Raw genomic sequence first — 215,618 nt, 5'->3', positions numbered from 1 at the left:
CAAATGCTTTCTTGCCCAGAGTTGGATAAGAGGATTGATGCCACTTATATCATGGGCTAGCCTATCATAAGGCTATAGCCATGATGCTATAATGCATAGTTTAGCACAAATACTGAAAACAGGGGGAAACAGCTAGCCCGGCTCTGTCAGAAGGTAAGAAAATTCCCTTACAAGCACCTCCAAAGTTTACAAATGAAATTTTTTTTTTCGCTCTGCTATTTACTAGGCTACCTTTTATAGCTAGCTATGTTAGGCTACTGTTAGGTTGCCACCTGGCCAATAATCTAGCACACCCCTTAAAACCACAATTTGTCATTTTTATATTTTAGTTTTTGTATGGAGTAAACAAAATACTATAAAATGTGTTAATTCGTGAGCTTTAGACACACTGAGATAGTCAGTCACTTTAGTGTCTATGCTAAAATAAGCTTACTGTAAGCTAATCGTCTTACTCTAGGCGACAATGCAAATTAGCATTTCCCAAAAATGTCGAATATTCGGTTAAAATCAGATCATTTGGGCGAAATAAGATTTGAAATAAAGCAGCCAATAAGCCAGTTTTAACTTGTTACTGTAGAATACAACAGCGGTAGATTTATAGTAGGTTAATTAGAGGTTTGGCAGTCTACCATAACCCATCACATACAGCAGGGAGAGTTGGAGGCCACCAGAGTTTTATGTATTTAAACCACATCATCGCTTGTCTGTTATGGAGTGGCTACGATGGACTGGGGTCACCCCACAGCATTCCTGATACACATCCTGACAGTTTATAACCCTGCACATCTGCCAGCCACACACACACACACACCTCTTCCTCTCTCATCTGTCTGCTTTTCTTTTTCCACGGGAGAACATCCACCCCACCAGGCAGTTCACAACTCTTTGTGAAACATGGCCCAGTTCGGCCAAAAAACTGCAGCCCACGTCAGCAGACGGACCAACCCGAGAGGAAAATCTAGTCTTTGCCATAATTCCGAGTAAGATTATTTTTTACCAATCATGCCTCAAATTTTACCACATCATTTCCTCTTCTTTCACTCCCTTTGGGTCATGTCAGTAGAGTTATCTTACAAAGCAATTACATGACCAGTGTTGTACGTACCATGTAATAATATCCTTTGTAGGCTAGTTCTTATACAGAAGAAAAACATGACTTCTGCTGTGGGTATTTATAGAGCAACCAGATACCAGCGTGCTGTCCTGAGAGAAGGACTCATAAACAAGGGCAGAGTCATAAAATACTGTCGGAAAAAGAAAAAGAATACAAAATCATACTGTTGTTTTTTTTTAAGTTGCGGTGACTAGGTTAGGAACTGTGTCTGGTTTGGTATTTCACCCTCTTGCCCAACGTGGACAGACATGAGGTAGATGCTCTCACCACAGCACTCACTGGCATCTTTTAGAAAACAGCTATAAAACGTTATATAATATCCCCAACACAGATGCTGACATTTCTCACCACCACCATCAACCCCCCCTGAAAAAAAAAAAATTAAATCCTGTTCTCTGCCATACCGCTGGTGCATGTGCGTCTGTAAGAGTTTCCTTAATTCAGCAAGGGTGGCTTTTTAGTAAGGGAAAAAATGTGACGGTTTCTGTTTCGCCGAGCTCTCCCAGTAAAGCGTTCACAACTGAAAGCAATCATCAGCCCTAAACACATCAAGCTGGGGAGACTCATAAGATTTTGAAGGCTTATATAACCGACTTTAAGGGCTTTGACTTCTGGGTACATTTTCATTCACCATTGTGCGATAATGCCTGCTTATTTTTCAGTCCGTGCTTCACCTCATTTATATAAGAGAGTGGAGGAAAACTATTTATCTTTTCATTTGCAGAGGCAACACAATAGAAGCAATCTGGCATTTACTCAGCGTGTAGATAAGTAATTGAAATCTGGATAACGGTAGTTGTTATATTGTTGCACTCACTTATATAAGGTTACGAGGTGGGGACTCTAAAGCAAACGCCTGTTTTCTTTTCTAATCTTGCTTCTGTTCACTTCCTGGTTCCTCAGGTTCCCTCTAACCTTGACCCAGCCACAGAGGCAGCTCTCCTCGATCCGAAAAAAAAAGGAAAACACGCAGGCTTTGTGATTTACTGTGACCTTTCACCTCAGAGTCAGGTCCTACCTATGATTCAGCTGGGGCTCTTGTCTTGCCTAGGTTCATCGTCCGTAGTGAAGGATAACATTCGGGAAGCTGTGACCCCCCCGATGAAGTCACTGCTGAGGTCAGCCCGGAGGTCTTGTGTCCACTTGACCGTAAAATCTATCAGGAATTATCATCTGAGGTCCAGTCTGCTCACACTGCTGAATGTAATAGTCAGCTTACGGTGAGCTCACCTGCAGGGAATCATAAGGACACACGTATGAACATCGGCTCCTGGTTATTCTTACGATAAGATCAGATCAACTTTAAAGTAAAAGAAGAAAGTGAACGTACAGACGAACGGCAGAGAAGTGGATTACACAACATGTTTGAGAAATTCCTGTGGGTGTTTTGAAACGTTTAGTTTTTTTTTCCACTATGAAAGCTCATCTCACCATTGGAATCCATTTTAACAGAATTAATTCAAGCTGCTGTTTTCCGTCTGGGAGAAAAATATTTAACTGCTACCTTTCAAGCCTACAGGGGGTGAGCGTTTGATACTCAAAAGGCAGATTTTAGGTTAAGCATTCACAGCCTTACTGTATTTTTACTCTCTAAAACCGTATATATATATATATATATCTTTGATTAAAGACTGTCTGACTTCATAGTGCCCCCCAAACCCACACCCTTGTGTATACTGTAGTATTCTCGCCATTCATATTTAAAATATATATAAAAAAACAAACACCAGAACCAGAACTTAACATAATGTACATTTTTCAATGTGTCTTTCCCACCTTTCAGGGAGCCATTGTTTTAAGTAATTGCCCGCCAAGTCTGAAAATCAACTTTTAGAAGTATAGATCATCTTATCTTATCACATTTTGTCATCGAAATATTTTGGCAGAGTTGTTATTGTGTGGCGATACAGTTACGTGCATTGACTATTTTGTCTCAAAAGTGGTGTGTTTTTTGTCAAGCTTCGTGTTTTTTTCACAAGCTATGTGCACAGAAAATCTAATCAATGAGACAAATAATAAGCAATTACAGTCTGGATGGGGTGAAACAATCAAGTATATTTTGTACTTGCATAAAAATAAAGATAAAGACAATTTTATGAAGTGCAGGCTACATGTACTGGAACTCTTGATAAGCGAGATGTGTGTGACCCCTTGTAGTCTTCAACTTAAAAACTACAGTGATTCTTGGTTCAGCAGCTGGCTCCCATTGCTCCTTGGGGGGTTTGAGTGCTCTTCAACACTACAGTCTCTGAATGTGACACACCACAACCCCATACGTCAACACATCACAGATGGACAGAAAGTTGTCCTGGGAGAGGGATCCTAATCTATGGCATGCACTCATCGCACTGCATTTTCCACAGAAGTCTTCAAACAGGGGAGCGGATTGCTAATGAATGAGCTAATGTAAACTAAACTGCACATTCTGGCAGAGATAGGCTCTCCCTCGGGGCCCTCTGCATCTCTTTCTCTCTTGCTCCCCTTTCCTTTGCTTTCATCCGCCCATCTTTTGTTGCCTCCACTTCTTGCTCTTCCCTTTGTTCCAGTCTTCTCCTCTTCCGCTGTCTTATCATTACTTCCTAAACCTCCCAATTTACTTCCTTTTCTTACCCACCCAGGGTCTGGGTCTGGACCCCCCCCCCCCTTAGAGCTTAGAGAAGCGGAGACTCGCCAGCTCCATGTGAGCCTGTGGAATTTCCTCTATAGATTGCCCGGCAGGTCACACTCTCCTGAAGCATCCCACAGACACGTGTGCTTCTGTTTACATCTCACAAAGATCAGGGAAGAGATAGAGGCTCAGACACGTGTAAAGACAGAAAACGGTTTGAGGGGAGAAGGGCGAGCCAGTTAGACAGTGAATGAAGACAGAAAGCCCTGAGCTACAGTATGCCATGCAGGCCACGTGACTCACCTTTATTGGGACTGCTTGACCTCCACGCACATGCTGCACCCGCAGATCCCTGCATACACACAAACAAACACTGGGCCAAGATACACAAACAAAATAATGCTGAAGCTGGAAAGCTATAAACACAAGTATTCATTCCCTAAAGCAAACAAATAGAAGAAGAAAAAAACATGTAAACATGCCAAGCTTGGGAAATAATTAAGCAGCATTTCCTCTCTTTCAAATGTGGAAAATAGTTTTTTGAACTGCACTTGCTGAACAGCTGTCGCCTCAAAAAAAAATAACTAAATCCACATTCGGTGGACAGTTAAACAGCCATTTCTTGCTTGTGCTTAAAATGTTTCTGCTCTGGCACTGCAGATCCTTTCTGCTCTCATTTTTTATCACATTAGCAGCACTAAGTCTACCCTGTCGTTCAAGTGGGGAGAGGGACCATCATTTTCCATTTTTGGAAGGTAACGTGTCTGCTGGTGGTTGAGAGACAACAGAAGGGTCAACCCCAAGAATCTCTTTTTCTTCAGAGGAGGATGCCTCATAATCAGGGTCCTCTTCAACATTATCCTCAGTCTCGGACACATTCTCCTCTATGTCACTTTCAGTGTCAAAGAACTGTGACAAAACTTCACTAACAGAAAACCTTTTCTTGCAGGCCATTTTCAAATGAGAGTTAGTGTACAGAGAGAGCACACCGAGCACCAAGAGAAATGGTTTAGAAGGCCGCGGTGCCTGCGTGTGAGCTTTTAGATGTTTGCCTACCCTGTGTATCATGTGATGCAAACCATCCCTGCGAGAACCATATTTTCCCTCCCTCAGAGTGCGGGAACAACATTTTCCCTCTCTCAGAGTGCGGGAACAATATTTTCCCTCTCTCAGAGTGCGGGAACAATATTTTCCCTCCCTCACAGAGGATGGGTGCGTGGGGGTGTGTGTGTGGGGTGGGGGGAGGGGAATTGAAGATTGTGAAATTGCAACAACCTGCATGTGAAAGTGACCTCAAAACAATCTCAGCAAATTTGTGTAAAATGTTCATATTTTCTATGTTTTATACAGCTAAAACAGCCTGGGGTCAAATTGACCCCAAGGAACACCGATGCGTACAAAATGCATACAGGACATTGAAAATATATCATCATGTTAATTTTATGTTTACCCCGTTGTCCCCAGTCATTCAATATGAAGCAAAAAAAATGATGTCAAGCACTTTTTTAGAGATGTTAAACATTGAATGGGGTCAAATTGACCCCAAGGATAACAGGAGGGTTAACATGCCACAGAGCAGCAGCAGCAGCGCAGATCCAAACTGACATCTGGAACCTAAGCAAACAGTCGCATGGCGAACATCATGTACACAAATTCCCTGCAACGTAAAAATACAAAATCTGTGTAAAGCCCACAAACAGACGTAGACAAGGACATTCAGCGCGTTGACAGATTTTCACTTCGTCTCCTGGTAAAACTCGAATCAATTTATCTCCGCTGAGCCCTCCAATCTGTTTATTTGCTCTCCAGCAAGGACACGACAGCCCAAGTTATTTGGAGAATAAACACTCACTGATGATGCTCTGTCAGTGTGGTTCATTTCAATTTAAACTGATGAGCTGGGATGAAAAAAAAAATAAATAAATAAAAGGTGACAGTGTTGGCTCTCTTTTTTTCTCCATCAAATCGTTAGCTATCAGAGTTCCTACTGTGAGACAAATGAGACAAACTGAAATATTCCAAGCTCATCACTGCTAAAAGACAAAAATTATATCTTTCATACACGGGGGAACCAAAATTAACTCTGCGGGGTGAAGAATGTCGGCAAAGACAGTGTTGATCCTCTCACCATGGTGAGATTCACAGCGATGCGCCTCCCTTAGACACATTAAATAAACACAGTTATTAGCTGACATTCCACTTTAAGAAAGAAGGGGTGACCCGGGTCAGATCAGTATTTGGGCATCGCTGCCATTCCACAAGTACTCCCTCCTGAGTCAGTGTCAGTCTAAAGTGTCTGCAGGCTGTATGTGTCCAACTGTGCATGCCAGGCGTAACTGTGTGTACGTGTGCACACATGTGAACTCTGTGTGTGTGTGTGTGTGTGTGTCTTAGAAAATATGCTGCTTGAATTCAACACACTCTGAAAATAAACCCAAGGGTCAACAAACAAGACGGAGAGAGGGAGTACATCCATGTGTCGCTGTGTGTTGGGAGAGGAGGGGGGTTGTGGGGGTAAAAAAAAGAAAGTTCTTTCCCCTCTGTTTTCCTGTCTGCAGCGGGAACAGAACTCTCTGACTTCTCAGTGAACTATCCACTGCGTATCACGAGGAGGACACAACACGCACCCATGGGTTTGGTGTGGTTTGGAGGAGTTTGGGGCCCCCGGGATGGAAGCTGGTCCTCGGTTGGGGGCGGGGGAGTCGCCCTTCGGAGTCAAGGAACTGGAGATCGCTCAAGACAAGCTCGTTAAATTCAACACCAAGCAATAGAGAGTGTATGTGGAGGAATGAGCAGAATCTAAAAGCAAACAGGCATTCTGCAAGAATGTGTAAACGTCTGTTACTTGAAGTCATCAATCATATTAAATACAAAAAAATAAGCTTGTCAGTGCAATGAATCACTGCAACAGCTACTGTGACAGTTTTAATCTTCCAGAAGAGAATAACAAGAATGGGCTCAGGGACTGTACGTGGCTCGTTCGTTGAGCTAAAAACTCATGTCAGCATGCTAGCATGCTGATGTTTTTAGATGCAATGTTGACCATGTTTACCTTCTATGTTTAGCATAGTTTTAGCATCTAGTTAGGATTCAACACAAAGTACACTACTGAGGCTGATGGGAATGTCATCAGTTTTGGAGGTGTTTTGACATAAACCAAAGTATTGGACAGACTTAAATTTTGACCTGAGGATGGCTTCAGAGGAGAGGTCTGAGGCTAACCCAAAGTTAGGACACATTAGTACAAGAACCTGGCTTTTTTGGAACAAATTTGATGCCAAACCAGACAGCTAGATTATTAAATATTTCACTGAAATCAAAAAATCTGCTGGTGGCACTAGATAAAATGTCAGAGGATGTTATTGGGATTCATCAGCTGGTGCCTCAGAGTATCTGTAGCAAATTCCGTGGAAATCCATCCAATATTTGTCAAGATATTTCAGTCTTTGACCAAAAAGGCAGACAGATCAACATTAGTATCTCAGGAGCTGCAGATGCAGCCTGGTCATGGCTTGCTTACATGCTGCCATCTAGTGTTAGTTTAAAAGCGCAACACAATAGTAAAATGCCTCTATCTCCTTTAATGGCTAGACAATGAATTGGATATTAATATGAAAATAATAATTGTCATTTAAAGGGGAACTCTGCCAATTTTACAAATACAGGTCACTTTATCAGTCACATGGTTTATCACACCCTGGGCTTGGAAACTACAAGTTTGGGGGTATAACCAGTTAGGAAGGATCTAGCGAAATATGCTACTGTTTGCATTACGGGATATGTAGGATTCAGTTCTTTTGGAGCTTGCTGCTTGATACATACTAACAACTAAAAGTCAGGATATCACAGCCTCTGCCACCTCTGGAAAATCTCCCAACTTTATTGAAGAACGCTATGATGAGCAATAATCCATGGTTTAAAGGTGCAGTAGGTAAGACTTATAAAACTAGCTTTCTGTCATATTTGCTGAAACTGACCCTATGTTCCAGTAGAACTACATGAAGCATGTCATTTAAAAAAAATCTGGCTCCTCCGACACCAACTACAGCCTGTAGTGCGATTTGCAAAAATCCACTGTTCCCTGTTAAGATGCACCAATCAGGGCAAAAGGGGAGGGGCGGGGGGGTCTAATCACTGCTCATGCACACGCATTCATTCTCCCTTGTGGGGGGAGGGGCTTAGAAGAACTTTTTGAGCTTTAGCGGAAAGGGGGGAGGGACTGAGAAGTTGTCAATGTTCAAATTCTTTGGCTAAGTCCTGAATCTTCACAATCCTACCTACAGCACATTTAAAGGTCCCATGGCATGAACATTTCACTTTATGAGGTTTTTTAACATTAATATAAGTTCCCCCAGCCTGCCTATGGTCCCCCAGTGGCTATTAGGCAGTATTAGGGGACCACTAAGGTCTATATAAAAGCATTCAAAGAGCACCTTTAACACTAAACAGGTATGGCTGGGAGAAACCCCCAAAAAAAAACAAAACAATTTTCAAAGAGAATCTTTAATGATAAAAAAGCACGAGTAGTGTTAGAAACATTAATTCACAAGTCAGCATAGACAATGTGTTTTGTTCTTTCTTTGTTTCAAAAAAACAAGCTAATGGGATGTAAGTTTGTTTTTGGTATGAAATTCAAACGTGAATGTTTGTGCACAACCTGCTGGGATGGATTTTGTATGATTGGCAGCTCAGCAGTGTTTTTGTTGTGTCGTGATCTTAAGGCCACTGGGAGGAATTACGAGGTCAGAGCAGACGTTTAGACTACACACGCACATTCGAACACACGCACAACAATTCCAATCAAATGTCTTTTAAGGACACGTAGTCACGGAAGGGGAAGCTACTTCACAAAACAACACACAACACACAGTACATCAATTGAAGTAATTCTCATTATTTTACATTTCGTTTCATTGCAGCATTTTCCTGGATCTATTGCCTTTAAATTATGTTTTTACTGATACAAATGACTCAAGCGAAGCATCCCTTTTAAACAACAAATTTCACCAGGATCAGTCAAGAATTTCAGATTTAGTTTGACTACAATATTTCTTTTCTCTAAAGTAAAATGTCTTGATTTGAACTTTAAACCAGCTGTTAGGTAGTGCTGTATTTGGTAAAAAAAAAGACAAAATATCCTACAACTTATGTGTACCACTGAAGTGAAACTGAAATTGGACTAAGTAACTCAAAAAAAGCAACCCATGATTCTTTGATAATTTAGTTACTTATGAAAGAATATTACTACCTGACTTACAGCAGCTGAGCGAGCATGCTCAGCACTGTAGGACATGCTGAAAAGGTCTGATACTAATGTCAGGAAGCAAGCTACTAGAAATCCAAAATGTGGCAGCTTGCACGTTTAAGAGAATTGGGAACTGGATTCACAGGCATTCATTAAGCCTTGTGATCAAAGAGTTCTTCCAGTTGAGACCAAGATTAAAAAGAGACATGCAAGTTTGTTCCGATCCCACGCTGCACAGCCGACTCCTTGTCTCCCTACAGTGCGGTCTCTTTGGACTCTGGCACGACTGGTTTAAAGGTCAAGATCTCTGTGAAGGTGTGACCTATAGACAGAAGCAAAGAACATATCATTAAAACATAACATCTCATATCAGGGCGGCACAGTGGCTCAGTGGTTAGCACTGCTGCCTCGCAACTGCAGATCCTCAGGCTGGGCGGACTTTGATCCCTTTCTGTGTGGAGTTTGCATGTTCTCCCCGTGTTTGCGTGGGTTTCCTCCCACCATAAAGACATGCATTCTAGGTAACTAGGACTACAGTTGAAAATTAGCCAAATGACTAACACTGGCGCATTTACTGAAATGTTGATTAAAGGTCCAATGGCATGAAAATTTCACTTTATGAGGTTTTTTAACATAATATGCGTTCCCCCAGCCTGCCTATGGTCCCCCAGTGGCTAGAAATGGTGATAGGTGTAAACCGAGCCCTGGGTATCCTGCTCTGCCTTTGAGAAAATGAAAGCTCAGATGGGCCGATCTGGAATCTTGCTCCTTATGAGGTCATAAGGAGCAAGGTTACCTCCCCTTTCTCTGCTTCGCCCGCCCAGATAATTTGGCCCACCCATGAGAGAGAGAGACATCACGGCTTTCAAACGAGCAAAGTGGCAGTTGGTCAGGGCCACACCCCCACCCTCCACCTTGAATTTCATGAAAGAGACTTCAGATAGAGTATTTGGGGACCACTGAGGTCTATATAAAAGAGCACCATGTCATGGGACATTTAATGTGCATTGTCCTTATAAATAAATCTTCAATCTGAATATCTTTTCCACTTCACCCTCCATCAGTCTAACAGCTCCTCCTTACGTTTCCACTGATCCAGGGTCTGGTCTGTGTTGTCTAGCGAGTGGTCGTATGGCTGTGCTTCCGTCTCCTCCTCTGGCTCTCTGAACTCAGTGAAGTAAGGCAGCATGAGAGCATCTGCAGCGGTTACTCTGCTCTCTGGATCCAGCAATAGCATGCGCTCCAGCACAGACACGGCTGAGAACAAAAATGGAAATAGTAAGTCATATCACAGCTTGACTGTCAGACTGAAATTGGATCAAATTAAAAAGGTAAAAATCCTACCTTGTGGATTAGTTGTGGAAAACACCTTTTGAAGGTCTTTCTTTTCCACTTTTGGAAGGCTTTTAATGTAGCCTTTGGCCTAAGAGAAGAAATGAATGCATTTGATGCAGCACAAACCCACTGATTTGGCTCAATTGTGTTTCCAATTCCTAAAATTTGGAGGATTTGGGTGCACGATTGGGTGCTACAACAAAATCAGGCAGTGTATCTTTAAGTTCCTGTATGTGCTGCATGTTGCGGACTCACATCCTCAGATTGTAGTTTTGATACAAATTCCTGAGTTGGGGTTCCTGTGAGCTTCATGATCTCAGTCAGCTGATCGAGGTCTGAGGAACAGGGGTCAAGGGTCAAATGTGATCAGTCAGGATAATTCTTTCAAATAATTTAAGAGGTCAAATTGTGAATTTTTACATTGATTCGGCAAAACAAATAGTCCTCAATGTAACTCGTCACAGCGGAAAAGGTTCAGCAAGGTAAAAGGATACGGTCTCTGCCTTTAAAAAGAGGTTTTCCTTGCAGCATCTCTGCCATGATGCAGCCCACAGACCAAATGTCCACTGAGAAAGAAACAGAAAGCAGCACATTTCAGACTTTCTGTTAGCATCCTGAGGATTTTGCAAACATTGTGGGCCAGCGATCAGCAGCAAAAGATGCACGCATTCCCTAACAAAGCACCTGCAATATAAGGTAAAGTGTTAAGAGATCACCACCTAGTGGGAAATATGTATTATTACAATCTGGTTTAAACGAACAAAATGTTTTTTAACACCACAAACCTACCAATTTGACACAAAAAAATGTAGTAGGAGTATTTTTACAATGAAGTTTTAGCTGTTTTCTAGACTCACTATTCATAATCATCAGTGTTGGGAAGGTTACTTTGGAAATGTAAAGGTTACTGATTACAAGTTACCCAATACAAAATGTAATAGTGGTGTAACTATTTCAATGACTTTATCAAAGTAATGTAACTTATTACATGCCATTACTTTTATAAATGTCTAATAAAAGTTTTCAAATGTTAAACATTTTCAAATGTTCAAGGGTTAGAACACTGAAACCTTTCCTGCAACGTTCTAAAACAATTTTGTCTCGTCTGGAATCTTTGGTCAGAACTGGGCTTTATAGAAAATAATTAGATGTAACCCCCAATGTAATCATGAATATTTTCATACATAACTGTAATTTAATTACGCATTTTTCCCCCAGTAACTGTAACTGATTATAGTTTTTTAGTTTAGTATAGTACCTTACCTGACTACCTACCTACCTTACATGTAACTATTTACTCCCCAACACTACAAGAGGAATAAATATGCCTCGACTGACTGTAGCTTCAACAGACCAGAATGCACTGCAACCACAAGACATGTTCGAGAAAAAGAAAGCGACAAGCCTCTGCCTGTTCACTGCAGGTTGTAAAGGTCATTCTGGGAAATGCAGTAAATCACGAGCTGGAGCAGAAGCCCTGAGCACTGACAAGACTATGCTGCATCGTAACATAACGTGAGGATTCGGTGCTAACGGGGGAGCACTGAACAGGACACGTTGGTGAAAGTGTGTGTGTTTTTTTTTTTTCTTTAATTAGCTCTTCATTACCCGTCTGAGTGTAGTGCATCCAGCTCAGGATCACCTCTGGGGCTCTGTACCAGCGAGTCACCACATACCCCGTCATCTCGCTGTCTGCCTGCCGCGCCAAACCAAAGTCCAGGATCTGACAGAACACGACATGAAACACAGTCCAGTTAGACACAGCAGCATTTAAATTTTGACTCATAATGAGGTTACAGGTCTGGCAACAAGATGTTAGGGACTCGTTTCAAAAAACGTAGAATTGGCCAAGACATTGTTCATTATCTATAGTATTCCTCTCTTCCTTAGGTGAGATTCCTTCTATAAGCCCCTAGGGGTTTTCTTATCCCTCCTGTTGTCCTCTGGTCAAATTTGACCCATTTTCAAAAAGTTTCTATTTCAGAAATTTTGGGTTTCTTTCAACCAAATTGTCCAAAAATATGACATGGATGGCTCCATACAACGCTCTTCACAGGTAAAATAAATGATCAGTTCACTACTTTCAGTAATTGTGGGTTTTATTCAATTTTAAAGCATTTGAAAATAAATTCATAAAAGAATGTTGAAAAAGGTGACAAAAATGTCAGAAAAAACTTCAAAAACGTGGGAAAAAAAACGGGAAAAGTGACAAAAACATCAGGAAAAGAGACCAAAACGTTGAAAATAAGTTTGAATTTTTCATTTTGACCCAGAAAAACAAAAGGTTGCATGGGTCGACGGGATCACACCTGCACAATCTTTATTTTTTATTAGTTCATTTTCCTGTGTTACTGTTGTCTTGATTTTATTGTGCAAAATAAACAAATTCACACAATTCTGGGCAATGCACTGATTTTACAGATTGCCCCTTTTCAGAGGTGGAAGAAGTATCCAGATCCTTTACTGCACCTAAGTAAAAGTACTAATACCACACTGTAAAACTACTCTGTTAAGCATTGGAAATTTTACTTAAGTAAAAGTCTGCAAGAATGAACAGGGAAATGTACTTAAAGTATTAAAAGTAAAAGTACTCCATGCAGAAAATTCTTTTTTTAGAAAGTGGAAACAATTAAAAAAAGTTCTGTCAATCAACTAAGTGTTTAATCGGCTAATCATTTCAGCTGGAATTGTAGGCCTGTATATTGTTGGGTAGTTTGATTTATAATAAAACATCTTATTTAATAAACTACATGTGTTTTGTGTGCAAAACTCATAACTTATAAAGTCACTAGTAACAAAAGCTGTAACAGATAAAAGCACAATATTTCTCTCTCTGAAATATAGTGGAGTAGAAGTAGAAGGTGGCTGTAAATGTACTTAGTTACATTACACAGCTGTCCCTTTTAAACTTGAACTCCATAAACAGAAACATCATAAAATGAAGACGCGCGATGGTTTTGTGTAGGTAAAGTGTACCTTGAGCTCACAGTCTTGGTTGATGGCGAGATTTCCTGGTTTGAGATCCTAAAAAAAATGAGAAGCAAGAGGAAACTCAAAGCCAGTCATAATAGTGTAATAAAATGGGGGAGGGTATACGTTTGTGCAGGAAACGCCAACTCCTTTTAAAACTAGATATAACAATGTGTGAACACAATCTTTATCTCACACATACTGTATGGTGGAAATATTACCGTGTATATATATATATATATATATATATATATATATATATATATATATATATAAATAAAAGACAACTTACCCTGTGGATGATACCAGCAGAATGAATATACTGCAATAAAAGAATATAACAGGGATTTAATCAACAAAACAAATAAACTAGGCATGGGTCGGTCACCGGTTTCAAGGTATAGTGCGGTTTCCAAAAGTCACAGTTTCTAAACCACTAAACTTTTCCGTCATACCGTTCCTGCGGTACGAGCTGAGTCATCAAGGACAGAAAGTGCAGTTTAGAAATCTGTCTCCCTGCCAGTGTGTTTAAAATAAAATACATTGTGTCCAATGGACATTTCAAAATAATACATTTTAAAGCTATAATAGCAATGCCGCAATACCGTGAAACCGTGATCTTTTTGCTAAAATAAACTCAAAAGTAGTAAAGAGATAAATTGTCCACAATGTACTATCAAAGTAGAGCTCTCCACCTTAAGCCCTTTGAGCATCTGATAAACCAAATACTGAATTTTCTCCTCTGACAGCCTCTGCATCTTCATCAGCTTCCCCAGATCTGTCCCCATGAACGGCATCACCAGATAACTTGAAGAAGAAGGGAAACATTATGAGTGGGATACTTCCCAAACAGGATGCCACTTTGAAATAATTTGGCCAAAAGCTTACAAGTCATGGAATCTGTCCAGAGAGAGGTCAGCAGTAAACACATCGTATAGGCCAATCACCTGCACCAGACAGAAATATACAATAAGTTACACTTTTGGTTCATTTTTTTTTTAAACAAAGAAGTGCTGCCTGTTCTAATTCCACTGGTGTAAAAAGAAATAGTCCTGCAGCCCTGAGGGCTACTACGGATAATGCTGACGCTCACATTTTCATGTTTCATGTGTTTGAGAAGCCTCAGCTCCCTGTAGGCCCGCTTGGCGAAGAGCTCCGACTGGAAAGGTCTGTACAGCTTCTTGATTGCCACTTTGGTTCCTGTTCTGGAGTCCACTGCTGAGCTGAGGGTGAGAGATGAAATATGTCATATATATATCCACCGAATGTTAGCTGGTGTGAAACATGAACAATATGGGGAAATCATGAACCAATCTAGGAACTTTCACTGTGATCAGGGGAAAGAAAATGACATCTCTCCCATCCTCTGATCTGAGTGGATGAAGATCTGTCTTTCTCTTATCTCACAGGCATGCACGCATGCACGCACACACACACACACACACACACACACACTGCGTTTCACTATCTTTGTGGGGACCCGTCATTGACATAATGCATTGCCAGGCCCCTTACCCTAACCTTAACCATCACAACTAAATGCCTAACCTTAACCCTTCCCTCACCATAACCTAATTCTAACCCTAATCATAAAACCAAGTCTTAACCCTCAAACAGCCCTTTAAAGTTGTGGGGTCCAGCATTTTGGACCCACAAAGCTGTCCGGACCCCACAAGAATACTGTATTCCCTGTCTTTGGACCCCACGAATAAAGTTAAACGAGAACACACACACACACACACACACACACACACACACACACACACACACACACACACACACACACACACACAGAGGCCCCTGCCTATCCATTTCCCTCAGTTATATAGCTGTAGCAGGAGGCTCCATCTCCAGCTTGAATCCGACCCCAATTTCTCAGAGTTGATCATGTGTTATTAAGCTACATTGATTCGGCTGTAGGGCAGGGTGGTATCCGCCCACAGACACCGTTAATCATTGATAACAAAGGGGCCGTATCACGCTGCGAGACGCACAGAAGTAGCCTAGCCTATATGGCGCTTGAGAAGCTGCTTTTTTTAATTTGTTGTAAGCCGTATCAGTAAACTTGGCTGAGCGCACCGAGGCTGTTTCACCCGGAATTAACCAGCCTGCGCTTTTCATAATTCAATAACCCCTGGGGGGTTGCTAAAGACGACACGGTAGCTGTGGTCACAGCGAAGGTATCGGTGCAAGTGTCTCCATCATATCAGGAAGTGAAGCAGCATGTGTTCAGCGGAGCGCAGGCACTTTTTTTCTTCTTTTGTTTGACTGTGGCACAGTGCGGCTGCTGCCCTGTATGGCACCATCTGTTCCGTCGCTTTCTTTGTTACCGTGCTCCCCACACACATACGCACACACACGCACACACACCCGCCGTACGATCAGAGTTATATAGCGTCCCCAAGTTTCGCAGAATTGACTTACCACACCGTCCCGTACGCCCCGGTCCCCACCTGCTTCAGCTCCCGGTACCGCTCCGGTACTTCCCATGAGGTTTTGTTGACTTCCTGGCGGTAATAGCCGGGCCTGACTCGCTTAGACATCCTATTCTATTAAAAAAAAATAAAAAATAAAACTAGTCAAGGGGAGGTCCTTCTTTGGTTGTTTTGTCTCATCCGTCTCTACACACCCATTGTCCCAGATCCTACCTAAGCACTATATCTAGCCTCGATCATTGCGCAGCCTCTGCGTGTCAGGCGCACCCTGAGGTCACCCAAAGCCACTCCCGAGTCCTGAGAGGAGCCTACAATTAAAGGTGAAAAGGAGAATGGAATGCGAGTAATACGAGACTGGGCTAACAACATTGCTTTGAAATGCGTTGTGCGCACAATTAGGACAAGTTGTCAATATGCGCTGTCCTTTAAATGGCAACCCTGTGTTCCTCAGGGTTTGGAGCATGAGTAGTGTTAAGGGAATGTTTGAGACGTGCCGGGACGTGAACATTGTACCGACGCCCTGGGTTGTAGACACACAACTACTGGGTTACAGAAATACTAGACGTACGTTTCACGTACGCGTCCAGGACAACAGAACAAGGAAGCAGTGGTGTTATAACCAGTCAGGTTGTGTCAGCTCGGTCTTTATGAGATTTACACAATCAGTTTAAAGATCAGTCTATTATCGGAGTAGAAGAGTAATCTAATGGCAACAATTAAACATGTTATGCAAAGAGAAATGTGGAGGTGAGTTCAGTTCATGACATGAAAAGGCAGCTTTGGTAGGTAGATAGTTATCTGGCACAAAATAAAGAGGAAACATTGTGTATTGACTGCTCAGTTTATTAGGCTATAGCTGAGGAACATATCAACAATGTGTTTCATATTTAGTGAGAGGAAAATAAAACTCAAACAAATGTCATGGTCCATATTTGTCACTTTGTGTGTGTGTGTGAAAGTTTAACGGCCTAATTTTGACAACAAATCTGAATGTATCTGCCAAACCGACAGCTTGATTCTGGTTAAAAAAAATATATCCATGAATGGTGGTGAATGTTTTTTTTTTTTGCATGATGGCATCACATTTGTGGCACAATCTACAATAAACTTCCCTTTTGAAGTTTGCATAGTCACAACCTGACTAAAATAGTTAACAAAACACGCAGTTCCCATTTTTCATTTGCTCAACTCTGGATCAACTGTCGTTTCACTCTGACGCTCGCTAAACATGTTAGGTAACAAAAGGGGTAAGTTATGTTTGTGGCTCTGAGCCTATGAAGTGATGCTATGACAGAGAGAAAAGGCAAGGTTTCCGGTTATAGGAGAATATATTGTGCGTGTTTATGTACTGCGGCTTATTGGATCAAGTGCAAACACACTCTCTCACTCACTCTCACACTCTCACACTCTCACACTTTGGTATATGTGTGACACCTTACAGTTTGTCGGAGTCAGACAGGTCACTGTAGGACTTATTGTCTGAGTCGTCATTAATAGCTAGCCAAACACCAGGCAGGCAGTGAATGAGCTGAGGACCATCTTTGTAAAGTCATTTGGATGTATTTTGTTACTTTTGTTATGTGCCAGTTTTTTTTTTTTTTTTTTATATCTTTCATTCAACGGCCTCCACAAGAATTCCCCCTTAAAAATATCTATCAAATGCCTCATATTAAGTCACTTCTGATGTTAAAGCACACTGTAACATAACGATTTAAGCAGAAATGTCAAACAATGGGAGATAGTAATCACTTCAAAGCCACTCCCTGGCACATTTCAGATACGGTAAAAAGATTTTCACCTGACATAACATCCTATTTGTATCTGGATGCATTGGTACCACTAAACTCAACTCGCTCCCTGTCTGCCTTGTTATCAGCTAGGTAGCCGATGGGGTGTCGTGCCTCATGCTAACTTCCCTGACGCTGCCCGCCAAAGTAACAGAGAGTTGGTACAGTGAGGGGGGAGAGACCTAGAAGGTGCACAGATATGAACTAAAAGACCAATCAACTCTCTTATCATTTTAGGCAGGAAAGCGAACAATCAAGGAAGTTATTATGAAGATCATGTGACACAGATTTCATGGGCCCAAGCTGGGGGCTTGCTGTCGTAGGGAACAGGACTCCTGGCTGTGGATGCAGACTCTCGCAGTTGCTCCTCCCCTTCATCCCTCACGCCCCGTTCGGTGGCCGGGCCCCCGCCCACCCATGCAGGAAGCTCCAGACCTGGCTGCGAAGAGAAGGGCTTCTCCAGAACCTTGAGGACTCGCTGGACCTGCAGCACAGAGGGGAAATGAGAGCTGGTAAACAAAGTGAAAGCGGAAAAACTGAAGCGGAAGAGAGCAAAAGGGAAGTGTAATTTAGGTGCATTCTAATCTTTGTATCACTACTTTGAAATGACATTACACGTCATTTAGCTGACGCTTTTATCCAAAGCGACGTACAATTGCTATACATGTCAAATGCCGCATGCCTCTGGAGCAACTATGGGTTAAGTGTCTTGCTCAGGGACACATTGGGAATTGAACCCAGATCTCCCACACCAAAGGCTTGTGTCATATCCACTGCGCCATCACCACCCAGTTGTGTTTTGTAACGTTTTGATTATATTTCCAACCTGGGTGCACAACTAAAACACAGCTGGGGTAAACATTCGGGCGTACGAAAGTGTTGAGTCCTGACCTCAGAGAAGTCTCCATTCTCAGCGGCCTCAATTGCATTCTGGGCGATGTAGTTCCTGAGCACCACACGAGGGTTGGCGCTGTCCATCACCGTCACCCTCTCCTCCTGCGCGGCCCGCGCGTCGCTCTGGCCTTCCATCTCCCGAGCCAGACGCTTCCTGCTCGCAGTGGTAACACAAAAGGCTCAGTCGGAGAGCAGAGCAATGTCAGACTCAACACCCCCCCCCCCCGTTTCCTCTTCTTTCTCTCCGTCCGACCCCTTCATCAGTCACACTTCCACCCATCACCATCCACCCACAAATCTCTTATCCGGTCCATGCAGTTCCTCCACCCTCTAGGCTTGTTTCACATGCCAGCTGTTTTTCTTTCCCATCATTTCCTTAACATATATCTATCTATCTATCTATCTATCTATCTATCTATCTATCTATCTATCTATCTATCTATCTGCCCATTATTCCCCCCCCACCTCCCCTCCACACCTAAGTCTCACCTATAGCGTGTGATCCAGTGGCTCCACTCCTCCGCCTGTTGGGTTTTCAGCTCTTCCTGGCTGGTCTCCATCAGGTCTTTCAGTTTGCTGAGTCTCTCCAACTGCCTTGCAATTGTCGTCCGGTCAGAGATCATCTGGAACAGCGCTGGGTTACTCTGAGCCATAGAGAGCAGCATCGCCAGCTCACTGTCAACAGCAGACAGAAAACACACAGTCATCATCTTTTTTTTGGCATGTTGGATAAAGCAAACCAGTGCTGCCAGTGCAGGCAATCCAGCTTTTAACTGTTGTTATGTACGCTATGGGGAATCTGAGGTAACAAGATGAACTAAACAAAAACCTGACTAGTAGGTTCTGTTCCACTGGCTTCAATTTGACTTGCACAAAACAAAGATGAAGTTGTGTTACTCTCATTTCTCTAATCTGATGTTTACATCACACAATGTTCCCTCTATGGCTTCCAAAAAAAGACCAGACATAATTAGCATCCTTCCACATGGTATTGTTGTACACAACAACAGTATTCTCTCTGGCACTTTTGCGGTTGCAAAACCATGACCGTAGTAGTTTCTTTGATATTACAAATTGACTGTCGCAGATACAAGATGGCATAAGCCTTCGACCTTTGGGGCAGTAAGTTACAGGTAGTTACTTCCAGAAAGTAAAACAGCTCTGGTAGGGTTTAGGACCAGTAGCATTTAAGACCTTTAACGTACAATATGAAATTTTCAGCCTCTAGGGATGTCTCACAAACAAAACGATAACAAAAGACGAAGCAATGCTGTCATAGCAGTCACTTTCTCCCACTTACTGCGAGCCAAATTATTCGCAAAGTTCTCCTACTCTTCAAAACAAACCGACCCAGTGATTTATACTGGTCAAAACATTGAATAAAGCAGTTTCACAGTAGAGCGTTTCTCCGACGCCGTTTGGCACGTCCGGTGACTAAAATCCTTAATCCGGTCACAGAATATAGTTCAAAAATTTAAAAAAAAAAAGTGTATCGAAAAAAGTGTATAGTAAAAATGTGGCTTAAAACTGAAGAAAAAATAAAAAAGTAAATTTATGACAGCTTCGGGCAGACATCCACAACGCTTGACGCACGCGGGATGGGGATATGACGCCATTGACAGGCGATGGCAAACAAAATGACACGGACCCTGTCCTCGATCCAAATTACAGATTTTTTTCTGGGTTTGAACTCGGTTGGAAACATTTGGTATAATGTAAGAACACAACTCAACAAAATATGTAACATGGGTCTTGTCGTTTTTACATTTTAAGTTAAATATTATATCTTTAAAGCTGCACCTATTCATATTATTTATGATGCCAAACACAGCTAAAAGGAAAGTGCATATTAGACCAGGATCACAACTCCAAATGAATGCTTATGTTGCTCCGTGTCAGCTGAATATAATACAATATAATAATTTATATTATATTATTAAGGAAATTGTTTGTTAACACTTTCTCCATAATAACTTTAAACTGTGATATGTCAGTTTTGGCAATGTTGCGTTTACATTTTCCGCTGCACTGAACTAACCAAAAAAAAAATCAAGACTCTATATAACCCTCAAACTGATGCACTGTGGTACATCGATTTTCACATGCACATGTACACAAGACCAATAATGTAAATCCCCACTAGTGGCACCAGGAGGCTGCAATGTGCATCACACCAAACAAGTTTGGGACAGTTGGAACATTTAACTAGTCATTTTGCTTTTCTTATAATTTTACATGAAAGAGGCAAAAAAAAAAAAAAAAAAAAAAAATCCCAATATAGTCCTAAGCGTGGTGCTAAAAGACAGGCCATGAGCGCATAACATGTTCTGGGGAGCGTGAGTGTGCTCAGTTATATAATGGCAATCTTACTTCTTTTCTCCATCAAGGTCCAGGCTGTCACCAAAAATATTCTGATTCATCTAGTGGCAACCATGAATATCCACAGCAAAATAGGATTTAGGTTTCTGCTGCATCAACCATTTTGTTCCCAAACACTCAAAAAAAACCATTTTTCATTTACATTTCCTTTCTGTGATGGTATGAAATAGACTAAACACAACGGGTTTGTAAAATATGCAGCATGCATGGCTAGCTCACCGTGGATCCATAGTGGGTTTGTTGGCAGCCTTGAGCTCCTCTGAGGAGGCACACTGCTCCAGCAGCAGGTCTGTGGCTTTCTTGACAAGCTCGTCTTCTTCCTCACTTTGTCCCTCAGTGGGACAGGAAATCTGACTCAAGCTACGGAAGGTGTTGGTGAAGTCAGCACCTGCAGCAGGGGAACAGAAAAGGTTAGCAGCACCGTGGCTGGTATTTACTGTGTTTGTGTGCGTGTAAAAATGTGGTCAAGGTAGGTGCACTGTGTGTCTGTGTGAGTGTGTCAAAATGTGGTCCTGACACCAAGTGTGGCAGGAACTACCACAGAGGTTTTGAGCTATATATATATATATATATATATATATATATATATATATATATATATCCTGCTCCCCCACCTGTGTTGTGCATGGTCTGCAGCAGCTCAGTGATCAGGATCTCGTCCTCGGGCTCGTCCTTCTTCAATAGGCCCAGCTTCTTCCTCATGTTCTCCAGGTAGAAGCCGTTGTACAGGTCCAGGTACTCGTCCATGACGGCCTCAGCCCGGTCGGGGGGCAGCTCTGGAGCGAGAGCCTCCGCCAGCTTCACCAGGTTCCACCTGCAGATAGCTGGCTGGGCCTGGTAGGAGTACCGGCCGGAGTTGTCGGAGGCATTGCAAATGAAATCTGGATCAAACCTGAGAGGGATGAGGTAAACTGTTTTTCTATAATCTGATGAGTGATGGAGACTTCAAACCAACAACAACATGTATTATGATTACTGTTTCACTATTATTGCAACAGACTCCTGGATGATGATGATGCTGCTGCAATGATGCTGATGATTTAAAAAAACAAAAAACAAAAAACACACTGAAATCCCAATTACTCATTTCATGTTGCATTTTATGAACTTGAAAAAAATGAAACAGTTAAACAGATCAACAGTGAAATCCCTTAGAACTGTGAAATTCCTCATAATACTTTTGCCGTTTTTTTTTTTTCTAATTCAGAGCACAAGATAAAATAAGAGTTTAGCTGCAAAACTTCATGTGCAAAATAATCTTTTTTCTCAAGTACTCTGTTTTTTGTGATCGTTAGGAGCCAAAATCGTAATCGCGATTAACATTTCGATTGATTGCACAGCCCTATGCTGCAGCAAAAGAAGAAGGCTCTTTTGACTCAACTATTAAAATAACCATGAACCATACAGGACCAACAGAATGACTGTAGGATCAATCAGACCGACTGGCCAAAAATACTCAAATGCAAATGTCTGACCTGTCCATGAAGCCGTATGGACCATAGTCCAGCGTGAGTCCCAGGATGCTCATGTTGTCTGTGTTCAGGACTCCGTGGCAGAAACCTACACACTGCCATAGAGCCACGAGTCGAGCCGTGCGGCGCATCACCTACAAACAGGGAGAAGACAGTGATCTAACATTCCAAAAAAATAGCTGCAATTTCTTACCAATTAGATGAGGAAAATGTCAAAAGTATCTATCCAGAGTTTAATGCCTAATCTCACATTGAGCATGTCACAGTGACTCAGCACATGTCCCTGAACTCTCCACAGCAGCTTAACGGGATAAGAGGATCCAAATGTTCTTGGCTCCAAACTGCAAGGTCAGGTCTTGAATTGGCTACTTACTTTGAGTAAACCTTGGAAAACATATTAGCCCTATATTCACTACAAAAGTGCAATTTCCCTGGCTCAAATATGTATAGTATAAATTTGCATGGGAGAGAGTGTGCCCTGACCTCTTTGAAGAAAGCCACGTTCCTCTCCACCCTATCTGGGTGATTCTGCTGGATCTCAGGGTAAAACATCTCAATGACATAATCCAGCATCTGACCTCGGATCTCATCACGTCCGTAGCTGGGCCCCTGGCGGCCCGTGTGCTCGTCGGCGCGCTTGAAGATCTCAAAGGATCCAAACCTGCTCAGAGAGCGCAGAACTAAGACAAACAGCTCTTGCGTTTGCGTCTCGAGAAGCTCAGACATCCGCCATAGATGAATGGGGGGGGTGGGGGAACAATGTGTGCACTGACTCGCCTGAGGAAGGTGGGAGCAATTCGGACGACCACAGAGCACCTCTCATGGCGAGGGTTCCCGCTGTAGTACACATCTCGTACTACCTTGCTGTCTGAGGTCACCACGGAGCCCGCTCTGGTGGTGGGAACACCCAGGAAGAACATCACCTCGCTGCACAGGAACTCTCTTATACTGGAGCGCAGGACCTTACGCCCATCAGCTGTTCTATGGAGGACAGACTAGATAGAGCGTCACAAAGAAAAGGTACATTTTTCTGATTATCCAGATAGTTATGCCAGACAACCCACATCTAAAATGTGTAAAAATTGTAACAGGCCCTCTACTCATCGGACACTCTTCAACCACATCTGCTCTTTTAAATGATCTGTATAACTTACAAAGCAAGGGTCATTTCCCATTGGTTCACATTAGGGCTGGGCGATAGGGAAAAAGATCAGATCAGATCAGATATCACGATATTCTTGACCAAATACCTCGATATCGATATTCTAGGGTTGACAATTGGTGCTTTAACCAATTATCTTCACACTTAGATTTTAGATAAATAATCATCAGTAATGTGGACATAATGTCTAAGTGAGGAAAATAAAATAATAGAACTGCTATCAGTCTGGTAAGTTCAGAAAAGTACATCACTTTACTGTAATGCAGCCTTTAAAACCAGAAAAAGACAACACTTATGTCATATCACGATATCCAAAATCTAAGACGATATCTAGTCTCATATCACGATATATTGCCCAGCCCTAGCTAACATCTCTGTTTTGTTTTTTTCATATAAAGAGTTTAGGCAAAATAATATTGCTAGCACACAAACTGACTCAAAAAACAACAACAACCCCCGGTACCTGGAAAAAGGAGTCAATCCAGCTCCTTTCACCTGAATCTCCCACCGGCCGCTCGGGTTTTCCCGCAGCAGTTCGGGATCTTGGCCCGGTGGCACCTTCACCTCCCCCAAGTAGCAGGCTGCCCCGTCGCCCAGCTGCCCGGCGAACTGGCCGAACTGGTGGCCGCAGTAGCAGTGTGCTGCGGGCTCGGATCCGGGCATGACTTTGGATCCGCTAAGATACTCTGGCCCGAGCGGATCGTTCATGACCTCCTCTCCGCTGAGCCCCAGCAGCGCCAGGGCTTCGTGGGACACAGCCACGAACCGAGGCTTGGTCAGCGGCTGCGGCTTCACCAGAGAGAAACACGCTCCTTTCACCTGACGCTGCCCCGGCTCCTCGGACGAGTCCAGGGGAAGTTTCTTGAGGGCGACGTTGTCGAAGTCGAGCCGCTCCAGCGGGGAACGACTCCCCGCCAGACCCATGTCAGCCATCCCGAGCGTACCGAGGAGTCTGAATGCGGACACACCGGGGATAAAGACGCGTGACTGTCCCAGCCGAGGTGCTAAATAAGCCATCCAAACAAGGCCATCTGCCTGTTCACACTAGCGCAGTTACAACGTAGTCACTAGTCATGCTTTCATAATCCTGCAAACTACAGCGGATGTTTGCGAGACAGACTGTGTTACATCATTAATTGTCCGGAAAACACGCAGTAAAGTAGGAACAATTTCGGCCGAAACTAAAATCAACGTCAAAAGTAATTTAACAAGGTTGAGATAATAACGTTATCGTCATTATTTGAATCCAAAATATACAGCTAGTATACGTATACTATTTTAATAAAACAAAATGGCTGGAGTCTGGTCCATAGGAAACTGTGTTGCATTAAAACTCTTAGCAGCTAATGTAATGCAACAGGTTTTGAGCAAAAAGAAGCAACATTTTTGAGGCAAATAGTTTACATTTACTTAAAATCTTTTAATAATTCGTTACAGAAGTAGAGATTTTAGGTTTAGTTTGTTAAGAATGACAATACCACACACGGGTATGGGGAAACAAATCTTACAGCAAATACAGGCATTCATAGTTTTCACTTGGCAATTCTTAAACATACAATGGGAGATCAAACCTCTGGAAATTATGCTGGATGGGGACAGACACACAACGTTTAAGTTTGACTGTATTCTACTGCTGAGGGACTGAGAGGCATGACTGCATCTGTTCCCAATATCCTTGTCTCTTACCGAAGCAAGAAAACTGATGACTGTGTGGATGACTTGCAAGTGGTTTAATTATGTTTTTAAATAACAAGTCCCATATTAGTTCATTGGACCATTTCGAAAATTAAAGACAGCAAATTAACTCCTTTCATATCTCTTATTAATGCATCTGTTATCTAATAATTCCAGTACTGCACACACAAATAAAAAAACAACAACAAAAAATTAAGATTGTAAATACCTGGAATTCAATGTTGGTTTGAATGGCCTTGCAACCATGTAAATACTTTGTTGGGGCTGTTGGATGTATTGTGACAGTTCCCTCATAACAAAGCTCCAGGGATGTCATCTTGCCTTTTTTTTATTTTTACATGTGCAATAAGATGTTCTGTACGATGGATACATGTCAGTAGTGGTAACATAGCCTCAGCAGAGGATCCAATCGGAGGGTCAAAGGCAGCAGTGATAGCAGTGTAAGGCTTTACCTCCCAACTCGGACCAATCTAAACTGTCGTGTTTCCTTCATAGTAGTCAAAACAAGTCCGTAACAGATTTCCATTGATGGGAATTTCACTGAGAAATCATTACAGTCAAGTTCAATAACAAATTTGAGAGAAACAAAACAGTTTTTTTTTCCATCTAAATTGCATTTTACAATCAGACTGGCAAGTAATAATGCATATATCATAAAAAGTACCAACAGCTGGCGCGCTGAATGACAATGTCTCTGTGCGGAGGTTTTTAAGAGATGTCTCTCTGTACAAGATGCATATTTTTGTGTTAAGTATGAATCCTTACTCACAGATGGAGCAAGTTAAAGCCAATATGTGAGGGTGCCTCATATTGGAGGTATAATCAAAGATAAATGCATTGCTCATCCTGAGGCACATTTAATCCCCGTCCTGATGCATGACTGACCATAAAATGAAGTGAAGGGTGAAGGAGCCATATCAACTGAAGCCAAGACAACACAAACTATACGGCCTATTTTTAGGGCAACACTATTTTATAAAACAGGCCTATCATATAATTATAGAAAGAGCGATTATTAGAAAATTGCATGGTTGTAGTATACGTAAGATGCATATAACACATTTTTGCCATTCCATTCAGTTCACCATTAGCCCTTACTACTGCAATATGAGGCACTTGTCTGTTGATGTGGGCAGGGCCGTACACATGGGAAATAATTGTCTTTGTGAGTTTTCAAGAATGTGCATTTCAAATAGAAGATCAAGAATTAGGAAAATGGTGGTCAGCCTTCCAATTCAGACATTTTTGACATTTACCTCACACCATGAAGATCACTCCATGCACCAAGATTATTCCTAGATTATATTTATGATTTAGGAGTATTGATAGTATACTCATATTTCCCTTACATAGGCTGCATGTACAGTACAAGACTCTTATAAAGTGCTGGACTTTAAATGGGCCGATTACCTAAAATGCTGGCTGGCACCAAAAAAAGAGAGCAAGGAATAAGGTGACGGCATTAGAAAAGTGTTCCTCTCGGAGAATGTCTCAGTCATATCAGGGCACGTGACTGGAGAGGATTCCAATGATAACATGTCAAATAAAAAACGTGTCATTTAAAGCAATAGTGGGGGTAAATTGATTCAAAAGGAATTATTGGCATTTGTTAACCTTACAAAATACATAATTTGCACAAAATATAAAAGAAAACAAAGAGTACCGTCAAGGTTTCTTTGGCAGTACGGCCCTGCTGCGTCTACAGGGACATCAATACGAGGTGGGAGGCTCTCAACCCCCTGAGGTCCTTGTTAGTTCATAGTGTGGGCTGGTGAAACCTTTTCTCCAGCGTCACTCCCTGTTTTTAAGGCCACTGGTGAAAAATGCATTGTTTTAAATCAATCAAAGGTCGTGTCCCTGTTGGCTTAGAGCAGGGGGGGGCCGCAGAGTCTCCAGTAAAGATTGGACTGCAGGTAAAGATAGCACGGTTCTACCTAAACTCCCTCCAGCACGGTAGCAGGCGTATCCCAGCATTCCCATCACAACACCCTTTAGGACCGTGCGCAACACCCAGCCAAAACGTGAGGGAGGCGCAACACTGAGGAAGAGACAGACAGACAGACAGACAGACAGACACTATTGAGCAGCTGTGGAATTGTCAAGCCACAGTTACAGTATGTTTCTGGTCAGTGTAATGCTACCAGTTTAATTTTCTAAGCACAATTAGACATTTGGAAAAACAGAAAAATGGGTTCAAATATCCAATTTTTCCCACCTTGACAAATAATAAAAAAAATGTAATCTTTAACCAGTTTTTCCAATTTTCAGTTTTTTATTCAGAGGATCAAAAAATTGAGAAAATTATAAAATTGCATCTGAGCTCCAATTATTCAATATTGCAATGATATTCTCTTCCTCTACTTTGCGTATGCATATGGTCCAAAAAAAAAAGCTGATAGACTTTGGGGTCAGAGGTGCTTGCAACTGATGGCTTCGAGTGGTGGGGGCGGGGCGTAGCTAGGCGGAACGAGGGAGAGAATACTAAGAATACTATTGTAGTATTGAATAATTGGAGCCCAGACACAATTTTCTAAATTTCTGATCCTCTGAAGAAAAACAGAAAATTGGAAAAACAGTTTCAAGATCCAATTTTTTAATTTGACAAGGCGAAAACATTTTTTTAAATTCTATTACTATCTGTAATGTAACAAACTTACCTCATGATTTCATTTATGTTGAGCTGCTTCTCCCAGTTCCTTTCTATGCCAGGGACGTGACCCATCCCTACAACTCCCACTACCACAGCAGGCACTTCTATATATTTATATTTTTTTTAAAAAGAAGAAAAAAAAAGAAGAATAAAACATTTTCTGTTGCATCAACAATCAACACTTATTATATTTATATCACTATGTAAGAAACCACAGGTTTTTCCTCTTGACTGAAAAAGTATTCATCCAAAACACTAGGGATAGATTTCAGTATAAATGACAGACATGTCATGAATGTCTGCATTCTTCCCTTCTTGACAATGTATAAATCATCCAGACCAAATGCGCTGCTGAACATGGACAATATCATTCACGGAGCATGAACTCCAGTGGTCTCACCATGGATGCAAAATTTGCTTTTAAGCTCAGTAAAACAGTGAAAAAGATCTCTTTCTGTGAAATATAGTTAAAAATGTCACCCTTTTTTTTTTTTTTACTTTACACAATAGGACTCAGCATTTCCATCAACAGTCTCTGTTGCACTGAAACCACATTGTCATTATTGGTCGGTTAATTACGCAACAATTAAGTTAAAAATGTCACCCTTTTTAAACACAATATGACTTAGCATTTCCATCAACAGTCTCTGTAGCATTCAAACCACATTGTCATTACTGGTCAGTTAATTACGCAACAATTTTGTAACCAATTTAAAAAAATTCTAAAAAGTACAATTCTAACAATTGTTATGTTTAATTCTAATGAGCAATGTTTATGTAAAACAACTAAATGAATTGACAAAGCAGAATTTTATATTTATACTTATAAAGAACATAGAATACCATGTACTAAAATGGTAGGTCTTCTGGAAGACTTGGAGTTAAGCTTTTCTTTGAGAAAAGAACAAAGAACGGCACAGAAATCATTCTTAAAAAAGGAAGATGTGTTCGGAGTTTTGCCGACCGGATACGGCAAAAGTTTAATCTGTCAACTAGCTTCTCTTCCTTCTTCGTTGCTCTGCCTGGTTGTAGCACCATCCTATTGCGTGCAGAGGGAATTTGAAAGACAACGGTTTATCCCGCCCCTCCGACTGAGCCCTGTCAATGGTGAGTTCCCAGACCCCACATCTTGATGAGCTACAAATCTACAACTAAGAACGATGGGATCGCTAGCTTATTAAACAGTGTAATACGCACTCTGGGCATTATGGGGGGCTTCCACACAGCGTGTAGCCTGGCGGAGCGTGTGCGTGAGGTAGATGTCTCTTTCGGCCACGATGGTCTGGTGAAGAGCAGGAAACTCGCCGATCATCTCTGACATGGTTTGCTCCAGCAGGTCCTTCTGTTTGCACTTCTCTACGTCCTCTTTACTAAAAACATGACACACACAGTCCAACACAGTCACTGGTGGTAACATAGGAAGGGGAAGACATTTTTGGTTTGCTGTTCACACAGTATTTTGGTGATGACAGTATAAAGTAAAGAATGAGCAACAAAGTAAACATTGGTTGGGCTGTATACAGTATGCATGATTTTTTTCGCCCCCCAAATCCCTTTATGCAGAAAGACAATCGGCAGTTAAAAAGAATTGGCAGAGTCGCATGTACTCTGTAAAATGTGTGTGGGTGGGCGCACGTTCCCTAGTTCTACATAGAACACACAGATAAACAGCAAGCCATGATGCTCACACATATAATTAGGAGGCATTTTCTACCAGGCAAAAAATGCTCATAGCAAAATATCTGATACTGGTAACTAAATTCCCCCAAATTTCACAATTGTTCAATATCTAGCATTTACATTTTAACTTCATAATCGTGTGGATCACCTCGGGACATATAAACATAGTACAGTACAGTTCTGTTCTTTCTTAAACAGCAGTGTCTGATAATAGATACTGAGAAAGACTGTGTGGTATGACAAAAAGGGACGAAGGTGAGCTTATACCTGATTGGGTCTGACAGAAAGCAGAGACCCCACGCCAGACGGGCCTTCTGCCACAGACTGAGAGCTGCAATGGCCCTCTTGAACGTCACGGGGATCGGCCTGTCCCCAAGGTGAAATTTACAGAACGGCACTCGGCCAGCCTGTGTGAAAAAAATTAAAGCATCAAATGAACACAAAAAACTGAAACCTACCGGGTTTTTTTTATTCTATTATACACACGTGCATTTAAATATATTGTGTATGTTTCACCTCTTTGAAGGCCTCCCTAAACTCTCCTCCAGGAGCCATGCCCAGTTGCTCCGTGATGTGAGCTGAAACTTTGAGCAGGAGAATCTGCATGAGGCCAGACATCAGCCCATTCTGACAAACACAGGGGACAAAAATAAGCTTTTACACAAACCCAGATATGCCTTCGGTGGTCTTCACATGTAAGTGCGTGTGTTTACTAATACACTGACAGTAGTAGTACACATTCTTAAGCAGTGTTGGGAAAGTTCACTTTCTACATGAAATAGTTCAAAGTTCAGTTCACAAATTTTAAAATGAACTAGTTCAGTTCATAGTTCATACTTAAAAATGTTGAACTAAGTTCACAGTCCCAAAAATTAACTAGTTCATCGTTCTTTTTTCCATATGTTGCTTCAGTTATTGAACTGCATATACATTGGTGCGTTTCAGGTTTGCTGTGGATGTGACTGAAGTGCGGATTTTTCGTCCAAAATATGAACGAGTTCATGAACTATCGTTCAATGAACGCGTTCAGGCACAACACTTTTCTTAAGTTTTATGCACTTACATAAACCAAGAAGACAAAAAAAGTCCCTTCAGTTTCTTCCCATTATAGGATAACAATGGGTTCAAATTCCAAAACATCATTACTGCCTTATTCAGAGCATATAGTCCTTTCTCCATTTTATCTGCCCTTGCTGTTTTTCACACTACTGCCACGGTTCATTCTGAAAGCCTGACCTGTTTGATGGCCTGCTGAACCTTATCCAGGTTGATGTCTTTGGCTTCCCTCAGCAGTGTACTCTCGTCCATCTTCAGCATAGACACCCTGTACTGGCACAGCTCCACTACCACCACATCTGGCTGCACAGCGCGGATCGTCTGTGTGAGGCAGAGAAAGAGCAGTGGGTATGGTTTGATAACCGACAGACAGAATAAGAGAGCATAACAGGGTAAGAAAGAGACAAATAGCAAAGGGAGGGAGGAAGTAAAAACAAACAAAAAAATCAATATGAAAAAAGAAGAAGACATTATGCTTAGCAAAAGAGGAATGCCAAACTAATTACAGTATATATAGCCAACTAATCTTCAAGGTGCTACTCCACATTCACAGAGTTACTCCATTATTTTACTGACAATTCACAGCATATCACATTTTAAAAGAGTGTAAAGCGGCATAGCGCACTGTGCAAATCTTGTCGTTAATTCTCATTGGCTCACCGTGGCCACATCCTTTTTGCTGCTGTCACTGAAGTGGGCAGTGCCAACCAGGTATAGGATGCTGCCGTCAGGGGCAGTAAGAGTGCTCACTGTCTCTGGGAGCTCAGGAGACGCCTGCCGGCGCTGGGATCTTAACTGCCACAGCAATTCCATTGCTTCACCATCCGCTACACAGGAACAACAGAGACGGATATTAAAAAAGGGACAGAATATTACAAGAGGATACTAGTACTATAGTGTTTTGAGGATTTCTCGAGTATAAATAAAAGGTTGAATGAATGAACGAATGTCCTACTATAACTACTATGATATATAAAGAAAAGGATACATTTTCATTTTCCAGCAATTTTGGATAGTTTTATACTTTTTCTTTAAAGCATTAGCTATAATTAGAGCAATTTCCATCCCAGTCCTTTTAACACAAGCAGCATCTCTGCTAATGATGGAAGGGAGTTAAGTTACAGCTATTTAGGAAACTATAGTATAGTATACAATAGCTTTTTATATACAGTCTGTAGATATGGAAAAAAAAGCACAAAAAAAAAGTCTAGTAGACTATTAGTCAAGACAGTATCAAAACCATTAGGACATGTATGTGTTTCTGGAAAAACTGCATTTTGAAAGTATGGCGTGTTATTTTATGTGAAGATAATCTACCATTGCTTCAGTAAAAAGAAAAAAAAAGGTAGCAAGTCTCTTCTTGTACACAGATAGTATAGCATTTGTTTCATTATTGTTTCATGCGCATTTACTATTTAAAGTAGAAATGACAGTGAACGGTCAGGTTGATAAGCTATCTAGTCTCAGACTAATTTGTTTTAAAATATTTCATCTAATATATGACATTTTGAATAACATAGACATGATATGGCAAACAGTCACTTAAAATTAAAAATGTATAACACCATCTTTCTGATAAAGTACAGCATACACTGTACACTTAAAAAAAACAAAATACTTACAGAGCCCTGGAGGTAGACAAGGCAGTTCCTCTTCGGAAGGGTCCTCTGATGGGCCGACTGACTCATCCTGTCAGACATCAAAACAGCAAACAATATCTTAGGGCATGTTTACATTAGGGCAAGTTGAAGAGATTATTTCTGTCCAGTCTAGCCAGTTTGAGAAAGACGGCTGATTGCACATAATTAGGTAACTGCTCAGGGCAAGTTAAAATTGCAATGGTTGAAAAACTATAACATATGTGACTACATCATACTAAAACAGCTGTCCAGTGTGTCCTCTCTTACCCCAGTTTGAGCAGGACATCTGGCAAAACATCAGTAAAAAAACATCTCCATATCTCTCTCTCCCACAAAAACAAAAGGATTTTAAGTATTACAAACCTCTAAATTGTTGTCTTGATCCATGTTTGAAGCACTGAACGCTGCGTGTGACAGAGAGCAGGAAGACATGCGTTACCGCTGAGCAGTGAGACGTTCACGGACTCACAGCTAGCTGGGCTACAGCAAGTTACATCCTACTGACTGCTGACGTTGCTTTACGGTGAAACGCAGCGATAAATAGTAACGCTGTAACGTTAACGTCAACGTCAAAGAGAAAAGTGGTGACTGTCACTGATTTATTTGTTAATCAAAGAGTTAACGTTTTCTCCGACGAAGCCATAATTGCGACTAAAGGTTAATGTTAGTAACACGAGAGGTCTGCACAGCTGAAGAAGCAGTGACTTGCCGGGGGGGCAGGTTTACTAATAGCTAACGTTACTTCCAGGTCTTTACTGAGGACTCATCGGTTTGGCTAGCTACCCGGATGGTGCTAATCAGGCTAATGTAACGTTAGGCTAGCAAGTCCGGGTACGATTTTCGTCAAATCCTACACGTTGAAACAGAACAGTTTCACAACAAATGCTGCCATTACCAAGCACAAGACATTTGGTCATATACGCGATAGTTGTTTAAAAAGAAATATCAACAACTTACTGAGCAAGTCAGTCCGTAGCTACGTCAGTGTGCTCCTCGCCAGTACAGCAGTAACAGTGCTCGGCTGAATCTGACAGCCGTAGTGCATTCTGGTACATGTAGTCATTGATTGTTGGGACGCGCACATTTTATTTAAAATTTTTATAGTGAAATCTTTTTTAAATACTTTCCATTATAACATTTGACACAGTACAATCAAAGTCTGGAGTCTTTTCTCTACGTTTTCCACCAGCATTTAGACTGTCACAGATTTACCTTCTCAAATGTCTCAATGTTAAAGTCAGTAAGCTGTGCTGTTCCAACATATAACATGCTCTCACACGCACACACTCGTACTACAAGTCTTAAAGTGCGTTTGGATGCATTTAGTGTGCTTGAGAAGTTTAACAAGGGGATTCTGAGCCAACCTGTGTCATGAAAATGGATCATTTGTTATTTCCACCAAACGATATAACTGGATGCTGAAGTGGGGGAAATTGCTGTCTCTTATCACAAGTATGCTTATTGAATTCCGCAGAAAAAAAAACATGAGTGTAGTATGCAAACTGTAGGTCTACCTAATATTGTAGGAAAGCCCCTGCCAACAGCACTAATGTAGATGTCATTTTGTTGTGTAAATCAGTGAAGGTAGTTCCTTTATTAAAGTTCCTGTATCGTCATGTAGGCTATATGCAGTAGGGCTGCACGATTATGGCCAAAATGATAATCACGATTATTTTGATCAATATTGAGATCACGATTACCACGATTATTCACTGATTTTAGGGACAAAATATTTTTATTGCACTTTCACATTTAAATAAATTCACTTCCATGGTGTGCTACATTCCTGCTAATGTACAAATCTTTGCATCAAAATAAGTACTGTTATAAATAAGTACTATTTGGATACTCGCTCGTTGAGTAGGTGTTATATATATAGTAGTAGGTGTTATAATATATCTATGAATAACAGAATCCTTCAAAATAATACCGTTATTTCTAAATGCAAAGATGCGTGTTGCAGCGCATTGTTTCCATTTCAGCTCAGTGTGAGTATTTACTGTAATTTACACTGACACACTGCAGCATGCCGACCATCCCAGCAAAGAACGGAGAAATGTCTGTCGAGTTATAGCCGAGCAGTCTGATGTGTGTAGAGGTCTGTGTTGTTATTCTATAGCAGTCTGGTGTCGTTTACAGGCGATTTAACAGTGATCGGCCATGTGTAATGCCACTGCTGGCGGGGCACTGGCTGGCTGAGTCCTTCCAGAGTCAAGCTGTTAGTTTAGGAAGCACTTGATTTGATATGCAGCGGAATCTTTTAATGAGCAGAGCATGCATTTAAAAAGTCAATATTGATCAGCGGTCGATTCATTTCATTTAAGCCAAAATCGTGATCGCGATTAATGTTCGTTTAATTGTGCAGCCCTAGGCCTATGCAGCTGCAAGAAATGCGTATGGAGAGGTCGTGGTAGGCACCCATCCCCTTGTCCACTCACTCGTTCCCTGTGAAAAGTGCTCACATGCCTCAAATGCTTGGTTTCTATTGCAAATGACTAAGACCTACTATTCTAACTAACTATTAAATCCTTCAAAGCAGATGTTGGCACAATGTGAGACAGGGCAGAACTACTGAAAGAAATGTAGATTGTGTCGGCGACAGCAGATGGCAATCAAAAGCTTAGTCATCACGTAATAAACCTTCTAGGGAGTAAGGATTTAACATCTACTCATCACTTCATTCACTTCACATCACAGCACTCCCACAAGAAGCCAGCAGAACACAAAAGTCACATACTTTACCAGTGAGACCAGCTCCATTCATCACATTAGAGCTGCTTTTATAGTCTTCAAGAAGAAAACACCCACATCACTGCATTTCTATCACAGATATATAGACATATCTGACAGTTTCTTTGAGCAATATTGTAGTTGCATGTCACCTCCCAACACCACCCTTTCATTGTAGCCTTTTCCGTCCCTTTATATAATACGCCAATTTACCTTTTAAATAATGACGTGCAAATATAGTGGAGTCAAGATCTGATACACGTTCCTAATCAACGGTGAAATGGCAATGATAAAACCATGAAACGTGTGTCATATTTTAAACACCCCACAAACACTGAGTCATATACAGTGTCTATACATGTATAGTGTTCTGTGAAATATGATGCTGTAAGCGCATACATTATTGCCACAATTATATTGTGATCTTTTGCATATTAATTGTGTAGATCTCAACTGTATTGCATGAGCTACCTTTCTACTTGGCTATTGGGATAAAGGGACTAAGCGTTATCATACGTGTTTAAAATACATTTTGCTTGAAGCTATAATGCAGTCTTCTTTGCAGATATGCATCTCTAAGGTGTGGCTCATTTTTATTTATTTTTTTTTTTGGAAAGCTCACTGATCTTTCATTGCCGCTCTATCTTTTCTTTTCGAGCCTTCTTCATATAGCTGTATGACCCTGCACTGTAGCACCCTGTTGAATTAAATCACTGCTGGTTTCATTGGAGGGTGTTGAGCTGTACACAGTCATCCTGAGACATGAATGTGACATCATTTCCGACAGCAATACTCTTGTCAACATTATCAAATACACAAACGTTGGTCTTATCCTTAATTTTCCCATCTAAAAGTTGAGTCATTTAGCTTTTTACGACTACTAGAGTTCCATGTCATGTCCTCACTGTCCAATCCACCCATCACAGAAGTGTGTGTGAGTTCATTTAAAGAGCAGAGGTGGCTGTTGATAGAAGGTGATCGACATGGTGGTCATGTGAGTGTAGTGTCAGGGAGAGGAATCTCTGTCGGCGTCCCTCTTCTTCTCTTCCTTTAACATTCCCCAGCAGCGATGAGCTCCCCGGGTCTCTCTGCCAGTCTGTCCCTGCGGTGTTCTTCATCCTCTTCTTCCTCAAAGAGAGTGTGATGTATACTCAGCAGCTGGTGTGTAGGGGCTCTGGTCAGGGGTGGTGGCGGACACTCAGGGTTTTCCGTCTGGGTGGGAGGCTCCCTTGGAGAAGGAGGAGGAGGAGGCGAGGACTTGGGACTGAGTGCGTCCTCACTGGAGGGAGGGTTCGGGCTCACACCATTTACGTAAGTAGTGGTGGGCAGGGTCACCGTAGAAAAGGCAGTGTTGGTGGATTGTGGCGAGCAAATCTTAGTTTCTGAAGAGACAAGAACAAAATACCAGACAGGGTAGAGCGAGAGAGGAGAAAGTCAAAGTCTCAAATGGAAATGTCAGAGTATGAAAACAATCCCATCTTCTATACTTTTTCAAAGGTCAGCACTTTTTGGCCTGATTGGCCATCATGTCATGGGAAGGTAGCATTGGCAATATTCATGCAGATGTGGTTGCAGGCATATGCAAGGTGCATCTAGATGAGATGGTGAAATCGATCCCTGAACCAGAACGAGCAAGAGTCTGAACGAAATATCAGGCTTACCTGTAATGGCACCAGACACATGAACGATAGTGTGTGTGCCTTCGAGGTACACTGTATCCATGTTGTGCTTTGAGGGAAGAGGCTCTGCGGTTGTGGCCTCCACCTTGGGCTTACGAATGGTCAGCATGTATGGGTGGACGTCCAGAGAGAAGTTGCGAGTGTGCTTTTTCTCCATCCCACTCAAATCTACGATTGAAAATCAAAAGTCTGACTTAAAAGAAGGAGGAACATAACGTAAAAAAAGCAGTACATCCAAGTTAGTATGTTTAAGCAAATGCCTGCTGGAAACCATGCTGTGACTGTGAACCAAAATGGTAAAGTGATGGGCTGTAAAACCAAAAACAATTAACTGAAAGATGCAAAAAAGACAATACTATATCAATTAGTTATCAGCCAATGCTGCTGATGGCTATCTGTGGGTTTGTCTCTACGAGCAATCCCTTTCACATACTGTAACACATTTTCACGTCATTTGATCAATTGTTAATATAGTAGTATTAATTAGCACAGCTTTAAAGGGGCTGTACTTGATATTCAAAATAAAAAGCGTCCTGGGATTGCCTCCACACAGCTCTCAAAGACCAATCCCCAACTTGTCAAATACAGACGCCTCTGACACCGACACACAAGGCGCTCACATGCACTAACATGCACGCGTGGCCGGACCGGCTATCAAAACAAAGAACAGAGAAACTCTGATTAACACACACACACACACACACACACACACACACACACACACACACACACACACACACACACACACACACACACACACACACACACACACACACACACACACACACACACACACACACACACACAGAGGGAGTGTGACTTCATTCTCTGCTCAGGACGCCATTACTCCACTATGTCTTTACATAGCAAATAGTTGTTTACTGCTATATTAATGTGCTGAATATCGAGTGCAGCTCCTTTAAATGAAAATGTTCACATAATGTTCATAGTACTGCATACTTTTAATTGCAGGATATTGTGTGCTCTTTGTATCCAGAAGTGGTGCGGTGAAGCTGTCTGCCAGTGCCTTTCGTCTGACTGGTTTGGGTTTTTCAGTCTTGGCATTGTTTTCCATCCGTGTCTGGGTAAGAGGTTCCTTTACAAAGGACAGAAAACACAAAAACAGGTCATTATATCACAGCTTAAACTTCAGCTGAGGACCACTTCCCGAGCCCTTATTGAGAGCTGATAATGCTCAGAGTTGGAAACACTTTGAACAGACACACAGCCAGTCCATGTTTATTTGAACTGCTGTTCTCCAGTGAACAACTTATTGCAGTAAGTATTATTCTGTTTCTAGAGGACAGCTGTCATTGATGCTGAATGAATGTTGATGAATTACAAATGGAGCCATGGTAATAGTTCCCAGGCAGCTGACTTACCTTAAACGGCTGAGGAAGAGGATTTGAGCTTGGGATCCATTTCATCTTCTTGCGGGGCCGTTTGATGACCAGCGGCTCCCCAGCCATCTCTCCCACGCCAAGATCAGAGGGGTCCATGTGGGCATCAATTGTTTGTATCCCAGAGTCCCTCACAGTGGGTGTAGCATCATGATTGGACTGTGCAAGCGCAGCCAGCAGCTGCCTGACTACATTGTCATACATGAGGTCACTCTCATTGGTGATGAAGTCCAGCCGGTTGAGCGACTTGATGTGGTCCCTGTTCTCGTTGCAGAACATGGCCAGGATGTTGATGTCGCAGAACTGAGACTTCTGCCAGCGTCGCCGCGTTTTAATGCCAACTTTGTGTAGTTTGTCAAATACAAAGTTGGACTTGCGCACCACAAACAAGTGCAACAAATTAATCAGGATGATGAGGTTCATGGTGCAGAGCAGAGCGATATCTACTGCTGCCATGATGCGCTGCAGCTGCACAGCAGGCAGCTTACAGTTGACCCTGAGCTTCAGCTCTTGATAGCTGCTAGTGTCTGGTGGCTCACCCAGCGCACAGGTGAACTCATTCTGCCTCTGGCGGGCATAGTAGGCGCTCAGGTAGGAAATGGGGATGGAACTGAGGCAGACAATAGCCAGGTGGCGTCCCAGGTAAAGCTTAGCCAGAAAGTTACTTTGGCCTCGTCTCTCCAAATATTTCTCAAACAGGTTCTGCTCGGGGCTTTTCTCCTTCTCCGCGTTCTCTATGATCTCCCTCCTCTCTCGCTCAGTTATGCCAGGTCCTTTGGACTGGATCTGCTTCTCGATCTTTGGGGCTCTGCCCTCAGCGGCTCGATGATAGCAGTTGTCAATCTCTTGAAGCAGGAAATTGAGCTCTGAAGTGAGCCGTGTAGAGGCAAGGAACTCCCAGCCCAAAGCAGGAATGTACATGATTCCAGCGAAGGCCAGCAGGGCATAGGGCAGGAACTTGTGTTCAAATAGTGAAGGCCAAAGGTGAGACTCCAGACCAGGCGCAGCGTCCCGCAGCTCTGTCCAGCAGTAGCCTCTTGCATACAGTGCCTGATCTCTGGTGAAGTTGTGTGGTGTGTAACAGTATATGGACTCCTCTGAGGAAAGTACAGATAGAAAGAATCAGCCCAAATGTGACGTCAACAAGTTGGATGATTATATCTCATAATATAAATTAAGTATATTAGCAGACAGAAGAATGCTACAGTGCTACATTCAGGGTCTTATTTTGTTATAGCTGTTTGGAGTTCCACTCATCACTCCAAACAGCTAAAACATTTTGCTCTTGAATTGTATTGGCAAGATGTGGCAATGTGAAAACGAGCAAACACCCCTTTAAAAAGAAAAGAAGGTAAACATACCTGAAATATCTGCATGTGCACACAACTACAGTGGGTATCAGATGGTTCATACATTATCTAGCTCTGCGTATAGTGCCGTCAGATGTTTAAAATAATTATTCTTTAATTCTCAATTCATTCTTCTATATGCTGTAACATGGTGGTTTGGTATTCCCTCTTAGTTGTAAATGCAAATTCAATGACACGTTCACATTTTTCTAGGGAATATATTGCATGCAATCTGCTTCATTTGTATAAGCGCTGTATCTTAAAGAATCTTTTAAGAATCATTCATCGGTTCATCCCGCAGTGCCTCTGATAACACTCACACTGCTTTTTGAAATGATGATCTGCCTCTATCATATCAGCGCAGATAGAGAAAGTGAGAGCGCTCCTTCCTGTCAAAGTTGTTCACTATCAGTTCTATCTGGTTCAGGGCTGCAGCAAGTCTGCTTTTAATCTTTTGAACTAAGTGCAGTGACATCTTATATCACACATGGTTTTAATAAACTTTATCATGTGTATTAAAAGTCATTTTCAAAAGTCAGCATATATTATGTTACGTTTCTGGTAATAGGGAATATATAGGATATGTGCAATGACATTACTTTGTTTCAGTCGCAGAGGGCAGGATGCTGAGTCATCCAAAAAAGGATTTGGCAAAGCCCTGAATATCACTGTAAACCTCCAGTGAGGGAATACTGAAGTACTTGTCTGAACACCCACATCTTTCTGCTGCTAAAGTTAAACGCTCAGTCCCAGATGGTTTATGCTGCTATGCAGAGAGCCTGACTCAGCAGTGGACTAACATCTCTCCCGTCACACCCAGTCTTCTAACCTCCCTCCTCCCCCTCCTATCTCCAGTCACTATCTAGCTTTTCTAGCCCTTTCCAGCCCTTTCCAGCCCTTTCTCTGTCTGCTCCTTTCGATGCGTTTGTCAATGCTCCTTTTCCTTCCTTGCCTAATCTCCTACTTACATCTCTTCTTTTAACTGTCTGTCACAAAAGACACAAAAACACAGCATGGCTATGTTAAACTTTACTGGGGCAACGGCTGCTGTTGTAACTTAGACCCCCCTCCCTTTGGCAGTTTTCTATAGTGATTAACGCCCTCTTGTGGCAGAACTGTTACCTGCAAAGTTCCTTGTGAAGACTAGGGTGACCAGCAGGATGGGGATGATGACCGTCCCTATGGTGACAACACGATCAAAGGGCAGCTCCAGTTTGAGCTGCACCATGAGGCCAGCCAGTAACCCGCCCCTCTCATCCTGAGAGGAGCCGGGCAGGATCAGCTCCTTCAGCTTCTCGCCGGCGAGTAAAGCCGTAGCCATGTCTAGGTTTTGATCGAGGATGTTCTGCATCCGGAACACAAAGGGGACACACTACCACCTCCCTCTGGACTGGAGGGGAGGCCAGACACTCCCTGCTGAAGTTAAAAACTCCTCAACACTGTGTGATACACACACATACACTCGCACACAGGCACACACACACATAAAGCAATGTGTGGCCAAGTTCAGCCCCTGTCACCATACGTGGGGAGGCAGCGGGTCATACTGTGGTAGTCTGTGTTCTTCGGAACTTTGGGTTTTCTACAGTTTCCCACAGCTCTTCTCTTTTAGAAGAACAGGCATAACGTTCAGAAGCACACTTCTCGCTCGGCCTCTTGGGTGTGCATCCTTATGTTTTGCTCCATTTTCTACAGTGCCTGGCCTCAGTCCACACTCAGTCTGTGTGGCAGGTTGAGGAATGAGCTGAGTTTAGGAGGCGTCCTTGCGATCCCCAGGAAGAGTGATTGCTGGCTGAAGACTTGTTACGTGAGCTTCGGTAAGGAGAAGCTCTGACCAATCCTGTCCTGAAAGAAAAGACAACCAGTTAGGGTGGTACACTATTTGCATTTAAAAAACAAAAACAACCAGTGAGGTTGCCATTTCTATGTACAACAGATAATTAGTCTTTGAAAGGAGCCGTATAGTGTACATTTGCATTGTCTCACACCTTCTTCAGGAAAGCTCTCTGTTCCAATCCATTGTCCTCTATAGTGCAGTCAAGTGGCTGAGGACGACTAATCCTCACTCCGTGAACAGTGGAGTGTGGGAATGTGGTCACATCTGAGGGGGTATTTTCCTTTGATCAAGCAAAGGACACTCAAAGGCAAATGTATTCTCTGGGGGGTATGCTAACCGGAAATTGATAAAAAATGTATTTGAGTAAATTGACAAAAAAAAAAATTTGAACACTGACTCTGCTTTTTCCACAATTTGTCCACTGACCCTCTCTGTACTCCTGGTGGTCATTATCGCCATGGAACAGTGTGTTCCCACTGGAATGTCAGGTGAACCCACACACGTGTCAGGGGGATGTGAGTGTGTGTGTGTGTGTGTGTGTGTGTGTGTGTGTGTGTGTGCGCATGTGTGAGTGTGTATGCATGCATGCATGCATGAGCATGCATTATGCTTTGCAGTATTTGTGCAGGGTGGAATCTGCTCCTGCCGCATGCTCACTTCACTTGAAGGTTACGTGATTGTCCTCGGTGAGGAGTGTGAATACATCGACCCTTCCCATCAACAATCCTTAACCTCTCGCTCTCCTTCCCCTTTTACTTTCTCTCGTCATTACTGTAGTCCTTCTGCCCTTCCTCTTACTTTCTTCTCATTATGCAAAAACACAGCTCATCTATGAAATCCTTAAAAGCCAAGCCCTCTAAATCCAGGGACCGAAAGTGTATTTAATATCTCGGAGAGTGGAACCTTGAGATGCGGTTTCATTAGTACAGGGGACACTAAGTGTGCTCTCACCCGCATGGTGAGCGAGATCATAAGGAGAGGATTTCTGTAAAATAAGAATGATTAAAAGCTGCATGTGTTAAAGGACCAGTGTGTAGGATTTTGTTGGAACTAGCGGTGAGGTTGCAGATTGTAACCAACTAAATAGCCTTTCCCTCAGCCCTCCATTTTCAAGCGTGTAGTAAAACCTACGGTGGCTTTCAGGTTACATAAAAACACAAAAAGCCCTCTCTAGAGCCGGTGTTTGGTTTGTCCGTTCTGGGCTATTGTATATTGGCAAACATGGTGGGCTCCATGGAAGAATTGATGAAGGGCTCATTCTGAGCTAATGAAAACACAATGATTCTTAATTTCAGGTGATTATACACTAATGAAAACATAATTATGGAGATTTTATTCAATTTTTACCAATAGATCCCCCTAAATCCTAAACACTGATCATTTAATGCTGACATCATGCAGTGATTGGAGTTATACCTGAGAGAAAGAGAACAAGATGTCCCTTATGGGAAACCAGAACATACAGTACTGATTTGGCACTGCTCTGTCTACATACTGCCTGGTAACAATGAAGATAACTTTATCCACATCTTCAAACTGCCCTAAAGGAAGAGAGGAAATACACTTTGCATAATTTAAAGTTGCAGCATCCCATCTTAAGTGCTTGGTTAGAGGCTGCACTGATGTCTGTAAGCCATTGGAACTGCAGTCCAACAGATAAGGCCCTTCAGCTGGGCGATGCTACCAGTGTTTAGAGAGACAATAGGCCCTTTTTACAGCAGTCCTCCTGACCAAATGGTCCCAGATTATGTTCCCATTCAACTTAATGAATTCCAGTGAGCTAGCATGCTAGCTCATACCACGGCTCTGGCCCACCTGAATGGAACTGGGCTATAATTAATGTTATTAATCACGCCTGTGTTTGCCCTGCAATGACATGTCGAAATGGCTTCTGTAAAAACGGCCTATCCCACATTCTTTGGCTACAGCATCCTGCTCCCCATTCATGCATTATGAATGAGATGATGGCTGAAGAGGGAAGAACTTTCAGTGCGCACGGATCTGAAACTTAATCTCAGGCAGCCAGTAAACAAATCTGACCAGATAACTATGGCAGACCAATGATACATTTTTTAGAAAGGTACAACTTTATACTAATTGTGAAACAGAAAAAAAACACACCATAAAGTAGCCTATCCTCGCTGTTTTCTCACTTTTGACTCATCAGTAAGTCCCTATTGGAACACTGCAGGAACATTTCACCAGAGGACCATCATGTCCTACTTAGCTCGTGTTGAGCTAGGAGTCTGTGAGTCCAGCACGCTGGGAGAATCACAACCAGGAGGACCGCACTTCCACCAGGCATTGCATTGCATTGGAGTGGATTGCAGCTGCCTGCAGACGACGAGCCGTTTCAGCACCGGAGCGGCGGATAGCTCCCGAATAGCCAGGGACGAGCTGCTAAACATCAAGGGATAGAGTGTGTGTGTGTGCGCTGCTCTGTGTCTGTGTGTGTTGAGTTGTGCATGAGAGAAGAGGAGATCCTACTGCCGGAGTCTCCTAGAGATGCTCAATGCCTGCATCACCTGCCCACACTGGAAAGACTAGCACCAGAAAAGCAACACTCACTCTGTCTCTAACAAACGAGCCATGTGCATGCATTTGGGGAAATGATAATAATAACAATCCACTCACCATGTCTTGCTGCATCTTCCAGCACGGTAAGAGTTAATCTGCAGTGCGGGCGAGCAGTTATACATGTATCCGGTTTGTTCCGCCTTTTCCCCCCTAGCTCCCCTCCCTCCGACCCGCTCCTCTCTCCCTTCCCTGCCCCGCCTCTTCCTCAGGAACAAGGCGTGAGATAACACATTAAGATTCGCTAGTTCATCGCATCACCAGAAACGCGATCGAGATTCACGTTCACAAGGACAGGTGGTGTGCGTGAGCGGAGATGATGAAAGACACATTTAATTACGCTGCAGAAATCGATATATCCCACACATTCTGTAATCATTTTCCTATATGACCATTAGTGTTACAGTGATATAATTGGATATTAACATTACTATAATCTTTGGATATTAAAATCACTTTTGAGAGTAGGCTACTATAAGGAATTCGATTTGGCTATATAGTGTTGTTGAATAACTACAAACGGGCTACCACTATACAAATCCGCTGGTTATTCACTCTACAACCTAACTAGGCACCGGCCCTCTTATTAATAGGTGTATCCAGGCTGACCATCATCTATGAGTGTGGGACTGGCAAAGACACTTGCAAACCAGGAATGGTTAAGATTTGCGTCATTCAAAGTCACTGAGTGTGACGAGTTAGTAGAGAGCAGAGTAAAGCCTTCCATGTTGGAGCCATCATTTAATCGCATGGGCTACTTGTATTTTAAGATATGCCCATGTGAAGATTGTTACAAGATAGTTTCTGGAAAGATTTTTCAGGGAAGCGCAATAAATGAATGGCTTTATATAGCCTATTGTAACACTCTATTTATAGTGCTCTTGCCGAGTGACACAGATTTCCTTTTTTAATTTAACAGTACATCACTGCAGAGCAGGGGCAGTTGTAGCCTGCAGCAGTTCGCTCCTCCAGCAGTCTCGTGCTCTCTGTTGGGATCCTTGTGGCAACAAGGCGATGTGAGCGCGCGATGCTGGCGCGCTCTCGATGTTCTTCAGCCGGACCGAGCCACAAGTCAGTTTTTCCTTAAGCCGGTTTCCGCCGGTTTGAGAAGCCGCCCCTCACTATGTCTGCTTCCAAATATAGTCTCTCTCTCTCTCTCTCTCTCTCTCTCTCTCTCTCTCTCTATATATATATATATATATATATATATATATATATATATATATATATATATATATATATATATATATATCATCATCGTTGCAGAGATCTTGAGGATGTTCATTTCGAAGAAGGAAAAAAACAGTCCTTTCATTATAGTGTATTGTGTTTAGAAATACAGCCAGTGTCCTCTTTATTATAGGTACAACTGTACAATCAATTACAATTCAATACAACAAACAGCCCTGCTATAAATTTATAAATTGTAGCTTTATGAAGTTTACAATGTTCAGTTTTTGTGCATGGTCAGGTTTATTGAGGTCACAGTTCTTTTCTACTTTTTTAGGTAAATGTGGATGCAAATATACAGTAAATCAACTACACATCACAGTCTGACATTTTAAAAAATAGGATAATAACCTAACAATATTTCTTGGAAAGTTATTTTGTTGGGTTTCAGTTAATTGCCATTTAGACTATAAATATGCAGCTTGATCAACTGAGCAACATTAAACAACCATAAAACATTATACACTTGCAGTTGATGACAAAGATTTTATTTTCCTGAATAAAGTAGAATTTCAGTTAAAATTTACATGGGTTAATCTGCAATATCAAGGTGGATCAACTGTCTTGTAATACACTGTTGCAACCAATACCACACCACTGTACACAATAAGACACAAAGAGGCCAACTACTGAACAAAATATAACTTTCAGTCAAGAGAGTGCTAAGAGTCAGTCATCACTATTTGGAAAAAAAAATCTGCAGAGAATAAAGTCTGCCATTGATTCATTTAACATGTTATATTCGTTGATTTGTATGCATACTGGCATTCTTTTCATCCTACAGTACAACCTTGACAATGGTGCTTACAAAACTGCATCATCCATGAAATCCAGAACGAATTCAGTTGTATGCACGTACTGTATACAACAATGTTAATTGTTTCTAGACATTATAAAACTTTGTGTTTATGCCCAAGTGCTCGTGACATTTTTATACTACTCAACATGGACTTAGTTGATTGCTCATTGTACCTGGTGTCAATATAAAATATGTGTGCTTATCAAACTACACCGAATGGTTGCTAGTTTAAATAATGCTCACTAAGCAGGCAACAGTTATATATAAAAAAACAGACATCAAAGCAAAATGCTCAAAGCATTATCCAAATATCTTAAAGACCGTATTCTCTGCCATGCATTCTTTAAAAAACATTCTCTCTCTGTGATTTCTTTCTCTATCTTTCAGTCTTTATTTCCTTCCCCCTTTTCTCCTAAATCTCTCTTTCCATCTCAGAATACATCTTTACTTCTTTTTTTCTTTCAGCATTGTGCAGCCAACACTTTGTTTGTTCCTCCTTTTTCCTCTTCTCGTCAAACTTCTCTGTGAACTCTAGGACAGTTCATTGGGCCATTTGGACCACAACTGCTTTCCAGGCTCTGTCTTTGTCAAAATCCTGCAGCGTTCCATTGGCTGCTTGCTGCTGAGGGAGCAAAACAGGAAGGAGAGTGAGAGATGAAATGTGAAAGGGGAAAGGTGAAAAAAAACATTGAGGTAAATGATGTGTGAAGGATGAGCAGCACAATGTGTTTTTTTTTTATGTTTCTTGCTCGTAGATTTTTATGTCATCATATTTAAATGTTATAGCTGGTGAGAACACCTGGAAGAGAATGACGTGTATAATTTTCCGCATTCACAAACGGCTCTTGTTGGAATGGGAGAGACAGACAAGGAGACAAAAAGACAGACTTTGACAGATTTGTCTATTTGTGTCCACAACTCCTGCTTTTATCCACCTTACCTCACAGTAATGAATCGGGGTGTGCATGCTCTGGTCACACTCTGGAGCCCCCATGCGGAGCTGACTCTTGTAGGAGGCACAGTGCACCACAGTGGCTGAAGTTAGAATCGCCTGCACCAGCAGCAGCACCATCAGAATCAGCAGCAGGATGTCGTAAGATTGCTGGACCACACACACACACACACACACACACACACACACACACACACACACACACACACACACACACACATGCAAGCACACAAACACGACACAAACGCATGCATGCACACACGGCCGACGACGCGACGCACGCACGCACGCACGCACACATACACACACACACACACACACACACACACACACACACACACACACACACACAAACATATGATTCTGGATTTCTCAATTACTCTATCTCAAAGATTCTCTAAAATCTGTTCCTGTATATTTCTCATGCAAAAGGAGTTCAAGGCTATATTAGGTAATGCTTCCTAGACTACACTGGTGAATTTTCACTTCATTAAACTGACCTTGGCTGTAGGCACATCATGTAGGAAAATTTCAATAAAGCTGATCACACTGCAAGAAAGGAAGCCAGAGGCTGAAAAGAGCAGGGGAGACGTCACGCTGCTGATGGCAATCAGCACCTCCACCTAAGAGACACCAGGAAGAGAGAAAAAAGGAACAGAGAAAAGAAAAAGAAGGCTAAAAAGAAATATACGAAGTTTGTGTAACTTTTTAAGAAATTTAGTAATTAATAAGATAATCCTTCCTCAGCAGACACCCATCCTAATTAACTTCCATAAGATACAGTATGTAAGTCACTTTATTTATTAAGTACCTTTCAAGAAGAGAACATTGCAAAGTGCTACAAAAAAAGACATAAATACAGACTTAAGAAAAATAAAATCCCCATAAAATAAAAAGAAATAGAAATTCATTTTAAAAATGAAACAAAGAAAAGTCTAAACATGTTGGTCTTCTGCTGCTTTTTCAAAGTGTCTGCAGATGTTATAGGAGACGTCATATTAAGTTTGAGATTCGTACTTGTATTTTGGATTTCTACTAGAACATATTTACATGCTTCATTGTTCAAAAAAATTTTTTTTTATCATACTGTCTGTCTGAATTTAATTGTAGTCACCCTCTGTCTGAAACGCTCCGTTTTAGCGGCTGTATTTTTAACCCCTCCTCCCGAAAAGCCCAGTCTGCTCTGATTGGCTTTCGAGTAAAATATGGTGCACCTTTACAAAGATAGTTCTCAAGCCGTAGGTGAAGATACTCAGATGGGGGACGGTATATTCTAATGAGCCTGCATGTGATGGTTGAGAAGCCAAATCTGAATGGCTTGTTGAATCCCTTGTTTTCTGATCTTGGCAGCCCACAAACAACTGACTAGCTTGTGTAATTTCACAGTTTGTGGTTTGGTAGGCAGTCCAGAAACCAAGGGGGTCCAACGTGCTGCAATGTTTCTCAGCTGGAAAAAACTGGACTGAATCAAACACATGAAATGTTGGTCAAGAGTCCGTACCTGTTGCATAGTGACACTTACATTTTGTAGGGACGATTTAACAGAAGAGGAAAAATAACATATACTATCTATTCCCTTAGGGACAAGAATGGAACAGAAATAAGAACTTCCATTTTGTCAGCTCTAAGCAGCAGGAAGTTATCTTCCAACCAATTTCTTATAGAGTTTATGCAGTTATTACAACTGGCAATTTTGCTCCATTTTGAGGCTTAACACTAGGATTGCCATAGCCCACGCCACAAGATGTAGAATGTATCATCACAGCAGTAATAGGAGATACCTTGTAAGTGCATGGGAAGTATATGCGAGGCAAACAGGAGAGGACTCAGGACCGAACCTTGAGGCACACCACAATCCAGAGTTTCAGATTAAAACAAATAGTTACCAACAGCTACTGAAAAATGCCTATCAGAGTGGTAGGGGACAACCACTCCAGGACTGACCCAGAGATACCCACCCACTGCCCAAGTCGGTTGATTAGGATACTGTGGTGTGTGTCAAATGTTACACTAAGATTCAATAGTACCAAAACAGAGCATTCTCTTGCATCACCATGCATCAATATATCAATATACCATACTATCTCCTACTGAGATCACAGTCAACAAATGGATCAGTATTTTAATTCTAACAAAGACTGACAGATCCAAATATATTACTTTAACCGATCACATCCACCCTTCAAGTTTATTCAGTCTTTTTTTTTGTGTCAACATTCTCAAGACTGGGGCTCCAACAACTTAGTAGAGTACTCACCAGACATTTGTTGGGATATTCTGACACAACATGACTGGCAATAGCACTCGGGAAACACTGCAAAGGAATAAAGACGATACACAAAGTTACATGATAAGGCCAGTGACGGACGTCATCTTAGTTATCATTCTGAGCTGGAATCTCTGTCATAATGAAAAGTAAGGTTTTGTAGGAAAAACTTACAGCCACAAGAATCCAAAAAAATGTGACAGACAAGTAGGGGCCAGGTAGTAAAGCATCCATGTTGAGTGCAATAATTCCTCCGAATACAGCAGAAATTCCCACAATGACTTCAATTACCTGTTAGAGACATTCTTCAGTGATTCATAAGTTTTGACCAGAATGAAATATTGTATGCAACAAAACTGAAAACTACTCACAGAATATGCTTTAAGGAGTCGAGTGGGGAACACTGCAGGCTTTAGAACCACAGATCTGTCATATGTCACCGGCTAAAAGTTGGATGAAGGTTGAGAGGAGTTAGGATGGAAGAGTGAAAGCTATAGGGAGAATAAAAGGGGAGACACATCAGCTGGGAAATACAAGTAATCAATCGCTCACACACACACACACACACACACACACACACACACACACACACACACACACACACACACACACACACACACACACACACACGCACGCACACACACACCTTCCTGTGGCAGCAGCAGTCTTCTGCAGAGCGGGCTGACAGGATGACAGTACTGGCCATTAACACCTCCAGCAAAATCATTAGTATGAGGTTAAAGTTGATCTGAGAATAGACAGAGCGGGAGGGAGATCAGAGACACATAGCAGACGGAAGATTGAAGACAATTAAGATTGCAACTAAAGGATTGGTAGTTTCCAATATATTACTATGATGCATTTACATTGACAGCAGAAGGGTTAAGGACCAGTTTGCATCCAAACCAAACCAGGCAGGTGGTCGTCACGGCAAAGGTTGACACGTAGACCACCTGGAAGTCTGATACCTTGAAAAAAAAAAAAAATAAGAAAACATGAGACCTTCATAAGTACCAAGCCTTGATTGCCTAGAGGAAATTCAATTAAAAAAATCTATTAAAACATAATTATCTCTTTTGCTTTTGGTGTGTTCATTGTTTACTCACTGCAACATGTCGGTTCTTGGCAATGGCAAAACTGGCGATCGCTGCAGGGAGGCCCTGGGAAGAACAGCAACAAATAAGATGCCGAATTTTTCTATTTAGCGGGGCCTTCTGAAAATGATTTGTGGCTGGCAGTTTGACACGACAGTCGGATCTAAACAACATGTATAAACTTTGGTGGAGCTGTATATGTCTGTGACTGTGATTACACGTGCATGACGGTCACTTACAGAGCCTGCAGCACAGCGTAAGTAGTCCATTGCAAAAGGAAACACATTGCCCAGGTACAGAGAAAAACCAGATGTGATGAGCAGACTGCCCTGAGGACACACACATGCACACACAGGCATGCATGCATATGCAAATAGAGACACTCATAAATGTGATTACACATATTTCACAATACATAAATCTGAAGTGCTCAGTTAACCAGATATAGCACAATACACATGACCACAGACAAACTGCTGACATTTGAAATACTGACAGAGAGAAACTCTCTCACATCTATCCATATCCACTTTTGTAAAGTTTGGGGTTTATTTATTCCTCAGAGTAAATGGTCACACATTTGTAATGCATTAGATAAGTTTGCTGTTTGCACATTCTGGAGACACATTGTTTCTCCTTGCCTAAATGTTTAAGAACAATTAACTGATGCCATCCCACTCAACATTTCTAGATTGGGATACTCTCTCATCAGAAAAAAGATCACCCCAACCTATAAAATGTGTGTGTCATGGACTACATAGATAGACCCTGTGATGTGCCTCCTTTGTAACTCTCCCTGACCATCTTTCCTCTCACCCCTATGAGGACACTGTAGAGCCAGGCCCTGTAGCTGAAGCAGGGGTGCTTTAGAGGCTCCGGCTGGGCCAGCTGCAGGTCACTGGCTCTCACGTCCACTGTGTAGCTGTCCCGCTCAGGCCTATACCGCTCCCCCCTGTCTGGCCTTCTCTCTGTTCCCCTGTCGCTCCGTCGTCCCAGCGTCCCATCGCCCCTCTCCAGAATGGGCATGTGGCTGTAGGTGAACTCCTCCCTGGCTGAGAGCTCATCGCACTGCATCATTAGAACAGCTTGTGGCTAACTTCAAATATGGGATGGGACACCGAGTGAGGATTACAGCCTCTGGGAAAGAGGAAAAAGAATTGTGAAAGCTGCATGAGTTCAGGGCCTGTGTCTTTTGACCTGTTTTAACATGTTTTGTCACAGCTGTTTCCATCAGCAGGAGAAAAAAAGCAATTTTTAAAAAAATGAAGATGGAAATCAGAGTACTCCAATATGGGAATTCAATGAAAAGAACATTAGGCTAAAAGAAAATTAGGCCATTAGGCCACTAATTGTGCACTATCCCCAAAACACCCCCTCCTTTCTGTCTGTCTGAGCAAAGAGGACGCCACTTATTCCAACCTTCCTCGTTTTTACAGCCTCTTTTTCACACATTGCTCCCTCTGCACTCACCTGTTGTCGAGTCTCTTGCAGAAATATTGTCCAACAAAAGTATTCCTTCAACAACTGAGATCAAATTACCACATGGAAGACAGCTTGTTTTTGTCTGCAGCTCTTTCTGCTTCCCATCTCTTTCCCTCACACTGCACTCTCCTCCTCTTTTTTTTCTTGCTCTCTCTCTCTCTCTCTGTCTTTACACAACGTTTCTCAGAAACAGTTCTGAAAAGGTTTTTTTGAGCCCTTCAAAGCGTGTAGCTAAAACACATGGCTCTTGTGCTGCCAGCCTACTTTGTGCAAAAGGGAGAGCGCTTGTGCATGACAACAAGGGTAGGATAAAGGGGCTCGCGCTGGGGGCAGAGTTAGGAGGGAGGACACCGTTTTTACACTCCCATTTGCACATGCACACACACATGCACATCAAACCCACTCACAAAACTGAACAATAGACAGTCAGAAATGAGTGCATGGCAACACACAAAGACACGTGTTTACAAATTCCAGTTCATAGGCATAATGAAAAATGAAGCAGCTACAGAGAGAAATCCACATTAACCATTATGTACAGTGGTACACAGTTAGTTTTTGCCTATAAAGTTGAATGTGTCCCCCTGTGGAGTTCCCCTCATGACTTCCCTTGTTGTTACTTAGCGCTCTACTTGCAGTTCACAGCCCAGTAAATTAAGATGCCCAGCAGTGCTTTAGAAAAGAGGCAACAGAGACATTTCCACAGCTTCATCACATGGTATTCTGTCTGACACAGCTAATCTGATGATGGATAATTTCTGCTTTAAATAAGAATCTCCTAACTACTCATTCAGGATTAAATCCTATTGGATGACAACATACTGTGTGAGTGTGTGTTCATTGTGTCAGTGTATACGCATGTACACGTATGTGCAGCTCAGGATTCCATTCAGTCTTTAACACAGCAGAGCATTCTCAGCTCAACATTGTTCCTGGGTGGCGGTAACCATGGCGTCTCCTTAACAACTGCTGTCACCCAGTCCCTTGCCATTCTAATGTCTCTGCCCAACACACACACACACGCACACATGCAGCACACGCACTGCACACACTGCAAATACCATGCACACTTAAAGAGGGTAAAGTATATTGCAACAGTTCTCTAAAGACCTTAAAGGGGACCTGAGGAACTTTGATTAGATGTGACACTATTTAATATCTGAGAATCTAAAAATTACAAAAAGCCTGTCTAGACAGGAATGTTTACTCCGAGTAATTTGAAGTAATTAAAAGTTTATCATTTCATAAACATTTAAAAAAAAAAAATTTGATTGTGGAGCCAGACAAACCTTCTGCATCTGACATTTATGTCAGACATAGACAAATTAATATCAGTATCATGTCTGGCACTCGGGTTTCACAAAGCCTAGAGCAAAAAAAAAATAAAAAAAATCACTGAAAATGACTAAAAATGAATATCATCTAACTGCACTATGAATCTGTTATTTTAAACCAATACAGTCTGGATGATAAGTGCAGTATCTCATTGACAACAGCAATGCAGAGTGGCACATTGTTTTCACTGCTTTGCTTTAACCCTCTTTTGCAAGACAGTGAACCAGTAGAAAACAAGGCAATGTCTGTTCTCTCTTCACAGCTTCAATTCTCTCTTTCGTCTTTTCTTTGTAGGTGTCTTTTTCCCCTCTGATTTGCTTTGCACCTGTCTGTCAGTCTCTCTCTCTCTCTGATCCTGACACTCCCTCTGCATCTCCACCTCTCTGAACTTTCCGGCACATCTGCTTCAATCCGCATGATACATACAGCATATTGGCTCTCCCAGACACTGAAATAACAGACATTTCATCATATAAGTACAGCGAACAAGGGCAGGGGGATGGCGGGTAATTCAGGCTTGGGTAGGCTTAAGCCTACTCAAATACTCCATCCTGCAAATATGGACAGGCAGTTATCCTTAACACCGTATTGTGACAATATGCAGGTTACTTCCTATATTACTGAAAGACATTGATGGCACACTCACTGCCCAGAAGAAATCCCCACCCCAAGTCTCAGTCATGGTTACACCAATACATGTAGATAAACCTGAACACTAAATCTAAGCCACAGCACTATAACCTAGGTAACATAAATGCACACCCGAAACATTAACAGAACATCATTAAAACATACTTCGACAAAGACAGGAACCGTTCATTTGCAGTGCTTCAGAACAGAGCACAACGGCGTCCTGTCGGCCGTTATAGTATTGTGCACAGGCACGTGCACACATAGACATCAAAAGGGGCTTGAGCACCTGTCCTTTTTCTGTGTGCCCTTCTTTTTTCTGGATTTATTTTTTATTAATAAATATAGCCTATATATATTCCTGTTTGCACACAGCTTCCCTGTCAAACAACTCTCTCTCTCTCTCTCTCTCTCTCTTCCTCCTTGATGCGTGACCTCGCACTGCACACACAGATACAGACACAGACACACACACACAAAGAGAGAGAGAGAGAGAGAGAGAGAGAGAGAGAGAGAGAGAGAGAGAGAGAGAGAGAGAGAGAGAGAGAGGCAGACAGCCAGGCAGAGAAGCAGCAGTCCCTTCAGCTCCTGCCCCAGAAAGTTTTTCTTGGCTTGTGTGGAGGGCACTACCTACTACAACTAAGCAGCCAGTGCCTTGAGTTTACAGCTAATTAGCCAAAAGACAAAACAAATAGTTAACTTCTGTCTTGCTAACATACATGAGCTACTAGCTCATGTAATACGTTAGCTAAGGTTTAGTTGTGGCATCATGGCCCTACAGGCTAATGTTCTGTACTTAATGGAAACACTCCAGGTGAACCACTACAGTAAAATCAGTGTCAACTAACGTCATCACAATCGCTACATTGATATACAAATTAGGCGTTAACTAATTAAAATGTGCTAATTTGCATTCATTTGACAAGGCACTTTGACAACATATCACCACAGAACTTCCCCAGTTGATGAGAAAAGAGTCTTTTCCCCTGAATTGTTATGTTTTAGATATTTAGATTAATTTGGAAGAAATCTACAGATGCAGCCTAAAACAAATACCATCTAAATGTGTATTTTGGAAGTTTTATTTCCATTAGAGTAAAAGAAGACATGGAAGCAAAATAGACCAAAATCTCTAAATTGACCACAACATGAAAAAATGTCAATAACTTCATCATTTTGATCGTAGGCTCCTCATCTAATAATAACAGTGTTTTTTCATTATTGGTGCAGTGTTTTTTCCTGGAAAGTTAACAAAATTGCAGCAACAGCCTTTTTCAGTTTAGTGTGAAGTTTTATTTATTCCAATAACACTAAAAATTTTAAATGATTTATTGCCATTTGCAAATTAAACTAAACTATTTCCCTCTCCTTGGTGCAGTCACTTATTCTAAATATATACTTGAAACTAGCATAGAAAACATGCACATTATGGCAGAGTTTCCTTTACTGGTGAATACTAAAAATCTCTGTGTGAACTGATTATTTTGTTGAGTATTTATTAAATCTATTAAACAATTGCGTAAGGGAAATAAGATAAATTGGTAAGGTAGTCAGAGTTGTGTTAATATATTAAATGTTTTGATTAAATTTCAAATAAATAATTATTCATTAACTGAAGGCCTTTTCTGTTCCTTGAGCCCCTGCCGCTCAAAATGTCTGTGCGTGTCCCTGATTGTGCACACAACTACGCTAAAGTTAAAGCTAACAACCCCTGTGTATTTCCTGTATTACCCTACTGCTTTCGTCGCTATAACCACCTTCTCCAGCGTTTATTTACGTCTTTTGAATGCGGCCTCTGAAGCACTGTGGCCACTCTCTGTGTTTGTCTGTTTGGCTGTCAAGGTATTCAAAGGCAGTGTCGGGAAAGGGGGGAATGGGTGATTCAGGAGTGGACAAAAAAAATTATCAGGCTACATAAAATATATTGATGACAATGTCGTAAATTATATTTGTCAACACTGAGCCTGCTACACGTGGAGAGTGACCTCACAGAAAAAGTCAAAGCAGAGCTATCAAAGAGCTAACTGATGCTTACGATGCCGAAAAAAGAAGCGGCGCTATTGCTACTTTAAGGCAAGACATGGTTAGTTTTTTAAATGACATGATATGCCATGTGTGGAAAATATAATTATTTTAGTACTGTATTTTATTACGTAACCTCTCAGTGAACTATTCATAGGTCGTAGAGCTTTTTATTGTGAAGGGTAAAGCAGAAGTGTTGCCATTGACTGTGTAACGTCATTCGATTAGGCCATAAAAGAGACGAGGTGCAGTGCTGTCTTGGTTTGGAAGTTCAACTCCTTGTTTTTTTTTTATTTAAGATGGCCATTAATCCAGCGATCTCTAAACAGCTGTCGGATCAAGACATAAGTTCGTCATACAACGTTACGGATCATATCCTAGTTAGCGACCAAATGCACGTCCTCAGAGCAGTTTTACCAAGGATCATGTGTGTGCGGCCTAGGCTATCCGAATCTACCTCCCTCCCACATTAGCCTACCCAAACCTCCACCTCACCCGCTGCCTATGAACAAGGGAGTTTGTTTTTTTTGGACACAACCTAAGTTAGCTAGCTAAGGCTAATTGGTTTGTTTGACATTATGAGAAAAGAAACAAATGATGCACATATTCAAATGGTCAAGACGTCTCAGACTTCCATCGTGGTACCCTGATTAAGACAAAAGACATGCATTTAGGCTATAGATGAAAATAATTATTAAGATAGAAGCATGTGTCTGGAAAACTTCCAAGTAGCATTAGCAAGCTAGCTTTGTTGGTGTTAGCTTACCAACTAAATTGTTTCCGCTACGTTAGAAGAGTTTACAACAATATGCAGTGATTGACTTTACGTGGCTGATTATTACACCATTCTGTCAGTTTTGGGGTTCCGTAAATTAGTGTGCTGAGAATGAGGTACTTGTTCAAGTTTTTTTTTATTTTCGATTTCAGGCTGTAGCCTATCCAAGTCTACATTGGCTTGTGTAGCCGGGTACCACATGAAACCACCTTCCAGCTGAGACATAACCTTCTAGCTGAATAATAAGAGGCTTCAGAATTTGGCATCAAACTGTATAATTTGTCCCCCTCTAGGATGGTTTTGAAAGACTGTAGAATCTATGAGTGGATTTATATATTAGTATTCTTTATATTCATTTTTATAAAGGAAAGATATATCAAGTCACACACATATGTATATACATATAAGTATTGTGGTTTCACAATCCCTCGAGAACAGCTGACACCAAAATTGTTCCCAGTTCAGGACTAACCAGGCCTGGAGCCTCTTACACACGAAATGACGACACCAGTTGACTGTTACACATTTAGTGACCCATGCTGATGACAGAAATATCCTTGCCCAATTTTCAGCCGTATCAGTGTGAAAGCAGCTCCTCAATGTAATCCTCCAACAGAAAAAAACAGAAGACACAGTCATCCCTCTGACATGCAACATTTAAACACAGATATTTTAAAGAGAGCTTCTTCTTTTTACAGCAATATTCAACAGTAAGACATATGAGAAAACATCTTTGGATATATATATATATACTGTATATATATATACATTAACTTACATTATCAATAGCTCTGTTTTTTTGAACAATATTTACACAGTATAGTGGAGGAAGGTCTTTCCCACCCAGTTGCCCAAAGTCATGTGGTGAAAATCCCTCTTTTGCATCAGTTACATTACAGGTACTTGCCAGTTGTTTGTCTTGTTTGGCTTTAAAGAGTAATCAGCACAGATAATGTAAAATGACCGACAAATATACAAATGAATTACACTGTACAGGTCCATATGTTTAAGCAAATAATCACAGCATGAGGCCACAGTTCTTCCTCACGAAGCCAGCAGGGGATACACTGATAGCTTATCACATTGCGATGAGGTGGTCCATAGTCTCGACACATTGTAATTGTGTATTCAGATGCTCTAACTGTTGCAGTTGGTTGGAACTCTTCGTCTAAATTTCCGTAGTCCCACCTGATCTATTTGGTTCAACATGTAAGAAGCAGACTGTACTACTTGTTGAGAAAGTCTTGCTGAATGAGGAACATTGTTACATTGATGTGACGTTATTGGCAAATTGTGTCATAATACAGCTATCTTATGACTAGGGTTGGGTATTGTTTGGATTTTTACGATTCCGATGCCGAACCGGTATTTTTAAAACGATTCCGATTCCTAAACCGATTCTTGAAAAATTGAAAATATGCTATGTTTTGGTGAGCCCAGAGGCGAAAATACGGCATTTTAAAAGTAGCCTACATTTACGGTAGCTAGCTAACGGTAGACTACAGAGAAAGTGTGATATTTTTACGTCCGTTTCGGAGCGACAGAGGGAAAATATTTCAGTTGACACATTAAAGGGGAACCGAAACGAGGAACCGAAATTTGCGTTCTAATCCGGTCCGATTCCCATAGTGGAACCGGGTTTCGGTACCCAACCCTACTTATGACAGTCATTGTATGTTACTGTAATTCATGGTTGACAGATATCAACACGGTAGACAGACTGACAGACCATCTGTGCTAGGATAACAAGAAGCATTAGCAACTGATGAGCTTCACAGAGATCGTAACTGGACAGGCCCCAAGTCTTTTCATCTCAATACAGTGTCACGTTTGAGTGAGCACGAGTCATGTTCCTGTGTTCACAAAGGTTAGGAGATCAGACGATGGATCCCTTAGAGGAGGACAGGTGGATGGACTGGATGCGGATGGCCAGGGTTTTCTCCAGGTCCTGCAGGATGTCACAGCCAGGGCTATCTGGAGGCACGTCGTACAGCAGCTGTTTGAATGGCTCCAACTCGATCAGGATTAACATGTTCTTGAGGAAGTAGCCTTCTATATAGGACGCCAAGTCTGGAGCACCAAGAAACTGTTGGGGAAAAAAAAACATGGTTGTTTATCACTGAAAACACATTTTCAAGAAATTACAGATCAAACTTCTGGCTCAAACTTAAAGCTTTAGTGCGTAACTTTTTTTATAATAATGATTAAAACATTCAAGCCATTGCCAAATGAGTTGATTCAAAGCTAAATAAGAGTATCGGCTCCACAAGACTCTCTCTGTATTTCTCAGCATGGCTGTGTTTAGAAATTGGTTCCCTTCCGGTGACTTTCACGCGCAGAAAAAGCGAGTAAAGATAATTACCTCTTCTAAAGAGTTCATCATGTTTTTTTAATCCTCCGTGTCCTCCTTGACTACGTAGCAACTGCGTGGAGGAGGGCTTGGGTTGAAGCGCGATCACGGAAGACTTGTATCATGTGGATGCACCGACAGAATTGTTGTTACTTAGAATTCCTCATGGGGGACACAGAAATTACGCACTATAGCTTTAATGTGCAACAATAGTCCAAACCACCTGAAATTGCTATGTAGCATAGCTTGTTTTCTGCACTGTCCAGTAGTATTATTAGACTGCATGTATTCATTCTATTCTATTTTTGCACCTTGGTGTGGTTGTAGATCTCCACACATGTTTCAGTGTTAATGTTCTTGGTGCAGATAATCTCACAGTGCCTCTGCAGCGCCTCCAACTGGAAGAACTTGGCTGCAGACAGAAGCTGGAAAAAATTAAAGTTTACAACTTGTTTTGTATTCTATCACATACATTACTGTAAAATGTGAACAGTGCAATATCCATATGTGACCATAAGTAGTTGCAGTGAAAGCTGTAATAACAACCTAACCTCCATAATGTCAGTGTTCCTGATGTGCAGAGCTTCTGTCCCTCCACAGTAGAGATACTGCATCACCAGCTGAAAAGAGAAGACATATTGCAGCTCACATACAAGGATGAATCCAATATGAATTTATGAAGGAAGGAATATGAAAGTGCATTTCAAGCATGATTCAAAAGTGCCCCTCGTTTACATTACCTGAAAAATGTGATATTTGACATTGCTGATTTCAATGCATGTGTTTTCTCCGCAAGGTCTGTTCGCCAGTAGAGATTTAAACCTTGACAGAAAGAAAAAAAGAAAGTAAAAACTGAAAGGATAAGCGTTGGTGTAACCCAGTCTTTGGTGTGTTTTATTCACATTTTTAACACTCTGTGAATGGGAATAAATCTTAATAATATACATTAGCTTGTAGCATGGAAGCAGAAGCTGTAAGCTATTGTACAGTAATGGGATAGTTTTAATAAGTTGTTTTATGTTTGGGTGAGGCTATTTGCACCCACGGTACAATTAGCAGTATATGCTATTCGTACCCTGGTGCAATTAGAAATGTATGCTATTCGTACCCCGCCGGTGCACAGAGCAATGTGTTCTATTAATACCCCGTCTGGTACAAATATCAATGTACCGTATGCTATTTGCACCCCTGTGCATTTACAGTACCTTGGCATATATTTACACACAGTTATCCATACTACTCATGTATTACACCTTTTTGGAATATTATTGTTGCAGTGTCCAATATTTCGCACACAGAGAGACGCTAATACATACACTTTTTTTTACAGGGTGGTAGGGGAAGATTCATGAATATTCATTAGGGAACTCATCACTGATTGGCTCACCCTGACATTCTTACCCTAACCATAACCAATCCCACTCCTCTTGCCTAAACCTAACCAACCCAACCAGAGCAGGCAACTATCTCTCTAGTACTAGCCAGAGTGATAGAGAAAGACTATGGCTCTGGTACAAGCCATTCAGGGATGAGTCCCCTAATGAATATTCATGAGTCTTCCCCTACCACCCTGCAAAAAAATGTTTGCGTTCGCAGGCCCTGACTTGTGCAATTGCATGCAAATTATCCAATCCAAAAAAACAAGATTACCTCACCAGGGAATCAAACTCCAGACTCCCAGACCCAAGCTCAGTGTTCTAACCACTCACCTAGCAGTTCTTACAGAATGTTGTACAACTGTTTACCACTTGGTGTCTTCAAGCCTCGGTTGCTAGGTAACCATACTGTATACAAAAATTAGGTACGAACTAACAAACTAACGGTTGTATGCTTTCACTGAAGACAGAAAGCGCAACTGTAGTATCCATTTTCCGCTAGAAATTCAATTGTTATAAACTTTAGAGACAAAACCTTCCTAATATGCCAGTTTCTGCGGTCATGGAAGATGAACGTCCGCCATGATTTCGGTGCACGCGAGCAACGGGTTTTTGTTGTTACGTCACAGGGTGTGAATAGCTCAGCTGTGTGGCCGAGGCTATTATTTGTACCGGGGGTGCAAATAGACACTCCGTTTATGTTTTCTCTGAGGACATTATGTCAACAACACATTTGAGTGATGTGTCATTAATGACAGGACTGATTGGTTATCATTAATGTAGTATGACATGAGACTGAAATGGACGTCCAACCTATAACTTTATGGATCAGCAGGAAGAAACGTACAGTACTGAACGTCTCAACAGCATGTCAAATGTTTAGTCATTGCTGTATGAATTTATTTATCTTTTTATATTCAAATATACAGTTACACAATCCAGAGAGTTCATGGAGTCACCATATAATGTACAGCAGAATGCAATGTTAGAAAAATGACTGTAGATACATATTACTGTACATGTGCATTTCAAAGTTCATTTAAATGTTAAAGTGAGTGTACCTGCTGGAAGCTGTGAAAAGCAGGACTTTGTGGGCGTAAAAAGGCTTCCCTTCCACCAAAAAGGTCACATCTGACATCTCTTTATTGTTCAGGAAGTGAGGATCTGAAAGACACGTTGCCAGAAAATCTTGATGTTTTTCTAAATATCAAATAAAACAAAAAACACACACACATGGGGTGTTCCTTAATGCTCATTCTAGACCAGGGGTCTTTAAAAAAATTTAAGCCAAGGACCCTTAACTGAGAGAGAAACAGAGCAGGGACCCCCTACTACATACAGCCTATTGTTAATTTTGTTTCATATTAAACTCGGCCTTCAATAACGGCCTTCAAATACTGTAAAGCCTTTTACATACCATTTTAGGGCATAGAATACTAAGCTATAAAAATAATTGTTGGTATGATTTTATAAATCACATTTTAATGTTAAACATACATGTGGCACAGGATTAACTGGATATGTGCATGGCTACCTTAGTGACTACCTTACCTATCGCCAGTAGGCCTATCATCAATGTGTTTTCTTTTCACAAACTGAAATTTATATTTGTTAATTATTTGTTGGATTCATGTTAAGAAAAGTTGCAAAAAAAACTCCCTTCATTAATTTTGCCTGTTGATGGTCTAGTATTGAATCGTTGCCTACTATTACAATTTATTTTTTGCAAGTTAGACAGTGTTTCTTTGCAACTTTTGACTAACTTTTCCCCCTCCAACGCACCTGTCTCACGTTATAGATGTGCAAAGTATTTTTCTGTAATGAAAAACTTTCCAAAAACTAACAATCATTTGGTGTCCCCCCCCTGCAGTAACACTGAAGATCCCCTAGGGGCCCCAGACCCCCTGTTGAAGATCTCTCTATTCTAGACACACTTCAGCTACTTTTTTCTATTCCAGTCTCTGAACACTAGATGGTGTTATGTGCACTTTGCATTTTACCGCATTATGGATTTCCAAGTACGTAACAGCTGACTCAAAAACAAAAGTAGTGCTTGTGCTGCCTTAATGCTGTATTTAAAAAAAAAAAATAGTTTAGATATTGCATTGACAATAATTAAATAGACCGGCCCTCACCCAGGCGTGCCGTCTGCTTCCTCTTGATCTCTGCCAGTTTTGGGATGGGGTAAGGACCGTAACACTGTGTGAAGATCGCAGACAGCTGCTGGCTAATCACCTCATTCTGACAAAACACAGACAAGAGGAACAAAACATCAGAGGGTGAGGAGAGCTGCTTGGGCGGGCAGTGCTCAGCCAACATCCAGGAGTTCATGTTACGCAATAACTCAAGTACCTATTTTAGTGCTCCTCTCCTACACAAACATCCCCAACACAATTATCAGCACAGTGAGAGCGGTTTAACTTCTGCAGCCTTGTATCACGCTCAGCATTCACTTTATTCAAGCGGTTAGTTCAGTACGCCACATGTTCGTGGCTATCTCACACCTTTGAAAGGGGATCAGATGAATATCAGGCTGATTTCTTACACCCTCAGTCCCTCAGAGATTACTGTAATGGGGAACACCATGGCAGGCCGAGCTACTGTAAGAGTGTGAGAAAGAGAGAGACAGGAGAGTGAGATCCTCTTACCCTTACACCTAACTTTCCTCTTGTGTGCGAGTGGTGCTAAAACTGAGGGAGAAGGAGGGGGCAGTGCCATTCAGCTGCAGCAGCCGTGCGCGACACTACAAGCCCCACGTGTGCAGTCAGGCTGCTTGCTCTTACTGAAGCATGACGCCAACAAACAGCTATTAGTGTAACAGCCACCTATTCCACTTGGGACAAATGTGCATTTCTGCAATTTTCCCTCACATTCACTCGCCAGACACAATGTGTGAAAACATGAGATAGATAGATAGATAGATCAGTGAAAAAAATATTGAATTTACATGAAGTGAATGAAATCAAACTTAACTGAACTCAACTGAATTACTGTAAACTGAACTGTGTAAGTACAGTAAATTGTTGAAGGTAGGGTTCAGTGGGCCAAGGACAGCAGACAATGAAAGATGAGTGGCCCCTACCTTGATGTCTCAGGCCCTCATAGTGGAGCACACAGTGCCAGGGGTCCCTTAGGCCCTCATAGAGATGGGGGTCACTGTCCCCACCATACATCAGCAAAGACAGAGACAAGGACTGGCACCGCAGCAATCCACTGAAGGCTAGGATGGGCCTGAGTGTATGAGTGAGTGTGTGTGTGTGTGTGTGTGTGTGTGTGTGTGCGTGCGTGTGTGTGCGTGCGTGTGTGTGCGTGCGTTGTGTGTGTGTGTGTGTGTGTGAGCAAGACAAAAATACTGTCGGTATGGGATTGCACATGCATATTAGTCTCTGCAGTTCTGCTTGTGTATTTTATTTATGTGTGTGTGTGTGTGCTTGTGTGTGTGTGTGTGTGTGCGTGCGCACTGCAGTGTTTTTTTGTTATATCAGCAATGACAGCACAACTCAGCACGCTGGCAGGGCTGTACAGTACTACGTAAAGGCTAAGAAGGCAAAACAAACAGAAGTGACAGACGGGACAATGATGTGCTGTTTTAAAATCTAATATGGCCTACCATGGGGATCATGAGCTTAAGTAATGAGACAGGGCCCTGATCTAATGAGCAGCAACAGAGAGGAGCGAGGCCTGTCATAAGTCATTATCATCTTAGGTTATTGATATTGAGTAGGCCTCTGGGGCTCTGTCAGTCTCTGTGAAGCTGATGACCTGACTACCTAATGACAATCATACAAAAAGAGAGGACCTCAGTGAGCAGAGCCGATATGCTTGAAAGCATAGAAGAAGAATAAAGATGTAAACATTTTTTAAGGTAAAGAGTGTAGCCTTGGAGGAACAATGACATATTGCATATAAAGTGGCACCTCACACAACTGAATCCACAGTGATTTAACAGGTGACACAGAGTGACTGCGGAGTGCAGTACCTTGCTGGCTCTGAGGATCTGGAACATGAGAGGCAGGCCAAGCGTGATGAGCTCCTCAGTGTACTCCTCTTCCTCGATGCAGCTGAACTCCTTCAGAAGACCCTGGATCAGAGGTCGGCGGTGCTGATGGAAACATGTGCGCAGAGACTCCATCCAAGTGTGCAAAGTCCATGGAACCCCTGGGAAATAATCACACAGGTATACACGCATGAATCATTTAAAACACACACGCACACACACGTGCAAAAAGAAGGTATAAATGTTGCATACAGAATGTGATACTGTAGAAAATGCATAGGCATGTTTTAGAGAGTGTTCACAGAAACTAACCGAGGCTCCGTATATCTATGGTGATGTCCACGTGCCCGTGTTCTGCACTGTGGTACATGGCTTCTTTCAGGGCTTTAAGTTTGGCCTTCCCAGTTCGGATCAGGTCAATCTGAGACGGACTTCTACCTTCCAGCTCCGAACCCTCTGCCAGAATCTCTTCCAGGGATAAGACGTCCCCTTTCCCTTTCTCTGTATGGGACAGCAGCTTACGAAACACATTTCTAGTAGAACAAAAGCACAAAAACAAAAGCAAAATTTAATTTGATTGGTTGGTACAGATTAAAGGGCTCTATTTAATTGCTTTTAATTGCATGAGTCTCCCGGCCAGATGTGGCAAACAGGTGCATTTGAATTATTATACATATTAATAATGAAAAGTGATATGACTGTCACTGAGTTATGATAGACCATGGCAATCTGAAATTAAATGTCTCACAGCTTTAATTGTTGCATATAGCTCAGTTTTAATTAACAAGTAAGGTTTGATAATCAAATGCTTAGTGCGTATAAACAAACAAAAGAAATCCTTAGGGCAAAAGTTTATCATTTTATGCAAATAGGCACATATAGTATATCTTGAAAGGCTTACAAAGAATTGTCGGTTTGTAGAATGGACAATCTATTTTAATTGGTGTTAAAAAGGTTTAAGGGATTCGAGAATATGGGCTTCCATTGCACCAAAACTTAAAACAAATTTAAACCCACCTATTAGGTTCAAATTATGTTTTTAATTTCTATGGTGCAATTACAGAGACACATTTTCAAATTAGTTTGGTCCTTCATGTGGACCAACTTGAATACGTCTCATTAGGAAATCTTCTGTCACCAATATCTGTGTCCTTTTGTGAAAACCGGATAAAAAGTCAGTGAGTGAGTGCCACTGTGATAGACCATGAATAGCAGCCCAACCCCATGTAGCTGGTGTATTCTTGCCAAATAGTTAGATACACTGGTGTCATGTACCAGGTGTGGTGGAAATTACCCAACAAACAAAAAAGTCATGGGGGAATATTAGACAATGCTCTGTTTTACAGCAGCATTTGAAAATAAATTCATCATAAACTGCGAGAAGTTTCAAGGAAAGAACAATGTAATTTGTCACTCATTATAGGGAAAACATACACAATATTATTGGCGCACTTTCAATTAATACAATGAAATGCTAGCACAACATAGAGTATTTTAGTACACAGCAAAGTACACAGCAGGTCAACTGAACATGCAAAGGCTCTGTAAAATGCATTACCAAAAATGATTCTGCATACATGTTTATGAATTATTAACAAAAGAAGAACACTAACATGTTGAACTGTTATGGTCGTGGCAAATGGACAAAGATTTCCACCGTACTTGCAACACACTGAATGTGAAGAGGACTAAGGTTAAGGAAGTTCATGAATTTCAAAATGTCATTTTGAGACCCATTGAGACCCAACTGTATTTTATTAATTCTTAATTTTCATACATTCAAGATGGTTGTACTGTTTTTAGTCTCAATGTTGTACCATCTCAAACAAAAAGTTAAGTGAAAAGGAACAGCAGCAAAAACATAAGAAACACACACAATAAGTGCAATTAGTCCTACAGTATTTAACATCTAATGACACAAACCAGTTCAACAGATAGGGTGTCAAATTCATGGACATGCTCTGTTGAGATTGTGTTTGAGCACAAGCAAGATTATATGCTAAATACACAGTACAAACAGAGCGTACTTGTGTATCCTCTGTTTATTCACTCCGGAGTGTATACTCATGATGAATGTGTGTATGTGTGTGTGTGTGTGTGTGTGTGTGTGTGTGTCCCACCTGTGTCCGTGAGCTGCTGCCAGACTGTAGGAGTTCATGTCTCCCTGCGGCGCAGTGGAGATGCCATTGCGATACATGGTTCCCACCATTGGGTCTGCCCCCCGCTCCAGCAGCAAACTCACTAGCTCAAAGTTACCTGTGCACGAAAAAAAAGGATTGCCAGAGTTTACACACACACACACACACACACACACACACACACACACACACACACACACACACACACACACACACACACACACACACACACACAAAATAGCACTAAGGCAGAAAAATGAGGGTGATGCAAACATTCGATCATCATTCTGCATGCATGTCTCTATTTGTCTTTATTTTTTCCAGCCCCCAGGATAAATATGCCTCTGAAGTCATAACTCAGCCCATGATCATGCTGACAGTCAGGTGTTGTTATCAGCTGGTTATAGATGGCCAGCTGGTGTTGTCAGCTTGCTATAATACAGTTGGACAGGAGGCAGAGGATGGGAGTCACGCTGTGTCTCTGTATACCTGCTGCAGCAGCCAGCTGCAGCGGGGTCTCTGTGTAGTTCTCCATCCCGTCCTGCAGGGACCCCTCCACGTTGGCTTTGGCATCCAACAGCAGCTGCAGAGGTCGGGTGGGGACACGGAGGGGCACGATGGGAGAGGTAGAGAGATAGAGAGAGAGAGAGAGAGAGAGATAGAGAGAGAGAGAGAGAGAGAGAGAGAGGGTGAGGAGAAGCGGAAGAGTCGGTTGGCTAATAAAGTCAGTCTAGAATTCAGCTTCTCTCATCTACTGACTGTTTCATGCAAAAAAATCTGTATAGGGAATAGTTAATATTTAACTTTTACAGTGCCTGTACAGCTTTTAATTTCACAAATCCTTTAAACTTCAGATTCAAATTGAATTTTTTATGTTTACATAATTTAAAGGAAAAGATTTGGGAAATACACTTTACACATTTGCTTGCAGAGAGTTGGATGAAAAGCTTGATACCACTATAAATATTGTTATCTAACTCCCTGAAAAATGTAAATAAGCCCATTTCCCAAAATGTCAAATTAATATTTAGATGTTTGCGGATATTTTTAAATGCAAATGCTGCAGTAATAACCATGTGTCGCATTTTGACAGTAGGTTAAATAGACTCACAAATCTGTTTACTGTTTCATTGATTTGTTACTAACTGTTAACATGTCAATTGTTGCTTATTTTATACTGTATTTATAATGATCTTTTTTGAAGTAACACTGCTTATACACTGGCTGAAAGACATCACTGATAAATTATGTTGCAGATCTATCTGGGGAACAATTTGTAACTGAGAGAATAACCCAAAAAAAGTTCCTGAATGTCATAACTTTATGTCATCTAATACAATACAATACTAATACAATGAACATTTAAAATTAAAGGTCCAATATGTAATTTTTTTTTTCGGTAATAAATCCAAAAATGACCCCAATGCTAAGTTGAAATACTATTTTTTCTGACAACAATGCTAATGCCAGTATTTTCTCCTTTTGAAATTTCCATTCAGTGACGGAATATCTGTTTGTGTTTGGGCCTGTGTGTTGTTATCAGCTGCCCAGTTTGACAGCCAGGCCGGGTTGCCAGATATACCTGTAAAAACGTAAACCCAGCGCGCTACAGCTGTAACGTTAGTACAGCCATGAAAGCAGCAAACAAACAAACAAATAGAGATAGATTCTACCCGACCTAAAAACAAACGGCATGTTTCTAACAGTTGCGTGACCAGAGACGTTACAAACCCTGGGTAAACATTGGAGATGTATTTGAAAGCTGGAGACAGCTTAGAGCCCAAAAGGACGGCGAGTTTGCTAATTTTCTCCTGAACAGGTAAGCATTAGCTTCAGGCTAATTTATCACGGCTACAAGGGACGGGCATTTAATGTCATTTCAACATTTGTGTACTCCCATTGAATTATATAGCTAGAGTACCCAAGTTGGTTACTCGCAAAAACAATTGAGACACAGCCAGTAAAGTGATCCCGACTGGCTAACCCTGCTAACTGCTAACGTTACCGGAGGACCAGGCAAGCGGCCCACGGATGTTCACAACGTGTAGCCTGTTCAGCGGCCGTAGCCGACAACGGTGAGTTATTGTAAGCCAAGAGAGGGGGGCTGTAAATCGGGAAGAGAGGACCGTGAGTTTGCAGTGTGTTTAGAGATTGTTGCCGTAATTCTAAGCCAATAAATTGTGTCGGGTGGAGAGGATGGCAAGGTAGTGGTATTTTTAGCGGTTCCTACTGTAGCTAATTCTAAGCAGAGGAAGTGTGTCTGTCCATCGGGTGGAGAGGACGGTGAGGTTGTTGTGTTTTTAGCGGTTCCTACCATAATTTTAAGCCGAAAAAGTGTCTGTCAGTTCGGTACAGAGCTCCGCGTGAGCACGGGCTTTCATGTCAATATAACCAGCATCTTACGTCTAGCAACATTGTTGTGGATGCTGCGGTCTCAGCCTGGCAACCTCCGTGAACTTTGAGTCTGGGGAGGAGGGGGCGGGGAGAAGACTCTCTCCAGTATTTTGAATTTGTACTGCAGTAACTATTTTAAACACTAGCTGTCAGTATATATTGCACCTTTAATTTCTTGGAAAATCGAGTGTGAAATTATTACATATTTAATTGCTATACACTTAAAGCGTAACTCTCGCCAAAATGCATCCTAGGGTAATTTTGTGAATGTACGTGAGTCAAAGTTTAGTTTAAAAGCATATTTAGGACCGAATCGCCACTTTTAAGATTCACCGTATTCTTGTTTTTGGGTCAAATGGCCTTTTGAATGGGAGTGCTAGGGGCTCTCTCATGCTAGTCTCAAAATAGCTATTTTCGAAATACTAAGAAGGCTCAACACAACATGAAACTTTGCTCTAAGTATCACCAGGGGCTCTACACCTCAACGCAAGCATTGACAACATTGTTTGTGTACACAGATTTACTAAAAAGAAAGGTTTTGCAGCACTCACCGCAGCTGTTATGTTTCCGGCCACTACCACCTCGGCAGTCAAAACGAGTCGATATCCGAATGCGAATGAACAGACTCCATATGAGGCTCCTTTTTCAACTACAAGGGCAATATTGTTTTTCAATAACGACAAAACAATGACTTATCCGTGCATTTATATGAAAATAAGCTTTAGTAGCTTTCCGTCTTTACTCTCCTCCCTGTTATGTTGCATTCGGAAATTGATTGTTTTTGACTGATAAAATGGCTGCGGCCGGAAACAACAACAGCTGCGGTGAGTTGCACAAAAACTTTCTTTTTAGTAAATCTGTGTACACAAAAATTTTTGTCAATGCTTGCGTTAAGGTGTAGAGCCCCTGGTGATACTTAGAGCAAAGTTTCATGTTGTGTTGGGCCTTCTTAGTATTTCAAAAATAGCTATTTTGAGACTAGCATGAGAGTGCCCCTACCACTCCCATTCAAAAGGCCATTTGACCCAAAAACGAGAATACGGTGAATCTTAAAAGTGGCGATTCGGTCCTAAATATGCTTTTAAATTAAAGTTTGACTCACGCACATTCACAAATTACCCTAGGATGCATTTTGGCGAGAGTTACGCTTTAATGGTTTTAATCAAATTGCGGCATCACATGGCTTAAACATTTCCCATTACAAATTGAATGATTTCAAACGGATCATTTAGAGGACAAACTGAATTAGTTAAATGGGTTCGATAACAATTAGACCGCTGTGTTTCCACATTCCACTCGCTAAATGCCGTCTGATCCATTTGCTCAAAAATGGAAATTGACAGGAGGCCACGTTCAACACACTTGTTCAGACCTAAAGGTTGACTGGATAAACACCCTCTTTAAAGATACAAAGACCAATTTGTACATCACACAAACAGCATCAAATGAAAAAAAAAAAAAGAGAGACAGGAGAACACTCGTAGTGGAGAACCATTATCATCATCACCACCAAGAAGCTTTGGTGACAAAAATGACAATGATGACCAACCATGAGCTGAAGCACAACGAGAGGCCATGATGAGAGAATCACAGGTGAGAGAGGACGTCACTACCTGCACCACAGGCACATGTCCGTGTAACACGGCGAAAGTGAGGGGCGTCGCCTGCCGCGTTTCGGGAAAGACTGAGGGGTGCTTGTGCACTGAGTTTGGCACCTGGGGAAGGGACACAGGTAGGTGGGTTGGGTAGGTAGGAGTGAGAAAGGTGAGGGAGAGAGATAACGAAGCCATTAAAACTACTACATGGCCTAAGGAGCACAAGACATTCAGCTGCAGGGAGGAGAGGGAGGGAAAGAAGCTCTACAGGAGAAACTAGAGTAATTAACCAGGAACCCTGGAGCTGCACAGGGCATCCTGTCACTTTGTTCGCCTTCTAATGAACACGATGGATTGATCTGTCTAGTTAGGCCTCGTCCTAATGGTTCCTTTCTGATCTTTAAGTGGGTTTTTTTTTCTGACAGGGCTCTGACCTGACCTTTCTAAGGCTCAGCTCTCTGGTCAGGCTGCAATGAATAACTAAGCCCAATGAAAGCGTGACATACATAAGACACATGACCAAAGCACAAAAGCACATATTTTCCTCAGGCTGCTTTGGTAACAAGGGGGCTGGCTGGGAGGCAGGAGAGAGACATGCAGATGAAATGATACAGGACTGGGAAACCGAACTTAAGTTTGGGGGAAGTGGTTTAACAACACCAAATTTTTCCGGAGAACTCCACAATAACGTAGGGCTGGGCAATATATCGATATCATATCAACATTGTGATATGAGACTAGATATCGTCTTAGCTTTTGGATATCGTAATATCGTGATATTACATAAGTGTTGTCTTTTATCGTCTAGCCAATAATAACAATAACGTTTGTTAATGAATGAGACAACAATGTGTATTTTGTCTTCTTTAAGAATATAAGCAGGAATCGCTCATGCAGTGGGCTATCGTATAACCTGTTAAGTCCGCTGTAAGTACATCGCTATGCTTTATAAATGGTCGACAAGTCATTATTCAAAGATTTATTCCCCTTTCCTTTGAGCTTGATACCCTAAAACTACATTGCTGTACCCCAGCAACCGTAAGTACTCCTGTCTGCATTCTGGCAACATAACCCATATATGTTATGTTCTTCAAAAACCTCTCCATCGAAGTTCAGGTTTCTGCAGAATATCAGTGTTGTTAACACCATTTTCCCAAAACTTCAGTTTTGTTTTTCAGTAGTGTACCCTGTAGATACCCAGTATTTACAAAAACAGTAACATGTGTTTCTCCTCCTCCTAGTCTACTCCCTTGTTCCATCTTGTTGTTTTCCACATTTTAGTACCAGTTTGAACAGGTGAGCATTTTGTTGGTACCTGATTTATACAACAAAATTACATTGTTAATAGCAGGCTGAATTATAAAGTGTTACCCATGACTCTAACTTTGAGAGGATTTAAAGAACATGAATCATTCCGAGGCTGCCCAGCTGGTGAAAGGAACATCAGAGCCAAACAACATTTGTCGTTAACTGTTCAAATTCTAACCAGGTTCAAAACCAGATGCATAAAAAAGAATATGAAAGTGGGTGTTTTTTTATTTCAGAGTGTGCTTTATGCTTTGGCCAGGGGTCATGAATGCAGTGGACTGCAAATAAACTCTGGCACAATGGCTGATGGGACATGCTGTTGCTGAGGTGACTAACGAAGACCAGAATCATGAGGCTTTAACTGAACTATCTCTCTGAAGTCTGCACAGAGTCAAAAAAAAAGGATGCCATCTCAATCCTCTGCAGGCTCTGTGAGGAATTCAGTTTGCATTAAGTCAGGCGATCTTTATCACTTTTTTTCCCTGACGGAGAAATAATGACTCAGCAACATACATCTGCGTCATGTTTTACGCATGAAATACTCAAATGCAAGTGAGTTTTCTTCTATCAGTTTGCACTGCTACATATCCTGGAATGTGGCAGAGCAGTCAGTGCCTCATGATCTCTAGGTCTTATACATTTAGCACCACAACACATGGGAGAGGACAAAGAAGGGGACATGAGAGACAACATGATTGGTTTTCTCCAGTTCAATACCACACACATAGTTTACTGTACTTACAAAAAATAACTTACATGACTAACATATGTAACACTGCAAATATTGAAGAACACAGAATTTATAAGGTCTTATCACTCCTCCTTAATATACACAATGCTGATGTCTCCCACTAATATGTCATTTAAAAAACAAAACACTGGGTAGATTTATATTTTAAAAAGAAGTTTAAGATATTTCTATTTATCTGATAAGGGCTATGTGTACTGTCTTCTGCCCTGTTTGATTTTACATAACGATAATCCTTCCTTCATTTGACTTTGATCTTGCCAATGTTTAAACCAGAATAGCAGTAAAAACTTCATCAGCCCTGACCTCGCTGTTAATATCAGCTCCCGCATCCAGCAGCATCTGTACCATGGCCTCGTCTCCACGGACACAGGCGTACATCAGCGGGGTCATCCCCTACACAAGCACAGGTACAGAGAACAAGAGCAGAAGTTAATGATGCACGTCTTCATTTTATTAAATCACCAAATGGCATAATCAAATCCCAAAATTGTGCCACTTAGTTATTTCCAGGGGCGCAGCGGGGAGGGATGGTTTCTGGGGCTCCAGCTCTGAATGTTTTTTCTCAAAAGACCCCAATATTTTGGCCAACTTTACTGTCTTTCAGAGGCTGTAGCAGGCTCAAGTTAAACTGTTAAAGAACAATTAGATGAAGGCTCCCCCCGACCTCCTAGGTTTGGGCTTATAAGTTTTGCTCTAAACTTTTACAAAGTAGTACAAAGCAAGGTTGAACTTTTGCTCTAAACTTGTATCTTTGACAGTTCCACTCCTGGCACCTTGAGTCTGATGAGAGTAATATTCTGCAATTGATCGTTTCAAAGGATACCATATGAATCAATATCTCCTCTGGGCCAAAACATACAGTACTAGACTGGGATATTTGAAAGTTTCTGCTGAGATCAGCCCCAAACTAAATGTTGATTTTCTCATTGCACTTGCAGTATTCCCCTGATGATTTACTGTACTGGAGCTGGTAGTCGTGAAATCATGCAGAGGAAGGCTGCAGGAAAAAAAAAAAAAGTTAGAATAAGGTTTAATATTCATAACTGCCTTTCTGCTCATATGTCTGCACGACGTTTAAAGGTGAAGGAGCCACAGCTTACCATGCAAACAAAATCTTCTGTTCCACAGGCTGGTTACGTGTGTGTGTGTGTGTGTGTGTGTGTGTTTGTATCAGTGTAAATGGGCCTACACATTCATTATTTAAAACATTGACTGTGTCTCTAACCTGCTCACTCAAGCTGTTGATACCATCGGGACCCAGCAGGTTGACAGCCTGCTTCACCAGGTCTGTGCGTCCACAGCTGAGCATACGGAAGCCCAGGTCCTGCAGGAACTTTGCTTCAGTAGAGGCAGCGTCCAGTTTCCTCGAGGCACAGAAGCAGTCATCCGTTCTGAAGGGCGAAGCACACAAAGTGATTCACAGTGCAAGCTCAATGTTTTGACTCACCCTATTTTCCCTGAACAGTGGAAAAAGCTTGTTCTTTTTAACACTACAGGGAGGATGCTCATATCACTGATGTGTGAGTTTGCGTGCAAGTTCAGATATGTGCCTGCTGGTGCTTTTTATGTGCAGATGAAGAGGCTGGGTGCACACACAGCTCTGTAGCCCACAGGCAAGCACACAGCCTACAGCCGTACCGGAGCTGACGCGGCTCACAGTCCACTCCGGGCAGCAGCAGTCGGGCAGCCTGCCGAACATCATCGCTGTCCACAGAGAAGCTGCGTCGGTGTTCGGTGTGGACCACAGCCACGCGCACCCACTCCATCAGAGGCGGCAGCACCATGAACGGCCTGTAGGGAGAGATAGAGGCACATGTTCTGGCGCCCAGAACACTCGCACTGAATATTCATAATACTATATTACCGCGTAGCGTGCCGGCAACCACTAAATATCGCAGACTTGCACGTAACCTAACAGAATTTGCATATGTTATTTTAGAGATCCTGCCAGCTCTAGCGGATGTTTGAGAACAGGATGAACTCTGTCAAGAAGATGAAATCAAAGACCCAAAACTAGTATGTCACGGAGAGACACTTTGATGTCAGAAAACCTAAACTGAGCAAGATCATAGATTATAGACCACCACCATCAAAAATATTTGATACAGACGGTGTCAACTACAGCTGGGCAATATATCGATATTATATCGATATCGTGATATGAAACTAGCTATCGTCTTAGATTTTGGATATTGTAATATCGTAATATGGCATAAGTGTTGTCTTTTCCTGATTTTAAAGGCTGCCTTAGAGTAAAATGATGTCATTTTCTGAACTTACCAGACTGTTGTAACTGTTCTATTATTTGCCTTTACCCACTTAGTCATTATATCCACATTACTGATGATTATTTATCAAAAATCTCATTGTGTAAATATTTTGTGAAAGCACCGAAAGTCAACACTAAAATATCATCGATATCGATATCGAGGTATTTTCTCCATATCGCCCAGCCCTAGTGTCAACTATGAAGATTTGTATCTATCTTGAATCTCTTCACTGTCTATTCTGCTATATTCTAGAGACCTAAAGCTTGACAGACTCTGTTGTAAGCCTGTAATACTCTGCTGAAGCCTTGCAACATACATGTATGTGCGATATAATTTCTATATGGCTTAAAATGCATTGCGATGTTATAGCAATCACAAGGCCTCACATGTATTGTCACAATACAGGGAAAGTAATTGCTCTGCTTCTAATGTGTTTTGCACAAGATCATAATGATGCACACCATGGTGCTCTCTGTAAACATGAGTGTGGTTATTATATGCCAACATACAGTATTTATTTATGACAGCTCATTGTTAAGTAAACTATTGTTTTTTTTTTTTTTGCAAACCGACTGCGCTGTAGAGCTTAAACAGACAGAGGCAGGAAATGACCATCACACGGTTGATCCTGACACCAGAGCCAGCGGTGAACAGCTTGAGTGAGAAAAGCGGAGATGTGGTCGCACAAAGAAAACATGATTACAGTCTCACTGAGAGAAAATCTCTTAAGTGAGAAGGACGCACAAGACCACGCGTTCTTGGAGTAACTTCTTTCCCTGTCTACCTCTCTCCTCCACTCGTCCTGCGTCAGTGTGTTTACTGCAGCCACATGGAATCCGTACGCATGAGGATACATGTGCATGATGTTACATTTTGACCCTACTGTACTGACAGCATGTTATGGATATAAATACGCACTTTCTTCACTTATGCAAAACAATGAGCTGTCATTAGCATGACGGAAAACTTAGCCACACTCTTTCTACTTCATGGCTACAGAATAGGGCTGGGCAATTAATTGAAATTTAATCGCAATTATGATTTTGGCTCCCTATGATTAAAAAAACAGAATAATCGAGAAAAACAATTATTTAGCTCATTACGTTTTGCAAGTAAACTCTTATTTTCTCTTGTGTTCTGAATGAAAAAATAAAGTTAAAATAGGAAAAGTATTAAGGCAAACTTCAGTTTTTTTTACTGTTGCTGTTGTATTTATTTTACTTTTTCCACTGTTTTTTTAAGTTCAATAATTGCAACATCTTTCCAGAAGTCAACGAGTAATCATGTTAAATTATCGTGATTTCAATATTGACCGAAATAATCGTGATTATATTTTTTTCCATAATCGAGCAGCCCTACTACAGAACCACGTTATTATGGTGATTTTAAGTATTAACGTGACTGCTGGTTTAACACATTATAAAGATTCATACTGACGATAGTGATCAAAGAACGTTTACCGCTTATAGTTATCCATGTATCCATGAATCGATTTACATAGCATGTGTCAAATCTGACAATTTTATTATTTATTTTTTTATAGTATGTATCGTTCCAATCGTATAAAACAGACTTCAGATCATAGCGTTAACAATCAGTTTGGTTTCTTTGATGCAGTTTGCTTGAATGCTTTTGAAGAAATAAGCTGCTCATGTGTTTTATGAGCACATGAGCTGTCGTATAGCTATGCTGTGTGTACTTGATGAAACTTGGGATCGTCCTCCGGGATTTAATGTCCAGCACATCACTTTACAAAGGATGTCTTGATGCTTGGACTGTCCTTGACACATGCTCGGCCCACATCTGTCACTCATTGTTAATTATTTACTCATCAATGCTACTCCCAGTTGATGCCAGGGTCTTTTAAGGATTGTTTGATCGGCTAAGAAAAGGCAAACCCTTTTGTGTTACTTGCTTCAAAAGGAGCCTGACCTAAACAGCCCACCTGACGTAAATGGCTCCACAGAATTCATTAAAGCTGCACACAACACCTAATCAGGAGGCAAGGAACGTAGAATGGCAATGCATTCCCTCACAAGGAAACATTAGAACATTAGAAACATGGAAAAAGCTTTTCGAGGTTTTGTCCTAATGTTGCCTCTGGCAATGTGCTTAAATATGACTAAAACAAACCTACATTCATGTGATTTAGAAATATATGTGATTTGAGCTAAAGCAGATGTGAGTTGGACACCTGGGACACACATTAGCTGATAACTTGGTCCACTGCAGGCGATAAAGTCTGGAGCCCCGGCTAGAGTAGGAACGCTCAAGCTCAACTGTCAGCACTGTTTCCCACCTCCGCCGCATGCTGACAGGGGTTTCCACCAAACTGCAGGAAATACCGAACAGATCGAGGTATAAAGGGCTACAGTGGAACACGATGAGGTAAAGAAAAAGAAAGAAAAAGAAATAGCTCATAAACTCAGCAGAAAGAAGTGTTTCATGAGTAGAAACTGTAAAGATTGTGAGGACCGTTCTGTGCTTTCCTGACTTGTGGGGGAAACTATGAAGTGTTCAAAAACTACACGATGAAGTGTCAGGGGAATTAACACCATGGAAACTTTGCCTTAGCTTTATGTCATTCATGCGTAAGTCACCAACACGGTCCCACCACAGCTGCTGGCTGATTATGTCCCACTATGTCAGTGGCGGTAATTATCTTTCTGCAGCGCTGCTCAGGTCACCCAGAGGGCTCATTCAAGTAGCCAATAAGATAACAATTCGCTTGTATATAACCGTACCTCCTTTTCCAGAATAAAACATCTGGTGTGCCATTTCAGGGGTGAGCACAGAGAGCCAGAAATATAATAAATGTCTGCAGAGGTGTACAGTTACAGCAGAATTATCTCTGCGCTTCTCTACAGAAGGAACATTACCACGAACTGTGGATACAGGGAGTTTTCTCACTGTGGTCTCATGGCGTTCTTTTACATATGTCCCAGCAGACATTAAAAAGGTGCAATAATGGCACTGTCCCACAGCACAAAATGAGGTGAAGGGGTCTGATGGATGAATCAATACCAGATTATTCTATGACTTTGCCTTGTTCTGGTTTTCAAAAACCTCACGGCTCATAAATGACGGGAGGTGCAAGTCAACATCCAGATGATGCAACTGGCATTTTTCTTTCGCTACCAAATACAGCAAATACAAAATCATTTCTACAACTGCACTGTAAATCATTACCTCTTTATTAGATGTTCCTGTTACATTTCACCTCTCCGCTTTCTTCTTTGTTTGATCGTGAAAAGAGTATTTCTTGTGATTCACTTTATGTGTTATTCCTTTTGATTTTACTGTATGTTATGTTATGTTTTACTGTTGTTACTCTTTGTAAAGCACTTTGGATACCTGCTGGTTGTTGTAAAGTGCTATATAAATAAATGTTGATTGATTTATTGATCATTTTTTTTCCAATTATTGTGGTGGCATTAAATTCTGTTCGTGAAAATCAAGGAATTTGTGCAGTCTAATATTATTGCTTTCAGCGTTTCATTCTCAGCGTCCAAAGAGTCTAACCCAAGGGTGTGAAGGGTAAAGTGTTATTGTTTTTTTTTGTCAACAAGACATTACCAAAACCGACAAGGCATTAGACTCAACACTTTTCCACTTCCTTATTCTGTCTATGGCTCTAAGCCCCAAGCATGTATGTGTTCCCAATGAAGTAGCAAATATTTAAAAAAAGTGTCATTCTCAAAAAATGTCCTGTATAGTTTCCTATACATGTCCTAACAGCTGCTGGGCACTGTGTGTTTTTAGAAAACACTGTAACAGTTAAGTGGGACTATTTTCAGCCGTGGATTAAACCCATTGGTAGGTTCAGTGTTGAGGAATTTGGAGCTCCTCTTTACATTTCATCTACATTTGTTTGCTTCTCACCTCTCTGTTTGCAAGGTAACCTTCGAGGGCTCAACATTGGGGTTCTCCCACTCCATCTGAGGGCAGTGCATAAAGTAACACAGCGTGTAGATCGCTTCAGGCGCCCAGTGGATCACGCTGCTCTTCTGGTGGATCGGCGTCCCATTGTTGTGGTTCTTCATATACATCGGCTGTAGGTGGTGCATGGATCGGGACACCAGGTCACCTAACACAACACACACACACACACACACACACACACACACACACACACACACACACACACACACACACACACACACACACACACACACACACAAAATCATACAGGGAAACACAAAAGGAACATGAACAATGCGAACGGACTTCATGTGCAGGCACGAGGGTGAAAAGACAGGAATATTTGGAGCACACGGCCTTTAAAAGAATCACCCTAATTCCTTCCAGCCCCCTTAGAGCTCAGTCTGTCAGGGGAAATTCGAGAGTTTCCCTGCACCCCAGTCAGGAAAAAGACAGGGTTCATCCGAGTCCTGCCTGTGCAGCTCACTGGGGGCGAGCAGGAGAAATAAGCATGCTCAGGACTGCGCTGTGTGGAGAATGAATATTTATGGTCAAACATAAGCTACTCCAAGCTTTTTCCTCTGCATAATTTGTCAGTACTTTAAGGTCATCCAGTTGGGCTTAAACAATCAAAGCTTGAGAGGACTCTGCTAATACAACTTTGAATATTCTCTAGGCAGGTTTACAAGAAAGTAAACAGTTCTTGGGAAAGCATGTTTAGCCCCTTTTTATACTTAAGGGACAAAATTGAACTGAGCAGCAAACTCAGTTAATCAAAAATCAAGAAAGGAATTTAAAGTTTCTCTCAGAGCCAGACAGATAGTCAAGAACCTTAGTTATTGTGTGATAGAGTATGACCACGCTGTATTATTACAGCCTGGACTCAAATCCCATTTCACCGACTGCTGTCGCTTCTCCTTCCTGTCTAGACCCACTGCACTATGAGAAAATGTAATGAAATTCTGAAGCGGGCTAGATCAAAAAAAAAAAGAAAAGGGAAAAACCACTTATATTGTTCGGGTCAATTTGATACTATTCAAGGCAAAAAAGTAATCGAGCACGATGGCACTTGGTTCCCCGGTCTAAATGAACTATACTGTATGTGTGCGTATACAATACACAGCAGGAACAAACAGTCATTTCTGTGGACAAAAGGGTTTGTTTAGCATCAAAATTGCTCTATTTGGCGCCTGCCAAGATTCCATTAAGCCTCAACAATGTGAGAGGCGAGTGTGAAAATGACGCCTGAATGAGGGAAGAGCATTCATGCAAAAAAAACCAGTCAATCTCCCAGCTGTCCTGTGGGAACAGTGGAGCTGTGCTGATAGAGAGAACATCTACTGATGCAATGGAATAATTATACCTCTCCAAACTTTAAGCTAAGTATCTCGCTATCTGTTACTCCTCCTGCGTCTTTCTCTTAATTGTACCAATGGGAATACAGATAAGCTTGTAACAGTGCCCTCTAAAGCTTGGTAAGGGGAGCTGAGGTGGTCAGCAACAGCCAGTTCTCATGTCTTATTTATGCTGGCCTGTGACATTTCCTATGCTTGCAGAGGAGGCTGCCAGGGCTTGAGGAGGGAGATTATTTCTAACAGAGAGAGTGCAACAGTAGCAAAGTAGCAGCAGCTTAACACATAAAGCGAGATAACCGCCACTTTTTCAGCAGGTGTACGCAGAAATAAAGAAAGGGTTAACTCCTTGTGTTCAGTGACCATCTATCAGCACGGCGCCGTGAGAAGTCTTCGTGTTTTGAGGCCAAGAAACAGAGGGAGGACGGACAGAAGTACAGCAATTTAATAAGCTAAAACGTCAATAGCCTTTTCATTATAAGAGATGAGCCTTTAATCAATAGCTCATCCTGGGTAATTAATTCTTTATGTTAACAAGAAGAGGAGAAGTGGAGGACGCGCGCAGCAGATCCTGCTCCTCCGGTATCTCAGTGATTGCCTTTAAGCAGCGGGGCAATGCTTTTCAAATCCCCTTAGAAAAGCAAAATCACACAAATATGCCATTCTCCAGCATATACAGGCCGTGCTTTGATTTACGAGGGATTTTATGAGAGTTGACACCTTTAAGGTCAGTAGCCGACAATGCAGCACCCACATAACAACCAAACTGCTCATTGCTTCAGAGACTGTGAAGGCTGTTTAATGGTGAGAGAGAAAGTATACTCTTTGGAAATGTAGAGATTAACTCTCATTTCTAACGGAGCAATTATATTCAAGCCTTTATGAATATGCAGTAACCAGCTTTCCTTTGGGTATTGATGAATGGGTGCTTGCTGCACAGCGCAGCTGCTGCCACCATCTCTGTTTTCTGTGTTTGAATTATTTGCTGCTATGCGGCCGTGATTACATTCAATGGTCGCCTGCGGCCATCCTGACTCGACAAGATGCTTAGCTATTCTTCCCGCTATTAGTTTTGTCCATTCGAAAGCAGCCAGAGCTTTTAGCCACCGACTAAAACACATATCAGATAACAGATAACACTGTCTTTATGGAGCTGTTCCATCTGACTCTAACACAGTTAATGACAAAAGAGACTCACTGAGATAGAAAAAAAAAAGACAGGAGCAGTAACAGCTTCACAAAAATGACTGAACTTGTTTAAATATAAAACATTGTTAAGGAAATATTCATTTTAATGTTGCGCCATGAGTGGAAATCTCACTAAGAGGGTACTTCCTCATCATCTCTACTTTAACTTTCAGAATGTCTTCACATGATGTGGACTGAGGAGAAACACATTGCAATCTGTGATAGGGACAAGCACACACCGTCCCTGCAGTAATCAGGACAGGTTGGTTTGCACTAGTCTGGTGACAAATCTCACTGTCAGGTCTCTGGAATCTTAATTAGAGGAGGAATGGTATGTATGGTAGGAGTGTGTGCTCAGGGGAGTGAGGAAGGAAGATGGGATGTACATCCTTGTTGTGTTAATTCCACACTTCCTTCTTGATTACAGTCACTGACTTGTAGTAATATATTCTTTGTGTTGCTCCACATTGATTGCATATTGCTTTTGTTACCCCTTTGGTAACTTTGGTGAATTTCACGTTTTAACCTCAGTTGATTCCATTTAACGTCAAGGTTTAATGACACGATGCCACCTTTGAGCCTATAAATAAAAATCACAGAGCAAAACCTATTTTAACATGAAGCATGAAGTTTATGGAAAGACAGGGTGGGTATAATCTGCGAGAACAAATACACTTAAAAAAACTTAAAATAAGAACGACTTTAAAAAGTATGTCCATCACGATCGGTGGGGTGAGTTTGTGGAATGGGTTAGACCAGGTGCTTAAGCATTGTACAAACACAACAAAGTTTAAAAAGTTATATAAAAACACTTTATTAAAAGGATATGAAGAGGAAGAGAGATGATTGTGAAGGTGGGTTAGTGCACGAATTGTTATGGGGTGGTGGATTACGGAAATGGGTTGTTGCCTTACTTAAAACGTAAATAAATAAATAAAGGGGTTCAGTACAGTACGTGCACATTAGAGATGTGTTGTTGTGTATATATTGGTTATCCTGTTGTAAAAATATATGATATATTAAGAAATGAGTTAAAGTGAATGAGGGGTGGGAAACATTACAAGCTTCGGCTTCATCCTGCTCCTTTTCGGACAGTTTTTGGAAATATTAATTGTAATAGTATTTTTAATATTATTTGTAACACTGTATAGATATTGTTCTTTTTCCTTTGGTGTGTTGCTACGCACTTTTTTATTTTATAGATATATATATATATATATATATATGTGTGTGTGTGGGTATGTATGTGTATATGTATGTGTCTATGTACATGTATATATATATATGTATATATATTTATTTGAGTTTAGTTCGAAATAAAAATAAATGAAATGAAGCACTAGATGTAAAAGCATTTGATTGTTCAATTTGCTAAAAGATTCTGCTACTTTAATTAGATACCAATCTGTAGTATTCAAAGTATAAGGACTATCTTCAGCGCAATATATAACGTGTATGTATATATACACTGTGAATATATATGTATATATATATATATATATATATATATATATATATATATATATATATATATATATATATATATATATATATATATATATATAACCATCAGTACGCTCTTACTGCTGCCACACAACAAAATGATCTTTGAAAGGTATTACTGACAGTACTGATGGCTATAGCAGCATCTTGATTGATTGATTTTATTTGACCACTTAAATATAAAAAACATATATGAAACAGCACTCTGCGTCATACACTAAAAATACATAAATAGTCAGGGATGACACAATAAAGCCCAAAGACTTATTTCCATTGTGGTCCCTATAAGGGCAGGGGGAGAGGACAAGTAGCAGCAGGTCACACATCAATCATTCAAAATACATTAATCAATTTCATCCATAGTATACAGACAATTTAACAATAAAAATAAACTATGATATGATAATGACTACAATTGGCACCTAAGCCATACTTTCAAACCCTGTTTAAAACTGCCAATGCTTCTGACTGTCTTGAGTGTACCAGGTAACCGGTTCCAAAGGGTAGTTCCAACATAAAGAAAAGACTGTTGGCCCAGGTTAGTCTTAGCTCTTGGAGGTACAAAATCTGTTGAGCTACCCCTAGTGGAATACCTATGAACTTCATTTACTCTCTTAAAATAATTTTTAAAATATTTGGGAACATCTCCATGAACAATTTTATGTACCATACCCAGCTGCAACTGAGACACTCGATCCCCAACTTTCAACCATCCCACCCTTTCAAAGTGGGAAGATTCCAGATGAGTTCTTATGGGAAGGTCTAAAATAATCCTTATTAATTTGTTTTGAGACGTCTGAAGCCTATGTTTCAGGTTCCCTGTGACACCATTGTACCATGAGCCACACGCATAATCAAAATATGGCTGAATTAAAGCCCCTGCCAGAGTTATATTTGTTTTTTCATCCAAATACTTTGATATTCTGGCCAAAAAGCGGACTCTCTGATTTACTTTGGTGATTACCTTTTGGGCCTGACCTACTCCAGATAAATTGCAATCTAACATACATCCAAGGTAACTGATTGATTCCTTGGCAGTAATTACAGTATCTCCAGCTAGGATCTTAAAACCTGAGGCTTTTAACTTTTTATCTTTGTTCCAAACAATATAGATTCAGTTTTCCCTAAATGAAGTGATAATCTGTTATCAGCCATCCACATGCTAACATTTACAAGTTCTGCGCTAAGTGTACTTTCAATCACATTTTTATCCTTGTGAGACACAACCAGCGCAGAATCATCTGCATATAAAAAAAGACTGCATGAACAAGCAGACTTTAAGTCATTTATATATAGCAGAAAGAAAAGCGGACCCAAAACACTCCCTTGAGGTACCCCACAGTCCATGCCTTTTGGTTCAAGCCAAGATCTTCTGTTAGTTGTCAGCCAAAACATTTGCAAGACAACAGTCCTGATTCCATCATACTAGACTCGAGAATAAAGCAAAGAGAGAAAGAAAGATCATAATTTCTGACCAGCTCCAGCAGCCTTTTTGTTCCTGTGGTAAAATGTGCTCTATGCTCCGTGTCCTATAATAGTGAATAATGACGTTCAAGAGTGCTTTTTTAATCAGCATTAATAACTAATACTGTATGATAAAGTACCCACTGTGGAATGTAAGGCTAAACATGAATTATTAATACCGCCATTATTATTTTAGTGCTAAATATAGTTGCAGGTAATACAATTTGCGAAAAAGTTAAAAGACCATAATGAACGTGACAAAGAAGTCAAGTCTAAAATCCAGCTGCTAGTGTCCGTAAGTGGAGTTAAACCCGTTCGAACAATTGTACAGTTGTGAAATGCAAAAGTTTTACAGAGTAAATCCAGAACGTAAATTTTGTTCCCTGGTCACCGCCACTGGCGCACTAAATGCTTGCTCTCGGGGGAATTACTGGAATTGTTGGGTCTTTGTAAATTATAGAGTGTGGTCTAGACCTAATCTATCTGTAAAGTGTCTTGAGATAACTCTTGTTATGATTTGATACTATGAATAACATTTAATTGAATTAGTCTAGCAAGGCTCAGTAGGTTTTTGCTTAGTTGAGGTCTGTTTTTTTGTTTTCTATGCAGAGCAATATTTGTTGGCGTCGCCTGACAACTCCCACAGTTTGCTGGATGGTCAGGCTGCCAGATTCACAGTTGGACGATTTCCAGATGAAATACCTTGCAGCAGAAAGTTGAGAGTTTTATACTGACCTCTGAAAGGCTATGGGTGTGAAATTCTTGGGGGGATTTAAGATCTGACAACCTTGAAACATTGAGGAATTATTGAATCTGACCTCTCTACTGTTTTACGGACGTTTTATGTTTTCTTCTACCCGTTTGACATTTTGGGAAATTTACCTTCTTGCCAATAATTAGATGAGAAGATTGATACCACTCTCATGTCTGATATTGATATCGATCTTCTCATCTAACTCTCTCCAAGAAAGAGAATATTTCCCAAAATTTCAAACGGGAGGGAAGTCCAGCGCATGGTGCTGCCGGTGGTAGTGTGGTTTGATGCCAATGGACACGTCAACCTGCACAGAGAAGTCACTGCCACCTGACCTCGTATCACTTTGCGGTTGAGATGTTTCCCAGCTGTATAGATTTACATATATATGGAGTAAGCCTATATGTATTTTGCATGCTCCACCTGTCGTGCCTCTGAGAATAGATTTGGTGGAATTCAATACGTACCAGTTACACAAACAACGCCGTGTGGAACATATTGGAGTGACAACTAGTGACTGAGTGATGATGACACCCCAAAGATCCTAATAACTGAAATATTTGCAGGACTGTCATTTCAATTATGCTACTTTGGCATTTTGGAGAAGAGAAAATGAGAAAATACAAAGAGGTATATCAGTGGCAAACCTCTAAAATTGAGTCTAAATGCCAGCTCTAAAGACTGTCCCTGCATATAATGCAAATGTTGCTGCAATGGAGCGGCCAACGTTATTTTATTCCATAAAATGTATTTTAGAAAATCAAACTCCCATCTGTTTTTCTCTCTAACCTTCCCTTGTCTTTTATTTTATTTATTTGTATTTATGTTACTATAAATATGATTTTGTTTTCATTTTCATTTTATTTCCCCCCATCTTGCTCTCTTTCAGATACACTTCATGACAAGCCGCTTTCCTGCTTTTTTCAATTATTATTTTATTTTCGGCTTGAGCAGCGTCTGTTTGCACATCCTATAGTTATTTACAGAATTCCTCTCCAGCGCTGATAGCATTACCACTGGACTAAGCTCCTCTATTATCCATCGGCCGCTCTGTTGTCTCAGAGTGTGTTTGCGGTGTCAACATAACAGAATGAGTCCTTGCTTGACCTCATCAATACAACATGGACAGAGGACTGAGAAAACATACAGTGAGGAGAATTAGCTCGCTGTTTATTCTGATGATAAATGTTTACACTAGATCTACAGAAATTGTTTGTCCAGCCTTGTCTTGACATCCCGATGCCATGACAACAGAAACTGACTCCACGACCCTTTCACCATTGTTTGTCTTTAGGATTTTTTGTGTCCAAAAAATATTTTCATGCACATTAGGAGATACTTTGTTGTTGGACTTCTGTCAGAGGACACGGCAGCACTCTGATGCATTTTCTGGAACGAGTTTGCTGCAGAGTTGCACGCAACCAAGAAGCAAAACTGTTCATCCCTTCCACCAGGGCCGGCGATTGCTATAGGCGACCTAGGCAATTGCCTAGGGCGTCAAAAGTGTTGGGGGCGCCGTGTCGCCCTTAGGTCTACTTCCCATTAATAATAGAATTAGAACGACAAGCAAAATAAAACGTGTTTATTAAACATGATCATCCTAGGGCGCCCCCTCAGCCACACGTTTACTTGTCAACCTTTCATTACGCGACTTTTCCAGTCTACGGGTCAAAACTCAAACACACGGACCTCTGAAGCAGACCTGTGCGCGTAAGCGGTGTCCCTCTCGCTGTAAAATAGAGACGAGCAGCGGCACAGACACGGAGCTGCTGCAAGCGCACCTTCCCTGGTCTGTGCAGCTTCAGGTTTATAATGGACGCGCTCTGCTGTGGGCATGCTGCTGCAGATGTGTCCCTATTTCTGCGTAGTATTGTGTTTCCACCTCCGATGTAGAGCAGCGTAGCCTACAGCCACTTCCCTAAACTGTCTCATTCAGAGACCGCAGCGTCTCAAGCGGGGCTCTGTGTCTGTCAAGAGGTCTGACATCTACCGTATCAACAGAGCAATCACGTAATGCACAGCAGACTATGGTGCAGGTGGATTATTTTCTGAAATATAGTGACTTTATTCTTGTAATAGTCTATTGTATTATCACTTTATTTTTCTCACAATATCACAACTCCTCCAAACCTCAGAGAACACAGATGAGATATGCTGTATATTGAATGTGCATAAAGTTTTGAACATGAGCAGAAATCTTGCTCAAACACATCTGAAATATTACAGTCGAGGGGTTTATTAGTTCATTAAAATGAATTCATGTATCATTCAGGTGAATAATTTTAATATGCACATTTAAGGTGGTTACTTCCTCAACAAAAGAAGCAAAAGTGGGAATAGTAAATGATGCCTAGGCTACATGTGTGCTGACTCAGATATAATTAGAAACATCAATCCAAAGGAGAATAAATAGATGAAAGCAATACAGAATGCCTGAGAGCCTTACTGCAAAATATTCCATTATGTTTTTATATTTGGATTGTAATCTCTGTTTCCCTTTAGATAAAGATATTCCCAGCATAAATTGATTCAGAAAAAGGTAAAAAAAAAAAAAAAAGTGCATATAAATTCACCAGAATGCAGGAAATGAAGGGGCACAAAACTCAATCTCGCCTAGGGCAACCAAAGGGCTAGAACCGGCCCTGCCTTCCACTGAGCATCTTGATTCTATGATTATATCAAAAGAGTAAACACAAAGTTCTCAGTGGTTTGCAGCACAGCTTGCCACTGCAGATTTGCTGAGGCCATATGGATGTTTGTCAGCAAGTTTCCTCCAAAACAAAGGTGGAAACTTTAATAAAGGCCTTGTGCTGAACTTTGCTTTGTCGTATTGTTGCATATTATAACTAATTTTGTGAGTAAGGACAAGAGGGTAAAACATAATCAGTATGTCCTTTCTCAAATAATGCAGGAAACCTATTATTATTACATTAATCGGACTCCTAAAGCCTATGTAAATCACATTGTACTGTATACATGTATTTAGAAAGCATTCAGATGCCCATTATTCTTTGAATAATGAGTCCATTGTGAGTGGGTAGACAATTAACTTTTGGAGGGCTCGTCAAACTTATAAGCTTAATAAAATGCTCTGGTTCATTAGAGATGCTCCCACTGACTGATTTACATTCATTTAAATATGCACATATGCATGCACAGCAGAATTATGACACAGTGATTTACTGATAGAGCGGGGTAATATTTGTGCCTTATTAAAACATTATTGTTATCAGCCAATAATGTCATCCAACTCAAATGTGAGGAGTCTTCCAGTTGACCAGAGCTGCACACCTTTAATAAAACCTGCAATCAAAATGTCTTGTAATGAATGAATTCATCATTATCAATTAGACCTATCAAAAGGAGAGTCTCCAGCCATGCTAGCAGCTCTAGAGGCTGTACTTAGGCACAGGCACAGCAGTTCTGCGAGTTAAATGCAAGGGTTAGCATGCTAACTATCATTTTAGTTAATGTCCGCATGCTAACATGTAGCTCTAAGCTCAAAGTGAAGCTGAGGCTGACGAGATGTCATTAGTTTTGCAGGTATTTGGTTATAAACCAAAATATTGGACAAATGGAAATTTAGGCCATCAGGGCTATAAATTAAGAGTCAGGGGGGTCACAAAAGTTACCAAGAATGTCTATACAAAATGTTGTTCTTTTCCATCTAGTAGATGTTGAATTATTGTACTAGATAAGTAAAGAATTTAGCCTGCTGGTGGCACTAAAGGAAATGTTAGGGGGGATGATTAAAATCATTAGAAATGATCCTTTGGGCACCATGAATATCTGCGCCAAATTCCATGGAAATCCATCCAATAGCTTTCGAGTCATTTCACAAAAAAACACAAATTTGAACCTCATGGTAGCGCAAAAGAAAAGGTCAGGGGATCACCAAAGTAGTAGGAGTCATCGTCTGGGAACCATGAATGTCTGTCCGTTGACAGAATAGGTAAAAGTGTTGACTTGCTGGTGGTGCTAGAGGAAAACTTAGGGGGGGTCACTGAAGTAATTAGGATTTATCTTCTGAACCATGTGAATGTGTGTACAACATTTCATGGCAATCCATCCAATAGTTGCTGAGGTATTTTAAGTCTAAAAGTGGTAGGCTGATTGACCGACATGGCTATCCCTTAAGCCAGTGGTTGGCAAAGATCACAGGGGGGGCGCAAGTCATTTGCACATGTTAAACAAATAATACAGTAGAATACATAATGTATACAAAAGTCTGTATGAAAACTATATATTTTGTTGTATCCTCGTTTTTCCTGCCGCCACATCACTATTTTATGAATGAAACATAGTGGAGAAACGTAACGTAAGGAAACGTGCTGATAACTCCTCTGTATCAAAAAAGAAAGTAAGGCCGGTTACACACTGCACGCGTCTTGCGAGCGTGGCGTTTCTGTTGCGTCTCAGCTGTGTGTCAGCTGCGTGGATTTTTCTGTGTCCTACATACCAGAAGCGTGTCTGACGCGGCGCTGCTCCTGCTGCTAGGTACAGGGAGGGCTGATCTCGGGACATAGTGCCGACAGATTCAAACTGATAAATGGGTAAGTGGGCTGTCTGAACAACTTAGTGTAGCTGTAAAGAGCCTATATAGCCTATCTGATGTTGGACCGTCACTCAGAACACACACTACGTTGTTATCGTAGCCTATCCTACTACCCTTTATATATAGCCTACTGATTTGATTAAAGCAAGACAACATTGGCAGTATTGACTGCAAAATATGTTACAGAATATTTCGTTCTGTATGCCCAGTGCAACATTTGAAAATATTTTCTCTTAAATTTTGTATTACATTTATATCTACTTTGATGTCAAAACCTAGACTTTCAAACATCAAGATGTCATTTATTAATATGCATTCGTGTCTAAATGACATATAAACATATTTTCCTATTCTATTTTGCCTGGAAACGCTTCCAACACGCTCGCGTCTCGCGTGAAAAATAGGCGTCGGTTCTATTTCTAGCAGGCACGCGTCTCAGGCGCGTCTCGAGCCGCGCGTCTCACGCCGGCAGTGTGTATGCTCTAACCTGTTAACATGGGAGCCGAAATATAAACGGACACGCCACGCGGCTGACATGCTCGCGCGACGCGTGCAGTGTGTAACCGGCCTAAAGCTGGGCATCGGCAAGCTTTTTGACGCGCAGCATTTTTTTCAAACGTAGCGCTGTCTTCCCGGAATGCTTTGCAGGAGCGTTGAAGTCGCATGGCGTCACCCATAGGAATAGAGCGGGGCGCGACGCGACAGAAGCGTCGCACGGACAAGTGGATCTGCACCGTAAGGCTCTATCTCGAGAGTTACCTCAACTTCGGTTTCGGGGGGCTCAGCTTTTCTTAGACATGAGTAGGGGGGGCGCCAAGGAAAAAAGGTTGGGAACCACTGCCTTAAGCCATGCCGCTGTCATGGCTAAAAAGCACTACCACTGAATAAGTGTGGCGGGTCACTCTGCCTGAGAGCTGCTAAAACACCCCAAAATGATTTCAATTTCAACACAGAGGGCCCTATCTTGCACTCAGCGCAATTGCCTTTGTACACCGACGCATGTATCATTCCTATTTTTCACCCGACGCACAGCGGACTTTTCCCTCCACAGACACACGTCGGTAAATTAGGGAATGTATTTGCGCTCCTGGGGGCGGTTCAGCGAAAAGAGGAGGCGTGTTCCGGCGCAAACGTTACTTTGTGCTATTCTGCAGTTTCAGAAAACAATTCCGCCACTGACCAGGAAAAACCTGGTCTAAAGTCAGTGGCGCTAGTCTAAAGTCAGTAGCGCGTTATTCAGATGCTATTTTAGGGGCGCATGCTTGGCCATAATGTAGCGTGTGCACAACGCGCGTACACTTCTCTCATCTACCGCAGTTCACATTTTTGAAAACCATACATAATTACAAAGGAAAATATTACTGAAAATGCGCTTCATGTGTTTGGATAGGTCAGGAGGCATTTTACAGTACAGTCCTCAAAAAGTCGCAGCATTCTTTGTGGCTTGTTGTGTTTTACACATTTCCATGAATCATGGATGTGTTGATGACATAAATGAGGAAATATTAGAGGACTTAAGGAGACGTGATGTTTAACTACGGTAGGATTGGACACTCCGGCGAAATCTGGTCTGGGAGTAATGCGCGATGCGCTCCTGATGGAGCGGGTGGACGGAGATGGAGTGGGGGGAGGAGGAAGGGGCACAACAGGTGCAGGTGGTGTGTTTGGAGGCCCACGCTCCATTGCTGCAGCAATCCTCGCCAGACTTGAGGAGATGCGCCCGAGAGGCCGCAGCAACATCGCCACCCGGCCAAGACGGGCATTTGTTACTTTGCCGCATCTCGCATCGGCAGCTCCCGCTGGCGTGCGCCAGGCAAATCCGCCGTCATAATAGCAATCCGCCATGGAACAAGCGCCCTGCTCTTAAAGGGAATGTGAGATGACGCTCTGATTGGTTTATTGCACGTTACGCCCAAACCACACCTAGCTACTTCAGACTAACCCATTTTAGATTTGCGTCGGGCGCAAGAGTCATTTATCCCGCCGGTACAATAGCAACAGCGCCCGAGATCCGCCCACAAAGCTACTTGCGTTTTGCGTTTCATACTTGCGTTTCAGATCGTTAAAATAGGGCCCAGAGTATTTTGGGACGGAAAATGGTAAAATCTTAAACTCTTGAATATCAGCCCACAATAACAGGTGTCAACTCTTTAAGCAAAAAAACCACAGCTACTAGCTTTCAATCATATTGATCACACCCTAATGCACACGCAGTTTTCAAGTGGTGGATTCCGTGAACTGGCAGTGTCACAGTCACACACACACAGTAGCTAAAAGTATGTGAACAATGCCTTTATGTGCCTTTTTTAAAACCATGGACATTAATATGCAGCTATAACAGCATCCACTCGTGTGGGAAGGCTTCCCCCATATTGTGGAACCTAGCTGTGGGCCTTTGTTCCAATCAGCCACAAGAGAATGTACATTGCAGACCTTTTTCACAGAAGATATTATGACTTGTCACAGTCGGATAAGCACATATGTGAATTATTAATGATGAATGAATTCCAGTTAGCTGTTTCAGTTTCATGGTCCTGCTACTGTGCATGCTGGCTCACTTTCATGACTCACTGTGACACTTGAATGTAACAGAGCCATTGTTAACGTTATAAGTAACACCTGTGCTTTTCCTACTATGACTATAAGTGTCTGCTGTGAAGAAGCCTATTAGTGAGTTTGGGAACTGGCGTTGGGTGATGAGGCCTGCTGACTCAGTGCCGAGCAGTCGGTGCTTAAATTCAGCCCAGAGGTGCATGATGAGTTCGAGATCGGGGCTCTGTACAGGCAAGTCAAGTTCCTTCACACCAAACTTGGCTAACCATTTTTCTATGGACTATGCACAGGGGCCTTGTCATGTTGAAACAGAAAATCTTCCTAAAAACTGTTGCCACAAAGTTGGACGCACAGCATTGTCTTAATGATCTCACGGTTGTCCAGTGAGCAGCTCCACTCTGGCGGTTAATTGCATTGCTCAAGGGCACATTGACCATAGAGCGTATTGAAGGAGGGGTCAACGTGGTCCTTCAAATCTCCATCTCACACACACACACACACACACACACACACACACACACACACACACACACACACACACACACACACACACACACACACACACACACACACACACACACACACATCTTACTGAGTTCAGAGATGCTGCCCACTCGTGTAGCCAGTAAACACTGTTCAATTGAGCGCAGCTCAGACTGACTGTAGGCGTTGCCCTCTCCGCTCTTCCCCGCTCGCTGCTGCTGCTGGTCCCTGTGAAGAGTCAGACCCTCAGGTAGGCTGAGCACACCTAAAAGAGAGAGAGAGAAAGAGAGAGGGGGGGGGGGGGAGCATAAGGCTATAGTCTGAAAAGTGACAATTTGACTGATTTTTATATTTGCAAAATATGCAGTTAGGGTTAACTAACTTAATATTTTTTGTACAGTACAAAAGGGCAATACGAAACACAGTTCACCTTCTTACATTTTAAAAAGCTGTTTTGTGTCATCTTAATGTGTATTTGTGTGAAAAGTGAGAAAACATTGGAGGCCATACATTGTAGTAATTAAGCCTCCTAGTTGCACCTGTCAGAGACTTCTCACAAAAAGTAATAAATGTGTAATATTCCAAGTGCATTTTCATTAGTCATACCACTGTGTGTTAGTTAGCCTTCCTCGCTTTGAGGGTGACAAGGCAGACAGCTCTCCATTTCGCTTTGCTGACAGTTTGTTATTCCTCTGCACCTTCGTGCGGCACCCTTCACATCGTTTGCAGGGTGTCAACTTATGAAATGGCTGAAAGCAGCGACTCTCAACTTCGTCCTTTAATCACTATGGAAAAGTAGCTTTGAATTTAATGGCTCCTTTTCTCATAATATGCTGCTAATTGAAAGCACATGCTGCCTGCGGCGACGGTGACATTATTCTTTCATTTTGTGGGAGCACACTACAAAATTTGTAGGGGTTGGTGGGGAGGGGGTCAAAAAAGGGGAAGGTTTATGTATTCTTTTTTTTCAAATGTGTCATGTAAAGTGACTGACAGTGATAGCTTTTGGTAGTTGCTAAACATAATGCATCATTTTGTTATGCTTGCCATAATTCTCATTCTGATGGACAGGGAAACCAATGCAGCAGAATCAGTGATATTGTCTTTTTTACTCCACCGATCCTCCCCCGGCGCCTTTATTACCCACAATACAACTAGACCGTCGACATGTATTATGTAGAGGATTTGGCTGTGTTATGCTAGACTACAATGTAGCCTCAAGCTGCTAGCCTTAAGCAGAGATGAGGAGCAGGCTATAGAGGTCTGGTAAGATCAATTCTTTCTTTCTGATCACTGCCAGATTTTTTTCATTTCCAAACTTGTAGTCTTCAGCCCTGAACCACTCTGACTTAAGTGACATCACATGAGGCAATTTATCAGATTTCGAACAGCTCCCTCTTGAGCCACAAATGGCTATAAACAACTTTTTTTTCACATATGCAGCAGAACTCCAGTTTAAGTTGGAGTACTACTATACTATACTATATACTATATATATATATATATATATATATATATATATATATATTACATCAACTTAATCCACACTTCCTTAAATGTGCTGACTTTGAACGGCACGGCTCTGATTAAACTCTACTTTTGTGCTCGCTATTCTAGCATTATACAAGTTATAAAAACCTGTGTGGCAAATACATCTGGAAACAGATTTCTTGGTAATAGGTCGCAGTTATTCAACTTATAAACTTAAAGAGCAGCTGCTTACAGAGCAGCAGCCGCCGTGGCACCATCTCATCTGCATCTTTGTTACTTTGTTGTACTGACAACCTGCACGACTGGAACAAAGAGCAGGAGACATCACCATCTGTTGCACCAGTGTCAGGTGTCCTAAACAACTACAGTTTCCAGCCAGAGCACACAAGCCAAAAAGATCGATTTTGAAGAAAAGGAAATTTCTTTCTGCTTCTACAGGGATTACTCTGAAACACCTCCTTTATTGCTTTTATTGCTCAGATTTTGCCCACTCTGGCGAGCAGTTGTGCAAACTCAAGGAAATACATCTTAAACTATTTAAAGCAGCAGGAGGGCTACCCTGGCACCTTCCTCACTCCCACTTTCTTCTCAAACAAAAAAAAAAAAAAAAAAAAAAACCCCCCCCTCAGAGCTTAACAAAAATTTTTTACCCCCCTTTTTTTATATTATATACCAAAGTAAATAATCCCCCCCCCCCCCTCCTCCCCCCTTTTTTTTGTCAAAAAAAGCCCCAGGTTTCCAAGTGACTCAACAGTGCACTACAGACGCAATTATTTTCAGGAGAATGAAAACAGTCTCTTTCACTTTAGTCTATATCCACGACGTTCCCCTTCCGGGATTGCTCCGTTGCCGTCGGAAAGTCCGCCGGATTTCACTCTTTTGTCCGTTACCTTCCGTTTTGTTTGTGTTGGAATTTTAAACTCGGGCAGATTTATGAGGACTATGATTAACTGCTCCTCAGATCTCTGCAGGGTAAATCCGTAAATCTAGCTAGACTATCTGTCCAACCTGAGTTTTTGTCGCACGACTAAAACAACCTTTGAACGTGCACGTTCCACCAAAACAAGTTCCTTCCCGAGGCTATTTTGCAAAGGCACCGTGGCTTTTCCCTGTGCTTAGCGTCGTCCATGACGATTGTGATTGGTTTAAAGAAATGCCAATAAACCAGAGCACGTTTTTTATCCCATCCCGGAATGCTGTCATCCCTGTCATCAATGCTGTTTTTTCATGTATTTATTTGTTTTTCTTGATTTCACTGTTTGTTGCCATAGTAGCAATCATACAGGGCTGCCAGCATGTACTGCAGGGCTGCATGAATAGACTCTGGACCGAATACTGGCTCTGAAAAACACGAACAAAAAACACCTTACTGTTACACTTGAGCGTTCCTTAACCTCGGTTCAGGGGAATTACAGGACCAGCTGACAGTGAAGTGCAGAATGCTTTCAGGATGGACTGAGGCAAGGTGACTCATTGGCTCCCTGCGTCCCAATGCAAGGCACTGTCTACCCTCAGGGAGGAACTGATGGAGCTCTTACATGCCACTGACTGTAGCTTCTCTCTCTATGTGTGTGCTTATGGGATGATTGTCACTATCTTCCTCGTGGTTGTCCCTGCACCACAAATCTCCCTGGAAATGTCATGTCCTTGGGTAACCAAACTACAGAATAACTGCACAGGATGCTTTAAGTTCCTTAGTGGCCATAATCATAATGATATAACAGTTGGTTATTGTTTTAGGATGCATAGTAGCGAGAGATTATATAAGGCACATGCCACTGTTTAAGTGGACCAGTTGTGTTAGCCATATGGCAGCTATATAGCCTGAATGATGCTCCAGGCACAGCACTGTCACTGGAGAAGCAGTAATGAGTGCAAGACTCCCCATTAAGATGTCACTGAATGCACCTTAGTCATATTCTGCGATAGGGAGCACGCACAGAAGGGTTTCATTGCTTGGTCAAGCACATATTCCACATTCACTGCCAGAAACAAAGCTTGTTGATGCGCCTAAACTTTCAAATCTGTCACAATGCATTTCGGTTACTACATGAAGTATTTTGGCTGGATATTTAAAGGAATAGTTCCGGGAACGCTAATACGTGCATTTTCCAAAATGTGGAACTTTTGGTTCAATTAAATTTCTGGCAGGGAGTGGAGCATGTTTTTCAATATTATCCTTTTCGCTTTATGTGAAGCTTGTTCCATGCATATAATCCTGTTATAATTTGTGCAAAAATTGCTACTGTAGTTACGATCCACTGTGACTTGTCTCAGGGTTGACTAGAGCAGTGGGACAGGAACTCTGACCTCGATGTTGCTCCTACCCTGCACTTAAATCTATTTTGGAGGGACACACGGAGAAGTGCACTTCCCTAAACACACTGCAGCTCTGCAGGAACACTGGCTTTGGTTTTCACAGACAGATAAGCTACAGAGACCGTAGATCTGGCCAAGCAAAAATGTACTGTACAAACAGGTACACTAAAGCAGTACTTGACTGCAGTTTAAGAAAAGTTAAGACAAATATAGACAGCATGATGCAAACACAGTTAAAGAGATGCCAGAAAGCATAAGCTAAAGACAGTTTTTAGTGCACCATTATGGCTCTAAAGGGTTAATCATGTTGTTACTGTACATGGATCCCAGCAGTGCTGCCCCACTCTGTTCTGCCAGGCCAGATGGCTACCATATGTATACCGAGCGAGTGATCATAGTGAGATGGAAACAGAGTAGTGACGTGTGTTAAGATGTGTTAGAATGCCTCTCCTCTAAATGACTGCTTTATTTATTCTGAATAATCTTCACCGTGTGTGCAGTTGGAGGAATAGAAGTGTGAATATGAAACTGTATTGTTTTGAAGGAGTGTTGTTATGCCTGGATTGGCCGTAAATCTCGTCTCCGTTTGGGCTCTCAGGTGACCACAGTATGGTCTGATGTAGCCACAAGTCTTTAATGGGTTAGCCCTGTGCCAGCCATATGAAGGAGGACTGAACAACCACGACAAAATACATGTACAAATGCAAATGTCTGTTTAAATTAGGAAACTGGAAGAGGGACAAGGCACTGCGAACACTGCATGGACACATACAAACGCTAATACATAGTCAAGTTAATAGCGAGCCACGTTGCATACAACTCTGATGTGCGTGCACACAAAAGCAGACACACACAGATAATTGTTAGCAATTAAAAACTCTTAATCCCAGGCACTTCATGTCTAGTTGAAGTAGGATGTGCTCTGCAGAGAGAACAATGTGTTCAGCTAAATCCTAACTGAATGTTTCCTCTTACTGGGCAATCACATCCCAGATACAGTCTGTTGAAGATCCTCTTGCTGTCCCTAATACAGGACTGAAAGAGCTCTCGAGCTCTGTCACTCTGAAAGAAACACACAAGCCTCCTGATGTGTTCTTACACAAGTATGAGTAATATGCCAAAGGAAATACATTCAGACGGTAGGTTTGGGTATATTTTTTGTGTTCAGATCATCAGTAGGAACAGCATATCAAAGCTCTTGTTTTGAATAATGCAAAAATGAACGTGATACGCCTCCTCATAGCAGAGGTCAGAGGTTGGGCTAAGATACACAACAATGCGTCTTGGAGCGTATACAGAGAAATTTGGTGGATCCCAAGTCTGTTATTTGATATTTCTTCACTTGAACCACAAGTCGCTCTGGTCTGCATTCGTGGATGCCGTCTCAAAGTTCTAATTCCTGCCCTGAGTAGCGAGGAGCTCTGAGGGAGCTCTGAGGGGCTATGAGCGAGGATACACGAGAGCAGCTTTCACGGAAACCGGGCAGCTGAAAGCCGTTGATAACGCCGCCCTTACAGCTGACAAATTCACGTGACGCGTCAGAGGAAAGGGCGTCTCATCACCCCTAAAAACACATTTCCTCTTTTCCTCTCTCCTCACATGATTTCCTTGCGTCTCTCCTATGCTTTCTCGGTGGGACGGACTAAGACGCGAGGAAGGGAAGCAAGTGAAGGAAGTTTTAAGGACCTGGGACGTACCCATGGTCTCACATCTTGTTCAAGGAGACATCACTGAGGCGTCTGCTTGCTGACACAGAACGCCTACGCAGTCCAGTTACTCGTTTTGTCACCGTGCTGCCCTCCACTGTCTTGCTGTTGCTATGTGTAATGGCGTGCACAATCTTATATTAAATTAGAGTTTCTTGATAGAAGTCACGATTCATTGATGACACTCCTTGAAGAAAGAGATCAAGAAGCAAACAGACATGTGCTCAGAGTCTGATTAAATTCATCCTGTCTTTCATAAGTCCCTTTCCGACCAGAGGGATTTTTGCAGTTCCTAGAACATGACGGTCCTAGAACCCTTTTTTTTCTCGTGTTCCGACTGGACCAATTTGGGGATTATTAAGTTCCTCTGGCCGCAGTTCCTGCAACTCTTTCAGCTCCTACTTCAGGGCAGGGTCTTTTCCCTTTTCCACATCTTTTTAATATTGTATTAACTTCACTGTTTAGCATGCCTTCTACTTTTGTAAACAGCTCTTAAGTTTATCTTTGCACTCTAAAGTTTGCTGTGTTGTATTTTACTTTGATATAAATAAAATATTTAGTAGAAAAGTGGGTTAGGTACTACTATTTTTTTGTACATGCACACATGAAGGTAGGCCTACCTGCTTGATTAAAAAGAGCAGCAGCAGGTTAAATGGCTGTGGTAGCAAAATCATAACAAAATATTGTGGTGGTTAGATGGCTGTGTTATCATCACAAAAGGTCTACACTGGCATTCAGACAACTTATGGCCATTTTACAGTAGCCAGAGCCAACCTGGCGTGCGCCTTTGTGACGTCAAAATGACGTAGATCTTGCCGGCGCGCCCGGCGTGCCACTGCAACTAGTGTCACGACCACCAGCGCGGGTATAAATAGTTATTCCATAACGGCGATTCCATAATGTCATGTAACCCAGCTGGGTTACTGTATAACGCCCTTTACCCCTCCTACCAGTTCCTATGGCCACTTGGCCGGTGCGAATGCAAATGGAAAACCGGTTTTGGGGGAGAGTAGTTAGTAGAACTGTTTAGAAGTGGACTGTTCCTATAACTACGTTCCTGTAACTACTTGGTCGGAAAGAGGCTATATGGAGCCTCTGTTGGCAGCACCTTGATCAGAGAGCCATTCTCTTCCAGTTTAGCACAATTTTGTAAAGGGGTATCTATTTAATTTGTGAAATTGATTTTTTAAGCTGCATTAATCAATATTACATTAACTGAATGCTACTTGCCCATCATCAAACAGACAAAATTAGTGCATAGCTAGTGAACACAGTGGAGCATTTAGCAGCTACAGAGACAGATATTTCCCTCTGGAGTTGACAGAGAGCAAAAAACGATTGTGAAAGAGAGTAAATATTGGACTTAAATTCACAAAGTGGACAGAAACGCTATTGATTTAGTTAGTTTTGTATTTAAAAGTTCGGAAAGCTCAGTTTGGGAGTCACAGCAGGTTCCAATTCGTGTGTTTGATTATTGGATTTGCTTTTGTTTACAGTTTAATCACAGATTGGTCCTTTTAATTATCGGGATTTTATTACCTCATCAGCAATAAAAATATGACGCAGAATTTATAAGACAGCATCAATTAGCTAATGCTAAAAGAAAGTAAAGCTAATAGAGAGATGGGCAACAAAGAGACGAGAGGTCAGCTGACTGTGGCCACTTAATCAGTGCAGGCTGCTTGGAAATAGCAACACACAGGAACTAAGAGCTAAAAAAAAAAGGAGACAGACGTGAATAAGCTGAGCAAAAAAAACCACATATGCGAGTACATACTATACAAGTCATCAACACACAATAGACCATACACTCAAACACACACACACACACATGGGGAGGACTTGTGATGGGTGACCGATGCACAACAAGGGCACGACTAGAATTACGCAATCTTCTCCAGTCAGAGGAAAACCAGCCTTCCTGAAGGCTGTGTGTTATTCCACCCCGAGGTAGCAGCTCTTTCGCTATTATTCCTCTCTTTTCATCTCATTTCTTCTGTCAAGGGTAATAAGTCTGTGTGTAATATCCATGAGTCGAACGCCTCCCGCAGGATGCTTTCCAGACAATACTGGCAATCAGCAGCAGCAGGGAAAGATCTGAAGTCACTGAGCCGTAATCTCTCCGCTCACCCTGCACTACCTCTCTACCAGCATTTGGGAAAGTCTTAAAAAGCTGCGCTATGGTATTTTCTTCCTTACAATTATCTCATATAATCTGATATGGGGAGGGATGGGAAAAAAGTGGGTTTGTGTGGTTTGTCGCATTACAGTAAAATCAAGAATAGAGACGCTGTAGATTATGATGAAAAATATATACTTTAAAAAAGCCTCTGAACTTTTGACAAACAGACGCAACAAAATGCAACAATGTTCTGAAGTAATTGCTCATTTAGCACTGAGGGCACTGGAGTCATTAAAGGATATGACTAATGTCATAAAATGAGATTTGGAGCAAGGGGATGTTTTCCTTGAGGTCATTTTTAAAGGGATGACATCACATTGAGCTGCTTGTAAACACTGGCAGCTTTTAAGTGAAGACGCTCTCTCGGACATGAATACCCAGCGCCATAAATATGAGGCAATGTGCAAAAAATAGATAAGGCAGTAAATCCTTAAGGCAGGAAAGGTACAGTCACTGCCTGAGTGCAATGCGTGCACGTTTGAATGTTTGTTCTGTACTTTTGTTTGCGTCTGTGTGTGTCTTTATGTGTATGAGAAGAACTCTCATGCACTATTAATGGTGTTTACCAACACTTCTACAGTAGCTTCTGTTTAATGAGCATTTCTGCACTGCACATTTCTCTAACTGTTTAGAGTCCTGCAGCAGCAGCAGCAGCTACATTTCCCACTCTTGCTATTTGCATCGATACCTGACTACGTGACCAAGTGTCATTGAGATAATGTCGCTTTTAAAAGCAAAAGAAAAGAACAAGACATTTGCAATCAGGGTAGAGCGGATGATTCCAAAATATTCTGGGCAAAACATTACACACAAAGTGCTGGATGTAAGGAGCGATGACAAATGATGACATCAGCGTGGCCTGTTCAGTGGAGGGTGCATAGCGCGAAAATGTCTTGCTCTCATAATGGATAACTCTGGTGGTATTCTATTTCCTCTTATTTTCAAGAAATCCCACAAGAAGACCGAAACTATGAAATATTCCTACTAACAAGACATTGTTTGGGACAAAGACCTTGTTATATTAAAAACACATCAATGAGCCACAACACTGCACGGGGTGATATGTTCCTTCATTACAATGAACACAGGCACTGTAGTTTATTTTGACCAGTGGTGTAAGAAGTATTGATCTCCTTTACTTAAAGGAGAATTCTGGTTCGATTTCAACACGTGGCTCTGTTGTTTGTAAATTTGGAGTGCTGTCAGTAGTGAGAAAAACGAAAACAATCGGTGCTGCCTACACCGTGTTATCCTCCTGCTAGCGTTAGCACCCAGGAGGCTGAAACCGGGCAAGTTTTAAACGTGCTTTTAGCCTCTTAACATTTCCAAAATGTCATTACAAGTGCCTACCCATGTGAAGTGATTCCTTCCGAGTGAACACAGTGAATCTGACTGCAGTAGATGTGAAAGAAATGCATAAATGTTGTTCTAATTCAGCTCTGTTTAGTTCCGGTGTTCAGACGTGCTTAGGGACCATCTACAAAGTACAACACCGAAAAGAGATACAAAAACATTTATTAATTTAATGATTAAATAAGGTAGTGTCTCCAAACTTACCTCAATTAAACCGTGTCTCCTGCTAGTTGTACTACAGCACTTACTTAAAAAAAAAAAAAAAGCATATGCCTATTTTTGAAAATATTTTTGTATCTCTTTTTGGTGTTGTACTTTGTAGACGGTCCCGAAGCACTCGTCTTGCCGTCTGAACACCGGAACTAAACAGAGCTGAATTAGCACAACATGTATGCATTTCTTTCACATCTACTGCAGTCAGATTCACTGTGTTCACTCGGAAGGAATCACTTCACATGGGTAGGCACTTGTAATGACATTTCGAACATGTTAAGAGGCTAAAAGCACGTTTAAAACTTGCCCGGTTTCAATCTCCTGGATGCTAACGCTAGCAGGAGGATAACATGGTGTAGGCAGCACCGATTGTTTTCGTTTTTCTCGCTACTGACAGCTCTCCAAAATTTACAAACAACAGAGCTACGTGTTGAAATCGAACTGGAATTCTCCTTTAAGTAAAAGTATTAATACCACACTGTAAAAATATTCTGTTACAAGTTAAAGTCCTGCACTGAAAATGTTACTTAAGTAAAAGTATGTAAGTATCATCAGGAAAATGTATTTAAAGTTCTAAAAGTAAAGGTACTCACATTTTAGAAACTGGAAACGATCCAAACTGTTCTGTCGATCCACTAAGTGTTTAATCGGCTAATCATTTCAGCTGGACTTGTAGGCCGTTATTTTGTTGGGTAGTTTAATCTTAATCTGTAAAGTAACTAGTAACTTAAGATGTCAGATTAATGTAGTGGAGTAAAAAGTACAATATTTTTGTCTGAAATGTAGTGGAGTAGAAGTTGGAAGTGGCATGAAAAGAAAAGACTCAAGTAAAGACCACTGATTTTTACTCAATCCCACATACGTCATCCTGGTGCTGTAAACACTCACTAGAGCAACAAATGTGTATTTAAACGCATCTGAAAAATGGTCCCCGATATATGCACTATTTAATCCTGTTTAAGTAATTTGCTAAAAACTACAGTGCCCAGCTGTTTAAAGGAAATCACTGAACCTTTTATTTAAAAACTGAAGCTATTCATTTGTGTCCCTTTTACAATGTATGTCTTCAGTAGTACCAAATGGGTGTCGGAAAGCATTAAGAGACAGACTAACACATTGGTTTCGGTCTTTTTCAGTGGTTCTGTTGACGGCATAGGTGCCGATACTGTGGGTGCTCCGGAGCTCGAGCACCCACGGAAAATACCGAGCACCCACGTGTGCCAGACTGCCAGTAGGCAGCATTCATTTAAAATTAAACATTGCAGTTGGTGATAAGTAGAGCATCTGTCATAGTGGGATCTGTTATGTCGGTGGCATTGATTCCTAATTTCCCACGAAGCTGATCGCAGTTACGTGTCAGTTCAACTTTTCATCTCCAATCCTATCTGTATTTGTGAGAAGTGGCGCTGTCCTGAGTTGAAAGACAGCCTACTTAATGGCTTTATTATCGAGTTAATAGGCATGTGTGTTCGTGAAATGCAAACATTTTTGACTACTTTTTTTTTTTTTTAAGGGTGTGCACCCACGGAACCACTGCACCAATAAATCTGCACCTATGGTTGATGGTAAGAATAATATAGACTAACACCAGCCTTATCCTGGTCATGCTTTAGGTCCATCTATGTTTCATTCCAGTGGCTCCTGTGGTGCGCAGTAACCACTCACACAGACCTACACTACTTTAAAAATAGAACTTTTCTGTTTTCCAAACAGGCCACTTTCTCATCTACATTCAACTGTTTGTTATTCTATTTCCTCCTATGACCTTTTCTATTATGTTTCAAATGGTACACACACACACACACACACACACACACACACACACACACACACACACACACACACACACACACACACACACACACACACACACACATTCACGCATGTAAGCCACTGTAAACCTTATTTTAGTTTTTTTTTTTTTTTTTTCGACACCCCCCCCCCGGGGCCCCCCCCCCCCCTTCCTTTTTCCCTTTCTCTCCCTCCTCCCAGGAGTCTCATGTCAAAAAGGGGGGAAAGGAGTCAGTCGTCAGTGCCTTCTCTTTTATTTCTAAATCTGTTGTATTAACAAAGCCCAGCAAGTGCTTCAGAGCTATGAAGCTCTCCTTACCGCGCTGCCTGATCATATGAGGATAAAAACACAATGTCACAGTGTTGTGTGAGTTTGTAAATTCAGGTGTGCGTTTTTCTTACACCTGTAATGTTTGATTTTAAGTAATGGGTGCATGTGCATAAGCATGCTTGTTTATTCTTTTGCAAGCTTATTTTAACCAAAACAATAGATAAAGCAAAACAGAGTCTTTGACAGTGAGAAAAACAACACTCTTTCCCCTAATACTGTTTATTATTAACATCAAAGAATAGCTAGAGCGGTTTATCCGACTTTTTTTTTCCGAATGTTGATTCATTACTCCTCGCTGAGATATTTCAGGATGGGAGACCAGCAATTTATGAGGCATAGAGCTCCAAATTGCTCCGTAATTGTTTAACTCACCTAGCGTAATCTATCATTCTGACTTTGCAAAGTGGCTGCCTGTAGCACAGACACTGACTGGAAGTGGGCCATGCCTGGCAGAGAGTGATGAGGCCTGGGGCTGTGTGCCGCTCCCTGTTGCTCCCCCCCCCTACCTCAGCACCTCCTCCGGGGGATGACCCTCACTGTTCGGGGCCGCCGTTAGCAAATATCCCTGTCACTTTGATAATGTGAGAACACTCGTATTGAAAATGCGATCATGATTCAATTTTGAACAATGCTCAAAAGCTCAGGGGAAGAGCCCTGTTTCACCTCAACTCTACTGCCTACTATGGAAAAAGGGGGAACTCGGACGGAAAACAATGCCCTCTTTGTTGAGTTCTGAGAATGAACGATTGCTCTCATACATGTGGGTGAACATCGGCCAAGCTGTAAGTGAGCAATTTGCAATATCACTCACTAAATCAGTCATGCACGCTCATCTTTTCAAAAAAAAGCAAAACATGTCCTCGTACACTTACTCTTCTAACCCATAAAACTCAAGAGGCAGAAACAGTGCTGCTACCTCATGCATCACAAACAGAACTTAGCAAAAGAGTGTGTTCCCAAAGCAGGATTGTTATTGCAGGTTAAAAATGTCACAGCCCTTGCCAACAGTACATCCTTTAATGGAACACACAAACTCAGCCAAAGCAAATATTGAAAGTATCGTATTTTGGGGGCCTGGCCCGCACCAACTGACTCCAGTCCGTTGCAGGCAGCAGGTAGGCTGGTTCTCCCTCCAACTCCTCCGGGCTCTCCCCCACATGTTTTCCCAGCCTCTCCCCCAGGCACACTGGCTCTGCTGTGAGAAGCACAAAGGGTGGAGGAGGCTGGCTGGCAGGGAGCAGCCGCTCCAAATCCAAATACACAGGCATGGAGCTGGAATGGAACAGTCTCCCTCTTTTCCTCTGTTCGAGTTCGATTCATACAGACTGCACGCCAGGAATATAAATGCAAAAAGAGAGTCATTGTTGAAACGGCCAAGTTCAGTTTTCAACTCTCTGCTCAGTTCCTGAGATGGGGTTCACTAAAAAGTTTAAAACAGCAAAACACGGATACTGTAGTCTTTCAAAGACACAAATAGTGCGCTACCTGAAGTGTATAGTTCAGAGATTTCTGACCTCACACTCATGGTTTGCTCTAAAATAAAAAGTCTGTTGAGAAAAGCTTCAGAACGAGTTAATCCCCCAGCATGATAAATCAGGAAACTAGCACTTCTCTCTTCACTATATTTACACTCTTCTTCCGTCAGTGATTATTCATCTTCCCCATCAAAATGCAATCTTTGCTGCTACACCCCTCCAACCAGCATAGCCACATTTCCCACATGTCCCCTCAGAGTGTTGTATCCCATATCCCACGAACGGGATGTTCAGTCCATCAACATCAGGCCACTCATGCGCAACTCATTAGTGGTAATTAATGGTGGGCAAGTCCCAGGCGACCCCGGGCACTATGGAGTCCAAACCGAACCCAGGCCGGCCCCACCCCGACTGGCCCAGGCAGGCACAAGTTGTTTTTCTGCTTGGTTGGCTGGGGCACTTCATCTGCACAGCTTAATGCACTTGGCTGCATAAGCAGAGCTGGATATTAGCCAACCAGAGAGAGCTTAGTTTTTTTTTTTTTTAAAGAGTCACCATTTAAAAAGTGAAGTCAAATCTTCTGTATATATTTGAGTGTTTTTCCATGAAGAATAATGGTCTAACTTTGACGTGAAGCAGCCTTTGGGATGTTTTGCTTTGAAAAGTCATGACTGGTAGCGTGAGATTCAGTATCGACATGCATTAACACCTCAACTGTATCAACAGAAAGTACTCTTATTAAACAATATCATTTATCCATCTCAAGGTACTTTGGAGAAACTCTGAATGAAGAGCGGGATCCCGAAGTGGGTGTTGTGTTAACTTGTTTTCCAAATGTTCCGCTTGCCTCAATTCCTCACTCGAGGCCAACTTCGATGATCCCAAAGTCAGCGAGGCATTAATGCGAGTCAAGTACAGAGCGTTTCAGTCAAAATTAGCACAATAATGCCAATGGCCAGCACTATTGAATGCATGACTGGCTGACTGCTATTGCACAGAAACTGTTTTTAGGTTATTAATTGCACTGAGTGCGAAAATGACATGAGAACCCATGGACTCCTAAGCCTTGTGCCAGCCTTATGAGTCCTGTGTCTTGTTCAGCAAAATGAGAGCAGTAACACCCAGAGGCCTGTCATAGTTTAATATCATCCTGTCAACAGTCTTGTGGTAAAAAGTCTCCACACTGGTATTACTGTAAGAGGCTTGTGATATTTGCTCCAACTGCCATCCATACTTCATTTACTTCTTGTTGTTGCTTTGCTTGCAAGTAATGAGTTATGTAATTGATTTTCTGTTTGCGTCACTTAGTGCCCTTAAGCCATTAAGAGCAGTCTACTTGTGTTTTCACAATAGACACTCTCATATGCATTACATAATGCTGACTTGGCTGCCAGGGGTATTACAGCCAAGGTCTTGATGGAGCGTTTGAGTATGAATAGAGGGCCTACGCCTTGAAGTGAAGACTGCGTTCTAGAGTTTTTTAAAACACTCAGTTGCCTGTTCCAATCAGAGAGGAGATCAAAGATAAAGTGCTGTCTCGGCCATTAGACTGGTGGTCTTCCCTGTTTTCTTTTCATTTTCACCAACAATGCCCCCTCTTGGACTGTGCCCATGAGTGACCCTTGTATGCATGTTTGGTATTCGTGCATGTTTGACAGTAGAGCGTGCCGTGAAGATAAAGTGCCTCAGAGCATGTGAGCTGAAGCACAGATGTGTTTTCTGATTTACTCCACACACAAGGTTGCTAATCGTCCTTTGACTCTGTTCACATAAGTGGATTTGAAAGTGTAGTAGTAGTCTATATGAATCACTTTATGCCACGTCACATTAGCTACCTTTATGTTATCGGCGCAGGGTTGTGCGGCCCTCTCACTACTCCCAGCTATGTCAAAGTGAAGGATGAATGACAGTGACATAGTGACCTTTGAATTTGTCAGGGGCCATCAACCAGATGTTTCCACCATATACTGTATATGGACGGCATCAAATCTAAATATCAGCTATTTAAAAAGGCATGGGCTGGGAGTTGCCACAACTTTCACAAAGCGACCAACAGTGGTGAACTGGAACCAAAGCCTTGAAATTATCTGAAGCTGAAATAAAAGTATCTGGAGGTTGAGTCTTCTATAATAAAATAAAAGAAAGGACTAAGTTATAAAGGCCTCTGCCTAGAATTCGTGCATTGAAGGTCAATAACCAAATTAAACCAACAGGGAACACATTTAGGCCAACTGTTAAGACTGTTCTACTAATTAATCAAGGGACTGTAGGATTCCTGCTTGAAGCGCAACACAAATAATTTTTCATTCTGTCCATTACGCCTGATAACAACCTTTGTTTTAGTAACTGTGCCCACCATTACCATTATGTGACTTCAACCCACTCACATAAATTCAGATTTTTAAGTGCTATTAGTGTAAAAGTCTTCCTACATACTGCTGTTCTGCTTCATGTCTTCAACAGCTTCTTTTTCTTTCTTTCATTCTTTTTTTCATTATTTGAGGCTCCTCCTGAACTTCAGCAGGGACCCATCTGGCCCAAAGTGATTGATGTGGAAACAAAACACAGAAGACACAGAGAAAAATGTGTCCTCAACAGCAGTGTGTCTAAATTCAGTGATAGAGCTGCCTTGAAAACAAACAAAATTGCATTGAGTGCTGCACACGGACATTTTGACAAATATCACACTGCAGTTTCTCAAAGTTTAGAGTCCCCGCTTTGAGGGCATTATGGGAGCTGCTGTTGTGCAGCCATGTTGGTTTAAATGTCCTGGTAGCAGTGCGAACCTTTCTATAAACACACAAAAAGGTCAAAGAGGTATCTCATTGATACAGGTTTTTTATGGGAATAGCATAAATATTTAAGAAATGTATTGAATTGTTGGATGAAAAGATCTATTCCACCCTCAGTAACATGAATATGGAACTACAGCCAGCAGCCAGTTAGCTTAGCTTAGCACAAAGACTGAAAACAAGGGGAAACAGCTAGCCTTGCTCTGTCTGAAGGTCACTTCAGAAAGACTTGGAATGTTGTTGTCAGCGTGAGGTTACCAGGCAACTAGCAGAGACTCAGGAACTTTAGTGGTGCTGGTAGGCAGGATGTGTTACCAGAGATGGGGACTCGAGTCTGAGACTCGGACTTGAGTCACACTTAAGTTGCACAAACAGTGACTTCAGAATTGAGTCTGACTCGAGCTTCGAGACTCGTCAACAACCTGTTTTCATGCAATTATTGCTTTTTAAATCAAAATGTATTCATGTATTTCTATTTTCTTTTATTGGCATATTCACCTTTTTCCGGGTTAGCGAATTTACCCATGATTCATATCGGTTTTTAACCGGAAGTCGGTTTTTCTTTTCCGGTTCGAAGCCTGTGTACGTTTGATAGCTTGTAGCTTGCTAGCCTGTTCGCTGTAAAAGCCGGTGTTTCACCATGGATGAAGCACAAATGGACAAAAAACGGAGGTGGATACACACCATGGATGTTTTAACAAGTCGTGACGACAAGACCGTAACAGTCCCTCATCCATCCCTTCTGACGGAGTGGCTAGATGACATGAAGCAATGGCCCGATGTTAGCTACATCGACGTCGTTAATTACCTTTTATTTTCCGAAGGTGTTGATGGCGAAGAATTGCGCAATTACAAAAGCACAGAAGCATATACTTACTTGCATAGTAACAAAATAGGCACAGTATTGTTGAAGAAACACAGCGGCTTTATATTTTTGAAGGCAGCAGTAGAGCCCAGTCAGAGTGTCAATGAAGCTAAACATACAGCATGGGTAATGCTGAGGCAAAGTGGAGTCATTGAGACAGTCGGCTGCTCTTGCATTGCCGGGTTAGGGAAGTCATGTAGCCATGCAGCAGCTATTCTGTGGAAGGTAAAAATAAAAAGTACATAAGCACAGTACTTGACTAAATGTATTTTTACACTTGTAATTTGATATACTTATGTTCATGCTTAATAGTAAGTGGATAAATAACAAAGACAGTATTGATGCCGAATTGAGCAGAAACTCTGCAGCTGCTAGCCGTTTCCGACACAGTTAGCCGGACTAGCTTTCTCCTCTTCTTCGGAGGTGGTCGCTCGTAGCCCAGATAAAGCTCCGGATCAGGGTGCAGTTCTGTTGGCTTTTTTTTTAAGAAATGGAAAGAGCAAACATACACTCTCTTTGGAGGGTGCTTTAGTTTCAAAGCTGCAAGCCACGCTGTTTTGCGTTCCTCATTCCTTGGCATGGAGTGCAAAGCATAGGGCGCTGGACACGGACAATTTCTTCGAAGTTGCTGATGTTCGAAGCAAGACGTTTCCGACAAAATCTTAAATTTTCTTGAATTGTTATGGCAACCAACAACGGCACAAGTTGAACCTGAGCTCATGTTAACAAGACTTAAATACAACTAATTATAATCAATGTAATGCTGCCTTCTCTGTCGATATAATGGTACGCTAGCAACTTAGAGAGTAGAGGTTAGCCGCTGAACCGGAAACACATAACCGGAAAGCGGAAGTAGGTCAGCACCCATTGGTTGCTGGAGAAACAAGTGGATACGTTGGGGAAACGTATGATGAGCTGCATGTCCCCTGCCCTTTGCCATAATGTGCAACGTAACGCATGTGCTATGCCTTATGTGCGCGCACTCACATATAAAAAAATGCATTGCTGATGGCGACACAAAGTCCTCCCGGAGTTGTGCCTTTTGTCATTAGTTTTGCTTTCAATAACTTCGTAAACAGTGGCAGTAAGCGAACAGCTACATGCAAGGTGTGGGGCACCAAGATAAATTAAAGCTGCGAGCAGCGATGGACGGGCCCTCGCGCCTCTGTGCGCGTCGTGGTTACCGGCGGACGCCGCTCCTTGCGACCGTGCATTTGCGCGGCACTCAAATGCCGCAAATTGTCACCAATGAAAAGGGAACTCCCTGCCGAGTTCGACGATACCTCACACAAGACTACGTCATACGGTTGATTAGCTGTGAAAAGGGTCGTGGCTAATGCATAGGGGGCAGGTCAATCCATCACCAATGAAGAAGGAAGTCTCTGCTGAGTTCAATGATACCTCACACAAGACTCTACCTTAGATGGGTCAGCATTTATTAAAAAGGGCGTGGCTTCAACATAGGGGGCGGGCCAAACCATCACCAATGAAGTAGGAAGTCTCTGCTGAGTTCACTGATACCTCACACAAGGGTATACCTTAAACGGTTCAAATTGTATGAAAGGGGGCGGGGGCTTAACAATAGGGGGGGCGGTCAAACCATCACCAATTAAAAATGAAGTCTCTGCTGAGTTCAATGACACCTCACACAAGACTCTACCTTAGACGGTTCAAATGTTATGAAAGGGGGCGTGGCCTGAGTAAGTGGGCGTGGTCATATTATAGGGGCTGGCTCAGTATCACATGTAGACCACATATTATAAGTTTCATGTAAATCGGATGATGTTTGTCATATAAGGCAGATTTCCTGTGGCCAGAGGGGGGCTATGACCAAAGGTCAATTTTGGCCCTGTAGGTGTCCTCAGGCCTGGACCCTTGTCCATCCTGACAAATTTCGGGCAGATACGACAACGTACACCTCAAGTTACAACAACTTCTTTGGTCATCGCTAAACACTCAAAATGGCCGCCACGCCACGCCCACACCGTCTGACGAAAAGTTTTTTTTTTAATAACTTTTCATCGTAAAGGTGTTGGGATGGTACAGACCAAGTTTGAAGTCCATCGGATGAAATCTCTAGGAGGAGTTCGTTAAAGTATAGCACCTTGACTTTTAGGCCTACTTCCTGTTGCCACTAGGGGGCGCTATGACTTTAAGTAAATATCGGCCTTTATTTGTCCTCAGGGTTGGACTCTTATGAATCCTGAAAAGTTTCGGTGTAATCGGACAACGTACACTCGAGTTACAGCCACTTCCTGTTTGCGGGAAATGCACAAAATGGCCGCCCCGCCGGCCCCGCCACGTCCTATGACGAAAAGTTTTTCTTTTAACAACTTTTCATCTTTAACATCTTAAGATGGAACAGACCGAGTTTGAAGTTGATCGGATGAAATCTCTAGGAGGAGTTCGTTAAAGTACGCATGTGGAAATGGCCAAAATCGCACTAATTTCGAACTTTGAAATCAAAATGGCGGACTTCCTGTTGGGTTTAGGGTATGGCTCTAATGAAGTTTTTGTACATCTTGACATGTTACATAGGTGTACCAAGTTTCGTGAGTTCACGTGCAACGCAAGTGGAGGGCTCAATTTTCTTAACTTTGTAGGGGGCGCTAGCAAGCCATTTTTGTGCGCCTATTCCCGAAACCCTTAAAATACGTAAATTTTCACCAGACTTGATGCGACCGCCAAATTTGGTGAGTTTTTGAATATATTAAGCCCCTCAAAAAGCCAATTCATTTGACGGGAAAATAATAAAAGAAAGAAAGAAAGAAAGAATAATTCCTTCAGTTTCAATAGGGCCTTCGCCGCTGTCGGCGCTCGGGCCCTAATGATGCCGGATCAACAACGTCAGAAATCATCAGGCATCTCGAAACGCACCCAGCTAGGTCAAGACTTGAGACTCGACTTGGACTTCCAAAAAAAATGACTTGTGACATCTCTGTGTGTTACCTTTGGATGGAGCCAGGCTAGGTCTTTTCCTCTATTTCCAGCCTTGATACTAAGCTAAGCTAACAGGCTGTTGGCTATAGCTTAATATTTAGCATGCAGACATAAGAGTGGTATCATCTTCTGATCTAACTCTGCAAAAAAGCAAACAAGTATATTTCCCAAAAGTCAAAATATTCATTTAAATAATTTTGTCCAGCTATTCAGGAGAAACAATATGACCATTTATCAAATGAAATGGGTTTCACAACCACAAGTAAAAATATGTATAATTGTTGTTGTTGTCTTTCATTTGAAAATCACATGTGCATGTTGTGAATCACTCTATACTGCACATTAGTTACCTAAACTATTTAAATGGCAGGTACGTACAATTCAATTCAATTTTATTTATAGCATCAAATCATAACACAAGTTATCTCGAGACACTTTACAGATAGAGTAGGTCTAGACCACACGCTATAATTTACAAAGCCCCAACAATTCCAACAATTACAGTAATTCCTTCATATATCCCTCAACAGCCTACATGGATGGACAAAGAAGATGGAGAAAGGCAGAGAATCCGATGTGCTACCTTCTTACACTACCCCCAAAATCCCAGTAAAAAGATGTAGTAGAGATATTTTGTCCATCCCAGTGCACCTGGAAACATAACAACGAGCAGCAACAACGGGGAGGAAATACGTAAAAATTAATTTGTTAGCTCACAGAAGGAAATACAGTAGGCTATATTACTTTTTGTCATGAAAGTAGAAAGAGGCAGTGAATCAGCTACCCAAGGAAACAGGAATCTGTTTGTAGAGAGAGCTGCCAGTCCTGGAGAAAATCATACCTGAAAGTCAGACTCTGTGTTATGGCAGAGAAAGTTGTGTATTCTGAAGATCTCACAGTGTGATGGGAGAATGCAGCAGATGAGGCATATGAAAGGAAAATGATTAGGTATACTGATTTGGCAGCAGAGGTGAAGCAGCAGGGCTTGAAAGCTTGGGAGGAAGTTGAATGGCAACAGTTTGTTGCAAAGTCAACCTGAAAGCAGTCGAGGCAGCAGCAGGGGACTTTAGCACTTGTTGCTGAGGGAAAAATCCACTAGAGAACCTTCACTTCAGATATTATAGAGCAGGCTTGTTTTCTTGTTGTTGCATGTAAAATATGTAGTACAGTATGTTTTCTAATAAGACATGTCAGGTAGTAACCATTGGATTGCTTGTTGCTTGCAAGATGGAGCACAATGGGTGTAGACCATAATTACTTTGCAGATGATTGGTTCAGAGGAATAATTCAACATTTTGGAAAATATGCACATTCACTTTTAGAAAGTTAGATGATTGATCAATCTTCTCATCTTTTGAAGTGTAAAAAGGATACATTGTGGTTTTATGAGGGGTTATGTGCTGGACTATTTCTTAGCCAGGCAACCTCCAGGAAGTTACTGCGTCCTGCCAAGAAACAGACCGACACATAACCCATGACCCGTTCTTTTTACACTGCGGTTTTTGCAATGATTATTATGCTAATTATCTTTAGAGGTACTGGTACAGTAGGTGGATTTTCTTACCTTTGGACAGAACAGTCGAGCTGTTTCTCCGTTTCAAGTCTTTATGCTAAGCTAAGCTAACTGACATGAAAGAGCTATCATATGGTAAAATACAGCAAATAAGATTTTTACTTCAAAATCGTCAAAATACACAGTCCTCGTTCTATGCAAAAACACATTCTGAAGTTCAACTGAAGCTAAAATGAGGCAGTCTGAGATCCAAATCAAGAGGGTATCTATCTTACAAAGTTACAGTCTTTCATTAGTGTGAAATTTCCACAAAAGACAAGACAAGCATTTTGCCTCCCTGGAATCCTCCTAAAGGAAGGGATCTCACATCCAATATGAAAGAAAGGAATGGTTCCAGTGACCAATAACTCTTTCAATGTTCATAATATATGGGCATGTCAGTATTATATTAAGATAGACTTGAAAACATCTGAACCTGTCCTTTAATTGAGAAACCTAAAATGTAAATGCCTATTCTGTAAATATCATACTTCACCAATTACTGAAATTGGTTAATGAATACATTTGAAGTGATGAGGGAAACTTAACTAAGCCAAGCAGTTGTTGAATCATCTTACTTACTCTACCGTTGATGAGTAGTTGATACAATAACGACGTTTAAAAAGTCTTTGCTGAGCAGGAATCCAAAATACACTGCTGCCCCTTGTTGCCATCAACTAAACCATTAAACCACTAAATCACATGTCAGAGGATGTTTTCCACTCTAATATCTAACACAGAAAACTGATTTGTTTCTGTGTTGCAGATGAAATAAAAGCCAGGCTAGAGTATATTATCTTGTAATGTGGGATGTAGGAATAATGGTCCATGTTTTAAAAAACAATTTTCTGTTATTTTCTCTCCAATGAAGCATTTGCAAGGAAGCTGATGGTCTAATATCTGTAAAGGGGAGAAGTCTACCTGTTAACTAGGCGGCTGGTAAATGATGCTTCCTGTTGGATGGTTTATGATTAGAGCCTCCTCTCTTGGATTAGTTCTTTTATTCTTTTACATCTGAATCCTGCATTTTATGAACACTAACAATGATTTATGGCACAAGTGAAAGGATCCCTAGAACCTGCGCTTTTGGTAAATGCAACATTATCACCCAACCATCACGTAGTGCCTGCCTGATTTTGCTCCTATGTGCTGAAATAAAGAGCTGTTGTTTGTGAGAATTAAGTCATTCATTGATAGTTTCTTTCCATCCTCTTTTTTCCACCCACTTCCCATAAAAAAAAAAACTGATTATGCTGCCATACAGCGAAGATACACAGGCACGCAGCATTACAAAGAAAACAAATGACATCCTATTGATTTACAGCATACAGTCCCATTTCAGACAAGAAGGAGCACCAGAATTGCAGTGCATTTGAACAATCACCAAAAGGTGATTGTTCAAATGCACTGCTGGTGGAAGTTGCTTTGCCACCTTTTTGCCTTTTTATGAAAAAAAACAAATACATGTGATGTAAATGTTGACTTACTTTACTTGAAACATTCAGTCTTTCTCAACAGAGTTACTTGAGGAACCCTTTTCCTGCATGAAATGCTTGGACAGGGACAACAGTTTTTTTAAATTATAAATAACACAAGTCACATTTAAATAATTTCATACTTGCTCATTAATTCTTTAATTCTGAAGCTAAAACTTAAAATGTGAAAATTTATTTCCGTGCACATTAAAAGGCTTATGAGTTATATACAGCATGTAATAAGAATGGTGGTGACTGACAATAGGATGTACACTATCAACTATTACTATTAACAATTCAAGTAGGAATATAAAGAAACTGCATTGTGATCATAATGCAGTCTCTGGTTTGGTTTGGTTTATTTATGGATATAGAAAGACAACAAGGGGAAGGGGATCCAAGGGATAACATGTAAAAGCGAGAAACACTTTTTTCCAATATGGTCCCTAACTCCCTAATTAACTCTCTCTCATACCACTCGTATAGATCTCATATCATTCGTGGAAGCCATTTAGGATGCAAGATTTGTGGCGTCCCACGAATCTATTAGTCTGTTAATGCTTTCGGTTTAACTAATCAAGGAGGAAAAAAAACGGGGCAAAACCTGATCTCCTAAAACTCTGAGCCACTTTGTTTTTAATTAACTTTCGATTTTGGTGAAATGGGGATGAAAACTATCTACAAACATGCACCTACACAAAAAACAAATCTTTGCGAGGAAAAGAAATTACGACAAAACACTGCATAAGAACTACACTGTTAATCGTCCAGCTTTGTGACTGAAATGGCAAAACAGCATCAAAGGCAGTGGTGATGTGCAAGGATGTCTGACTATATCTGTCTGACTGCTGTGTGGCTCAATTGATCAATAAAGTTCAGTTCGTCGGAGTGGGACTTTAATTTGTACCTTAAATTAATGAGAGAACAATATGCCAGTGTCTGATCTTTAAAGCACTATGTTTTAATGGCCTGTATATTGTGAGTGTATTATAGTGTGAATAAAAGAGAAGTCAGTGAAGTAATTAAAGGCTGATGGTTTAATAAGTGTGTCAAGAAGGAAGAGGAGCTTCAGTGGGGCACCACCATCAGCTTGTGAATGGAAAGGAAGTCAGTGAAAAATAGCAGCTTGTGCCACACCGGTGCCACTCGGCCCCTGCAGGGAATATATATTTGCCAAAGAATCTTTTATTTGCCAATGACTGACTGGCAAGCCATTCATATCCTCCCTGAGGGGGTTGTTTTTGGCGATCCATTTATTTACTCTAGGTCAAAACGTTAAGTGAATCACTGAAAAACTCACCATAAAACTGTTAAACAGGGGAGCTGAGGGGATTGTCTTTGCTTTATCTGTCACATGCAAGAAAACACCCTGGGCCCATAGCGGACAAATATCACTCAGGCTATGTTTTATGTTTGCCACTGAAGCAGGACTCATCACCTCATCAGATATGGCAACCTCCTGAATGACAGGTAATCCGACTCGGCAGAAGACGTCTCTGCACCAGACGGCAGCCACGCTCCATGAGGGGTTTCATGTGCGTGAGCACATGCACACATGCACACACACAAAAAAAAAGGGGTCTGTGTGTGTTTTTCTTTCTTGTAGCCCTGGTGAAACTCCAGTTGTGAATAATTCACTCTGACTGGATAAAAGTTGGTTCAAAGAGACATTCAAATATCCAGTGCTGCTAAATATTATATTGTGCATACTGTCGCCGTTTACACTTCAAACACTTAAATGCACTTTTTGCATAAGCTTAGTCACATATACCGTCATATCCTTTGGGGTTGGGCGAGCATGGCATAAAGTCTTGGCAGGGTCAGAGGTTTACCTCACATATAAAACGTGTAAGGGACTGTGGAAACATTATTTGAGGGGGAGAGGGGGTCAGAGAAGGGTGAGGGTTATGCATTTTTTTTTCTTTTTGCTGAAGGGAGAATAGTGAGTAGGTATATTCCTTGGAGAGCAGGGTCTTTCAACTTTTTCTCATTCTAGATTCATACAAAGATGGTATCTGTTTTGATATTTAACACTGTGCTCTTTGAAACAGCTTGGAGGAAACGCGACTCAGGCATCATAATAACTTATTATAAGGGACAGTCAGACATTGGATCTAATACATATCAGGCTATAGCATCATCTGATCTAATTATATTCTCATCAGAACAGAAGCCCCAGTGCTGCCGCCTGTGCTCGTTTCACACATTCTATGGCTGTAATAACTGTTTACTTAGCAGCTTTTTATCTAAAAAGGATGGATCTTGTCATGTTTGCCACACATGTATTATTTAAACAATAATTAGAGGGAAGGGTATGTCATTTTTCAATGAAAACATTATTAGGGCTGGTTAGGGTCTTTCCCTATCCTTACCCACCCCAATAATTTTGGTACAGTCCCTTAATTCAATTTAAAAAAAAACCAATTACATCATATTAGTACCGTGTATGGCCTACTGGAGAACAGACAATGTGCTGAATGTTAATGTGGTGCACTTACAAATTCAGGTCAGAATAATTAGAATAATTTAGAATACAAGTTAGTTTTTTTTTCTTTTGGCAAAAAGTGTGTAAAACCAGAGCATCATACTCTCTGCTTACTCTAGACAGTGACTCATATTTCCTTTCAGAGAAACCAAGAGAGACCTGGAGGACCAAAAGACAGATGTACAATATGAGGAGAAAAGAAAGACAGTGATGAGTGATAAGTTGGGTGTAGCAGGAGTGTGGAGCGGAAATCAAAAAAGAAAATCAATAAAAACAGGGAGACAGTGATGGACAGTCAATAGACTTGAGAAGACCTAGAGACGACACGGCCAGCAACTGACAGTCACTTCCCCTGTCATCAAATATTATGGAGATACAAGCTACCGTGATGTGACTATCAGTCAGATGCAAAAAAAGGCTTGTGCTGTCTCTTGCGGTGACCGCGTGACGCGTGAGCCAAGATAGAGACAAAAATACAATCTGAAGGTTAGAGTGCAGAAGCTGATGCCCTTTGGTGGAAAATGTGATAGTGTGTCTGCCTCTGGCCTGCGAAAGCAGGACAGAACAGCCTGCAGGAGCATGTGAAACACAATCGTTCCCCGTCAGCTCCAGGTCAGCAACTTTTACAACACCAAAATAGGCCTTTGTTGATGACCCCTGTAATCAGTGTTTAAAAAGCGCCGCTACATTACACTTCATCTCACTTTTGTCTCACATTTAGCTTCACTTATTGTATGTTTAGCGACTAGCGGCGAGACGCAGCTAAAATAAGGACACAGGCACAAAATAAGCCTTAAAAAAAAGTGCTCGGATAGTATTGCGACTTGCTGTTGTCCTATGGAAACAAACAACCACGGCTGAGCACACATCCTGAGGGTGTTGATACCAGAAAAGCCGCGATGACATCAATAGCTGGAGGCTGTCCTAGCCACTGGCCTGCAGCCATCCAGTTAAGGGCTCCAAGATGAAAAGCTCCACCCACCCTAATTTTGCCTTGAGGAACTGTAGCTACGGCTTCAACCGTAGGGCTGACAGACCGCTGGCTCACCCATCCAGAACGTTTCACTGATTGACCAGAAACGTCCATAGACATAACAGTTGTACATGAAACTGTCAGAGGAGAGAGAGAGAGAGAGAGAGAGAGAGAGAGAGAGAGAGAGAGAGAGAGCGAGGGCAGCAGAGTAAATTGTTGGATTGACTTAACACGAGTGGGAAGCAATAAAGCTCCCCACCACAAAAACTAATGACTACAGCATGCTGACTGCAGGGCGCAGTGCTCCCACTGTCCCTCCCTCGCCCTCTCGTTTTCTTCCTGCCCCTCTCTTTCTGCAAAGACCTTGAGAAAAACCTCATCTCTCATCCACAAATATAGGACAAAGTTGTCATGTCATGCAAATAACAGTGAAAACAAAGTAATTTAGTTTGCGCTATTTTGAAATTGATCCAACATTTACAGAAGCCACAATGTCAATGTCCTTGTTATGCCAAAGACAACAGAATGAAGCTAATGCAGTTTTAACAGCTACTGTGGCTAATGAATAGGTATGCCCTTTCTCTGACCGTGCACGTTTCATCTGTGAAATTTATTGAGTGGTTTGTCTAAGCTCCCCAGCACGGAGAATGACATCTGACACTGGCCATTACACCTGCCAGGATGCATGCGCCGTGTGCAGACTGGTTAAGACAAAAAGCAATAACATTGTCAGAGCAGGAGGAATGCAGCGAACGACCAGAGGGGAGAATGAACAGGTTCAAAGGGTTACGCGCCGACTCTCTTTGTAGGTGTGTAGGGTTTCTGACCCGCAGGTGTCCAAGGCTGTAAAAAGCAGCTCTTGCCCTTAATCAAACATAAAAGGGAAAATGTCCTGCAGGCTTGGGCCTGTGGAAGAGGGACGGATGATGCAGTATTCAGTGTTTTAAACAGGTGGAAGCTTTCACCTTCTCTGTTAAAAAAAAATCATACTTCATCATCATTACATAATCAGGGGTGCTTTGCATAATAAGTGAAAAAGTAGCTTTTTGCATTCTATGTGGTGTGATTGTAAATGAGTGATATATATGAGCAATTTTCATTATATAATGTTCATGTTCAAACAGAGCTGGCTGTAATTAAGAGGAAAAAATGCACAAAAAAACTCCATGCAGTTATTTATTAATATTAAAGTGGGTTATCCCAATAATACCATGAACATTTGCCACATACAAGTATCGTTGTCACAGTCTTCGTCAACCTTGGTGTAAAGATTAATTAACTTCAAAAGGTAAAGAAAGCCAAAGCGGAAACGAGTAGCCCTCCAGCTATAGGCCGCTACATCAAAGAGACTATCTAAAGATAATGCACAATTTGTCCAATCAGAAACAAGTATTCTCTGTGCTGGATACCTCTACCTTTACAGTACAATGTACAGTAAATTCTGTTTAGTACAATCTAGCACTTTGCCATACAGTGCACAACATAATCAATACTAATGTATTGTATATGACTGGGCACTTTTATTGTACAGTGAATAATCATTATGCTTTATACCTTGATATCATTTAACATTTTTACATGTAATCATATTTTGGTAAAGTCATGATATGAAGTTATCATGACACACCTGATGTGAGTCTGTTGGCTAACAAGACAGCTATAAAGCAAAATGTAGTTTTTTTTCACAATATAAGATAAATTAGAGAATATATTTTGGAAATGTGTTTTGCGCTATATTAAAATACAGTTCAATACAACAAGTACCAAAGAAACATTCTGGGAAACAAGTTTAGGCCTTCTTGCTTTCTTGCCAAGAGTTACATGAGAAGATTGATACCACTTTCCGTACAGGCACGAGTATTGATCTTCTCATCTAACTCTAACTGGAAGAAAGTGAATAAGGATTTCCCAAAATGTCCTGCAATTTAGGATATTTTTCAAACATTTAAAAACAGGCAGACAAACCCTCCTCATCTATCTCACATGTTTACTGTTCCCCATTTTTATATCTGTGATAACAATGGCAACAAGCAAACAAGAGTGGCCTCCACGCAGTCAACCCCAAAAACAACCTGTTCAATTTAAGGCAATGCAATATAACAGCCCTTCAATAAATACTACCTTTGTGAAGGTAATCATGTGCAATGACTCATGTGTCAGCGAGGCGTTGAGGCAGCCCTATGCCAGATTTCAGTTCATCCATTGCTTAGTTGTCATATTGGATTGTATTATATTGTACAGTGTTTATGTTATTGTGTGGTTTGAGAGGCACATGGCCTGCATGTTGTCACCATTGTGCCGATCCTTACACAGCTGAACACTCACAGAATGATCCCTCATCGATCTCCACGCTGGCTGATCAAACACAGCTGTGTAGCCATTTGAACGGTTGGATGCTTCACTCTATTGATCATGGATTGATTTCTTTTTTCATGTATTCCGACGTGTCTTGGCTGGCCTCCAGCTGTGTCAGTGGTTTAAAGAAGATGACAGTTCACAATTGCAGGAGAGGCACAGAGAGAGCCATTAGCCATCTGGATGGTGTGCAGCAGCCTCAGAAAGCATAGATCTTGCTATACTATAGAGGTATATGTCTCCCATAAATCCCCCCTCTCAATTTTTTTCTTCAACTCTTCGTGCAACAATGGATTCCCAACCAAAGAAACAGTTTTTTCACTGATTGTACTTTTATCCTAAACTGCTCCTTGATGCTTTTAGCCAAATTACTCCTGTCAGTGTGAGCAACAATTTCGGAGTTTGAATAAACAGCTAACAGCACATATTTTAGGTTTATGTTTTTTGTATTCTTACATCGGTGTTGCTTTGTGCTAGCAGAGTTCAGTCAAAAGCAGGATCAGACCGAGGATGTGGGCAAATACTACACAGCAGAGAGTGTAATGAGTGCACACAGGGCGAAGGATCAGAGACACAGTATGACATATTAATCTCCTTCCCCCCAGGGAACCTGACACCAGCAGAACACAACAGGTACGAGGGGAAATTCAGTTTGCAGTTCTCAGCACAGGGTTTGGTGTTCTGATTACAGACCTTTCTCTTTTTCTGTCTACCTTTATTTTCATACAGTGTTCAAGCTATGCAAACAGTATAATCACTCATATGATCAGCCTAGACCTACAGTAAATGCATGTACAAAGTACAATTGTTATTGTAGCAGCACCAATCTGTTAACATTTGGCCTGTAGCCTCGTCTTTTAAGGAATAGAACTGGACTCGGGACGTAGGTTAGTTTATTGTAGCATAAAGACTTTCTAAAATTCAAAATAAGCCTACTTTTCTGTTCATATATAAATAAATTGGGCAAGATACATTATGCAAAATAGACATGCTTTAGAAGTGTTTTTTCACTTTGGAGAGAGCCACATTAGCTGTTTCCCCCGGCTTCCAGTATGTATGCTAAGCTAGGCTGACAACATCTTGACTCTGGCTCTGTTTAATAGTTCAACATTTTGGGAAATAGTTATTCACTTTCTTCCTGAGTGTTAGAAGAGAAATCAATATCACTCTCATGTCTGTATGCTGAATATGAAGCTACAGCCTGATATGCCAGTTATCTTAGCTTAGCATTAATGGTATGTGTCCACTGGCAAGCATCATTTCCAAGTCTCCCATTCATTGTAAGCAGACAGGCAATGCATTCTGGTAGCGTCACAACTTTAAAATACTTTAATTGTGCAAATAAGGCACACACAATGTTTCGGCCGACAATTTGGCCTTCCTCAGGTGTATTTGATTACAGTGACCCTTATCTGGTTTCGTCATATGCAAAATATAAACATACATTGAAATATTATTCAGACACAAATATACATATACATATCCGTTTTGAAATCCACGAGCAGACAGCCCACAAGTGAAGCATTCATCCAGTCAGGTGCCGAACTCAGGGTCGACGAAGGGTGGAGCCTGTTTTCTTTGCTTGTCAGTGGTCATTGAAAAGAAATATCTATTTGCTAGTGGCAAGGGTCAGTGTAACGCTTATCACTTCAATTTTCTAAGCACAAATGGACATTTGGAAAAAATTGGTTCAAATATCCAATTTCTATCCAAATTCTAATTTTTTTTCCAATTTTCTGTTTTTATTCAGAGGATGAGAAATTTAGAAAATTACAAAATTGCATCTGTGCTCCAATTATTCAATACTGCAATGGTATTCTCTCCCTCGTTCCGCCCCCCTCGCCCCCACACACACACTTGAAACCATCAGTTGCAAGCACCTCTGACCCCAAAGTCTATCCACGATAATATCCAACCAATTGTTGGTAGCTAGGCGGAACGAGGGAGAGAATACCCTTGCAGTATTGAATAATTGGAGCCCAGACGCAATTTTGTAATTTTCTAAATTTCTGATCCTTTGAATAAAAACAGAACATTAGAAAAAACAGGTTAAAGATCCAATTTTTGAATTTGTCAAGGTGGAAAAAAATTAAAAAAATTGGATATTTGAACCCATTTTTCTGTTTTCCCAAATGTCCGTTTGTGCTTAGAAAATTTAACTGATAAGCGTTACACTGACCGGCAAGCCCACCAAGCGTCCTATGCTGGGAAGCGTGGCGATGCCTGCCGTCAAAAAACGCCTATGTGGACACGTACCATTTTAGATGAGAAGCAGAAGGCACAGCTAGCCTGGCTCTGTCCAATCCGCCTACCAGCACCTTGAAAGCCCACTAAAACGTTACATCTCATTTGTTTAATTCCTCTGTCAGTCTTTATGCTAATCTGTGCTAATCAGCTGTTGCCTGTAGTTAACCTTAGGAAAGAAAACAAATAAGGTATTTCCCAAAATGTCAAACTATTCCTTTAATACATGTACATGAGACTGACATTAATGGGCTACACTTACTGTCGGAAAGAAAGTAAATAAGTGTATTTCCTAAAAGAAGAAAACCTTTCCGATATTGTTTTGTTTTGTATCTGATTGTTTACATGCCTCAACAACACGCTAAAATTAAAGAAATAAAAAAGACAACAGTTTGCTGATTTTTCTTTAAGTTCTTGTCTAAAACAATATTTGCATGCCATCAGCAAATTGAATAATGTCATCGTAAAGTGTGCTCGGGGGGCTTCTTGCTTGTAGATCTGGGAATGTTGTTCTCATAATAGGCCTTTCTTCATATGGCTGTCTGCCATCTTTCCTTCATTACACCATGGGCCTACAAACCCCAAAACCAACGTGACCACAACCCAAGCATGTGGGTCCCCTCTGTTCAGTATGCTGCCTCATCCAAATAGGTCCGGCGAGTCGCTATGTGGTGTGATGTCATGGGGGCAATTTTCATTACCAAAACTCCCTGTGAACATGTGAAATCCATGAAAGTTTTAGACAGAGATGAGCAATTAACGACGCCAACACTGATACTGTGAGGGAGCAGCTGAGTGAGTATGTTGCTATGTTTGCAAGGACAGAAATGACTAATTAAGGGGAGTTCATTTCATAAACACTGATCAGATAATGTGATGTGACACACTGGTGTAAAGATGAGGGCGCTGTAAAGCTCCTTTCCTCTTAAACTGCATCAACAGTGATGTAACTTCGGTGAATTGGGCTCCCAGAGCTGTTACACATTGTTAAAGACCCATCATTATGGGGTGTAGAGCCATCCACTACAAAATCAAAAGCACATTCAATGAGTTTGTGAATCCACATACAACTCTCATAGCGTGGCTAACATTTCCAGTGAATACAAAAAAGCACCACAGCACACAGCCAGGGTTTAAAAGTTTGTTTTGTTTAAAGTCCCCATTTTTAACATATTACATGTTGCATTTTTGTCTTACAATGATTTTCCCCACTGAAATCCAGCTTTCTTGGTTTACAGTGTAGCGTAGGTGTTAGACCACACTCGAACAAGACACTTCCCAATTTCTGTCAGAGCAGCTCCAGCTCAACACATGCTCCAGTGTTACGCGAGGAAAGCTCAACAAAACCGAGCATGAGATCCTGCCACATTATGTAGTATCCAGGCGTAGAGGAAATGGATTTTCAAAGTAAAGCTATCTTCCTTAATGGTGCTTAAATTCCACTGAGGCCCTGCCAGTTTTGCAGAGTGAATCCAATAGAAAAAAAGAGCTTCAATTTTCCATTAGATGAAATGTGTGCTTATGATTTGTATATTATATGATTTGAGAGACAAACTGCACTGAGATCCTTCTAATTTGACAAGCGATGTCACTCTGAATTGCAAAAATGCTGGATGAAAATGAGGAATTACACACCAACATACAAATCCTCTAATGCACACGGTGCATAGGAGAATGAAATTACATATAAAAAAGGTAGTGGAGCCTGACGAATGCCTATGACTTGTTTCATTAATCAACTCGGTGCTGACAGTTTGCAGGAGTTCACTACTTTCTCTCAGAAACAGGAGTAATAAATAAAATAAACAGGGTGTCAGTCTTTATATTCATCTTAGAATATATCAAAACAGCTATGATTATTCTCCTGAGACAAGAAGAGGTGAAAAGAGCTCATTCTCTCAACAGTATTGTAAATGTATGCAAAAACCTATGGTAAACCCATATATTTAAACATTTAACTAATGGATTTTTAACTCCTAACAGAAGGGCTTTTTAACTGACGCTGCACCTAACTTTTTTTAAAGAATCATTGTAAACCGTTAGCTACTATATATGAGGACTTGTCATGAAACTAATCACATCCCACTTACTTGAGCTGCTTTTCAAATGTCAACATTTCTGCTGAGAAAAAAACAATCTTGAAAATGTGACTTTGTCAGCTGGAGCAACATGACACCATAACTTCGCGTAAACATACACGCCCACTTTCTCAAGCCAAGTGGCGTGTTATCTGTAGGGTTGGGTTTAGGAAAATAAGAACTGGTTGGCTTTAGTAAAAGAAGAAAGCAACGGTTGAGTTTAGGAAACGCGACACGTGGGACACGAACGAAACGTGACACATGGGCAGGGCTCGAGAGTGCGCCCAATTTGGTCGCAAATGCGCCCAAAATTTGTAAGGGTGCGACTAAGATTTTTCCTAGGAAGCACCAGTGCACCTAACGTCCTCGCATCCGCTGCCTCTCCACGAACGAAGCAATGTTGTTTATATGTTGCTGTACATGACCCATTCCTTCTGTAAAGCCGTGGCTGTGTTTGGATCTCTCCTCCGCGCAGCCCCGCCCCCATTCACTCACACGCCGGCTCACCTGCAACATCGGAAAGCGGCTCATGGAGAGACACGACTCCGCCGGTCCACATGCTGACATTTGTCTACAGTTTTAATTGTTATTAACACAGCTGTATATGGTTAAGTATGAGAGGGAAACCTGTATTGGTACCAGTGTTTCCGCTGGTAGCCTAACTCTCTGTTATTGCGGCCGCCACGGCGAAAAACACGGAAGAAGTTATTGAATGGAACTACGGTAACTTCAGTTCGTTGAATAATAGTGTGTGAGACGGAGCCTGCTGGACCTGGGCTAGAAATGTGACCCATGGCCACATTATCATAGTTCATAAAAATGCAGCGCAGTGACAATACAGACATTTCATAGCCTACACAAGACGTATGTAACGCCGCTGACCCGCATTCGACCCGTGCAGGACCCGTTCATAACGAGACAGCCGTCACTCTGAGTAGCTTCAGTCCATCGTACTCCCCCTCTCTCCCTATATGAGCTGCTGGGCTATCTGGTGTTATTGAAAACAAGTGAAGGAGCTTTCTCAGCGATATATATTTTTTAAATATATCCCAGGCTATTTATTTCAGATAATTTACATGTGTTGCAGCTGTATATTTTCAAATTGGGAAGGAAACCCTGTCTTTGCATTTTATTTCAATCACATCTGTTTTGATAAAAGAGCTTGTGAAAAGTGGCTTTGACTTAAAACTGAACATTTAGCCTACTTTGTAAAAAATATAAATTAGAGATAGAGAGATATATATTGTGTATCGCCATTCAGCCAAAAAATACAGAGATATGATTTTTAGTCCTGGACTAGTGGAAGATATGATAAGAATCAGTGTGGAGGGGCCCAGCTTGGAGAAATTTGATGCTAGGGAGTGTGGCAAGCTGGTTTAGCCAAGGCCAAAGGGGAAGAAGGCCAAATTACAGGTGTTGGCCATCTGAGGGGCATTTGACAGCAAGGGGGGACCCGCTATAAGACTTTGAGTACAGTATAATGTGCTTCAAATAAAAGAAAATGTACCAACTCCTTATTCTTGTTTAAAATAATTTACATAATTATTGACATGTCAATTATTTTATATATATATATATATATATATATATATATATGAATGTATATGGAGTGTGATAAAAAGGTGACCTTGAAATTGTGGCCTTAATGGCGACGCATGGAAAAATTTGGGTGCACCTAAATATTGTGCTGGTGCACCTAAATAAAAAAAGTTAGGCGCACCAGTGCGACCAAGGCAAAAAGTTAGTCTGGAGCCCTGCACACGGGACACAATCCCCGGTCTCCTGGTTGAAAGTCCTGTGTTTTACCCATCCACCCCCCCGACCAACCTCACTATGCGGATTTTCGCCCTTTCATACTACTCGCTATGGCGTGAATGCACACGCAATCGTAAGCTAATGTAAGTCAACATGCTAAAAAGCGAGCATGCGTGTTGATAACACGGCAATAAGGGCATATGAATTGGCGTGTCATACATACGCCACTTCATGAGATCATTCTGGCTGGAGGAAACTGAATGATTCATCTGTCTCGGGTCCCTGAACAGATCAAAATCATCCTTGCTATGTTCTCATTTTTCTCCTGCTGACAATCAGGCCTTGAGAGGCGTGCCACTTGTGATAAGTCGGACATGATTTATTTGCTGGCGTCTGCATCGCAAAGAGGGGACATTTAAAATCCCCGCACACAGATTTCACAGCTCATGGTTGCCCAACTTTGATTATACATAAAGTGACCCTCTCTGTCAAGCATCAATCTCCACACATTCACTCCTAACCTTCACAGTGTCTGCCCTAAATAAAAATCTGGGTACAAGCAATTCTGTTATCCCTCAAATCAGAAATCCAATATGCCTTTTGATGGAAATAGATTGGATGGGGTAGGTCAGCTCTCATCCTGCCAGAATGAATATGCAAATGACTTATATCGGTTTTGAATCTCAAGTAGTAATCCTTGTCCATGGAGAAAATTTAAATCCCACAGCATCTTTAAACACCCAACCCAACCCAACACATCTCCTTGGCTTGCCCAAGTATACACTCTGACATTAGAGCAGCAGTGACAATGTGTTGCTTGCCGTGCACTTCCCACAGGAAGACATTTCACCTCCCAACAGAGGATAGACGATGACATGTATTTGTGTGTCTACATAAGTAAATATATAGTGTCACTCTCTTTCTTTCTCTTCTAACTGTTTAACTTTCAAGAGGTGACACAAGGAATGCAGTCAGCCTCTTATCGGGCTGAATCTGACCTCATTATTTCATCCATTAAAGCTGAAATCAGTCTGAAAATCAATGCTTTAGTTTAATATCGTCTGCTCTGCGCAAGAGCGTCGGAGAGGAAGAGCAGAGTGCACTGCCTCTGATGCTCTGGATGAAATGTTGAATCTTTGTCTGCATGGATTTAGTCATTTCCTGAGGCTCCCTTTGTTACTCAACACCCCCCTCCCCCCAGCTCCCCTCAGCTGCAGCGGTTGAAACTGTGATGTCTACGTGATAATCTTTTTGCCCCCACAGGGCGTAACACTTGGGTCAACATCACTCGTCTGCCCCAAGGAGCCCTTCTCTGCCTCCGTTATTGTTATCAAACAGCCAGAAGTGGTGGGAGAGGGCAAAGGGCAGGATCTCTATCTCCACGCCCCTCCAACCCGCTTTTTTACAGAGGAGTCTGGCTTATAACATCCCCCAGCAGAGAGCTGCAGTCAGAAGGCATCATCAGTCAGGACAAAAGAGGCACATCGACATGGTGCGTAAAGAAAAGTAGGAAAAGTTTTGTGAAGGCCATTAGGTTTATCTCATTTCTGTGAAGTTATGATCTAAGGCAGGGGGCGTTAAACCCAATGTCACTAAGGGCCACGCTGGAAAATGAGAATCACATCAAGGGCCAGATATGTTTAGTTTATTGGCATGCTTTTATTTCATGGAAAAAGTAAAATATTTTTGACTGTAATACTGCATATCTCATATAGTCTTCTCACCCTAAAAAAAAGTCCCTTTGCCATCATAGAGTTTAGCAAATCAAGCAAAACAATGATTACATTTTTAAAAGCAGTTACCACACAGCCGACTCATAACGACTTGTTACACAGCCTGAATATGAAAACTCTTTTTATGTTCTGTGGACATTTCTGAGTCTCAAAGTCGGCAAATCTGCCAAATTCTGCTTTGGGTGTCACGTAATTGCAGTTTGAAAACAGCGTCCCGTCTTTTTGGTTTGGCGCACAACTGGGTGGGCCAAAATGTATTGTAAACTTAAATTGATATGTGGGCCGGATCAAAATTTGCGAGTGGCTGGGTTCGGCCCGCGGGACGTGATCTAAGGCCTTCAATATATGATCAGCAGGAGCTGTGCTCACTGTGAGGGGATGTCCACAGCACAGTGCCCAGGCTAAGTATGGTGTAGGTTGATGAACATCTTACTGTATGCCACAGGTATATCAGGGTGGGAATGAGGTTTTCATCTATCACAGGTTGCCTTTAGGTAACTTCACTTGCAGCGATCATTGAATCGTCAACAAATAAAGTCAAATTTGAAAACGTTTGAAGTCTGAGCACAAACTTTAATCGCCTTCCTTTGAACATTATTGATCTGAAATACATAATTCACAACTTTCAGGCTTGTTCCTTGCTCTTTTCTGCTACCTGGGGCTCATTTGTGAGGTAAACTGATGTAAACTGATGTAAACGCTACACTTTTCGCTCTGAGCCCCAACTTGTGGTGAGCACAGTTCATACTGCTGGTCATGGTGGAAGAAATACTTTAATCCTTTACTCTAGAAAAAGTATCAGTACCACAATTTAAAAAAAATACTCCATAACAAATAACAGTCCTGCATTCAAAATGTTACTAAAAGTAGAGATGTGTTAGCAGTAAAATGTACTTAAACAATCAAAAGTAAAAGAACTCATTATGCAGAATAACTTCCAGACGTTTATATTATCAATAACAATCAATAATAATATCAATAATAATACAATAACATATCATATTAATGGACAATTGGTATTAATACAGTAACAATGCATTATATTTTATAAGATGATGATATATTTTATAAGAAAAAATGTTCGACTGTAAAGTAATTAGTACCTATAGCTGCAAAACAACACAACAATACAATATGAAGTACAATATTTTCCTCTGAAATATTCTGTGTAGTAGAAGTATTAAAGGCAGGGTTGATAACTATTTCCAATGTACACTTTTTTATATATTGTTTGAAATGGTCTTTACACCCCGACAGCAAAAAATGACTTACGGCTCTGAAAAAGGAGCAAAGAACTGTCATCTGTAGCTGCTCTAATCCTAATAAATTAATAAAATTGCCCACCAATCCAATCACTGCCTCGCGGCTGCGACCAATGAAATGCCTCCTTGCCCCGCTGCGCGTACTCTACCCCTCCCGTGTACGAACCTGAGCTCAATGTCGCCGCCGGAGTTCCTGCAAATCTACTGGAGAAAGGAGGTGAAATCTCAACAAAAGTAACTTTAGGTGTTTGCTTATCGGTGAATGGGACATAAAGTAGTTTTGGAGTGAAATTGCGGCCCCTTCTCCGCTCTTCTCTGAAGCAGCGATGCAGCGGGGCTCGTGCACGTCTGTGTGTGGGGGGAGCCATGAAGGCAGGGGCAGGGGTTAGACGGAGCCCTGAGGAGATGCTACTTTCAAATATAGCTTTTCAACATTACCAACCCTGCCTTTAGGTAGCTTAACAAAAAATGGAAACTATTACAGTAAAGTACAAGTATCTCAACATTGTACTTGAATGCAGTACTTGAATAAATGTACTTTGCACCATTGGCAGAAGGCCCTAATGATCTTGCATCATCAATATGTGATTACAAAGCTGAAAATCACATCTTTGCATCATACTTATCACAGCGAGAAGCTAAAAAAAAAAAAAAACCTCTATTGGCAGACTTGCATTTCCAACTGTCTTCTTTTGACTAACCATCCTGTTTATTAACCCCTCCACACTCCCACACACACACACACACACACACCTGACCTCACCCATCAGCGGTTTAGTGTACTGCTGCATCTCCTGCCTTCCTCTTCGAACTACTGTCATCCATCTTTTCAAGTGCTGGAATCTACAGTCACTGTGGCAGCGCTGCGTTTAGGTGTCGCTTAGCCTACTTGGTTCGAGCCACTGACAGGCAAGCAAATAGACCAAATTAGATGGATGCAGCTTCCCTCTCCAGCTGAGGCGACCCTAATAGTTCACTTCAGATCTCATCTGTCACACACACACTCACACAGAAACAAAATGGGCCGTGTCTTCTTTTCGAACTCTCAGTCCCAATGTTTTCCTCTTGTTTTCGCATCCTGCCTTCCATCTGCTTCTCTTCTCTCCTCCGCCTCTTTCTCTAAATAACTCTATCTGTGTGATTGCACACGGCACACGGCACATGCTCAAACACAAAATACGCTGCGGCTCTCTGTGGGAGTGCAGCAAAGGTTGAATTCATCATTTCATTCACTGGGTTAAGTTCTGCAGGTGTGCAAAAGGTTACAATAAGAAGAAATCCTTTTTTCAATCAGACATCATCGCCCCAGAGACAATCAGTGATATATATCCTGGTTGAAGAACAAGCCTGAATTTGACATTTTCAGAGGTGGGACTTTTTGTGCTTCATTTATTTAATTTCACCACTCTCTGGTCGTGTTTGGTATGGAAGATTAATGATTATATTGGGACACTGGGACAAGAGGATTTAACCAGTGGGGCAACTGGTGTATGACTATCCTTCCACCCCAGAGATTAAGCAGGGTTTTTCCCATTTTTGACCAATAACCTGAAGTTTTCCGCGATTTCAACCAATCACAGCAGTCCCACGTGCACTCTGAGAGCCAATGACTAAGCGGGAGTGAGAACGGGTCGATCATTTCCTTGTTTGTGATATGAAGACGAGACGTGTGTGTGACTCGAACATCTCACATTTACCAACAATACGTACAGCGAAAGACCGTGCAAAACATTTCAGACCGTCCTGCCAACCTGTATACATTTTAACATCAATGTAGACTGTAACGATTTAAAAGTTGCTGAAGTTGCTGCCGTTTCAATCCTGGCTGTCGGCTCTCTGCAGCGGGTGGGGCTGCTGCTCCGTTCCCCCCCGCGACTGACGCTTGCACACACACACACACACACACACACACAAACACACACACACACGGTGGATGCAGGAAAAAACGGAGATGAGACGACACGCTGACCTAAATTGAGGACAGCTGCGCTCGTTATTGTAAGTGCAATGATAAGTTCAATTCAGTACTTCAAACCGTATGAATGTGTGTCCCAGGCCAGGTTAGGAAATTAACTAACAATACAAAGATCAACAAGCCACTGACAGTGACACATGTTCAAATTTGATTCATTCAATTAATTATTATTTTTTGTTTTAAATCCACCAGCCATTTTCATATTATACCAACATTTGCAGCATCCTGAGCCTTTTTGGTAAGGTTACTAGGAAATCTCAGCCCAGAGTAGTTTTATTCTCCCCAAAAACAAGTTTCTTTTTTATTTTTAAAGAACTATACAAAAAAAAATTGCATCACTGTCTCCCGCAACTTCATTGCAACAAACATACAAAAGACATCACAACTTTAATCGCAATTTTTTTATACTAAAGCTCCCGTGAAATCAGGCATTTTGGGCCGCAACAATCTAAAAAAAAAAAAGGCCGTAAAATCTTGTAGGGACTGAACTATATTCATGCAATGCATAGAATTCATGAGAATTCCTTGCTTCATGTATTTTTAAGTGGGTTTGGAAATGAACTGAAAGTGAACAGCCCTTCCTCCCAGCATCCTGTAACTCATCCTCCCAGTGCTCCTTTGTGGATCAGACCTGTGTAGCTGAGCTGATGCAACATCGTGCCAGGTATAAAACTGACAGACACACCTGTCTCACCAGCAGTGTGTCATCCACTCAACTCCTCTCTGTCCTGTGAGTCAGAGAGAGCTCTGAATGTCTGTCTGTCCAAAGAGAGACAGTGACTGAACTAAAAGAATAGTCAGAGCATAATGACAAGACTGAGTCATTTATAATGGCCCTTGATCAGACAATCAAACAATCAATTTGATTTGTCACATGAAAATCGTATGAGGTACAATTTTAGTGAAAACGTAATCCCATCAGCTCCTTCAACTTGTGCATGATTCATCACGAAGCCGAAGGCGTAGAATGATCACTAATGTACTACCGCAGTTGTGTGTTTTCCAGAAATTTGCTCTGGATATTAAAAATACAGTGGAGAGTTCACTGTAAACAAACATAGCTTTTAACTTCCAATGTTTCTCCCTAAAATGCACTGCGTATCCATTCGACCTGAGAACATGCGGAATGTGTTTCTTAGGGCATTTTTAGCCAAGCTAGCGGCATGGCTCTTGGGATGGCGATGTCGTCAGTCGGTTCTGTCTACCATTGGTTGGTCCAGTTTGAAATATCTCAACAACTATTGCATCGATTGCCATGAAGTTTTGTACAGACATGCATGGTCCCCGGGTGATGAATTCTACTGAATTTAGTGATCCCCTGCCTTTTCCTCTACCGCCACCAGAATGTTGACATTTGTGGTTGAGTGAAATATCTTGACAATTATTGAATGGATTGCTAAACCCCCTAGACGATACATTCTAGGGACACCAGCAGATCAAAAGTTGTCACTCCGTCAAATATCTCAACATCTACAACTTGGATTGACACAAAAGACGGTACAGATATCCATGGTGCCCAGAGGATGTATGCTAATGCCTTTGGTGAACCCCTAACTTTAACTCTAGCGCCATTCCCTAACCTCAGCAACTACTAAAGAGGTGGTTTTTGACGTTTAACGTTGCCAGGTGTTTAAACTTTCTGTCTGTCTGTCTGTCTGTAGACACATTTTGTCACTGCGATAGCATCGTCACCATGCAAGATGCAATCACAAAACTTTACAGATGTGTAGTTGACATCAAAATGAAGGCCAAGTTCGAAGATGGGTGTGGTCTGAGCTAGGACGCCGGAAGTAGGGAAGGGGCCATTGGCCCTGGTGACTGCATGCAGCAGCACATCAGAAGTCCTGTCCTCACAGTGCAACTACAGGGTTTCACACAACCCTAACTCTGAACTAAACCAGGAGATTCCTGAATGTAGGATTACCAGTGGCTAACAATAGCAAGTCAGCTACGAAGACAAATTGCCCCATTTTGAATATAAAATATTCTTTGCAGTTAAGAATTAGGTATAGAGATACACTTGAACTGCAACTATGATGCCATTTGTTGTCACAACGTCAATAAGTTAGGTTACCTATTTGTACCTGTAGGTAGATTTGGTTTAAAGGGTAAGTTTAAAAAAGGGTATATTTAACTTTTAGAAAGAGAGAGGATGACACACAACAAAGGGACGCCGGTTGGAATCAAAACCAGGGTGCTGCCAAGGACTCAGCCTAATTGGGGCGCACGCTCTTACTGGGTGAGCTAGAGGCTCCCCAACTTTTACCACTCTTTTTAACTCAGCCTTCTCTGAATCCCATTGTCAGAAATATTTTGAAAAGATCTGCTTCATCTGTAATCATCACATAAGCGTGTCATTAGTAAATGATCTCCTCTAAATCCTTACAAGTAGTAAAAATGGGGCAAAGTTGTGGCTGGGTTGGATCAGTGGGTGGAGCAGGCGCACATGTAATGAGAGGTTTATGCCTCAACGCAGAGGTCCAGGGTTTGAATCCGACCTGACGATTTCCTGCATGTCTTCCCCCTTTCTCACGAGCTGTCTAGCGAAAATTAAAGGCGGAAAAGGCCAAAAAATTATCTTAAAAAAAAATAATAATAAAGATAATTTCCCCATAACATAGTTCGAGGAGTGATTAATACAATATACAGTACTCTTAATTATTAATTACATTAAATATTTATCTTTTAGCTATAAGGTACGATATGCTGCCATACTATGGCTGCCATAAGAAAATATACAGTCAGATGTCTGAATGTTTTTCAGGGCAGAAGTTACAGTTGCTGCTTGCATCTGTCTTTTCACAGTCTGGTTGTTATTCTGACAGTCTGTGGTCCACTTTAAGAATGAAATGGGAGAAAAGCAGGAACCAGCATATGTTAGTAATAAAAAAAATGCCATGAACAAAATAGATGTATGTACCTTCTCCTGTGGTAATCTGTACCATATGCTTCTAGTTCAGCTGGAAGTTGAGCAAACTCACTCAGTTGGAGTGAAGGATCGAGAAGATGTCCAACATTCAGCTGTTTAAGTACAGAGTTTGAGTAAAAGCTGTTCAGCATGATATGTGGACCTAGTATTAAAAATTCTGATTGATACTCAAGAAAAGACTTGTAGTCTGGCACATTTTTCATTGACTTTCTCTCAAATCACCCAGGCTACGCCCAGCCCACTCCGCAGTGCACACTACAGTTACAGATTATAGTTCGATCTAGAGATCTGTCATGGTTCAGACACGTGTTTGTCTGCAGTGCAAGCTTGCCAGCGGGGGCCTTCCATGTCTAGATTGACAGAACTATTAGAGCGTTGCCAGACATGTAGCACGGGACAAGGTTACTTACTCTCCATCAAGGCGGTGGCAGAATGTAGACTCATTTGATCTGCATTGAATGAAAAAGCTGGACTGAAACGGATAGGAGAAAATGAAGAAGCAAGACAGCGAGAATGAGAAAAGAGCAGTAAAAAAGAAGGGAAAAGACAGAGAGGGGGTGAGGAGAGACAAGTAGAAGACATCCATTTAGTCACATCTTATTAAAATCATCTGGCTTAATTCTTCAGCTCACGAGCTGTGATTGAGGCAATTGCACAATGGAAAATAGAAAAAAAAAGGAATGGCGTATTCACTTTTCTCAAACGTGCACACAGTATATACGCAATAACACACACAGTCCAAAGGTCAGTGCTCTGAGCTCTCATGGGAGGTAATGGGATACCGGTCCGTTGGAACAGAATCATCAGCAGGTTCAACGCCTCCTAGAATGCTACTAAGCCGCAGTATGTGCACTTTCCTCGTGTTGTTTCATTGTTGCAAGCCAACATATTTAAAGCTATAGTGCGCAACTATTTTATATTAATGAACTGTTACATTCAAACCAAACACATGCCAAGTGAGTTGATACAAAGCTAATTAAGCCTATCAGCTCCACTAAACTCCCTCTGTATTCCTCAGTATGGCTATGTTTACAATATGGTGTCGTCCGGCAACTTTGGCGTGCAGAATCTCGAGTGATATTTACCTCTTCTGAGGAGTCCATCATGTTTATTTTAATCCTCCGTGTCCTCCTTGATTTGACGGGATCAACGCTACTAGCAACTGCATGGAGGAAGGGTGGGGGTGAAGGCTTGAGTCATGTGGATGCGCTGACAGTGTTGTTGTCATTACTTAGAAATCCCTCATGGGGGCGACAGAAACTACGCACTATAGCTTTAAAGACAACAATTAAAATGGAAAATTCAACCTAAAACACAGGAAATCTGTCTGTGACTCTGAAACTAAATGTTGCATTTGTTGTCTCAAAATAAGTCTCTTCAGACTCAATATAAAATTAAAATTAAAATCCATAGTCAAGGCTGTAGCTACCATTAAGGATACTGAGGTGATGTCCTCAGTAATTTTGTTTCTGGTAATTTGAAGGGTTTACATACATAAATACGTACATGTAATGAGTATTTGATATCCTGATTCCAGTATTTTAAGACCCAATTTAATACATAATCTTAATAAATGCAAAATGGGAATGAGTATTTGATAGCCTGATTCCAGTATTTTAAGACCCAATTTAATACATAATCTTAATAAATGCAAAATGGGAATGAGTATTTGATAGCCTGATTCCAGTATTTTAAGACCCAATTTAATACATAATCTTAATAAATGCAAAATGGGAGCTAAATTAGCAATATTTTCTACAGAAAAGTGTACTTAAATTTCACTATTTGGACCCTCAATACTGATACTGACTTCAGTATTGCTAAATCTCTGTTTAATGTGTATACTCATTTCTTTACCTACAGACACCTCAACAGACCCATTGCACCCACAAGACCAGTTCTGATGAAGGGATGCAACTCTTGAGTCTTCCTCAGCTAGAAAAACTTGCTCTCTTGGTCCTACTGTCATTATCTGCTGCAAATGAATAGAACGAGTTCAGGCACATCCAGAGGATTGTTGAAATGCATTCTGGCAAATGTGGGAAAACAGTTTCTGATGTACTGTAGATGAGGCAGACTGAGAGTAAATGGGTATATTCAGGTTGATGTAATATTGTCAATTAGTCAAAAAATAAATGATTTCTCAGATTTTAGGGGTGACTCCAAACCACCGAGCAGCTTGTAAATGATTAACTAATGACACAACAGAACGCAGCAGTGATCAGCGCACACCAGCGTATACATCCATATATTCAAGGATAATTACGTCCTCCAGTGAAAGTACATGTTTTATTCCCTGGGAACGCTAGCATGTCAGAAGCAGAGTGTTTATTTCTGTCACATGAACTATATCTGCTCTGTGTTTATCTGGCTGATGGCTCTATATTCCTCATGTGCAGATGAAAAACGCATAAAGTGGTTTCTAAAAGACTGAAATAATAAAAGGCCAGCTCCCCACAATCACGTTCACACTCCCACGGCTTACTGTACTACAGCCATGGATTAGCTTCACTGCAGGAGAGTTGAACATTGGCAGCTTAGAGGGTATATAGGAGCAGATTTTCTTCACCTTGACAAATCTTCTGCCAAAGGTTTTCGGAAAGCCAAGGTTTCAGGTTTTTTTTTTTTTTTTCTTACACCTGCCTTGTTTAGTTCGGTTGAATTGAACCCTGTAGCGTTTACCCCCATTGTGCGGTTGGTTTGGGCAGGTGTGAAAACAGCAATCACACTCAGGTGAGGATCGAAACTCGGCCTGGACCAGAGGTGGTCCGCTCCGGTTACAAACAAACTCTGCAGGGTTTGTTTGTGTTGAAAACGTGATCCGACCTCGATCCGACTCAACTACCAGGTGTACTCTGCAAGTTTGAGCTTAACGGCTCCTGTAGTCAGGTGTTTTTTTGCAATCTCAGTGCACAAAGCATGCAAACTGTAACAATGTTTCTTTCACAAAAATAGACTGCGGTTAAGCTCGCATCTTTGTGGTCAAAACAGCCGCTGCTAAAGTTGGAGACAGACACCAGCAGAGCAGATCAAAGTTTCGGAGAGCAGATGGAATGAAATAAGCTGGTTTGACCATGGCGATATGAGATAAATATTCATAATTCCAGAACACAGAATCTTCTTCCTGTGTATACTGCATTTAGGTTCGCTTGGATTTTTCTCTGTGTGAAACTAAATCGAACCAAGGGAAAACGCTCCAAGTTCACAAACTCATCAATGGAGTTAGACCAGAGAAAACGACCTATAGGTATGAAAATGCCCTCAGAGACAAAATACTAGTGGTGATCTTAAAAGGAATAGGTCAACATCTTGGGAAATTTGTTATTCTCTTTCTTGTTAAAAGTAAGATGAGAAGATCAATTCCTCTCTCATGTTGGTCTGTTACATACAGTTAGCTTACCTTAACATAAAAAAACACTGGAAATGGGGAAACAGCTAGCCTGGCTCTGTCCAAAAGTAGCAAAATCCATCTATCAGCACCTCTAAAAGTCACTGATTGTCATATGTTATACAGTATCTTGTTGTTGTTTGTGTCCTGGAGTCTCCTCTGGTTGCTGCGCAACCTCACAGTGACAAGTATCCAGAAAGTTAACCTACCTTTGATGTTTGACATTTTAACTTTATGGTTTTTGCTCAGATTAAATAAACAACATATAACATGTTAATCAGTGAGCTTTAAATGTGCTGCAAGGTGGATTTTGTTACCTTCGGACAGAGCCAAGCTGGCTGTTTTCACCTATTTTTCTAGTCTTTACACTTACACTCTGAGTGGCATCGTGCAAAAAGCACATTTCTTAAAGGCAAGGCAGCTTTATTTGTATAGTACATTTCAGCAACAAGGCAATTCAAAGTGCTTTACATAAAACATTAAAGAACAGAAACAGTTATATAAATATTAAAACAGCTAAAATAGTTTTATGTCAATACTGAAGCAGAAGAAAGTTTAACTCTAAGAAGGAAAAGTGGGAGCTATTCAATGAGCGTCTCCATCCAACTAATCTAAGCTGTTCTTACGCACACACACACACACACACACACACACACACACACACACACACACACACACACACACACACACACACACACACACACACACACACACACACAATGGTTTTCTCACAAGTAATAAAATTATCTGCAAAGTTTCTGCTGGCAGGTCCTCTGACTTTCATCTTTATTTGTTACTGTGATTAAACAACAGATGAGGTTATGTAACTGCATTAGCATAGAGCTGCTTGTGACTGGTGCTGACCACACTGTGCAATTGCTGAAAACATGTTCACATTTATCTGATGAAAGTTGATGTAAATAAATTACTTTTGATCATTTACGATGCCTCGCTCCCTCTTTTGTCATGGCCTTTGAGCCAGGTTGTGACAAAATGGGGGCTCGTCCCATTTTGTTTTTATTTAACAAAAGAATAAACTAAACAGAACTTAACTAACTTAAATAAACCCAAAACAAAATGTGGAAGGCGGGGTGATCAGGCCATGGTTCAGGTCTGGATGGTAGTGAAGAGAGAGACAACTAGTCTGACCAGGTGGAGCTTTATCAGCTCCCAGCTCCCAGGTGCACCAGATCTGCAATCAACTCAAACAAAGATGGAAACAAAGATGGGTAAGACCAGAGAGGCATCACTCCCACAGAGAGGCCCTGCCAGATTACACAGGGCCGTCACAGTACTCTGTATTGGCTGACACTAACTCAAAGCCCAGGTATCGGGACTAAAAGAGTCGGATGGGTGGATCCTTAATTTCTGTGTGTTATGTAAATATCTTGGAATTTGGTTCACAGTTCACCAACTGTGAATCCAGAAGCATCTAGACATGAGCTGACATGCAGCTTTCTCTATCAGACCAGATCAGTTTTAAGAGTTGCTCACAACAAAGAGGGAATACAAGTGAAAAGCTTGTTTACCATCATCTTTATAATTTCCAGCCAGACTTGCTGTTATTTAAAGAGGATCATTTCCCTCTACACAACAACAGAGAGGGCTGCGAAAAAAACAGTGCAGTAGATACTGATGCTCCACCTAACTAATCCACTTGCTGGTACTTGTTTGCCCAGAGTCTTCTTCCTGCTATAATAAGAAGGAGGCATTGCTTGTGTGGGTCTCATCTGTCACCCACAGCTTTTCTTATGGATTTTCCTGTTTTGATCCTTGCCATCTGTGCCTCTTTCTCTCCCTCTGCCTTTCTTCCAAAGTCGACATCATGAACAATTCATTTTTAGCCACTGCTTCACTGGATTTGGCTCCATAGTGCAAAGTAATATTTAAATGATTATAGTCTAGCATTGGTATATTCTCATTGTCCACCTAACTAAGAGCTAGTACAGAATTGCTAGTTTTGACTTGGGAAAACTTACTAAAAGTCATCCCGGAAAGATTTAGTCCAGAGGGAAAACAAACATCTATCTTCACCAAAGACAGAAATAAAACAGCTGAAGCTCCTTCGATAATCTCACCCAGAAAAAATAATACTGAATCTTTTTCACTGACACTAAATAGGAATCTAAAGAGTTATTTTAAAGTGCACTTTATGCGTTGACATTGTCATGGCTATATTTGCTAGAAATATCTACAAAATTAGTCCTTGCTGCAGCAGCTCCAGCAGTTTTTTCTCAAATGACATCACAGAATGGTGCTTTGGTTTTTAACCTTGACGAGATCTCCACATATACGTATTACACAGGCAGAGATTACAAAATTCTGTTAAAAACATGGTTCAATTTCACCCTCACTGCGTTTAATAACCACTGAAAGGATACAGTTTTTCTTCCTTCGTGTGTCTATTTATTGTGTACAATGGCTGCAGTCACATTTATATATAGCAGCGGATTTATACTGAGCCAGTCCATCACCTACATGTTTTAACACACACAGCAATGAGTGACATTGTGCAACTGAAACTTTTAATCCATCCCCAGAGGTGCATGAGAAAAGAAGGCGGTTACAGAAGAAGAAAAAAAAAGACACTCCATCTATTGCAGCCGCTGCCAGCTTGGTGCAGCATTAACTGTATTCTATCGCCTGGCTCCTCTTAATCAACTGAAGTAAGCTCGGCTGGAGCTCTCCCCTCGCTGTACCAGACTCCATGTCACATCAGCATTCCTCATTCCACTCCCAAACGATTAATACCAGATCTGCTCCTGGGCCATGTGTGACTCTGTGTGTGTGTGTTTGTGTCCCTCTCTGTGTGTATGAATCTGTCTGTGTATGTCGCTGTCTTATATGCCTAAGTGTTTGCTGCTGTGTAAGGGTTTCCCTAGCACAGATATGTTACATCTCACTCCCCGACATAATGGGGACTGGTCTCCACCGGTACAGAGTGGTACCGCTGCAGACCGCAGTCATTCCTGTCTGCCTGCCTTCCCCACAGCATGTGTGCACCTGGCACCGACCTCGTACTGCAAAGCCGAATACGGAACAAAAGACCTGGGAATGGAATGAGACCTGCACTCCCTCACCCCTGTGAAGCACTAAACTAAAAACAGCAAAGTTACCCAGTAGAACAATAACGTGCCCCTGTTCTAATAGCATACACATCATATACCCTCAACAAGTGCATCAGTTGTTCTGGTTTTCACACATGATGCTTGCGTCTGAAAAATGTAAACAAATGAGGTCTCACTTTTGTATTTTAAATGCCAAGAGTTGGGTACACATAAGGCTTTTAAAAGGAAAATCCCACATCTGTTAGGCACTTCACACTGTAACAGTCCAATGATTTCCAGGGTATGTGCTAGAGTGCTGTGATTTACTATTTTTTTCTTTCCCCAAATTTGCATGTTCGGTTGTTGATTTCCCAGATTTCCTAGAGTGCCTTTTGACAAGCCTCAGAGAGGTGTGTTCTTTGTGCTGAAAGGACTGTGTGTTTTGCAGGCAAGAAAAAGTAAGAGTGACGAGAGGACAATGCCACAGAGCAGCATGCCCAGTTGTTCAAATTACCTCAAATTACCCCTCAGCAGGGTTATATTTCAGATGCTACTGGCAACAGCTCAAGTTGTGGCTACATTGAATTTCTTTTGAGGCTGCCAATGGTCGAGAAATATCTCTGACACATCCATCATGGATTGCCCTTTGAATGATTGTTGAATGTCAATGCTAAATGGTAAGTCTACAAAGAAACCCTCGCCTCTTTTACCATGTGTTTAGTTAAGAGACAGGTGAAAGCATATTGACAAAAAAAAATAAAACACGTTGTACATCAGTTATAGCTTTTGCCATTTTCCATCACAGATCCCCACAACTAAAGGAACATTAGACAATATAAAACAGTATTACAGTAAAAGTGCAATACATTTTAAATTAAATAAACAAAATAATTTAGAAAAAATTAAAAATCATGTTTTTTCTAAACTTGGGTTAATCGATTTATATGGCTGCTTTTTGCAAATAGTTGCCTATTCACCCATCCTGCAGACACAGAGCAACATTAGCATTTATTTGGAGTTGCATTACTGGCAACCTGACAAATATAACTACAATATTCACTCTCCTGTCTCCTTAATCTGCACACACTAACCACACCAAGATGACACAGAGCTGGTTTAAAATCGGCAAAGTATCGCTTTAAGCTGCAAAATTCTCAACTCCTGTATGTTCACTAGCTAGATGCTAACTTTGTCCGTTTGATGTTTAATGGAAATATTCGCGTGCAGTGGGTTTATCAGAGCTGTATTGTTAAAATGTTCCTGATGAGAGCAGTAAGTGAACCAAAAGAGTAAATTTGCAGACCAGAAAACCAAAACAATGAGCTATAAGACACTTACATGCTCCATAGAGCTGATGGGAACTGCAGATTGTAGGGACAAGTCACTGTGGGTTACTACGAGAGAACTCTTTTCACGTTGCACATCAATTCATCAAATCAAATTAAAAAATATTGATTAGAAGCTTTCAAAATGTCATGTTTACCCACCAGTTTAAGGCTACCTGGAAGAGATCCAGAAATGGTCCGCTGGGCTAAACTATGATTTACTTTGCCCCAAAAATGTTGTCAACCATGTCAACTGTAGCTGCACTGTGCACGTGAATAAGGACAAAAACACCACCATAAAAAGAAATGGGCCAGGACATGCAAGTTACATTACCTACACTTATTTTAAATGACTTTAGGGTGAACTTTTCCTTAAGATCATTCAACCCAACCAGCTCTGCCCGAACTTGAAAGTCATCTCACTCATGAAGCATGATTAGAAAATCGTCCTCAGGGTGGTACATATCCCTGAGCACTGGATATCATGTTCCACTATACATTTTCTGTGACATGCACACGTCGTTAAAGAAATCAAAGAATCACTGTGTTTCTGGGCCTAGTGGGAGCCATAAGAAATATCCCACCATATATAATAGAGCAGTTTCCTGTTCTGACAGGATGCCACAGTCGGAGAAGGGAAACCCAACACCCACCTGCAAATAACACTGGCTCAGACATGGTGAGAGGAGCCCCTGACATCTTACTGTATGTGTGTGAGTGAGTACGTGTGTGTTGGGCTTGTGTGTGGGAGGCCTGCCATATGCTGGATATGCCAATGCAGAGCTGTGAGGAGCAGTAGGTGTATAATAGACATTATAGCAGGTTATATAGATAGGGATATTATGGATACTGTGTTGAGGCATCTATTCATGAAACAACCAAGAACAAGCTTTTTCCCCCTTGTTCATAAATTGATGCATTACAAAGAAATACATTGTGCATATACAATATAAAACACAGTACATACAGTACTTACACCTAATACTACAAAGCCTTTTATACTCTTGACGTTATAAAGAAATAGTCTGACATGTTGGGTGTGCACTTGTTCCCATTCTTGCTGAGAGTTAGATGAGAAGATTGATACCACTCTCATGTATGTACGGTAAATGTATGGCTACAGCCAGAAGCCCATTTGCCTCGCTTAGCATTAGCAGACTATTTCTTGGCTAGAAGCAGTAACTGGTATTGCCGTCACCATGCTGTTACCAGGCGGCAAGCAGAAGCTTGGGGAAGTTACTGCTCCTGGCCAAGAAATGATCAGGTTGTGCCAGAAATCTCTACTCTGCGTCTTTTTTTTTAAGATTATTTTTTGGGCATTTTAGGCCTTTATTATTATAGGAGAGCGTAAGACATGAAAGGAAAGAGAGAGGGGGAATGACATGCAGGTCGGAGTCGAACCCGCGGCGTCAAGAAGTGAACCTCTACATATGGGCGCTCACTCTACCAGGTGAGCTACCCAGGCACCCCTTTAGATATACTTTTGTACAAATTAAACAAATAAGATATGTTAATTAGTGAAATTTAGAGTTACTGGTTGGTGGATTTTGTTAAATTATTTTGGACAGAGCAGGATTATCCGTTTCCAGGATTAATGCTAAAATGAGCTAACTGGCTGCTGGTTAGGGCTTTATAATTAAAGTACAGATATTAGAGGGGTATAAAAAAAAATGTTTTAACTCGCAGCAATAAAGCCTTACCCAAATTTCAAATGATTGCTTTGACCTTCTGTGGAAGAGAGAAAGCCCGCTAAATGATTCCGCTCATTACTAAGGTACCTGATAGAAGCTGAAAAGTTAATAAAGTAATACACCCAACGAGGTAACTACCTTATTGACTTTGTGACAGCATGAGAAAGGAAATCAGCTTTTGTGGAAGATGCAATAAAGATATTCATAAAGGTCTCCTGACAAAGCTGGGTCACCAGCGTTAGCATAATATGGAAAAATCACCTCAATTGCTTCCATTTGGCAGACAGAGACTGAGAGAATGGATGAAGCGATATGGAGCTTCAATTTGGCAGGCAGAGGCTCGGTTAAGGTCAACCCACCCTCGGATTGACTGGCTCTTTGGTTTTACTGCGAAGACAGCGAATGATGCGGCTGTGCTTCGGCCTTATCTGTCACTGCAGATAGAGGGTATCTTGAGGTTTAGAGGTCCTGTTTTGTCACAATAAGAAATGTGATGGAAATCTTACACCATATGGAACTTTCTATTTTAACTGAACCAGTCATCCTATGATGCCCTAGTCTCGCATTGCCAGACCTTCCTCCACAACCCTGCGGAGGGGGGGTCTGGTTAGTCCACACAGCATTCCGGGATGGGAAAAAGAAAAGAAAAAACGTGCTCTGGTTTATTGGCATTTCTTTAAACCAATCACAATCATCTTGGGCGGCGCTAAGCGCCAGACAGAGCCACGGTGCCGCTGCCAAATAGCCTCGGGAAGGAACTTGTTTCGGTGGAACATGTGTACGTTAAAGGTTGTTTTAGTCGTGCAACAGAAAACTCAGATTGGACAGATACCTCAATACCTCAATTTACTGCAGAGATCTGAGGAGCAGTTAACCATAGTCCTCATTAATCGACCTGACATCCGCCCGAAAAGAACTTCCAGTAGCACAGGACCAATCCCGGAAGTGGAACGTCGTAGATATAGACTAAGGATGCCCCAACAGATGCACACATTACCTGTCCATCAGTCTTAAACCTGCCTAAAACTGTGTCTGTTGAACATCCTGAGACTTAAAGCTGCATAATTGATACATTTGTGCCACTTGGGAACTGTAGAAACTCCAATTCCTCCATCTCCTCCAACTCCTTAGGGAATTATTTGTCTCTCTAGCTCCCTACATGATAGGACATGGCTATAGTCGCTAAGCGTTTGATACTGGGTGTACAGTGTACAGTCAGAGAGCAGTGAGAGTAAACCAAAGCTATAAAGTTGTGTGCAAGAAAACCAAAACAATAAGTAAAACGCCTCTATAAAGCTCTACTCCCATTACACATAGTCATTTGATGCATTGTATAAAAAAAAAAAAAATTTTTTATTTTTTTTTATGCAAATAATTACTACTTTATGCACAATAATAATAAAACATATATTTTTTTTTTTTTTTTTTTTTTTTTTTTTTTCCCTTTTTTTTATTTTTTTCACAATACTGAACAACAACATAGACTTCATGCACTCTGCCACTTTTCTAGCCTTGGGCATTATTACATCAATATTCCACATGCTCCAGACGTTTTTCTTGCATCTTATTCCCCGATCCAATGCACCAGTGAACACTCAACCCCTCTTCTACAGCTGGAGCCTTGCTGCATGCCAAGTGGCCTGAGTGTGCAGAGGCACTGAATATTGGCATTCTATAATGTACAGTATGTGCTCATACTGGAAAGGCTGACGTCATATTGAGTATTATTGCTGTCTCTTTGAACCGTATGTGACCGTCATTTTTTTTTTTCACTATATGTCAAGGTATGCAGTAATATAACGATACTATATGTTGTTACCACTACAAATGAACGCACATTTATGCGAGTCTGATGCTGACTGTGCAGCTGGTGTAAGCAAACAGACACGGAAAGGGTAAACAAGCTGTATGTTTAACAAAAAAATGTTCACTGTGCCTTTGAAACAAAGAGATACAGCGAAATAAAGTGCTCTTCTCACGATGCCAGGCTTCTGTTGGTGATTCATCAATACGGTCACAGAGTGTCTCCAGGTTTCTTTCTCTGTGTGCCTGTCTCTCTTTTTTTTCTCTCCCTCACTCTATATCTCAGTTTTATTCACATCACTCTGCATAATGCATGATAGCACATAGGTCCCCCAAGGCCTTTCATTACGTAAACCTGTTGCAAGAGGAGCCACAGCAGCACTTTTACAACATCCATCAAAACAGGGGCACGCATGTGTTAGAGTGGTTTGTGATGTATTGCTGTTTAAGTGGCAGTGAAGTCTGAATACAGTTATACTTTCTTTCAAAGCACACACCAATAAGTATTTCTAAACACTTGTAAAGCCATGTGAAAACTACCAGCGAGGTATTGTGTGTACTCGAATCAGCAGATGTATACAGGAATGAAAGACCTCCTTCCTCTCTGGGTGAAAAGAATAAATCTCACCTCTGCAGGGCATTATTGTAGGAAAACCAACAGGGAGAGCCCCTTTCACTGAAAGCTATCAAAGTGAGTCATTAAGCCTGGGGACACCAGGCCCTGCTTCGTCATTTTGTGCATTAACAAAACAGCCACATAGTATTAGAAGAATATTAGAGAATAACGTCTGCAATGCAACACTGCACGACAGAGCAGGCAAGCTGACCTTAAGAGGACCACTCTCTCCCATCCTGATCTACTCAGTCAGTCATCACTTGCCTGCAGCTTCTGCAGATCACTCTGAGAATGGGAAGCACCATTTCAGCTGCAGAAATGTTCTTTCACTGACGTATTTGAGTTTAGGATTACAGTTCCTCAACAAGAGAGAGAGAGAGAGAGAGAGAGAGAGAGAGAGAGAGAGAGAGAGAGATTGAGTGAATGTGGCATAACCTTTTCATATCAGAGATCTGGCAGCAAGTGAATCAGAGGGACCTCTCTTTATATAAATCCTGGTAGTCATTTATGGTGCAGGTGAGACTTGTTTGGATTAGTATCCCCTATAGATTGTTACATTTTAGTCTATGGATGTTTGGAGTAAATCTAATGAAGAAGCATGTATCTGTTATACTGATGTAAATCTACCGTGAGATGAGAGGGGGACTTTCTTTTTTTTCCACTTTACGAACAGGTGATTTAAAAGCTGTGGTAAGGATATGAAGTGGAGAAGGACCCTGTTGCATGGACTTACAGTATTCACAACTCACCGCTTGCATTCTTCCCACAGATCAGGTGCTGCCAGGGCTGCAGAGAGCCCCATATCTCGGAGTCAGTGTTGACGGCCTGCTCCAGGATCTCCACAGTGAACTTGGGGATCCCGTTATCGCGCTCCAGCAGCGCGCTGCGCAGCACCCGCGCGTAAACCTCGCGGAAGAGGCTCTCCATGCACGCAGCCAGGTAGATCGCAGCGTGCTCGTGGATCCTGACCGCAACCCTGCTGTCGACCATCCACTTGAAGAACTTCCCCACGTTGAAGATGAGTCCGCAGCGCACCGACTTGCCGCGGCCGAACTTGTCCTCCTCCGTGCTCATGTTGTACAGGGACAAGGCACCGAGGGCCGCGCTGATGCAGCTCATCGAGACGCTCCACGACAGAACCATCTTTATGGCACTTTGGATCTCGTACTTGGTGCATTTGGCGTAGCGCAAACTTAGGCGCTGTGACTCCTTTGCGACCCTGACCAGGGCCCGGCTGACCAGCACCGAGAGCCTGAGCAGGACGTCCTGCGGGGGGGTCGGCAGGGTCATCTCCTCGTCCCTGTTCAGCGCGCTCGCCACTTCCCCGAGGCTCCACGGCACATCCTCAAGCTCGGGTAGTTTAGCGCACTGCCCGGTGCTCTCCAGGATCTCGGCGTCTTCGACCAGGACCGTGTTAACAGTGTCCAGGCTGTTGTGTCGACTGTGCATCGAGTCGGTTAAATGCCAGTGATTCCCGCCATGTGCCTCTGAGCAGCACAGCGACGCACTGGAAGATCTGAAGGAGTCGGCGGCTCCACCATAACCCGAGTCGAGCGTCAAATCCTCCAGGGTCCTCGCCACTGACTTGCTACTCCTTGCCATAACTGCACTTCATACTGTAAAAAAAGGGATTGGGAAAGTGGAAAGAAATATTCAAGACGGTGGAGTTTGGATACGCACGCGTCTTGCACGAGCTCTGCTCACAAATATGATTCTGTTTTTTTGGGAAAGTCCGTTCAAGGGTGTCGTGTAAAGTTAAAGAGTAGTAGCTCACTCCAGTGCATCGGCAGGCACACAGTGCTGTACCAGCGCAGTGCCTGACAGAAGGAGGCGGGGCCGGGGAGACCCGAGAACAGCTGTCAGCCAATGGACTCTCGGGATGAAGCAGCAAAGAGTTTTAATTGGATCGCTTTAGACGATCAATACAAAGTCCATGATGTAGCCCATGAAAAGGCTTATTAATAATAATAAAAAAGGCGATGTAAACAGTGAGCACAATGCTTGTGTAATTGCCCATGGCCTACTTTTGAGAAGTTTCTCACAACTTTGGAATACCATGAGTACAGAAATCCTGTCATGTCAAAGTAGCCTAGAATGACAGAATTGCATTAAATAATAAATCATATAATATACATTACAGTAGAATTACTAGAAGTAGCTGCTTTTAAAAACATCATGTTTAGGGGACAAATCCTCCAGAGGATAAGGCTTTTCAGATATATTCTGAAGGCCCGTGTCTGATCGTAACATGACTCAAGACCATTAATAATAGATGACATGCATAATGTATCCTTCTCTGTTCCTCTGGATGGGAACTCATTGAAAAGATCTGAATTACTTCCAAGGTCATTTGCTGGGATCACTGGCAGGGTCTAACATTCATCCATTTTGTTTTTGTTTTTCCCAGAAACCCATGTATAGGCTCTGGCTCTGTGGAATCTCCATTAACCCCAGTCCACCTTAAATTAATGCCATGATTGCATGTGCAAGTACCATTTTAAAGATGGTATAGCAATATTCTAAATTCTTAAAACAACGGCAAGGTATCTGGTTTCAGTGAAATGTACTGAAAGTAACTGCAGTCATAACTGCAATACTGACAAAACCAGTGCAAATGAGTGTAAATTGTCTAGGGGGTGGAAATAATCTTAGTTTACACCATGAACTGGAGATTGCTCACTGATCTAGGGGACTGTGGCTGCTTTACATCTGAGCTGCAGTGAGACTGTATAGCGTCTGCATTTGACATCAGGTTGGATGTTTCTCTGGAGCAACAGTGAACCCTGGTGTTGTGCAGACAAACTTCAGTTTATTTGTCAGGAGCAGCAACAAAATAATGTATTCTTTACTGGGGTCTGTCACAGAAATAATCTGACACGTCACAGTAGGAAACACGTGTTAATAATAAAAAGAATGATGAATTCAATTTAGCTGCTTCAGTTTCAGGGTCTCAGTGTTATCACGGCTTACAGGAACACTAAATAGAACAAAGCCATTATTAACGTCATTAGCAACACCTGGGCTTTTCCTGCTATTACAAGTCAACATGTTAAACAATACTATTAAAGGTGCAGTAATAAAACTAACTTTCTGTCACATTTGCTGAAACTGCCCCTATGTTCAAGTAGAACTACATGAAACAGGTTATTTTAAAAAACAAAAAAACTGTCTAACTGCGTGTCAATCACTGCTCATTCACACGCTTTTCATTTTCATTGCAGGGGCTTAGGAGACCATTTTGGGCTTTAGCAGAAAGGGGGGAGGGACTGAGAAGTTGTTAATGTTCATTTTTTTGGGCTAAGTCCTGGATCTTCACAATCCTACCTACAGCACCTTTAATTCAAGCATGTGATACATGTGATATCCATTACATAAGCCGCTTTCCGACCGGAGAGATTTTTGCAGTTCCTAGAACATAAAATTCCTAGAACCCTTTTTTTCTCGTGTTCCAACTGGACCAATTTGGGGATTTTGAAGTTCCTCTGGCCGCAGTTCCTGTAACTCTTTCAGCTCCTACTTCAGGGCAGGGTCTCTTCGCTGTTCCCTTTTCAGCATAGGAACCTAGGTCAACGAGGGTCGGGTTTCCGGTACAGACAGACCAACAACTGGACAATTTTCGCCATCTTAATCATCACAAAATTCACTTCTGACAACGTTTTAGGCAAGAAATGAACTGTTTAGATTTCGAATATAGGCATTGTTGCAAAAACTTTATGCCGAATTGACAATTTGCTTCAAAGTTTTCGGAGTTGAGAAGCGCCATGAAATGATGCGACAGCCAGCAGGCGCCTGCCGGGGCCGCTAGCTCGTCGCACAGCCAGTCATGCTCAGAGACCCCGCTGTAAGCTGGAGGTCTCTCAGACCGGTCTCGTAAATAAGAGGCTTTTATTTCGCCGTTGACGAAAACATACTGATTAGACTCTGAAGGGACTACAAGAAAAGGACAAGTAAAAAATAAACGTGAAATAAAAACGTGGTTTTCCAAAACCAACTTATGGAGATTTTAAATATTTTAGTAGGTTCTCTCTGTGCTCTGAATGTAAATGTGTAAACAGAATACTATCCTCACACAGTATTGCAAGGTCTACTGAAAGGTCTGCACAGCACAGAAGGCAGTAGAATGAGGGAGGTCAGAAATACATCGGACAATAGCTGGAAAGGGACGCTGATATTTAAGTATCATTATTAAATGATAAAAAAAACTACAGCGAAAAGGAGAGAGACTGGGCTTTATAACAGTAATGAACTCTTTCTCCAGGTTCAGAGAGAGACCAAGAGATTGATTGATTTGTATTAATCATGTTGATTTGTCTAAGTAACCTCATTGATTGCTCTACGACAGCTCTTTCCTTGGAGGGACAAAAGGCTGATGTCGGGCACTAAAGAATTTTGGAGAAAGAATTTTTGTAAAATGAAAGTAGCTAAATTGGGTTATAAAACTCACCTTGAAGGACTTTTATAGTCCTAAAGGATAATTAAATATCACAGCTTCATGTCTATGTTGGGTGCAAATTAGCCTTTCTGGCCGAGGGACTGCTTTAATCAAACTTGATTTAGAAGGAGTAGAATGTCAGAGGGAGCTCAACTTGGAATGAAGTAATTAAAAAGAAATATGATTATAATTATAATATAATATGATTTTGTGCCAAAAGCCTTTTTCCAGTTACATCTCACAGGAGCCCAAGCATGGTAGACATCAGGCTACCCGCTAAACATCGGCATGTCATTGTGAGCATGTTGGCATGCTGACATTCTTAACATTTAGCTTAAAAGGTTGCTGTACAGCCACACTTAGCGGCTAGCATGGCTGTAGACGAACACAATCTTGCTTGAAGGTGTTTTTTGCCCCCAACTGCTCCTTCCAGGCAGCGCTGCGACCGCTGCCTTCAAGGCACCTAACCCTAACCTTAACCTTATGGTGCGTTCTTTTTGTCTTGTAATCGCGACTAGTAGCTCGAGTGTGACGTCACATCCATGTCGAAAAACGAATAACCGCGGGTTGTTAAAGTTCTTTTTGTCACACAATACTACGAGTCGGAGAAAGATGGATTTTTGTAACATTTTTAGTAACATTTAGGATTCTATTCACCCAGTTATTGACATATTACACAAATATATTTCACAGTTTGATACATGAAAATTACATTTTGATTAACGTTAACGTTAGGTTACTGCTCTGCTTTCTGCTCAAGACTCGGCTTAAATCCATTGTTGTCATATAGCAACCGAGCGTCTCTAGCCAATTTCAGCTGCACAAGCTACAAAATAACTAATTAGGCGGTATTTAACTCATAATAAGACTGTAGCGACATAGGTAGCAGTATACAGTGCTATGTGTACGACTTCTTCATTTGGTAACAACAACGACAAAAGTGCTTAAAATTGTAGAAAACCACAATGTTTACTACGTGTGATGCACGACGTAGCCATCTTTGAAAGTGAACTCGGGGTCCTCTGAGTTCAGATGACTTGACGAGTCGTATATACGACCTCTGGGGCGTTCTTTTTGCAACTTCCGGTTTGTAACTCCGGAAAATGACTCGTAGATTGACTTCGGTGGACAAAAAGAACGCACCATTAACCCTCACCATAACCATAACCAGTGCCTCCCAACGATGCCTTGCAGGCAGCGCTGCCTGCGAGGCACCGTTGGGGGCAAAAAACACTGATAAACCACAATCTTACCCAGCAATCTTATGAATACTGTAATGCTAATCCTTTCGTCAATCAATTTAGGACATTGACTGACTGTTGGACAGTATATACCTACTATTTGTGCCAGACGTTAGCCAAAGCTGTGACTGCAAAGCAAATATTTTTTAAGAAAGAAAACTCATTGCTCTTGAAAGTGAGAAAACATAAATTAATGAAACATAAATAAATGAAAATAGGGGAAATGTTATGTGATGAAGGGGATTCCGGTAGCCTGGTTGACACCAGACCCTTCTCAGTTGTAACTGAGAGCAAATCTCAAATTTGCTGGAAGTTCGTCAGGGTTTTCCCAGGCTAGGATTCCGAGGCCTTTCAAAACAATCCTGGTTAGGACTGCCATCTAGTGTCCATTTGCAAAGCTACATGCAATTGAATAAGCAACTCGACACAGCCCATTTCAAAAACTAGTTCATGGTGAATCTGGTAACCAAGTCCTTTGACATGAACAATCATAATAAATAGAACTTACTAAAATTCTTCAACTATGAGGAGAGTGTGAACTATGTATTAAATTGGCTTGTAGAAAAAGTAAAGAGGTCAGGAACGGTTGAGTGTATATTATTGAGAAGTTAGGAGAAGGTGGGGAATGAAAAATGCCACCAGACATTGGCTAGCAATTTTGCAGATCCACTGCAGTGTTGGGGTCCATCACCCCTAACTATCTTCTATAGTGTGCTGTGGGTTTATAGGCACATCTTGTAGAATAATGTTCTTACTATTTGCAAATAAATATAATAAGAATGTAAAAGGTTTCCATAAGAGACCAGGTGTGTTTTGGTGTATGCTTATTTAGCTTAAGCCATAACTATAAGATGGTTAGGGTCACAGTGGCTTCGAGCAAAGTACATTGAGTAATAATAAGTGAAACAGGAGCAGAATGTACTGATTTGCGTGAGAGCAAATGAAAACGAGACACAGCACAGTGGCCTCGACCCTGGCGTGTGTTGTGTGAAGATAACACTCCCTGTGCTGGAGAAAAGAGGGGGGCCAAGAAAGAAAGTATAAGAGATGAGAGGAAGTATAGAACGAGGCTCACAAGATCTGATAGTCTAGAGATACGTGGACCGGTTCTGGATTTTTGTCTGTTGCTACAGAAACTGAGTCTCTGTGTGCTTTGTGATCCCACATATCTGTGTATTAAAACTCCGATGCTTGACTGATTAAACGAATGTATTTTACTTTATCTTATCGTCTTATTTGGCTGTTACTTGGGATCAATGTAATTCCAATTTAACGAATGCGCATAGGGATATATAGGTCTTTTATTTGGAGTCAGACACATTTTGTCCCAAAAGGGGGGACACAGAGGAGGACATTCCCCACAGTCTGCTATAATTTATTCTGGAAGTGTCCAGTAATTTGACCAGTAGTGGTTTCTGATGCAGCTGAAAAGACAGCCTGTTTGGGTTAGAAAGTTACAGTACAGACTTTACTGCCTTACATTAACCTTTGCTGTTTACTGTTAGACCTCGGTTTCTGAATCACTGAGCAGACTGTTTCAAGCCAAGCTGATCTGTTTTCTCATTGATCTATTCTAGATGACTACATAAGCAATAGAAATGATCAGGTGCAATATTGCTCTGAGCAAGTTAAAAGCATACAGGTAGACTTACTTACTGTAACTGTAGATATACTGTATAGCTCCACAGGCATGGATCTGTGGACGTAATATTTTATGAGATCCTGCTTTAGGGTGATACAGTATGTTCCTCTCATTTCAGCACAGCACATTCCTCTTTCCATTTACAGTGGCATTTTTGTGGATATAAAACAAGGAATAGATTATACAATTTTTCACGAAAATATTTGTATTAGCCTACGCTTTTAGAATTTTTATTTTTATTTTGATTAGCCTAATTTCACTGAGTGTAGTTAAAATCAAGTAGAGAGAAATGTGGGTTAAAATGCTTTTTAGCTATTTCAGTCTATTTCAGTCATCTAAAAATGAAAAAATGCATGCAACAACTACCTATAACAAACAAAGCAATATATAAATAAAATATTGCCTGATTTATCATGCTGTGTGTTTACAATTATATTTAAAGGTTAAGTCACTTTCACTGTCCTGCTTAGCTTTTGTTTTCTTCATTTTCAAAAAGGTATCATATGCTATAAACAGCAGGAGGCGTAGGCTATTTCTTTGAGGAAAGTCCAAAGACAAATCATGAAACAGCAACCCCTGGGATTTTACTGGTCTGACTCTGGACAAGAAAACAGACAGTGTGAAAGAAAACCATGTTTCTCTAAACCCAATTTATGGAGATTTTTAAATGTTTTAGTAGGTTCTCTTTGCTCTGAAACTCTCTGGTTACAGTGCGTGCATTACTGTCCCTGTACAATACAACGAGTAGCCTACACATCATACGTATTAGGAATTCACACCGCCAGGCCTTTCCCCGCACGCAAATTTACGAATCCCACTATGGCCACGCCAAGACCCGCCCTACGAAGCAGCTTGATTGGTTGGGGTTAGGCATTTCACCTCGAGTGGTTAAGGTTAGGATAGTCGATTGGTCAGGGGATAGGACCTGAACAAATGGGGTTACGTTACCTTGCGTTCTCATGGACGCCTGGCCAATAAATGCTATTGAAGGGCGGGTCTTGGCGTGGCCATAGTGGGATTCGTAATATCGCCCGCACGGCATGTGCTCATCCGGGTAGTTCTGGGTCGACCATGTAGCCTACTCATTTCCAAACCAATCAATCATTAGGCCTAGCTGCTGTATTTATCAGAAACGTTTAGGGTTTGTTTTCTGCTTTCCAAAAGTGAACCCTGACACAAAATGTTGAGAGAACAAGCATTTCAGATATCTATAATTTCTTACTATATTCAAACCTCTAATGACAGATATGGTAATTTTGACTATCCAAAATACATTCTGACTAGTAAAAATGTAATTTTATATATGTATTTATACCCCTGAATATCGACATAGGCATATATACTTCAAGACAGATCAGGTTGTGTAAGCAGTGGTAAGAAAGCACATTATGGAAACGTGACAGAGAAACAGTTGTATAACTGCTGATTTTGACCAATCAGAGCGCTCCATTCCTTCCTCTGGGTGTTGATGTTGTCTTGCTCTTGCGTGTCAGACGGGTTTACCACACAGAGATTCACCAGGCGTTACAATTTACATACAATGTTTAACGTGTTAGTGAGGTTAAGCGCGCGTTAACTTTGTAGACTATCACTACAAACCGGAAATATTTTCTACTTTTTGCGAGATAGCTTGTGTTTCACCGCTTCGTGCGACAGCTTACGCAAATATCAAAACAATTTAGACATCGCTGCTGGCCTCCTCCTCGGAACGCAATTCCGTTAAATGTGTTTACTTAATCGTTGTTACTAATCAAGACAAGAATTGTGCCGTTTTTCTCGCGTCTGCTGTGGGTACCTGGCCTCTGTCACACATGCAGCCGCTGGCGAGGAGACTCAACTCTGTGGATACATTTATGGAGCAAGGTTTATCCACTGACCAGGTTAAAAGCGTCTTCGTTCTCGGACGTGAATGGACATTTGACTATTTTGTTACCTAAACAACGCAAGAGGACGTCTTTTTGTTGTTTTTAAGAACCCCCCCCCCCTCCGCTTTTTCTAACCTCCGCCGGGGATAGTAAAGAAGACAGGCGACATGGTGGTCAACACCATCCACTGGTTTAGGAAGGGACTGCGGCTGCACGACAACCCGTCTCTACGGGACTCTATCCGGGATGCGGACACCCTGCGCTGCGTTTACATCCTGGACCCCTGGTTCGCAGGGTCCTCCAACGTGGGCATCAACAGATGGAGGTAACTTAAGGGGTGGGATGTCAGAATTTGGAAGATGCCAAGTGCGAGAGGGAGTGACTTAATTGGGTGGAGGGTTTAACAGATTATGTATCAACCATAACCCCACATCTTGTGAACCCGAATTAAACTATTACTGATCTTCCTAACACTGATTAACCACCACAGTGTCTGTCCAAATGTGCTGTATTTTTGCAGGGTAACATTTAGGCTACTATTGTGTGTGTTTTTCTTAAAAGTACAGTATGCTACATTATTGTTGTACATTTCTTAAATAGCCTACTGTAATACAAAAAGGGTGAAACTTATCTTTTGGTAACACTTTACTTGAAGGTATCGACATAATCGTGACATGACACTGTCATTAAGTGTCATAGGCCTACCTGTCAAGTTTTGGATTTGAAAATAAGGGAAATTTTCCGGCGCCCCCCGCAAGCAGTCCCACCACCCCAACCAAGCTCCAGTATCCCTTACATTTTAAGACAGGTGTACAAGAAAGCTAAAATCACCACTTGATGCAGAATGCTGAAAACATTTACAATTTATAACATTGCTTGTCTTTACATTTAGCCTACATTTTATTTTCATTCCACACATTCTTTTCATTTCATATTGCTTTTCTTTTACAGTTTTTCTTTTCATTTCACATAACTTTTCTTTACTCTTTTAATGAGTTATTGTATAAATTTGTTGCAGACTTTGCATTCTTTAAGATTGTTTTGGAAGGAGTGTATTAGTGGGCGGGGCCAGAGCGGTTTACAGAGTGGTTTACATGAGAGTAGAGCGCAAACAGTTCTGTTGTATGACGTGCTCCTATTCTCTGGAACAATCTTTCGTACCATGCTAAACACCCTTTCTGAACTTGCATTGCTATGGGGAATGCATAGTAAAGCCTTCAGAAGTTTTGGCAGCGCACCGTCTCTGTCGAAGCGTCCATCATCCGTCTCTCATCATCTGACCTCACACACTAGCCTCGCGACAACTGCCACCTACAGTACCTGTAGTAGGCTACTGCAGGTGGCAGTTATCGCGAGGCTAGTGACAGAGCTCAGATTGGGAATGTTTTTTGTTTTTTTTTACTCCGCTCGGGCCCGGGCTATTATTATTTTTTAATAACGCAGGTTAAAATACGGGAGATTTACGGGAAAATACTAATACGGGAGGACGGCGGGAAAGAAGGGTAAAATACGGGACTTTCCCGGCCAAAAGGGGATACTTGACAGGTATGTTAAGTGTTATTCGTTTTTTGTCATGACAAGTTGACATTGTTTGGGTTGTCTTGATTATGACAACTTGACATTAATCAAAGTGACATTACCAGAAGTTGTCTTGGTCATGACAAGCTTACATTACATTTGTTTGGGATGTCTTTGTAATGACAACTTGACATTAACCAGGATGACATTTCCAGAAGATGTATTTGTCATGACAACTTGACATTACATTTCTTTGGAGTGTTGTTAATCAGTGTTAGGACGATCAGTAATAGTTTAATTCGGGTTCACAAGATGTGGGGTTATGGTTGATACATAATATGTTAAACCCTCCATTTTTCTAATGGGCTGCTTACTGAAATGAACCTGTAATAAAATCTAAATATTTTTACAAACCTGTCCATAGACATTCAGACTGTAGTCCATCCTTTTTCTTTATTTGGAAAGAAGTGTAGGCCTAACTTTAACCTTGATGTCCTGAGAAGACTTGTGTAAAGGCTCCAGGCAATAAGCGTTGCCTGGTTACCACGATGACGGTACATTTTGCCCGCTGACTCCCTCTGATGCTCAGTCCTGAATGGAGGGCTGAGAAATTGGGTCATTGTGTTGTAATGGTCATTATATCATACTGTCACTGTTTTGACCTGACATTAAACACACACACCAGACCCCCCCCCCCAACTCCACCCCCTTTTATAGTCAGCTGCACCACCTCATTTAATATTTGCACACTATTTCTATTGATTTTCCAACATTACTGTGACCACCTTGTCAGCCTTTTCAAAGTTTTGATGGTGGTCAGAATAACTGCTCAGTTTCTGCATACCACCTTTATATTTAACCGTATCGGAATCAGTTGACTTTTGAATGGCAGTGCTCTCTCTCATCTTAATTCTGTCAATTGTAGTGCCCTGCCATGCATACACGTTGTAAACTTGTCGGTGCTTTGAGATTACGGCTGCTGTTGCACTGTTTTAATGTAGTGAGTGTGGGAAATTATGTGATGATTTGTTTGTAATAACAATTATTGAGAACCCAGCAGAGGAGAATGATAGAGTAACAGTTTAGTAAATTTTCAGAAGGAGAGTCTAAGCAAGTGTGTAAAATAACTTCACCACAAGAGGGCTGCCTGTTCACACTAAAACACTTGAATCTTCCTCTTCATGCACTCTCTTCATTGATGAGAGATTTGTCTTTCTGTAGTCTGTATGGAGTATTTTATCTATATCACATGTTGGTCATGATTTGCATTTTTAATTTATGTGGTCATTTGTTTGAACCTTATGATTAGGCTATGTTTAAAATATCAAGTTTTAATTAGAAAAACACCCATTCCAAACTTTGAGTCTTGTTGTTCTAGATCGCGACAGATGTACAACCGAATTAATTTGAACTGCCGCACATGCTAAGCAACAGTCTGAAGCGCTGAGCCTTGCTAAAGCAAGAGTTGCATATCCAAGCATCTTAATCTTTAAGTACAATCAGGAGGGTCGACACAGCCTCAACTGATCCGCCTCAACTGATCTGCATCTATGATCAGTGGTCTCATGATTCCATTTAGTGTAACCGTGGTCTCTGGTGGGAGGTCCTCTCAGCTGTATTAATTGAGCCGTCTGTCTGTTTGGTTTCAGGTTTTTGTTGCAATGCTTAGAGGACTTGGATGCCAGCCTGCGCAAACTCAACTCCCGCTTGTTTGTCATCAGAGGCCAGCCTACAGATGTCTTCCCTCGGATGTTTAAGGTGTGAGCGATGGAATAGAGTAGCAGTCTTCTACTTAGCTTTGCTATGAAATAAACTGTAACTTTTTAAATAATAAATAAACACAATGTTACATCTCATTTAACAGTGGCTGAAAAAAATATAAGATTTTCATACTTTATTTATTTTATTTATTTGTTCAAACATCATCATCGTATCATCAAAACACAATTTCAGAAGGTACAATGATCATATGTACGCCGCGTGAAATGGGGGAACCCCAAATAAGCTACAAAAAGCTTTTCGGAGGGGGCCCGATAACAATTAACATACAACAGAGAATATACAGACACTTAAAAACTCAATTTACAATAGACTCAACATAGACAAATACCACAAAATACAGACGATCCCAGTAAAAATATAACACTTAGAAAATATTCAACAATCACGTTATAAGCAATATTTCCTTCAGACTTTTCTTTAAGATGGAGACAGAATGCGAAAATTGCAAGTTTTCATCAAGCTCGTTCCAGATCTTCAGTGAACTTGCAATGGCCCTCCAAATTGATTACATAGAAATTTCATTGATTTTCAGAGAAAAATCTCTAATAGCAATCTAGAAATCATTAAAAAAAAATCACTTGTGGCCCTAGCTACATATCAAGAGCCCTTACATGTGGTCTTTGACCCAAGTTTAAGGTCAATCACTCTGAACCAATTTGTTGTTCATGATATTTGAATAAGTAGAAGATTTGCCGTCTACATTGTGGTCTCTGTCACTCTTATCAGTCCATCATTTACATTCTTCAACAGAATAAAACAATGAATTGTTTCTATTCCTGTTCCTCAGGAATGGCAGATTAACCATTTATCTTATGAGTATGACTCTGAGCCGTTTGGCAAGGAACGTGATGCTGCCATCCAAAAACTAGCCAGCGAGGCTGGGGTCGAGGTCACAGTGCGGACTGCACACACCCTGTACAATCTGGACAAGTGAGTGACTATACATTATTCGTTGAAATCCATGTCCCATTGTAATGAACCTGTTGGGGATTGTCAATGCCTGCTCTGTCTTTGTGTGTGTGAAGACGTGCTGATTCCCTTTACTTTTTTCTTTCCTTAAGGATCATAGAACTCAATGATGGTCAGTCTCCTCTTACCTACAAGCGCTTCCAGGCCCTCATTAACCGTATGGATGCTGTGGAGCTGCCTGCAGACATGATAACTTTGGATGCAATTAAAAATTGTGCCACACCCATCGGTGAACACCATGATGACAAGTTCGGGGTGCCCTCCCTGGAAGAGCTTGGTAAGTGTTTGTGTATATCTCAGTGTCATAGTCACAGACTTTGAACCGTTTTTGAATCTATTCTTGTATATTTTGCTTCTTCAGGTTTTAAGACAGAGGGCCTAACCACGGCAGTATGGCCAGGTGGAGAAACAGAAGCCCTCATCAGGCTAGAGCGGCATCTGGAGAGAAAGGTAAAAAGACATTTTACTACACAGAAAACCTGGATGGCTGGATTAGTTTCTCAGCAGAAGAACAGAAAACCAATAAACCTCAAAGATGAAAGATTGCTAGAACTGAATTGAAGATTTAGGCTAAAACGCACTCTGGCAAGACGTTTCCAGGATTTGCAGACACCCTATTTATTCTACTCGCTTCAAGTGACAAACTCCACCAGTTGTATGTTATGTCACCATTAACAGCGTCTTTGTTTCACCACTTTTAAAGGTGCAGCAGTTAAGACTTATAAAACTAATTTGCTGTCATATTTGCTGAAACTGACCCTATGTTCCAGTAGCATTACATGAAACGGGTAATTTAAATAAAATCCGGCTCCTCTGGCACCACCTACAGCCTGTAGTGCGATTTGCAAAAATCCACCGCTCCCTGTTCAGATGCACCAATCAGGGCTCCCTTGTGGGAGGAGGGGCTTAGGAGACCGTTTTGGGCTTTAGCGGAAAGGGGGGAGAGACTGAGAACTTGTTGATCAAATTTTTTGGCTAAGTCTTGGATCTTCACAATCCTGTCTATAGCACCTTTAAGCCTCTTTTTTTGAGGCCTGAAACTCAGCCATTCATCTTATCTGATGTCTTTCATGTATTCGGGTGGATATTTTCTCTCAGCAGTCACAGTGGGATTTTTAAAGTTAAAGCTGACTGACCATCATTTTTTAGGCATGGGTGGCAAACTTTGAACGTCCACGTATGAATGCCAACTCCCTGCTATCCAGTCCCACAGGCCTCAGCCCCTACCTGCGCTTTGGATGTCTCTCCTGTCGGCTCTTCTACTTCAAACTTGATGATCTGTACAGGAAGGTACGAATGACCACAGATGAAAATTTATATTTGGAATAAGACTTTTTTACGTTTTTATCACGTTTTGTTTTTTACTTTTACTTGTTTTTACGTTTTTGTTTTTTCATAAGCCGAGGCAATACACTGTTAATATAAGCATTTAAAAGTCTGCACCATCTGCATTTTTATTCATGATTACTAACAATCTAGAACCTTTTTCTTTCCTTTTTTTTTCAAATTGATCTCATCAGGTCAAGAAGAACAGCACCCCACCTCTTTCCTTGTATGGCCAGCTGCTGTGGAGGGAGTTCTTCTATACGACTGCTACCAACAACCCCTGCTTTGACAAGATGGAGGGAAACCCTGTTTGTGTAGCGATCCCATGGGACCGAAACCCACAGGCGTTGGCCAAGTGGGCAGAGGGACGGACAGGCTTTCCCTGGATAGACGCCATTATGACCCAGCTGAGGCAGGAGGGGTGGATCCATCATTTGGCAAGGCACGCTGTGGCCTGCTTCCTCACCAGGGGGGACCTCTGGGTCAGCTGGGAGGAAGGCATGAAGGTAAGACAAGAGAAAATAGGCATTGAGTATTATCTAACTTTCCATCAATCGCTACAGTTCTTCATGTTATTAAAAAGAAGAGTAAAGAGTTAAAAGAAGAAGGTGCCTAGCTGGTGTCCTGATGTTCCTCGCTATGATTCAAATGACTACCATGCATTCTCTCAACTGTCCACTGTCTGTGTCTTGTACAGGTGTTTGAAGAGTTGCTTATAGATGCGGACTGGAGTGTCAATGCTGGCAGCTGGATGTGGCTTTCTTGCAGTTCATTTTTCCAGCAGTTTTTCCACTGCTACTGCCCTGTGGGATTTGGACGACGCACAGACCCCAATGGGGACTACATACGGTCAGTCAGTACTTTCATCTGCATCGCATGAATATAAAAGCCCTAGCCTTTCAAATACAATCACGACAAACAATGATTTGATTTAATTTACAGTCAGTTGAAAAATTGAGCTTTCACGGTCAGTATTAATGGGGTTTGAACATTAACTTTACTATGGCACAAACACTGCGCTGCTACGTTCACAACTATAATGTCACTGCTAACTTCACACTCAACGTCACATGCTCTATCTCTCTCTCGTTAATGTTACGCACACAACCTATGCACTGGAGCTTAAAGGAGCCTCAATACAGCATCTCCGTATCGGTTAAATAGAAAAAGGAGCGTCTGCACCTCCTTAACATACCTATGGGTTTTCCAAATACCCTGGTATTCTGTAATACCTTAATACCTCCCAAGCCTACCATGTTCCACCCATCTTTTATCCTCAACGTCCGTCTTCATTCTTTTCTTCCTCTGCTCCCAGGCGTTATTTGCCCATATTGAGAGGGTTTCCAGCCAAATACATCTATGATCCTTGGAATGCCCCAGAGGAAGTCCAGAAGGCAGCCAAGTGCATCATAGGAGTCCACTACCCCGGGCCCATGGTGAACCATGCTGAGGCCAGCCGGATCAACATAGAGCGGATGAAGCAAATTTACCAGCGGCTTTCCAGCTACAGAGGACTGGGTAGGGACATGACCCAGATATTGATTACCTCAAACTCACACGCTCATGCGATCATTTTTATGTCTTTATAAATATTTGGAATGCTACCTTTATTTATGCCATTGATTTTTTTTTTCAAAGGAAATGTTTTTCTGTTGATAGTTCTGACTTTTTAGTCGTTCCTCCCATACATGATTCCCTATGAAACCTGTTATGAGGCCCAACCCTATACACCACAATGGACAGTAGATCTAAAAGTTAACATGCTGTTTGCTTAAAGGTTCTGACACACCAACCCGACGTGTGCGAGACGTAATACGTCTCCATAACAGCAGGCAGCACTAATCTGTATTGTCGCCCAAAAAATGAAAACCGGAAATGACAGAACATCTCTCTAGACCTAGTAAACACAGAGCACGCTGTCATCAGTCATTGTTTTCATCAGAAAACATTACTCGCTGAACGGAAGAAAATACAATGGCTAGTAAGATACTGACCACCAATCCAAATAAATACCTCCAATCAGATTGGTCATTGAGTCCGACTGCCCACTGGCCGATTCAACAAGTAAAATCGGCCAAAATGAACGCCGACGGCTCCTCCCACTGACGACGGCACGGAACACACCGAACAGACTCGAGTCACCGACCTCGCCAGACTGTCCAACAGCCAATAATTGGGTTGGTGTGTCAGCGCCTTTAGTGCAATTGCTTCGCCTGATGAATGCATGTTACACATTACTGAAACCTGGTAATAGCCCTGCTTTTTTGTAGCAACTATACAAGCACCAAAATGGCTGGCACATGTAGAAACACTTTGATAAGCCCAGAAGTAAAGAACCAATGTTTCTTTATCATGTTGTCTTTTGGGTCATTTAAAATGCTTTGGTCCCTTTGCAGGCCTGCTGGCAACAGTACCTGCCAATCCCAACAACGGTGCAAATGGCAGTAATGTCAGAGGAGTCAACACGGGGACCAGTCAAGGTCCTGGAGGGTCCACTGAAGGCATCTTCAAGTACCCGTTAACATCTCGAACAGGTACAGTACATACTGTAGGTTGGATGGTTACCATTGTCATTGGTTAGAATACATTTCTTTGCATGTTAATACATACATACATTTAAAATTGTACAATGCAAACAAGATACTAATAACTCAAAGTCATCGCACTCATGGCTAAAATGTATACCCACAAGACTCGGATCAGGGTGTTATCAAATATTTGCTATCCCTGGCCTGCAGGATTGCTGTTAATCTTTGAGAACTGGTAACTGAATATTTGCCGTTATTATTGAACGTAAGTGTTCAATAACTGGCTTGTTCTCTCCTAAGAACAAGCCAGAAATATTGAATAAACAATAAAAATGCCCTGGGCCAAGTTGCTGCATTTGCAAAAGCAAGTAATAACTTCATAGGTATGTTCCCTTCACTGTTGAAAGTATTGAAGTGTTTTCATATCCAATTCACCAAACAAAATGTAAGTTGATGCCAAGTGAATTTGAAATAATCTGTTGACGTGTGTTCTGTACGTCATGTTTTAACACAGAAAGAGGACACTCCACACAGAAGCGGCGCCGTGAAGAGGTTCCAACCCAAAGCAACTGTAAATCCTGGAGAGAGAGCAAATAGTATGCAAAAGGCAGAATACAAAGGGTCCCTCTGGCAGTCTGGATCAAAGGGATGGCACTGCAGGATACCTCTCCTGCAGTGCTCTCAGCTGACACACAGTAACTGTAACTTTAACTAACAATCCATAACATTCATGGTCTCAGGATCAGAGACATCACACATCTCAGGAACAGAGGAAGGAATTCAGAGGAAATACTAATATCGAAGACAAAGAACCTTTGAACTGCAGGGTATAAAAGACAAAAACAATTGATCTATGAAAGCTTGACATCTCAGGGTGTTGTGAGTCAATTATTGTCTTCATCTACAGTATGTCACTGTAAAACTGTTGAAACCACTAATCATAATCACCCTTTGTTCCCCTCAACACCCACATGAGTCAGGCCAGGACATAATTTGGGTGAAACTGTGTCATTCGGCCGATTATTAAATCAGCCAAATGTTTATCAAGGCATCAGTTCTCCTAGATAGTGAGCTGAACATTTTGCTAATGTTCGGCTTCGGTATTTCAAATGTCAAAATCTGGTTCCGATCTGAGTGATGGGAACTTAAGACACAATCCGGAGAGACTGACACAAGATGATCTGGATAACATACAGTTGTAATTTTTCTCAAAAGCAATCATCCAAACATTTCATATACTTATATTAAAGTCACACTGTCAGGAATTGTTTGTTTTTTTCAGAGTTTTAGTACATAAAATTCTGATGTGTAGTTGTAATGAATATTAGAAGCAAGACTATCAGGTTTGATAATAAAGCAGGCCTTACAAATGCCATCATACATTAACTACATATTTATTGTTTTTATTTCCAACTTTTGCATATTTGGTTCTGTGGTTTCACAACTCCTATTGTAAATAATGTGTTACCAAAACTCAAAATGTTCTAAGGGCTGTACCACAAAGCGAGATTAGTGGATTAGCGAGGTATTTTGAGTCTAAAGCCAGGGTTTTCCTTGTCACAAAGGTGGCTCTCTTTAAATCTGGCTAGATTGCCGGGGTAACTTATGATGCATGACTAACCTGGTCCGGACCAGTTTTTGATTGGTTCATGTTGCTCTCACTGAATGTGTTTGTAATGTTTTCTGGTCACTTGCCCATGCTGGTTTTAAAAGAGGCTTCTATAAATCATACAATAATATATATAATATATTATTATTAACTATGACATTAATTTGCATATGAAATGTGGTACAATTCCTTCAAACCATAACTATACCACTTTTTATGTTTTTATGCTTGGTCCTGATTTGGTGAAGTCCGTTTTACGCTGCTGGTATATTGCAGCTAATAGAACACCATACATACACATTAGAAAGTTGATTAGTTTAATTTATTTCACCTTTTATTTTTTACAGGCAAATCATGAAGAACAGGTTCTTATTTACAATGGCGGCCTGGCAAGTGACAAAGCCACTTAGGGGAAAGGAAGTCTATTGTTTTATTTATCACAGATAATATTCAATCAGTAAGTACATTTAACTTTGACTAAAAACCATAGTGATTTCCATGTCTCCATTATGGGACAGTGTAAGACCTAAATGCAGTTCTTGAGTATAATGTTTAAATCTGCTGCATCGAGTTTTAAGTGTCAGAGCTGTAGAATGAGCAGAAGTCACATTAGAAATAAACGGTCAGCATTAAGAGTGCATTGAGTGGTAAAAATAATTATATATACACTTATGAATGTCATTTTCTTCCAGCATTCCTCTCCCGCCTGTTCAATAAACATATTCTTTGAATGTTGTGCTTTTAAGTGATTTGCATAAAGAAAACTTGTACTCATGATACCTCATGCAGCTTGTCCATCTGATATATACTGTACCTATCCACATGTAAACTACCTTTTTATAGTTTTTTTCTCAAATTGTATCAATTTCTACCAATGTGTTTTCACTGAGACATTAAAGAGTTTTTTGTTAAGCAGTGTCAAAAAAGCCTATTGAGTTACTGTGACTGAAGGTTGTTAAACAATAAAACATGAGAAAGTCCAGGAGGTCGTTCTACTCTTTATTGGCACTGTATGTGAACTTTGAACCAATTAATTTGAGATAGTGTGTTGAATATTACATAATTTTACATAGGTTTTGACCTTTTATCCTGTTTTCTTAAAAGGTGCAGATATTTATACCAATAGTTTTAGGTAAAGCCTTAATCTGTTTTAGGGCTGATCTGTTAAATACCAACCTTATGTTTGTATTCATTTTTTTAATCAACAATGTACATAACATACCACCCAGCCTTTAAATGTTGTAAAAAGTGAGATTTCCATGTCTTTTTTATTATTATAAAGCCGGTTGAAGTGCTACATAAATACTGTGAATGTCGATGCTCAGTCCACAGAGAAAGCCCGTATTCAGAAAGGAGCCGCCAGGACTTTGGTACGATTGGGATTTCACAACTATAGGTAGAAAGTGCTGCTACGGTGCCATTACAGTCATTCCCCGGCTGTAATGACAGAGTGGCAAGATCGCAGATGTGGCAGACCCGGAAAACGCTGAACCAATCAGAGCAGCAGACTGGGCTTTTTTGGGAGGGGGTCTTAAGAAGCAGGCGATAAAACAAAGCGTTTCAGACAGAGGGTGAATACAGGTATATTCAGGCAGAAAATATAAGAAAAAGAATATGTTTTTTGAACATTAAAACGTGAGCATGTTCTAGTAGAAACCCAAAATGCTAGTTTGAACCTGACAATTAGCATAATATGGACCTTTAATAATTTAGACTTTGTCAAAAACTTATCGGATTTTATTATATGGGTTTCTCCCTCCTGCGACCTTTGCATTTTCACATTAAGGATGCGCTGACTGAAACTCGACGTGTCCAATAGCAGCTGCCGATCGGTGGGCGGTGATAGTTGAGTTCAAGCCGCAATACGTTGTTCCCGCACACAGACAGACGCGAAGTGTTGCAGATTTTGATCCTGCGCCTGTTTTACTTTGACGCAATAGTTTGATGGAAATGAGTCCGGACGGTCGGGACAAAGTGCAGAAGAAGCCTGTTCGCCTCATAGCAGCGGTCTGCAATGACATGGGGATCGGCAAAGACGGGAAACTGCCCTGGAATTTACCGTAAGAGTGAAAGCTTTTGTGATGATGTCTGTTAGGACATGTAAACATGTCAGTCAATACAGGCCTGTGTCAATACAGCCTTACAACTGTCTTCTATATGCTACCATATGGTATCCACATGTGAGTAGAAGGACAGCTAGTGAGTCAATCTTTTTTTTTTCGCTTTCCAGTCTTCATCACTTTTTATAATCTATTACTGTAGCCTGTATCCCATCATCTGCAAACCTAAAGATTTGAGGAAAGGTTTTATGAGCCTAGCCTTTGAAAGCAGCTGCTAATTATTATTATTGTAACAGTCCTATATTGATTTATTTTTTTAATTAGGCTAATCAATTGCTTCATAAATGTAAAGAATACCAGAAGAGTGACGTGTGAAAAAAGTTTACTTTGTAAAATTAGCCTACATGATACAATGAAACAGAGGAAATCAGCTGTGACCAGAGGAGAAGCTGACATGTATTGGTAATTTCTTTATTGACATTTTCATAAAAGAAGTGATAACACAAGGGTGTAACAAAAGACCATGTCATTTTAACTTGTTTAACCCCCCAAACCCACCCCTGCATTGCTCAGGAAAGGAAATAAAGACAGAGTAGCAATTGCAGTTATAGCTCAACACCATGTTTGGTATTTCTAACTGACAAATGACAAACAAAAGTCATCCAAAATTGTAATTTAATTTCCTTGAAGTTGATGAATCAAAAAAGGCCGCAGTAAAAGGAACACTAGTTGCAAATGTAACAGGTACTGGCAGTATATGCTGAAGTTACCAGGGATAAACGTTGTATCCATAGACCGTAGGTTGTACCAGAAAGTAGCAGCAGTAGTAGTACTGCTATTAGTAGACAGTACTTCTGGAGCCTCATGGGGAGCTTGTACAATATAGTAAAATAAAAAGAAGAGATGTGTTTAGAAGTGTTATGTAACTATACATCCTTTTCACTTGGTTAAACTATAAGCAGCAGTACATACAGGGTTAAGAAGTTAGTAACAGCTGACTGTTTGCTGTCTGATTTTTTTAATTTGTTTTTTTAATTTGTGACTCTTACAGGTCTGAATTCCAGTACTTTCTGAACACTGTCAAAAGGGTGTCGAGACCAGGTATTCCTTAACATCAATATCGCATTATATTATTATTATAACCACCTCATATAGGGCTGGAGCACCTGCATTTTAGTACTTATACCAAAATGATATATCTTTACTTTTCTAAATATTAAGGAGCCATGATGGGACATTCCAATTTGGTTAATTTATCCTTAAACAGTTTTTCATGAAATGAAATTAAACATGCCATGATAGAAGTTTGTATCCATATCCTCCCCTACTTGACATTTTCCCTCCTTTGGTATGGGTGCAATTCATTTGAAACCCAGTCCTGCACTATGTGCCACAAGACGTGAGGGCTGCAAAAGTTGAGATGTGGAGTTAATTGTCAAATATTTTATTATTTATTTCAGGAAAGATGAACATGATGGTCTGGGGCAAACTGTGCTGGTACTCCCTCCCAAAATCTATGTTCCCAATGGCCAATATTCTGCATGTGGTGCTGAGCACGACACTGCAGTGAGTGCTCTCTCTCACACAAACACCTGCATCAACAAGGGGAGGTAGATGTTTGGGGTTATCTATCCAGAAACAAATTCTAGGTTTACACAGCCATTCATCTTTCTCAATCTAATGGGCATTTCTCCTCTCACAGCACGGTTCCAGATCACGCCCACTTCCTGTGTCAAGATTTTGAGAGTGCGGTCCGCCTGGCTGCACAGCCCCCCCTCGCTGACCTAATTGAGACCATCTGGATTGTTGGTGGGACGCAGGTCTACAAGGTAAACCAGTCTGAGCATGTCATTGAATATATGGCTGAGTGCACGACTGGATTGACCAGTTAGGGCCCTACACCTTTAGGATTTGTATTAGTACATGGAGTTGGTGGCCTCCCAGCATTCCCAGCATTTTAAGCTCCACTCAACTTTAAATCAATCTGTTCAGTCAGAATAATTAAACACTTTTTTCAATGACGTGCGCGGCCTTTATGAGACCGCGTGGTCGGCACAAACTAGGAACAGCATGCTAACAGTGAGGCTTTAGTCCAGTGTTAATTTCACCTTTAAAAAGAGCTCGCACCAGCAGGGTTGCTAAGAAGGAAACAGGAAACTGTGAAAATTGGCAGTGCCATCTGGAGCCACAAATATTCAAGTTGTCTTGTTCAGCTTAGATTCCTTTCTTCCTATGGCAGTGGATTTTCTTTCACAAAAAAAGCTAATTTATAACTCATAATGTGTAGAATTACAGTACATACACACAGAAAGCCAGGTTGTTAAAGCTTTAGTGCTTAACTTTTTTATATTAATGAACGTCCATTACATTCAAGCCATTGCCAAATTAGTTGATACAAAGGAGCAGAGGTGTATAGTCCAGGTGCCAGAAAGTAGAAATCCTGTCCAGCAGCTGTCCCAACCATCACTAAACCAGCTCCTCTACCAGGTAGATGAGCTCGTTAGTGAAAACACCTGTTCTAGATGTAGAGGCAGATCCAAAAACATGGCAGGATTTTTACTTTCTGGCACCTGGACTATACACGTCTGTTCAGCAGCCAACACATCTTAGACGGTATACAGTAGTTTCCAAACGAGACATGGATGCACTACACAGACTTTTCAAATTAAAATATCAGCAACTGTACTTTAGAATACAATTCTAATCTACTTTACAAAACTACCATCACAAATACTGAAATTCAGACGTGTATAGTCCAGGTGCCAGAAAGTAAAAATCCTGCCATGTTTTTGGATCTGCCTCTACATCTAGAACAGGTGTTTTCACTAACGAGCTCATCTACCTGGTAGAGGAGCTGGTTTAGTGATGGTTGGGACAGCTGCTGGACAGGATTTCTACTTTCTGGCACCTGGACTATACACCTCTGCAAAGGAGGAGGGTCTGGCAAAGCGAGACTACTGTTAATGTGACCAGAATCTGTGTTGCTTCTTGTTAATGACCAGGATGCGCTGAAGCACCCGTGGTGTGACTTGGTTTACCTGACAGACGTCATGGCAGACTTCGACTGTGACGTGTTCTTCCCTGAGTTTGACAGAGAACTCTTCAAAGAACAAGAAGGGTATGTGTTGATCTCATCCTCAGACCATTTAGCGTGCACGTCGTCCTGACCTGGAGGCTGTGGCCCCGAGTCTCAAAGGTCGGTGTTGAAAAGTCAACGGTATAAGCAGTTAAAAAAAGAGGGATTTTTACATGCAAAGTTGTTTTTAAAAACTTGACCAATGAGTAAGTGATTTTGTGACTTTAGTTACAAAGTAGACATCAGCACTATCTATCAGACTGCGTTGTTATAAATAGTTCAGATCAAAAGGATTTGCTGACATCACCACTTACTTCAGTTGCACTGAATTTGAATAGTATATTATGTTCACTGGAAGGTAGATTCTTACCTTGTTTTTGGTATTATCTTTTTTTTCTGTCATTAGAGGCAATACGTTATGGATGGTATTGGAAAAAGCCTGAGTATTTTTACCTGCTCTACGTCAGTATGTTTTCTTCCACAATAAAAGCTCATTTATTTTATGGATATTGTTTATTTTATTCTATATAATATTGTATTGGACAGGTTTTTGTCCTTTTTAATGAACTCACAAAACCGTTTTCCTTTTGTTTCCAAACTAGTTTTCCTGATGTACCGAGTGGAATTCAAGAGGAGAACGGCATTAAGTACAAGTTCCAAGTGTTCAAGAAAGAGATTGGTGATGCTGTGTAGACAGCTAAAAGAGAAAATCAATAGATTGCCAGAAAACACTCAAAATAACTCATTCCTCAAGTTCAAGTTACTTTATTTATACCCGAAGGTAGATTTTGTTTTCAGTAGAGTCACACATCATCACATTATCACACATCATCAAAAAAGTTCTTATCGGTCCAGAATAAGATAATACATAGGCCTACATAAAGATCGTATGTAAGATACGAGTAAAAAGATTTAATACGAGTAAAAAAAAGTAAAAGATTTAGTTTGCAGTAGACTCCTCATACACACATATAAAAGCAAATGAGTAAAAGAGTACATACATAAAAAAAAATAAAAAAAATTCCTTACAACTTTTCAAGATGTATTGCCAAGTCAACTCCTGGATAGACTGTAGAGACATGCTGCCAAACCCACAGTGCGTCACTATATTTCTATAAATTCACGGAAATCCACAGTCTTCTTAACACTCTTTGTAATATAGTTGAGTGTAAATATGACTTTTATACTCTTTGTAATCAATGAAAAACTTGAAACGCAGACACTTTAACAGCCGTCCAGTTTGTTTACAAAAGTCTTTGCACGTATCTTCCATCGCTGCTGCTTGGTCGGACATTACGATCTGTTCCGATATAAAAACTGCCACCCTCTGCTCACCTTGTCAGCGTTCCCATCTCGCCCTCCTCCTCAGTAACATTGCAGCTGCACAGAGAATATGCTTGTCGGCGAGTCAGTCAGCTGCTTACGTTGGCGACAGCCTGTGGTCACAGCAGATCTGGTCCTTTCTAAGCAAACATGACAGATGCCAGTTTAGAAAGCAACAAATGAATTGTCCTACTATGACTGTCTTGTCATTGAGAAAGATACGGGGAAATTTTAAAGCTTGTAATTTGTTGTGATTACAACTGAAAATACATGTATTTTGAAGGTTTTTACTGTGCAGTTTTTTTTTTGTGAATCTACGAGGTTTTTCATGAAAATAAATCAATCGTAATTGTTTAATGGAGAAACAACTGACAATTTTTGAATTTATTTTTCATTTTTAATAAAACAATCCTTATTCATCTGGTTTTATGTCATACTTTCTGCCACTAGATGGAGGCATATCAACAGAAAGCTTTATGCTGCTGGTAACTGATTAACAACATATCCCAGCTTGGACACACACACACACACACAGACACACACACACACACACACACACACACACACACACACACACACAGGGCATTAACAGTCTCAGAAAGTTCAATATCTATTGGGTATTGATGGTCTGGTAATAGTGATGTTATAATAATGGTCACTGACTTTACTACAGAATAAATCAAAGTTATATACAACAGTAGCAGTAAACAGTAAATGGAAAGAGATATGTAACAAGAAGCAGACGTACAAGGTGGTCAGGGATTTTTAATACTCAATAAATGTACTTTAAACCCCTTTGTCAAAGCACTTTGACAAAATCAATCAACATGCTGTTTTTAAATGTGTTCTACAGATAATCTGACTAAAGATCAGAACAATAAAACTAAACAATAACATATAAAGCCTATGACACCTTATAGAGTCGTCTCAACATAGACTGTCTATGGTTTGATCTGAGTGGAAATTCCCAGAAGACTTTATGTTAACGGTTCAAGCGAAAACACCTTTGTCTTTCTTCAACTTCACTTTTTGGGGTTTAACCCTTGTGTTGTCCTTCGGGTCCCAGTGACCCGAAGGACAACACAAGGATTATGTACTTCCATTTACTTTGTTGAGAATTGCTCTCTAAACAAGGGTAAATACAGCACCTTAGTTCTTGTTTGTACAGCATTTTGGTCAGCTTAAACTGTGTTTAAATGTGTTCTAGAAATAAACTTTACTTACTTACTTTAAAAGAAACCGGTTTTAGAGAGCAATTCTCAACAAAGTAAACGGAAGTACATAACCTTGTGTTGTCCTTCGGGTCACTGGGACCCGAAGGACAACACAAGGGTTAAATGGTTCAAGTTTCTTGAGTTTTCTGGGACTTTCCATCACCACCCTCTTTCCCGTCAGATCAGATCTCAATCTGCTTAAATTCTTCTGAGAACTAGACAGACAACATTCACCTTCATCAGTGAAAATGTGAACACGTAATTATTGCATTTCAGCAACATTACCGGCCACTGTTTGATTGCCAACAGTCATTTAAAGTCATGCCTTCAGATTCATGCACCATCTCCACTCCATTTAAGTGGGTTTTTCCATCCGTGCCACTACATAACATGCACGCAGCGCAGCCATCCTTATTATAATATGGAGTTCGGTGGCCTCATGTGGTTCACAGCATTCGCCCAACGTTAACCTGAGCTGTGGCTGTGTGACTGCAGTGTGTCTAAGGGATTTGACAGTGAGCCAACATGAACGTTACCAGGGCTAGTAAATCTAAAAAGGAACAGTATTCTGAGTCTGTCTAAGGACAAGCATTGACAACCACTGCTTCAAATGGTCAATGTGATTATAAAATAAGGTATGAATGAGTGAGTGATTCAAAAGATGGAGTAACAGCGATATGATCCCAACAGACTGCAGCTCACCACCAGCAAAATTACCAGTAGTGACAGATGAGCCTAGCTGTTTCAAAGTTGTGAAGCGCAGATGCAGTGTTCAATATAGGAAGTTATTTACCTTTTGTGCTTTGAACGTCCATCAATGTGACATTTATTTTCCTCCCTCAGCATGGACGGTATATTGGTGTTATCTCATTGGGGTGCAGGTAGGAGTCCCTTTTTGAGAGACCATAACAAAAAACAACAACTTTCTGGCGTGGGTGGGGGGAAGTTGAGATGAAATCCCAGTTTGTTATGCATATGTTAATAAAAGTGAAGAAACACCAGAGCAAGTACAATATCAGGTGATAGATGTTTTGTTTTGTTACACCGGTTATACCGCACAAACATGTGAAAAGCTTATGCTGGGAGGCTCCATTAAAGAAAAACACTAAGTAGAAAATGTAAGGGGCAAAAAAAAAAATGACAATAAAAAAATAAGTTAATAACAAATCTAAGAGGTAATCAAAGAGGTCATGAAGGAAAAGAAGACATAGAATATAATAGAATAAACTATAATAACAAAATATAAGAAGCAATAAAAAAAAATATATACATTCAAGGCCTATTTACTAAACAGTGATATTGCACGCACAATGAATATTGCACATAATATTCAAGACGGTGGGTATTGCACAGGTTGAATTTCATTTTGTGTGTGTAAACGTATATTGGAACTTTAGATTTTCCTTTGTGGTGAATACAGCATTTTTCTTTAAGTATTATGGAATATTTCAGTAACAAAAAAAAAAAAAAAAAAAATATATATATTTTTTTTTTTTTTTTTATTTTTTTTTTTTAAAAAATTATTTTTTATTAAAAATGTAACTCACATTGACTTTGAATGGGAATATTTACTGCAGCAGTGGTCGCACAAGCTCTGGCTTTAGTTGGAAATCATAGCTTTTATTGCAGGTGTCATCTGTTTCTGGTGAGATATGACCCATAAAAGCAATTTGTTAAGCGGGGCTAATATCAACCAGTGTCATGTTTGAAATGAAAAAGGACAATTTATACTCCCTCTTATTAACCTCTCTGGCTCGTCTGTGTAATTCAAAAACACAGCGCGGGACGATACGGCAACAGAGGACAAGAGGACAGTGGGTAAGAAATAGAGGTGACTTGCACTTATACACCTGAGGAATTGTCTCCTCTGCCTCACCATGATCCATCCTAATTAACTCCTCGTATTTACTGCTTAGCACAACTGAAAGACACAACCTTGCCAAAATGATGCATTTAAGAAAATGCCACTGATGTCTGTGTAAAATTAGAAACCTTTTCGTGCATCAGCTGCAGTGTATTTGCGGTACTTGTGTAGCCCCTTCGGGGGTTCCATGTTGTGAATGGTTCAAAAAAAAGAACTTGAGTCAAGCATCCATCTGCCGAGCTCAAATTCATTACCAGATGCACTCACTTTCTCATCATCTTCCCAGTGGCTATCGCCATGACTACGGAGCCCTGGTGAGGGATGCAGTCAGGCAGTGGAAGTTGTTAACGAGTATATATACCCCCTTCTCCTCCTCCTCCCTCCGGACACACGAGTCCTCTCTCTCTTTGTTGTGACCCCCATCGTCCACATTACGACGGCGAAGGAACCTTGAGGCATAAAGTCATGGCTTCATTAGCTGTGGAGCTCACTCCCATTAAAGGCACTCTTACGCATGTTTCAAGGGCTTTTGCTGGCTTTGAAACATTAAGACACATTCAAAATGAGACAGAGGGGTGGTATTTTACAATGCCCTCTCTTGGTTAGACAATGCTCAGGCAGATTGTATATTGATTTTGTGGCCTACACTAAAATAAATGTGGGCATTAACCCAAAAGCAGTCTTTTTACCTCCAAATGACACACAGGCAGGAAAACCTTATTAATAAAACCAAGCATAATGGAAAATCTATTTTGCATAAATTAAGTGAAAGCAGAGTGCGTTCAAATAAACCACTCCCAAATCAAAAGGAACTTCATTTTCCTTTCTTTTTTATCCCATCGTGTGAGTGCATTTGAATTCATTTGAAATGATAATGACGTTGCAGTAGTGAAATGGCGTATAACAAAAAGTGTGTCTCCATCTGTAAAGTAACAATACAAATCCGAGATGCAGTTAGATTTCCCCCCTGAGGGCAGCAGTTGTTCTGCCAAGAACATTGTGTGAAAATGAGACACTTGCACAGGCTGTTAATAAAAAGCTTTAAAAAGCCTTGTTTGTCCTCACTTCTACTCGGTAATTCATTTGATAGACAAGTCAGCACGTCTGTTATTACCCAGTTATGTCATGCAGCGTATTATGTGAAGTCATTGTAATGAGGTAACTTCTGAATAAGCAGTGATAAATTATGTATTTGGCAAGGGACTACATCTTCGCTGAAAAGCTTGACATATTTAGATGCCGTTGCATTTGTCTCACTTTCTGATATCAGTCTTGGAAGTTGTTCACATAACCATCCTCATGTCTTACATCATGAATTTACACCTGCAGTAAAAGTGTGCTGCTTTTTATGTGTACTGATTATAAATGAAATGCTTGAAATGAGTGTGCCTTTAGCCTTAAGACACTTTAATCTGATACTGATACAATATAGATATAAATAATCACAAGAACAGTACACTTTTACACAGCTTTAATTCAATTGCATTAGTCTCTGTCAGTCATCTCCTATTAAAGGGGCGACAGGGTTAAAAAGTGGTCTCTCTCTACGTAGCTGTAGTTTTCCATAGCTCATCTCAAAGTCCTTCTTAGTGCCACTTAGGACCTCCAGACTACCTGTCCTCACGTCATAACCGTGCACACTCAGCCGCTGAATGCGATGATTCACTATCTGCGTGGTCAGCTCCAAAACGCTCGGAGTCTCTATGATTTGAGACATGCTGATCCCGGCGCCGAGAAGGCTCTCAAAGCGCTCAGCCAGAATATCGTCAGGGTAGTAAAGCAGAGCCGGGCAGTTTAGGATCATGTCCCGCAGCTCTGTCTCCGAGCAGCCCATGGTGTCCCGGGAGTACGCCAGGGTGCGACGCATGCTGTCCGGGTTCAGCTCAGTGACATAACCCCTGAGTTTGGAGAGGAGGTGGAGGAGCTCGGCCGTGCTGAAGCCCTTGTCTCTCAGGAACAACAGATTCTGCCTCAGCACCTCGGGAGGCTTAAGGAGAACAAACGGGTTCTGACTTAGCAGCTTCTGAAGCCAGGTTTTCATGTTGGCCTCTTCGCCCCCAAGCTCCTGGTAGGCCTGCTGGAGGGTGCGCACCATCACCTCGTTCTGCTCTACTTGCCGGCTGAAGCTCTGGGGAGCGCTGGCCATCAGCTTAGTGATGATTCGCTTGTTGAGGTTTAAGCTCTGGAAGTAAGCGATGTTGTTCCGCTGGTTGTCGTGGTGGCTGGACGAGGTGAAGAATGAGGCTGGGAATTTCTCGATGATACCAACCAGCTCTTTCGGTTTTGGGCACACGGACGTCCACAGCTTCCTCTGAGCCTGCATCTCCTCCGGGGGACAGAGGACCGCCTCAGGGTGAACTGATAGGATCCGGGCAACGACAGAGACCGAGGCTCCCATGTCCTTCAGCATGTCAGCTACCTCCTTCGTGTAGGCTGGGCTCCGATGCAGGACCCAGCCCTTAAGTTTCCGGATCTTCTGGAGGTCCACAGAGAGATCGTAGAGAGCCTCCACGGTCTGCTGGTTCTCTGCTGAGCTCAGTGTTGCACATGGTCTTAGGTGTAAAGGTAGAGCTGTGGCACGTTGGCACCGGAGGCACAGGGATGTTGCGATCAAGCGCAACATTGATGCAAAGTTCTGAAGCGGATCACCTAAAAAGGAGCCAGAGAAGAAGTAACTTCAGTGGGCGACAACCAAGCAGGCAGCTTTCTTACTAAAAATACTAGCTCCTTCTGAAGTAGCAGAGGGAGCTAGATAATGACAGCTTGAGCAGACAGTTGCAGTGATGCGCTAATTTATTAACTTTAATCAAACAATTGTGGTGATGCTCTGTCAGGCATGGTTTAATATTTGTTCCACTATTCACAGAAATATAATACAGCACAACAATATCCTCCTGACATTATGCACAGCCAGGGGATATTGCTGGAGCTTCCCGTTGACTTGTCACTGAGTCACACAAACAGGAAAAGTAAATGTAAACAAAGTCCCAGTATTGACAGACTGACAAAAATGTATCTTCATTAGGGTTGCAAATTTCCAGAAATATTCAAGGTGGAAACTTTCCATGGGAATTAACTTGAAAGAATTGTCCCTTTGGCTCAGACAGTGCAGCAGTATGGGTTGCAGATGTAATGGAGAATCTGTGCATGCAGAGGGTTGTAATTGTACTAAATTACTATTTAATGGGATAATGGCAAATGATCTGTACATGTAATGAAAGAGTACTTTCCAACCCCGATCTTCATTGTGCATTTTCCACTAGAAAACCTTTGGATTCTTACCTGTATTATTGTTTTAGTTTTTTATGCAAAGTGATATCTCTAAAAATCCCTTTGAAATTGAATCCCCCTGCTTTGACACAGAGGGTACCCAGTTGTTTACTTGTTCTGCTATTTGGGATTATGTCTCTCATCACAGCCTGCCTTTATAACACAGGATTCTTAACCCTCCTGTTGTCCTCGTGTCAAATTTGACTCATTTTCAAAAACTCTCTATATCAAAAAAAAAATTTCAACAATTTGTCCAAAAAAAATAACGTTGATGGTTCCATACAACGTTCTTTACTGTAAAAAAAAATATTTGGGTATTTTATTAGGTTTTATAGCATCTAAAAAAATTTTTTATAGAAGGTTGAAAAAGTGACAAAAATGCTTCAAGAACGTGGAGGGGAAAAAACATCAGAAAAAGTGACAAAATTGGGAAAAAATGCCAAAAAAATTCAGAAAAAGCTTCAAAAACTTGATTAAAAAAACAAAAACGTTAAAAAAAACAACGATTAAAACTAAAATCGACAAAGACATCGGAAAAAGTGACAAAAAAAGCTTCAAAACGTCAAAAAAAGCAAGTGTCGAAATAGACGACCAAAACATTGAAAAAAAAAAAAAGGTTTTCATTTTGACCCAGAATGAAAAAAAGCTGCGTGGTCGACGGGAAGACAGCTGGTGCGAGATGTTTCAGGGGGGGGGGAAAGCATGAGCTAGCTAACTCGTCGATGTAAAAACATCATCCACAGTCAATGTTATTGTCCCGCTGAGCAGAGTCAATACATTTTCCAGAGGCTGCGCGGATAGCTAAATAACGTCAACGATTTCAAAATAAAAGTCTGCTTGAATACTCAAGTATTTTGTTTTTGAAGCATGGACTGTAAGAAGCATGCTAGGTTTAAGATTGATATTGCTAACGTTACCTGCTAGATGAGACAAGAGCATCGCGGGACATCATGTTAAAATCTCGACTTAACATAATTAATAGCCTATCAGTTACGGTTTGACAGAGGTGTGCAAATACGTGGAGAGTTTAAAGCTAATAGCCTATATTAACATTTTAATTAGAACGTGAATTACCTTTAGCAGCGGTCAGAGGATGTGACGTTTTGTTATGAACTGGTTTCTTCTTCTACTGTTCTTCTATGTAGTCTTGTGCACCACAGCGTCACATAGAGGCGGTTACGGGTACCGAAGACCTGCACAACTGAGACCTGATCATTTCTAACGTGACCCTGAAATAACTTTGTTTTTAGAAGAAAACAAAATACATAAAATGTTCATGCAGGATGTAGAAAAGTGTAATTTGATTGTATGCTCCCAATGCCCTATTTCATTCCTCTTTTCAAAGCTCTGCTCTTTTATTGCAGCCCATATGTCCAGTGAATAAATAATTTTGGCAAAAGTCTGTATCTCAAACAGCAGTTGGTGTGCCTCCAAACCCTGCAGCATACGGGGCCCTGATGATTGTAATCAGTGCAGAGCTGAATTGGACTGCACACAGGCAGCGTTTTCTCGCAGTTGGTGCTTAATCACGATGCTTGATCACCAGCTCTGCAAGCTGTTCCCTCAGTAGCACGCGTTAGCTGCTGCTACTGAGTGGGAAGGTGGGTTCATTATGGTTTATGTACTGCTGGTAAACAGATGATGTGCCTCAAAGGAAAACAGGTTGCTTCTCTCTTTTTTTAAAACCCAATATGTTGACAGGGGTGCGCTAGTTGTCAGAGTGCACTGATAGCCTATTAGTTAGATAGGTCGTGTCCAAACACAAACACAGAAAAGAGAGACATAGATTTTGCATGTGTTTCATGTTTTTTTATAAAAAAATTTTTTATAGTGGAAGCAGGGACATAAAACAACATGTGGGCCTGCAGAGTAAACAGTGTCATTCACTCTTTTTCTATTTGCAGTCAACCTGTTAAAAGTTTCACTCGCTTGTATCAAGCGGTTGAGCGAAGTCACGCAATCAGTATCAACCCTCACATGCTACAATGCTTCTGTTGTTTTTCCAGGATCTTAGAATATGAGCAGGATTTTTATTTTATTTTTTGTATGAAAAGGTGCCATTACAAGCAAAATCACCGAGAAGCTGTCACTGGGTAAAACGAAATTGAACCAGACTGAACCAAAAGACGTAACAAATGCATTTATACTAGTATACAGCAGTATACAGAATGCTCTAATCCAAGGCCCCTGATCTGTTTGGGACTGTAATCCAATTTCTGTCAAGCACCTTTGATAAAATATGTAGCTGGTGTAGGATGTGTAACTTGCTAAGACCTGAGACATATTGCCACATACTGTGACTTTGTTGTGTTTATTAACACTCAAATGAAGCAACTGTAACCAGGTTATAGTACAGCACAGACACCGAACAATAGCATCAACAGGAGACAAAATGGAGGGTTTCAGATTAAAGCAACACTATGTAACTTTTCCCGCTTCGGTCACCCTACAGGTTGGAAGTTGGAGGTCGCCTCGGATCTATAGTTCGAATGAACTGGACAATGTGATGTAATGGACAATTCCGCTTCCAACCTGTAGGGGGACCGAAGCGGGAAAAGTTACACGTTCCTTTAAATGTTGGCACAAAGAAATAAACAAAGGCAACGAACTGGAAGAAGGAAGGAGAAGCTTTTCCAAAACTGCCACTTGGCAAAACAAGCAAAATGTGGTACAGGCTGCTCACACACTGGGTGCTGCTTGGTGGAGTTAAGGAGTAAAATATGCCTCATCACATATATAGTTAAATTGTCCACTTACCTCACTAGGATGGATTCATCCATTCATCAAATCAACCTTTGACCTTTTTAAACAGGTCTAGACATCTCATAAAACAAATGGTATAATTTGTTTACCTGATAATAAAAAAGCCACGCCCACTTCCTGCACAAGTGGCTGAAGTAGCCTACGGCATGAGGGCATTTAAATGTAAGAAACTGAAAGAGAGAGATAAAGAGCCTGCTTCATCAAGAACACACAAACACAGTTCTTGATAAAGCAGACTTGAATGACATATACAGACATGGCCTGTCGTTGTTTCATATTTCAATCACTGTCCTTACTGCAGTGTAAAAAAAGAGAAGTTGTGCTTTACATTGTGTACCACAGGTGGCTGTCCAATTTAGACCTTGAATGCAACATCAGTAAGAAATGTTTTAATTTTTAGAGTAAAGTTATGTTGTGCTGTTTATTAGCTGGAGAGAGCCATTACACAAGGCTTTATAGAGAAGTACTATGACAAGTAACAGCTGTGTCAGGTTGTTTTACAGCTGATCAAAGTCAACATTTGATTTGTGGTGACATAAGCATTTGTCTAGTCGTAAACTATTGGCATTGTATTTGTTTGATATTATGTTCCCTCTGCTTCTTTCTCAATGACCAGTCTTTTGCTTTCTCCATCACGTTTGCAGTTTTGCTCCCAGCTTTCTCGTTTGCGCTTCCAAAGTCTTTGTTTGCAATTCTGACACAAACATCTCGCGTGGAAGATCTGCAAGCAAAATATCTTATTAACTATCAAACAGAGCAGTTTAGTATTAACAGATTAAACACCTCCCGACTATGTTGTGTGATTAAAAGTCAGAAAACAGATACACTCTCAAAACTTCACATGATATGAATAATGTGAAACACATTTATCAGGATGCAAAGTATATGAGGCCGCTAGCAGAAGCACTGATTACCACAAATGTTTCTATTCCTAAATGTTGTTTGACCTGAGAGCATTTTATTTTATTTTACAGCTTTCATGTTGCGTATCATATGACTCAACTCTTCTCTCTCTCCTCTCTCTCCATCTGATAAACAGCACACGATTGAATTAATCCTTTGTGTTTCTTTACAGCGCCAAAGAAGTAACACAATAACTGCTGGTTAGAGTAACCCGTACTTCTAGATTTAGTTCAGATTAGTGTGCTCACTGAATAAGAGCATGATGGTACAGAAAAGATCGGCTGCATTTGCAAATGCTTGTTTGCACGGGAAAAGCACCTGATTCAGACATGATCACTCCATTTTAATGGGTGTTATCCAGTGGTGGAAGAAGCATTCAGATCCTTTACTTAAGTAAAAGTACTAATTAAAACACTCTGTTACAAGTAAAAGTATGTAAGTGTCATCGGGAAAATGTAGTTTAAGTATTTAAAGTAAAAGTACTTAATGCAGGAAAATCCTCACACTTTAGAAACTGGAAATGATCCAAACAGTTCTGTGTTTAATCGGCTATTCATTTCAGCTGGACTTGTAGGCCGTTATATTGTTGGGTAGTTTAATTTTTAATAAAACATATCTTATAAACTACACATGTATTGTGTGCAAATATTGTCTTGTGTGCAATATTTTTCTCTCTTAATGTAGTGGAATAGAAGTAGAAAGTGGCATGAAAAGAAGAGACTCAAGTAAAGTACAAGTATCTTAAATTTGTACTTAAGTACAGTACTTGAGTAAATGTGCTTAGTTACATGCCACCACTGGTGGTTATCCCATATGGTTTATTATAAAAACAGCCACACAAACATTTCCTCTTAACTACAGTGAAAGCAGCCTTGCATGGTGACTGACCACACCCACACATGATTGAAAACCTGTCCTTCAACAAAGTCAATGTATAACCAGGAACATACCTTTTTACTTTCACGTTCTGTCTCTTGGCTTTTTTTTTTTTTTTAGCCTCATTGGTTGTCTCAGACTTGTCACTTGTCAATTCCATAAATGACTTCAATGCCTTTCTACCCTCTTTTGTCACGCATATAGCAACTTCACGTGTGCGTTCTGCATACCAGTGTGGATGTGTGTGTGCGTGTGTGAGTGGTGAGTGAGTGAGTGAGTGAGTGAGTGAGTGAGTGAGTGAGTGAGTGAGTGTGTGTGTGTGTGTGTGTGTTTTCCTACTGTATGTCTAAGGGTGAGAGTGTGTTCGTGAAGGCCTGTGGAAGAATGTAGATGAGGCAACTGATAATAGGTGGAGGCGGACCTAAAGTGACAAACCTAAGTGGAAACATTAAAACCAGCTTAGTGTGAGCACACTTCCCAGAGTGTGGCACATGGCCCGGGACAGACAGAAACAATGACCTCTATCAGGTTTCTGGAGTTTCTGCTTCTCTTCCTCCTCCAGCAAGTCTATAGTGAGGAGGCAGAGCTCACGTTCAGAGCAGCGGGCACCGACATCGAGATGGGGTATTGTTTCGGAGCTGATTATATTGTTGTTTATAGATGTGCTCCGGAGGGAGACCAGCTGCTTGGTAATTCCTCAGGCAACAGCAAGCCCGTTACACCTCCTGCGGACCTCCAGGCTCGCATCAACATCAGCAAAAATCTGCATCTGCTCGGGCTCCTGATCAGCAACCTCACACACAAGGACTCTGGGATTTATAGGAGGGAATGCTGGCAGAACCACATGCTAGTCAGCAACCACACAGAGCAGCTCTCTGTGTGCGATAAGGAGGTGGAACCTGAAGAGATCATTGTGAAGGAAGAAGATGAAAGGGCTGAGCTTCTGTGTAACAACCCTTCCATTGGTTCGGAGGGAACCTCTGTGCGCTGGTACTATGAAATGTATCCGTCTTATAAGCCCACACTCTTCCTGGACAGCAGTGTGTCGCTGGAGCTTCTGGGGGAGGAGCTGCAGGGTGCTGTGGAGGTCAGACGCAACGGGGCGTTGGTCTTGCTCGCCAACAGCATGTTAAAGAATAACCTGAACTTTTACTGCCTTGTGAGCAAAGGTAAGACTTGTCTCAGTTTCCAAAACATGCACCTACCGGACAACAGTGAAAGCAGGGAAATTTTTGCCTCCCAAGGGGAGCGAGTGATATTAAAATGCCCCTCTGAGGGTAACGACCAGCAATGGGAGACACCACTGGGGGGAATCACTAGCAGCAGCATGGGGATGTACATTTCATTTGGTGACAAATCAGAAGACTTCTCATTAGTAATTTCAGCCTTCTCAGATGAATATAGTGGGCCCTATTCATGCATCTCCTCTTCGCTTGAAATGCAGTACTTGCTGTTTATTTGCCCCAAAAAGGAATCCCATGAAAAAGTTGGCGTTGAAGGCGGGAGCGTCATGCTAGATTGTGATGTCGGCAAAGATGACTCCCAAAGGGTGCTGTGGTACCGCGGAGATCCATTAGGCGAACATGAACTTATCCACGACTCACACGACAAGACGCTTCCCATCCCAGGGAATCTGAGCGGCAAGCTGACTCCGTCTGAAAATGGCTGCTCGCTGACCATCTCCCACCTCAAGGTGAAAGATCAACAGGTGTACTGGTGTGTTGTTTTAGGAAGCCCTGGGTTCCTGGAGGAGGACGATTACGAAGGGGATTATGATGACAACAATACTAGGGATGATGCATTCACTGATAGCCAATACTTCATCCCATGGGATGACACAAACGGGTGCATCTTTAAACAGGAGACCAATTTGAGCTTGAAAGAAAAGAAAATGAGGCCACCAGAGACCGTTACCTATGAAACTAGCCCCACAGTTGGTCCGCCAGCAGCCTCTAATGTTACCATGTATGCTGTGGGGGCTGGACTGGTGGGGCTGCTGCTGGTTGGAGTGACTGTGGCGGTGATTGCGATGAAGAGGAGGGCAAAGACCTCCCCGAAGCAGAGGGAAGCAGCCTCTCGCTCTGGACGAAACACGACCAAGGACATAAAAATGGACGTGGATCCTGGTTGTACTGAGAGGTTAACTCATAATGTTGAAAATTAGGCTTAACAGCTTTTTTGTAAAGTAGTGCTAAGGTATTGTATGTCCAAATGACATCAACTGTCCTATGAAAACTGTCCATAAATCACCATTTGGTAAATTGTGAAAAGGTCATATTTATGCTTTCAGTTTCATGTTGATAATGTCTTTTTCCCTTTTCTTTTCTATGGTAGAATCTGAACAATGCAATTTTTGTCTATTTTGTCTTGTGACAGAAAATATTAATATCCTCTGTTTCTAAAAAAGAAAGAAATGTCAACGCTGCCACAATGTCTTTCAGTACAGCCTGAACATGAAAAAAAAACAACTAACTAACAACTGTGTTTTGAATTGTTGTGGTTGCCTGACTGTAACATGACATCAAATGATGACTACAAACCAGTCAGGCTGCTTTCCTGTCAACAGATTGTTTGGTGGCAATAAGGCAGAGCGTAACGGTCCAAAATACCTGAAGCTCAAGTGTCAAAAGAGTCCCAACAGAAAGTGATTTCACTGGGACACCTGCTCACCTGCCGCCCTGCCCTTTTAAATAATTATTAGAATACATTTGTTAGTAGTGAAAAAACTAGGGCTGTCAAATGATTTTTTTTAATCGCAATTAATCGCTGAATTTCTATAGTTAATCACGATTAAACACGTTTTATCACATGATTAAAATTCTGTTATTTTGCATTTCAGAAATGTTTTTAAGTACATAATAACAATGGAAAGCAATTCTTACCAGTCTATCTTGATTGGGAATCAAATGAATGCAAAGAAAGTGACTTTATGAACTTGATTTTAAGATTTGTATTTGTTTATTATTCATTTATTTATTTACTGTAAAGAAAAGAACAATGTGTGAATCTAGTCACACATTTGAATCTAGAGTCAATATAGAAATCATTTTGATAACTCACTGACGTCCAGTGATCACCTTACATCGCTTTGCAGCAGTTTGGCTTCTCCATGTTGTACAGGCTGTGTATGCGTGTGTGAAACTACTGTCCCTCTCGGCAGCAATGTATAAGACGGGTCAGGACATGCCAACCATAGTCTAGACTCGAGTCTTCTACGATGCTGACAGGTCTGCAGCTAGTTGCCACCCATTTTGCAAGAGCGGTAGTTTTTTTGGATTTGGTTTCATCCGCAGGTCGGCAAGTAGCAATCTCCAAAATAGTGCTTTGCCTGAGCCTGCTAGCATCAACCTGAGTCACGTTAACTGTACTATGCTTAGCTTGTAGGTGGTAGCTCAAGCTTGACGTGCTTCGGTGATATTTTAATTCGGCTTTACACAATGTGCATGTGGCTTTCGAAATAGTTAGGCATGACGAAGCCGAGTTAAGTGAAAATAAATTAATAAATGCGGCATGATTAATGCGATAAAAAAAAAAAGAATGCGTTATGATCGGCCCTTAATCACATCGTGATTAACGCGTTAATGCTGACAGCCCTAGAAAAAACGAACCGTGTTTTCTTTCTGACGCTCGCTGAGTTTAAGATATTTCGGCTAAAACTATTATTTTGATTGATCTTGAAGTTGCATTAATTGAATAATCTGCTGTTTTGGAGTGAGTGCAACAAGCTGTAAACATAACATCGACATGCTATCACCTTATAAAGTAGACATGGAATGTGTTAGCAAACAATAGCCTATTTGCACATCCAGTAGACATGGAGCAACATTAACATTCATTTAGAGTCGCGTTTCTGTTCACCAGATGAATACAGGTCTAGTAGTCACTCTCATTTTAGCTCTGATCTGCTCTTCACCAGCTCCTGAGGGAAATATCTGGCTGCCAATACTCTGCTTTTTGGTGCTGGGCAGGTAGTGTACAGTCAGGTTCTAGAGATTGATCGGTGCCAGAAGAAACGCTTCCTTTTTACCAAAGAGGAATGATTGACTATCATGCAAATTTGTTTCTTTTGCAAGCAAACGATCGACACAGAAATAGCAGCAAACCTAATAGTCTCCTGCACTTTTTCTTCTTTCAAAAATCTTACTTCTTAGTGGTCAATGTGGAATTAGAATTGTTTAAGTAAAGACTAAAGAGAATCAAGAGACTCAAAGGAATGGACTCAAGCTGTCCCCACTATCTGTCAATGTTTACAAAAGGCTGGGATCTGTTATTTGAAAAGCAAGACAAAGAAACAGCACACTTGACAAATGTTGTCACAGTATCTTACATTTCTTTGTGCAGGTTCTCCTATCTTTGATCAAAATACACCTTAAAGTGTAACTCTCGCCAAAATGCAACCAAGGGTCTTTTTGTGGATGTACCCGAGTCAAACTTTCGTTTAAAAGCATATTTAGGACGGAATCGCCACTTTTAAACCGTATTTTCGTTTTTTTGGTCAAACGGCCTTTTGAATGGGAGTGCTAGGGGCACTTTTATGGTAGCCTCAAAATAGCTATTTTTAAAACACTAAGAAGGCTCGACACAACATGAAACTTTGCTCTAAGTATCACCAGGGGCTCTACACCTTAACTCCAGCATTGACAACATAGTTTGTGTACCTTTACTAAAAAGAAAGGTTTTGAACAACTCACCGTAGCTCTTGTTGTTTCCGGCCGCAGACATTTTATCAGTCAAACACAATCGATTTCCGAATGCAACGTAACAGGGAGGAGAGTAAAGACGGAAAGCTCCTAAAGCTTAGTTCCATATAAATGCACGGATTATTTCTTATTTTGTCATTATTGAAAAACAATATTGACCTTGTAGTTGAAAAAGGAGCCTCATATGGAGTCCGTTCATTCGCATTCGGATATCGACTCGTTTTGACTGCCGAGATGGTAGCGGCCAGAAACAACAAGAGCTACGGTGAGTTGTTCAAAACTTTCTTTTTAGTAAACACTGGGTACACAAACAATGTTGTCAATGCTGTAGTTAAGGTGTAGAGCCCACCGGTGATACTTCACAAAAAGACCCTAGGTTGCATTTTGGCGAGAGTTACGCTTTAAACCATCTCACCTAACACTTCACACATAAACTGCAATATTGAATCAATATCTGCTGTAGAAGTTTAGCAGCACACTGCTGCAGAGTGAACACCACTATTGATCCAATATTGCAGTTTATGTTTGCAAAACACAAAATGGGATACAGTATATCAAGTGATTATTGACTAGCTGACTGTGTTTATATTGATTCAACTGTGCGTTTTATTATACCTGATAACATATTGTCAAATGTGCAGTTTATATTTTAACAAAACATTCGCAGCTGACACAGTGCCAGTGTGTCATGCATTTCAATAAATACTTTGTAACTAGGATCTCAGTTCAGTTCGAAGAACTTTTGAACTGAGGGAACAAGTGCTCGTCTCATTAGAATGTGATTAATGGATGTTTAGAGTTAATATGCAGCAGTGGCTGCTGAAGGTTGACGCTGAGCTCCTCTGCAGCACGGCCACTCAAACCCTCGTGCTCTCCCTCTGGCTGTCAGTAACCCTGGGGCCTGGAGCGCCTCAGCTGTTCCTCTTGTCAAGACACAATGTGAGTCCCCTACACGATGTGAGTCCCCTACACGACGTGAGTCGCGCATGTGCAGAACACAAGCTATCTACGGCAACACCTCTTTCACCCAGGAAATGCGTGTTTGTTCTTCGGGAGTGTTTTAATCCAAACCATGATCTTTTTTTCTAAACTTAACTTGAATGAAGCTGACTTTTACTGGCCTAAACTCAACTGCCACAGCCCCTGAAAGGACTGTTGTCTGGCGGTGCCTGTACCGGGCTCACAGTCACCTATTGGTGGCTGAACACAACTACCAACGGAGCTCTGTAACCGGCGTCGTGGAGCTCTGTAGCTTAGTTAAAACAACTAATCAACTGCCCATAAAAAATAATAGGAAAATAATATATATATATATATACAGAGGTGTATAAAGTACTAGAGACCCATACTTGAGTAAAAGTACAAGTGCTCTATCAACAAAGTGACTTGAGTAGAAGTAGAAGTGCTCTTTAAGCACCACACTTAAGTGGAAGTATTAAAGTATTCAACATTGTTTGTACTAGTAGTATTGCAAGTAGTTTATTTTAAAATGTACTACTCAACTACTGAAAGTAAAAGTAAAAGTACTGTGTTATTTAGTTATTAAAGTGCCCATATTATGAAAAAAAACACTTTTTCTGGGATTTGGGGTGTTCTTTTGTGTCTCTGGTGCTTCCACACACATACAAACTTTGAAAAAAATCCATCCATGCTGTTCTGAGTGAGATACGGTTTCTGAATGTGTCCTGCCTTCAGTCTCCTAGTGAGCTGTTCAAAATCGGCTCGGACTGTGACGTCACAGTCTGAAATGAGCTGGCTAACCACAACCGTTAGCTCGTTAGCATGCTAACCGCTAACGCTAATGCTAACGCTAGCATGCTACGTCGTTCTCAATAGCAAAGCACTGCTACAACACACACAAGTTCACCATAATCTACAAAAGAACTACTTACATGTGCGCCCTCATTTAGAAGTCTCCCAGCTAATCCTGCCTTGTAACTGACCAAAAGAAGAAACAGGCTTTCTTTTACTGTCTCTAGAGTTAGCTAGCTGACATGCTCTACATCTGAGCTACTGAGCATGTGCGAGTGCAGTCAAAGATAGTACAGAAGAAGAAGATGAAAAGAGGTCTCACTCTGTAGCTAAAACAGAAACCAGGTGAAAAGAGGATCTGCAGCAGTGAGAGAGAGCTGTGCAGTACAACAAAAATATGGTGTTTTTTGAAAATGAAACCATGTAAACCTATTCTGGTACAACCTTAAAATACAGTTATGAACCTGAAAATGAGCATAATATGGGCGCTTTAAAGAAAACAGTCAAAAGTTTGAATATCATATTGTTTATATTGTGTCAAATGTTTAGCCAAGGCTGTAGCCAAAGGAATTAACAAATATTAAATATATTATATTAAAAATAACAAATATTAACAAATACTGAAATAAAATGTACAATTATCACACTGTAAAAGTAAAATGAACATCCTCTCCAGCACAGTAACGATTAAAGCCCCCAAAAAACGTATCACCCGCTAACTAGTAACATGTGTGATGTACAGTGGAATGTTAGCAAGCTAGCAACACACAGATAAACTAGCAGCTTCACATCACAGGGTCAAACGGTTAACATTCGGTACTCACTGCAGACTGAAACAACTCAGGAATAGCTTCATCTGCTGCAACAATAGCTAAATAGAAAGAGTACAAACTTACATTGTCTCTGACTTCTGAACAGGTAACCACCGTAATGAAAAGAAACACGACGCACACAGTGCAACCTACAGTCTCCGTAGCGTGAGAAATTCACAACAGTAACGAGTAACTATGCAGCACATAAAAAAATGTATCGGAGTAAAAGTATTAAACTCATCGAAAATATGTACTCAAGTAAAAGTATATATATATATATATATATGCCTGTATTTATATATATTTCGCGTTTCGTATTGGGTCGGTCGGTAACTATGGTTTTTCCAAGTGGTGTTGCCGTAGATAGCTGTCAAAGATGCCGGCTGTTCTGCAAATTGTGTCTATGCTCACATTGTGTAGGGACTCACATTGTGTAGGGACTCACATCGTGTATTGACACCTCTCACTACCTGACATTAAAGTGTGCTGCTCCCACTAACCTCACACTGGGGAAAGCTAGTATGCATCATGTAGGTTTAGAAACTTGTTCACAAATTCAAGTGTCAAAATTAGGGCTGCACGATATGAGGTAAATAATGTAATATGGGATAATGTTGTTGAATATCGCGATAACAATATTACTTGCGATAAACAGACAAAAGATGTTAAAGTGTATTCAGTTCTGCCTTTCTGCTGCTTTCACTATTCTGCTAAAATACAACAAATTCCTTGTTGAATTAAAAACGAAATTTCCATTTCCAACATTCTTTTATTGAACAAATTGAACATTGAATTGAATATAAAAGGCACCACTAAAAAAAGAATTACATTACATTTTAAAGTGCAGTTTTCTACTGATATTTTCTTTCAACTAACACAACAAATCTCTGAGTTTCTTTTGCCATATGTCGCTGCCTTTCGCGATATTAGTATTTTCTTTTTACGTGTATGAGTATGTCCAGCATCACTATTGTGACCTGCTGTATACAAAGTGAATCTCTCTGTCTCGGTTAGCTGCAGGTTGTTAAATTGATCAATACATTTCGTTTGCAGTTATTGTACATATAACATTTACATTTTATAGCCACAAGGCTTTCATTTATTGAACATTAAATGATGGATCTTTACGACATAATAAAGTGGAGGGGTTTATAAAATCCTTTTTATAAGTATTTTTTCAACCATATACAGAAGGAGACTTTATCTCACTGGAGTGGAAAATTTAAAAAAACAATTTGATCCATTTGGATATTTTATGTCACACTACCTCGGCAAATAGTCACATGGATTAATGGTATAGTTTGACACTATGGTAATGATTCTTGTTGAGAGTTAGATGAGAGAATCAATACCACTCTCATAAATATGAAGGTGCTGCCAACTGCCAGGTGAGCTTTAGATGTGCAGTTTTGCTACGTTAATTTTGACATGCAGGGGTCAAATTACATTCTGCCCTCTTGCATACCAAAAATGTAACCAGTGAGGCAGCAACAAGCTTCCATATTGATGAGGCTCATTGTGCTGAACATTTTTGCAAAATGGGCCACACAAAAACATTTTAGTGATGCTTGGTGATGCAAAGCGGCGCTGTTGTGTGTGTTCTTGAACGTTCCGTCTTGCGACACAATCTGGAGATGTTGTGTTTGAGCAATATTTTCAGCTGCCAGATTCTATTACTCCCACACAACTTAACCTTGTGAAGCCCTGATAAATATTTATGTTCCACAGCAATGCCAATACATTCAAAGAACAAATATGGTTTCTGTTAGGAAATATTTGCTCAGCTGGTATATATAAATCATTACATCTTATTCCATTATTGTTCTTAATTTAATTCTGGGTCAATATCTGACAATGCAGCAGTGAACAGGTGGGCTCTCTGGAAGATAAGGCAGAAAACCCTAAACCAATTGTTTATATGTTTATTATATTAAATGTTTTTTTGTGTTATATAATAAAATAGAAGGAGTCTCTCTATGTCTGTCTGTCTGTATGTTTGTCCTTTGATTGTCTCGACAACCATTCAACGCTCGCTACAGTACATTCAAGATCAGATGAAGTAAGAGAGAGCGGAGAGGTTAAATTGTAGCAAACTCAAACATAAGCATTAACAATGTAACCTTTGGAATGAACCCTTTTGTTCCCAGGAAATAGCCGGGTCCTAAATAGCTAGCTGTCAGCAAATGACGTGTATATTCTAGCATTGCTCGGTGATGCTACTATGTCATGGCAGGTGTATTGGTCAGGACCCGAGGAAGGGCAGTGTCGAGTGTGTTTGGATGAGCAGTTCTCTGGAAAGCTGCAAGCAGCACTACCGGAGGCCAGTGACGGACTGGCCATCTGGAATTTGGGCAAATGCCAGAAGGGCTGCCTCCCTATGGACCCCTATAGGCCACTACTGATAATTTGTCTTTGGTTAATTTTGAAGTTATTTTATGCATACAGCCACAAATATTCAAGATTGTACTGCGGTGGGGTGAGTGGAAAGATTCGCTCCATGCTAGCTATTGACAAAAATAGGGCCATGGGTTGCACATGCCCAGTGCCCTTGATCCCAGTCCGTCACTGCCGGAGGCCAAGCAATCACATTTCGTAAGCACAATGTTGGCGTCCTTTAGAAACATTTTCTTGGTTTACCTGCTCTGGGCTCTCTGCAAGCATTGTCTCCCATTTTATGAAAAGTGCCAAATTTAGAGACCTGAGCCATGAATGAACCACAATAGCTTTGAGTAAGAAGAGTAACAGCGCCCTCTACAGGAATGTCAAGTCCAAATGTCCAATTTCTGTGGTTCAGTGTCACCAGTGATGGGAATTCATGCTGTCTACTTTTTTCGGTAGTGAAATAGTATAGCTAAAAGACTAAAACTGAAATTAATTTACTAGTTTTATTTTGTTTTTCTAAACGTTTTTTTACCCAGGCAATATCGTTTTACTTTAATTTTTTTTACTTCAAATATTTTTTTTACTGTCTACTTTCGTTTCAGTTTTAGTTTATTATAATAATTCTTCTTCCCACAAGGTCATGCTTTGTTTTAAAAGTAACGTTAACAGAAAAACAGCCCGGATTTGATGTCAAAGTGTAGCTGACTACTTGATAGCCTACACAATCTTGTGTTTCTACTTGTAAAGCACAGACGAATCCGATATAGGCCTAAGTGAAAGAGATAGAAAGAGGAGGAAGCGAGTGTCTTCCATATTTGCCAGTTTGCTTTCCGTACGCCCCTTCGCAGGCGTGATTGATGGAGACACAGATGTGGAAGAGGAGCAGCTGCTCGCTGCTCTCAGGTGTAATTAAGAAACACAGAAAGATCCCCGGGAGGCCCGGCAGAGTGCCGAGGAATCAGCACGCCTCAGAGAACAGCAAGATCCAGCAGCAGGCTTCCTTCGGTTTGTTACAGTGAGACACTTTAAATGGATTGGCTTAATTGTCGAGGCATATCTCTCAGACCATCTGTGTGTGTGGGAGTGCGTGTTACAGCTGCGTGTCTGTCTCTGTCTGTGCTGCATGTGTGTTGGAGCTCAAAGCTTTAGTACGTAACTTTATGATAATAATGAACGTCCATTACATTCAAGCCATTGCCAAATGAGTTGCTACAAAGCTAATTAAGACTATCCACATAACTCTCTCTGTATTTCTCAGCATGGCTAAGTTCAGAAGATTGTGGCGTCCGGCGCAGAAACTCGAGTGAAGATGTTTTTTTTAATACTCTGTGTCCTCCTTGGCTATACCATGGCTACTCGTAACTGCGTGGAGGGGGGAGGGGCGGTCATGGAAGGCTTGTATCATGTGGGCGCGCCGACAGTGTTGTTGTCATAACTTTGAATTCCTCATGGGGGCGGCAGAAACTACGCACTGTAACTTTAAGCAAACTGTGAGCTATGGCGGTGGCAGAGCAATCTGTGAAGAATCAATGAATTCAGCCCAGGAAATTGTGTTTCGACAAGTTGTAACCTGACACAAGTCTCTTGTGTTTTGATTGGGCTCGTACAACCTCTGCAGAACACACCGAGACATGTGACGAGACTCCAAAATGTATAGATTATTGTAAATTTTCTCTCTCAAAACACACACACACACACACACACACACACACACACACACTGAATAATGGACCCATTATTCACACCGATCAAAATCACATGTCAACATGATCCCTCCTTGGCTCCCTCCTCTTTCTGTCAGATCAGCGGACCATGTTCTGTAGAATCAGCACGTCTGCTCGGTGCTCCCTGGTGGCTGCCGGGCTGAGCCTGCTGAGGCCCGATCTGTTGTAATTTGCCAGGCCCATTACTCCCACAAATGTGATGGCTGTGAGCCCTGCGAGTGTGAAGCAGTTGGTGGGATAAAGAGCGATAGAAAAAAGGAGAGAGAGAGAGAGAAAGCAGGGTACCTCGATATTGCTGCTATCCAGCCACAGTGTCTCAGAGTGTGTAATGCGTTGTGCTAATGGCACCAATTATGCACCAGAGAGCACTGCTGATAGGCTGGTTTCACAGCAAAAGTGCTTGGGGGAAAAAACGGTTGCAGAGGGAGGTCTTTGGGTCCAAAAAAAATAATAATAATAATATGATGTTAGAGGCAGAAGGGAGACAAGCCACTTGGGGTTTTTCTTTCCTAATGGCGGTCTGCTCACTACCCAGACATGTGGAGGTGTCTGGTTGGATCGCAGCCACGCAGGAATTTATGTCTGTTATTTTCAGAGGGGCAATCCAAGCGAGGACCAATCAAACGCTCCCAATAAAATTGACTTCCCTCTGGAAGTCTCAAAGGCTTCCAGTAGATTTGATCCAAAGTCTATAACTTAGAAACTAGTGGTCGTGGGGCTGAGATGCTGTGATAAACGCTCTCTGTCAGATTGTAAAACTTCAACTCCCCTGCGTGATGAAACTAAAGTAAGCACTCTGTTTCTGTAATTCCTGTGATTGGGCTCGTTTTGTGATGTTTACAAGGTAAAATTTGTTTATCTACCTGTTCATGTGCTGGTGTAAAGCATCATAAGGGACATTTTTTGAACAGTCTTCTTGCAAGCAAAAAGAGCTAGACTACTTCTAATTGGCACCTCTGGCATGTAAGAAGTAAAAGAGCTGTCTACGAATGCCTTGATGGGTGCCAGGAGAAAACTTTAAAGCAAGGAAAAAGTTTTAATTTCATTACATGGCGTTGAGCTACCCGTATGCATACAGCAGATAATTACGAGTCTTTGCTCAGAAGCAGAACTTTGTTTTTGCACACAGCAGGGTTCAACAACACAACAGCAGAGCCGACTTGCTCGCTCATGTGCAGATGAAATAATAAAAATTGGGAGATCTCGGCAGACAGGGGAGCGAAAATGAGACCATCTATATTCAAGAGATCTTTCGTTCAAAAACAATCACACAGACGTGCATCGTGAAGGCAAGCCAGCGCAGCCACACCTTTGATGCACAGATGGCGTGTGTAAACTGTCTCGTTCCCCCTCCTGCTCTTCCTCTCCTCCTCTCTGCTGTGATCGCTCTCTCTCTCTCTCTCTCTCTCTCTCTCTCTCTCTCTCTCTCTCTCTGCCACTCTCATCCCTTATGTCCCACATTCTTCCTTCCTCTCATCATCCCATGTGTCACTCAACGAATTTCTCTCACTCTGCCGGCAGCAAAGCACCTCGGCAACCCGTCCCCCCTAAATTTAATAAATGAAGCTTTTTCGAAATTGGCAAGCAGGGTGGGAACCACGGCTGGGTAAATGTTAGCTGAAAGCTTTGGGTTTATAAAGACGGTCCGCCTCTTTTGTGATTTGGAGTTTTCATAGAAAACAGCCTGTGATGGGATTGTCTACGGGCGAGAAAACTTTCTGCCAGATGATCCTCTTCTCCCTAAATGGCTTACTGAACACTGAACAGAGGCGAGCCCGGTCAGGAGTTCTGCGGACATAAGGACAACAAGCAATCAAAACATACGCTAAACCTGATTGTGGGTCAGCATCGTTAAATTCGATCATGACCTCCCATCAACAGTCAAGAAATATGAGTCACAAAAAAACAACCATATTGAGGGGGGGGTGATCCAGATAACAAACATGGGCCTTCTCACAGTTTGAGAGCAGAAATTATATTTTAAAAAAAACCCTACTCAGTACTATATATTGTATTCATTTCATTTTTAAAATAGTTTGACATTGGACAGAGAAAGGTTAGCCGTTTCCCCGTTTCCAGTCTTTGTTCTGCTGGCTGAAGCAGTATATTTACCATGGTATCAAACTTCTCATCTAACTCTAAACAAGAAAGCAAATAAGTGCCTTTCAAAAATATCAAGCTCTTCATTTGAATGAAATAATTGTGTCTGCATGGTGTTATTACTGTCCAAGCCACAATAACTCTGGAGAAGTTCTCAGATGTTGCCAGTGCAATCGCAGTGAGAAACAGAGAACGTGTGCCCTGTGCTGGTTGTTTGCTGAATTAAATTTAGCTGTCTCTGCTGGCATACTAGTGGGTGAAATGAGATTTCTTTTCACCTGCTTATTGCACTTATGGCGAGGGAGGGCTGAATAAAGGGGCTGGTTGTTTTTTTTTCGCCCCCTCAAGTGAGATGGAGTTAGAAACAGCTTTCCTCAGGCAAAATTCCTGCTTCAGATAACTTTTGTAAGCGTTGCTTTGCCTTGTGACGAACTGACTGACAGATAATCTGACTGACGGATCGCTTCTTTAAAAGAAAGTGGAAGGTGCAATAGTTGCCAAGCAAGCCCAGATATAGAAAAGCAGTCAGTGAGCTAAGGAGACAAGGTTATCCCGAACAGTAGAGAGATTTCAACTGAGCATTTCCATCCACTTTGTGATGAAAGACTGCTGTGATGTTAAACATCAGATACGGGGGTGGATCACAGAGATATTGGGAAGAAAGAGTGCAGATTGGTGAGACATTTGTTGAGAGCCTGATAGCTCTGGAAAAGAAAAATGAAAGGCACTCCAAAATCTCTAATGTGCATCTGATTTTGTGTTCTTTGCATGCGTGCATGGTGAGAAGGAAGTGTGGGTATAGCTTAACAGGGAGGCCCGTGGAGGATTCAGTTTTTCGCTAACAGAAAATTCAACTCCTTCTTATTGCCTGTTTCATATCTTACCAAGTTGTGGAGGCGTCTGGCTGCTCGGAGACGGGGAATCAATGCTACTGGCAGGCAGAGCGAGGGATCAGCACTGAGAGGTGCAGAGGAGGGGAACCTCTTGTATCACTCACCGGGCATTCTTGGCAGCTTGTCTTCCTTTGTGAGTGCTTGTACAGGGAGACCTTTGCCTTGGCCCTTTATGACCAGAAAACGCCTGTTCTGTAAGTGCATAGGTAGGATCTCCTCCCCCTCTGGCTCCCATTTCTGAGATATTTTCTTCCTGCCTTTGTTTTTGGTGTAATCACTTGCACTGCCTGAAAGGTATGAACACAGGTTAGATGAAAGCAGAAAAGTTGGAACAACTAATCCCCCCACTGATAAAGGTGTACGGCTTAAATCATCCAACAGCAGAAATGATACAAGTGAGAACTGAGATGAAGCCACGACAGCAATATTATTTCACCAATCTGTCTGTGAATCGCAGTAAAGACACACTTTAGCCAGCGTGACACTGCCACAGCAGGAGATAAATCTGAAAGAGCGCAAACAGAATCGAGTAATGAAGCTGTCACAGCACCCCCCACCCCCCCAACCCCCCTCCGGGCAACGATATGGCACCCATCTCTTCACACCTGGGAGTCAGCAGCAGAGTGAGGAAGGGGGCCACACATCTGATGATAGCAGTCATCCTCACTGGAAAGAGGAAAAATAGAGGTCATTCTGCCAGTGGTAATCTAATGGGAGAAGTGTGTGTGTGTGTGTGTGTGTGTGTGTGTGTGTGTGTGTGTGTGTGTGTGTATAGTGAGAAACCCTGCAGAGAGCATGACAGTGACCAGAGAAGGATAATTGGCACTTATGGTGGGAAGTGTTTGTTGATGCCTGGCTGGAGCCGATGGAACCTTGCCTCCATGAAATGTACATCTCGGGTCCGTTTGCACCTGCAAACAAATGGCAACGGAAGCAGGATCGCATTTTAGTTGAACTTGAGTTATATCCCACTAGGATGGTTCTATTTACCGCCTGTTAAGATCACATGCGTTTCTAAGACGCAATGACACGTACCCTACGGCATCAAAGCGTATTGCACGGCGAGGCAATCTTGCATCCAATCTAGAGACTGAGCTCCAGTAGCCCGTGTGGTCTCCGGAGGGGAGAGACATGCCTCCTCCTCGCGCAGCCTCGCGCCCCTCTCTATCCATGGCGCATCTCCAGCTCTGAATCCACTTCGGCTCTGGACACACCGGCGGCAGCGCTCGATCCAAACATAAACACACACACACACACACACACACACACACACACACACACACACACACACACACACACACTAGAGGAGGACTAGACCGGCCGAAGAAATCCGATCGAGTGCGTTGATGGTAAGGTTTTTCTTTTCTTCAGCTTGTTGTTGCATTTTACGCGCAGCGAGCACTAGCCGGACTGTTACCTAACAAACAAGATATGCTGTAATCCAATCGGACAGAGAGTATAGTCTATCACGTTAATGAGGATAGTAAGAAGATCAGTAAATTATTTCTCCACACAGCGACTTAAAGTGTGTCTGCGCTACTCAAGGGTGAGTTTACTTCATCGGTTATACTATACACATGGGCTCAGATGTGTAGTGATATTAATAATTATTTATAAAATAATTCTGTTTTTTTTTAAGTAGTAACCCAATGTGCTGTAGATTGAGTTCATATTGATATAAATGACTGGACATGTATTGTCAATGTTTCCAGATGCAAATGTATGCTCTTCATAAATCTTACTGCTACTGAAACTTGAACTAGCCATACAGTAACGTTATCTAGATGTAAATGACGGGATGAGATAAGAAGTTGCAGGTATCTAATCCATCTATTTTGTCCTTTATTACCATTAAACTTAATAAATAAATAAATCAGTCATTTTATTAAACACTTAAAAAAACACCATTTCTTTCTGTTTGTGCTGTTTGTGGATGAACCACAGACAAGATCAGATGAAGCGTTGACATTTTGCTTCATTCTACCCCCCCTCTGTTTGTAATGTAGTGACTTCACTCCTTCACTTCTGTGTGTGTGTGTGTGTGTGTGTGTGTGTGTGTGTGTGTGTGTGTGTGTGTGTGTGTGTGTGTGTGTGCTGTAGGAATTCTGTAAGACAAGATTCATCTTCTCCCCTATCACAGGAGCTCCTCTGTAGCCCGGGGTCAGATGCAGCTCATCTGCACTCCGCAGCAGCTCTGCTCTGCTCTCCGCCTGTGGCACTCTTAGTGTAGGCTGTGTGTGTGTGTGTGTGTGTGTGTGTGTGTGTGTGTGTGTGTGTGTGTGTGTGTGTGTGTGTGTGTGTGTGTGTGTGTGTGTGTGTGCGTGTGTGCATGTGTGTTGGGGGACAGAGAAGGAGAAGGGGAAAAGGTGGATAGATAGATGGTGAACAGAGCAAGAAAGACAAACTGGAGGCTTAAAGCTCCTCCTGGCATTGCTACTGCTGCTCAACTCTCTTTGTTTCTCAGGTTAGATCATCAGGTGTTTGCCAATAAATCGCCTCACTCAGAGGATCTGTGAACACACCAAGGTGCCTTAATAGAAAAATCTTTGGCACTGTCACATCCCCTCAATCACTCGCATCCCAAATCCCTCAATCCCACCCTCATCACTAACTTCTAACCTCATTTGTTGCCTTTATTTTCCACAGAGGGAACTGCCTTCCCTGCACCATGCACTCCAACACTTTTGCTGCTATAGCTTTGTTATCTCAGCAGCAGCAACGCCTGAATTTACAACTCAAACCTGCCAGAGGGGCGTGCACCGCACAGTGTAATCTTTGGTTGATTCTGTCCTCTAGGCTTTTATCCCCTGTAAGCACCCGTTATTGTTTGAGGGATACAAAAGCTGAGATCGCCTGAAGCTCGCAGTCCCCTTCCAGTTGTTGACAGAGTGTCTATTATTCCTGGTGTGAGTCCCGGTGCGGGGGGAGTTATAAGCCATGGAGAAAGCAGGACTTGCAAATCAAATTGCTTCAATCCATTGAAGCATCTGTCCTCATTCTCCAGAGGGCAGCAGGGTGTGTAGCAAAGGAGGTTCCGAGCCCTGATCAAGACTGGAAAGGAAAACAAAACCTGTCGCTGAGGAATCATACGATGTGCCTTGGTCAGCCAGCTGTGCAGTACACATAGGGTATGGATGGCAGGACTGTCAATTTGACAGGTTTGCCCCCTCTTTTTCTTAAGTGTCAGAGATGGTAAAAAGCTTGGTCAAAGCTTCTCATTATCTGCAGTCATTCATGCTTTCAATTTCTCTGCTTTTTCATCCGTCTCTCCTGTCCTTCAACAAACGCACAACCAGGCCGAGCAGTTTTAAAGTTGTTCTTAAAAAAAAAGACACAAACAGTAGCCTAGCGTCCCCGTTTCTGTCATTTTGTCTGCAGCTCACAAAAGTTTCTCCCCCTGATGGGTTCATTCTGCGATTGCTGTTTTTAGACGTATTCAAACAGAATGGCTCATGATGTCAGCTTGATTTCTTTCCCCTCACCCACAGAGTAAATGTCTTTGGTTTTGCGCTGTTTGTGATTAATGGAACATCAAAAGCCGATCTGAGCTCAGTGTGATACATTCCTGAGGATATGAGTCTGCCAGGGACACATAAACATCATTAATGAACAAGAGGGAGACTGGAGAGAGACAGAGTGACAGAAAGAGGGTAGGAAGCAAGATATTTATTTTTGTCCGTAACATGATGTATATTTACCTGTGGTTTGGATGATGATTGCCTCAGTGAGTGATGGATACACACTTAGCGCCCAGGGATCTTGTGTGATTACCTACCATCAGTTTGGTGCAGAGGGACAAATGGATGGCAGCACCTTTTTTCTAAATCCATTTGGAAAATCACATCTCTCTTTGCTCTTTCATGCCCAGTGGCAAAAAACTCGAAGGGTACAAAAGAAACTTCTCCACTCGTCTACGTGAAGACGTCTATATTTATCCGGTTATGTAGCTCTCTGCTGGGCTTAGAGGCTTAATTACCCAGAAGAGAGGAAAGCAAAAATGAAATGCAATTATGCAACTGTGTGCACGGTATCCTGAATAGTGGAGCTTTTGTAGATAGCGACATTACTGCTACCGTTTCCCAGTAGAAGTCTGACCTTTGAGTCATGTTTTTCTGCCGACCAAATCTGCGGATCCTATGGGAAACAAAATCCTGAACCTGTTAAATTCAAAGCATTTAAGCTACTTATGATAAAAATGCTAAAAGGTGATGTCTGTTTGCTCAGCTCAGAGAGAGAGAGCAACCTCATTTTTTTAAGAAACTCAAACATGTGCTTTTAAGGAATACTTTGACATTTCGGTATACACTCTTAATTTCTTTCCTTGATAAAACAAAGCTACAACCAGCAGCCGGTTATCTTAGCTTAGCATAAAGACTGGAAACAGGGGGAAACAGTGAGCCTGGCACTCTCTGAAGGTAATACAATGCGCCTCCAAGCACCTCCAAAGCTCACTAATTAACTGGTTATACCTAGTTTGTTTAAAGTTGAAACACTTTGGTTTTTGTATGGTAAAAACGAGATATAACAACAATTTCATTTAGTGAGCTTTAAAGGTACGCCTTTGGACAGAGCCAGGCTGCAAAATTACAAATCCCACTATGGCCACGCCAAGACCCGCCCTACGAAGCAGCTCGATTGGTTGGGGTTAGGCATTTGACCTCGAGTGGTCAGCCGATTGGTCAGGGGATAGGACCTGAACAAATGGGGTTACATTAGATGCCTGGCCAATAAATGCTATTGAAGGGCGGGTCTTGGTGTGGCCATAGTGATAGTGGATTCATAATATCGCAGCCAGGCTAGCTGTTTCAACCCCCCCATTTCCGTTACGCTATAAGCTATATAAGCTAACTTGCTGAAGTGTTTTCAATCTTTTCATGGTATATTTCCCAAAAACTATTCCTTCCTACTTTTTGACTGCACTAGAAAACGCTGGTGCACCATTTGTGGGACAAACGTTCACATTCCGAACTGGCAAGGGAAATCTGGGAAAGTTAACGTGACATACTTTACCTTCTGCTGTTTAAGTGCCCTTGAGCAAGAATCCTAACCGCTCCAGCTAAAGCTGCTCATTGGCCATCAATATAGGGCTGCAGGCGTAAAGGAGTGTGAGCTGAACATGTATGCAGCTGAGAAAAAGCATCAAAATGAAATCTCATTGTGTGTGTGTCTCTGTCTCCCTGGCGGCTTCAGCGTGAAGGATGTAGAGCCAGAGGGGGGCAGGATGGAGTGCTCCTGGAAGACGGTGCTGCTGCTGGTGTGTGCGTCTCTTGGGGTCCAGTACACGGCCATCCGGACCCTGAGGGACTCTCTGTCTGGGCCCTGTCAGGGAACCTACCGCTGCCAGACCAGACACCACAGAGGTACACCGCGACAGCCAGTCAAGACTGTCCCACATATTTGTCCTGCCTTGCTACAGGAGAGCATAATGTGTTTTTGGTATATAAGATATATGTTTATATGTAGCCTATTGGAAAAAAATAACAAAAATAACCTAAATTGTATTAATACAAACTTTGGTTGTGCAGCACCATGACAGGACATACACAGAAACACACACAATTTGTAATATTAGTACTATTTTAGCAGAAAGCCTCATGCAAAGAAAGAAGCCAGGATCAAAACTGTGACTGAGGCTAAGAAAAAGGAAAGTGCATCATTAAATGAGGGAATTCCCAACAAGCTGGGAGGATAGAGAAATGAAATATGTGTAATTCGTTTTACAATTATCCTCCAATTTATCTCCATTAATCCCCTCTCATAGCGCAGCTGTAGCTCGCCGGCGCTGAGCTCCTGTGTACGAGAGTAACATCCCCTTTGCAATCAACTCCTCATCAGCAGTAATTACACGTTAGCTATTTGCGCTATATTTAGAGATCCGCCATTTCATAAACCCCCTCAGTAACCACCGGCCGACAAGCAACATACTCAGGCGTGTTTACCCTCTAAATTATTTAAGCTTTATTGGCTTGATTCAGTAGTTTACTTTCTCCTGAGCTGAAGTTATGATGAAAACCAACTCATTTTCACTTTTATGAGCTGAAGCAACCGCTCTGAAGTGAGTGAAATAACTCCTCTTTTACCAGAACTTGAATCTAGGTCAAACAGGTTGTGTGATGTGTTATTTTAGCTTATTCTAAGAAAACACAATGCAATTTATGTTAGTATCACATAACATGTAAAGGACGGACATGACTTTGTTGTTTCTTTCCTCAAGACTCCAGATGGAGAGCCTTGTGTGATGACAGTTGGATGCCAGTTGAGTCGCCTCGGAAGCACATCCTGCTGTTTGCCACCACGCGCAGCGGCTCCTCCTTCACCGGGCAGCTCCTCAACCAACACCCAGGGATCTTCTATGTGTTTGAACCTCTCTACCATGTCCAGCAGGCCTTCACCAACTCCAGCAGCAGGTTGCGTCGCACCCTGGACCGCCGGGCCCTACTGGGAGCGTACAGAGACCTCCTCCTCAATCTGTACACCTGTGATCTTCACTTCATGGAGAACTACATCCGCCCGGAGCCCCGGGACCACGTCACAAGCTCCTACTTCCGCCGAAGCTCCAGCCACGCGCTCTGTTCCCCTCCCGTGTGCTCGGAAGGAGGGGACGTAGCGGCCTCTGATCTGCCCGATGAAACGTGGTGTCCTAAGAAGTGCGGGGCCCTAAACCTTACCCTAGCCTCCATGTCATGTCTGTCAAGGGAACACGTAGCCATAAAGACTGTGCGGGTCCCTGAGGTGGGAGACCTGCGCACCTTGACAGAAGATCCACGCCTGGACCTGAAGATCATCCACCTGGTGAGAGACCCCAGAGCCGTCCTCGCCTCACGCATGATGGCGTTTTCAGATCAATTCCGCGCTTGGAAGATATGGAACGCGACCGGGCGGCAGCCTCGATACGTGGACCTGACGCAGATCACCAGCACCTGCAAGGACATGGCTGCCTCCGCAGAAACAGGCCTGCAAAGACCGGCATGGCTGCGGGGACGCTACCTGCTGGTGCGGTACGAGGACCTGGCGTTCAATCCGAAGGACAAGGCCACTGAGATCTACAGGTTTGTGGGGCTGGAGATGGAGGACAGGGTGCGGCTGTGGATTGCAAAGAACACCAACAGTAATGGGTCGTCTCCGTCAGAGTGGAACTACAGGTACTCCACCACCAGAGACTCCAGGGCGACAGCAGAGAGCTGGAGGCTTCGTCTGGGCTTTGACATCGTGAGGACTGTGCAGAATCTGTGCAACGACACTCTGGCCCTGCTGGGATACAAGCAGGTTCACTCTGCAGCTGAACTCCGAAACTTGTCTCACAGTTTAGTGGAACACAGGACCTTTCAACCAGTCACATGGTAGAAAAAAACGTTACTGTTTATTTCTTTATTTCAGCTGACTTTCCTCTCTGTCATGATGCTGATAACATGAATGTAATTTATCTTATTTTTCAATAACGCCTAAACTGATATCACTTTTTATGGTTTTGTTAAAGATATTAAAAGTGCCAAATGTCAAGCGTGTGTGATGCTGGAAAAAGTATTGATCCAGAATTAAGTCCATACTGCTGTATGTGTTGATTGAAAATTCTTCTTGAATTCAATTTCAATTTCAATTTTTTTGAATTCTTCAATGAATTGAATTTTAGTATTTAAACAGGGGGGGAAAGACAGTCGAAAGAGCCCAGGTACCATTTCAGAGTAAATCTGACCCTAAATCAGACACACAGGAAGGGGGATGTATTTGTCAAATAAATAAATAAATTATAGGGCTTGCCTTCCAAGTATCTCTAATGCATTTTTGGAAAAGGATTAAAATGTCACGTTGTAGGAAGAATATCTTCTGCAGAGCACTGCAGCTCTAATTTCTATGTGAAGATGGGTCTCATAGAACCAAGGTTTTTTTTTTTGTAAATACTGATTAACTGTTGCAATGCAAGTGTGCAAATGTTATGTGCTGGATGTGTTTGAACATTTTATTGTCACTGTAACAATACTGTTTATATTTTCTAGACTTTTTCAAATAAATTATTAATATGTAAGTATTTGTCACGCTGCTGAAATCTTGAAACCGCATTTGTTTGATGTGTTTTCTTCAAATCTGAGACAAAAGCGGATTCGAGTTTTGGTGCTGAAAACCGAGAACGGTACAAAATCCATTGTCTTTTATCTTGAAATCCCTCTGTATTTGGCTTGTCTTTCTGCAAAATTTCAATCCTGCTGATGTGTCTTTACTAACAGATATGTTTTTGACTCAAGAGAACACATGCTGCTCACACTGTGTTTCATTTTGAGTTAACTTTGAACCTAAAAAGAATAAAACCAGGATCATTCAGCTGTTCCAGCTGTCTACAGTGGAGTATAGTTAGAGATTAGACAGCTGCAGGTTCTCTGCCAGTTCCACCATTTGAAATTGCTCTTTGTGTCTAAACAGAGAAAGGAAGCGTGCCATCTCCAGACACCAGCCCATTTATTTCCTTGTAGAGCTGCTCTCTTGAGATAAATGCTGGAAGTAGTTTCTGAGGAGGAACTCGTTGCATGATTCATGGAGGAATCACTGATTGACTGTGATTTTCCTGCCTTTCAAATGCTAACATTGCATCCATCGTCCTATCGAGGCTGCAATTGTACCCCTCTGGGAGCTATGGGCTTTAATGCTTAAATGCTGCTGAAGAAAGCCTTTCCAGAGTGAAGGAAAATATGCAATTTGAGTGGAACGGTCATGGTGCTCTGTGAGTAGTACTATTAAATCTGAGGTGAAATTGTCCCCTTAATAATGTATTTTTAGACACCCAGTCCTCCCCATACTTCCTGTAGCTGCCCCATAGCTGCTGACACCAGGGATATCTCAGCGCAGCCCAAAGAATTGATCTACACATCCAGCTGAGGAGAAACAGGATTTAAAATGCATGGAGAAAAGATTGGCCGTTTTTCTTTGAACTTAATCTGCAAGGCTACACAAACTGGCCATAAAGCAAAGCTTTATGACACCCAGGGAGATGTGCTTCATCTGTTTTTCCATCCACACCCTGACACACAAAGCTGCAATTGGCCTGAGTCAGCCGTCACCTAATTACCCATTTATTTGCACTCAATACCGCCAACCCCTTTCTGTCTCCTTAACTGGGCTGACAAATTTAGGTCTTATCAATACGGGTAACAAATATGCTGCCTTTGGGAAATGTAAAATAGCGCACTGTTTATCTACACCAGTGGTTCCTAACCTATATTGTTAGGCAAAAATCTTTGCACATTTCAAGTGTCTCCTGGTTGGGAATCACTTTTCTACGCTGTCCTGGGCATACATGACAGAGGTGCAGATGTCAGAGTAGATGCAAGAGGAGCTCACACACATTTATATAAAAACATTAAAACATTTTATATTTTATATTTAAAAAAAACACACACACACACTATCAAGCCAAGATGTTAAAAGGTGAAGTAACCATTTTTATTCTGTGAATGGTTTGTGGTCATGTGGCGAGGGGGTGCACGCTGACTGTCACACCGACAGCTCCTGTGAAGCAGGGCAACACTTTGACGTCTTCTTTTTGCTGTTTTTTGGAATTGAAATTTTTCAGATTTTTCAGATTTTTCAGATGTTCAGTAGTCAGTTTTTTTTGTTTTTTTTTAAAGTGTTTTTCCTTTTATTTGAGAGTGTAAGCTCCTCTTGCATCAGGTCCTGTTGGGAGTTGAAACGTGGAAGCAGCGGGGCGGTGATGAGTGATTTGCATGTGTGTGGATAACAGAAAGAAGATATTTTCTCTCTCTTTTTTTTTTTTTTATACCAGCATACTAAAGTACAATAGCATGATAAACTACAAATTCTGTGGAGGTGGAGCTGGAGGTTTGTTAGCAGGATGAGGAAGAAAATCACCCGCAAGCTGAGCGGTTCAAAGCTTGAGTGGGCAAACACTGCTGTACTCTCATCTGCAGTGTGAACGAGGGGGAAAAAAAAGAGTTTTCCTGCAAGGGAATTACATTAAATACATTAATATAGCAATACATATTGTTTATTAGACACCACAGACACGTGATTTGTTCTCATTATTTCCTTTTGCAACATGGTGCCCACAATTAAATAGCTGAAAAAGAAAACACTCTTTCCCGTGAATCAAACTCCATCTGATATTAAAATTCAAGACAGATTAATATCACAGCTCCATTGCTCTGCTTTCAGGCCACATGCATCGGGGAGGACCGACACAGTATGAAGCAGCCTCCAACAATGTTTTGATAAGCACCTTGACCTTCCAGCACCGCTGTTGTGTCAGTCGAATAAGCTCTATCACCAACCCCACACACACACACACACACCCCGCTCTGCCCTGACGCCTGTCTATAATCAGCAGCCTTAACCATACGCTGCTCATAATGAGATGTGGGAGCGAAGGAGGTTGTGAGACGTCCTTGGAGTTGCTCCTCGAGCTGCAGGTGTGTCATCCAGGTTCATTACCCCATGGTCGATTCTTTATGGTCCTTATCTGGGCGAGCAGCCAGAAAGTCGGAAAATTATGAGCTCCCTCGCTGTCACGCTGACACATAACCGCACGCTTTGATCAAAATCAATGTCATCCTGTGTGCACGTGAGCATACATAAACATGTGTGTACCTGTATGTTCATGCAGTATAATGGAGATATGGCTATGTTGGGTGACACCCTGCAGCCGATAGGCAGAGGACAATTTCTGCTCTTCTGTGTGTGCTCCACAAATTGCCCTCCTCATAGAAAAAAAAAATAGAAAAAAAAAGGCCAGAGCCCGGTGTGAGAAGAACACACAGCATATTGACAATCCAGTTAAAATGACTTGTGAAAAATGCTGTTGATGAGCAAGAGAAACATCACCTATTCCTATTTTGTATTACATCAGCACTTAAAGAAAGCTTCTCACAGCACACAATATTGATCATTTCTCTCTGCCTCTTAAATGCTGAGAGAAATTTCCACAAGCTTAGTACGTGCAGTGTGTCATATCTGAATGTTTTGTATAGAAAAACAGAGAAAATGAGAAAATACAGTGAGTGCTCCTCACATTTAAAGGAATATTTCACCATTGGAAAGATGAATATATATTTTAATTGGGTCACTTATGTAGTAGAAATGTGAAACTTTTTTAGAAATTGGTTGCTTCTAGGCCGAGAAAAGACAGAAAATGTGTTTTTCGCTCATGTGGATGAAAGACACCAAATCCCAGAATGCACTTGCTTCACTACTTCAGCGTCTACTCCCAAGCCACGCCTACCCTTTACAGACAGACAGTGAGACGATCAACTCAACAAGTGTGTTTTATTGTCATTTCAACCATATACACGAAAAAAACGTTTCACCGTGGGTCAAGTGGTGTTACACATTTAAAACATATACTTTTTTGCCACAGCTGATACATTATCCGGACTTCTTTCAGCGGATTGATTGATAGCTCCAGAGGGAACAGAACTGTGTCCATGGCAACGCTCTGCTATGCATGGCAACGGTGTGTTATCCTTAGCCCTTGGTGGGCTGTGGTATAAAAATCACAAACACAGTCGTAAATTTGTGTGGGATGTAGCTAGAATGGTCGGCATTTTACAGTCACAAACTCCACCAGCAGTTAGCAGTTAGTTGGATACAAATCATCCCATTTCTGCAACAGGCAGTCTGGGGTAACACAGCCCACCTCTACTAGTAGTCTTAACAGAGCAGCAGGCTGGATTGTCCACAGCAATATTTCCACAACAACAAAAACACAGCAGTCTCTGAACTCACGTTGGGAGTTTCGTTGAAGTTGGATGTAGTCCAGTTTGTTTAATGATCGGACACTTGCAAGCAGTATTGGTGGAACAGGTGGCCGGCTAGCGTTAGCTTTCCACCGGCACACTCGTTCAACGCTCCCCGCTGATGAGGTCACTTTACCGGCCAGAGGCATCGAGCACCACCGCTGGTCTCCATGCAGGCGAAGCTTGCATAGTGTGTACAGTATTGCGTCTGTAATAAAGTGTCCTGCATATTCTCCGATCTGTACCAATGTATCCTGGTGGTACACGTGTGTGGTAGTTTGAATGCACATAATTGTTGTTCTAAAATTTCCGTCGGGATGAACAGTTTCTTCTCCTGCTGAGAAGCTAAGCGAGGATTCAAGATGGCTGACACTCGTTTTTTCCTCGGCAATCTCCGGAAAAAGCCGACAGTCCAACCCCCTATGGGCTAAGTGGCTCCTAATACAGGCTGTAGTCTTTTGCCTCTGGGCAAAAAAGCCTCAGATGACGCAAAAATCGTCATTTTGCGTCATCTGAGGCTTTTTTCCAGACCCACAATACAGAGATGAGGGAGGGAAGCACGGTCATTCAAAAATACTACCGGGTTTCTACTGATACAAAGCTTAATGCTAAATCGGTGAAGTTTCCCTTTAAGCTCAGCAGCTTTTTCTCTATTGACACAACCCTTAAATCCCAGTAGCACTGGCACCATCAGTTTACATTTTTCACTCTCCTTACTGGGAGCCAGAGATGTCATTTATGGAGAGATTAAGGAGCATTTAAGACAGAATGAAACCACTTTGAGCCACAATATCTTTATTACTGGAGCCACACAGGCACTGAGCAGACATCAGCCACTGTCACACCCATCATTCAAATGCTATTATTTCCCCCCCATGCACACAGTACAAATACACACAAACACACACAAGCCCTCCATATGCACCCCTGCTCTTCAGCGGTCATCTTTATCTCTCTGTCTCTGCTCTCTCTCTTTTTCTAAGTATCTGCATTTTTATTTTTATTTCATAAAAGATTCCTCGAGCATGTCTGTGATGTCGTTTGTAGTGAAAGTTGCATTTTTATGACATCTCTCTCAGGCATTTGTTTCCAGCGCTTGTTCACTCACAGATTATTTATATTGTTTTCTACGTTTTCCACTGATCCTAATAAGGGGCTTTCATAGCCAACATCAAAAGGCCAGCTGACGGAGCTGCATCTCAGTTAGAGAGCCTCAAGGTAAATGCGAGCAGCCCTCCATCAAACTTAGCACCATCAGCATTATCACACACACTGCAGTTAAAAAGACACCAGTGAATCTCAACAAGTATTTCATTTATCAGTGAATAAGCTTCAACAACAGTATGACATTAAAAGCACCATATGCATGTATTATTGGGGTCAGAATCCTCTCTTAGCTGTTAGTAGAATCTAAATCATGGCTTTACATCTTTACAATAATGAAATACCCAATTGATCTCGTTCTTTATTGCCCTATTGGGTGGAAAACACACTTCATTAGGTCATATGGTGATTGTTTCACTGCTGTGAGACTGCAAAGGGTAATTAGGCATTTTACAATCTGAGGTAATAGGCATTAGACGTTTTTAATGTTAAGAAGCCTCTATAGCTGGGGCTATGTTGAGCTTTTTTCATGATGCAAAATAAAGCAGTCCTAGGAGGTCTGGCAAGAGAGAGACAATGAGTAATAACACAGCATCAAGCATGAGGCGTGTAACTTCTGATGCTCCACGGTGGGTAAATAACTCACTGATATTCAAAGTCAGCCTTTTTCCAATACAGTCTTTGTGGTGGGAGATATATTTATATCCATTGAGGCCAGCTATTAGAAATTATGAACAGGGGGACAACATTTTCCAAATTGGGCCCCACACTCACTCCAGCACCACCACCCATCAACCCACCCTTAACTCAAACACCAACCCTGGCAATTATAAATAATAATTGTAATGTCTCTAACAGCCATTTCCAAATGCAGTGTTCTTTTTTTTTTTTTTTTTTTACAATTTCTTCATTGATTTTTTGAAAAATCTGTGTTCTAGACCCATCCAGCCCATGCTCTGTTTTGCATAGATATAGTAGATATAGATATAGAATATGATTAGAAAGCAAAAAAGGTCAAGTCAGGTATTTCAAAGCACAGAGAAATAAATATCTTTCAAATTAGACTGTGACAGTTTTACCTTTTACCAAAACAAGGAAGGAAAAAATGCCCTACAATGAATGATTAGAGAAACGTTAAATTAACAAGATTGAAGAAATTAAAGCCAGGCATTAAATCACAAGATCAAATCATGAGTAAACATATACATTTACTATACTATACTTTACATATATGAACATTTCCAAATCCAGTGTTATAGACCCATTTGGTCAACCATACCTATACCATACCCCCTGGGCCTTGGGCTGGGGCCTGTGTTTAAAATCCTACTTTAGTAAAAGTACAGAAGTATTATCAGCAAAGTGAACTATTAAAAGTAAAGTGCATGTTCTGCAGAAAAATATCCACTGTGACTGATATAGAATGTTATTATGCATCATTGTGTGCATTTTGCTATTTAAACCTACTAACTAACTTATTTGTTGTCCACTTGGGGCAGTGTAAATAAGTTCTTTCAAATTGATAAGGTGAACTTGCCATTATAGAGCAATATTATCCTCCACGTGGAGTCATGTTTCTGGCCACCTGGTGAATTCAAGTCTAATACTCACTCTCTTTCAGCTCTGTTTTTGGTCTCTACCAACTCCTGAGGGAAATATATGGCTCTGTAGTTGCTAAATGTTCCACTATGTTCACTGTGGTGGAAATCTGAACAGAGAAACTTTAATAAAGATTTGAGACAAAACGTCTGTTATCTGGTTTATTCAATACAATGGAATCAAGTCATGCACAAGGTGCAGGAAGTACAGGAGTTGACTTCCTGACAGTATGCAAGCACACATTTAAATATTGTGAGATACGATCGAAGGACTGGACATAGAACAAGTTTTGTCTGTTTATCTTGGCTAGCTTATCACGAAGTAACATAAGTCCGTTACACTACCTTTAGGATAACACGCCTCATCAACCATAAGCAGTAAAAGTGTCTTCTGGAATCAGTCAAGAGTTAACAAAAACACTAAAACTGCCTTTTGGAATCCTTCAATCGTGTAGACTTGAGACTTGCATGAGAAAAGTAAAAGAGGCTAGAACAGCCATTATCCGAGTTTCCCCCCACCATCCATCCTTCACAGTGTTCCCTTGAGGCATACATTGGTAACATAGGTTTATACACTGTTCAGCAATTTACACTAAATGGTTATATTAGATAAGTTTCCATCACATTCGCCAGCAAGTCACTTAATGAGTCAGGTGGGAAGAAAACCAAAACAGTAAAGTTGCAGACCGAACAGCTAAACAATGAGCTGAAATGCACTATAAAGCTCTCTAATAATAAAGAAATAAAATAATTTATACTTTATTGATCCCGCAAGGGAAATTACAATTTTTTCATTATTACACACAGGCCTGAAATACACACACACACGCTCAGGACAAATGGAGAGATGTTAGAGTGAGGGGGCTGCGACTGCTGGACAGGCAGGCGCTTGGTGCCTTGCTCAAGGGTACCTTGGCAGTGCCCAGGAGGTGAACTGGCACCACTCCAGCTACCAGTCCACTATTGAATAATAGATTGTTTAAATAAGAAGACATCATTGCTGGCGCTTTAGTTTGATCAGTCTATTTGCTGGCATTCAATCACACACCCCTCCAGCCGGAACCAAGCTCCTCTAAAGGAGCATCTTACCCCAAGGAGATACTTTCTTCCGGAAGCTTTTGGAAAACCAGTTCTAATCTTTATGAAGTGAGCAACACTCAGATGTTTTAGATGTGGATATTGGTCTGCTGCCCCCGCCCCCCCCCCCCTTTCTTATACACACACCCACGTTTGGCATGTCTTTCTGCCTTTTATTCCCAGCTCCACTCTCAGTAGGTGTGAAATGTCTGTGGGAATTTTTTTTCTCTCTCTCTTATGGAAGTCTTTTACACAAGGAGGACTAAAGCACAGTATGAGATGTGGGCTGCAGTATCACAGAGACAGTAGGAGGAAGGTGTAATAACAACCCTGCAGGCTCCGAATCGGATCACGCGTCATGCTTCACAGCCTCGGCCTGTGAGTTGGGTTTGGCCTCAGTTTTTGCAGCCCACTCATCCCAGCTTGAGGCAACTGAAGGTTTCGGGACAAGTTTGAAACACAAAGACTCATGCAGTTTCTCCTTTACTTTGTCTGGCTGACATACTTTGCATTGAACTGCCATCTCTCTCTGTTTTCATTTACCCCAGCTCCCACGTTCTAGATAAAGGTATACCAACACTGTCAGCAGTTCCTCAATGAATTCCCAACTAGCTTTAATTTTCAGACTCATCCATAATTCACCAACAGAGGGCACCGAACAGAGCGGCATCTAGCTGGATTAAAGGACCAAGTACTGTATCTTTTCCTTTTGGTTTCATTTGAATATATTTCATATTCATTGAAACAGCATATGAGACATCCAATTTCAATATGTTGAAATGCAAAAGGAACAGACATGAAGGAGTAGAGACGGTGGGGAGATGGACCTTGACTACAAACACATTAGCATGGATGGCTGTGAGCTGAGGCTGCTCCTGATTTAAGATGACAAGTTGTCTTTTGCGAATATTGTCCTATTTTTATTATTTTGTAAGGGGCACTTTAGCGACTCAGTATTGCACTTCCACAAAGTTGGGGGAATTGCAAGAGACAGATCAAAAAAGACTTTTAGTCCCTAGTATGGATCAAGTTAAAAAAAATGCTGGACCCTTCATCTACCATAATGCAATTCAATAGCATCATTCATTACACTTTGCATGCCTGTTGAATGTCTGAATCTTTTAAGTTCCATTCACCCATTTTGTAATGCAGTTTTTTTTGTCAAATATTTTAAGTCTCAAGTCTAACTCATGATGTTATCAGGATTACTTTCTCAGACTTGACAAAGCTCCTCCAGAGCCACAAAAACATTATACGGCTAATTTCCCAAGCTGAGATGTACTCTCCATGATAAGTGGACTGGCCTTTACGAGTGCCCCTTGTCCCTGGTTTAGCTTAGTTTAGCACAAAGACTAGAAACAGCTAACCTGGTTCTGTCCAAAGATAACGAACCCCACCTAAAGCTCACTAATCAAAATGTTGTATTTAGTTTGTTTAATCTGCGTAAGTGTAAAAATGACCCGTTGTGGTTATGTGTCGGACGATTTCTCGGCTAGTAACTTCCTGGAGTCTGTAAGGTTGCCTGTGTAGTTTTTACATTTTACATTTCTGATCATTTATGGGTTAAACAAACAATATAAATACAGAATGTAACACATTTAATCTAACTTTAAACAGAGGCAATATCTGTTTCCCCCCTGCCTCCAGTCTTCATGTTAAGCTAAGCTAACTTCGTTCTGACTCCTGCCTTGTGCTTACCATGCAGACATGATATTGACAGCGAACTTTGCATCCTGCTCTCAGAAAGAAAGTAGTGGTAGTAGTATTACTTTAAAATGACAGCAGGCTCTTTAGGGCTACAGTAGGTTGGTCTGCTTGTAAACCCTGATCACTGCGTCTCCTCTTCCTCTCCTCCGTCTTTCTCTCCATTCTTTTGTTTCCAGTCACACAGCCTCGCTCCCATCAGTACCTCAGGGCTGACATGTCCGCCGATGCTAACAAATGACAAGCGTCCCCACTGACAGCAAGTCCATCTGTCTGTGTCAGAGTAATTGAATTTCATAAATATAATCAGAGGGGTCTGTTATGAAGGGACCTGTAGTGTAGTCTGGTCTCCTCTGCGTCATGGCTGTGTATTATTCCACACATAGACACTGTCTGCAGCCACATTAACAAGAGCAACACGCACATGATTACATCAAAACACAGATAGACATTAGTCTGGTATCTGAGCGAGTAATGAACAGAGGATCTGCTGCACCATTTGTCATGAAATGAAATCTAATAGGAAGAGGAAGTTGCCAGTGGCATACCGGCTTGATTGATCGGGTAATGGAAGGACAATTGATGCTCCACTCCGGCGTCATGATGATTTGCTCTGGATTAAAAAAGGAATTGTGCTTAAAAACTCCACTAGACAATTTGACATACTCAAGTGAATGAATATACTGCAGGCAAACTGCCACTATTGATCAAAATAAAAATGAAACGGAAAAATACTTGAAACTATAAATCCCATTCACTATTAGCCAACTCAGGGCCACAGTATTCCCACTGACCAGTGTGTGCAAATTCAGCGTTAACTGAATGTTCTGCTGAAACAGATGCTTCACAAGAACCATATGTTCAATAGAAAGCATATAATTAGCTGTTAAATGAGCCGAGCTTTGACCTGAGAAGCTCCCTCAGGCTCCCTCAGAGGAGTGGTTAATCCGTGTTGAAGCAGTTTGAGGAATTATTGATCCAAAGGCCCATCAAGCTTTGCTCCACGAGGATGCTATTGACAGAAAGTACCCACAGAGTCCTTCCACTCAATCTACAAACTCACTACAGAGAATGAGTAGAAAAAAAAAACCTAGAAACTCCACGTGTAGATGATCACAGCAGAGGGTGAACTGACAGGGCCTTGAGGAGTTCTCAAAGATGCCGATCTAATTAGTGGCAATGAAGACCTCGAAAAACTCCTTTGACGATGGTGCTCTCGACAGAGATTATCTCCCTCCCAAGCTGCAGAGAGCAAAGCAGCAAGCCGAGATCCGAACTCTCCTAGATGCCACTGTAGGTAGATTCTGTGAGCCCCATCATTGAAATTACTTAATTCAGAAATAAAGACTTGTAAGGATCCATCTGAAGTTGTCTTTGCTCAATCTGATCCATCTGAAGCCG

General features: G+C 41.4%; 10 protein-coding genes across 18 annotated transcripts; 3 read left to right on the top strand and 7 right to left on the bottom strand.

Annotated features, from left to right (window-relative positions):
* Positions 1–8,209: 8,209 nt before the first annotated feature.
* mapk12a (mitogen-activated protein kinase 12a) lies at positions 8,210–16,301 on the bottom strand. Its single transcript, XM_039807796.1, has 13 exons — positions 15,921–16,301; positions 15,697–15,821; positions 14,366–14,495; positions 14,161–14,219; positions 13,968–14,079; positions 13,565–13,594; positions 13,279–13,326; positions 11,911–12,025; positions 10,797–10,868; positions 10,558–10,637; positions 10,312–10,390; positions 10,051–10,224; positions 8,210–9,289 (listed from the first exon to the last, which is right to left on the bottom strand). The coding sequence occupies exons 2-13, from the start codon at positions 15,813–15,815 to the stop codon at positions 9,222–9,224; spliced, it is 1,086 nt and encodes a 361-aa protein (XP_039663730.1). The 5' UTR covers positions 15,816–15,821; positions 15,921–16,301; the 3' UTR covers positions 8,210–9,221.
* Positions 16,302–16,529: 228 nt separating this feature from the next.
* selenoo1 (selenoprotein O1) lies at positions 16,530–24,693 on the bottom strand. Its single transcript, XM_039807794.1, has 9 exons — positions 23,865–24,693; positions 23,017–23,220; positions 22,723–22,900; positions 22,243–22,373; positions 21,382–21,659; positions 20,987–21,155; positions 18,878–19,063; positions 18,386–18,542; positions 16,530–17,978 (listed from the first exon to the last, which is right to left on the bottom strand). The coding sequence occupies exons 1-9, from the start codon at positions 24,416–24,418 to the stop codon at positions 17,760–17,762; spliced, it is 2,076 nt and encodes a 691-aa protein (XP_039663728.1). The 5' UTR covers positions 24,419–24,693; the 3' UTR covers positions 16,530–17,759.
* Positions 24,694–24,800: 107 nt separating this feature from the next.
* On the bottom strand, positions 24,801–33,172 carry trabd (TraB domain containing). Its single transcript, XM_039807795.1, has 10 exons — positions 33,080–33,172; positions 32,486–32,526; positions 32,105–32,171; positions 31,143–31,309; positions 30,663–30,803; positions 29,943–30,053; positions 29,694–29,833; positions 28,944–29,116; positions 27,754–27,850; positions 24,801–27,134 (listed from the first exon to the last, which is right to left on the bottom strand). The coding sequence occupies exons 2-10, from the start codon at positions 32,507–32,509 to the stop codon at positions 26,939–26,941; spliced, it is 1,116 nt and encodes a 371-aa protein (XP_039663729.1). The 5' UTR covers positions 32,510–32,526; positions 33,080–33,172; the 3' UTR covers positions 24,801–26,938.
* Positions 33,173–33,212: 40 nt separating this feature from the next.
* Positions 33,213–43,829, bottom strand: panx2 (pannexin 2). Of its 2 annotated transcripts, none has more exons than XM_039809940.1 (6): positions 43,752–43,829; positions 40,403–41,125; positions 37,914–39,028; positions 37,492–37,627; positions 36,514–36,699; positions 33,213–36,234 (listed from the first exon to the last, which is right to left on the bottom strand). In XM_039809940.1, the coding sequence occupies exons 2-6, from the start codon at positions 40,629–40,631 to the stop codon at positions 35,903–35,905; spliced, it is 1,998 nt and encodes a 665-aa protein (XP_039665874.1). In that variant the 5' UTR covers positions 40,632–41,125; positions 43,752–43,829; the 3' UTR covers positions 33,213–35,902. The 2 variants fall into 2 exon arrangements, with proteins under 2 accessions (XP_039665874.1, XP_039665875.1); XM_039809941.1 differs by lacking the exon at positions 43,752–43,829 and adding an exon at positions 41,269–43,372.
* Positions 43,830–45,015: 1,186 nt separating this feature from the next.
* On the bottom strand, positions 45,016–51,786 carry mlc1 (modulator of VRAC current 1). 2 transcript variants are annotated; one of them, XM_039810023.1, is made up of 12 exons: positions 51,503–51,786; positions 50,849–51,169; positions 50,272–50,361; positions 50,045–50,098; positions 49,805–49,906; positions 49,585–49,686; positions 49,310–49,381; positions 49,113–49,229; positions 48,930–48,986; positions 47,173–47,295; positions 46,661–46,822; positions 45,016–46,342 (listed from the first exon to the last, which is right to left on the bottom strand). In XM_039810023.1, exons 2-12 carry the CDS (start codon positions 51,107–51,109, stop codon positions 46,262–46,264), a joined length of 1,221 nt encoding a protein of 406 aa, XP_039665957.1. In that variant the 5' UTR covers positions 51,110–51,169; positions 51,503–51,786; the 3' UTR covers positions 45,016–46,261. The 2 variants fall into 2 exon arrangements, with proteins under 2 accessions (XP_039665957.1, XP_039665958.1); XM_039810024.1 differs by having other exon boundaries at positions 45,016–46,339.
* A 5,948-nt stretch (positions 51,787–57,734) lies between these two features.
* Positions 57,735–148,169, bottom strand: btbd11b (BTB (POZ) domain containing 11b). 3 transcript variants are annotated; one of them, XM_039809413.1, is made up of 17 exons: positions 147,122–147,974; positions 92,338–92,493; positions 78,338–78,542; positions 73,824–73,976; positions 73,411–73,576; positions 72,489–72,578; positions 70,145–70,246; positions 66,627–66,720; positions 66,120–66,255; positions 64,312–64,532; positions 63,982–64,160; positions 62,138–62,243; positions 61,064–61,166; positions 59,367–59,448; positions 59,178–59,246; positions 58,938–59,051; positions 57,735–58,362 (listed from the first exon to the last, which is right to left on the bottom strand). In XM_039809413.1, the coding sequence occupies exons 1-17, from the start codon at positions 147,972–147,974 to the stop codon at positions 58,153–58,155; spliced, it is 3,039 nt and encodes a 1,012-aa protein (XP_039665347.1). In that variant the 3' UTR covers positions 57,735–58,152. The 3 variants fall into 3 exon arrangements, with proteins under 3 accessions (XP_039665347.1, XP_039665349.1, XP_039665350.1); XM_039809416.1 differs by lacking the exon at positions 147,122–147,974 and adding an exon at positions 134,913–134,934 and having other exon boundaries at positions 57,737–58,362; XM_039809415.1 differs by lacking the exon at positions 70,145–70,246 and having other exon boundaries at positions 147,122–148,169.
* Positions 148,170–155,153: 6,984 nt separating this feature from the next.
* Positions 155,154–166,266, top strand: cry1b (cryptochrome circadian regulator 1b). The gene is made up of 11 exons (XM_039809245.1): positions 155,154–155,877; positions 158,720–158,828; positions 159,640–159,782; positions 159,914–160,098; positions 160,183–160,271; positions 160,971–161,111; positions 161,342–161,653; positions 161,845–161,996; positions 162,463–162,665; positions 163,544–163,681; positions 164,190–166,266. Exons 1-11 carry the CDS (start codon positions 155,720–155,722, stop codon positions 164,270–164,272), a joined length of 1,713 nt encoding a protein of 570 aa, XP_039665179.1. The 5' UTR covers positions 155,154–155,719; the 3' UTR covers positions 164,273–166,266.
* A 453-nt stretch (positions 166,267–166,719) lies between these two features.
* Positions 166,720–172,130, top strand: zgc:153031 (uncharacterized protein LOC557552 homolog). 2 transcript variants are annotated; one of them, XM_039807473.1, is made up of 7 exons: positions 166,720–167,344; positions 168,396–168,445; positions 168,805–168,910; positions 169,047–169,173; positions 170,347–170,462; positions 170,827–170,886; positions 171,023–172,130. In XM_039807473.1, exons 1-6 carry the CDS (start codon positions 167,229–167,231, stop codon positions 170,861–170,863), a joined length of 552 nt encoding a protein of 183 aa, XP_039663407.1. In that variant the 5' UTR covers positions 166,720–167,228; the 3' UTR covers positions 170,864–170,886; positions 171,023–172,130. The 2 variants fall into 2 exon arrangements, with proteins under 2 accessions (XP_039663407.1, XP_039663406.1); XM_039807472.1 differs by lacking the exon at positions 170,827–170,886 and having other exon boundaries at positions 166,724–167,344; positions 171,023–172,128.
* A 4,145-nt stretch (positions 172,131–176,275) lies between these two features.
* Positions 176,276–179,284, bottom strand: mterf2 (mitochondrial transcription termination factor 2). 2 transcript variants are annotated; one of them, XM_039807391.1, is made up of 2 exons: positions 179,166–179,284; positions 176,276–177,470 (listed from the first exon to the last, which is right to left on the bottom strand). In XM_039807391.1, the coding sequence occupies exon 2, from the start codon at positions 177,442–177,444 to the stop codon at positions 176,317–176,319; it is 1,128 nt and encodes a 375-aa protein (XP_039663325.1). In that variant the 5' UTR covers positions 177,445–177,470; positions 179,166–179,284; the 3' UTR covers positions 176,276–176,316. The 2 variants fall into 2 exon arrangements, with proteins under 2 accessions (XP_039663325.1, XP_039663324.1); XM_039807390.1 differs by lacking the exon at positions 179,166–179,284 and adding an exon at positions 179,009–179,156.
* A 13,882-nt stretch (positions 179,285–193,166) lies between these two features.
* On the top strand, positions 193,167–205,177 carry si:ch73-62b13.1 (uncharacterized protein LOC100002270 homolog). 3 transcript variants are annotated; one of them, XM_039807389.1, is made up of 3 exons: positions 193,167–193,284; positions 202,187–202,356; positions 203,211–205,177. In XM_039807389.1, exons 2-3 carry the CDS (start codon positions 202,218–202,220, stop codon positions 204,338–204,340), a joined length of 1,269 nt encoding a protein of 422 aa, XP_039663323.1. In that variant the 5' UTR covers positions 193,167–193,284; positions 202,187–202,217; the 3' UTR covers positions 204,341–205,177. The 3 variants fall into 3 exon arrangements, with proteins under 3 accessions (XP_039663323.1, XP_039663321.1, XP_039663322.1); XM_039807387.1 differs by lacking the exon at positions 193,167–193,284 and adding an exon at positions 198,080–198,345; XM_039807388.1 differs by lacking the exon at positions 193,167–193,284 and adding an exon at positions 198,357–198,542.
* Positions 205,178–215,618: the final 10,441 nt, after the last annotated feature.

Source organism: Perca fluviatilis, chromosome 8, assembly GCF_010015445.1.
Source record: "Perca fluviatilis chromosome 8, GENO_Pfluv_1.0, whole genome shotgun sequence".
Lineage (NCBI taxonomy): Eukaryota > Metazoa > Chordata > Actinopteri > Perciformes > Percidae > Perca > Perca fluviatilis.
The sequence above is the reverse complement of the archived record's forward strand: the minus strand, read 5'-3'. Positions and strand labels throughout refer to the sequence as shown.

Bases quoted from the DNA above. Each gene is read 5' to 3' on its own strand.
- mapk12a (XM_039807796.1), bottom strand. From the start codon at position 15,815: ATGTCTAAGCGAGTCAGGCCCGGCTATTACCGCCAGGAAGTCAACAAA. The intron at 13,327-13,564 runs GTAAGTTGTCTT...CATTTTTTTTAG, and splicing joins CTGCTGGTATCATCCACAGG to GATCTCAAACCAGGAAATCT. The intron at 9,290-10,050 runs GTAAGGAGGAGC...TTCTGTCTATAG, and splicing joins GACCCTGGATCAGTGGAAAC to GTCACACCTTCACAGAGATC.
- trabd (XM_039807795.1), bottom strand. From the start codon at position 32,509: ATGGATCAAGACAACAATTTAGAG. The intron at 30,804-31,142 runs GTGAGCCAATGA...TGCCTCACACAG, and splicing joins GCAAAAAGGATGTGGCCACG to ACGATCCGCGCTGTGCAGCC. The intron at 27,135-27,753 runs GTAAGTTTGTTA...TCTCTTCCTCAG, and splicing joins AACATAAATGAAATCATGAG to TGTTGCGCCTCCCTCACGTT.
- panx2 (XM_039809940.1), bottom strand. From the start codon at position 40,631: ATGCAGAACATCCTCGATCAAAACCTAGACATGGCTACGGCTTTACTC. The intron at 37,628-37,913 runs GTAAGTCAGCTG...TCCTTTGTAAAG, and splicing joins CTCTTCCTCAGCCGTTTAAG to GAACCTCTTACCCAGACACG. The intron at 36,700-37,491 runs GTATGCAGTACT...TTTCAATCGTAG, and splicing joins ACAATATCCTGCAATTAAAA to ATTTGAGTGGGATGGAGAAA.
- mlc1 (XM_039810023.1), bottom strand. From the start codon at position 51,109: ATGATGCAGTGCGATGAGCTCTCAGCCAGGGAGGAGTTCACCTACAGC. The intron at 49,230-49,309 runs GTGAGTAGTTTT...TGTCTCTAACAG, and splicing joins GACTCCTTAAAGCATATTCT to GTAATTGAAGTCATTGTGGG. The intron at 46,823-47,172 runs GTCAGTTTAATG...TGTGTGGTCCAG, and splicing joins ATGATGTGCCTACAGCCAAG to CAATCTTACGACATCCTGCT.
- btbd11b (XM_039809413.1), bottom strand. From the start codon at position 147,974: ATGGCAAGGAGTAGCAAGTCAGTGGCGAGGACCCTGGAGGATTTGACG. The intron at 70,247-72,488 runs GTCAGGGCTGAT...TCCCTTCCCCAG, and splicing joins GAGCTGATATTAACAGCGAG to GTGCCAAACTCAGTGCACAA. The intron at 59,052-59,177 runs GTTAGGTTGTTA...AATTTTTTCCAG, and splicing joins GGAACACTGACATTATGGAG to CTTCTGTCTGCAGCCAAGTT.
- cry1b (XM_039809245.1), top strand. From the start codon at position 155,720: ATGGTGGTCAACACCATCCACTGGTTTAGGAAGGGACTGCGGCTGCAC. The intron at 160,272-160,970 runs GTAAAAAGACAT...ATCATTTTTTAG, and splicing joins AGCGGCATCTGGAGAGAAAG to GCATGGGTGGCAAACTTTGA. The intron at 161,112-161,341 runs GTACGAATGACC...TGATCTCATCAG, and splicing joins TTGATGATCTGTACAGGAAG to GTCAAGAAGAACAGCACCCC.
- zgc:153031 (XM_039807472.1), top strand. From the start codon at position 167,229: ATGGAAATGAGTCCGGACGGTCGGGACAAAGTGCAGAAGAAGCCTGTT. The intron at 167,345-168,395 runs GTAAGAGTGAAA...TGACTCTTACAG, and splicing joins AAACTGCCCTGGAATTTACC to GTCTGAATTCCAGTACTTTC. The intron at 170,463-171,022 runs GTATGTGTTGAT...TTTCCAAACTAG, and splicing joins CTCTTCAAAGAACAAGAAGG to TTTTCCTGATGTACCGAGTG.
- mterf2 (XM_039807390.1), bottom strand. From the start codon at position 179,030: ATGCTCTTGTCTCATCTAGCAG. The intron at 177,471-179,008 runs GTAACGTTAGCA...GCTCCTTTTTAG, and splicing joins GCTCTTGTCTCATCTAGCAG to GTGATCCGCTTCAGAACTTT.
- si:ch73-62b13.1 (XM_039807389.1), top strand. From the start codon at position 202,218: ATGGAGTGCTCCTGGAAGACGGTGCTGCTGCTGGTGTGTGCGTCTCTT. The intron at 202,357-203,210 runs GTACACCGCGAC...TCTTTCCTCAAG, and splicing joins CCAGACCAGACACCACAGAG to ACTCCAGATGGAGAGCCTTG.